Source organism: Hyperolius riggenbachi, chromosome 7, assembly GCF_040937935.1.
Source record: "Hyperolius riggenbachi isolate aHypRig1 chromosome 7, aHypRig1.pri, whole genome shotgun sequence".
NCBI lineage: Eukaryota > Metazoa > Chordata > Amphibia > Anura > Hyperoliidae > Hyperolius > Hyperolius riggenbachi.
The window spans coordinates 228,360,331-228,648,688 of NC_090652.1; the positions used below are offsets into that span (position 1 = coordinate 228,360,331).

The window sequence follows — 288,358 nt, forward strand, 5'->3', positions numbered from 1 at the left end:
TCATACTTCTGGTTCTCTTAAGTGTACCTGGAAAAAAAATTGCCCCTATGTGGTACTAACTTCAGCAGGGGAAGACTCAGGATCCATAAGAGGCTTCCCGGTCGTCCTCCACCTCTCCATTCCAGCGCTAGGACCCCCGAAAAAGAGCTGGTCAAAGCATGTTGGCAGCTTGTGCAGGCGCAATAGCTCTGTACTGCTTGGATTTCTTCGGAAAATGCCATGCTAGATCTGGTCTGTGCCACGGCGCACACGTGAGTCGTCTGTGAAGTAGCTCAGCTATCTCCGTGGAGAGTAACCCCCTGGGGAGATTTTTTGTTTTTACAGGTTAGCTTTAAGAAAAAAATTACACTTATGGTGCACATACATTGCACAATAAAAAATGTTCGCTTTTCCCATTAATTCAACCAAAATGATCAAATTGAAAGAAAGTGGAAAATCTTTTTTTTTCGATCAAGTAAAACGAACGATTATCCCGTTTTCTTGAAAAAAAAGTCTGATCGGACATGTTGGAAAAAAATCTTTATAATCGATCTAACTGAATAATCGATCACAATTATCTAATTGAATAAAAAAAATATAAAAAAATTGTACCATGTATGGGCACCATTAGGAAGATTTGTGAAAAATGCTCACACTTTTCTTTTGCTTAACTAGGGATATAGCACCACCATGTGTTGGCACTGTAAGATTGCAGCTCACACCATTTAAGCCATGTTACTTTGTTTATTGTTTAGTAATACGTCTTCTACTTTCTTGCTCAAAACTCACTGTTAATGCAACATTTAACTTCTCAATAATCTGGTTATGAGAAGCTGTATAGGATTCAGAGGCTGGGATGGCAGGTAGTGAGTCCAATGCGGCTACTGCAGCTGGGAGTAAAAGGACTGAATAGCACTGAGGGAGTTTGACTAGAAGGCATCTTTTTAAACCAGTACTTCCCAACCCTGTCCTCAAAGCTGCATAACTGTTGTACATGTTATGCAGGAAAATGCACATACAGTATTCATGAGTGAGGTAATTAGTGGGCAGTACAGTTAGGTAGTGGGTAGCAATATCTGCAGGGTGGTTCTATGTTCTCCCTGTTCTTCCTGTGTCTGCGCGAGTTTCCTACAGGCACACCCAAAAACATACTTATGACTATAGTAGAGATTTGACTGTGAGCCCCTCTGAGACACAGTGACAAGACTATATCCTCTGTACAGCACAGCAAAAGATGTCAGTGCTATATAAAATAATAATAATAACAATAATAATAATAATCGGGTCTCAGCAGTGCTGATTACCTCTGTGGCTCTCCACAAAACATGCACTTTCTCCATTAGGAGGTGGAGGAGTAGTACCCAGGGTCCTCTGTAATGGACAATTAAAAAAAAAAAAAATCACTAGTCACTTATTAATGCTGAGCAGCCAAAATTGTACCTAGTAAGTGCGCTTACATCCATATGCTGTTAAGTGGAAAAGGATCACTGTTAGAGTAGGTATTAAAAAAAAATATAAAACAGGCACTTATTGGCTCAGGTAACACATACCTCCCAACTTTTTGAGATGAGAAAGAGGGGCACTTAAGCCACACCCCCGCCACACATATCAAAGATTTCATAAGAAAAATATGTTGTTTTATAACTCAAACCACACTTATCCTTTCTATCCTGCTTCATTTTTGGTCATTTTAACATTTTAAAATTAGTAATATATCAATTTAAAGGATGGGAATAAAGTTTAGAGTCACTCAAACACATTTTTAGTATAGAAATACAGTGTTCTCCCCAGAATTTTTTTCCAGCCGGGTGGCATGAAAAAGTAGCCGGGTGGTGAAGAAAGGTCATGCTGGGTGGAAAGGCAGTTTCACATCGAAGCGGCAAATTTACTTTGGGTCCCAACATACGGACGCCGTTTCGAACGGGAACACCGTTCTTTGTCAAGTGAATAGCTATTCACTTGACAAAGAACGGTGTTCCCGTTCGAAACGGCGTCCGTTGTGTGGGCGGACCTGGCTGCAGGGGGGACATCTCCTACTGCCATGTAGGACCCTTTCCCTCTGTATGCATCTAAGAGCTTACTATACTAGAGCTATAATTACATCTTGAATATCACTGGATGTCTGGAGCTATGTTTATTCACGGATGTCTGGAGTGAATAAAATCCTGCTTTCTTAAGAAACAGCTGGTGCTGGTCATCTTTCATTGGATTGCATCAAGTTGGTGTCAGCCGCACCGACTAGACCCTGCACGGCTTACGGGCGGTTTTGGTGTGCTGTCTGAGAAGACTAATATCACCTCTCTATGTTTGATTTCTGGACAGACAGACACGTGGGAAAGACGTTTACAGCGTGAGGGGACAGAGTCCTTCACCCGTTGTCTGTCTAGCATAGCGGCATTCTCCGATGTTTGCTTTGAAAACAAGAGGCCAGCATGTCTGTAGATAATGACAGATAAGATCACTTAGGAGCCCCTCGGGAAAGCATCCTCAATTTCTCCCCTCTGCCACCGCTTTTACAGCCGCCAGGAAAACACACAGACCCAGTGGCTTGGAGCATTGATAGCAGCAGCACATTAGCTGACCCACGCTACAGTGCACGCCCCCCGCTGGTGAAGCTGTAATGTGACTGGCTAACGGGCTAGTGAGAGGCAGAGTCTTCTGAGCTGCATGAAACAACGTCATACAGTACTTCCCCTGTCCCTCCCTCCTTACCACTGACAGACAGGAATTGAGGAGGAGAGCTGGTATAGCGTCCTTGAGCAACAGCGGGCTGCCTGCAGAAGCAGTTCTGCTGCGGATGCCAGCTGATTGGCAGCCGGGCAGTGAGGAATTTCTGGTGGGCGGAGCGCCCAGCTAATAGGCTCTAGGGAGAACACTGGAAATATAATATAATATATATATACATATATATATATACATATATATATATATACATACATACATATATATATATACATATATATATATATACATATATATATATATACATATATATATACATATATATATATATATATATATACATATATATACATATACATATATATACATATACATATATATACATATACATATATATACATATATATATATATACACATATATACATATATATATATATACACATATATATATATATATATATATATATATATATATATATATATATATATATATATATATATATATATATATATATATATATATATATATATATATATATATATATATATATATATATATATATATATATATATATATATATATATATATATATATATATATATATATATATATATATATATACATATACATATATATATATATATATATATATATATATATATATATATATATATATATATATATATATATATATACATATATATATATATATATATATATATATATATATATATATATATATATATATATATATATATATATATATATATATATATATATATATATATATATATATATATATATATACATACATACATAGAAAGAGGGACAAAGTCCTGAAAGAGAGACAAATGAGAAGGAAAGAGGGACAGGGCTCCAAAAGAGGGACAGTTGGGAGCTATGCATGTTCCTTGCACCAATCAGTACCTCTGAGATGCTGGGTGCAGGTGCAGGAGCACAGTCATTCACAGCAGGCAAGAGATGTGAAGGTGGGAAAAATAGGACAAGAGTGGTTGATATATTCTTTCTGACTAGATTTGACATTTGAAGGACAACTGAGGAGTGAGAGGAATATGGAGGCTGCCATATTCATTTCCTTTTAAAGGACAACTGAAGTGAGAGGGATATGCAGGTTGCTATATGTATTTCCTTTTGAAGGACACCTGAAGTGAGAAGTATATGGAGGCTGCCATATTTATTTCCTTTTAAACAAAACTAGTTTCCTGGCAGTCCTGCTGGTCTATTTATCTGCAGTAGTGTCTGAATCACACCAGAAACAAGCAGATAATCTTGCCAGATCTGGCAATAATGTGTGAAACACCTGATTTGTTGCATGCTTGTTCAGGGTCTATGGCAGACTTCATATACATCTCAATTTGGTTGTCCTTAAAGCAATACTAGTTTCCTGGCTATCCTACGAATTCGCTACCTCTAATACTTTTAGCCATAGACCCTAAACAAACATGCAGCTGATCAGATGTTTCTAATTTTTTTTGTCGGATCAGGGTGCGTGGCTTGGGCTATGCATGCACAGAAGTCTGCGACTGGCCTGCTTTGAGGGGTCACTGTTGCTGGTTGGAGGGTCTCAGGAACAGGATGATTGCAGGGGAATGAATGAAGCACTAGGCAAGTTAAACTTTTTTTTTTTTTTTACTTAACACTTTAAGTGTAATTGAACATTACGAATTACTTACCTGGGGCCTCTTCCAGCCCCCTGAAGTACTCCTGATCCCCCTCTGTCATTCCGCTCTGCTCTGTTCCTCCCCCTCGAAATGCTGCATGCACAGCCCCATGCCACGCTCCTCCTCTATCAAGCTCCCGTGCCTGTGAGCATTCTACGCTTGTGCAGTAAGTAACAATTGCTTCTGCCCATCCGCATAACACTTCCACTGAGGTGCGTGGCCAGTCATGCGCATTGGCCACCGCCTAGCCAAGTCGTCCAACTTATGGAGGGGACAACAGGGGAATGGAGCAGAGTGGAATAACAACGAGGGACCAGGAGGACTCCAGGGGGCTGGAAGAAGCCCCAGGTAAGTAACTGGCTAATTTCAATTTTAGTATTACCTTTAAACCAAGTTACTTGCATTCCAAGGTTTTACTGTACATGTCACAGCCAGAATCTTATGGACTTCAAATACACTTGAAATTAATGGTAAACAGATATAATTTTGTAACAGAAAACATCAGCTTTGTACATATAAAAAAGGCAATTGCTACCTTTCACAAGTAATCTATCGCGGACGGATATTCTACGAGTGGATTCAGAAGATGCGCTGGAGGCTCGATTTCCTTTCACCCCATCGTCCCGCTTCAGCTTGCTTGCCAGTGTCAACATCCCGCTTTCTTGTTACCTGTAAAGCAATCATAGGGTCAGAAAAGGAGAAAATTTACACCCATCTAGACCCCTCGAACAACGTATAAAACAGAGCTGTCCAGATGACGGTCCATCAAATCTGGACATGTAAAGGTTTGTTTTGCTGGTCTCAGGGCGGTGGACCTGCTACATAAGACTTGTGTATCTTACACCTCAGTTTATGGTATCACCAACTCTGACTCCTGTATTCTTAAATTTTATCGCTATATGGAGTTGATGTCTGCTGTTGGGAACCAACAAAAACAATACTGGTTAGGAAGCTGACTCATTACTCTACTGTCCATTCAATCCTGTCACTTCCCACATGAAGGAGGATACTAGTAAAGTTTGGGCCTAAAATAAGGCAGCTAAGTCATTATGGAGAAAATGGAGGTAAAAGGAAAGCACTAGGGGGACTGCTCATCTGAATGCCTAACAGAGGTTCCCAACCTGTGTGCCGCCGCTCTCTCCTCCCCCGCTTGTCTCCCCGGCAGATCGCCTCCTTCCTACTCGTCAAATTCTGCAGGGCTACAAGAAAATGGCTGCCGCCATCCGCATTTGCGGACATCGGCGGCCATTTTGTTGTAGCCTTATAGTACGAGCAGAGGGCGGAGGCAGAGCAATTAGACGGAGCCACAGAGGGGAACATTCAGGAGGAGGAGGCGGAGGATAAGGGGCGGAGAGGAGCGGAGACACATACACAAGGGGCGGAGAGGAGGGGAGACACATAAGGGTGTGACGTCTTACTGTGGCTGGTGTTGTGTCAGATATTGCAGCCCGGAAGCAGCCTTCCTCACTGTGTATCGCGCATGCTCAGTGGGAAGTTAGACATTATTTAGCTGAAATATCTCCGCTTCCGCACCACGTATACTCCCGAAATTTTCAGGGGAGGGAGGGGACCCCCAGATCCAGCTCTGTGTCGAATTGCAGCCCCCTAGCCCCGCTAGTTCCCGAGATAGGTTTGCTGCAATCAGTCTCGGGAACCAGCGGGGCTCGGGGGCTGCAATTCGCGATAGAGCTAGATCTGGGGGTCCCCTCCCTCCCCTGAAAATTTTGGGGGTAAGTGGTGCGGAAGCGGAGATATTTAGGACGTTTCACACGTGGCTGCACAATGTAATGGAGCGCAGGCTCCTACTGCGCGTGTGGGGCTGCAATATCTGACATTACACCGGGTGTAATGTCAGAAATTGCAGCCCGAATGCAGCCCTGCACGCTGAAGGGGAAACGTCATCGCGTAGTAGAGCATCGGGCTACACGTCTTCAGTACGCGACAATTAAAAGCGCATGCCAGTTTTCATGCAGCTGAATTGTGTATAAACATTGCGGCCGCCTCCGCCCACCACCGCTGTCATTAGCATACTAACCTCCTACAGCCATCCCTGATATCCTCCGTATCATCCTATAGAAGGTAGATATAAAAAGCAGTTTGCTCCTCCTGTCCCAGGAGGAGAAAAAAATACAGAAGGGGCGGTGAGCAAGGGGCGGAGTATGTGGCGACCAAGGGGTGGAGTATAATGAGATAATCAGAGTAGCATAAACATATACAGATTCTTCACACTACCCTGTAAGAAAATTGAACTGCGCTGCAAACTCTGACACTAGTGTCAGAGTTTGCAGCCTCACAGATTTTGCAGCTCTGTTGGTTCTGCGCATGCGGCTGTGGGACGTGCGTGCTACGTCATCCTCCAACGCTGCAGTTCAATTTTCTTACAGGGTAGTGTGAAGAATCTGTATATGTTTATGCTACTCTGATTATCTCATTATACTCCACCCCTTGGTCGCCACATACTCCACCCCTTGCTCACCGCCCCTTCTGCATTTTTTTCTCCTCCTGGGACAGGAGGAGCAAACCGCTTTTTATATATCTACCTTCTATAGGATGATACGGAGGATATCAGGGAGGGTTGTAGGAGGTTAGTATGCTAATGACAGCGGTGGTGGGCGGAGGCGGCCGCAACGTTTATACACAATTCAGCTGCATGAAAACTGGCATGCGCTTTAAATTGTCGCGTACTGAAGACGTGTAGCCCGATGCTCTACTACGCGATGACGTTTCCCCTTCAGGGTGCAGGGCTGCATTCGGGCTGCAATTTCTGACATTACACCGGTGTAGTGTCAACGTTTGCAGCCCCACAGATTTTGCAGCTCTGTGGGTTCTGCGCATGCGGCTGTGGGACGTGCGTGCTACGTCATCCTCCAACGCTGCAGTTCAATTCACTTACGGTGTAGTGTGAAGAATCTGTGTATTTTAATATTGTTCTGTTTTTCTCATTATACTCCACCCCTTCGCCGCATAGTCCACCCCTTGCTCGCCACTGCCTCTCTAATTCAATGCCAATTAATTATCAAAAGTCTTTGAAACACTTTTTATGTATAGGATGATACGGAGGATATCAGGGAGGGCTGTAGGAGGTTAGTATGCTAATGACAGCGGTGGTGGGCGGAACGTTTATACACAATTCAGCTGCATAGAAACGGGCTCGCGCTTTTAAATGTCGCGTACTGAAGACGTGTAGCCCGATGCTCTAGTACGCGATGACGTTTCCCATTCTGCGTGCAGGGCTGAATTCGGGCTGCAATTTCTGACATTACACCACCATTTTGTTTTAGAAATGCGAAGTTCGGATCTTTTCAATGATCCGGATGATTCGAATCGGATCATTGAAAAGATCCGGATCTTTGATCCGAATCTCGGATCATTTTACAAGGGAAGCATTCTGGGGTGAAATGACTAGCAGGACAGGAGAAGGGGAGGGGGGTGGACACACAGAGAGAAGGGGAGAAGATGGACAGAGGGCAGGGAGTGGACAGAGAAGGGAGGAGGGACGAGCAGAGAGCAGAAATGTTTGTTTGCACATAATACCCACATGCTGCAATCATATGCTTTACATACATTTCACCTATATGTTCATCTGTATACTTTGAATGCAAACCTCGCACAGTGAAAGAAAGCATTCCCAAAAGCATTCCCAGAAGTGAAGTGCAGCTGTTTAGAGCAGTGCAGGAGGATCATATTGCACAGCAATCACAGTGCCTGCAAAGTTACTGAGCTGTGCCAAAAGTTTCCCATTTGTTCACTATGCATAACTACGGAACAGACAGCCTATAATCAGCAGCACATTACAGCCAGTATGTGTGCTCTACACATATCTGGCAGTGGCACCCATGTCCCCTCTCTCTCATCTACCTGTCCCTGCAAGCCTGGCTCTCCTCCAACAAAGCGATCCATCTCTGCTCTGCTTCCAGGACCCCGCTGCCCGCTGAGAGGGGGCGTGTCACTCCTGGCCCGCCCCTTTTGAGATCCGAATCACTCATTTTGATGATTTAGATGATTCGACTCACAAAAGAGATTTGGATCAAAGATCCGAATCGTTCATGATCCGGACAACACTAACATGCTGCAATCATAAAGCTTTACATATATTTCACCTATACGCTCAACTGTATACTCCCAACTCTCATTCCCTAAAGCATTCCCAGAAGTGAAATGCAGCTGTTTAGAGCACTATACACTAAAGGGGGATCTGCCTTCATATACAAGACTAGTAGCCTAAACAAACAAACACAGAACATTTATATCGCGCTTTTCTCCTGGCGGACTCAAAGCGCCAGAGCTGCAGCCACTAAGACGCGCTCTATAGGCGGTTGTAGTGTTAAGGAGACTTGCCTAAGGTCTCCTACTGAATAGGTACTGGCTTACTGAATAGGCAGAGCGGAGATTCGAACCCAGGTCGCCTGTATCAGAGGCAGAGCCCTTAACCATTACACTATCCAGCCACCAGATCCCCCCCTTTAGTGTATATAGGCTTTGGCTACTAGTCTTGCAGTCGCAGATCCCCTTTTAGTGTATTTAGGCAGCAGATCCCCCCCATTAGTGTATCTAGCAGCATATTCCCCCTTTAGCGTAGGGAGGTTGGGGAGCCTTACTTTTTGCTGGTCGTCTTCTCTTCTTACTGTCTGCAGAGCAGTCTGCAGACTCAGTGCCAGTGTAGGTGCCAGGATTCTGGGAGCAGGAGAGTAGAAGGACTCGTCGTCACTCAGGACATTGTCACAGGGCTGAGTGACACACGTGCTGCGCGCTTCTCTGCAGCAGCCTGTGGCTCAGCGTGCCTCCGTCCATCCTGATTCCTGACATATAGCTATAAGTCCCCCCCAGTATAGGTAGCCAGGCATAGGTGACCCAGTAAAGGTAGCCAGCTATAGATCCCCCCAGTATAGGTTAGCCATGTAGGTGCCCCCAGTATAGGTAGCCAGTATACTTGCCCCAGTATAGGTTAGATAGGCATTTGTCCCAGCTATAGATTAGATAGGTAGCTGCCCCCAGTGTATAGGTTAGATAGGTAGGTACCTGCAATATAGGTTAGATAGGTAGCTGCCCCAGTATAGATTAGATAGGTAACTGCCCCCAGTATAGATTACATAAGCAGCTGCCCCCAGTATAGATTAGATAGGTAGCTGCCCCCAGTATAGATTAGATAGGTAACTGCCCCCAGTATAGGTTAGATAGGTAGGTACCCCCAGTATAGGTTAGATAGGTAGCTGCCCCCAGTATAGATTAGATAGGTAGCTGCCCCCAGTATTGGTTAGATAGGTAGGTGCCCCCAGTATAGGTTAGATAGGTAGCTGCCCCCAGTATAGATTAGATAGGTAGCTGCCCCCAGTATAGATTAGATAGGTAGCTGCCCCCAGTATAGATTAGATAGGTAGGTCCCCCCAGTATAGGTTAGATAGGTAGCTGCCCCCAGTATAGATTAGATAGGTAGCTGCCCCCAGTATTGGTTAGATAGGTAGGTGCCCCCAGTATAGGTTAGATAGGTAGCTGCCCCCAATACAGGTTAGATAGGTAGCTGCCCCCAGTATAGGTTAGATAGGTAGCTGCCCCCAGTATAGGTTAGATAGGTAGCTGCTCCTAGTATAGGTTAGATAGGTAGCTTCTCCCAGCGTAGGTTAGATAGGTAGGTGCCCCCAGTATAGATTATATAGGTAGCTGCCCCCCAGTATAGGTTAGATAGGTAGGTGCTCCCAGTATTGGCTAGATGGGTAGCTGCCCCCAGTATAGATTAGATAGGTAGGTGCCCCCCAGTATAGGTTAGCTAGGTAGGTGCCCCCAGTATAGATTAGATAGGTAGCTGCCCCCCAGTATCGGTTAGATAGGTAGGTGCACCCAGTATTGGCTAGATAGGTAGCTGCCCCCAGTATAGATTAGATAGGTAGCTGCCCCCCAGTATAGGTTAGATAGGTAGGTGCCCCCAGTATTGGCTAGATAGGTAGCTGCCCCCAGTATAGATTAGATAGATAGGTGCCCCCCAGGATAGGTTAGATAGGTAGGTGCCCCCCAGGATAGGTTAGATAGGTAGCTGCCCCAGTATAGGTTAGGTAGGCATTTGTCCCAGCTATAGATTAGATAGGTAGCTGCCCCCAGTGTATAGGTTAGATAGGTAGGTACCTGCAATACAGGTTAGATAGGTAGCTGCCCCAGTATAGATTAGATAGGTAACTGCCCCCAGTATAGATTAGATAAGTAGATGCCCCCAGTATAGATTAGATAGGTAGCTGCCCCCAGTATAGATTAGATAGGTAGCTGCCCCCAGTATAGATTAGATAGGTAGGTCCCCCCAGTGTAGGTTAGATAGGTAGCTCCCCCAGTATAGGTTAGATAGGTAGGTGCCCCCAGTATTGGCTAGATAGGTAGGTGCCCCCAGTATAGATTAGATAGGTAACTGCCCCCCAGTATAGGTTAGATAGGTAGGTGCCCCCAGTATTGGCTAGATAGGTAGCTGCACCCAGTATTGGCTAGATAGGTAGCTGCCCCCAGTATAGATTAGATAGGTAGGTGCCCCCCAGTATAGGTTAGATAGGTAGGTGCCCCCAGTATAGATTAGATAGGTAGCTGCCCCCCAGTATAGGTTAGATAGGTAGGTGCCCCCAGTATTGGCTAGATAGGTAGCTGCACCCAGTATAGGCTAGATAGGTAGCTTCCCCCAGCGTAGGTTAGATAGGTAGGTGCCCCAGTATAGATTAGATAGGTAGCTGCCCCCCAGTATAGGTTAGATAGGTAGGTGCCCCCAGTATTGGCTAGATAGGTAGCTGCCCCCAGTATAGATTAGATAGATAGGTGCCCCCCAGGATAGGTTAGATAGGTAGGTGCCCCCCAGGATAGGTTAGATAGGTAGCTGCCCCAGTATAGGTTAGCATCAACAAAGAAGGAGGAAAGCGCCGGCACTGCTGTCATTCACAATTTATTAGTTCCAAGCAAGGCAACATGTAAACACGTACATGCATTAAAACGACATGGTGAGGTCACATACCCGGTGGTGGATCGTTGTGGCGTGATGGTGGGTGCAGAGGGGAGGAAAGCCTGACGGCCGTTTCGCGCTATGCGCTTCTACGGAGGCTGCCCCAGTATAGGTTAGGTAGGTGCCCCCCATGATGGAGTGGGGAGCCGCAGCCGCGGGGAGGGCAGCCCGACCTCTCCCTCCCTTCCTCTCCGGGCCACCCTCCGTGCTCCCCCTCCGATGCAGACTGCAGCAGAGAGAAAAACTCACCTCCCTGGTTCCGATCACCGGCGCCTCTCACCTGCCGCTGGTCTCCTCTTCTACTGTACATAGTTACTGATACACACTAAACTTCCTGTTAAGCAGGAAGTTTAGTGTTAATCAGTGACTATGTATAAGAGGAGACCAGCGGCAACTGCAAGCGAGAGGCGCCGGCGACCGGAACCAGGGAGGTGGGTTGTTCTCTCTGCTGCAGTCTGAGGGGGGAGCACGGAGGGTGGCCCGGAGAGGAAGGGAGGGAGAGGTCGGGCTGCCCTCCCCTGGCTGCAGCTCCCCCCTCCATCACGGTGGCCGCACGGGCATGTTTGCACCCCATGCCCCATCACCCCCAGCAGCGTCACTAGGGAGCAGAGCGTCCATATTAAAAACACAGGCGGCAGGAGCGCCCCCTGGAAGCCGGCGCCCTGAGCGGTCGCTCAGGTCAAAGGCCGGCCCTGCACAGCAATCACAGTGCCTGCCCTGTCCTAGCCCAGCATGCTGTCTGTAACGTTACTGAGCTGTGCCAAAAGTTTCCAATGTGTTCACTGTGCACAACTACAGAACAGACAGCCTATAATGAGCAGCACATTTCAGCCAGTATGTGTGCTCTACACATATCTGGCAGTGGCACCGATGTCCCCTCTCTCTCATCTACCTGTGGCTGTGCAAGGCTGCCTCCCCTTCAACAGAGAGATCCATCTCTGCTCTGCTTCTAGGACCCCGCTGCCCACTGAGAGGGGGCGTGTCGCTCCTGGCCCCGCCCCCTTTGCGATCCGAATCACTCATTTTGATGATTCGGATGATTCGACTCACAAAATCAATTCGGATCAAAGATCCGAATCGTTCATGATCCGGACAACACTATTTTGTTTGTGAATGAGGAGACAGTGGCAGCAGCATATTGGACCTGTGTTGCACCAGCATACTGTCCCTCCTAGCTCATAGAGATGCGAAGTTCGGATCTTTTCAATGATTTGGATGATTCGAATCGGATCATTGAAAAGATCCGGATCTTTCTCAGATCATTTTACAAGGGAAGCATTCGGGGGTAGAAAAGGAGTGCGGAGTCGGCACTGCTGCAACACGTGTTTAATTCCACAAGTGGTGATACAATATGTAGCATAAAACAGAACAAGTTATGGACATACCATGGTGGAGGCTGTCATGGGTGGGCTGGTTAGCAAAATAGTGGGTGCTAGGGTAGCGGAAACCACCTTGGAGAGGCTGAGTGACAAGGAAATAAAGTTGTTTTGGACATTGACAACCTTGCAACAGTATAAAGACGATAATATCACAGCAAGGGGCTTTAGAAGGTATGTAGAGCCGTCAGAATACCAAGACGATGAGGAGTTCGTTACTAAGCATATCTTGAATTAGCAGTAAAGCTGCAAGACATCGTCCTGGAACGCACTATAAAGGAGCACACAAAAACACTCAAGGAGATTGAAAATACCAAACTTCGATATCAAGATTTGGTTGAACGTGCACGATACTCGAAAACATTGAAAAGGATTGACCGCAAACTGACCGTGGTGCAAGATACTATTAAGGAACGCAAACTGCGTAAATTCCAGAGGGATAAAGACGACTATCGACAGAAAAAATACTTCTCCTGGCAAAGAGCCGGAAAACCGAGAACCCCAAGAAAGGGGAAAGGACACTGGACAACTGACACAGATTCCAGTGAGGAGGAGAAGAAAAACGAAAATATCCCCTCTGACAACCCTTCTGGGAGACCAGGCCCCGACCAACGACAGCGCCCTTTAGGCGGAGCACAAGGAGGGGGAGAGGGAAATCCAAGGCAAAAAAGGAAGGGACGACACTTGCAGTGGGAGGACAAGAAGTACCCCAAGAATCCGAAACGGAGAAGGAACTAGATCTCTCCACAACAATCGAGTGTGAACCCCTGAAGGTCCTCAATTTGTCAAATACATCTCTTCCTGATGGGGTGGTAGACCTCCTACAAAAAGGCCTTAATTACAGTCTCGCCACAGACTTCGACTTTGCAAAATTCAGAGTTGATTTATACAAAAATATCAGACGCCTCAATATAAAATTACACTTCTTGAAAAATGAATTCCCGGCTAATCAATCAAGAACTATGTGCTGGGGAAATGCCAAAGTCAGCCCTTTGGGCTTCAGTCCCGGAATTGAATGGACTATCCAGGACCAACAAAACCTTGACATTCTGAAGGAATTGGAACTGCAGGCTAATGAAGAGGAACAGCAACAACAAATAACAGGAGCAAACTTCAAACCCTGTAAATCGACAGCCCCCTTCCATGTCCAGCCAGGTTCCAGTTTAGACATATTTCAAAAGGTAGTAGAGAGGGATCTTAAGGCGCAGATATATCCCAAGGCAAATAGCAACCTTTCTGCAAAAGAATCACGAGCCCTCAAATGGTTACAAAATCGTACAGACAAGGGAGGGGCGATAGTGATACTATCAGCAATTCAATATCGGAACGAAGCTCTAAGACAACTACAAGATACCACAATATATCAACGCCTCCCTGGAGATCCCACAATTCGTTATCAGAACCTACTGAGATCTTTATTGCGCAGAGGAACCGAACAGGGTATAATCACATCTAAATTGGCCAATGACCTGCTACCGAGTTACCCTATCAAACTCATTTGGTATCATATACCTAAGGTGCACAAGTCCCAGACCAACCCTCCGGGTCGCCCCTTCGTATCTGGGATGGGGTCGATTACGGAAAGGTTGTCCAGATACCTGGACCACGTCCTAAGGCCATTACTTTGCCATGTCCCCTCCCACCTAGTAGACACCGCAGATGTCCTTAGGGGAGTTGAGGAATATCCATGGTGCAAAGGTGACCTTTTAGCAACAATAGACGTGGAAAGTCTGTATAGCAGAATTCCACACAATTTGGGCGTTGTAGCTATCAGGAGGTTTTTGGATCGTACCGACAAAAATGACAATTTCAAGGACTTCATTTGTGAATGCCTGGAATTTGTGTTGACGCACAACTCATTTACCTTTGACGGGCAGTGGTATTGGCAAATTTCAGGAACTGCTATGGGGACAGCTGTCTCATGTACTTACGCTAACTTATTTCTCGCCTGGTGGGAGGAGGAGTATATACATTCCCCCCGTAACCCCTTCAGAGGTCAACTTGGGGCGTGGTCCAGGTATGTGGATGACGTGCTCGTGTTTTGGTCTGGGACTTGTGCCACCTTTGATAAATTTATGCATTATATTAATGCAAATGAGGCAAATATGGCATTTACAGCCAGTATAGCGCAAGATAAGGTGGCCTTCCTAGATCTAGAGTTAATTATAAGAGAGGGGAAGCTGACACCAATGGGTTTCCGTAAAGCTACTGCTTCCAATGCCCTCCTTCACAAAACAAGCTTTCACCCAGAGCACGTGACCCGCACACTTCCATACGCCCAATTCCTCCGATTACGCCGTAACAACGCGCTCGACGATGATTTTCGTCGGCAGTCGGAGGACTTGGGCAAAAGACTTATGGCAAGAGGCTATAAGGTTGAGCTAATTTAGCAGGCCTTCAATAAAGCAAACCTACAGGAAAGGAAATCTTCATTGGAAAATACAAAGAGAAAAACCTCTGGAGTATCAAAAAGAGTACCAATGACTTTCGATTTCATAGCCATGACAGATCAGATCAAGATGACCATGACAAAAAATTGGGATATCCTTTTAAGGGATCCTATCCTAAAGCCTTTGGTAACGGAGGGACCCCTTTTCTCCTTCAGGAGAGCCCCCACAATAGGATCAATGATCAGTAAAAGCGAATTCAGAACCCCACATAGAAGCAACTGGCTAGAACAACTTAAGCCTCATGGGAACCACAAATGCGGCCATTGCGTTTCGTGTACCCAAATGAGCACTGGAAATAGTTTTCAGTTAGGGTCGCTACGACGCAAAGTCAATACGTTCATTACTTGTCAGACGAAATACGTCGTATACGCTTTGTGGTGTCCCTGAGGTCGCTTCTATGTAGGGGAGACTACGAGAACAATGACTAAACGATTTAGAGAACATTTTAATTCAATTAAATCGGGCCACGGTTCACCAAGGCTAATAGAGCACGTAAGAGAAGCACACAGTGGAAATCCTTCTGTCTTAACATTTGCAGGTATCATCCATGTTCCTCCATTAAGAAGAGGAGGTGATCGAGAGAATAAACTCAAAAGAGAAGAAATCCTGCTTATTATAAGAACTGATGCTATGGGCCCATTAGGCCTAAATGATCATGTTGATTTTGCGTGCTTCCTAGATTCATAGAATGGCAACTCTCATTGTGTGTTTTTTGTGTCTTTTAACACGAAGCTAGCAGCTGTTCAAGTTCCTCCCCCTCTACATTCATAATAATTTTTCCCCTTAGCTATAGTATTTATCATATCCTAATAGGAATTTATTTTAAATGACCTTATAAAATGAATAATTTATTCTAAATAGTGTACCGACAACTTCCCCTTGTCATTTCTCCCTCTCCATCCAATAACTCATTAAATGAGTTTTTTTTAAATAAAACTACATGGTAATAGCACTTTTAGCCACGCTGTTAAACTTATGTCACTTTTAGTGGCACTTAATCAATAAATGATATGCCCGCACTAATACAATATAATTAACAGGCAATGTGCCAGTTCCACCCCTTTATATATATACAATTTTAATAACTACACCTAGAATAACACTAGCACTGTGTATTTACACTTCGTTTAGCAGCAGTATAGCCTGTAGCCACTAGATGGCGCCAAATCCTAAATAAGTGCCTCTCTGAACAATGGTTTCAATGACCATCTAATACAGTATGGTCCGTTTAGGCACCAGTAGTTTTTCTCTTCCTCCCCTTTCCAGGCCGAGAATGAAGCGCAAATGTGCTCCACTGCATCGTTGGCCTGCTGGGAGGATTAGGGGCGGCCCCAGGAAGCGGAAATCCGCTGAACGCCGTAGTAGAAAGTATTTCTACCCGGCCAGCCAGCCCCCAGCATACAGCCTCCGTAGAAGCGCCCAGATAGCGCGAAACGGCCGTCAGGCTTCATCCGCACCCAGCACCCACCACCAGCCCACCCATGACAGCCTCCACCATGGTATGTCCATAACTTGTTCTGTTTTATGCTACATATTGTATCACCACTTGTGGAATTAAACACGTGTTGCAGCAGTGCCGACTCCGCACTCCTTTTCTACCTATTGACCTCTGTCATATTCAAGCCAGAGCACGCTGCAAGTGCCCCACAAGAGATTGCTGCAACTCCGCTGATCCTCCGCATTGATCCCGTGGATCCCGCTGTAGTGCCGACCTACCTGCATTTCTTCCCCTTCCCTCTACCAGTGTTTCCCAAGCATTCGGGGGTGAAATGACTAGCAGGACAGGAGAAAGGGAGGGGGGTGGACACACAGAGAAGGGGAGAAGATGGACAGAGGGCAGGGAGTGGACAGAGAAGGGAGGAGGGACAAGCAGAGCGTATAAGTAAATAATGGCGCACAGTGCCTATGCATACAAATGGCGCCGCATTAAAAAGATACGCTTCTCGCTATTTATCGTTAGTACTGCATAATAATGGCGCACAGGGAAAAAAGAAGAAAAACGGCACACACTAACGTTATTTATCAATAGTGCCGTTTATTTGCCAAACAGCAGACGTTATTGCCCACAGTAACGTTATTTATCAATAGCGCCCTACATAAGCCAAACTGCAGAAGTTATTTAACTGCTAAACGGTGAATGGATTTAATGTAACACTGTCAAGGTTAGGGTTAGGCACCACTGGGGGGGAGTCTTAGGGTTAGGCACCACCAGGGGGGTGGTTAGGGTTAGGCACCACCAGGGGGGTGGTTAGGGTTAGGCACCACTGGGGGGGGGGGGGGAGTCTTAGGGTTAGGCACCACCAGGGGGGTGGTTAGGGTTAGGCACCACCAGGGGGGTGGTTAGGGTTAGGCACCAACCGGGGGGGTGGTTAGGGTTAGGCACCACCAGGGGGGTGGTTAGGGTTAGGCACCACCAGGGTTCTTAGGGTTAGGTACTACCAGGGGGGTCTTAGGGTTAGGCACCACCAGGGGGGTCTTAAGGTTAGGCACCACCAGGGGGGTCTTAGGGTTAGGCACCACCAGGGGGGTCTTAGGGTTAGGCATAGCTGGCCTTTGATATGAGCGACCGGAGCGGTCGCTCAGGGCGCCAGCTTCCAAGGGGGCGCCTATAGCTGGTTGCCTATACTGAGGGCACCTACACCTGATTTCCTATACTGAGGGTACCTATAGCTGGCTACCTTTACTGAGGGCTCCAACACCTAGCTACCTATACTGGAGGCACCTACGCCTGGCTACCTATGGGGGGATGGAGACCTTCACCTGACTTCCTATACTAGGGGCACCTATGCTTGGCAACCTATATTGAGGGCACCTACACATGAGATCCTATACAGGGGGCACCTATACCTGGCTACCTACCTATACTGAGTCTGAGGGCGTTTTGGGGGGGGCGCACTGCGGTTATAACGTGTGGTGCAAATTGTCAGTGTTGTGCTATCATTCTAAATGGAGGGGAGGCGGCTAACTGTCCCACTGACTGTTTTTATTAATATTCCTGAAAGGTTCTAGCCTTCATTTTTAAGTATATTCAGGATAATGCATCCATTCGTGGTTATTAATAGTATTTTTTCTATTATACATACGTGACGTGTCGCAGAGATCTGAGCATTTGGCATGATGTGTCACAACGTCAAAAAGATTGGGAAGCGCTATCTCAGGAGAAATGAGGAATTGCATATGGGCCTGTGTGTGTGTGTGTGTGTTTGTGTATGCACGTGTGAAGAGGATAAGGGGGGGGGCACAAAAATCAGGTTTCGCTCAGGGCGCTGTGAAACCTAAGGCTGGCCCTGGGCACCACCAGGGGGAGGGTTAGGGATAGGTACAGAGAGGGTTCTGTGTGTTAACGCTAAATAACAATAAGGCTTTAACGTTAAATAGCGATAAGCGGCAAACGGATTAGCGGCAACACTGTGCGCCACTATTCGCAGGCGCCATTTTCAGATGGATCCCGAGCAGAGAGCAGAAATGTTTGTTTGCACGCAATACCCACATGCTGCAATCATATGCTTTACATATATTTCACCTATATGTTCATCTGTATACTTTGAATGCAAACATCGCACAGTGAAAGAAAGCATTCCCAAAGTGAAGTGCAGCTGTTTAGCGCAGTGCAGGAGGATCATATTGCACAGCAATTACAGTGCCTGCCCTGTCCTAGCCCAACACGCTGGCTGCAAAGTTACTGAGCCAAAAGTTTCCAATTTGTTCACTGCACAACTACAGAACAGACAGCCTATAATGAGCAGCACTTTGCAGCCAGTATGTGTGCTCTACACATATCTGGCAGTGGCACTGATGTCCCCTCTCTCTCATCTACCTGTCCCTGCAAGGCTGGCTGGCTCCCCTCCAACTGAGCGATCCATCCCTGCTCTGCTCCAGGACCCCGCTGCCCGCTGAGAGGGGGCGTGCCGCTTCTGGCCCCGCCCCCTTTGCGATCCGAATCACTCATTTTGATGATTCGACTCACAAAATAGATTCGGATCAAAGATCCGAATCGTTCATGATCCGGACAACACTACTAGCTACTGTGCCAGCAGCAGCAGTGTACATTGCAGCAGCACAGCATATTAGTGCAAGGCCTTCACACATTGCAGCAGCATATTAGTGCTGCCCTTCACACATTGCAACTGCAGGATTTTGTACCTCTAACACCCTCTCCCTTCATTGTGTTAGCTACAGAAGTATATTGTTTCTGAGCCCCTCTATTGTTCCAGCAGCATAAGAAGTTTGTCACTGCAGCCGCCATTGTGCGTTCAGCATTATATTGCTTCTGAGCCCCTCTAGTGTTCCAGCAGCATAAGAAGTTTGTTGCTGCAGCCGCCATTGTGCGTTCTGCATTATATTGTTTCTGAGCCCCTCTATTGTTCCAGCAGCATAAGAAGTTTGTCACTGCAGCCGCCATTGTGCGTTCAGCATTATATTGCTTCTGAGCCCCTCTAGTGTTCCAGCAGCATAAGAAGTTTGTCACTGCAGCCGCCATTGTGCGTTCAGCATTATATTGCTTCTGAGCCCCCCCCCCCCCCCCCCCCCCCATTGTTCCAGCAGCATAAAAAGTTTGTCGCTGCAGCCGCCATTGTGCGTTCAGCGTTATATTGCTTCTGAGCCCCTCTATTGTTCCAGCAGCATAAGAAGTTTGTCACTGCAGCCGCCATTGTGCGTTCAGCATTATATTGTTTTTGAGCCCCTCTATTGTTCCAGCAGCATAAGAAGTAAGAAGTTTGTCACTGCAGCCGCCATTGTGCGTTCAGCATTATATTGCTTCTGAGCCCCTCTAGTGTTCCAGCAGCATAAGAAGTTTGTCACTGCAGCCGCCATTGTGCGTTCAGCATTATATTGCTTCTGAGCCCCCCCATTGTTCCAGCAGCATAAAAAGTTTGTCGCTGCAGCCGCCATTGTGCGTTCAGCATTATATTGCTTCTGATCCCCTCTATTGTTCCAGCAGCGTAAGAAGTTTGTCGCTGCAGCCGCCATTGTGCGTTCAGCATTATATTGCTTCTGATCCCCTCTATTGTTCCAGCAGCGTAAGAAGTTTGTCACTGCAGCCGCCATTGTGCGTTCAGCATTATATTGCTTCTGATCCCCTCTATTGTTCCAGCAGCATAAGAAGTTTGTCGCTGCAGCCGCCATTGTGCGTTCAGCATTATATTGTTTCTGAGCCCCTCTATTGTTCCAGCAGCATAAGAAGTTTGTCGCTGCAGCCGCCATTGTGCGTTCAGCATTATATTGTTTCTGAGCCCCTCTATTGTTCCAGCAGCATAAGAAGTTTGTCACTGCAGCCGCCATTGTGCGTTCAGCATTATATTGTTTCTGAGCCCCTCTATTGTTCCAGCAGCATAAGAAGTTTGTCACTGCAGTCCTCTCTATTGTGCCAGTAGCAGGCGTTTTTTTTTTTTTTTTTCACCCTTGTCGCACACACGCAGGGTCTGTTCACATTTTAGGGGGGAAAAGTGGTGTTCTCTTTAATCCAGGCCCACGGCATTGTAAGATTTATCTTTTCCTGATCAGTTTGTAGTTTGGCCTGCTTGGATTGTTATACCCCTGCCTGCACGTACACAGGGTCTGTCCACAATAAAAAAAAAAAAGTGAGCTTGTTTGAATAATTGCAGTGTTTTTCCTGAATTTTAGGCCAACATCTTTGTCAGATTTTTTTTCTGCAATACTGCAATACAATACAATTTATTTTATTGCATGTCATATCACTAATTTGGGATTTATTACTGCCTGAACTACAGCGATCCAGTTGGCTTTAGTGACTGTGTGTAGTTTATGTGTTCAGAACTGTGAAGGAGCGCATACACCTCTTTTTCATATTAGATTTTTTTTTCTGGCCAAATTTGCTAACATTCTATTTCAAATGGCTAAATTTTTAATTCAGAAACGAAAGCGGTCTGAGGATGAGCCCAGTACAAGCTCAAATACCAGTGCTGGTGTCACCAGGAAATACAAAGACAGCTTTTTAGCATTGGATTTACTTGGACAGGAGATGAAAGTCTACAGATTCCAATCTGCCTTGTTTTGGTGAAAAATTAAGTAACGAATCACGTGTACCAAACAAGCTAAAAAGGCACTTAAAGACAAAACATGCTTATGCATATGAAAAACCACTACAATATTTTCAGCGTCTTCTTGCACAACAAAATAAATCTGCACAGAAAATGGTGAACCAAATGACCGTATCTGACAGAGCACTGGAAGCATCATACTTAGTTGCTGAACTTGTTGCAAAAAAAATGAAACCGCATACAATTGCTGAAGAATTAATTTTACCAGCTTGTGAAACCATTGTAGAGACCATGTTGGGCAAAGATGCAGCTGCTGAAATTCGCAAGGTGCCATTATCAAACAATACTATTCACAGGCGAATTGGTGACATGTCTGGAGATATTGAAGATAATGTGAAAAATAAATTGCTGGTTGCTAAGAAATTTGCTCTTCAGATTGACGAAAGCACTGATGTGACATCCAATGCCAATTTACTTGGCTTTGGCAGATTTGTGGACGGTACAGAGATCATTGAGCAGTTCTTATTTTGTAGGAAGCTGGCTGAAAAAAACACTGGAAATGATATTTTTACATCCGTAAATTCCTTTTTAGAGGAAACTGGTCTAAAGTGGACTAACTGTTGGCGGGCTGCACTGACGGTGCTCTGGCAATGACTGGGCGCTTTAAAGGTTTTGTGGCCCTTGTAAAGAGGGAAAACCTAAATGTTATTACTACTCATTGCTTTCTGCACCGTGAGGCTCTTGTGTCCAAAACTGTTGGCCCAGAGTTAAAAACGGTCAACTATATTAAAGCTAACCCATTAAAAACTAGGATTTTTGAAAGGCTCTGTGAAGCAAAAGACTCTCCCCATAGGACTGTTTTATTGCACAATGATGTAAGATGGCTTTCACGTGGACGAATTTTAAATCGTTTTTTTGGAACTCAAGCATGAACTACTGGAGTTCTTTTCTACTGAGAAACCAGCCTTTCAGGAAAAGATCAATGACAAGAACTGGTGCTTGAAATTAGCATACCTGTCTGATATATTTTTAAAATGCAACAATTTAAACGCTAGTATGCAAGATCTAAAAGAAAATTTAATAACATCTGCAGATAAGATTAAAGCTTTCTCTCGGAAACTACAGTCCTGGAAACAATCAGTGGGAAAGGGGGATCTCTGCAATTTTCCTTCAGTTGTTCAAATGGCTGCAGACACTTCTGACCACTCAGTTTTGGTTGACATTATTATGAACCATTTGTCATCTTTGGAAGCAGCAGTTCAGCATTATTTTCCTTCTTTATCTACTGAAGGTATTGAGTGTGTGATTGCTCCTTTTTCCAGCAGTTCTGTTGATAATGCACAAGAACTTACTCCTCAACAAAAGGATGAGCTTCTGGACTTGTCTTCAGACACCACTCTAAAGAAAAAGATGGAAGAATGCACCCTAACTCAATTCTGGCTTACTGTTTAAGATGAGTATCCCTCAATTTCTGACAAAGCCATTGATTTATTATTGCCATTTTCCACTTCATATTTGTGTGAGCAGGCATTTTCAGCTCTGAACACCATCAAGTCCAAAACTAGATCACGGCTCATTGATGTAGAAATGGAGTTACGGGTGTGTCTGTCAAAAATTAGGCCACGGTTACAAAAATTGTGTTCTTCCCATCAGGCCCAGCTTTCCCACTGATTGTTTAATCATATTTATGAAAAGCTCTAGCCCTCATTTTAAAGTGTAGTCTAAAAGATGCACTCTATTGATTTTCTGTTTATTGACCTTATTATTCTATCAATATGTAACGTGTCACGTATATCTGAATATTTGGCGTGATGTGACGTGTCACGGAAATCTGAATGTTTGCCAAGATGTGTCACGACCTGGAAAAGGTTGGGAACCACTGGCCTAGTACTTAGGTAGCATGCAAATCATTCTGCCCGGAGTAGGAGTATTTGTGGAGCGCACAGACAAGTCCCCTGAGCTAGCAGGTGCCTAAGTCTTCATGTGCAATCAAACTCTGGATACATCTGAGTGCAATTAAAATCAATCTTCAGAGGAATAGGATGGACATTTTCCTCCACAACACATTCCCCACACACATCGAAACCAGGTTTTTTATTCCTTTCAGCCAACCTTAAAATGAACCAGAGGTGAGAGTGATATGGAGGCTGCCATATTTGTTTACTTTTAAACAATACCAGTTGCTTGGCAGCCCTGCTAATCTATTTGGCTGCATTGGTGTCTGAATAAACACCAGAAACAATCATGCAGCTAACCCTCTGACAATATTATCATAAACACCTGATCTGCATATGCTGCTTCAGGGTCTAGGACTAAAGGTATTAGGGGCAGAGGATTAATAGGATAGTCAGGCAACCAGTATTGGTTAAAAGGAAATATGGCAGCCTCCATATCACTCTCACTTCGGGTTTACTTTAAGGGCCAGAGCCTTTTTTGAAAACATTCCCTGTGTGATTGGTTCACAGTGATGACTGTTGCACAATGCTCAGCTGTCATCGGACACCTGAGTGTAAGGGCGGCAAAAGCGGGATCGAAGCAGGAACTCAAGGAGCTGGGCTATTGAAACCAAAATAAAATGAATAGACTTTGTATAGTTTTAAAATCCACATTAAAATGATGTATGAATGTTAGGTTGTATAATAGCTCAGTGGGACGTCATACTAGTGAAACCACTACACACTGGCTGTATTCTTACAGCAGAGAAGTACTTCATTATGACTATTATATGTGAAATGAGAAAACACATTCTCTGCTCTCTGTTTCATCCTTCACTGCTCAGCCTGCTTGTTATCATCCCTGATAAAATCCCCCACTGAGCATTCAGTCTGGCTTTGCTCAGGAACCAATATATAGCTGAGTCTGTCTTCTCTGACGTCTTTTCAAGCCCAAGCCTTCCCCCTTCTGGCTCTGTTATAATGACTCAGCTATAATGAGCAAAGCCAGACAATGCTCAGTTGGGGATTTTATCAGGGCTGATAACAGGCAGGCTGAGCAGTGAAGGATAAAACTGAGAGCAGGGTAGGTGTTTTCTCTAATGTTCCCACTGATATACAGTATATGGTAAAATAAATAAGGGGGCTTTGTCTCTGGTTCACTTTAACATACTGTATTTACTATAATTTAAATGTAATAGGAGCCAGTATATTTTTTCCCAATACCCAATAATTGCTTCTGTCTGACTCCATAGCCCTGGTTGCTCTATTTTTATATACCGTTATTCATAGGTCGCAATGGATACAGATATCCAGTGAACAGCTAATTCCACCAAGTTGAGGAAAACCTTAGTTGCAATTTGCATGCGATTTGAAGATGGACCACTCCTGCAGCAAATGCTTTTGATTGGTCCCATTTAAGTCTGTGCACAAATTGTAAAAACCTTCATGTATCATCTCTAGTGATAATCCAGCTCAACCCTTTTATAGATATCACTTTATTGGTCAAAGTGCAAAAGACGTACAAAAATCACATTAAAATGCTGCAATGTGGCTACAGCCCAGTGTTTCAAACCTCCTGGCTCTTGTTCACGCCACGCAGCACAATTAACCACTTAAGGACCGCCCCCAGCCGACATCAGCGGTGTCTGTGCGGCGATCGCGTCATCAATGACGCGATCGCCGCCGGCAATAGGCTACGCCCACCCTGCTTGGAAACCCGCCGGCCAATTAGCAGCACCGGCGGGTTTCAAATGCGGCAATCGGGCCAATCAGAGGAGTATAATACACTTTGTTATTGTAACAAAGTGTATTATACTGGCTGCCTCCTCCGCTGCTGGTCACTCGTCGTGGGACCATCAGAGAGGACAGGCAGCCTACCGATAAGTAGAAAAGCACACACTTTGCCCCACACAGACTACCCGATCGCCCACCCCAGCCCTCAGAACCCCCCCTGACCACCACAGCACACCAGTATCTGCACCCCACCACCCACCTAAAAACCCATCAATCACTCCCTGTCACTATCTAGGGACGCTATCCCCTAGGTTAGGTCCCTAACTGCCCCCTAGGGTCCCCTGATCACCCCCCCTACCCTCAGATCCCCCCAGACCCCGCCCCCCCCCCCCAGACCACCACCCTGTATACTGTATACATTTGTATACAGCTGCCTTACCCACTGATCACCTGTCTATCACCTGCCTATCACCTGCCTATTACCTCTTGTCACCACCACCCATCAGAGCAGACCCTAAACTGTCACTTGGGGGTACCTGATCACCCACCCAGACCCTCAGATTGCCCTCAGACCCCCCTCCTGATAACCTCCCCAGTGCATTGTTTACATCTATTCTCCCCTGTAATCCCTCACTGATCTCCTATCGTCACCCCCTGTGTCTGCCACCTACCAGATCAGGACCCAGTCTGCCCCGTGCGGGCACCTAGTCAACCCCCCACACCCTCAGATCACACTAGGACCCCCCCCCCCCCCCCAATCACCTTCCCAGTGCATTGTATTTAGCTGTGCTGTAATTGTATTTGATTGTGCTTACATTCAATTTCATTGTACTGACATTCAATTTGATTGTGCTGTAATTGTATTTGATTGTCCCGTGATTGGCTTTGATTGTCCCGTGATTGCCCTGTGATTGGCCTGTGATTGGCTTTGATTGGCCTGTGATTGGCTTTGATTGTCCCGTGATCGGCTTTGATTGTCCCGTGATCGGCTTTGATTGTGCCGTGATTGGTTTGATTGCCCTGTGATTGCCCTGTGATTGGCCTGTGATTAACTTTGATTGGCCTGTAATTGGCTTTAATTGTCCCGTGATTGGCTTTGATTGTGCCGTGATTGGTTTGATCGCCCTGTGATTGGCTTTGATTGTCCCGTGATTGGCTTTGATTGTCCCGTAAATTGAGTGCCCTGTGATTGGCCTGCGATTGCCCTGTGATTGCCTTTGATTGTCCTGTGATTGTTTCTGATTGCCTCTGATTCCCCACTCGCCACAACCCCCCTGTCACTATCCTAGTGATCTAAAAACAGTGATCAGTGAAAACTGTCACTTTTTTAGTATCACTAGTGTTAGCAGTTAGGCCAGTTAACTAGGCCCCTTTGTAAGTGTCAGTTAGTGCTCAGCCCACTGCACCACAGTCACTAATTAGCGTCATCACTGTCGCTAATAAACATTGGTACTATATAGTATCTGTAAGTGATCATTACTGATCGCAGTCAGATCTATTAGGGTCACTAGGATCCACACAAAAAAACGCAGTGTTTGCCCAATCAGGCCTGATCGTTCGCCTGCACTTGCGTTCAGCCCGCCCCACCGCAGTGACAGAATTTTTTTTCTGATCACTGCAAAAAACACTGTACAATAGCTGTGGCACTGTAAACCTCAGTTTTGATTTATTTTTTTTATCAAAACTCAGTGACCACAGCTTTCTACCTCTCAAATACTCCCTTTTGCTAGGTAGGTGCTCTTTTTTTCTGGGTAGTCTCAGAGGAATACCCCCTAAATTTAGCAGCCCACCATGGCAAGAAAGGGGTATTCCGATGATGAGGTTCTCAGGTACATGGCCCAGTCGGATGAGGACGATTGGGACGCCTCATTCAACGAATCTTTCGGGTCAGAGTTTGAACCTGAATTGAGCAGTGTCTCACTGACCGATAGTGATGACGAGGTTGAGGTCCCGGCTAAAGCCAGGTGTACCACACCCCATGTTGTTGGACCGCAGGTGGCGCAGGATCGGCCTCAAGGGCAGCAGAGTGGTGTTCGTGCTGGTCTGAGATTTCATGGTGGGGCAGGCACCAGCAGCACAACATCTTCTGGACCTAGCACCAGTACTTCCGTAGACCCTGGTGAAGTGGCGAGCACCAGCATGGAAGTTGAAACTGGTTCGGTGGCACGTGCAGTAAGATCCCAGTCGCAGCCACCAAGAAGACGGGCCCGTACTACCCTTAGTTTACCAGAGGTGCTGGCAAACCCAAATATGCAATCCCCTGATTCCGCCGCACCCGTACTTCCCCCTTTCACCGCCCAGTCTGGAGTCCAGGTGGAGACAGATAATCTAGGATCGGCCCTAGACTTTTTCTATCTGTTCTTCACCCAGGATCTCTTAGACTTAATTGTGGCAGAGACCAACCGTAAGGCCACACAATATATAACCGCCAATCCGGAAAAGTTCCTTGCCCAGCCTTTTCGGTGGAAACCAGTCCAAGTTTCCGAAATTAAACTTTTTTGGGGGCCTTCTCCTTCACACGGGACTAGTAAAGCAGAATGTGTTGCGGTCTTATTGGTCTACGGACCCAGCATATCATGTTCCCCTGTACTCTGCTGCCATGTCCAGGACACGATTTGAGAACATCCTGCGCTTCCTGCACTTCAATAACAATGAAACCTGTCATCGAAGTGACCACCCTGCTTTTGACCAGTTCCACAAAATTCGACCCCTTATAGACCACCTGTCATCCATATTTGCAGATGCTTATACCCCTGACCAGGACATCTGCGTAGACGAGTCCCTCATACGTTTTACCGGGCGTCTTCGCATCAAACAGTACATCCCAAGCAAGCGCGCCCGGTATGGGGTGAAACTGTATAAGCTCTGTGAAAGGGCCACAGGCAATACATCTTATTTTAGGGCCTATGAGGGAAAAGACTTAAAATTGGAGCCGGTCGGATGCCCTGACTACCTGGGGAGCAGTGGAAAGGTTGTGTGGGACTTGGTGTCACCCTTGTTCCAGAAGGGGTACCATCTTTTTGTGGACAATTATTACACAAGTGTGGCCCTCTTTCAGCACTTAAAAATAGAAAAAATCCGATGCTGTGGCACCGTGCGGCCTAGTCGCCGGGGCTTCCCTCAACGGCTCATTACCACCAGACTTGAACGGGGGCAGAGGGACGCCTTGTGTGCTGACGACCTGCTCGCGGTGAAATGGAAGGACAAGAGGGAGGTTTACTTCCTGTCCACCATTCACGCAGACACGACAGTTGAAATTCAACGGCGAACTGAGGTAATTGAAAAACCCCTTGTCGTCCACGAGTATAATACTAACATGGGAGGGGTGGACTTCAATGACCAAAGGTTAGCGCCCTATTTAGTTGCCCGAAAAACAAGACGCTGGTATAAAAAAGTGTCTTTTTACCTCATTCAATTGGCAATTTACAACAGCTTTGTTCTCTACAGTAAGGCTGGGAGAACTGGATCGTTTATTCAATTTAATAAACAAATTATGATGGAACTCCTATATCCAGGAGGTGCCGTGGCCCAACCCCAAGATGCAACTAGCCGGCTGCATGGAAGGCATTACGCCTATCCAATTCCGAGTACCCCAGGTCACCGAATCCGAAGAAAACTTTGTCGTGTCTGCAGCAGGGCTGGAATAATGCGTGACACCACTGTTTATTGTCCCACCTGTACTGACCAGCCTGGCCTATGCCTAGGGGAGTGTTTTGAGAGGTACCACGAGCAGGTACACTATTAGAGAGTAGGGAACTCCAAACACAGCGGTAGGCACACAAGGGTCTCTCAGTGCTATTTCACACTGCTGCGATGCCTTAGGGCAAAATGCCTAGCGAAAGTCACACTTTGCGGTCCCCCCCCCTACGCCGGAAGTGCTTGACTTAACGCTAGTGCATGCCTACGTTACTGCGTGGCTTCTGTGGCAATATCGATCGGCCCGGAAGTCATGTTAGTCTATGGCGACGCAGTTCATTACTAGGCCGAATGCTACTCTTGTGGTATTCCCTGGAGGTCTGTTTTGGACGATACGGTGCGGCGGGCTCGACCCACCGGATTTGCCAATATGCAGTGTGAAACCAAACATCTGGTTTCGAGAGATCGTAATACACAGGGCTGCCAGAAACCTCTCCTTTCACTTGGGACAAAATGCGTAATGTACTTCGCCACAACTCTGTGCGATTTGCACGTCGCACATTGTCCCATGGGGAGGAGAGGTTTGTCCTCGGGAGGTACGTTAAAAAAAAAAAAAAAAACAGGTAAGCAAAGAAGTTAATGTTTGGTTTGCAATGTTAAGGTTTTTATTAAAAAAGTTCAAAGTTTATTAATGTTAATGAAGTAATTGCTTTGCTGCTTGCTTGTTTTTTGGGGTTTTTTTGCATCTTTTTTCTCTTTTTCCATCCAATAACCTTCCAGGTGGACCGAGCGAACGACTAACCAGCTGCAGCACTGATGGTGCATCCTGACAGAACATTACGTGTCTGTCAGCTTACACACAAGTCGGTGCATGCAGCGCTGCAGGACGAGATTTCTCCTCCACTGTCAAAAAGATACGTTTGCCGAGGCATATGGGCTGAGGAGTGGTGTTGGGGTTTCATATGCTTTGGCAAGCACTTTGTATCAGAAAAGAACTCTGGCAATGATTTGTTCATCCACATCGATCGGTGTGAATGGATAAATCAGGTTTGCCAGGGCATACGAGCTGGTGGGTTTGGATTTTTGGGGCGGCAGCTCCTATGTCCTGGCAGACGCCTTCCCCTCTTTTTTTTTTTTTCAAATTTTTTTGGCAGATATTTTTTCATCCACATTGATTGATTGATTGTTTGATGTTCATTTTTCCTTTCAGCCCAGAGTACATTACCCTTATGCCAAATATAAAGAGTATAGCAGAAACTCCTAATACTGGCCATACATGTAATGATTGCAAAGAACCCTAAAATGCCAGGACAGACCCCACAAATGATGCCATTTTGGAAAGAGGACACCCCAAAGTATTTGGTTAGGTGCATGGTGAGTTCATAGAATATTTTATTTTTTGTCACAAGTTAGCAGAAATTGTGGTTTTGGTTTTTTTTTCACAAAATGTCATTTTCCGCTAACTTGTGACAAAAACTAAAATTTTCTATGAACTCACCATGGCCCTCATGGAATACCTTAGCGTGTATTCTTTCCAAAATGGGGTCATTTGTGGGGATTGTTAACTGTCCTGGCAAGTGTGTAGGGGGGGGGGGTGCTAAATTGTAAGCACCCCTGTAAATCCTGAAGGTGCTCATTGGACTTTGGGCCCCTTAGCACAGTTAGGGTGCAAAAAAGTGCCACACATGTGGTATTGCCATACTCAGTAGAAGTAGTATAATGTGTTTTGTGGTGTATTTTTACATATACCCTTGCTGGGTGGGAGAAATATCTCTGTAAATGACAATTTTTTTATTTTTTTACACACAATTGTCCATTTACAGAGATATTTCTCCCACCCAGCATGGGTATGTGTAAAAATACACCCCAAAACACATTAAACTACTTCTCCCGAGTGCGGCAATACCACATGTGTGGCACTTTTTTGCACCCTAACTGCGCTAAGGGGCCCAAAGTCCAATGAGTACCTTTAGGATTTCACAGGTCATTTTGAGAAATTTCGTTTCAAGACTACTCCTCACGGTTTAGGGCCCCTAAAATGCCAGGACAGTATAGGAACCCCACAAATGACCCCATTTTAGAAAGAAGACACCCCAAGGTATTCCGTTAGTAGTACGGTGAGTTCGTAGAAGATTCTATTTTTTGTCACAAGTTAGCGGAAAATTACACTTTGTGAAAAAAACCAATCAAAATCAATTTCCGCTAACTTGTGACAAAAATAAAATCTTCTATGAACTCACCGTACTACTAACGGAATACCTTGGGGTGTCTTCTTTCTAAAACGGGGTCATTTGTGGGGTTCCTATACTGTCCTGGCATTTTAGGGGCCCTAAACCGTGAGGAGTAGTCTTGAAACGAAATTTCTCAAAATGACCTGTGAAATCCTAAAGGTACTCATTGGACTTTGGGTCCCTTAGCGCAGTTAGGGTGCAAAAAAGTGCCACACATGTGGTATTGCCGCACTCGGGAGAAGTAGTTTAATGTGTTTTGGGGTGTATTTTTACACATACCCATGCTGGGTGGGAGAAATATCTCTGTAAATGGACAATTGTGTGTAAAAAAAAAAAAAATTGTCATTTGCAGAGAGATTTCTCCCACCCAGCATGGGTATGTGTAAAAATACACCCCAAAACACATTAAATTACTTCTCCCGAGTGCGGCGAGACCACATGTGTGGCACTTTTTTGCACCCTAACTGCGCTAAGGGACCCAAAGTCCAATGAGTACCTTTAGGATTTCACAGGTCATTTTGAGAAATTTCGTTTCAAGACTACTCCTCACGGTTTAGGGCCCCTAAAATGCCAGGACAGTATAGGAACCCCACAAATGACCCCATTTTAGAAAGAAGACACCCCAAGGTATTCCGTTAGTAGTACGGTGAGTTCATAGAAGATTTTATTTTTGTCACAAGTTAGCGAAAATTGATTTTTATTGTTTTTTTTCACAAAGTGTAATTTTCCGCTAACTTGTGACAAAAAATAGAATCTTCTACGAACTCACCGTACTACTAACGGAATACCTTGGGGTGTCTTCTTTCTAAAATGGGGTCATTTGTGGGGTTCCTATACTGTCCTGGCATTTTAGGGGTCCTAAACAGTGAGGAGTAGTCTTGAAACGAAATGTCTCAAAATGACCCTTGAAATCCTAAAGGTACTCATTGGACTTTGGGCCCCTTAGCGCAGTTAGGGTGCAAAAAAGTGCCACACATGTGGTATCGCCGTACTCAGGAGAAGCAGTATAATGTGTTTTGGGGTGTATTTTTACACATACCCATGATGGGTGGGAGAAATATCTCTGTAAATGGACAATTGTGTGTAAAAAAAAAAAAAAAAAATTGTCATTTGCAGAGAGATTTCTCCCACCCAGCATGGGTATGTGTAAAAATACACCCCAAAACACATTAAATTACTTCTCCCGAGTGCGGCGAGACCACATGTGTGGCACTTTTTTGCACCCTAACTGCGCTAAGGGACCCAAAGTCCAATGAGTACCTTTAGGATTTCACAGGTCATTTTGAGAAATTTCGTTTCAAGACTACTCCTCACGGTTTAGGGCCCCTAAAATGCCAGGACAGTATAGGAACCCCACAAATGACCCCATTTTAGAAAGAAGACACCCCAAGGTATTCCGTTAGTAGTACGGTGAGTTCATAGAAGATTTTATTTTTGTCACAAGTTAGCGGAAATTGATTTTTATTGTTTTTTTTCACAAAGTGTAATTTTCCGCTAACTTGTGACAAAAAAATAGAATCTTCTACGAACTCACCGTACTACTAACGGAATACCTTGGGGTGTCTTCTTTCTAAAATGGGGTCATTTGTGGGGTTCCTATACTGTCCTGGCATTTTAGGGGTCCTAAACAGTGAGGAGTAGTCTTGAAACGAAATGTCTCAAAATGACCCTTGAAATCCTAAAGGTACTCATTGGACTTTGGGCCCCTTAGCGCAGTTAGGGTGCAAAAAAGTGCCACACATGTGGTATCGCCGTACTCAGGAGAAGCAGTATAATGTGTTTTGGGGTGTATTTTTACACATACCCATGATGGGTGGGAGAAATATCTCTGTAAATGGACAATTGTGTGTAAAAAAAAAAAAAAAAATTGTCATTTGCAGAGAGATTTCTCCCACCCAGCATGGGTATGTGTAAAAATACACCCCAAAACACATTAAATTACTTCTCCCGAGTGCGGCGAGACCACATGTGTGGCACTTTTTTGCACCCTAACTGCGCTAAGGGACCCAAAGTCCAATGAGTACCTTTAGGATTTCACAGGTCATTTTGAGAAATTTCGTTTCAAGACTACTCCTCACGGTTTAGGGCCCCTAAAATGCCAGGACAGTATAGGAACCCCACAAATGACCCCATTTTAGAAAGAAGACACCCCAAGGTATTCCGTTAGTAGTACGGTGAGTTCATAGAAGATTTTATTTTTGTCACAAGTTAGCGGAAATTGATTTTTATTGTTTTTTTTCACAAAGTGTAATTTTCCGCTAACTTGTGACAAAAAATAGAATCTTCTACGAACTCACCGTACTACTAACGGAATACCTTGGAGTGTCTTCTTTCTAAAATGGGGTCATTTGTGGGGTTCCTATACTGTCCTGGCATTTTAGGGGTCCTAAACAGTGAGGAGTAGTCTTGAAACGAAATTTCTCAAAATGACCTGTGAAATCCTAAAGGTACTCATTGGACTTTGGGCCCCTTAGCGCAGTTAGAGTGCAAAAAAGTGCCACACGAGGTATCGCCGAACTCAGGAGAAGTAGTATAATGTGTTTTGGGGTGTATTTTTACACATACCCATGCTGGGTGGGAGAAATATCTCTGTAAATGGACAATTGTGTGTAAAAAAAACAAAAAATTGTCATTTGCAGAGAGATTTCTCCCACCCAGCATGGGTATGTGTAAAAATACACCCCAAAACACATTATACTATTTCTCCTGAGTACGGCGATACCCCATGTGTGGCACTGTTTTGCACCCTAACTGCGCTAAGGGGCCCAAAGTCCAATGAGTACCTTTAGAATTTCAAGGGTCATTTTGAGACATTTGTTTTCAAGACTACTCCTCACGGTTTAGGGCCCCTAAAATGCCAGGGCAGTATAGGAACCCCACAAATGACCCCATTTTAGAAAGAAGACACCCAAAGGTATTCCGTTAGGAGTATGGTGAGTTCATAGAAGATTTTATTTTTTGTCACAAGTTAGCGGAAAATGACACTTTGTGAAAAAAAACAATAAAAATCAATTTTCGCTAACTTGTGACAAAAAATAAAATCTTCTATGAACTCACCGTACTCCTAACGGAATACCTTGGGGTGTCTTCTTTCTAAAATGGGGTCATTTTGGGGGTTCCTATACTGTCCTGGCATTTTAGGGGCCCTAAACCATGAGGAGTAGTCTTGAAAACAAATGTCTCAAAATGACCCTTGAAATCCTAAAGGTACTCATTGGACTTAATATTGGATTCATTGGTAAAAATACACCCCAAAACACATTATACTACTTCTCCTGAGTACGGCAATACCACATGTGTGACCCCTTTTTGCAGCCTAGGTGCGCTAAGGGGCCCAACGTCCAATGAGCACCTTTAGGCTTTACAGGGGTGCTTACAATTTAGCACCCCCCAAAATGCCAGGACAGTAAATACACCCCACAAATGACTCCATTTTGGAAAGTAGACACTTCAAGGTATTCAGAGAGGGCTATGGTGAGTCCGTGGCAGATTTCATTTTTTTTTGTCCCAAGTTAGCAGAAACGGAAATTTTTTTTATTATTTTTTTTTTTGTCACAAAGTGTCATTTTCCGCTAACTTGTGACAAAAAATAAAATCTTCTATGAACTTACCATGCCTCTTTGTGAATACTTTGGGATGTCTTCTTTCCAAAATGGGGTCATTTGGGGGGTATGTATACTATCCTGGAATTTTAGCACCTCATGTAAACATGACAGGTGCTCAGAAAAGTCAGAGATGAAAATGGGAAAATTCACTTTTGGCACCATAGTTTGTAAACGCTATAACTTTTACCCAATCCAATAAATATACACTGAATGTTTTTTTTTTTATCAAAGACATGTAGCAGAATAACTTTCGCGCTCAAATGTATAGGAAATTTTACTTAATTTGAAAAATGTCAGCACAGAAAGTTAAAAAAGTCATTTTTTTGACAAAATTCATGTCTTTTTTAATGAATATAATAAAAAGTAAAACTCGCAGCAGCAATCAAATAGCACCAAAAGAAAGCTGTATTAGTGACAAGAAAAGGAGGTAAAATTCATTTAGGTGGTAGGTTGTATGAGCGAGCAATAAACCGTGAAAACTGCAGTGGTCTAAATGGAGAAAAAGGCTCTGGTCCTTAAGGGGTGAAAAGACTGTGGTCCTCAAGTGGTTAAATATGTCCATGAGCATGCTTATACAGTGTACAAGGATTCTATCTGGCCAATCACTGCCAGGTATGCAAATAGGCAGACTTTGTCGGGAACTATGCTACAGAACCGTTAAGGCCATTCCTCTGAAATCACGTCACCCTGATGCAAAGTACCACCCATCAAGAATAAACCGCTAATACAAAATAGGCACTTACTTTAACAATACATCCAGACCCCTCAAAGTATGTAGTGGTGGCAGCACTAGGTGGTACACTATATTCCATCACAGACCCGCATTGACACGACCTTAATGGCGCATAAACCATGGAAAATAAGAACTTAACAACTGCCACATGGACATTTAAGCATAAAGACCACAAAGAGAGAATCATAAGAAAATCTACCTCTAAAAGAGTATTTCTTATTAGAAGATCTGTGAGAAAATTGTTCCCCCTTAATAATGCTATGACGCATGGGGCAGCTTAAAGTAAAGCAGAGATGAGATGTTAGTAAGATTTGATACTTACCAGATGCTTCCTCCCACCCCATAAACACGTGTAAAATTGAATCTCACTCCGCTCTCCTGCGGTCTGCCGTTCAGTGGCAATCAGCCCTGGTAAATTGCTCAGTCGCGTCCAGTCTGGGTCTTCTGCACATGCACAGAAGACCGGGACTGATATCACTGAGCAGGTTCCTGGGACTTATCCAGTCTGAACAGCAGACCACGGCAGGACGGCGTGGCACTCACATGTGTTTAGAGGGCTGGGGGAAGCCCCGGGTAAGTATCAAATCTTACTAACGCTTCATCTCTGGTACATTTTAAGGTGACACCCTTATGATATAATGAATTGTATGTGTAGTATTGATAATTAATAGAACATTAGTACAAAAGGAAAGAGTCTCATTTTTATTTTCCATTAAATAGCTTTTTTAATAACACTGCATCATTCTCTAATATTTGCAGTTTACAAACTACACTGTATTTTAAACTATGAAACAGAGCAGAGCTAATGACCATTTAAACTTCCCTGCAGTAAAACCTTAACTGAAGCTGTCACTGTTTCTTTGATGTACAAGTCTTTCAGTGGCGTAGCTAAGGAGCTCGGGGCCCCAGTACGAGTTTGACATTGCCCCTCTCCCCCCAAAAAAATGCCTTGATAGCATAGGGGATAGCGGGTATACCTATTAGAGACACCGGCACTCTATCCCCTATGCTATCAAGGCATTTTGTATTGACCAGAGCAAGCGGGCCAAAAACTTTTTTTCCAGTTGAACTGGTGTCTATATCTTCTAAAGAAGTAAGCAATTTCCTATCTTTTTATTATATAATTTTTTATTTATATTTAAAAATACTAAAACAGAACACACATTGGGTGCCTCCATCCTACCCATTACCAGCTTCCAAATGCAGGCTGCTCCCGAATTGACCAGCTGCATAGATGTGCAGAGCCCACACATGGGCACATTATACAACAACAGATGAAACAGAAGGAGGACGTTAGGTTCCAATGAACAGTTTGCGCACAGATTGTTCAGTACTAGGACTCTTCTACTACGTTGAGGTGTCCAGAAGAGACCTAACCTCTAACAATTAAACATAGTGTAAACCTGGTGCAGCTAGAAAAATGTAAGTCTGCTGATGGCTAGCTGCATCCACGTGTATCCGTTTGCATTCAATTTTATCTAGTTTTAGAGTTTAGTGCATAGTTTGCATCTGTTTTGAATTCAAGGTGTGTATTTAAGTCTCTGGGGGGCGTTGCACATCTCTCTCTCTCTCTCTCTCTCTCTCTCATTTTATTTTAAAACTATAATGGCCGAAAACTGAGAAATAATTATTTTTTCCTTTTTTTTCTTTTTATTCCTGTTAAAATGCATTTAGAATACAATAATTCTTAGCAAAATGTACCACCCAAAGAAAGCCTAATTGGTGGCAAAAAAACCAAGATATAGATCATATAGGTGTGATAAGTAGTGATAAAATGATTGGCGAATGAATGGAAAGAGCGCTGAGGGGGGAAAATTTCCTTCGTCCTGAAGGTGAAAACACCTGCAGGCTGAAGTGGTTAACTACTTAAGGACCAGGGGTGTTTCATCAGATCTGTGCTGCGTGGGCTATTCAGCCCACAGCACAGATCGTGTGGCAGCCAGGGCGACCAGACTTCCCCCCCTTTTTTCCCCACTAGGGGGATGTCCTGCTGGGGGGTCTGATCGCCGCCGGCTATATTTGTGTTGCGGGGGAGGGGGGGGGGCTCCTCAAAGCCCCCCTCCGAAGCGTTTTCCGCCCTCCTCTGCTTTCCCTCCCTCCCCTCCTCCACCTGAGGAGGGCTTCTGCCTATCAGAGGCCAGGGATCGCCGATCTGCCTTACGGCGCTGCTGCGCAGCAGCGCCGTATGATTTCTTCCCCGCGTGTTTACATTACGTGTGCGAGCCGCGATCGGCGGCTCGCACGCTGTTCACGGAGACACCCTCCGTGAACTGACATGAAAAGTTTCCATGTAATACCACTAACGACCCGCCGACGCCTATCAGGGTTAGGCGGTCGTTAAGTGCTTAACCTCCCTGGCGGTAAGCCCGAGCTGAGCTCGGGCTATGCCGCGCAGGGGGAGATCTCAGCCCCCGGTGGGGCGATTTTCGTTCTGTAAATTGCTGTGCGCGCAGCCAGCACTTTGCTAGCCGCGCGCATAGCTTGATCGCCGCCGCTCTGCGGCGATCGGCCGCACGCAGCGGCTGAAGAGGGCCCCCCCCCGCCAGAGCCCTGCGCTGCCCGGATCAATGAGTTCCGGGCAGCGCTATGGGCTGGATCGGGTGTGCCTGACGTCAGGACGTCGGCTGACGTCCATGACGTCATCCCGATCGTCGCCATGGCGACAGGAGAAGCCAAACAGGGGAACGCGTTATATACGCGTTCCCCTGTTTGCTATAGATGCCGGCGACGATCTGACTAGAGGGCCACATGCGCCCTCTAGTGGTGTTTCATGTAGCTACCACTCTGGTAGCTTTACATGAAACATTAAAAAAAAAATAAAAAAAATTTGGAATTCTGCACTTTTTGCAGAAAAAATTAACCGCCAAGGAGGTTAAACAAGGAAAAGTCTCACACATACGTGGAAAGGAAAGATAATCAATTTGGTTGACATTAGAATGAACAAACGTATTCCTAAGAAAGGGAGGCATTTTATATGCAAACCGAGGGTGGGGGTATGACTCCCAAATTCAAGCACATGTGGAAGAGAATCTCTCCATCTGTGCCAATATTTGTTAATGATCTGTTATATTTCACTACTAATAAGTGTCAAAAAGTGGACACAAAAGACGTGTGTCCCTTATTGCCCTGTTTGCATTGATGCTGATGATGAAATTGCAAATGCAGCCAACAGACCTGCCCAACTCTTCCGCACGGTTGACAGTCTCTGCAATCCATCTTGCAGGAAATCCAGCATCAGACCTTCACAGGAACTGTGCGAGAAATTTGCCCACTTCTTCTCAGACAAAGTCTCCTCCATACGATCTGCCATTCAATTCACAGCCCCAGAAACCCATGCAGAGCCATATAACAGGTGCAAAAATAGCCTACCACCATGGTCTGATTTTAAGGTAATCACTGAAAAAGACATCTTGGATATCCTCTCAAACCTTCGCCAGACTACCTGCGATCTGAACCCTGGTCCCACTAAGTTCATGTTGAAATGCCCTGAACTATTTACATCGGCATTCCACAAAATAGTCAACGGCTCCTTACAAGAAGGGTGGTTTCCCTCTACTCTGAAAGAAGCAATCGTCAGGCCACTACTCAAGAAACCATCCTTAGACCCAGATGCTCTAAACAGCTACAGACCTGTCTCAAACCTCCCCTTTCTGGGAAAAGTTATTGAAAAGGCTGTCTACCTCCAACTTGAAGCCAGGCTCTCCAGAAACAACATCCTTGACCCTCTTTAATCTGGCTTCAGGAAATATCACAGCTGTGAAACAGCCCTCACCCAGATTTGCAATGATCTGCTCATTGCAAGAGACAAGGGTCAATGTTCCATCCTGATTTTGCTCGACCTCTAGGCGGCTTTTGACACAGTCGATCATGAAATCTTGCTCAACAGGCTACAAGAGTACTGTGGCATAGATGGCATTGTTCTCCGGTGGTTCAACTCCTTCCTGGCTGGCAGAACACAAAGGGTAGCCTTAGGGCCCTTCCTCTCCAACCCTGTACCACTAAAATACGGTGTACCTCAGGGCGCAATATTATCCCCTTTACTTTTCACCATATACATGCTGCCACTTGGAGAAATCATACAAAAACATGGCTTGACATATCATTGCTATGCTGATGACACCCAGCTATAGTTGTCATTCAAACCTGACGTCACAGACCCTACTCCACAAATAAACGCATGCTTAGCTGAGCTTCAGGAGTGGATGAATAATAATTGGCTAAAACTTAATGCTGACAAAACTGAGGTTCTTGTTATCGAGGGCCAGGGCTCAACAGCAAAGCAGCCCCAGTCTCAACCAACACCGCTAAGGATAGGGAGCTCAGACCTGAACAACTCAGACTGTGTGCGCAGCCTGGGAGTACTGATTGATGGGAAATTAAGCTTCAGGAATCAAATCTCAGCTGTTGTGAAACATTCCTTCTTTCACCTAAGGAATATTGCAAGGATTAAACACCTAATTCCTTCAGAGGATCTTCCAACCCTAGTTCATGCCTTCGTCACATCAAGGTTAGACTACTGCAACGTCCTCTACACAGGCCTGCATAAGAAAGACTTACGCCGCCTGCAATTAGTACAGAATGCCGCCGCAAGGCTGTTAACGAGCCAACCCCGCCATTGCCACATAACACCAACCCTGTGCTCACTCCACTGGCTACCGATAAAATGGAGAATTCTGTTTAAGATTGGCTTACTGACATTCAAATCCTTGCACAATCTGGGCCCTGGATACCTGAAGGACTTGTTGCAACTGCATCACACCCCCCACAATCTTAGATCAAAAGGACGTAACACCTTGGTCACCCCCAGAGTCCACCTCAAAACCTTTAGAGACAGAGCCTTTTGTCATGCTGCCCCTACACTTTGGAACTCCCTGCCACACCCAATCAGGACAGCTCCATCCCTGGAAGCATTTAAGTCTAAACTAAACTAGGTTGGGATGCTCACTGATACTCATTGCATAACAACCCACGCTGTGGGAGTGTTTTTTTCACCATAAGTTCGTGGTGAGAAGTTTTTTTTTTCTGAAGGAGCTGCGACCATCTACTGAAAAGACCGAGTGGGGACGGGCTTTCCCCACAAGCCTGCTTGAGTGGTTGCCTCGGTAGCAACCCATAGTTGTGAGTATTATTACTCTTATATATAGACCATTTTATTAAGATAATACACCATAGGGGCTCCCGGTGTCTCTGTGGTTTTTTCGTTTTTCGTACCTACCACAGCCCCAGATTTATCAGCCGTTGCCTGTCACCGCCCGCTGCTGCCCTCCGCTGCCCGAACACTCGTTAAGCTGGAGGGGAGCGCAGAGGGGAGAGCCCCGAGGTGAGGGGGGGGGACTGTCCCAGGGAGGGGGGAGGGACCGTCCACCCTTCCCGCCGACTGTGGGCATGGCTTTCTTCTAATGCTGCGACCCCTCCAGCCCCCCAAAACAGCCAGAGCTGGCCCCGTGAGTATATGAAACAAGTGGGATACCTTGTGGTGCGGTGGGTGCCGGGTAGTTTAAGCCTGACAGCCGTTTCGCGCACGTCTGCGCATCTACGGAGGTAGAGGCGCAGACGTGCATCTACCTCCTTTGGGTTAGAGCACACGGATATGTCGACCACGTCTGGTCCTAACTATGATGTACATACCGGGTCAGACGACGATAACACATCTAGTGAAGATGAGCGAGAGGGATTAGCGGTGGCCAGTGGAAGATGCGATGTTACGAGTTTTTTTAAAAACATAGCGACATCTACGGAATAAAAAAAAAGGGTGGGTGCACGGGTTGCGGAAATCAACTTGAAAAGGTTGAGCGAAAAGGAGGTGAGGCAGCCTCCGTAGATGCGCAGACATGCGCGAAACGGCCGTCAGGCTTAAACCACCCGGCACCCACCGCACCACAAGGTATCCCACTTGTTTCATATACTCCTCTTTTTCACCTGCAGTGCAAGTTGCCTGTTTTATTGCATGGTTTTGTATGCACTACAATCAACAATTTGTATTAAATACAGCTTTCAGCAGTGCCGGTTTTCTTCTGTTTTCTGCCTCCTCTGCCACTTTGCATATATCTGTACACCAGAGCATGCTTGGCTGGAAGTGGGACATCTGACGGACCGCCGCAAGACGCCCGCTCCTATAGTAGTGCCAACCCGCTTTTTTTCTAACACTGTTGACAAAATAGTGTGCAAGTGAAGTGAGTATGAAGCTGGCTGGTATCTTACTATTTTGGCAGGTAGACTTTGCAACTGCTATTTTTTGCGATAATGGTCCTTTAACTGTGCCAAGTTCATATAGGTGCTTACCCACTCTGGCTGTTGCAATCACTTCTTCCCCATGGACAGGTTTTGCAGTTTTCATACCGGCGACTGATCAAACATATCATTTCCAGCTCCCACCAGGGCTGCTGTCAGAAATTTTTGGACCCCATACTGGGCAAACCTACTGAGCCGCATTCAGTCCCCTCTGCCCCACATTGCAAATCACAATTTATGAAGGCATTGTCAGGAACCGGCCCGCGACACGCCTGCGTATACGGTTCCTGACTGCGGGTTTGACCAGATCGAGAGGGGAAGCAGCCTTAGTCAAGCTAAAACAAGGCTGTGACCCCTCAGAACACTTCTCACTGCCACCACTAGCTGTTGCTAGACAGTTCCACTTCGCTGTCGAGTTCTCAGCGCGCAATCCACGTTTTCGTATTCGGGTCAGCTTTGCGCTTTAGGCCGAATACGGGAACGCCACGCACCCACAAACACAGTACAGTTGTACAGTAACACGGCACAAGCAGGCACTGACTTGTAATGCAAGTTACACTGTAGTGCAGCAAAACCACTAACAGTCGTTCCGAACGATACTGTTAGCCACTCTGCTGTCGAGCGCAACAGTGCCCACACACACAATGCAATTACAATCTCATACGGTAGGGTTGCCCAAACGTACAATCAGGCATGGACTTATACACAGTTACACTTCAGTATCTTCTAGGCTATGAGTGTTAGTTTAGTACAGCAGAAGTCAAACTTATTAAATAACAATTTAATATTCCAGGAAAAAAATGGAACAATGCAGAAAATAATATATACAAAAGATTTACAAAAATAGTAAAAGTTACAAAATAAAAGTTACAACGATACACACAAGACAAGTTGCAAAAAAGGGTAAAAAACGTTACCAGCATATCGATCTGGGCGTTGGTTTTGGAGTACGCACTTTCTGGTCAGGAACCAGGTTAATCCTAGCTATGTGCTATCTCCAAGAACTACGAGTTGTGACTATCCTAGCTGCTGTTTTATAGCCCGATTTGGGGCCTCGGGCAATGGATGTTTCATCCCCCAAGCTCATGCAATTTCCCGTTTGTGACATCACGGTCTGCCGAGCCACTTGTCACATCTGGGCTAGCTGTGACGTGAATTTCAAGGCTTTTCCTGTCACACCTTGCAGACTCCAAAGCAATTCAGACCACAGGTAAAATTGTATCAAAAGAACTTCAAACCACTTCCAGGTAGGCTGTCATCTGAAAACTTCAAACATTCCTGTGTTAGCTTCCACTGTCCAGTCTGCATTGTATTTTGGCTTGTTGACATATACACAAAGTTCAAAGCACAGCAACAAAAGACAAGAGGGGCTTGTTATCTAATTACCTCTTTCCCAATTAGGAGCAGACAATGGCTTCCCCTGCTGGCCATTGAATGCAGAGTTACTTTACATTATATAAGGAACTCCAGGAAGCCAGCTGCCAGCCTTCAAAGCCAGACTGGCTAACAGACAATCCCATATGATACAGTCAGAAAAATGAAAGAAATATGTTTCTGTATTATCCTTAACATTATCAGCATCATAACTAGCTGCTATATTCCTGACAGGCATGAACACACTAACATCCATGTGTCCACTTTTCATGTGCTCCCAGGAGTGTTCTGCATATGCTCAGTTAGTTAAGACTGTAACTGCTTTTGCACAGAATGCTCCCAGCTATAGGAGCACAATGGCAAAAGCATGCTGCCCAGAACAGTGCATGTGCAGTGCCCCACAACACAGCTGGTTTGTGGGGGACTTCACAGGCGCACAACGGATTGGACCAAAGGGTATTAACCACCCTGGCGTTCTATTTATTGCGCCAGGGTGGCAGCGCAGCAGTTTTTTTAAAACATTTTTTAAAATCATGTAGCTAGCCTAGCGCTAGCTACATGATGCCCCTCCCTGCGACGTCCTCCCGTACCGCCCGATCGCCACCGGCGCGTACCCACGTAAGGAAATCCCGTTCTGAATGGGATTTCCTTTAAGAGCTTCCCCCGTCGCCATGACGGCAATCCCAATCCACCCCTCAGCGCTGCCTGGCACTGATTGGCCAGGCTGCCCAGGGGTCTCGGGGGTGGGGGGGGGCGGCGGTTACACGGTGGGCAGCTGTGCATCGGAGGCGAGCGGCGGCGATCATCCACAACACGCAGCAAGCAAAGTGCTTGCTGTGTGTTTTTAAAAACAATTATGAAAATCGGCCCAGCGGGGCCTGAGCGGCGCCCTCTGGCGGTTATGAACGCGTCCATACCGCTAAGGAGGTTAAGGGAGGTGATTGACTACAGGGCACTGGAAGGAGCATCAGGTAAGTAAAAATTGTTCTCTCCCATAGTTACATAGTTTACTATAATCACTAACTGACTAAGGTAACTTGGATGAGCCTCCTGGCACCTCACATTAATGGGCAGTCCATGTGGGCAGTCCATATGTGGCACTGTTCTCCGGGCCCCAGATTCACTCAGGCCCCATAAAGCAACCCCTCTTGTGTTGCCCTGGCTCCCACCAAGTTTTTCTGCACAGAGAGCAGAGTTGGAAGCAGTCCAATGGTAATTCAAAATACAGATGAGAAAATTACTATTTACAGTGACAGTGCTTATGTGGTATGTTCACTATGTGACTACCCTCCCATTGGTCAAAGAGAGGAACGGTGGAAGCTGTAGGAAGAAAAAAATCAGCATTTAGGGATCCTCATGCAGTTGTACCAAGCTGTCATGCAGAGCCCTAAATGGGTATCTTTAAAGAGTAACTGTCAGGCTGCAGAAGCTAATTTAAACCTCTATTCTCCTGTGTTAAACAGTTTAGAAGGAAGCCCAAAAGCAATTAGTGAAGATAAAAATCTCAGTTACCTTTGATGTGTGCTTATCAGCAAGTCTGTTATTCTTAAGAAGACGCAAGCCGCATATTACTGCAAAGCATTCTGGGGCTCTCCCCTCGGCTGCTAATGAGACCTTACAGCAGCTTGTAATCGCGTAGCACTGATAAATCTCGGGCAGACTACACTGCAGGAGTCAGCTATTGTTCCTAGCCACATGGCTCATTAATATTCACTGCACACTGTGTTATTTAGTACAAGCTTATCTGTGATCAGGAAGCAGGCAGGACATGACGACACATTTGACAGAAAAACATGGAGCCTGCCATGAGCTGTCAGGAGCATCTATCTCTGCATATACTATATACAAATTCTGTGAAATCCAAACGTGGACAGTGAAATGCATATGTAATGTAAGTACAGCCAATCTTTAGCTACTGATATATGTGTTTATTTTCTCTGAGACCTTATACCTAACAGCTCCTCTTTAATGAAACTGAAAACACACCTTCATCCAGGAATAATCTCTGCAAAAGTGGGGCTCCCAGAAACACACAAATCAGGTCAGCTACAAGACCTTTGTGAGTCAACTATCCCTTAATTGTTGGGGCTGGATGGAATGTGCAGATTGGGGAGGGTGCACACACAGAACCAATTCCCATTAAGAAGCATCCAACGCCCCCGTGGATACACCCGGGGTTTCCAGTGGTTTGGGCGATCAAGGATGGAGCTACAACTTGGTCAACTATCTTACTACAGACGGGGGTAGAAACAGAGACAGAAGAGTCCCAGATTCCCATATCTTCAGGGAGAGAGAGGTGGTATAAGAGAATAAGACAAGCAGGGGTTAAACATTACAAGTCCAGAATGAATAATTCTGGACAGGAGAATGTAAGAACAGTAGTGAATCTGTCCAGTTTTGAGCTGGCGCCAAAAGAGCTTAAGTTGCTCTCCGTGGTCTTAGCTAAGTCCCCACTTGCTATTTTGATGTCTTTCAGACATTACTTGACATTAATACGTTTTTGAGGAATATTCTTTTGAAGAAGCATTTTGTGTTGGGTGTAAACATGTCTGGACCCCGGGATGTTTCTGGTCTCGGTTTGACACTGGACATTGCCAACATCCCTTCTTTTCAGGCTTAACTAGTGGCCACCCTCCAGCAGTTGTTTTCTGAATCTGTGGGAGAGGTGGGGGTTGAAGAAGTCTCACCTTTTAGAATCATGAATCCGGACTACTGCCCAGTACACTCCAGGTCCACACCCATTGACATGTTTCAAGATATTGTAGAACATGACCTCATTAGATTGCAGGACAGGCAGAGCTCTGTTTTCAGCCTGTCATGGGGTGAGAAACAGGATATATGCTCTTTAAAAGATTTTTAAAAAATTTGGCAAACGTAATGTGGACAGAGGTGGAGCGGTAGGAGTCCTTGATTCGTGTTACTATAAGGTCTCTACTTATGAGAAGTTGAGATCGAATCTAACTACAGATTTCCAATTGGAGTTTCATGGTCTTCTGACGGAGGGAGCATCCATGGGAGTCTTATCTTCCAATCCTCCAATTGTGGAGGGTATTGGATCTTTGGGGAAGAGATTGGTTTACCAGATGCACAGGGAGAGAAGTCGCACACCACTGGTGAGGTGCTGGACCCGTGTTTGTAATGCACAAAAAATTCCAGAAGGTCCGCACACTCTAACGTACCATGTCCTGTTTATTCAAAACACGTGACAAACCATTCCACAACTAACGAATTGTTTCGGGGCCCCGTGGGGTCCCCTTTGTCAAGGCTACTTGACAAAGGGGACCCCACGGGGCCCCGAAACGATTCGTTGGTTGTGGAATGGTTTGTCACGTGTTTTGAATAAACAGGACATGGTACTTTAGAGTGTGCGGACCTTCTGGAATTTTTTGTGGTTTACCAGATGGACTCACACATCCAACCTTTAGTTCGCAGACTTCCCAGTTTCATATGAGATACCAAGCACACATTAACGAGCTTGGATGGTTTTCCATGGTCACACGGTCTCATGTGGGTCACATTTGACGTTAAAGCTTTATTTACATAAATACCACTTGCACTTGCCCTGGCTGTTTTAGAGTACCATTTTGTACCATCGATTTTCTCCTGCAAACCGTACCTTTATTGGGATGTGTGTGGAGTTCCTGCTTACACATAACTATTTCTTACTTGATGTGGGTTTCTATCTCCAGAGGTATGAAGCTTTGATGGGTGTGAAATTTTCTCCCTCACTCATCAACCTCTACATGGGTTAATGAGAGGAGCTACACATCTTTGGAGATGGGAGCACCTTTTCCAGGTATCTGGCCTGGTATGGCAGGTAATGTACATCGATGACTTGCTTGTAATCTGGTCTGGACCACCTGATGTGTTGCAGGATTTACTCGCATACCTTAATGAGAATAATTTGAATCTATCTTTCACTATGTTGTGTGACTCCATAGAGTTCAACTATCTGGATCTTACCCTAACAGGGGATGCAGAGAGTTTGAGGGTCTTGTCAAAAACCATTCTGAAGCCATGCTCTAGCAATGTGGTTTTGAGGCCAGCAGTTGTCATCTAAGGCATACCGCAAGGGCAGTTCCGGTGGGTGAATTTGTTTGTGCCTGGAGAAATTGCGGCCCTGCAGCGAGGCCTTAAAGCTGCAGTGGCCCATTTTGTAAAAAATTGTCTGGTCTTTAGGGGGGTTTAAGCCCATGGTCCTCAAGTGGTTAAACGGAATATGTCAATCCTGTGCATGGATGACAAGATTCGTTGGGTTTTGAAAGATACAGATTTGCATTTAGGAGGGCTCCCTTCTTTTTGGCTCTATTCTTTCCCCTAGTCTTTTCCATTGGCCTTTATTGGTTAATTGGTTATCCACAACAAGATCCTTTCTCTGCGTTACCCCAACATGTAGATACTGTCATGTACACGAGAAAGGTAGACAGGTGTTTTCTTTCTCTAATAACCACATTTTTCCTATTCGACAGCTTATCAACTGTAATAGTATGTTTTCTATGTGGTCTCGTGTACATCCTGCCGTGTTCAATATGTAGGCTGCACTACGAGGCCACTTCGCCACTGTATCTCCATACACTATTGCTTGGCTTCATGGACCACAAACAATGTGTCCAATGTGGCCGAGCACTTTGCACAATGCATGATAATGACAACATCTTTTTCCTTCAGGGGTGGTTGAGGAAGTAGTAGTTTCAGTGAATTATAAATAAAGATAATAGCTGCGCTTCTGTTTGTGCTTGTGTTTCTTCCAGTATAAAACAATCAGCAGGTTAAACTACACCCCCCCCCCCCATCAGGTGGGGACTCACCGGATGGTGCGGCCTACAGGGCCTGATATCGCATTTGGGGTATTGGCCACCCCACAGCCTCTCTGGCACCTCCCGTCCGGTCCTTCAGGGACACAAGTTCATCACCAGCTGTTTATAATAAAAATGGAGATTCCTCATCACGTAAAAGTCTACTGCTGGCTTTGTTTTAAAATATGCATATATATGCAAAAATGATCAGCAAAAACGTAAAAAGGTTCCAGTAATAAGTGTTCCCAATCCCAACATGGGATAGTAACAACTTAATATGAGCAATTAGGGATCACTTAAAGCAAAGTAATGCACTTAGCTAGGGTGGATAGAGCACCCAAGGATCACCTGACAGCCTGCCCGGTGTCCACGGTTGTCACTTCCGCTATCGGTGCTATTACTGCTCACTGGGAAAGATAAAACAACTCCTGCCCAAATCAAACCGGTCGCATCCGACCGGACCTTCGCGCTGACGTCACGACGCAACTCCGCCCAACGTTCTGTTGCTATGGCAGCTCCTCAGGGGCTACGGAGCCGCAGCGCGTGACGCCTTAAATAGAAAAGCAGCCTCTGCGACTGCGCCCAGTTTGTAAGCCCCATCATAAGTGGGATGGGATCCATTACTCACCGGTTGGAAGAAGACCTAGATGATATGCTGCAGGTAGCAGTCAAACTCATACCATGCTTGCTGCGAGATACCAAACATGCGCTTCGGATCCTTGCGGATGTAAGGGTGATGGAGACTATGCTGTTGGGAACAGCGGACATCTCGTCGCTTTACACCTGCATTCCGCATGGGAGCAGGCTGTGGGCGGTCAAGCAGTACCTCATGAAAACGGAGATGAAATTGGAGCAATGCGAGTTCATCTTACACCTCTTGGAATATGCCTTAAGCCATGATTATTTTTGGCATGAGGTCGAATACTATGTACAAATCCGGGGATGTGCTATGGGGGTGGTGTTTGCCCCCAGCTTCGCCAGCATATTTATGGCGGTGTGGGAGGAAGCCATGTTGATGGGGCCTGAATCCTCAAAGGTAGTTAAGTGGTCTAGGTATATAGACGACTTGTTGATCCCGTGGGAGGGGACAGAAACTGAATTTGGGGAATATGTCAAATATCTGAATGTTCATGACCTCAATATAGAACTCAGTGCAGTATGTAGCCATGAGTCAGTGGTGTTCCTTGATCTGGAGATCTATAAAATGGGAGATGAGCTCTGGACTTGGACACACTTTAAGGCGACTGACAGGAATGGCTACATACCTGTAGGGAGTTGCCATCACCCCTAATGGATAAGAGCCATACGTAAGGGACAGTTTCTCCGTCTCAGGAGAAACTGTTCCACGTCTGATGATTATCACAGGCAATCCATGATGTTGGCTGATAGGTTCCACGCCAAGGGATATTCAGCCACAGATGTTGAGAGAACTAGACAATAGATCGCCAGCTTGGAGAGATCAGGCACCTTTACAACCAAGGTGAAAAATAGTGAAGAGTAGACCTTGACTTCGGCTTTCTGACTTCAATCGCCAACACAAGCAGCTAGAAGCTTTATTCAGAAAGCATTGGGGGGTACTAAAGTTAGACCCCACTTTAAAACAAGCCATACCTGATCACCCTAAATTCCTATATAGAAGGGCTACTAATTTGAAAAATCATCTGGCCCCTAGCTGTGTTCTTCCCCCTAGGAGAATAAATAACCCCTGGCAAGAGGAGGGTTTCTATCCCTGCAGGAAGTGTTGAGCCTGTGAAGAGGCCTCTTACTGTTAGAACCAAATATGTGCAATCTCTTTCTAACAGTGAGAGGTTTAAAATTAGGGTGTTCATCACCTGCCGCACAATGTTTGTGGCGTATATGATCTGGTGTGTGTGCGGACTGCGGTATGTGGGCCGCACCACCAGAGCATTATACAAAAGGTGAAGTGAACACATTTATACAGTGGCATAGCAATAGGGGGTGCAGAGGTAGCGACCGCATCGGGGCCCTTGGGCTAGAGGGGCCCTGAAGGGCTCACCCCTCAAACACAGTATTAGCTATTAGATATTAGATATTGGTCCTGTGCTGATAATATTTACTTCTATAGTTGATTTGAATAGTAGTAATTATTAACACACAGTGTACCATCCCCTTCTTGCACCTGACACTGTGGTTGTTCTTGATTGTTTTTGGTGTGTTGTATCAATGGTTATCTATAGCTTGCTTAGGGGTGCCCAATGCTAAACTTGCACTGGGGCCCGCGGCTTCTTAGCTACGCCACTGCATCTATAATGCTGGTAAAGGGTTTAAATCACACAATTTATCCAAACATGTTGGTGAACAACAGAATTGCTCCATTTCGTCTTTGAATATTTGTGGGTTGTAAAAATTATCACTGCACTGGAGAGGTTGTAATAAAGAGAGGGCTATATCACAGAACGGATCAGTGAATAATGGCGCACAGCGCCTATGCATAAAAATGGTGCCGCATTAAAAAGATACGCTTATAGCTATTTATCGTTAGTACTGCATTATAATGGTGCTCAGGAAAAAAAGAAGAAAAACGGCACACAGTAACATTATTTATCAATAGCGCCGTTCATATGCCAAACAGCAGACGATATTGCACACAGTGACGTTATTTATCAATAGCTAACCTACATAAGCCAAACTGCAGAAGTTATTTGACTGCAAAATGGTGAATGGATTTAATGTAACACTGTCAAGGTTAGGGTTAGGCACCACCAGGGGAGGTTTAGGGTTAGGCACCCCCAGGGGGGTGGTTAGGGTTAGGCACCACCAGGGGGGTGGTTAGGGTTAGGCACCACCAGCGGGGTGGTTAGGGTTAGGCACCTCCAGGGGGGTGGTTAGGGTTAGGCACCACCAGGGGGGTGGTTAGGGTTAGGCACCACCAGGGGGGTGGTTAGGCACCACCAGGGGGGTGGTTAGGGTTAGGCACCTCCAGGGGGGTGGTTAGGGTTAGGCACCACCAGGGCGATGGTTAGGGTTAGGCACCACCAGGGCGGTGGTTAGGGTTAGGCACCACCAGGGGGTGGTTAGGGTTAGGCACCACCAGGGGGGTGGTTAGGGTTAGGCACCACCAGGGGGGGGGGGTCTAGGGGTTAGGGATAGGTACAGAGAGGGTTCTATGTGTTGATGCTAAATAACGATAAGGCTTTAACGTAAGCGACAAACGGATTAGCGGCAACACCGTGCGGCATTCTTCGCAGGCGCCATTTTCAGATGGATCCATCACAGAAAGAAACACAATGGATCTTTAAATTTCAGACGTTGGTGCCGGCCGGGCACATAGTTGACATCATCCTGAATGGTTTTATTAATAATACTTAGATCACATAACAATAGTTTAGGGTGGAAGGAGTTGGGCCCACCCATCTGAGATCTCCCATTGTGTGGTTCTTCCGGGTGGGGGGGGGGGTACGCATCTGTGCCTATACATGTTCACATACTACGGTTATGTTGCCCTGCAAATTTCTACTGCCTTTCAATGCGCTGTGGCTGGGGATGCTTTAGAGGGGTTTGTGAATGAGACATGTCAGAGTATTGAACATCATGACTCTTAGTACAAGTCAACTGTTTTTGGATTGTGTAATATGCATAATCTTGAATGCTATCATTTGTTATATGGGATGTTATGCCTGTAAAGGGAAAACTTTAGGCATTATGCATGAGGCTGTATTATTCATTCTTAGCCCCACGGTGGCAGCATAGTTCCTTTTCGCCTCACAATTGAGCTTAAGGAACTTAGCAGCCTTTGCATCTTGCAGAGGTCCTGTAGCCTGGGCTTACAAGCTGGGTGCAGTCGCTGCTTCTCTATTTAAGGTGTCACTTCAGCGCAAAGGTCCGGTCGGACGTGACCGGCGGGATGCACGCAGGATTTGTTTTATCTTTTCCAGTGAGCAGTAATAGCACCGATAGCGGAAATGACAACCGTGGACACCGGGCAGGCTGTCAGGTGATCCTTGGGTGCTCTATCCACCCTAGCTAAGTGCATTACTTTGCTTTAAGTGATCCCTAATTGCTCATATTGAGTTGTTACTATCCCATGTTGGGAACTTATTACTGGAACTTTAGGTTTTTGCTAATCATTCTTGCATATATATGCATATTTTAAAACGAATAAAGCCATAAGTAAACTTTTATGCGATGAAGAGTCTCAATTTTTATTGTAAACAGCTGGTGATGAACTTGAGTCCCTGAAGGACCGGACGGGAGGTGCCAGAGAGGCTGTGGGATGGCCAATACCCCAAACACGATATCGGGCCCTGAAGGCCACACCATCCGGTGAGTCCCCACCTGACGGGGGGTGTTTTACCTGCTGATTGTTTTATATTGGAATAAACACAAGCACAAACAGAAGTGCAGCTATTCTCTTTATTTATAATGAAGAGTGGTACACACACTAAATAGCAGTGCTCCACATATGTTACATGATCTGGGACTTTGTAGTGTGTATGTGGTGCTTGCACATGGACTTTTGCACAAAATTGTAACTGACTCACAGTATAATTTCGCTGAGGCTTGAGGAGTCCCCTATATGAGTGCAGTGTTCCAAGTGTGATTTGATTCTATATTTTGTATATTGAATACAGCAGCATACCATCCATGGGCGTCCACACATACGGCAAAACCAGGCATCTGCCCGAGCCTGGCCGCCCGCTGCCCCCCCCCCCCCCCTGGCCGCGTGCCCGTGCAGCCAGAAGGAGAGGAGCAGCGCAGAGAAGAGAGAGAGCTATGGGCACAGTGGGGAAGGGCGGACGTCTCCCCCCCCCTTCCCTCACCTTAGGGGGCTCTCTCTCCCTCGCTGTCCCCTCCAGAATGAAGTGTGCAGCGGCTGGGCAGCGGGCGGAACTTACCTCGTCTCGCTCCTGCGCCGGAAGTTCTGGTGCCGCACTCTGGTCTGGATCAGACAAGAGTAGCGGGTAATCCATCCGGCGCGTGCGACGAGAGGAGGTAAGTTCCGCCCGCTGCCCAGCCGCTGCACACTTCATTCCGGACTCCGGAGGGGAGAGCGAGAGAGGGAGGGAGAGCCCCCTAAGGTGAGTGCCCATAGCTCTCTCTTTTCTCTGCGCTGCTCCCCTCCTGCTGGGGCACACATGGCCACTTTTTCTGGGGACATATCCCCCTGCCTACATATACTGGGACATATCCCCCCTGCCTACATATACTGGGGACATATCCCCCCTGCCTACATATACTGGGGACATATACCCCCTGCCTACATATACTGGGGACATATACCCCCTGCCTACATATACTGGGACATATCCCCCCTGCCTACATATACTGGGGACATATCCCCCCTGCCTACATATACTGGGGACATATACCCCCTGCCTACATATACTGGGGACATATACCCCCTGCCTACATATACTGGGGACATATACCCCCTGCCTACATATACTGGGGACATATACCCCCTGCCTACATATACTGGGGACATATACCCCCTGCCTACATATACTGGGGACATATACCCCCTGCCTACATATACTGGGACATATACCCCCTGCCTACATATACTGGGACATATACCCCCTGCCTACATATACTGGGACATATACCCCCTGCCTACATATACTGGGACATATACCCCTGCCTACATATACTGGGACATATACCCCCTGCCTACATATACTGGGACATATACCCCCTGCCTACATATACTGGGACATATACCCCCTGCCTACATATACTGGGACATATACCCCTGCCTACATATACTGGGACATATACCCCTGCCTACATATACTGGGCACATATACCCCTGGCTACCTGTTCTGGGGACATCTCTACCCCTGGCTACCAGTTCTGGGGACATCTATACCGCTGGCCACCTATTCTGGGGACACCTATAGACCTGGGGCTACCTATTTTTGGGGAACCACTGCTGTCAGATTGAGTGTATTTTGGGGAACTGCTGCCAGGTGAGAGGTGTCTACATATTAAGGGGGCATTCTGCCTATTTATGTGAAAAGCTGTCTATTTATGTGCCTCATGACTGCTGAATTTGTCTTGTTGCGGGCCTCATGGTTACTGACTTAGTCTTGTTGGGGGCCTCATGATTTGTTGGGGGCCTCAAGATTGCTGAATTTGTCTTGTTGGGGGCCTCATGATTGCTGAATTTGTCTTGCTGGGGGCCTCATGATTGCTGAATTTGTCTTGATGAGGGGGGCCTCATGATTGCTGATTTTGTCTTGTTGGGGGTCACATGATTGCTAACTGCGAGACTATGGAAAAAGCTGAATCATCATCATATGAGACAATAGCATTAAACCTACTTTTTACGCTTTTTAAAACAGAAAATGAAACTGGGAGGTTCTAAAAAAAATGAATATTTTTTTCAGGAGTACAATGGATGAAATGGTTTATCTTCACAGTTTATTTTCAACTTAATTTTCCATAATGTTCATGTATGAGTTAAAACGTTTGTATTTAGTTTAAAATGCTGTTGGCACTTTGTGATAGTAAAGTGACTTTGCAGTTTGGACACTCGACCTCCAAAAGGTTCGCCACCACTGTCCTAATCTAATGTCCCACCATTGCTTAGTTCATGTAAACTTGTCTCCACCCACGACCACACCCACATTCTGGTTCATGACCACTCCCATTTTGCGGCGCGGCGCGCTATGCATGCAGCATGACGTAGCTCCATTTTTTAACACCAACCCAGATTTGCGGCGCCCGCCCCGCTTTTTGCTCCCCACTTTTTGCCCCCCTGGAAAATTTTCTGCGGACGCCCATGATACCATCGGTTATGTGGTGCTTGTACATGGACTTTTGCACGAAACTATAATTGACTTAAAGTATAATTTTCCTAAGGATTGAGGAGTACCCTATATGAGCGCAGTGTTCCAAGTGTGATTTCATTCTATAGCTTCAGTTAATTGTTGCAATAAATACAATGGATTTTTAATCTGGGTAAAATATTTCCTGACTGTTTGAATACACGGTGGTATCTTGACTTTTAATACTGCATAACTGTTTAAAATGTTTGCATATGACTCCACTCAGTTTTGCATGATTTCTTGGGTTTCGGCCAAATTGGCTACCTTTCAGGTGCCACTGCCTCGTCCATCCCCCAAGGGTGGAGTATTTTTTTGTATATTTCCCATTGAGTTTGGAAAGCTATGACTAAGGACCTGCATGTCAGAAACGCATCAACTGCCTTTCTTGTCTTCGTGGTGCTATAAATAAATGTTGTGGATTTTACCGCAATATGGTGGCAATATGGCTCTTTTTGCCAAATATGTGACAGGTACTCTCTGGAGGGATTGTCAGGCACCACCAGCAGGTAAGAAGGTTGAAGCTACTTTTAGAATATTCTCATACACATTTATGGGACCAATGATACAAACATTTTTCATGTTAAATTTTACATCGTCCCCTAAGAAAACTGGAAGGCAGAAACATACGGTATTATCAAAAAAAAATTGAACTTCTTGATGCCTCATTTATGATGCATCAAATTGTAATGATCCGCTCAGCTGTCTGCTGGAAAAGAGACCTGTCTTCACTTTGTAAGTTTCAGAGTTACTCTGCTGGTGAGGAATTTGCATACATTTGTCATGCAAATGGCTTAGCTGCTTCCTTTGATGGCTTTCAGTATAAATACTTTTTGCTCCCAGAATTCTCTGCTGGTCATAGAGGTTTGTTCCTGCTAAACTCACCTGGAGTGTCAGCCATTGCTATCTTAGTGTAGTTAATCCTTGGGGAGTGCTCCTTGCATTCCTATTTAGTGCAGTCAGCTAGTGTATATTTCTACTGCCTATTCTGTCTAGTCAGTCTTTTGGAGTATAGCCTCGGCTGCGGTTGCTGCTGGTTGCTCCTTCTGTCTGTCTTGTTGTGTGGATCACACTCGCTCTTGCGGAAGAGCAGTGGATCCTTTTCAGTCCTGTTCCTGTGTGCGGATCGCACTCGCTCTTGCGGAGTGCAGTGAATCCTTTTCAGTCCTGTTCCTGTGTGCGGATCGCATTTGCTCTTGCGGAAGAGCAGTGGATCCTCGCTGTCTTGTTTCTGTTGTCCGTTTGTCCAGAGTAAATGCTTGCTGTTGCCTGAGGTAAGGCAACCGATTAGCAAGCGTTTCTGTTATTTGTTTGTTTGTCTTTCTGAGTTCATTTGTTAGTTAGGGTGGCACGCTTATCAATGGGCACCTAACGCGCGGTGATCGTGTCTTAAACGCGTTCGCTGTTGCGAATGAGTGCGGTATTCGCGTTTAGCTAGCGTTTGTTATTTTCCTTGATGTTCTGATCATTGTTATTTGATATGTCTTTCTTGCTACACTTGTGCTCTGTCTAATTCGGTCTTGTGTCACTATTTGGCAATCGCCGCTCTTGCGATTGCATTCCCACTTTGTTTCCGCTGTTGTGTGTTTACCGTCGCTGGGTGAGGACTAGATTGGTGGACACACATACATTCCGTCTCTGTGCTCTCTCTCTTTAAGGGCTAACTTGCCCTGCATTGCTTCAACTCGTACAATTCCCACCTGGCATCTGTGGCAGTGCAGAGACTGTGTACGTCTGCACTCCACAGCTCCATCTGCCGGTGGGAATTTCCCTCTACAGGTGCATAGCACCATAGCTGGGTTCTGTCAAAATATACGCTTGTGGAGGATTTCCGCAGTGTCAGCGCGCATCCTGTGCGCTGACCACGGAGAAAATTCCCCAATCGTTACACAAATATTATGGCACCCAACTAGACTCTTGTTAGAACACCAGTAATTAATGATCCTTATCTAGACTTCCTGAAAAATTATTTATTTAGTCACTTTGAAAAACTTAATATGAGCCATCAGCAATTAGTCTTCAGAAGACATCCATTTTAACTCTTGCAAGCGAGAACACAATGGTGTTTAAAGTAGACATTGAACACAGCAGACTCTGCATCTTCCCCCAGCAGGTCGTGAAGCCTGAAAGAAACACATATACTTAAATGATGTTCTGCAATGTGCTTTGTACACTTAAAAAAAATGCATGTTGTGGTTCAAGCTAAGCTCGTGTCAAGCAGCAGTTGGGATTTTGCATTTTTTTGCTGCCATTAGGGTTAATGAGACTTTATGCAGCTACATTCTGGATGAGCAGAGGCATCTAGTAGATTCTTCCAGCTTACATACAAGTATATGTACAGTTTTCCAACTCACCTTTGAGAGTTATGGAATTTAAAAGGGGCACTATTGTGCAATGGTATGCTCAGAGATTATGTGAGTAATGAACTAACTCACATTAGTGCCCCTTTAATTAGCATCACTACTCACTCCCTCTATGGCTATTAAAGTACCCCTGAACTGGATATTTTTCAACCTACTTTTAATCCTGATTTATGTGTGGTGCTGTGACACATGTCACAGCACCATCTGCACCCTCCAGAGCCCCCTGTAGCCCCAGCTCTGCTCAGCCATAATCTCCAACTGAGCAGAATGTTGAATATGGGTGGGGAGTAACTTGCAGTTCCCCTCCCCTAGCTCTTCTCCCTGCACAAACCGTATATCACTGTGTGTAACAGCACACAGCAGGAGAGCTGCGACTTGTGTGGGTTTAGGGAGATTGACCTCGGAACAATAGTGCACTATGGGCTGGGGAGAGGAATTGCCACTTCCTCCCCACCCATACTCAACTATTTTGCCACTGGGTTGTAGCTGAACCTCTAGTAGCTGCACCACCGACTCTAAACCACCACAACATGGCTGCTGCCTGTAAACTACACAAAGATGCAGTCCAAAGAAACAGAAGATGATGGGCATCTACTGCATAAAAACCCTTTATTGTGGTGGGTAGACACAGTGGTTACAGCAGTGGGGGGAAGAACAAGATGTCTGACAGCTGTTTCGCAGAGATAGACCCTGCTTCTTCAGAGACAAACAAATACAATGACATACAATCTTTTAAATGTTGGCCATCTCACTCACCTCCGCCCAGTAGCCGGCTTGGAACGCACGCCACGCTGATCTTTGGCAACGCCCCTTCTCTACCCACAACGTCACATCCGGTGATTACCTCTAGCCTATTGGCGAGCCGCGAGTCTCCCCGCCTATCGAAACACTCTTGTGTGCCGTGTGACAGGGGGAGCGGCCGTTCAGCGGGCGTACGTGTATCTGGTAGCTATAGCGACCCTTCCTGCCGCTACAGAACGCTGCCAATTCAATTTGCATACGCAGAGCCACCCTCTTCTCATACGGGTCAGCATTGCAGGTCTCCCTGCCTACGTGACCTTATTGAGACGTTTTCATTGGGCAGCATAGCATACACTGGGATAGGCAGTATACGTTGTCATGGTGATCATCTGGCCTTTCTTATGCATACCTACAATACAAAAAGTATGAGTGGTATACCAACTTATAACACTTCATAAATTCATGATCTATACTTTAAGTGTAAGCAACAAATTAAAAGAACACGAAGGAATAAAAAGTAGGTTTAAAACTGAATGGACGTATAATACAGCATCTTAAAGGGAAGATCTAACTCTCAATTGTATTTACTAAGAAAACAGTGTAGCTCATTCCTATCGTTTAATCCTAGTGGGCCACATGCATTTGTAATCGAGATAATTTTAGCCTCCTGCTGTAATAGCAATTGTTCTCGGTTACCGCCCCTATGGGGAATCCTTACAGTTAGGATACCTGCGAATTTTAAACAACCAGTATTGCCATTATGACATTCCCTCAAGTGTCTTATCAATCTGCCGGCTCCTACTCCTGTTTTTACCGAGTTGCAATGCTCCTGGAAGCGGGTGCATATCATACGGGTTGTTTGGCCTATATAAAAGCTGCCACATATGCAAACTACACAATATACTGCAAAACTGCTCCGACAGTGTATAAATTCCTTAATTTTTAGCAGTTGGCCTCCCAGTTGAATACTACACCCTGCTTTGTACTCATTGCAGTGATTGCAGTTGCCACATTTAAAGCCTCCTATAGGAATACATTTCAGTAGCCAATTGGATTCTGTTTTCATCCTGAATTCACTACCAGTTATGGCATCCCCTATGGTCCGTGCCTGAACGAGCTGAGCGGCCAGTTGGCCGCCACCCAGGCCAGGTTGGGATCGTCCCGCAGGACATGCCAATGTCTGTAGATTGCCTTAATGCGTTCTGCCATTGGTGAAAAATCGAAAACACATGTAAATCTCCGTTTAGATTTCGATTGGGATTCCAAAGTGTGTTCCCCTCTGGATCGTTTCTCATTTCTGTTCCTGATTAACATTTTTCTTTCCAGAGCATCCGCTCTTCGAAAAGCTGCATTTATGTTTTGGAAGTCATGACCCCTACTGGCCAGTCTGGCCGCCAAGTCCTGACTTTGTTTCAGGAAGTCGCATCGTTTAGAATTATTTCGCTTCAGGCGGAAGCAATTTGACTGTATGTGGAGCACACTGCAGGTAAGACCACTTGTGGTTTAAATCCTCCCTGCTGCATTTTTGGTGCCAGTGCTTTTTTCTTCATTTTGTGCGAATTAGACTGTCTAAATACTGAGCACAAATGCAACAAGCGGAAACAGAGGCCCCGGTGGTAACGGGTGCACAGGAAGCAACAGCCAGCTCTTGTAATACTCGCTTGTTAGCAGGTAGATCGGATTGGGTTACATTTTTCACTGACACAGCAAGTGGTTCAGTTGCAAGTAAAGCAGTGGGGGTGAAGATTTTGGAACAAGACATCAATCGGTTGTCTGAAAAAGAGGTTAAACTGTTCTGGACGGTCACCTCTCTTAAGAGGTATGACGACAAGAAGATAGCATCAAGGGGTTTTAGGAAATACAGTGAAGTAAGCGAATACAAAAACGACACAACTTTTGTCCAAGATTGGGACCAGGAACATCTGGACCACTCCTTAAAGAGACACTGAAGCGAAAAAAAAAAATGATATAGTGAATTGGTTGTGTACTATGAATAATTACTAGAAGATTAGCAGCAAAGAAAATATTCTCATACTTTTATTTTCAGGTATATAGTGTTTTTTCTAACATTGCATTATTCTATAATATGTGCAGATTACACAACACTCAGCATTCAAAATGAGTCTTTCAGAGCAGTCTGTGAAGTAATTACCTCTCCTCTAGCAGAGGAAAAGTAAACAGTTCAATTACAGTTGAGATAATAAAAGTCAGATAACAGCCCTCTCCACGACTAACTTGGTCGGAGAGCTTAATGGCTTGTTTGCATAGAGATAACAACTGGAGTTTCTCAACTCTTCCTGTACTGGAAACAATTACACTGATGTATCTGATCTTAATGTTTTATTTCTTAGCTGTGCTACACATACAAATCATAATATCATTTTTTTTTCGCTTCAGGTGTCTCTTTAAGGTTGCAAGCAATTGTACTTAAACGGACAGAGCTTGAATATCATAATACAGTTGCAGAGATAGCAAATAAAAAGGAAGAGCTCCTGAAATTGTCTAATACTGAACAACTGCAGAAATTGGAAACAAAAATTGAGAATCGTCTAGTGTCCATACAGGACGATATTAAGGAAAGAAAACTGAGAAAATTCAAAAGAGATCAGCAAGATTTCAAGGGAAAGGTGTTTGATTGGGGTCAACCAGCCAGAAGACATAGAAATAGAAGGAGAAAATCCAACAAAGACCCTAAAGGCTATTGGACAACAGATTCTGGTTCTAACTCCAGTCAGGAAGAGGAAGCAGAAGGCTCTAAGCGTAAAGTTGGTCCTCCACCTAAACCCATAATTAAAAGCCCAAGATGTGTCGAGACCCCTTTAGGCGAAGAATCAGAAGGGGACGAGGCGGAAGAGCCTGCCCGCAAGAAACCTTACTTGAGAAAAGTCACCTGGGGCAGGGGGACATATGGGAGGGTTTATCAAAGGAGGAAGTAGATCAACTTCTATCTGCTAATGAGGCTGATGAATTACAGATAATTAATATCTCTGGAATTCCTTTACCGGATGGATGTTTCTCTGTATTGAAGAAAGGTTTAAACTTTTCTCTGACTGCAACTTTTGATCATTTCAAGTTTGAAGTGGACTGGTACAGGAGTATACGGAAATTGAATATACTGGTGTGGCAGAATAAGAAAGAGGGAGAAGAACCCATGGAGATGAGACTTAATAGTCATACCACCATTAGTAACCTGGGGTATATGGCACCTAAATTGGATAGTGCAAGGGACTTGGAAGCACTACAGAATTTACAAGAATTGTTGGCAGAAAGCCATATTGTAGAGCAGGAAATCCCAGAAATTCCAACTAGAGAGGTGTTCAGGCCTTGCAGGTCCGTTAGGGACTTCTCCACAACACCAGGATCGGCAGTAGATATTTTTAACAAACGAGTACTGGCAGACATGCAGGCTTTAGTGTTTCCCAAGGATCCACCTAACATCACCCCCGTAGAAAAGGAGAGCCTTGATTGGTTGAAGGAAAACAAAAAGATCGTCTTGAAAAAGGCGGATAAGGGCGGGAATGTAGTAGTTATGTCAACTGATTACTATATTAAGGAAGCCCTTAGGCAGCTGGAGGGTTCAGATGGTTTTTACACCAAACTAACCAGTGACCCCACTAGTCATTACAAGGCGGCCCTACAGACCTTACTCAGACAAGGGGTGGAAACAGGTTTCATCTCCAAACAGTTGGGGGAGGGACTCCTACCAGAGTTCCCAATCAAACCGGTTTGGTACTTCCTCCCCAAGGTTCACAAGGACCCCGTCTGCCCCCCGGGGCGCCCGATTGTGTCAGCCAGGGGTTCTTTGACAGAACCTCTGTCGAGGTATCTGGATTACATCCTTAAGCCCTTTTTGAAAGTGGTTTCCACACACCTGGCTGACACCTTGGACGTCCTGGGTAAACTGGAGGGGGTGCACCTTGGGGAGGAAGTAAAATTGGCATCAATTGATGTTGTCAATTTGTATACACGCATCCCACAAAAACTGGGTGTCCAGGTTGTAGGAGGAATACTTGAAAATCAGGGAAAAGATGAGAAATGGGTGCAGTACATCTGTGAGTGCCTGCATTTTGTCATCTCACATAATGCATTCCTGTTCAACAACCGGTGGTACTCTCAGTGCTCTGGTGTTGTCATGGGAACACCGGTGTTTCCAACTCTCTCAAACCTATTTTTATGGGGATGGGAGAGTAAAGTGATCCTCAATGGTGAGAACCCATTCAGAGCACTGATAGGCCACTGGTATAGGTATGTGGATGACATATTTCTTACATGGAAGGGAACTGATTTGCAGTTTGCCGAATTCTTGACATTCTTGAACTCCAACGATTTTAACATGCAATTTACTGGCGTGTTGGGTGGTGATCGTTTGGAGTTTTTGGATCTTGAGATATTCATCGAGGGAGGCTGTCTCCTCACTAAAGGGCATAAAAATCTACTGCCACAAATTCAATGCTTTTGAGTGCCAGTTATCACCCAACGCACACTATCAAGTCTATCCCATACGGCCAGTTTGTCCGCCTGAAGCGAAATAATTCTAAACGATGCGACTTCCTGAAACAAAGTCAGGACTTGGCGGCCAGACTGGCCAGTAGGGGTCATGACTTCCAAAACATAAATGCAGCTTTTCGAAGAGCGGATGCTCTGGAAAGAAAAATGTTAATCAGGAACAGAAATGAGAAACGATCCAGAGGGGAACACACTTTGGAATCCCAATCGAAATCTAAACGGAGATTTACATGTGTTTTCGATTTTTCACCAATGGCAGAACGCATTAAGGCAATAATCTACAGACATTGGCATGTCCTGCGGGACGATCCCAACCTGGCCGGGGTGGCGGCCAACCGGCCGCTCATCTCGTTCAGGAGGGCACGGACCATAGGGGATGCCATAACTGGTAGTGAATTCAGGATGAAAACAGAATCCAATTGGCTACAGAAATGTATTCCTATAGGAGGCTTTAAATGTGGCAACTGCAATCACTGCAATGAGTACAAAGCAGGGTGTAGTATTCAACTGGGAGGCCAACTGCTAAAAATTAGGGAATTTATACACTGTCGGAGCAGTTTTGCAGTATATTGTGAAGTTTGCATATGTGGCAGCTTTTATATAGGCCAAACAACCCGTATGATATGCACCCGCTTCCAGGAGCATTGCAACTCGGTAAAAACAGGAGTAGGAGCCGGCAGATTGATAAGACACGTGAGGGAATGTCATAATGGCAATACTGGTTGTTTAAAATTCGCAGGTATCCTAACTGTAAGGATTCCCCATAGGGGCGGTAACCGAGAACAATTGCTATTACAGCAGGAGGCTAAAATTATCTCGATTACAAATGCATGTGGCCCACTAGGATTAAACGATAGGAATTAGCTACACTGTTTTCTTAGTAAATACAATTGAGAGTTAGATCTCCCCTTTAAGATGCTGTATTATACGTCCATTCAGTTTTAAACCTACTTTTTATTCCTTCGTGTTCTTTTAATTTGTTGCTTACACTTAAAGTATAGATCATGAATTTATGAAGTGTTATAAGTTGGTATACCACTCATACTTTTTGTATTGTAGGTATGCATAAGAAAGGCCAGATGATCACCATGACAACGTATACTGCCTATCCCAGTGTATACTATGCTGCCCAATGAAAACGTCTCAATAAGGTCACGTAGGCGGGGAGACCTGCAATGCTGACCCGTATGAGAAGAGGGTGGCTCTGCGTATGCAAATGGAATTGGCAGCGTTCTGTAGTGACAGGAAGGGTCGCTATGGCTACCAGATACACGTACGCCCGCTGAACGGCCGCTCCCCCTGTCACACGGCACGCAAGAGTGTTTCGATAGGCGGGGAGACTCGTGGCTCGCCAATAGGCTGGAGGTAATCACTGGATGTGACGTTGTGGGTAGGGAAGGGGCGTTGCCAAAGATCAGCGTGGTGTGCGTTCCAAGCCAGCTACTGGGCGGAGGTGAGTGAGATGGCCAACATTTAAAAGATTGTATGTCATTGTATTTGTTTGTCTCTGAAGAAGCAGGGTCTATCTCTGCGAAACAGCTGTCAGACATCTTGTTCTTCCCCCCACTGCTGTAACCACTGTGTCTACCCACCACAATAAAGGGTTTTTATGCAGTAGATGCCCATCATCTTCTGTTTCTTTGGACTGCAATTTGACTGTATGTGGAGCACACTGCAGGTAAGACCACTTGTGGTTTAAATCCTCCCTGCTGCATTTTTGGTGCCAGTGCTTTTTTCTTCATTTTGTGCAAACTACATAAAGGTGGTTTTAACCTCCTCTTGGCCCCATGAATGGGCTGCAATTACGTCACCAGAACACCGCCAGGCACAGGGATGCAACATCTGGTCCCAAGCATGGCAAAGAAAGACAGGATATTTATTGAAAACAGCCAGGACTAGCGACCGGAGACCAGGTGCTCAGGGCTGATGCTGTAAGAACTACTAATGGTAAGGAGCTTTCATCCTCTGTTCATAATGTTTTTAACCTCCTTGGTGGTTATCCTGAGTCAGGCTTAGGGTGGACAAAAAAAGCCAGGAGCGGTAACCCCGAGTGTGACTAGTGGTAGCCACTAGCAGGACTGTGCAGAGCATAGTGCGTAGTGGGCGTTTTCACTTACCTCCCCAGGGATCCAGATGCTGTCAGCAGATCTCTGCATCCCTTGGGTGAGATCGCGTTTGTCGCCATGACGGCAGACAGTGATCTCACTACAGGGTTACAGTGCTACCCGGAGGAAAGAGGGAGAACTGCAGCGCTGGATCTCAGCGAGGTGAGTAAGTGCTGGGGCTGCTGCATATCGCTCTGGAATGTGATTTTTGTCACGGTTTTAAGGTCTAAAAGCCTGCAAAAAATTTGCACCGCTTTTAGATCCTAAAATCCAGAAAGAATTAGACTGCCAGGAGGGTGGGGGGGGGGGGGGGGGGGGTAATAAAACAACTAACCTATATTTCTTCCTGGATCACCACTAAGCCCCACTCCACCTACTTTTTACCTCCTAGTCTACTCCTATACCCATGTCCCAGCCTATTACACTTATGCCCTGGCAATATAATAACTTGGCCTTACTACACCACTTTACCTTCCCATGTAGATATCTGCTACAACTAGGGTTTTGCCACTACATATTTGTATCCTCCTTTCCCTATAACATGCTGCTGCCTACCACTATTGAGTTATGTTACCACAGAACCCACTAGACTTAACAATACCCTGACATTGCACATACACAACCATATTATGCTTACTTATTATATCTTGCTGTTACAGTGTGTGTGCGTGTATATACATGTTGTTGTAGTGATTTTAAACATAAAAACAGATACTAACCTAAGAAGAGGGAAGACTCTGGTTCCTATAAAGCTTTCCTGTTCTCACGCCAGTCTGCATGTTCCCCCACAGGCTCCCCCATTAGCAGTCCAGTCTCTTCCACGTTGGGTGGGCCTCAGCAGTCTTAGGCTCAACACACACCATGCAATCTTGGTTCAATCTTACCACTTTCATGTAGTATAAGAGCTTATCCAATCAATCATTAAAAGGTATTTTCAATCTAATGGACCTTATACTACATAGATTTGGTAAATCTGTACAACCAAGATTGTATGGTGTGTGTTGATCTTTTAGAAGCACTCCGGCTTCTAAAGATGAGGCGCTCTGTACTGTACCCTCTCTCATGCACTCACGCGTGTGCAGTACTGAGCTGCCCATCTTTGGAAGCCTGAGTGCTTCCAAAGACTGCCGAAGTCTCCCACAGCAGGAGATTTAAACGGAGGAGCCTGTGGGGGAAGAAGGACACTGGAAGGAGAAGGGGAAGTCTCTATAGGACCCAGAGCCTTCCCCTTAGGTGAGTATCAGTTTTTTATTTTTATTTAGGCTTCAGACTTGCTTTAATACATACCCCCACATATCTTTATACCCCTGCTACCATATTTTATGCTTGTAGCGGTGCCACAACCTGTGTTTATTATTGATTAAGTAGCATTAATTGCATAATAATAAGCTAGATACCAACCTGAGTTGGTGCTTCTTATGTTTATGGTAACCCACCCTAATAGTCTTTTATCTTATCTTCTCCCGTTTGTTTTTATCTACTAATTGTTTTTATAAATTATTTGTTCTTTTTATATCATTTGTCCTGAGCATTGCTGTTTGATTCTTTTAGGGCACTTTTACTTGACCTGATGTCGTGTTGTTGGCTGTGAAACGCGTTGACCTATGTGCATGAAACCCTCCATCGACCCCCCGCTACCCTCCAACTACTGCCCGATCTCCCTCCTCCCCTTCGCCTCACAACTCCTTGAGCGTCTGGTTCACAAACGCCTGACCCAGTACCTCAATGCCAACTCACTAGTAGACCCACTGCAATCTGGATTTCGGCCTGCCCACTCAACCGAAACGGCTCTCAAAGTGGTCAATGACCTTGCCTTAGCTAAAGCTGAAGGTAAATACTCCATTCTCCTCCTCCTTGACCTTTCAGCAGCTTTTGATACAGTAGATCATCCCCTACTCCTCCAGTCCCTCCAATCCATGGGCATTCACGATCTCGTCCTGACCTGGCTTTCATCCTACCTCTCCAACCGCTCCTTCACGACTACCTTCAATGAGTCCTCGTCCACCCCCAACCACCTCTCAGTGGGAGTCCCCCAAGGCTCGGTCCTTGGCCCACTACTGTTCTCCCTTTACACATCCTCCATTGGCAAGGTTATCTCCTCCATGGGTTTTAACTAACATCTGTATACAGATGACACCCAAATCTACCTCCACACCCCTGACATATCCACCACTACCATGGACAAGGTCTCCTCCTGCCTATCTGCCATCTCCTCCTGGATGTCCGCTAGGTTCCTGAAACTAAATCTAGACAAAATGGAAATTATGATCTACCCACCCTGGTCATCCCTGGACCTCCCAGATGTGCAGGTCACTGTTAACCACACTACCAATCGCCCTACCTCTCAAGCCCGCTGTCTGGGTGTCACCCTGGACTCCGCACTCTCCTTCACTCCCCACATCCCAAACCTCACAAAGTCCTGCAACTTCCACCTTCGTAACATCTGTAAGATTCGCCCTTTCCTGACCTCTGCCACCACCAAACTCCTCATCCATGCCCTCATAATTTCCCGCCTCGACTACTGCAATGCCCTTCTGTCGGGTCTCCCTATGATCCGAATAGCCCCACTGCAGTCCATCATGAATGCGGCAGCCAGAATTATCCACTCCTCCGATCGCTCCACCATGGCGGCTCCCCTCCATGAATCCCTCCACTGGCTTCCTATCCAGTCCAGAATCAGATTCAAGATATTGTGTCTGACCTACAAATCCGTCCACAAAACCTGTCCAACCTACATTTCTGATCTTACTCAGAGATACACACCAAGCCACTCACTCTGCTCCTCCAATGAACTTCACCTGACCGTCCCCCGCATCACCCAGTCCCATGCACGCCTCCAGGACTTCTCAAGAGCCGCTCCAACACTATGGAGCTCCCTACCTCCACCCATTAGGGCAGCCCCCTCCTTCAACACCTTCAAAAAGGCCCTCAAAACTCACCTTTTCACTCTGGCCTACCATCCCTCACAATTGCTCTAAACCCACAGCTGAACTCTGGTCCCCTACCTCTCGTGTCCCTACCTCTCCCTCTAGATTGTAAGCCTTTGGGCAGGGTCCTCCTTTTGTGTCCTACCTGATCATGCACCTCCATTACTGTGCACCCATGCTATGCATTTGAGTGAACCTAACTTGCCTAATCTCCATGCTCCCCTCCAGTGACTGACTAAGCATTACCTTGTACTCATACTGTGCTGTGTGATCTGGTTTTCTTGTATTCCTGTATTGTCATATTGCTGTATGTCACCCCTAAATATTGTCTGTAACCTAAATTAATGTTCAGCGCTGCGTAATATGTTGGCGCTTTATAAATACAATAATAATAATAATAATAATAATAATAATAATAATAACAACAACAACAATACATTTTTTTCGAACATCGTATTCTTGAGATGTAGTTCTTGAAGGTAAGACCCATTTACCATCATTTTTTTATAATTTTTTTCTTTACACGATATACAGTATACAGCCTCTTTACCCTTGGGCGCCTCCTTCCACCCTTCAGTATTGACCAGTGACCCTCACCCAAGGGTCACACTTTACGATCTTACCTAGAGTGAGACCCGCCCTATTTAGAGCAGTGACCACTGGATTTCATTCACAAGGCTGAGATGGGACGGTACTTCCCCACATGCTCTTTTCCAAGTGGTTGCATCTCTAGGAACCCAGCTTTGTGAGTATAACTTTCTACTGTTAATACCTATATCCTCAGTACCTTACTTTATTACATGCGATTGGACTTTCCGTGGTCCCTGTGTGTTTTTCTTTCCTCTACAAGTCTGAATACAATCTGATGTCTGGACCTACCAGTCCTGGCTACAAACATGATCCATACATAAAGAAATACTAAATGGTCAACACCTTTAACACCTAGTGTCAGCATTTTCTAAATGCAAAATAATATTTCATTACCTCTGCTCTGTATTTTTTAGTAGTTCATTTGCTCCATTTGGATCTTTATCCTTAAAAATCTGGAAACAGCAAATTGCCTGTAGTAATCCTATAAGGCCTGCCGTTGACATTGATACCTTTTCTGTTATGTCAGTGATCCTAAACATTAAAAAAAAAAATAATAATTTTAAATTTAATTTAATGTGAAATGAATTGCTTGTGTTGAATACATCATTTATATAAAATACACAATGTTTGACCCATTACTTAAAAACAGACAGTAAAGAATCTTACAAAGGGAAAATGTCATATTGGACAGAAGAGAAATGGGATTTTTAGGAGACAATGCAAATACTAATTGAACAATAAAAAAATTGGGAATAAGAACAATAAGTCTTAACTTAATGGAAGGTGACAAACAAGCCTGACACGCGTTTCACAGTTCCACAAACCACTTTACCTGAAGCAAAAATACATTGGTAAACATCTTACCATGATTACCGGTAATTAAAACATTTCAGTATAGCTAGTAAACAAAATAAAGTCGTACAGGTAGTCTATGGTTAATGGACTAGATAGGAACTGTGGGTTCATTCGTAACCTGAATCCATTGTTAAGTCGGAATGCTGTTACACCTTTGTCCCCTGTGCCTCATCTGTGCCTCTTTCTGCCTTTAGTGTTTCCCCCCGTGCCTCCTCTGTGCCCTCCTTTGCCTCCAGTGTCCCCCTCTTTGCCTCCTCTGCCCCCCTGTGCCTCCACTCTGTCCCTCTATTTGCCTTCTTAGTGCTGCCTTGTATTTCCCTTTGTGCTCCCTTGCCCCCCCCCCCCCCCCGTTCCTTATTGTGTTCCCCTTTGGTGTCCCATGTGCCTTATAGTGTCCCCTAGGGAGCCTCATTCTTGTCCCCCCTGGTGTTGCCACCATGATCCCTGCCTCCTACTTCACCTGTCCTCAAGCCCAGAGTTTTGTGCGGCTATAAGCTACTCACCTCCTAGCTGGAGTCCATCGCCATGTAACATTCCTCTCTGCTTATTGATATACTGTATTCTAGGCTCCCTGGACTGCCAGAAGCCAATACTTACATTCAGGATTCAGGTCGAGCAGGTACCACCAGTGTAATTATAGCTTCTTTATTGATCACATAATTATCGCTGCGTTTAACCTTATGTGATCAATAAAGAAGCTATAATTACACTGGTGGTGCCTGCTTGACCTGAATCCTGAACGTGACAGCTCCAGTGGTGTGGAATGCTGTTAGCTTGGGCATGCCTTCTGTTCATGGGTGCTGTCCCACCCTCCTCTAAGGCCCGTTCACACTTAGAACCGCAGAACGCTGACGATTACCGCCGGCGTTTTGCGGGAGTGATTTTCCCGCAATTAGCGCGGAAAAATCACTGGACACTGCGGCGGTTTTGGAGCGATCGCGATTAATCACGATCGCAAATTGCGGAACGCTAGTCGCCGGCAAACCGCTGCATGCGGCGCGGTTGCGGTTATCGCTAACCGCAACCGCGGCAGTGAGAACACTGCCACTCGCTACATTGTGTAGCGGTTCTTGCAGAACCGCTAGCGGTTTGCCGTGAGCGGGAATCGTGCGATTCCCGCTCAGGTGTGAACGGGCCCTTACAGTTTTCTGCAGTCAATACTTACAGAAATAAGGTCAGAGAGTTTCCTAGAAGGATTGATACTGCTATTAAAACTCAAATACTATGATCACATATTGAGAAGACCGGAATCCCTGGAGAAATTATTGAAGTTTGGAAAAATTGAGGGGAAAAAAAGAAGAGGAAGACAGATGCTAATATGGATAGGCAGCATTTGGGAAGCTATGAACATGCCTATGCAACAGCTGAAAGAAGGAAAGACCGGACACAGCTAGTGTGCAAAAATATATACTATATGATCACAAAGAGTCAGAATCATTAAAGAAATGAGGAGAATTCTGGATAAACTACTTAGATGATACACGGCTCTTCTCCAGCTCTTTATAAATACATTTGACCTGTATAAATTAAGGGCTGCAGAAACGAAGTACACATGGCCTCTACTTCAAACTGAAAAACTGTGAATTCAAGAGGCGTAGTATCCAATATCTTAGTTAAATGATCTAACCAGATAGGATAACAATTGAGCTCTGTATAGACAGGGACGGGATGGGGAAAAGACTGAAAGGGAAAGAGCGCACTCAATTTCAATAAAACAATAGCAAAAGACCTCTCCGTGGAGTATTCTCACCTCTAAGAGTTGCTGACTTGCCCGTAGGGTTTATCAGTATTAACGCTTTCTTCCCTCTATCAGCCGGGAACGCTGGCTGCAAAGGTTAGCTCCCTCCGTGTAGGGTCTCCTTTAATCCACAGGATACTCTGCACTAGTCCTCCTGGACAGGATAACCGGACTGGCTTATACCTAAATTTTAGTCCTCCCAAAGTGGGGGTAGGTTGTTATGGGGTGTGCAGAGTGGTACAGTGGGGAGAGATGGAGGAGAGAGATTGCAGTAAAGCATAGCGGACTAAGCACCCAGTGTCTCTGGCAATCAGTCATATGCGCCGCCTCACCTAGGTTATAGCGAGATCGGCATTCTGGCTGACGGGGAGTACTTGTGCGGCATCACTGTCCCTGGAAACTGTGTGAGAGAGGGAGAGAGGCTACCCAGGGAGAGGTGATATAGGAGGCAAGAGGCTGGCGCTTGCGGAGATAACACTCAGCGCTGTGGCGGCTGATGGAAATAACAACCCCGCAGGTGAGTACTCTGCATTGGCGTTCCAGCGGAGAGTTGGTTAGATTGAAACGGACACTTGCGAGAGGATTTTACACAGTGCGGCCGAGATATAAAAAGTGAGTGATGAGCTGGCTTGCGTGTAGTAAGCAGACACACTGCGTGTCTAAATGAATATAAAAAAAGGTTTATTAAGGCGACGCGTTTCAGGAGACCTTTCTCCCTTTTTCAAGCTGGCAAACAAGCTAGAGGTGAGAATTCTACACGGAGAGGCATTTTGCTATTGTTTTATTAAAATTGAGTGCGCTCTTTCCCTTTTCCCCATCCCGTCCCTCTCCGTACAGATGCTTTACAACCACAGTGAGTGGTTAATACAGAGCAGCACCACTTATCCATCCTTGAATTCCTTTTCACCAGCCTTACATCACCTATCTAGATCGCTCTTCCTGTGCATATAGGAGTAAATATATACCATCTAGTATAGGATCATTCTCTCTAAATAACAATTGAGCTCTGTCATTCTGAAATGGCCCCCTTACAATGACTGTAAAAGACATCCAACCTTTCACTGGCTTTTCCAACTTCTGTTGTAAAAGCAGATAGAAATTTTCTGGTATCATTGCTCCACTGTTAACGTTTACTCCTATACTAAAGTTTCTGGCCAAGCTCAGCCTTTTGTCTTTAGCTAAATACATACATCCAATAATTGTCAACCATCAAGGATCGGGAAACTGTCCCTCAGGAGACAATTTGGGGAAAGATGCTGTACAGAGACATCGCTAGCCTAGACTCTGGCGATGTGTTGTGTTTTTATACAGGTGGATGGAGGGAGGACAATTGGCGAACAATGGAACAGCTGGAGTTTGGTCAGCAATTGGTAGCATTGTAATTGGTCATGCTGTGGCATCAGGGGTCGTTAATAATTCGACAGGATCCTTAACAATGCCTGATGCCCAAGCAAGACTTATCGGCTACCAAGGTTCACACACAGTGATCGTCAGCTGAAACATCATCAGCGGATGGCTATCGCATGTGTTTATGTAACTTTAGAAGTGGATGTCTTGTAGAGCGTCATCTTAGGCTGGTTTTATACATTATTTTGTGGTGAGATGCTCCTGCTGCATCCCACTGCAAAGCAAAAAACTACAATCATATGACCCTGTGGGGGAGTGCACTGACAGGGTCATATGCCCCCATTCAGTGACGCACTCCCTACTGGGCAGGAATTGAGTCACTCGGATTCCTGTCGGTCCACGCATGCATGTCGCAATGCACTGTGTTCCTCTGTATACACTACGTGCATCGCCTATAGACTTCTATTGCTCCAAGCACCGTGCATTAAGCGCGGTGCTTGAGGTAACAGGCTGCCCTTGCATTGGCACGGATACTTCCAGCGCACCACGATAAGTGTGAAATTCTCCATAGACTTATTGCTTTTGCAGCCCCTTGTGGTAATATAAAATAACACAACGTACCAATTACTTGCAAGTGTAAAAGGGCCCTCAATGTTTTCGGTTGGGACCTAAAACATTATTGTACCAGGTCGCCTTGTTCTCAGGAAGACTGTCCTCTGCTCAAAGGTATTATGATATTTGTCATTGGGAACTTCTAACTGATCAGTGAGAAATTCAGTCTGTCAACATTCTGGCACAATTTCTCAGTGAATTTTTTCCAGTAGATGGACTGTTTCTCATAACCAGACCTTTGTACCCCAAGAGGCCAGAACACTGCTGCTGCCATACTGCCATAATCAACCTGCAATGGGCTATTTTGTATTTCAAAATACTGGATCTTTTACAAAAAATTCTTGGTGGACTAAAAATGCCAAATCAGCTATATGCCTGTAAAAAATAATACAGGTGTAAAGCCTGGGGTTTGCTCAACCTCCTTTCCCATGACTTTTTGACTTTAGCATTATTAGAACAACCTCAGTTTAGAGTTACCAGTCATGAAGATTTCATTTCTGCAATGGCCAACTGAACACCAAAATGAGCTGGAGCCATTTCCTGCCCATGAAAGGCACACTTACAGCCCTAACCACTGTTAAAACTTTTACTTGTTGACACTATATAAGAGCAAAGGATTCAATCCACATTCTGGTTATGAAAAGAACTTGTCTTTAAAGATGTATATTCATCCATTTTCTTTGGTTATCAATAACAAAACAGAAAGAACCAATGAGACCACAACAATACTTCGATGTTTTACCTCAGCCACCGTGTGATGGTCCTTGCCACTAGGCTAAATCGCAGGCGGCATGCTCGCAAGATTTTCATTAAAATTCCCAAGGCTTTCCAGCTGCTTCATGAAATGTTGTTAAATTAGTTATGGTAGTGAAACGGTCATTAAAATGACTCAAATGTATTAGTGTTGCTTCAGTAGTGTCAGCACAGTTTGCTGTGTGTACAGTATCCTTATGCCCATTATTATGTATTACTATTTTTTTTGGGGGGGGGGGGGGGGGGGGGTGAAGGAAGGGACAATTAACTTAACTGTTGTAAGACTGGGAGGAACATACAACTGCAGTATAGTAGTGTCCATGAAGTGAAACTATCTTTTTTCATACTTCACAAACAATTGTTGCATTATAAACTTATGCATGTGATCACTGCCTTTTCTGGCATTTTTGTCAACCCAGGCAAGAAAACCCACCCCCATACAAATATACATGCACACTAAATGCTACAATATTTATCTGGAGAAGTGGTGTCCTCTTTGTTCTACATCAGTGGAACCCAGCAGTGTGCAGTGTCCGTTGGATTGTCTGCCTTGAGACATTGCCACCAGCAGAGCCAAAATTCACCAGGATTGGATTATTACCTCTCCCACTATCCTCCGGGCCAGCACAGGTGTCACTTTTGGCTTCCGACCACGTCATCTGAGATTTTCCACAGTGCAGAACATCTTGTATTTTTAAATAATACTTTACACTGTAGCCACTGGAACTTGAAAACATTTAGATATGGCCTTGTAGCCCTTTCCTGACTTGTGAGCAGCCACAATGTGCAGCCGCATGTTCTCACTGAGCTCCTTTGCCTTAGCCATGACTGTCCACAAACCACCTGCAGAGAGCTGCTGTTTTTCTGTTGAGTTGCTTAAAACAGCTGTTCCCAATTAATCAGGGTAATTAGGATGCTTTAGAACAGCTTGGACTATTTGGAATGGTATAGAACTTTGGATTTTCTCACAGACTGACAGTTTGTGAAGAGTATGAATAATTTTGGACTGGACACTTTTTGCTCAAATTGAAATAAAAACTGAGAAATGTTTATTTTTTCCACAACAATGCCTTTTGTACATCGTCGTATTATCTTTTTGGAGACACCTATGCCATTTCCCATCAAAAAATGACTTGCTGGTTGAATAAAAGTAACTTTAAGTCAAAATTTTCCAGGGGTATGAATAATTATGGGCAGCACTGTACATGCTGCTAACAACAGATAGCACGCCCACCTCATGTTCAGATATCATGTTCTCACACATAAAAATGTCAGGTATCATGTCCCTCATAGGTCAAATACAGATAACATGTCTTGCACAGACCAAATGCACATTACATGTCCTCCACAGATCAAATGCACAGGACATGTCCCCCACACACCAAATGCAAATGACATGTCCCCCACAGATCAAATGCACATGACATGTCCCCCACACACCAAATGCACATTACATGTCCCCCACAGGTCAAATGCACGTGACATGTCCCTCACAGACCCAACTCATATTACATGCTCCCCAAAGACTAAATGCAGAGGACGTGTCCCCCCAGATCAAATGTACCTGACAAGTCCCTCACAGATCAAATGCACATGACATGTTCCCCACAGATCAAATGCACCATAACATGTTCCCCACAGATTGAATGCAGATAACAGGTCCCCCGCAGACCTAATCCATGTGACTTGTCCCTCACAGATCAAATGCACATGACATGTCCCCCACAGATCAAATGCACATTACACGTCCCCCACAGATCAAATGCACATGACAGGCCCCCACAGACTAAACTAGCAGCAGTAAGAGCATTTCTAAAGCCTGCTATGCACCTTCAATTTTGATTGGCCAATTTAACCACTTCCATGCAGTATTGGACGATTTTACCTGCACAATCAGCTCATGGTATTCCAAATCTGTTGGCCCTCATACCACATGGAGGTAAAGTTTCTAAGTGATTGGCCAATTAGAAATGGGAAGTGTGTACCAGGCTTTAGAGCAGGGTGGAGTGAATGCTCAGGCATGCTGAAACTCACTTCTGCTCTCGCTGTCTATACCTCAATGTCTGCCTTGTGCTTTTAACGTTTGTCTAAATTAAAAATTAAAACTTCTTTGAACCTATGTGCCCAGCTTACTCCCTGGCACAGGTAGTGTGGTTTAGGCTTTTTGTGCACCCTGCATCTAGTGCCAGGAATACACCAACACATACAGTAACGGCTTACAATCTAGTCCCCAGTGTGGCAGCTTTGTCCGCATTTGAGAAGTGGTATCAACCATTTCTTATTTGTAATAGAGGTTTGCACTGGTTTCGCACTCTTTTACCAGTATGCCATTTTGCAAAATACACACAAAACTAGTGCAGAGTCTTCTTATTTTGTAAATTTTGAATTTACGCTCAGCACACATGCACATGCACTACTTTCTTCTATTTGTGATTAGATAGGTAGGAAATAGGTAGAAAAAGCACCCATAATTGCTTTCATAAATCTACCCCAATGCTATTCAGGTTTTTAAAATATGGCAGACATGGGCTCAGGTGGATTCAAGTTTAGTTCAAAGTTAATAAAAAATTCATAAGACAAACATTGACTTTATACGGTTGATTAGAAATTGGCAACTACTCACCATTTCTTGTCTTTTAAAGGGACAGCCTCATATATGCTCTGGTACTGAGAACTCAAATGTTCAAAACTGTTGCAATCAAACTTTGATATATTTGCCATAGCCTAAAAACAATATAGATATAGATATAAACAGTCATACGTAATCTGTATAACATGGAACTTTTATTTTGTTTCTCTTATTCATTCAGTTACAAAAAAGAAAAATCTGGACCTCTGCATGGCTTTTTTAAAGTGGACCTGAACTCTTGCATAGTCAGAAGGAAAACAGAGAAATACACCATGTATGTATTTAGAGAGCTTAGCCTGTCTGATAACCCCTTACCTGTGACTAATCACAAGTTGTAATTTGATCCTAAAGCTGTGTCAGATGACTGCCATGGCAGAGAAGCTAATTTGAAAATACAGGATATTAACTATATGTCTGCTTCTATGAAAGCAGGAAGTAGACACACTGCAGATCTATTGTAGGATTTGTATCAGCTGTAACAAAGAAATGTTTTTTTCTTTAAAATGTTATTATGCTGTTGTGTATCTTTTAGAGCAGAGAAGACGTTCTGAGTTCAGGTTCGCTTTAAGATAGATTTTTGGGTACATGTCTATTATTGGCTTGTGCTAAAAAGGTGACTGAATATGGCCAGCCCTACCCTCCTTTCATTGTCCACTACTGCCTACCTTCTCTTTCGCTTCCCAATACTGAGTTGACAGCCTCCATACCACGATTGGTATGGAGGTATGGAGGTATGGAGCTTCCCGTTAAAACACACCAAAAGTGAAAGGAATTTGGAGACTGACATATTTACTTTTTTTTTTACATATTTACTTTCTAATCCTCTGCCCTTACTTTAAACAGACTCGGATCAAGCATGCAGATCAGGTCTGAACCTCAATTAGCCTGGCCTAACCTCAATAAGCTGGCCATACACTAGGCCGATTACCCGCCGATCGACAGACTCGATCACTGGGATCGAATCTGCTGTCACGTCGTTCACCCTAAACGCTAAATTTCAATGTATTTCGTCCCGAAATAGATCGGTCCCGTTGATCGCTCTGAAATTACCGTCGATCGCCCGCAGGTAGGGAGCGCATCGCTAGCGGCGTACGATCGACGCAGGTATACATTACCTGAAGCTGGCTCCCGGCATCTTCTCCGCATCACCTCCCGGCTGGCATCTTCTTCGCATCACCTTCCGCATCACGGCATCCGATCCGTGTATAACTTCCTGTGTCACTGCAGTGACAGCGGAAGTACAAATAGAGGGCGCTCTATTTGAACACTGGAGAGACAAAGTTATGCGCGGATGCCGTGATGCGGAGAAGATGCCCGGGACCAGGCTTCAGGTAATGTATGCGATAAACAAAAGTAGTGCAAGAGCTCAGGGGATACCAAATATACAAAAACCTTTATTTAATATCATACAAAGTGACATGCAGCATAAGCTTGCACAAACAACAACTTCACCTAAAATCACTCAAAAACAACTGCCGAAAGATCCTCACACACACCCTGACACACACCATACTGCTGCACACACGCTGGTACCGGTACCTGTACCCCTACTGTTCAGATATCTTCAGAGTGAGGAGACAAATGGTGCCAGAGTATGCAGAAAACACAGCTTCAATCGGCCATAAAAAAACCACTGCTGATACTTTTACAGAACCAATCCCTTATCAAGGTTAATCTATTCCTATGCTTCTATCATAAATGTATTTATTCAAACTGTATACAAGATTGACTTTTAAATATATACTTGTGTAGTTTGCAAGAGGAGATTCAAATGGTTCTCAACACCAAAATGGATCCCCGTATAAATACAGGGCTAACCTGAATCCCTTAATGCAGGTATGTCAAACTGGTCAAGATCCTCACACATTTTTGATACAGCTAAAATCAATTGATGGGTCTGAATAAGGAAAGGTGTGGTTAGTCAGGTAGAACACATTCCTCTCTTTCTCAGTCCATCCTAAATACTGGCATGGATCTGGCCCTCCAGGCCTGGAGTTCGACACATGTGCCTTAATGTAATTGACTTTGATACCCCTGGTCTAGCTGCACTACACAGAGCAGTGATGTGAGGACAATTCACACCGCAACCAACCATATTTTATACTCCACTGATCCATCCTGAATAACGTGAAATCTGATTTTAGCTACAGGTGTTCATTGAAAGGTATACTGCCCAACTTGAATTTTTTTTAATATTTCATGTATGGAAAATTAAAGTACATTTTGCCACAAAAGCACCTGTCTTTTCTTTTGGCTTTCCCAATGTACTTTTTATTGGTATTTTGAAAGAAATAGCAATACATGCATTCTATTCAAAACTGAACATTTGTACAATGTACTAACATGGTCAACATTTGTAGAAGATACAATTACAAGTATTAACTCCTACACACCTGCCGCATCGTGTATGTATGCCCCTATACACAATGCTTCACAACCAGGGGCGTAAATACACGTACCCGCGTTGTTTACCTCGCCGCTCACAATCTCCACCATTCATTTCCACCGCAGTTCTGCCGATAAGGTGATCAGTGACTGGGAACAGCTTGTTCCCATCCCGCATTCCCATTCCCACATACACTTTATATATAGTTATACATACCGTATTTGGCGCCGTATAAGACGCACTTTTTCTCCCCAAAAAGTGGAGAGAAAAAGTCCCTGTGTCTTATACGGCAAAGGCAGGGAATCCCCGACTTACGAACGCCCGCCGATACGAACCGCCGACATCGGGGATTCCCTGCCTTTGTTCCCACTGTGCCTGGCTTCCCCCCTGCTTGTGTCTCCTCCCTCCCCCTTGTGTCTCTGTGGCCCCCCGTGCGAGCAGTGGCAACAGCTTACCTCCATCTTGCCCGCGGCGATTGAAGACATCCGGCTTCTCCGTACGGCTTCCTCTAGTGCCGGCTTGTAATGACGCGTCATCAATGACGCGTCATTAGAAGCCCGAAACTAGAGGAAGCCGCATGGAGAAGCCGGATGTCTTCAATCGCCGCGGGCAAGATGGAGGAGGTAAGCTGTTGCCACTGCTCGCACGCGGTCCACAGAGACACAAGGGGGAGGGAGGAGACGCAGGCAGGGACACGAGCCAGGCACATCGGGGACACGGGGGCTGACAGGAGGACAGGGGGCTTACAGGACACAGGGGGCTAACAGGAGAACACAGGGCAGACAAGAAGATACAGGGGGTTAACAGGAGGACACGGGGCTAACAGGAGGACACAGGGGGCAGACAAGAAGACACAGGGGGCCGACAGGAGGACACAGGGGGCCGACAGGAGGACACAGGGGGCCGACAGGAGGACACAGGGGGCCGACAGGAGGACACAGGGGGCCGACAGGAGGACACAGGGGGCCGACAGGAGGACACAGGGGGCCGACAGGAGGACACAGGGGGCCGACAGGAGGACACAGGGGGCCGACAGGAGGACACAGGGGGCCGACAGGAGGACACAGGGGGCCGACAGGAGGACACAGGGGGCCGACAGGAGGACACAGGGGGCCGACAGGAGGACACAGGGGGCCGACAGGAGGACACAGGGGGCCAACAGGAGGACACAGGGGGCTAACAGGAGGACACAGGGGGCTGACAGGAGGACACAGGGGGCTGACAGGAGGACACAGGGGGCTGACAGGAGGACACAGGAGGTAGTCCAGGACATGGAAGGACAAGGGGGTTACACCAGAGAACACAGGGGGAGACATGGGGCATACAGGAGGACACATGGGGGACACATGAGGAACATAGGAGGACACCATTTGGGGAGGACATGTACAAGATGCTCCTGATATATAGACGCTCCAGACCAGGTTTCGATTATTTTTTTCCCCGATTTTTGTCCTCTAAACCTGGGTGCGTCTTATATGCCGGAGTGTCTTACGGCACGAAATACGGTACTTTTTTATTACATTTTAACCCATTACACTCCTCTCCTATAGTTACCCAAATAAAACACTTAAAAAAAAAAAACACCATTTAAAAATATAAAAAAACAAATAGTTAACTTATAGACTTTTTAATATGTACATCAGGAAGGAATATTACTGTTAATTTTGCTAATAAGAGATTTTAATTAGATATATGGAATTAAAAATCACTAAACTGAAAAAATGCACCTTTGTTTCCAGATAAAATATTGGCGCCATACATTGTACTAGGGAAATATTTTATACATTGCAATAACCAAAACAAATGGGCAAATAAAGTGTGGATTTTAATCACGGCAGCGTGTTTTATTTTAAAACTATAATGGCCGAAAACTGAGAAAATGATTTTTTTTCATTTTTTTTTCTTATTCCCTTTAAAATGTATGTAAAATAAAATTCTTAGCAAAAAGTACCACCCAAAGAAAGCCTTATCGGTGGTGAAAAAAACAATATATAAATCATTTCTGTGTGATGAACAACAATAACGTTATTGGCAAATTAATGAAAGAAGCGGGATATGAAAATTGCTCTGGTTTTTAAGGGGAAAAACCTGTGGTTGGGAAGTGGTTAATGATGAACTGTGTCTCATCTTAGGAAAAAAGTTAACTGAAAATAATGTTAGCCAGCATGTAACATATAGCTAGCATAACAAACGTAATAAACATAATGACAACGCATCATAGTTTAGCATTAATGTGTCAAGAGCAGGGCCGAGCCTGGGCGGGTGCTGCGGGTGCAAGGCACCCAGGCGCCTGCCTCTGAGAGGCGCCGCCCGGCCGTCGCTCTCCCCCTGTGGCCGAAGCTCCCTCCTCCTAGCCGGCCGCCGGCGCCGCGTCAGACCTCGATCAGGCGGGCGGGCGCTAAGACCTAGCACGCCGCACTGATATGCGGAAGTGACATCACTTAGGGCGGGTGCGTCCGGCGCCCTCTTACTGGTCGGGTCGCCCGCTGATTGAGGTCTGAAGCTAATGAAAGCTGAGGGGGGAGCGGCAGCGGCTAGAGGAGAGGAGAGGAGAGGAGGGGAGGGGGGGGCGCTCCTATCACTCACTACCTAAACGGGGACCCTATACCCCCTGGCTACATATAGTGAGCACATATACCCCCTGGCTACATATAGTGGGCACATATACCCCCTGGCTACATATAGTGGGCACATATACCCCCTGGCTACATATAGTGGGCACATATACCCCCTGGCTACATATACCGGGCACATATACCCCCTGGCTACATATACCGGGCACATATACCCCCTGGCTACATATAGTGGGCACATATACCCCCTGACTACATATAGTGGGCACATATACCCCCTGGCTACATATAGTGGGCACATATACCCCCTGGCTACATATAGTGGGCACATATACCCCCTGGCTACATATAGTGGGCACATATACCCCCTGGCTACATATAGTGGGCACATATACCCCCTGGCTACATATAGTGGGCACATATACCCCCTGGCTACATATAGTGGGCACATATACCCCCTGCTACATATAGTGGGCACATATACCCCCTGACTACATATACTGGGGACTTATAACCCTGCCTGCATATACTGGGCACATATACTCCCTGGCTACATATACTGGGGACATATACCCCCTGGCTACATATACTGGGCAGTGGGCACATATATACCTGACTACATATACTGGGACATATACCCCCTGGCCACATATACTGGGCACATATACCCCTTGGCTACATATACTGGGCACATATACCCCCTGGCTACATATACTGGGCACATATACCCCCTGCCTACATATACTGAGCACATATATCCCTGGCTATATATTCTGGGGACACTGGCGGTTTGTCATTATGTGCATTTGCTGGTGAAAAGCTGCCTCTTATGTGCATTTGCTGGTGAAAAGCTGCCTCTTATTATGTGCATTTGCTGGTGAAAAGCTGCCTCTTATTATGTGCATTTGCTGGTGAAAAGCTGTCTCTTATGTGCATTTACTGGTGAAAAGTGGTCTCTTGTTATGTGCATTTACTGGTGAAACGCAGTCTCGTTATGTGCATTTACTAGTGAAACGCAGTCTCTTGTTATGTGCATTTACATGGGGAAAAGCTGTCTCTTGTTATGTGTATTTACATGGGGAAAAGCTGTCTCTTGTTATGTGTATTTACAAGGGGAAAAGCTGTCTCTTATGTGCATTTAGTGGGGAAATTTTGTCAGTAAAAGATCTTTTGTCAGTAAATTTGTAGGTATTTGTCAGTAAAAAAATAACGTGAAAGGTTGGCAACACTGGCAGGCTGCGCGGCGCAACGGGAAAGATACAGGCAGCCCACCTTGGGCTTGGCAGGGGGGAGGAGCTGACGTCAGCGAGCGAGAGTAGGGTGGCCGCAGGCAGCCATAAATATGCAGTGTGTGACTGCGTCGCACTCGCAGAGCCTCTCAGCCTGAGTCAGTCCAGAGACTAGCAGACTCGCAGGCAGCCAAAGCCAGCCAGGAGCAAGCCCATGGTAGAGGGGTAGGAATGGGGTATCACATGCATGCGTAAAGAGGTGGAAGGTGTGGGTGTAGTTATGTGGTTGGGCGCGGTTAATTTAACCACGCCCATAGGCGCCACAGAAAATCACCCCTGGTCAAGATATCAAAGAATCAGAGCATCAAAGCCTTCAAGACATATCATATGGTTATACACTTTTATTTTTATAGTCAGAGTTTCTACTTTTCTTACATTTCCGAAGGGGGAGGCGGGAAATTAGGAAGGATTTGCTATATGAATGCCTAGCTGTATTAGGGAGATTTCTTTGGGTGTATTTAAATACTTTACCCTATTTCTTGCATACCATTCCAGTGTTAGTGTGTGATTACAAATTGGTAGTAATTGATGTAGTGAATATGGCTCTGGTTTCCCCCAATCTGCCAAGATTAAGTGTCTTGCGGTACATAGCAGATGTATCACTTTGGTTCTTTCTTCTCTCAGGATAAAGTTAGCGTCTAATAGAAATATGGCCAAAGCTGGGTTTTAAAGTATATGATAGCCTACAATCAAGGCCTGCGCTACCATTCTGGCAGGCTAGGCATTTGACTTAGGGCCCCCACCACTTCAAAGGCCCCCTGCTGATAGAGTGGTTTTCCCCACTGCTGTTTATTTGTTCTTACTAAAGAGGCTTGAAAGTTCAAGCCCAGTGTATGCAGGCTGCCCCGCCTACCAGCACACTTCAGGAAGTTCCGCTGCCCACCCTCAGGCATTCAGCGGCTGCAGATCTGTGAGGTATAGTGATAGAGTCTGTGTGTACAAGCAGGGGGGCAGACTGTGAAGCAGAAGCAGCCCAGAGCATAGACACATCTCAGTGAGTCTGTGTTACTCACTGCACTGGGAGAGGGGGGTTGAGGGAAGGGGCCATGCTGTGTCTGTGTGTTCTGCTGACAAGACTGGAAGCAGCCAGTACCATGGACACATCTGGGTGAGTCTAAAGCAGCCCATACACTCAGCCGATTTTCTGGCCGACCGATCGATCCCGATCGATCGATCGATCAATCGATTGCAAATCGGTTGGCCAATCGACCGATCGACGGCCGATTTCGATCGATTTCGATGGATTTCCATCGAACTTGCAGGGTGGAAAATCTAGGTCGATCTGATGAGATTGCTTATCAGTTTGCATTGGCCTTAATGGAAATCTGATGGCAAAAAAATGCCATCAGATCGAATTTCAATAGATTTCAAACTGAAATCTATTGGAATTCTATCCTGGTAAAAAATGTTCTAAAAACGCATCAGATAGATCATCAGATGCATTTCTTATCTATCTGCTGCCAATCTGACGAGTGTATGGGCACCTTAACTCACTGTGCATTGCATCTTATCTTTCAGCCTGCAGATGTCCCCTGATCTCCTGGGAGAGGGGGCTGAGGGATAGAGACATGCTGTGACTGTGTGCAAGAAAAGGTGAATGGCTAGCTGGATGTCTGGAATACCTCCTGTACCTTTTAAAACAATTCCCTGAAATCGCTGAAGCAGCTGGCAAGCTGGTAACTGTACAGAGGCTTGCTTTCTGCAGGGTCTGTGGGAAAAACTCAGCTCTCTCACTATTGTAAAGACTGATGTGGACAGCTACATAAGGTATTTCACAGATAGTTTTTGACAGTCCATAGACTCCAGGAGGGCTGCTTTCTGACTTGAGTGAGAGACTGGCAGGGACAGGAAACACATTACAGGCAACTAGCCTCTGTGTGATGTGGGATTGCAATACAGATATGCTCTCTGCTCTATGGCCCAGACAGTGCACACCAAAAACCTGTAGCAGATCTGCAAAATGCTAGAGGTTTTTGAAGCAGATTTCAGAGCGATTCTAGGCATGTTTAGAGAGGTTTTCTAAACATGCCTAGCATTTTTTGGAGCGTTTTTGTGTAGCAGATTTCATATATTGTTCCAGTAAAGCTGTTACTGAACAGCTTCTGTAACAAAAACGCCTGGAAAACCGCTCTGATCTAGCTTTTTCCAGAGCGGTGTTCCACTTTCCTATACTTTATATTGAGGCAGAAATGCCTCAGAAATCTCAAAAATGCTGCAGCCCCCGAGTTTGCATTTGTGGAAAAAACGAGCCGCTCTGGTGTGCACCATCCCATTCACTTTCATTAGCCAAGCGGTTTCCCCCCTGCAAACGTTTTAAAAAACGCTCCAGAACCGCTCTGGTGTGCACCAGCCCTATCTCAAGCTCTCCACTCCTCATCTCTCCCTCATTCACCCTTGTTTTGCCCCTTTCTCTAGTGCTGGGGGAAGGGGGGCAATCTCCCCCCAGGCCGCCTTTTATTCAGTGATTTAGGGCCGGTCCAGTGCCTGGTGTATTTAGGTTTGTTGTTGTAAGGCAATGTGAAACACTAGGCTAGCAGATAAAAGTGCAATTCCAGGGCAGGCAAGCTGGTAAATATACACAGCATGATGCAGAGCTTGCCTGGAGGGTCTGTGGGAAAATATCTGTCTGGTCTCTCCCCATTGTTATAAATGACTGCATTTGTGGATAAGGTGTTAAACAAGTTGAAAAGTTTTTGACAGTCCCTAGACTCCAGGAGGGCTGCTTTCTGACTTGTGTGAGAGACTGGACAGGAGTCATATTACAGGCAAATAGCCTCTGTGTGATGTGGGACTGCAATACAGATACGCTCTCTGCTCCATCTCAGGCTATTCTCAATTTCTCTCCACTCCTCTCTCTGGGCTAGTGCATGCCAAAATCACAATAGCAATCGCTAGCAATTTGTGAGTGCGATTTTGTGAAGTGATTTTTTTTTTTTACAGAGAGATTTTCGAATGAATCGCTCAAAAACATACTACATGCTGTGCGTTTGTAATTTTAAAAAAAATCACAATGCTGCTGCCTGCTGTGAGAACACAGTCATAGGGTAACATTAGCCAAGCGCTTTTCAAATCACTGTCCATTTGAAAAATGCTCAGAAGCCCTCTTGGTGTGCACCAGCCCTCCCTCATTCACCCTTGTTTCCCTCTTCCCCTAGTGTTGGGTGTCTTCTTGTCATACAGGAAAGTTAAATAAAAGTGCAATCCTGGTGAGGCAAATTATTATTATTAGTGGTCAGGAGGAAACTGTGTGTGTGTGTGTGTGTGGGGGGGGGGGGGGGGGGGAGAGGAGGGCCCCACAGATTAAGTTTGCCCTGGCGCCCCAGGGCCCCTTAAACCAGCCCTGCCTACAATGTTCAAAATAATAATTTGCATACAGTTCCAAAAGGATTTTAGTTGTGAACAGTTCCATAAGATATGTATTAAGTCACCTTTTTATGGTTACACCTCCAGCATTTAGGGTCATTCTGAGGAGAACATTTTGCTATTGTAAATAAATAAAATTTGTAAAAGCGTGTAGTACCAGTTTAGAAAAAAAAATTATGTGTTTCCTAATGAAGAACCCATGTCTATTGTTTTGTTAGTAATTGGAACGCTCTCTTTGGGAACTGGATATTCTTTTGGCTTTTTTTTAATTCAGTAACTGGTTTTTAACTTACCTCATGCATGACTTGTGTCAGGTCTTGTGACAAATTCTTATATTCAACCTGCATAGATGGATGGCAGGCATGAAGCGCCAGGCAGCCATTCTTGTTCATTACTCGTACTGCTTCACTTAAAAACTTATCTTGATCAAAAAAGTGAACAGCAAAGCCGGCATTCACCAAGTCCACCGATTCATCTTCCAGTGGCATCTGCTCAGCTGAGGCAACCCTACAGAAAAAAATAAAAAAAACTTTTAATGTTCTTGGTGTAAAATATGCTGGGTCATCTACCACTAAGGCACTTGGGCCGATGAATGTTATGGTTCTGTATCTGGACAGAATGTCTTTTTCTCCTAATAACTGATGAAAAAAAAAATCTGCTTTGAGGAAAGCTGAACTTAAATAGATAAAACCAAACCAAAGAAAAAGGTTGATACCTAGGCAGTGTTACTTTCATAATGCTTGGACACTTTAATATAAAGAACTCTACTCAAGCTCTGGCAACTCTTGGGAACTGCTTAGTCATCCACATACTTACTGCTGGCATTACACCTCAAAATAGAATGCAATAATATGGGGCATTAGACTCTATACTTCTGCATAAGTACCATATTTTTTGGACCATAAGACACTTTTTTCCCCCTGAAAGTGGGAGAAAAAAAGTTAGTGCGTCTTATAGTCCGAATAATACAATGCAGTGCAGTGATTGGCCCCAGTGACGGAGCCTCGGCCCTGCCCATGAGTCCATTGGCTCCATTGAACAAATGCTGGTGGCAACTTTGATCTCTTCTTAAGGAATCCTCTCCTCCCCCCCCCACCCCCCCCCCTCCCTGTTGGCACTGTCCTGCTACTGAAATACATATTACCTGTAATACACAAGTAACGCTGTACTACAGAAGGCCGGGGAGAGGGAGACATGCCTTAATCCTCCACTTGAAGAACTACCAAAAGGTAATCACGGAAAAAAAATCATCCTTTCTATCACAAGAGATTGCAAATGCAGTTAACAAACTAGCCCAACTGTTCCGCACAGTGGAAAAACTCTGCAACCCGGCATGTCAAAAACTTAATATCGAGTCTTCAAAGGACCTCTGTGACCACTTCTTCACAGACAAAGTCTCCGCTATAAGGTCCGCCATACAACTTACAGCATCTGAGCCTAATATAGTGCCGAAGACCATTAGCAGGGACAACGCAACACCTTGGTCAAACTTCAAAGAAATTTATGAAGAAGTCACATCAAGCATCCTCCTTCACCTCCGCCTAACTACCTGTGACCTGGATCCTGGCCCAACACAGTTCATGTTGAACTGCCCCGACCTGTTCGTACTGGTATTCCTCAAAATTGTTAACTGCTCCTTACAATCAGGGACATTTCCTGCTTTACTGAAGGAAGCAATAATCAGGCCTCTCCTCAAAAAACCCTCCCTGGACCCAGATGAAATTACCAGCTACAGACCTGTCTCTAACCTTCCCTTTCTGGGCAAGCTAATTGAAAAAGCCGTTTACCTCCAGCTAGAAGCCAAAATCCTACAAAACAACAGTTATGACCCATTCCAGTCTGGCTTCAGGAAACACCACAGCACTGAAACTGCCCTCATCCAAATACCAAATATGCAACCACCTGCTCATGGCAAGAGACAGAGGAGAGTGCTCGATCCTCATACTGCTAGACCTTTCTGCAGCCTTTGATACAGCTGACCATGACATCTTGATAAACAGGCTACACGAATACTGCGCCATTGATGGCATAGTTCTTAAGTGGTTTCAATCCTTTTTGAGTGGCAGAACCCACAAAGTGTCTATGGGGCACTTCCTGTCCACCCCTGTATCACTTAAGTATGGGGTGCCCCAGGGCTCAATCCTCTCTCCCCTGCTTTTCACGATTTACATGTTACCGCTTGGAAAACTAATCCAAAAACATGGCCTGACATACCACTGCTATGCAGACGACACCCAACTATATCTTTCCTTCAAGCCTGGTGTGACAGACCCAACTCTAACTATAAACACCTGCTTACGTGAACTACAGCAATGGATGAATGACAACTGGCTGAAACTAAATGCAGACAAAACTGAAGTCCTTTTGATTGGAGGACAGAGCATGATAACAAAACAACTTAACTTGCAGTCTTCACCACTGGGAATAGAAGGCACGGATCTTTGCAGCTCTGACCATGTGCGTAGCCTGGGAGTTCTAATTGATGGGGATTTAAACTTCAGAACTTAAATCTCTGCTGTGGTGAAATCATCCTATTTTCACCTGAAGAACATTGCAAAAATCAAGCACCTCATCCCCCCAGAAGATCTGCCAACCTTAGTCCATGCCTTCATCACATCCCGACTGGACTACTGTAATGCTCTCTACACTGACCTTCCAAAAAAGGTCTTGTACCGCCTACAGCTGATACAGAATACTGCTGCCAGACTGCTAACCAACCAACCCCGTCACTGCCACATAATGCCAGTCCTGCACTCCCTTCACTGGCTACCTATAGAATGGAGGGTCCTATTCAAGATCGGCATACTGACATTTAAATCCTTGAATAATCTAGGCCCTGGATATATGAAAGATATGTTGCAGCTACGTAGCAATCCCCGCATTCTCAGATCCACAGGTTCTAATCTAGTCATACCCAGAGTCCACTTGGAAACTTTTGGTCCTAGAGCCTTCTGTCATGCTGCCCCTATGTTTTGGAAGTCCTTACCTCAACAGATCAGGACAGCTCCATCCCTGGACGTGCTTAAATCCAGACTGAAACCCCACCTGTTCAGTTTGGCATTTGCAGAAATATAACTTTTGTTGTGTGAATAGTTCCTCCTACTACCAATTACCGAATCTGAGAGAGCCTAAGCGCTTTGAGTCCTATGGGAGAAAAGCGCTATAGAAATGTTATTATATTGTATTGGAAGTACACATGAGACAAAGGAGGACACGGAAGACTGATAAGGACATGGGGGCAGGGGATGACATGGGGACAGAGGATGACACATAGGATGACACGGTGGACAGAGAATGACATGAGGGAAAGAGGAGGACACAGAGGGACATAGGAGCAAACAAAGTGACACAGGTGGGACAGAGGGAAAAAAGGGAGGTATAAGGAAGGCACAAGGGGACACAAGAGGTAATAGGGGGACATAATTTGGGAGAAAATCCACAAGACACCCCTGAACCGCAGACGCACCAGTCCTTTAAACCTAGGTTTTAGTCCTTTAAACCTAGGTGCGTCTTATTTGAAAAACACAAAGCGAGACCGAGAGCCCAATATAGTGTAGTACCTTAGTAGCAGATAAAGTGTGTAATCGAGCAATGGCTATACTCACCATAGGTTATAATACCTAGTATAGGTTGCCACAAAAAGCAACCACTGGATAGAAAGGTGGGGAGAATTATAACCTGACCCCACTCAGGTATAAGAAGTCGCTCTCTGCAGATAGGAAAAAGGGGATACACCCCTTCACCAGAGGTGGACTAGTTAATTTGTAAAACAGTATAACAGAGGCGCCAACAAGAGTAAAAGCGATTAAAAACAGTTTAAAGAGAACCAGAGATGATTAAAAAAAAAAAAAAAAAAAAAAAGTTTATACATACCTGGGGCTTCCTCCAGCCCCATACGCACGGATCGCTCCCACGCCGCCGTCCTCCGCTGCCTGGATCCGCCGGTACCGGGTCCCGTCATTACCGCCAGTCGGCTGGCAGACGCGGCCAATTTTCCGCATCACAGCGGCTCCCTCCATACCCTTACGTTTGCTGCTGCCTACTGCGCAGCCGCATGCGTAAGGGTATGGAGGGAGCCCCTGTGATGCGGACAATTGGCCGCGTCTGCCGGAAGTGACGGGACCCGGTAGCGGCGATAGAGGAAGCTGAGGATGGCGGCGTGGGAGCGATCCAGGCTTATGGGGCTGGAAGAAGCCCCAGGTATGTATAAAAGCCTTTTTCTATTTTTAATAAGCATTCCTCTCTGGTTCCCTTTAAAGGGGGAAGTTGGTGGACTCACCTCCCTCATAGAAAAAAAAAACGGACAATGGGACGTTACTCACATACAAAGTAACTTATTAAAAGCTCCAAGATTTGCAACGCATTTCACAGGTCACTATCCCGCTTCATCAGGCAATAGTTTGGAGGGTACACAGTCGGGTCAATATCCTGGCTAAGTGCCTCTGTCAGGTGCGTCTTATGGTCTGAAAAATACGGTACTTCACTAATTCAAATCAAAAAAGCAACTCAAGGTTCTCACAAAATAGGGTTTTTTTTTCCATGTGGGCATTACTTATTTGAAACACTTGAATTTGTTTTCACTCAGGTTATACTATTACTAGCTTATAGCTCCTATAATAGCTGTAATTACATTTAGTTGGAAAATGAAAAAAGTGCAATGCACAAAATGATGTGCAGCCATTGCTAATGAACACAAATGCCTTCTTTAAAAAAAAGGAAAAAAAAAAACAGAACTAAACCTTTGAAGCAAACCTGAAGCAGAAAAAAAAGTATGATATAATGACTAAAGTCGCGAACATAGAATTTTCTGTTTGCGAACGGTGAAACCTGACCTTCCGAACAAGGTTTGCGAACAGATGAATCTGGTGATCTGCCATAGAATTCAATGGGCAGGTGTATTTTAAAATCTACAAAGACTGTTTCTGTCCACAAAAGTGATGGAGGGGGATCCATGCCAAAAATTCCACCAAAAATTACGGAGTTGACACAGAGTCAAGTTTTAATCCCTACAGGGCAGAAATCACATTATGCACAGCTCTGGGTGTCAGTGGGCTGTGGAGTTATAAACATGAGAAAAAAGTACCCTCATGGAGCGACAATTATGGAAAACACCATAAAAGTTGCAAAAAAAAAAATGTACATTTTATTCAAAGAACAAAAACACGAACATGCTTAAAAACAACAAGTTAAAAAGTTCCCCAGTTGCTGATTATAATCAGACATCCTGGAAGATTACCCAAAGTTTATATGAGCTGGTCAATGATAATATACGTATGCATTTGTAGTATATAATTACACTCAATGGTTAGCCAAGGACTGTGCAAAAAGCTATATAAACACGTATGAGGTGTGTATAGACACACCATGAATCAATGTATTATATAGGAGATAACAGAGGCGCCAAAAGGATAAAAGGGGTTTTAAAGGAGCTTAAAAGCCAGGCGTTAAAAGAGGTGCCGAGTGTTTGTTTTGCTAGATGCTGTAACTCCTTTTTCTATTGCCTGAGGAAGCGGGCACTGACCTGTGAAACGCGCTGCTTTGTTTTATCTGGAGTTCGTTAATAAATAGACTGAATGTACAGTCGTGTTGTGTCTGCTTGGAGGAGGCAAGTCCACCACTGCCTCCTCTAATTACCAAATTTTTGGATTTTAAGCTCCTTTAAAACCCCTTTTATCCTTTTGGCGCCTCTGTTCTCTCCTATATAATATTGTATCCACCCTGGGTGGAGGGTTGCGACCCTTTTCTACTATCTACAGAGAGCGACTTCTTATTCCTGAGTGGGGTCAGGATAATCTCCCCACCTGCCTTTACAGTGGTTGCCTATTGGTGACCCATGCTTGTGAGTATAACAACTATTACTCTTTGTCATTATCCCCTTTGTCAATACATACTACACTATTGGGGCTCTTGGTGTTCCTCTGTTTATCTCGTTTGCATGTATGTTGTATATACACCACACCTGGAGTAGCAGTGAACAAGCAGTGCCCTTAGTGACTTGGTGAAAAAGGACCAAGGTTTGTGAAAAAAATAATAGAGATAGATATAGATATAGATAGATATCTGTATATATTCAAAAACTGAAATTTCATCAGCAGTGCAAAAATATATGCATTCAGGCATGGAGCATATAAAGTGATACAGTACAACCATCTGCACTATGATATTACACTACAAAAAGTGCTGTGAATAAACCTGTGAAAGGAAATTGTGCAAAAAAGCAATGGCTTACCAGTGAGATGAGGGTAACCAGGAGCAGGGAGCTGTGCCCTACGCGCTCGCAGATGGCTTCTGCTTCAATGGAGGCTGCTGAAGCTAAAACTGCGCGTGCTTATGAGGAGGATAAGAGGGGTGGAGACCGCTGCGCAATAGAGTGTGGCCACACATCTAGTTCCAGTCCAAGGAGCGCTGACGTCAGCGCTCCAAAGAGGAACCATGTGACTTCCGAGTATGCTACCAAAAGGTGGGCTGTGGAGTGTCATACATAGAGAAATGTAATAGTACTATCAGAATACATTGAAATAATAATGCAGTGGAGTGGTTCTGTGCCTGCAACTTAATGAGACAAAAGCAGTAGTGTGAACACAGCTCTGGGTGTCAGTGGGCTGTGGAGTGTCACACACACAAAAAAACAAAAACAAACAAACAAACAAAAAACACTGCAGACCGATGTGCTAGCCCTCAAAAGGGCTATTTGCTTTCACAGCTAATGTGGAACAAGGACACAGGCCTAGCTAATGCTTTTCCTACCCATCTGCAGCAAGTCTGACCCTGCTCTTCTTACCAGTCAGCACAGCAGCCAGCAGTGAAATAATCCAATATGGCCACCGCAACTGCTTTTTGATAAGGGGGTGGTGGGGGTCCAGGAAGGGCTGCTAGCTGATTGCCTGCCATATGTCTGCTGACTGTGAGGTAAGGGGTCAAAGTTTAGCTCAATGATGATGTATAGGGGGCAAATTGAACACGCCAAATGTTCTGTTTGCCGTGAATGTGAATAGCCGATGTTCGCAGAATACTGCTCACCGGCGAACTGTTTGTGCCATCTCTAATAGTGACTTGTATGTGTAGTACAGATAATAAATAGGATGTTTGTAGCAAAGAAAAGAAAATATTTTTATATAGCTTTTTTTTATTACATTGCATCATTCTGTCACATTTACAGTTTTCAAACCACACTCTATAAATGTCTATAAAGTTATAAAGTTACAAAGCAGAAATAAAGACCTTTTGAACTTTCCTGCATTAAAACCTTAACTCAGGCTGTCTCTCACTTTTTAAGTGCTTCAGAAAATAGGACTGTATTCAACCCAAATTAGGTTGACAGTGGCGTCCCTACCATTGGGCGCAGGGGGGCGTGGCGCCCCGGGTGACTGACAGTCAGGGGGGTGTCGCCACAACCCCCCATGGAAGGGGAAAAGCAGCGCTAGAAGGAGGGGTGGGGACAGCGGCGGGGAGGGGGAACAGATCCCCCCCCTCCCTCCCTCACCTGGGTCCCCTCCTGCTTCTCTTCCCCACCGCTGCCCGCCCACGCCCGGTTCATCTCCCCGCAGCCCACTGCGGGGACTGCCTTCCGGAGGCAGAGCAGGGCTACGGCAAGATGGCTGCCGAAGCCCTGCACTGGAAACTATTTGTGTCTCCAGTACAGGGCTTCGGGCGCCATCTTCCCGTAGCCCTGCCTGACTGTCAGCGCAGGAAATTTGGGTGCAGGAGCCAGGAGGCCGACCAGGTGAGTGAATTTTTTTTTTTTACAGGATTATTTTCTGGTGACTGTTGCCCACATAATGATTATTTTCTGGTGAATGCTGCGCACATAGCGATTATTTTCTGGTGAATGCTTACCACATAGCGATTTGCTGGTGAAATGCTGCCCACTTTACGATTTCTGGTGAAATGCTGCTCTCTTTACGATTATTTTCTGGTGAAATGCTGAACACTTTATGATTATTTATTTATTTATTTGTTGTATTTATAAAGCGCCAACATATTACGCAGCGCTGATTATATTATGGTGAAATGCTGCTCTCTCTTTACGATTATTTTATGGTGAAATGCTGCCTACTTTACGATTTCTGGTGAAATGCTACTCTCTTTACGATTATTTTATGGTGAAATGCTACTCTCTTTACGATTATTTTATGGTAAAATGCTTCTCTCTTTACGATTATTTTCTGGTGAAATGCTGCTCTCTTTACGATTAATTTCTGGTGAAATGCTGCCCACTTTACGATTTCTGGTGAAATGCTGCCCACTTTACTATACAGGGAGCACCTATACCCACCGTGGCGCGCTTAGTATGCCACACTCGCTCCTTTTTTTTTTGGGAGGGGGTGTCTTATAATAACCAGCACCGGGTGTCAAACGCCCTAGGTACGCCACTGTAGGTTGAATAAGAGAAACTTTTGCATAGATGACAACTGAAGTTTTTTAACCCTGTACTGGAAAACAATATGAGACTCTGTATGTCTTAGCTGTACTACACATACAATTCACTATCTTTTAAGTTTATTTTCGCTTTAGGTTTGCTTTAAGGAGGCAATTAAACACTTTAAATATTTCCATTGTTATTTTCAGAAACATCTTAGATTTATTTTACTTTTTGAAAAAAACTACTACTCACGTGTATGAGACATTTTCTGCAGCATTGCACTGTCGAGCCATATTTATTTGAGAGTCACTGAAATCAATTCCCAGCACACTTTTAAAATGAGGTGCCAGTGGCAATGTGGATTTCCCAGTCCCACATCCAACATCCACTGCCAGGGAAAGAGGAAGGGGAAGTCCTTTCTACAGAGAAAAATATAATTAGGGTATTAGTCACAGCTTGCAATGTGTAGGGAGATTACCACATACTGTATGTACGTTTTGCTTAAAGTGAACCCGGGGAGTAAATAAACAATTATATTTATCCTCCTACTCCTAAACATGACTTTTTTAAGTATCCCAGGGTTTTCTTTTATATTTAAACAGTTACAAAGAAGGTTGAATGTTTTTCTGTCTCTAATCAGAAACAGCATATTAAGGGCTTGATTCACAAAAGGGTGGTAAGTATTAGCACACCTGTGAAAAGCCCCTTAGCACGCCTAAAAGAAACATATCGCGCGCAAACTTTACGAGCGTAAACCTTTACATGCACAAATTTTCATGGTGCAGCGTTTGCGCGCTAAACACGCATATTAAGCGTGTTCGTTCAGCGTGCACCGTGAAGCTTTACGCGCATAAAGTCTCGCGATTTCTTGAAGCTTTGTGCGTGCTACTACTACTTAGCACCCTAGTTAGCAAGCCCAAAGCCTTTAGGCGTGCTAACTAGGTTAGCACCGCTTTGTGAATCGAGCCCTAAGTGTCCCAGACATAAAATACTTGTTGACCTTTTTATCTCTCTCCCTTGAGCTCAGAAGTGGTATTCTGCCAGAAAAACTTTTATGACTTATTTGCTTATCAGTAATGCTTTCTCTATTGCTGACAAGGTACCGACAAGACGCTGTCACTTCTATGCTTAGAAATTCACTCTAAGTAAAACAGCCTGTTTATTAATATATTTTGTACTGTTCATTAGAGATGGCTCGAACCTCCGATTTTCGGTTTGCAAACCTCGAACGCGAACTTCCGCAAAAAGTTCGGTTCGCGCAAACTTTTCGAACCGCAATAGACTTCAATGGGGAGGCGAACTTTAAAAACTACAAACATTTATGCTGGCCACAAAAGTGTTAGAAAAGATGTTTCAAGGGTTCTAACACCTGAGTTTTTGCATGGCAGAGTGGGATACACACCAAAAGTCCCTGGGAAAAATCTGGATTTGACGCACAGCAGCGTTTTAAGGGCAGAAATCACATTGCATGCTAAATTGGAGGCCTAAAGTGCTTTAAAACATCTTGCATGTGTACACATCAATCAGGTAGTGCAATTAGTGTACTGCTTCACACTGACAGACCAAACTCACTGTGTAACGTACCGCAAACAGCTGTTTGTGTAGTGACGGCCGTGCTGGACTGGTGCGCACCATGGCCAGAGTGCAGGCGATAGCGGTTTTCAAGCCTATATAGTCGCCGGGCTGAGGTAGCTCAATGACCGAACAGTGACTGTCCAGCTGATCGAATTTGGTCTGTTCACAATGAAGCAATGACCTTTTTATCTTGGGTGTGGTGTGCCCCCCCCCCCCAGACACTCATATAGCCGGCGGTCATTGCTTCATTGCGATACGCAAGCCCCTTCACCGCAGCAAGGTAACGATCACGAATGGGAATTGACACATGTACATGCCTTTTTTTTTGTTGTGGCAGCTGCAGTGCAGCCAGAAAAATTAGGCAGGCATGTACACGCACCAGAAAATTATAGCAGCCGCTGCTAGCAGCGGCCTTAAAAATTCAGGAATCTGCCTGGAGTCCTGGACTCTGTCGGTGGTAGTGGAGAAGGCAGTCAAGTGGCCTGCAGGCAGAGATGCTGTGTGGGGAGCGACTTAGTCTTAGGGCGGGCAGTCACACGGTGTGCAGGCAGAGATGTTGTGTGTGAGGATTGACTTAGTCTTCGGGCGGGCACTGCCGGGCAGTAGCCCTCCGGGATCCATGCCTCATTCATTTTGGTAAAGGTGAGGTACTGAACACTTTTGTGACCTAGGCGACTTCTCTTCTCAGTGACAATGCCTTCAGCTGTGCTGAAGGTCCTTTCTGACAGGACGCTTGAGGTAGGGCAAGACAGAAGATGGATGGCAAATTCTGACAGCTCTGGCCACAGGTCAAGCCTGCGCACCCAGTAGTCCAGGGGTTCATCGCTGCTCACAGTGTCTACATCCACACTTAAGGCCAGGTATTCGGCTACCTGCCAGTCGAGGCGTTGGTGGAGGGTGGATCTGGAAGGGCTAAGGCGAGGCGTTGGACTAAAGAATGTCCGCATGTCCGACATCACCATGAGATCGCTAGAGCTTCCTGACCTTGTCTGCGTGGACAAGGGAGAAGGATTACTGGCAGTGGTACATTTATTCCGTTGTGCTGTGACACCCTTAAACGCACTGTAAAGCATAGTTGCCAGCTTGTTCTGCAAGCACTGCATCCTTTCTGCCTTCTGGTGATTTGGAAACAGCTCTGCCACTTTGTGCCTATACCGAGGGTCTTGTAGCGTGGCCACCCAGTACAGCTCATTCCCCTTGAGTTTTTTTCTACGGGGGTCCCTCAACAGGCTACACAGCATGAAAGCCGCCATTTGCACAAATTTGGATGCATACATACTATCCATCTCCTCTTGCTCTTCCTTAGTGATGTCAGGTAAGTTCTCCTCCTCCCCTCAGCCACGAACAATACCATGGGAACGTTGAGCATCACAAACCCCCTGCGACGCCTGCTGCGGTTGTTCTTCCGCCACCTCCTCCAAAAAAACAAAACAAAACAAAAAAAAAATCCTCTCTCATCATCTGACTCCTCTTCCCCACACGACTCGTCCTCCTCCTCCTCCCCCTCCTCTGTGCTGCTGCAGGTGTTGAGGAAACATCTGGTTCTGAGAATTGATCCCACAACTCTTCCTCCTGTTCCTGTAACTGTTCTTGTTCACGCTCCTCCACAGCTTGATCCACCACTCTATCTACGCACGGCACGCTCCAGGAAGAAAGCATATGGGATCAAGTCGCTGATGTCACCTTCACTGCGACTCAACAGGTTTGTCACCTGCTCAAAAAGCCGCATGAGCCTGCAGGCATTTTGCATGAGTGTCCAGTACTTCGGCCAGAACATCCCCATCTCCCCCGAGTGTGTCCTCCTACTGTAGTTGTAGAGATACTGGTTGACGGCTTTCTCCTTTTGTAGCAGGCGGTTAAACATATGGAGGGTTGAATACCAGCAAGTCGGGCTATCACAAATCAAGCGTCTCACTGGCAAGTTCTTTCTCCGCTGAATATTAGCCAAGCGTGCCATGGCCGTGGAAGACCGCCTGAAATGCCCACACAGCTTCCTGGACTGCTTCAGGACGTCCTGTAAGCTTGGGTACTTACACACAAATCTCTGAATTATTAGATTCAGCACATGTGCCATACAGGGTACATGTGTCATCTTTCCCAAATTCAAAGCTGAAATGAGATTGCTGCCGTTGTCACACACCACGTTGCCAATCTCCAGTTGGTGCTAGGTCAGCCACTGATCCACTTGTTTGTTAAGAGCAGCCAGGAGAGCTGCTCCAGTGTGACTCTCCGCTTTGAGGCAAGACATGTCTAACATGGCGTGACACAATCGTACCTGGCATGCAGCATAGGCCCTGGGGAGCTGGGGCTGTGTAACTGGAGAGGAGATCGCAGCACCAGTAGAGTTGAACTGCCACTCAGCCAAGGAGGAGGAGGACAAAAGCGAAGAGGATGGAGTAGGAGGAGAAGGCGAGGAGGTGGCAGCAGGCCTGCCTGCAAGCCGTGGAGGTGTCACAACTAGGTCCGCTGCACAGCCATGTACTCCCTGCTTGCCAGCGGTCACCAGGTTGACCCAATGGGCTGTGTAAGTAATGTACCTGCACTGACCGTGCTTGGTAGACCAGGCATCCGTGGTCAGATGGACCCTTGACCCAACGCTGTGTGCCAGAGAGGATACCACTTGCCTTTCAACTTCACAGTACAGTTTGGGTATCACCTTTTTTGAGAAATAATTGCGGCCTGGTATATTCCACTGCGGTGTCCCAATGGCCACTAATTTTCTGAAGGCCTCAGGATCCACCAGCTGATATGGTAACAGCTGGGGAGCTAACAGTTCCGCCAAGCCAGCTGTCAGACGCTGGGCAAGGCGGTGACTGGCAGACATTGGCTTCTTCCGCTCAAAGATTTCCCTCACAGACACCTGGCTGCTGCTGTGGGCAGAGGAGCAGGAACCGCTCAAGGTGAGAGGCGGAGTGGAGGAGGGTGGCTGTGATTGTGAAGGTGCAAGGGAGAAAGCGGCTGAAGATGATGCACCTGAAGGAGGAAGAGGAGAAGGAGGGTGGCTTTGCTTTTGTGTGCTGCTTTTCCTCAGGTGGTCTTGCCATTGCAGTTTGTGCCTTTTCTCCATGTGCCTTCGTAAGGCAGTTGTCCCTTTGGTCATCATGTCTATTAGGATCCCACGTGGCATCCATGGCAGTATCATCATCATCATCATCATCATCATCATCATAATTATCCTCCCTAGCTTCGCTTGCATCAGACACCTCCAAAACTACACCAACAGCAGGTACTTCATCATCCTCCTCCTCACACGTTACAGCCATAGTGTCGCCTAACTCAGACATATGAGGTGGTGTAACTTGCTTAGCGCCTTCCTCTTGTTGTAACAATAATGGCTGTGAATCAGTGAATTCCCCACCAAATAACTCCTGCGAAGTGTCAAATGCAGAGGATGTGGTGCTTGTAGTAGCGCTGGTGGCTGCGGAAGATGAGGTGTTCTGTGTTAAACAATCAACCATGTCCTGACAATCTTGGGAGTTGATGGGATGTGTCTTCTTCTGAGCACTATACTTTGGACCAGGCAGGGCCACACGAAATCACGTCAGCACGACCTCGAACAGACCTGCTGAGTGGCCTGCTTCTTGGTCTGCCTTTGCATCTGCCTGTTTTGTCCATATCGGCGGGATGAAGTGAAAGGTTTGCACTGACCTGACTAATACAATGTGCAGTCACGCAGGTGCAGTGAAAGGTATGCAGTGACTGGTATTACAATACAATGTGCAGCTGTCACACAGGTGCAGTTAACAGGTATGCACGGACTGGTATATTAAATAGCGTGTGGTCACACAGGTACTGTGAACAATTATGCAATGACTAGAATTACAGATGTGCAGCTGTCACACACACAGGTACCGTGAACAGGTGCAGTGACTGGTGGTATATAACACTGCGTGCGCTCATGTAGGTAGGTGCACTGAACAGGTAGGTATGCAGTGATTGGTATTACAAATGTGCAGCTGTCACACAAACAGGTAGTCACTGAATATGCTGGGCCTGGCAGTGGCACAGTATGAATTACCAAGGGGCCAAGGACCAGCTGCAACTGGCTGACAGGGCTGTATATGCAACACAAGTGTCTGTGGGACACACACACACACACACACAAAAAAAAGATCACAAGAAGAACATTAGCTCTCAAAAGAGCTGTTGAGGGGTGCTTTTTAGCAATAAGTATCAGCAAGGAGCAAGCTAACAAGCCTAATACAAGAGCCTAACTAAGCTTTCCCTATGTCTACAGCAGGTTCTCTCCCTTCTCTAATTACTGCAGCCACACGAGTGAGTGAAAAGGCTGACGCTGCCTGCCTTTTATAAGGGGGGGAAGCTCTAAGATGGAGTGTAGCCTGATTGGCTACCCTGTGTCTACTGACTGTGATGTAGAGTGTCAAAGTTGACCCTAATGATGTAGTACAGGGGGCTTTTAGTGAGCTAGGGGAGGAGGGGAACAATGCACTATCATGAGACGATCTGTTTCTCTGGTTTATTCAATGAAAAATAGGGGCAGCTGTACATATACTACATTCTCATCCCACAGGGCTCCGAATGACTGCTCTAGTCTGACGGGCATACAAGGTTTTGTGGGGGCTAGATTGTTCTTGAGAGTTCTCAGGTGCAAATGTTTGGCAAATAAAGGTAGCCATAAATCTAGCGATTCTGATTCCATTGACAAGGGGTTCTACTTTATTACGGAATTGACTTCAGTATGGTTGATCGAAAGTCGATCAACCAGTAACCCTTACACTACAAATTATTTCCTATGCGATTAGCCTTCACATTCGATCTGACTGATGTTGTGTCTCCATGCTCTGTCATGCTCGATCGAATGACATGTGAACAGCAGCTGATTCCTGTGCGATCGACCGATATCTTGCATCATGCTCAATCGACTAAACTGGTAGATTTGACATGAAATCAGCCACTTATCATATGGGAATTCTGGAACACGCAATGCTCTCTTGATTCTATAAAATGATTGAATCGAATGGTCGATCGTACAGCCAAATCGCTGGATGTATGGCTACCTTTAAGGCCCATACACACGTCGGATTTTTCCGGACGGGTCGTTTAAACGTCCCATCGTTCAGTCGTCCGCACGCCAAATCGGGCGTGTGTACAGTCCATCGTTCGGGTGATAAGACTGGTCAAAATCAGTCTTATCACCCGAACGACGGACTGTACACATGCCCAATTTGGCGTGCGGACGACTGAACGACGGGACGTTCAAACTTTCCCCCTTTTAGGCGGATTTTAATTATTTTATCCTTGTTGGCGCCTCTGTTATACCTGTTTTACCATAGATCTAGTCCACCCATGGTGGAGGTGTGTATCCCAGTTTTCTTCTTTCTACAGAGAGCGACTTTTTACTACCTGAGTGGGGTCAGGTCATAATTCACCCCACCTGCCTTTTCAGTGGTTGCCTTAGTGGCGACCCATTTTTGTGAGTAGAACACCTTATGTTTGTATACTAAACCTCCTCCTTTATTTGACATACTACACCATATTGGGCTCTCGGTCTCATTTTTGTCTTTTCAAGCCCACAGCGTAGGCTTACCAGATCAGCGAAAGACCCAAATTATTGGGTCTGAGTGTGATTGTAGTTCCCACAGCACATGCGGTAGAGTATCACTCCTACATCACTTCCTCCAAAAATGCATCAGCTCAGGCTCCCAAGTTTGTATATCTCACTAAATATTATAAATCCGAAAGTTTGGATGTTTGTTAGTCGATCACGCAAAAATGGCTGAATGGATTTGAATGAAATTTGGCACACACATAGGCTATCATTCATAAAGCATTTCCGCATGCGGAAATGCATAAAACAGCTGACTTTACCGAACAGTCGGCAAAGTCAGCATTCATAAAGGCTCTTTCCGCATGAAAAAATGACATACCGAGAAGAGCGGTACATTTCCGCCTTGTGCGGAGTTTTTCTAGATTAATCTAGAAAAAGTAACAAACACATCCATTCATAAAGATTAGAGCAAGCGGTATGCGGAAGGAAAATACCGCTTGCTCGACAGTAGCGATAGGCGGGCGGATTACATGTAAATGAATGGGACGGACCTCCCAAGCAGCATCAGACAGAGAAGCGCACGGAGGGAATCGGGCAGCTTTTATGTTTCCGCATGTCTTCCGCCACGCTACCGCCAGCTTCCTCCAGAAAACCTCCGCACTTGTATCGCAACAGGCAACTTCTTTATGAATGACCACCCAGAAGTCTTAAGTACCGGTTGCGGAGAAGAACGGTGTTTTCCCGCACTACCGACTGGTCCTTTATGAATGATAGCCTTAGTACATTACCTGGAATTACATATAGGATACTTTTTATCCACATAACCAAATAGCGGGCGGAGACAAATACAAATTTCACTGGGAAAATGTAAACTGCAGCGATTCTTACACTGTTTATGGTAGGGTTCTCAAACTTTGCACAGTTGGTCACGGGGTGACTGTAATTAATATTCAGAAAAGTGGGTGGAGCCACTATTGATTTGCACTGTTAATGGCACAAGCCTTAAACCTGGTACATTTGGTCATTGGGTGACTGGAGTCCAAATTCAGAAAAGGGGGTGGAGTCACAAACAGCCAATCAGATTTGTTTCATTTCAATGCGAATTATTGATGCCAAAGACTGCAAAGCTCACAAACTTGGTCATTGAGTAATTGTGTGTTAGGGTTAGAAAAAGTGGGCGGAGCCACCACCAGCCAAATACATACCCTGGTAATGCCGGGCCATCAGCTAGTGTGAAGGTAAAAATAAAGCCTCTAAGTGCACATGCACATCATAAGAGGGTACACTTAATGTTTTAATTGCCCCTTAAGAGCATCAATCAGTAGGATACAGTACAGATAAAACTTAAGTATTCACCTACTTACAGGCCCTTATTACAAGGACCCAGTAAAGTTACAGTTCAGTTAAAGTAGGCAGGCACAGTCACCATGTCCTCTATCCACTCCGCCTGACCGGTTTCGCAAAGGCATCATCAGGGGCTTGTGGATGCATGGTGCGGCTATATAATAACAGCTGATGTGGCATATTTATACATAGTAATATAACATGAAGCAGGACTATCAGCAAATGAGCACTTTATGAAAAGAACTGTAAAATACAGTCAACAAACAGATTCTTTTAGATTATACAAAATACTTTTGGTGCAATGGAAAGTATTACTCATAACAGTGATCACTGCATGGAACCTATTGGGTTCAGTGACCACATGGTCCCTTGGCACGCACCTGATCACCCATAGGATTTACGTACATTCTGCAGAAGTGGTTAAATGGCTGATTATAGGATTGAATACATGGATTTTGAAATTCAAAATTCACAGGATTCTGACATCTAGACAGGCCCACCAAAAGTGCATGTTTTGTAGGAGACCACAAGCATTCACAGGTGAGGTAATTAGTATCTCAGAAATGCTCATTAACTACCTACCTGGATATCTTTGCAGTAAGGTTCATTTTTTAAATACATAATGGAATAAGGTGTAAACAGGAACTGCAGTGAAAATAGGATAAGGAATAAAATTCATTATTTATTAAAATATTAATTTATATATTACTTAGTGTTTGCCCATTGTAAAATCTTTCCTCTCCCTGATTTATTATGGATTTATATAGCGCCAGTATCTTCCACGGCGCTGTACAAAAGCATACAGGGTATAACAATACAAAATAGACAATACACTAGTTAATACAAGACAAGGGTGGAAAAACAGCTGATGCAGTAAACAAATCAACTACATTTACATTTTGAGATTTATTACTGGTGGTAACATCGTTCGTTTTGCCATGTGATCTGCACAGAATGTTCGTTTACTGAGAGTTCTATGCACAGAGAGAGATATTGCTTGCTTGGCAGTTGGAAAAAGCTGTTACTTCCCACAATGCAATGAGGTTCACAGACAGCAATCTGTCAGGACCTTGGCCATGACATCACACTGTAGGAGGGGTTTCACCACAATATCAACCACACAGACCTCCCAGCTAATCTATTTGAGAAAAGTTAGATTTCTCATGGGAAAGAGGGTATTGACTACTGATTGGAAGCCTTAACAATTTACAGACTATGGGCCATATTCTATTGCTGAACTCGCCAGCGCTAAGCACTGGCGAGTTCTTAACTTAGGCGATGGGGGCATCGCCTAATCTAATAAAACTTTAGACCCCCCCCAGGCGGAAAAGAACTCGCTTGGGCGATATAATCGCCCAGCGAGTTCTTAACACCGAATCCAATTACCCTTATCATGTCTCCGGGAAGCGATGCTTCCCGGCAGACATGAGCGTTAGCTTAGACCTGCAAAAAGCAGGTCTAAACTAGCTAACGCACGTCGTCGCCGCTGCATCTGGGGGTCTCCTTTAATAAGGAGACCCCCAGAGCTCCCCGTCGGGTCGCCGCACAGTTTAGAATCCCCTGCGCAGCTCTGCACCGGCACCCCTGCATACATACCGCCGCAGATCACCCGCCGCCTCTCGCCGCAAAATCCGTCGCGTAATTACAGTGTATCTAACACTGTAATTACTGTCGGCATAGAAGGAGCCCGGGCAAAGCATCTTTGAATCTGCAGCCTGAGCTCCCCATTGGTCCGCTGTCTAAACCAATAAAATGGCTCAGACAGCGGACCAATGGGGAGCCCAGGCTGCAGATTCAAAGATGCTTTGCCCGGGCTCCTTCTATGCCGACAGTAATTACAGTGTTAGATACACTGTAATTACGCGACGGATTTTGCGGCGAGAGGCGGCGGGTGATCTGCGGCGGTATGTATGCAGGGGTGCCGGTGCAGAGCTGCGCGGGGGATTCTAAACTGTGCGGCGACCCGACGGGGAGCTCTGGGGGTCTCCTTATTAAAGGAGACCCCCAGATGCAGGGGCGGAAGATGGCGGCGGGCGAGTGCGCATGTGTGGGGAGTGAGGCCGTGGTGCTGATGGACAGCACCACAGCGTAAACCTCACTCCCCATCGCTCGGTAAAAGGGAGCATCGCTCAGGCTTTCGCCTGAGTAATGCTCCCTAACGATAGGCCATCGCGCGAAGGATATGGGCAATAGGATTTGCCGGTAATCCTCGCGCGATGGCAAGGTGATAAGTAGCCCGCATCTGCAAGCTACTTATCACCTTGAATAGGATATGGCCCCATATGTCATAAGACGGCGGCCTGACCGCATTCAGCAAGCGGAACGCGGAGGTTTGTCCGCATCCGCATCAGCGGCACCATCCACCACATGGTCGCATGCGGAACGCGGAGAAACGTCCGCAACGGCGGTGCGATCCACCGTTCGGTCACAGGCCTCTCGGCGTACTTTACGTCGAGGCTGTGGTCCGGTTCTTCCCTCACAGGCCTCAGGGCCTGTCCCACACCAACGCTATCCTCAATCCAGTCTGGACCCCGTAGGGGCTGTGCGCGTGTGCAATAAAGCCTTTTATACTCTTAGAAGGAGAGTCAGCTGACCAGCTGGTCAGCTGACCTCAGTAAGGTCCTTGAGCTGTGCTGCAAGGTCCTTGAGCTGTGTTGTGATTGGCTGATTGGCTGGGCGAGCTGTTTGAGCCCAGCACAGTATAAAAGCAGGCATTCTGTCAGTTGCAAGTTGTCTGCAGTAAGCGTTACTTTGTGATAGCCCTCAGACCTTAGCTAGATCCGAGAGACAGTCCTAGCTGGAGCAAGGCTCCTGTCTCTCATCAGTCAGTCTTTGTTGTTTTCCTGATTATTGTATATTTGTATGTAACCTGATCTCTGTTATAGTCAGCCAGTCAGTTGATCTAATAGTCAGCCAGATAGTGATCTGACAGTCAGTTCCATCGCGGGCCAAGTGCGGCTTGCCGTAACTAGCCCACGACAGTCAGATTTGTTATTTTCCTGATCTGCGACATATATTGGTTTTGCCAATATATTCGCAAGCACTATTGTTATCTGTGCCATTTTCTGATCTCCCGTTGCCGAACCTCTGCTTGTCTATTTCACTACGAGTTCGGCTTTCTGACTTTGTACCTCCGCCTATCTGATTTCCGTTACTGACCTTGGCTAGATTTCTGACTCTTCTCTCTGTTTCACGATTCGGTACCTCGCAGCCAGTTTGTTACCGAACCGTTTCCGTCTGACTTTGCCCCCTTTAGTGGTTCTTCCACTAAAGGGTTTATTCTGCTGAATCCCTCCTTGCGGAGGTCTCAGTGGTTCCCCAGTATATCATTGCTGCTGGGGAACGCGATTCTAGCGTTACGTCATCTAGTCGCAGAATCGCACACACTGCGTTTCTCTTTTAGAGGTAGCCAGTCCTCTTAAAGATATCAGTGTGGTGGGTTTTCCACTGTCGTTATACCCGGTATCCAGAGTTACAAATAAATATCCGCATTATTGATGATTCCGCAGATCACCACATAATCGGATATATCAGCATTATTGGTGATACTGCGGATCACCAACAATCTGAATACTCTGAGTGTACACCAAACACCACACATTGTTACACTATAGTTTTTTGATACTTACTTTTTCAGCCACATAAGATAAAATCATAGCCATTATTTCACTCGATCCTGAGATAATATATTTATGATACAAAGAGGAAAATTGCTTTTCTTTAAAAACGTAAGTTGACATTTTGCCTGAAGTTTGTTACAAGGTCTTCTTGGTCAGTATCTGTGAAACAGAAAAGAAGCAAACATCAAATGCATAAACATAATGCGAGACAGGTGATCCTCGACACCGGGTTTGAGCCACGTAGCGCCTGCTTTGGGTGCGGTCATAGAGACTGTAATGTTACTATGGTTATAGCAGCGCAGTGGGGAATCACTGTTATTTAGGGTGCAGGCAATAGCTGGCAGTACTACTGAGCAGGCACGAATCTCTCCCAGCCAAGGAAGCACGACAAGGGAGTACATGCGGGTGCGCGGGTGGACTGCGCCTGTGCCAACTGGCCTCAACTGGCTGAAGATAACGGAGTTTCTACTAGAGGCTCCAGGAGGCTTTGGACGGCTGCGAGGGAGCGATCTGTGTGAAAGGGGCTGGAGGAAGCCCCAGGTATGTATAAAACTGTTATGTCCTGTCATCTCGGGTACACTTAGCTGAACTAACCATTTTGTCCACGGTTGATGACACTCGGTGTGGTGTCAGAAAAGCCTGTTCCTTCACCATAGTTGGAGAAAAGGAAATAATTGTAGCCCCACAGCCAAAAGGAGACAATATTATATACAAGGGTGAAACTACAAATTATAGTCACCTTAGGCAATGATTTCATGGGGCTTCTCCCTCCCTAAGTTTTCCTCTACCTTCATCTTGTAAGTGTGGCTAACAAGTCGCCATTCCCCTTCCCATTAGCGATTGCTGCCACAATTTAACATAGCAGGTGAAGCTTCATAACTCCTTTCCTCTGGACAGTATAACTACCCATCTCCACCCTCTACTAAAAACAAGTGTTGGCCAAAATAGCCCACCGTGCCTATAACATATGTGAATAGTATGACATCCATTTCCCATCCATAGCAAGTGTGGCCAGTCCAACACACCCCATTTATCCAATAGCAAGTGTGACCAATGTAGCAGTACCACTGCTCCACTATATATGTTCATGGCCACATAATTCCCCTACCCATAGCATAGTCCCCAACCGTCCCGTTTTCGTCGGGATTCTCCCGATTTTGGGGGGCTCTCCCGCTATCCCGGTAAGAGCCCCCCAAGTCCCGGGCGGCTGTCAGTATTGACAGTCGCCTGTAGCAGGAGGAGAGCAGCGCAGTGGAGGGAAAGCGGTGGGCAGCGGCGGAGAAGGGGGCCATCTCCCCCCCTTCTCTCACCTTAGGTGCTTTCCGTCCCTTGCTCTCTCCTCCGATGTGTGTGTGGCTGACTGGCGGTGGCGCTTAGCAGCGGGCGGGACTTACCTTCCGTGTCGCTCCAAGCGCCGGCCAGAAGTTCTGGTGCCGCAGCCGCTGCTCTGGTCTGGATCAGGTCAGAGTAGTGGCAAATCATCCCGCGCCGGCGACGAGACCAGACGGAGGACACGGAAGGTAAGTTCCGCCCCTCTGCCAGCCACCGCACTTCATTCCGGAGGGGACAGCGAGGGAGGGAGAGCACCTTAAGGTGAGAGAAGGGGGAAGATGGCCCCCCTTCTCCACCGCTGCCCACCGCTCTCCCTCTTCTCTGCTCCCCTCCTGGGGGGGGGGGGGGGGGGGGGACACCTGGCTCACTATTCTGGGGACATATACACCCTGGCTACATATACTGGGGACATATACACCCTGGCTACATATATTGGGCACATATACCCCCTGGCTACATATACTGGGACATAAACACCCTGGCTACATATACTGGGCAAATATACACCCTGGCTACATATACTGGGCAAATATACACCCTGGCTACATATACTGGGGACATATACACCCTGGCTACATATACTGGGCAAATATACACCCTGGCTACATATACTGGGCAAATATACACCCTGGCTACATATACTGGGCAAATATACACCCTGGCTACATATACTGGGCAAATATACACCCTGGCTACATATACTGGGGACATATACACCCTGGCTACATATACTGGGCAAATATACACCCTGGCTACATATACTGGGCAAATATACACCCTGGCTACATATACTGGGCAAATATACACCCTGGCTACATATACTGGGGACATATACACCCTGGCTACATATACTGGGGACATATACACCCTGGCTACATATACTGGGGACATATACACCCTGGCTACATATAATGGGCAAATATACACCCTGGCTACATATAATGGGCAAATATACACCCTGGCTACATATACTGGGCAAATATACACCCTGGCTACATATACTGGGCAAATATACACCCTGGCTACATATACTGGGGACATATACACCCTGGCTACATATACTGGGGACATATACACCCTGGCTACATATACTGGGGACATATACACCCTGGCTACATATAATGGGCAAATATACACCCTGGCTACATATAATGGGCAAATATACACCCTGGCTACATATAATGGGCAAATATACACCCTGGCTACATATACTGGGCAAATATACACCCTGGCTACATATACTGGGGACATATACACCATGGCTACATATACTGGGGACATATACCCCTGGCTACATATACTGGGGACATATACCCCTGGCTACATATACTGGGCACATATATCCCTGGCTACATATACTGGAGACAACTGGCTGTCATTATGTGCATTTAGTGGTGAAAAGCTGTCTCTTATTATGTGCAATTAGTGGTGAAAAGATGTCTCTTATGTGCATTTAGTGGTGAAAAGCTGTATTTTATTATATGCATTTAGTGGTGAAAAGCTGTCTCTTATGTGCATTTAGTGGTGAAAAGCTGTATTTTATTATATGCATTTAGTGGTGAAAAGCTGTCTCTTATGTGCATTTAGTGGTGAAAAGCTGTCTTATTATGTGCATTTAGTGGTAAAAAGCTGTCTCTTATGTGCATTTAGTGGTGAAAAGCTGTCTCTTATGTGCATTTACTGGCGAAAAGCTGTCTCTCATGTGCATTTACTGGGGAAACACTGTCTCTCATTATGTGCATTTACTTCATATTTTTTTTATGTAACTACATTAGCTGGTACTACATTACAGTTAGCCCCACCCACGGGCAGGGTATATGAGGGATATATTTATTAAAAAAATATAAGGGCATCAATATTAAAAAAAAAAAAAAAAAATCTTCAAAAAACTTTATAGTAGGCGTGACTTGGGGGTGTGGTTAGGGGGTGTGTTGGGGGTTTGGTTAGGGGTGTGGCCTGTGTCCCGATTTCTAATTTTAAAATGCTGGGAGGTATGCCATAGTGAAGTGTGGTCAGTATCCCCATTGCAGGTATGTGCAGTGCAGCATCTCTTTCCACCTCCATGGCAAGTGTGCCAGTATATCACTTCCCACTCCCATTCTAAACAAGTGTCACCTCCCCACCAAACACTATGCACACATCAATTTTACCCTTGTTACATCACATGAATCAGGGCCATTGTCTTTAGATCACCAAAATGTCTGCCTGTACTTTTCACTGAGTACAATGGTATTAGATTCAGAATAGTCAAAGCTGGTCCAGAAAGGGTCTGATTTTTCAAGCTAAGGAATTTCAAATTTTGATCACTTTGCTTGCTGCACCTGCAGTTACTATAATGCAACTGTGCTTCCCACCTTTCCTTCCTGCCCCTTTTAGGGTCTCCTTCCATGCTCCCCCAGGATCAGCAGAGTAAGCAAAGCAGTGATGCGTGAGGTTATGTCTTACGTCCCCCAGCACTTTGTCCCCTGTCTGTCTTCCACAGCAGCCCCTGCTTTCTGCTTCCTGGTTCTCCTGTATGTCACATGATTACACAGAGACAAAGATTGAACAGGTTCTGCAGAGATGGGGTGGAAGACAAAAAGCTAAAAGAGGTGAGATGTTCTGCAGGCTACCTCTGGCTACCGAATAATGGGGGCTACCACAGGCTACCTAGTACTGGGTAGTCAAAACCTTTCCCCTCCATTTTGCTGATAAACTAGAGTGCAGAGGAGGACAAATACAATGCTGCTGATTTGGATGCTGCCCGCTTATCATAGTAATATGAGGCACTTGTTACTTCAAGTGGGATTAAACTTTTTAAACTAAAATTTAAGTACTTGCTTTTATGTACATACAAGAACATTTGAAAGCATTACCTGTGTGTAAAAATGTTTACTATTAATGCAGAGACCAGTAAAAGTTTCTAGTCTCCTAACCTGCTAAATCTGCAAATATCATAATTGTCGGCTTAAAGCTCTCTGCCTGGTCTCTTCACTCTTCTCTTCCTCCCTCCTCCCTCCTCCCCTCGGATTGCCATGGTTACAAATCTATTCAGCAGAAGGAGGAGGCGATGCAGAGTGAAGAGACTTATCCTGGCCAACATTTGCTGATTAGCAGAGCAGTACAATCATTTACTGCTATCAGCATTGAAAGTTAATGTTTTTACACACAGAATGCTTTCAAATGTTTTTTGTGTACTTAAAGTGAACCAGAGACGAAGCACCCTCATGTATTTTTACCATATATATTAGTGGGAACATTAGCGAAAACACCTACCCTGCTCTCTGTTTCATTCTTCACTGCTCAGCCTGCTTGTTATCAGCCCTGATAAAATCCCCAACTGAGCATTCAGTCTGGCTTTGTTCAGGAATCATTATAGCTATAGGTTTGCACAGGCGCAATGCCCAATCAAGCAAAGCACTGCTTCAGCTACATGACTTATATCTACATCCTTGTGGCTCAGATGAAGTCACAGAGGACATAGATATACTGCAGTAGTGGATAAAGTGGTTAACAACAACAGTGTTAAAGGGGCACTATGGCAAAAATTGTAAAATGTACAATATGTGCAAACATATACAAATAAGTATGTTTTTTCCAAAGTAAAATGAGCCATAAATTACTTTTCTCCTATGTTGCTGTCACTTACAGTAGGTAGTAGAAACCTACAGAAGCGACAGGTTTTGGACTAGTCCATCTCTTCATGGGGGGATACTCAAAGATTTATTTATTTTCAAAAGCACTTCGTGAATGGCAGTTGCTCTGTCCAACTGCCAAAAAACTGTAGCAAGCAGGGAAGCTGGCCTGCATCATTGTTTAAATCCTTTTTAGGGAATATCTTTATAAAGAATAAAAGCTTTGCTGAGAATCCCCTATGAAGAAATGGACTAGTCCAAAACCTGTCGCTTCTGTCAGATTTCTACTACCAACTGTAAGTGACAGAAACATAGGAGAAAAGTAATTTATAGCTCATTTTACTCTGGAAAAAACATACTTCTAATTTTACAATTTTTCGCCATAGTGCCCCTTTAAAAAAAATAATAAAAATTAATGGTTAAAAAAATCCTTATAATGACTAAGTGATGACTGAAGTAATGCCATATTGCATGGTCACTACTGAAATCACTGTATTATCCCAGTAGGTTAGGGAAAGGGAGGATTGGGTCTTCTATGTGTGACAGCCTGCACCTTTTGGATTGCCATATAGAGGCATCAGTGAACTATGAAGATTTCATTTTCTCATGTATATAGTTGCAGATCATTATGGAAACAGAAGAAAAGGCTAAGGTGTATTTGAGTAATTTGTCCTGCATGCTTAAAGAAACACTTAAGTCAAATAAAAAAATCTCTGCAAACGTACATAATGGCAGATTACTGTCATAAGACACTTACTGCAGTGTCTTTTATCTCCTGCAGCCTTCCATTGCCTGGCAATCCTCCCCGTCAGTCTCCCCTGTCGGCGCCTGTCGCCGAATGACCCAGGATCATAAACATTAGGAGGCTCCCTCCTGCACTGGGTCCTAATACCGCCAGCCGCGCTCCAAGTTCCTGATCTGCGCGAGCAGTAGCATCTCGGCTACGTGCGCGCTCGTGCACGCAGGGAGCGCGCGTGCACGCAGTGCGCGCGAAACACAGCTGGCCACGCATTCAATTAACTGCGCATGTTCCAAGGGACTCAGGACTCCCCTCCTCGGGAACTGCGCTTTGGGAACTTTCGGCTCGTGCACTCGCAGCTTTGGACGTGCACGAGCCAGCAGTGAAACTACCGCGCGAGTACACAGCGCGAGTAGTGACATAAGCAGGCAAGGAGCGCTGGCTGACCTGGAAGTAGTTCCGGACAGCAGCGCCATTTTGAATAAATTAAAAATGATCACGGAGAGGATAACAGCCGTTCTGAGGCTGGGACAGCGGCGGTTTTAATGGCATAAGGAAGCGCTCTTACACTGCTGCACGGTAATCATTTTATAATGAAATATACTCAGACTTAAGATTTCCTTTAAGCATAAGAGTACTGCAAGTGACTCAAGTGATAATTTGCCGTAATACTAACGTTTGCTCTGAGTCTAACATTTACAATTTTTCTCTGTAGCCCCAAACTCACATTAGCTGTACTACTTAATTGTGCCAATAGTACTTGCTTTGCCTCACGGGAAGGGTTTTTAAACCCTCTAACTTCGCTCACCACCGTAGTGGGTAAAATGAATTGCAGAAAAACATTAGGAAAAATTCAATAATATTTATTGAGCTACAATCCAGTTATAATTATTATCTAGGCTTGCAGAATTATAGTTACATTGTATTTGAGTTTAGTGAGCATCAATATTATTTCTTACGGAGTATTGAAGCATCACCCAGAGAAGATCGGGGGACCTCAGCGACCTCGGAGGGGAAATACTTGGCTCCACCAACAGACAGCATGTCGGCTTGTCCTTCGAAAGCCCCCCCAACTCGAAAGCATTTTCCCTCCTTTATATAGACAGAATACAATGTCTGCGCAGGCGCAGAACATGTTTCATCCATGCACTTGTGCAGATAAGGGTGCGTGATCACCATGTGCTTGTATCATTGAGCCTGTGCAGACAAGGCACATGACTGTGATCACAATGTGCTTTAGAAACTTCATAGAACACGTCTGACTCTTGTTGCTTATGTGAGAACTTGCGCACAACATCTCATATTTTGACTAGTGTTGGAGGTAGCAACATTCTCGTGGTCAGGTGCCCATGAGAATTAAAAAACAGGTTTACTAAAATAACCATTATGTTGTGACTAGCAGCATTTCATGGTCAGTTTTCGATGGGAATGAACAAATGTGTTATTTTAAATTGTAACGGCCAGTGTTGTAATGAACTATCATAGAACATCCAGTACTAAAAGAAGCTAACATATATACCGTGAACAGTAATCTCTTATCAGACATTCATGTCACTTTTGTATCTCAGTAGTACTTTACATCCAAATGTTATATATAGATTATGCTGTCCACAAACACTACTATTACAGCAAATGACTTCCTTGACCAGGGGTGAGCCTGGGGTGCCTGGCACCTGGGTGCAAGATTGCGTTGCGCTGCTCAGCCTGCCAGTGTTGCCAACCTTTCATGTTATTTTTTACTGACAAATACCTAAAAATTTACCGACAAAGAATATTTTTACTGAAAATTTCCCCACTAAATGCACATAAGAGACACCGTTTCACCAGTAAATGCACGTAATGACAGACAGCTTTTCACCAGTAAATGCACATAATAAGCCCTTTAGGCAGTGAGTGACAGGGAGCCCCTTTAGCTACTGAGTGATGGGGAGCCCCTTTAGCTACTGAGTGACGGGGAGCCCCTTTAGCTACTGAGTGACGGGGAGCCCCTTTAGCTACTGAGTGACCGGGAGCCCCTTTAGGCACTGAGTGACAGGGAGCCCCTTTAGGCACTGAGTGACAGGGAGCCCCTTTAGGCACTGAGTGACAGGGAGCCCCTTTAGGCACTGAGTGACAGGGAGCCCCTTTAGGCACTGAGTGACAGGGAACCCCTTTAGGCACTGAGTGACAGGGAGCCCCTTTAGGCAGTGAGTGACAGGGAGCCCCTTTAGGCAGTGATTGACAGGGAGCCCCTTTAGGCAGTGATTGACAGGGAGCCCCTTTAGGCAGTGATTGACAGGGAGCCCCTTTAGGCAGTGATTGACAGGGAGCCCCTTTAGGCAGTGATTGACAGGGAGCCCCTTTAGGCAGTGAGTGACAGGGAGCCCCTTTAGGCAGTGAGTGACAGGGACCCCCATTAGGCAGTGAGTGACAGGGACCCCCATTAGGCAGTGACCGGGAGCCCCTTTAGCTGGTGAGTGACAGGGAGCCCCTTTAGCTGGTGAGTGACAGGGAGCCCCTTTAGCCAGTGAGTGACAGGGAGCCCCGTTTAGCCAGTGAGTGACAGGGAGCCCCGTTTAGCCAGTGAGTGACAGGGAGCCCCGTTTAGCCAGTGAGTGACAGGGAGCCCCGTTTAGCCAGTGAGTGACAGGGAGCCCCGTTTAGCCAGTGAGTGACAGGGAGCCCCGTTTAGCCAGTGAGTGACAGGGAGCCCCGTTTAGCCAGTGAGTGACAGGGAGCCCCGTTTAGCCAGTGAGTGACAGGGAGCCCCGTTTAGCCAGTGAGTGACAGGGAGCCCCGTTTAGCCAGTGAGTGACAGGGAGCCCCGTTTAGCCAGTGAGTGACAGGGAGCCCCGTTTAGCCAGTGAGTGACAGGGAGCCCCGTTTAGCCAGTGAGTGACAGGGAGCCCCGTTTAGCCAGTGAGTGACAGGGAGCCCCGTTTAGCCAGTGAGTGACAGGGAGCCCCGTTTAGCCAGTGAGTGACAGGGAGCCCCGTTTAGCCAGTGAGTGACAGGGAGCCCCGTTTAGCCAGTGAGTGACAGGGAGCCCCGTTTAGCCAGTGAGTGACAGGGAGCCCCGTTTAGCCAGTGAGTGACAGGGAGCCCCGTTTAGCCAGTGAGTGACAGGGAGCCCCGTTTAGCCAGTGAGTGACAGGGAGCCCCGTTTAGCCAGTGAGTGACAGGGAGCCCCGTTTAGCCAGTGAGTGACAGGGAGCCCCGTTTAGCCAGTGAGTGACAGGGAGCCCCGTTTAGCCAGTGAGTGACAGGGAGCCCCGTTTAGCCAGTGAGTGACAGGGAGCCCCGTTTAGCCAGTGAGTGACAGGGAGCCTCTTTAGCTAGTGAGTGACAGGGAGCCCCTTTAGCTAGTGAGTGACAGGGAGCCCCTTTAGGCAGTGACAGGGAGCCCCTTTAGGCAGTGACAGGGAGCCCCTTTAGGCAGTGACAGGGAGCCCCTTCAGGCAGTGACAGGGAGCCCCTTCAGGCAGTGACAGGGAGCCCCTTTAGGCAGTGAGTGACAGGGAGCCCCTTTAGCTAGTGAGTGACAGGGAGCCCCTTTAGCTAGTGAGTGACAGGGACCCCCCCCAGCCGCCGCACCGCCGCTTCCCCCTTACCTTGCAGCGTGTCAGACCTCGATCAGCGGGCGACCCGACCAGTAAGAGCGGGCGCCGGACACACCCGCTCTATATGTGGAAGTGATGTCACTTCCGCATATCAGTGCGGGCGCTGGGTCCTAGCGCCCGCACTATTGGTCGCCGCGGTGCGACCTGATCGAGGTCTGACGGCTAGAGGGAGGGAGCGGCGACTAGAGTGGGGGAGCGGCAGCCGAGCGGCGCCTGTCAGAGACAGGCGCCTGGGTGCAATGCACCCGCCCAGGCGCGGCCCTGTCCTTGACACAGTGTTCACTACAATCTATCATATATACAGTATTGTAGTTCTTAAAGGACAGCTAAAGTGAGAGGGATATGAAGGCTTACATATTTATTTCCATTTAAACAATACCAGTTGTCTGGCATCCTGTTGATTTTTCTGTCACTGGTAGTTTCTAAATCACCCACCTGAAACAAGCATGTGACTTATCCAGTCAAACATCAGTCAGAAACATCTGATTTGCATACTTGCCCAGGGTCTATGGCTAAAAGTATTAGAGGCAGAGGGTCAGCAGGACAGCAAGGCAATTTGCATGTTTATAAGGAAATAAATATGTCGGCCTCCAAATCACTCTCACTTCATGTGCCCATCAGAAATGCACAAAGCTTCTATCTTGCCGGAGCAAAAGGTAATGAGGGATTTGGTTAGCCAAAGCTAGAGGCCAATACAAGCCAATTAAATCACTTTCTGTTCTTTTAAAACTTAGGTTTCCATCAGTGTAAATATGCATGTCATTTGAATCCCAAATTCCCTTCCCTCTACTTACTTCAGTATATTTCAGTGCGGGCTGCGTAGTTTTGCTCCTCTTCAGTTTAAAAAGGTGAAAGGATGAATGCTTTTTCTTAGCAGTAGCTTAAAAGAGTAGGATACAGAAAGTAATTTATGCTAAAAAATGTACCAAGTAAGATCAAATTAAGACAAATGAAGATCTGCTTTAAATGCCCAGCACAGAGTTGTATAGGTTTAAGATAACACCTTTACTGTATGCGAGTATAGTGTGGTATGTGTTTTTCACAATCAATCACCTTGTACCTCATGCTCCCATGGCATGTGCATTGCAATGCTAAATGTTTTTATGCTTCAGGCAAATGGTGGTGGTGGTTAGGCTAGTCTAGTGACTAAAGAGATGTGACACTGGTCATATGGTGTCAAATAGCAAAGGTGACCTCTTTAGCATAACATATCATGTGCACAGGATGTTAATTTCTATGTAGGCAGTAATTTATGGGAGTTTATATATAGTGTAAGCTTGAAAGGGCAGGGATCTCCTAGTGTTTCTGATTCTGATGTAACTTATTGTATGAACATGCACCAGTAATGGTGATGTCTCAAACCACACATCAACAATCTATGTATTTGTATTGCTGGAGGTCTTAATTGTATATTTATACATGTTCTCCACTATTTTTTTTTTTTTGTACTATGTACAGCACTATGGAAGATGTTGGCGCTAGATAAATAAAAAAATAAATACAAATATTAAACAACAATAATACACACACATGTAGACAAATTTGTTGATACAAAAATAAGCAAGCCAGAGTTCTCTCTGAAGCAAGTTGAAGAAATCCTGTAACGAAAAAACCTCCCTGGGGGGTACGAAGCCTCCGGATCCTATTGAGGCTTCCCTCCATCCTCCTCGGTCCCACGGCGGCGGCGATAAAGCTCCCTGAACAGCGGGGATGTAAAAAATTACCTTCTCAGGTCCAGCACAGGCGCAGTATCGGCTCTCCACCTCGGAGATAGGCGGAAATAGTCGATCGCTGTCGGCCCGCTCTACTGCGCAGGCGCAAGTCTCCTGACCCGTCGGAGATCGGCTATTTTTGACTATCTCCGCGTGGAGAGCCGCAACAGCGCCCCCACTGGAGCCAGGAAAGGTAAATAAATCAGTGCTTGTCAGGCTTGTCGAGGGAGGATTGCCGGCACTTCGGGGGAGCCAGCGCTGGATTGCCTGCAGCAACAGGGGTGGGGGAAGCCTCATTGAGATCCTGAGGCTTCCCCCTCCCAAGGCGAGTACCCCCCAGGGGAACTTTTTTTTTGTTACAGGTTCTCTTTAAAAGTGACAAAAATGATTGACACTCATCATTGCGCTTGTTCTGTATTAAACAAAAATCAATTAAGCTTTAAAGGTTCAGTAATCAAACATTTATGAACCATGATCTCTGAGTCATGGTCATTACCTAGCGTCGGTAGTGATTACGCTTCCTTTCTGCATGCTAGAACTGTGAAGGTGAGATTGTTCTTCCACCACCTCTGCTGCCATAACTCTCTAAGGCTTGCTGGTAGTTTAAAAGGCATTTTATTTACAAGGTGTGAAAATGTCACCTGGGAGAAATGTAGAAGAAAGGGTTAATTGCATATGGTGCCAGGTACATTGTATGGGGAGGAAGGGGCAGGACCACTAGACATCAGGTACGCTGTCTGGGGGAGGGGGGACCAGACACCAAGTATGCTGTAGAGCAGGGATGGGCAGACTCGGCCCTCCAGCTGTTACGGAACTACAAGTCCCACAATGCATTGGACTTTATGAGTGGCTGTCAGACCACAATGCATTGTGGTTCCTTAACAGCTGGAGGGCCAAGATTGCCCATGCCTGCTGTAGAGGGAGGGAGGGAAGAAGGGAAGACCAGTAATTACCAGGATCCATATGCAATTAAATGTTTTTTCTCCTGAGTTTTCTCCTTGGTGATAATTTCATAATGTGTCAAAGTACCTTTTAACCCACCAACAAGCAAGAAAATACTCAAAAAAAAAGTTGATATTACTTTTTCACCTACTTTTTATATTTTTTTTCCATTGCAGTGTGCTGAAAAGTTATTTTAAAAAGAAGATGAAAATGTATATCCTAGGAGAAAACTCAGGAGAAAAGGTTACTTGCATATGGGCCCAGGTATGCTATATTTGGGAGGGAGAGGGGGACCACTAAACATCATATTACTCTGTATGAGGGAGGGAAGAGCTGGACTAGGGGTTTATAAACGGCACACGGCTGTCAGCTGTCAGCCACAGCACCGCTTATATTCCATGTCTGCTTGTCTTCCCTGTAGTGTAGTATAGTGTAATTTAGTATAGTGTATTACAGTATAGTATAGTGTAATTAGTATATTGTGAAGGTCCGTAGCCAAGATGCGATTTTTACAGCGACTTTTTTTCTCGCAACAGGCGACATTTTTCACGACTAATGACCACTTCCTCAATTTTGTAATTATGGGTACATTCTCATGATTACATGATCGATTTTTTGTGACATGCAGCGTGCGCGACCATCATGACGGGTCTCATCACGGACAATCGCACAGATCCCTGTAGACACCTGCACAAAGTGCCGCGATCACCTGTCGTGTGCCATCGTGTGTACCTGTGGTAGACGATGGATTGGGGAATGATTGCTCGTCGGGTCTTAGTCACCATAGGTTCCCTGATCCATCTTCTGTTTGGTCTTGTGGGTACATACCTTAATCTTTTGTGTCTATAGGTGTAGCGTTATTATATAGTATATAGATATATGGTTTGTAAATAATGCGGTGATGTGCCCTGAAAGACCCATTCCACAATACTGTCAAGTGTCAAGAAATTACATGGCTATACAGCATATGTCAAATACGCCAAATGCATGCTGTAAGGTGCTGCTGCCTTCAACTTGTTGCTACTGGCTTACATTGGTGGACTCTGTAGGGCCATAGGGCTACAACCAGGGGCGTAGCAATAGAGGGTGCAGAGGTAGCGACCGCATCGGGGCCCTTGGGCCAGAGGGGCCCTCCCTCAACTTCAGTATTAGCTCTCTATTGGTCCTGTGCTCATAATAATCACTTCTATAGATACTTTGAATAGTGGTAATCATTACAAAAGTGCTCCCCATCCCCTTCTTGCACCTCTGAAACTGTAGTTGCCTTTGGCAGGTTTTGGTGCGCCGTATCAAAGGTTATGTATATAGTGCATGGGGGGCCCCATTGTAACACTTGCATCGGGGCCCACAGCTCCTTAGCTACGCCACTGGCTACAACCCATCATGTGGCTGGATAGTGTATTGGTTAAGGGCTCTGCAAATAAGGCAGCAGGTTATTATACATTATGACAGGGGCGTATCTGGGTAATATAGAGCCTATGGCAAACACTGAAATTGCGCCACTTCCCCCCCCCCCCCCCCCCCCCATCAGAGCACCCTTTCCCTCTAAAAACAGCATCCTTTCACTTAAGTTAAGTAGCCATGTTCCCCAGATAACAGAATTAATCTGATATGAGGTCTGAGTGATGGGGAGGCATGGGGCAGGCATGGCGGTGCAGCACAGAGGCAGGCATGGCGCCCTTGGTGCTGTGGCACCCAAGGCATGAACCATGCCTGTACCCCTCTAGATACGCCTCTGCATTATGTACATATACAGTGTGATGCAAAAGATTGGGCAACCTTGTTAATCATCATGATTTTCCCATATAAATCGTTAGTTGTTACGATAAAAAAAAATGTCAGTTAAATATATCATGAAGGAGACACACAGTGATATTTCAAAAGTGAAATGAAGTTATTTGGATTTACAGAAAGTGTGCAATAATTGTTTAAATACAATTGGGCAGGTGCATACATTTGGGCACCACAAAAAAAATGAAATCAATATTTAGTATATCCTCCTTTTGCAGAAATTACAGCCTGTAGGTTCTAATGAGAGTATGGATTCTGGTTGAAGGTATTTTTGACCATTCCTCTTTACAAAAGATCTCTAGTTCATTCAGGTTTAATGGCTTCCGAGCATGGACAGCTCTCTTTAACTCACACCACAGATTTTCAATTATATTCAGGTCTGGGGACAATGAATGTCTATGAGAAGGTTCATATCAGCGCGGGTTGTGTGCTGTCTGTTCAGTAAAGCGCCGTGTGTACCATTTTTTAGGTGATTCCGCCCCAATGAAAAGTATAGGAGAAACGCAAAAGCTCACAAAATCGCTTTGTGCAGCAATTGCGTTCAAGTTTTTAAGAATAAATACCAGGTCAAAGAGTTCACTTCCTGACTTGCGTAAGGGAGAGAATTACTAAACCGCTCGGAAAAACGCTTAGAAAACCGCTAAGCACAAAAACAAATCGCCCACCCAAGCAACAGGAATCTGAAAAAAGAAAAAAAAAAGAAAAAAAAGATGCCTCAAAAACAGCCCAACGCGGACAGATACGTGAGCCGAACGCAATGTGAACAAGGCCTTATAAAGGCTTGTGGTGTCATATATAGATATTGGTTGCTGGAGCTGGGTATGCCTTCTGAGAAAAAGTTATTGGATGAGCAGAAATCGTTTACCACGTTCCCCCCCCCTCATCTTTTTCTTTTCCTGCCAGACCACCCCCTAGCCTAGGCTGTACTAACATACTTCTAATAAGATGCCAGTGAAAACTGTCCACATATCGAATTTGAAGGCATTAGCCCTGTGTGCTTCCTCTGGTGGAAATCAAGCAGTCTGCTTCAGCTTAAAGCGGACCTGAACTCAGAACTTCCTCTCTGCTCTAAAAGTTAACAGCTTAACCACTTGAGGACCATAGTGATTAACCCCCCTAAAGACCAGGCCTTTTATAATGAAAATGTCCACTGCAGCTTTAAGGCCAAGCTGCAGGGCCGCACAACACAGCACACAAGTGATTCACCCCCCCCCCCCCCCCAAACAGAGCTCTCTGTTGGTGGGGTCTGATCACCCCTCCCTCCCCCCCGTCTGCCTATCACAGCGATCGGCTGTCCCCAGTGCAGCGCTGCTGCTGATCGCAGCGCTGCACTATGTAAATAGACGGCGATTTCGCCGTCTAACAGTCTCCCAAGCACTGAAGTCGGGGTGGAGTTCCGCCCCTCAAGCAGGAGATGCGTGCGCACCCTGCGCGCGATCTCCTGCAAATCCCAGCCCCAGGACTTTACGCCAATCGGCGTTAGGCGGTCCTGGGGCTGCCGCCGCGGCCACGCCCATTGGCGTGACGCAGTCAGGAGATGGTTAAAGGACATCACAAGCAAAAATAAACTAATGAAATAAACAATTGTATTTTGCAAGGGAACACAGAATAGAGACACCGAGAGCCCAATGTAGTGTAGTATGTACTGGTATGTGGATATGATAGGCATCTATTTATACTCACAAACAGTGGTGCTCAGCAGAGCTCGAATATTCGAGTAGCTCGAATATTCGAGCTCTTTTTCAGCTATTCGAGCTCGGTATTCGAGCTCCGAATAGCTGGAGCTATTCGAATGGGCTATCCGAGTACACTCGAATAGCCCATTCACTATTCGAGCTATTCGAGCAACCCGGCGCTATTCGAGCTCGGTACCGAGCTCGAATAGCGTCATAGCCCAGATTGATGTCCTTAGAGCCAATCAGAGGGCTCCCAGGCCCTCTGACGGCAGCCAATCACAGAGGGGGACCCTGGCCAGCCCCTACCCTATAAATAGCGGCCGCCATGTTCCGTTTCTCCATGCTTGCCTGAGACTTGTACAGAGAGAGAGTTGCTCCTTTGTGCTTTGGCTTAGCAAGTGCTCTATTGTGATCATTTACCTAGCGTTTTTGCTCACCTACACCTGCCATATACACCTATATTGTTGTTAGTTAGATAGACATTGTATTTTAGTTAGTAGCTTGTGTGTTACATTAGAGACAGGCAGCTGCTGCAAGCTTACAGGTTTAGGCCTCAGGGGGGCCTTGCCTCTGTGGGCAGCTGTCCTCTGTTTATTTCTCTCATCTATACCAGTATTTCTGCTGTCCTTTACTAATAGTATTGTAGTTATACTGTACTAGGAGTAGGACACTCACTGACTGTCACTGTTTATAGGCTACTAGCTAGCTCCTGCGTGTGTGCACTCACTCACTGTCTGTGTGTACACACACTCTATTTCCTTCTGATTACTGATAGATTATTGTTAGTTAGTTGTACTTACTTACTACTTACTCTTACTGTACCCGTAGGGACACTCACTGTCACTGTTCATATAGGCTACTAGCTCCTGCGTGTGCGCACTGCACTCACTGTCTGAGTGTACACACACAACACACACTCTATTTCCTTCTGATCGCTGATTGATTATCGTAATTAGTTAGTTGTACTTACTGTTACTACTTACTCTTACTGTACTAGGAGTCTAGGACACTCAGTCACTGTCCATAGGCTACTAGCTCCTGCGTGCGGTCACTCACTGTCTGAGTGTACACACACCACCCACACTCTATTTCCTTCTGATCGCTGATTGATTATTGTAATTAGTTAGTTCTACTTACTGTTACTACTTACTCTTACTGTACTAGGAGTCTAGGACACTCAGTCACTGTGTTCATAGGCTTCTAGCTCCTGCGTGCGTGCACTCACTGTCTGAGTGTACACACACCACCCACACTCTATTTCCTTCTGATCGCTGATTGATTATTGTAATTAGTTAGTTCTACTTACTGTTACTACTTACTCTTACTGTACTAGGAGTCTAGGACACTCAGTCACTGTGTTCATAGGCTTCTAGCTCCTGCGTGCGTGCACTCACTGTCTGAGTGTACACACACCACCCACACTCTATTTCCTTCTGATCGCTGATTGATTATTGTAATTAGTTAGTTCTACTTACTGTTACTACTTACTCTTACTGTACTAGGAGTCTAGGACACTCAGTCACTGTGTTCATAGGCTACTAGCTCCTGCGTGCGTGCACTCACTGTCTGAGTGTACACACACTAAATTTACTTGTGATTACTACTGATTATTGTAACTGCTAGTTGTACTTCCTGACTGTTACTACTTACTTACTGTACTAGGGGACACTCACTCAGTCACCTCACCAACCAACCCACTCCATTAAAGTACCCCACTTTTCACCCGCCCTTTTAAAAAACTTTTGTCTATACGCCCAAAACATTGAAGATGTCTGGAAGTGGCAGCCAGCGCGGTTTGGGCAAGGGGAAGGGCAGCAAGGGAATCAGGAGGAGAGGGAGCAGCATTGTGGCAAGCCGCGGCCGCGGGCGCGCCACCATGCACAGTTCCGCAGCAGCAGCAGCAGCGTCAGTGGCTAACATTCCTCCCATAGCCACTGGCCGTGGACGCCTTGGGCGCCGCCCAGCAGGAGCATCTGCAACTCACGCTGCAGAGACACAGCAGCAGCAGCGTGTAGCACCTGCTCCCATTTTCCTCCAGCCGGGTCGGAAACGTCCCATTGAGGAAAAGCATGCAGACACTGTGGTGCAACTCATGACGGAGGATGAGCAGCCCGCCATCAGCTCTGCATCTGAGGCCTCCACCCTCACCACCACCACCACCACCACCCCTGTTCGCAGCAGCCGCCCAGCAGGGTCTGGGGAGGAGGCCAGTTCACCGTCACTCGCCGACCTGTCATTCAGCAGTCTTTTGACCCCAGGCATCATGAGTAAATTGTCTGCTGTTGTTGGCGATCTTGAGGAGGAGATGCTGATGGGCACTTTGGGGGATGAGGGATTGGACAGCAAGACTGTGGCGACAGTCAAGCCTCCTTGGGTCCTCATCCCAGCAGGACATGTTTCAGGAGGGGGAGGATGTTGATGACCCGGTGACAGACAGAGACTGGGTGCCACCACCTCCAGGGGATGTCGTCCTCAGCAGCTCTGAGGAGGAGGAGGAGGATGCTCTTGTGGGCCTTGCAAGGAGGCGCATCATTGCAAGCATTGGCAGCAGCAGTAGGCAGGTCCCACAGCCTGCTGGTGTCTCAGGCTCAGCAGCAGCAGCAGCAGCATCTGCCAGTACCACCACCAGCCGCACCCAAGCCCCCCAAGCCCCACCCCCAACCACCACAGGGAGACAGGCAGCAGCGCTTCCATGCCGTAGGGGGATGTTTCTGTCTCCAATCTGGCGCTTTTTCACCATGCCCACAGTGTACAGCAAGTACGCCACTTGCAACCACTGTCAGCGGAAGTTGAGCAGAGGTGCAGACCCCTTAAAGTTCTGCACCAGCTCGCTCATCAACCACCTTGCTGCGAAACATTTCCACCAGCATCAGGAGTTCCAGAGGCTGAAGGCATCTGGTGCTGGCAGTGGCACCACACCCATCACTGCACAGCCTTCAGCAGCAGCAGCAACAGCAGCCACCCGCCCTCCTGCTCCTCCAGCAGCACCAGCAGGAGTGCGGAAACGCACTGCTCCTCCCCCCTCTGCAACTCCTGCCGCCGACACTGAGGCCTGTTCTGGCAGCCAGTCCTCAGTGGCCTCCTCCGCTGTGTCTGCTGATTCCCGTGCCAGCAAAAGGCCACGCCAGAGCCTTTTGAGCGAGTCCTTCCAGGGGGTGGTTAGGGCTCTGCCTCCCAGCAGCCGTCGCGTGCGGCAGCTGAACGGCTTGCTGGCACGGGCCATGTGCTCCCAACTCCTGCCGTACACGCTCGTGCAGGAGGGGAGCGACATTCGTGCGCTGCTTGCTTGCGCAGCCCCAGACTGGCAGCTCCCCAGCAGACACTTTTTCTCCCGCAAGGCCATTCCTGCACTGCACCGCTTTGTGATGGCCAATGTGGAGCGAGGGCTGGAGCACGCGGTTGGTGAAAGGGTCCACGTCACCATGGACTCCTGGAGCAGCCGCTTCGGGACAGGCCGCTACCTGTCCTTCACTGTCCACTGGGTCAGCTTGGTGGAAGGGGGTGAGGATGGGAGAGCAGCAGCGGGCACAGCAGCAGCAGCAACACAGTGGGTGGTGCCACCCCGCAGGGTCAGGGGAACTGCAGCAGGTTCCTCCGATCCTCTGCCATCCTCCGGCACACCTGGCCAAACCCCCCGCCTCAGCAGCAGCGTGAAGGCCCGCCACTGCCAAGCGCTGCTGCACTTGGTCAGCCTTGGGAAGACCAAGCTGACGGCAACCCATGTGTTGGCCAAACTCCAGGAGCAGGAGAGGATTTGGCTGACCCCCAGAGGCCTCAGAGTCGGAGAGGTGGTGGCCGACAATGGGGCCAATCTGGTTGCCGCAATAGACAGGGGAAACCTGACCCACATCCCCTGTCTTGCCCACGTGCTGAACCTGGTGGTGCAGAAGTTCCTGCGCACCTACCAGGGGATGGGCGAACTGCTGGAAACGGCAAGGAATGTTGTGCGTCACTTCCGGCGCTCGGCTGCAGCCTGTGCGAGCCTGGAAGACGTGCAAAAGGAGCTGGATCTGCCACGCCATCGGCTGATCCTTGACGTTCCGACTCGCTGGAACTCCACCCTGGCGATGTTGGAGCGTCTGGTTGAACAGAGGCACGCTGTCAAACAGTACCTTGCCCTGGCCACTGTTTCCGCAGCTCAGAGAAGGGACAAGACCAGCAACATCCCGTCCATCGTCCCCGATGATGACTGGAGGCACATGCAGCAGGTGTGCTTTGTGCTGGCTCCCTTCCTGCAGGCCACAAACATGGTGAGCAGGGACCATGCTATGGTCTGCGAGTGGGTGCCCCTGGTTTCTCTGCTGAACAGGGCCCTCGATGCTTTGCTGGAACAGGGAGCGGCAGCCTTGGACCAGCAGGAGAGGCAACCAGCTGCGCAGTCCACCTCTGAGGGGGAGGAGGAGGAGGACTTGGTGGAGGTCCCTGACCTGGCTGCTGATGAGGGGGATCAGCACAGCGCAGCTGAGTTGGTGCGGGGGTGGAGAGAGGATGAGGCGGCAGAGGAGGAGGATGAGGACAGCACTGACGTCGATGTGCCAGCAGACGTGGCCCGCCTCTTCCCAATGGCAGCGCACATGCTGACGTGCCTGCGCAGGGACCCCAGGGTGATCCAGATGAAGCAGAGGGAGGACATCTGGATCAGCATGATGTTGGACCCACGCCTCAAGGGGAAGTTGAGCCAGTTCCTGCCGCCTGCAGGAGGAGACCCAGCGCAACAAATAAGGAGCTTGCAGCAGGCCCTTGTTGAGCGCTTGGAGGAAGCCTTCCCCCAGCCTTCCACCCCCACTGTCCAGCAGCCAGCACAGAGGCAGCAGCAGGTGCCTGCATCCAGCAGCAGCAAGCGCCCCACAGACCTGCTGTCTCTCAGCCACGAGCTCTACAGGACTGTAGAGGCTCCGGCAGCAGTGACTAGAGAGGAGATGCATGCAGCAGCATCCTCCTCCGGTCACAGCCAGCGCCTGACCCGCATGGTGGCTGACTACATGGGGTCGTACAGCGGGCTTGACAGCGATGCCCCTGTTGATCCCATGGAGTATTGGGTCAAGCGCATGGAGATCTGGAGCGAGCTGGCGCAGTACGCCCTGGAAGTGCTGTCCTGCCCCCCTTCCAGCGTGCTGTCCGAGCGCTGCTTCAGTGCAGCTGGTGGCGTGGTCACCGAGAAACGCTCACGTCTGTCTCACAAGTCTGTGGACAGACTGACGTTTCTCAAGATGAACCAGGCGTGGGTGGAAGGCGAGTTCCTGGCCCCTGTTGTCGGCGAGAGGGGGACATGAACTGGCTGCCGGAACCATCGTTAATGTGCCTTACCACCCTTTACCACCTCCTGGCTCCTGCTCACTAAGCCAGCCTGGTTCACTTTGACTATTACGTCGCCTGCAGCCACACATTTTACACCTACAGTGGGCTGCTGTGTACTGCCCTTCTGCTGTCTGTCTGTGTTTCCCACTGCCAGGGTACACAGAATTACCTTCTGCTGCCACTCTGCCACCAGCTATTACGTCAAACAATAGCTATATTGGTTGCAAAACCAAAACCAAACAAACCATTAAAAAAAAAAAAAAAAGGTTTAATTTTTCTGAGGTGCCCGGGTTGAAAACTGTTGTCCCAGTTGTGTATTGGACACAATGTGGGCTGCACGACCGCTGTCTGGGACCTCCTGTTGTGTTTATTTACAGCCCTGGTATCACCGCTAGGTACCAGGGCTATTATGTCACGGCGAGCTGCCTGCCTCATTGACTGCCTGCTGCCACACACTCATCCTCCTCCTCCTGCTGCTGAATTTACCTCCTGCTGTCTTTGTGTTTCCACTGCCAGGGAGCACATACAATGGCGCTTCCAACATGCGTGCGCCCACCAGCTATTTGTTACGCTCAAAAATAGCTGCATTTCTGTAAAAAAAAAATTGAAAAGAGAAATACGTGAAGAAGAAGAAGACGATATTGAAAAAGAAGGAGAAGATGAAGATGAAGATGAAGATGAAGATGAAGATGAAGATGAAGATGAAGATGAAGATGAAGATGAAGATGAAGATGAAGATGAAGATGAAGATGAAGATGAAGATGAAGATGAAGATGAAGATGAAGATGAAGATGAAGATGAAGATGAAGATGAAGATGAAGATGAAGATGAAGATGAAGATGAAGATGAAGATGAAGATGAAGATGAAGATGAAGATGAAGATGAAGATGAAGATGAAGATGAAGATGAAGATGAAGAAGAAGATGATGAAGATGATGAAGAAGAAGAAGAAGAAGAAGAAGAAGAAGAAGAAGAAGAAGAAGAAGAAGAAGAAGAAGAAGAAGAAGAAGATGAAGAAGAAGATAAAGATGAAGAAGAAGATGAAGATGAAGAAGAAGATGAAGAAGAAGAAGACAATATAGAAGAAGAAGAAGAAGAAGAAGAAGAAGATATAGAAGAAGAAGATCTAGAAGAAGAAGAAGAAAGATAAAGAAGAAGAAGAACAAGTATATACAGTAACACTACTGAACAAAATTAAGGACACAACTTCTCTTTCCACATTTTTTTTTAAAGGAACATCCCCACCAGTGGCGGCGCCACGCTGGGGCTTACCCAGGCTTAAGCCCCAGCTGGCAACTCATTAGCCCCCCTCAAAGCCCCCCCCGCCGCAAGTGTCCGCTCCGACCCGACCTCGGCTCGTCTGCAATGCAGTGCAGTGGAGCCGCCGAGCCTGGCTGCCTGGGTGGGAGGACTGGAGGGCAGGGGCTTGGGCTGTGTGGCACCACCCACCCCAGCGAATCATCAGTCCGGGCACTAGTCCCACCACACGGACTCCCACCCACCTACCCTGCTCAGCCTCAGGCCCGCCCCAGGGGGAGGTACACCACGTACGGTGGTGGTGACTCTAGCGGCGTTATAAAATGTGACGCGTCCGGCGTCACGTGACATTTGCCGCCGACTCCAACAGAGAGAGTGTCTGCGCCAGCCAGTGAGCCAGGCCAGTCACGCAGTCAGCCAGTGTGACACACACACCCCCACCCAGGCCAGGCCAGGCACCGACCCACATGGACGGTCGGACGGACAGTGTGTCAGACAGCGCTGCGCACGGCACGGCCCGGGAGTGGACTGGAGGCTCAGGCTGGACTCTGAAGGAGGCTGGAGCTGACAGGACAGCAGCAGGACTTGGAAGTCGCCGTCGGAACTCCGACAAGGTGGGTGCGGTGGGCAGACGGTGGCTGTCCTCTCCAGCCAGCCAATCGTCAACTCACTGCCAATTCCAAATTGTTTTTCTGCCCCAGCTGCCCTGGGGTCCCCCCATCCCACCACCACCAGCCAGGCCTGAGGCCTTCCCCACCAGGCCTGATCTGCCCTCCCTGGGCTGGGGCCCCCCATCCCACCACCACCAGCCAGGCCTGAGGTGCCCTGGGCCCCCCATCCCACCACCACCAGCCAGGCCTGAGGCCTTCCCACCAGGCCTGAGCTGCCCTCCCTGGGGCCCCCCCATCCCACCACCAGCCAGGCCTGAGGTGCCCTAGGCCCCCCATCCCACCACCACCAGCCAGGCCTGAGGCCTTCCCACCAGGCCTGAGCTGCCCTCCCTGGGGCCCCCCATCCCACCACCACCAGCCAGGCCTGAGGTGCCCTGGGCCCCCATCCCACCAGCCAGGCCTGAGGCCTTCCCACCAGGCCTGAGCTGCCCTCCCTGGGGCCCCCCATCCCACCACCAGCCAGGCCTGAGGTGCCCTAGGCCCCCCCATCCCACCACCACCAGCCAGGCCTGAGGCCTTCCCACCAGGCCTGAGATGCCCTCCCTGGGGCCCCCCATCCCACCACCACCAGCCAGGCCTGAGGTGCCCTAGGCCCCCCATCCCACCACCACCAGCCAGGCCTGAGGTGCCCTGGGCCCACCACCACCAGCCAGGCCTGAGGCCTTCCCACCAGGCCTGAGCTGCCCTGGGCCCCCCATCCCACCACCACCAGCCAGGCCTGAGGTGCCCTGGGCCCACCACCACCAGCCAGGCCTGAGGCCTTCCCACCAGGCCTGAGCTGCCCTGGGCCCCCCATCCCACCACCACCAGCCAGGCCTGAGGTGCCCTGGGGCCCCCAGCCCACCATCACTAGCCTGACTACATATACTGGGGACAGCTATACGCCTGGCTACATATACTGGGGACACTGGCTGTCTGTCATTATGTGCATTAACTGGTGAAACGCTGTCTCTCATTACATGCATTTACTGCAGAAACGCTGTCTGTCATTACGTGCATTTACTGGTGAAAAGCTGTCTCTTATGTGCATTTAATGGGGAAACGCTGTCTGTTATTACATGCATTTACTGGTGAAAAGCTGTCTGTCATTACGTGCATTTACTGGTGAAAAGCTGTCTCTTATGTGCATTTACTGGTGAAAGGCTGTCTGTCATTACGTGCGTTAGCTGGTGAAAAGCTGTCTCTTATGTGCATTTACTGGGGAAATGCTGTCTGTCATTATGTGCATGAACTGGTTAAAAGTTGTCCCTTATGTGCATTTACTGCGGAAACGCAGTCTGTCATTATGTGCATTAACTGGTGAAAAGCTGTCCCTTCTGTGCATTTACTGCGGAAACGCAGTCTATCATTATGTGAATTAACTGGTGAAAAGCTGTCTATGTGCATTTAATGGGGAAACTGTCTGTCATTACATGCATTAACTGGTGAAAAGCAGGCTCTTATGTGCATTTACTGCAGAAACGCAGTCTGTCATTATGTGCATTAACTGGTGAAAAGCTGTCTCTTATGTGCATTTAATGGGGAAACGCTGTCTGTCATTACGTGCATTAACTGCTGAAAAGCTGATTCTTATGTGCATTTACTGGTGAAAGGCTACCTGTCATTATGTGCGTTTACTTCATTTTTTTTTCCATGTAACTACGTTAGCTTGTACAACTACATTACAGTTAGCCCCGCCCACATGACATCATGACCACGCCCAATTATTCGCCGCGGCGCGCTTTGCGCGCCGCAAATTCCCCCCCCCCCCCCCCAAGCCCGGCCTGCCAGCCCTCGTGCCCCCTTTGAGCCCCCCCAAAAATCTGAAGCTGGAGCCGCCACTGATCCCCACATAATCACTTGCTGTTGTTACTTGGAAAAAAAGATGTTTCTTGCATCATTCACCCTCAAAACAAGTGTTGGAAGCTATTTAAGGCCAATTCGAATAGTCAGCTCGAATAGTGAGCTCGAATACCGACTCGAATAGTGAGCTCGAAGTCCGAGGGCGAATCGAATAGTAAAAATTATTCGACTCGAATATTCGACTGACCTCGAATAATTTACTATTCGAATTCGACCAAACTCGAATTTTAAAAAGGGGTATTTGAGCATCACTACTCACAAACATGGGTTACCATCCAGGTAACCACTACATCAGCAGGTGAGGATATTAGACCTGTCCCCACTCAGGATTAAGAAGTTGCTCTCTGTAGATAGGAAATAAGGGCAACACCCCTTCACCAAGGGTGGACTCAGGAACTGAATAAGCAGACAGAGGCGCCAAAAGGATAAAATATTCTAATTGTATCTATCTACCTTCTCCTAAAAATGACTTAAGATATTCCACAGTTTTATGTTAAAACCGTTAAAACTTAAAAAGTAGATTTAATTTTTTTTGCTTAATGACACATTCATTGAAGTATGCCAGAGCTAAAATCTATGAACAATTGACCCTGTTTATCTCTTTCCTGCCCTCAGAAGCCATTTTCTGCTAGGAAAGTATTTTATAGTTGGAATTTCTTATCAGTCAGGGTCACACTGTAGTCATGTAATGGATAGCGGAGATACCGCCGCAACAGCAAGCGGCATGGCGGCTATCTCCGCGTGACAGCCGGCGGTTTCCGCTGCACAGTTTCATGCTGGTGCTTTGCCTGGTCCTTCTATCGCTCATAGACTAAGGGCTACGCGCGCGCCGAGCGAAAGGACCTTTATGCATCTAGAAGGGGAGTCAGCTGATCATTCGGTCAGCTGACTCCAGCTATGCTGTGGATTGGCTGAGTGACTGGGGCGGCGCTATAGAGCGCGTTTAGTATATATAGGACCTGACTGTCACTTGTTCCACGTCTGCTGTTGCATATGCTACGTGTTAGCACTCAGACCTAGTCAGATCCTAAAGTGTGCTAGAACCAGCTGGACCAGATTCTGTTGATAGCTTAAAGTACTAATTGAATTGTATTTGTTATGACCTTCTGCTAGTTTGACTATTCTTCTGCTCTCTGATTCGGTACCTTTGCCTATCTGATATAAGTTGCCGACTCTGCCTGAACTACTACTCTGATTTAGCTTCCTGTCTCTGTACCGTATCTGCCAGTGTGTTGTCAAACCTGCTTGTCTGACTCTTCTGCCCTCACCAGAGAGCTTAGTCCTGGTGAGGGACTCTCAGTTTAGTTATCACCTGCTCCTCCTCAGGTAGATAGCTGCAGTACAGTCTGAATCACATGCTCCTCAGATAGATAGCTGCAGTATTGTCTGAATCATCTGCTCCTCAGGTTGATAGCTGCAGTACAGTCTTAATCACCTGCTCCTCAGGTGACTAGCTAATACAGCACTGTCAGGATTCCCTGCCCCTCATGGAATCACCTGCTGCAGTACAGTCTGAATCACTCGCTCCTCGAGTGATCACTCTACATTGTCTCACTGTGCATCACCCGCTCCTCGGGTGAGACTGTCACTGTTGCTCTGTGTCTCCAGTCTGCTGGGGTACTGATTACTGTGTTCCTTAGACATACCCCCTTCTACCAGCCCCTCTGGGATAGTGGGTATCTCTATTAAAAGTTACTGTTGCACCAAAACACTATCCTACTCCTGTGTGTCCTGAGTCTTGCTATACTTGTATTATTGGTGATTCTGCAGATCACCACATAATCAGGTGTACAGAAGTATAGAGGGCAGCATTGCAGGTAGTGACGTGGCGAGTGAAAGAAGGTAAGCTCCCCGCTCGCCGCATACATACATGTTAATTACTTTTGCGCATGTAGCTGGAGGGGTAGTGGGGGACGGGGGACTCAGGTGAGGGAAGGGGGCCTCCCCTCCGACCAATGTCACCCTCATCCTGGCTGCTTCACCCTCCAGTTCGGCGCCCTCTGGGCATACGTTTCCACGGACTGGAAACGTATGCTCCAAACATATTGAAAAACAAAAACGGAGGGGGAAAAAATTCAAACTAGATCCTCTTTCAAATGGATCGCTCTGTCATGGACCTAGTGTGGACCAAGTCTCAGCTCAATGATTCAAAGGAACTGCAATGAGCGAGAGAAGGAACTCTCCCCAGCTCACTGGGCTCTATTCATTAAATATTTGCGGTAAAAAAAATCTTGGAGGGAAAACACAGCATCGATATTTAAGACTTTTGTGTGCCAATTCCTAAAAATGTTTACACTTGCGATAATAGGTTGGGGAATTCTGGCACTAAACTGGCGGTGCTGCTGAGTTGATCCATTTTCTCCTGCAGAGACAGCATTAGTATAAAGGAGGCAGCCCCAGCATCCCTTTACATGTGCATTTTCTGCCTCTCCTTCTAAATCTGCGCTGAATCTGTTTATTAAGGTGGCCATACACTGGCCCGATTCGCGGCCGTTTCGACAGCAGATTCAATCCTGGGATCGAATCTGCTGCCAATCGTTCGCGGTAAACGCACCCGCCGATCCGATTTCCTCCCGAAATAGGATCGGTCCGTCGATCGTGCCGTGCAGGAAATTACCCTCGATAGCCCGCGGGTAGGGAGCGCGTCGCTAGCGGCGGCCGATCCGGTATACATTACCTGACGCTGGCTCCCGGGCATCTTCTCCGCGCTGCACGGCTCTGTTCCGGCTCCATCCCGGCGCTTCCTGTGTCACTGCAGTGACCAGGAAGTTCAAATAGAGAGCGCTCTATTTGAACGTCCTGGTCACGGAGTGACACAGGAAGCGCCGGGATGGAGCCGGAACAGAGCCGTGCAGCGCGGAGAAGATGCCCGGGAGCCAGCATCAGGTAATGTATACAGGGGGGGGGGGGGGGGGGGGAATGACAGGCGGCAGGAGTAGCTCAGCAGATTGTGATCGGTTTCAGGCTGAAATCGATTCACAATCTGTTTGCAGTAAAGGCAGCCATATGATCCCTCTCTGATCAGATTCGATCAGATAAGGATCTGTCAGCTGGTTGATCTAATGGCAAATCGACCAGTGTATGGCTGCCTTTAGTCTTCCTAAACAATCTATTTAATTGCTGCAGCTTAGAAGAAGTTCTAGAAATGTTACACATGCAGGCTTTCGAATGTGAAATTTATCTGAAAACAGGTACCCAAGGGGTTAAAAAAAACCCACAACCTTGGTATTCCGGAATGCCTTGTCTGCTCTCCTCTCACTGCAGCTGCCTGGGAGGTCTTTCTTATTCACTTGCTGTTAGCTTGACTGTTACCCCTGGCTTATCGCCTTATCTAAACAGCCGGTTTCTCCGCACACATTCCGCCTGCTCTAATCTTTATGACTTAACCTTAGTGACATGTGTTGTGATAATCTCCGCACAAGGCAGTAATTTCCCGCACTGCACAGGAATGTCATATTTTCATGCAGAAACAGCCTTTATGAATGCACACTTTGCTAAATGGTCGGGAAAGTCAGCTGTTTTGAGCGGAAAACTTGCGGTAAAGTTTTATGAATAGAGCCCACTAGGGCCTCGATTCATAAACAGCAGTGCGATAACAAAAATCTTGTCGGGAAAATACCGCACTCGGTATTTTCCCGGTCTGTGTGCCAATTAATAAAGATTTCCCCAGCTGCCCTTGGAGGTCGGTAAATTACCGCAGCCCATTGAGCGGTAGAGTAGAGCAGTGTCCCGATTCCCTCTTTGCCCTGCAGAAATGAATCACACAGACGGCTCTCTCTGGCTCTCCCACTGATGACTCAGACAGATGAGTCACACAGTCTTTCCCTGCCTGCAGAAATGACTCACACAGCCGGCTCTTTCCACTGATGACTCAGACAGATGAGTCACACAGTCTTTCCCTGCCTGCTGAAATGATTCACACAGACGGCTCACTGGCTCTCTCCACAGATGAATCAAACAGACTTTCGGATCTCTGCACTTTGCATTAATCAGAGCTGTCAGAGCTGTCGGTAACTTGTTAAGACCTCACCAGAGGTGTCGGTAACTACCGCCAGGCTTACCGCATGTTGAAGGCTTTATGAATTGACATTTGCTGACAATTTACTGACATGTGTTGTCGGTAACTGCAGCCAAGTCGGTAATTTATCTCCCTGGTCGGTAATGTCAGCTTTTCATGCGGTAACAGCCTTTATGAATTGACATTTTGCTAAGTGGTCGGTAAAGTCTGCTGTTTTCAGCATTACCGCATGAGGTAATGCTTTATGAATCGAGGCCTAGGGATCAAATTTCACAGCCTCAGATCCTGATTAAGTACAGAACAGAACAGCAGCTGCTCCTGAGTCCTGACTCTTGACTCATAACTGATTAATTATGAACAGTTCCTTGGCTCAATGATTCAAAGGAACTGTTTGAACAGATCTTCAGTACAAGTAGTGACAATGCAGTTCAGAGAACAGGCTGAGGTGCATATTAGAAAGTGAACACAACACAGTCATCCACTTAGGCTTCATACACACTTGAGATAAAAGTCTTTGGAAAAGGCAAGATCACAGACCAATTTTACCTCCTTCCATGTAGTATGAGAGCCATACTCTGCAGGATGCTGCACACAAAGATGCCCGTACACACTCAAAAGATCATTATCTGCAAACGATCTGTTCCTGCAAAAGATCCATTCCTGCAAAATGCATTCATAGTCTGATATCTGCAGATCCTCATACACACCTTGTTTAACCTCCTTAGCGTTCTGGACGAGCTCAGCTCGTCCAGAGACGCCGGAGGGTGGTGCTCAGGCCCTGCTGGGCCGATTTTCATGAAATAAAAAGGAGCACACGCAGCCGGCACTTTGCCAGCCGCGTGTGCTACCTGATCGCCGCCGCAGCGCGGCGATGCGCCGCGTGCATCGGCGAAAGAGGGTCCCCCCAGCCGCCCGAGCCCAGCGCAGCCGGACCAAACAGTTCTGGCCAGCGCTAAGGGCTGGATCGGAGGCGACTGACGTCAGGACGTCGGCTGACGTCCATGACGTCACTCCGCTCGTCGCCATGACGACAAGGAAAGCAAAACAAGAAGGGCCGCTCATCGCGGCCCTTCTTGTTACTTTTGATCGCCGGAGGCGATCAGAAGTACGGATAAGGAGCGCCCACTAGTGGGCTTTCATGCAGCCAACTTTTAGTTGGCTGCATGAAATAGTTTTTTTTTATAAAAAAAAAAAAACACCATCCGGTCACCAGCCTGGCGATCTTAACCCTCCTGGCGGTTTGCTAAAAAAAAAAAATCGCCAGGGGGCAGCAAATCTTTTTTTAAAATTTTTTTTTTTTTTTCATGTAGCGAGACAAAGTCTCGCTACATGATAGCCGCTGCTCAGCGGCATCCCCCCAGCCCCTCCGATCGCCGCCGGCGATCGGCGATCAGGAGATCCCGTTCAAAGAACGGGATCTCCTGGAGGGCTTCCCCCGTCGCCATGGCGACGGGGCGGGATGACGTCGCTGACGTCAACGACGTCGTGACGTCATAGGGGATTCCGATCCACCCCATAGAGCTGCCTGGCACTGATTGGCGAGGCAGCGCACGGGGTCTGGGGGGGGGGGGGGGGCGGCTGCGGCGCGACGGATAGCGGCGGATCGGCGGGTAGCGGCGGCGATCGGGCACTGCATGCAGCTAGCAAAGTGCTAGCTGCATGCAGCAAAAAAAAAAAAATTATGCAAATCGGCCCAGCGGGGCCTGAGCGGTGCCTTCCGGCGGCATAGCCCAAGCTCAGGCAGGTTAACAGACAATCATCTGCAGATCAGATATACCAGGATGGATTTTCAGATCTGCAGATGATTGCCAGATATGCAGATGAAGTCTGTTAAACAATGTGTGTATGATGATCTGCAGATCTCATAGACTATGAATGCATTTTGCAGGAATGGATCTTTTGCAGGAACAGATCTTTTGCAGATAATGATCTTTTGTGTGTGTACGGGCATCTTTGCGTGCAGAATCTTGCAAAGATTTTATCTGATGGGGAGTGCAGCTCCATAGAATAGACTGTGTAGGTATGGCTCTCATACTACATGGAAGGTGGTAAAATAGGTCTGTGATCTTGCCTTTTCCAAAGACTTTTATCTCAAGTGTGTATGAAGCATTAGCATCCACTATATTATACACTTTGCAATCTTTTACACAAAACCATGAATTATGAACTAACACGGCACTACTGTACTGATCTGTCAGAAAGAATAAATAAATACCAAGGGATGAGCAGCACAAACCAAATTTTATGCAATTCTATGCAAAGCATGCAAAGTCCCCAAACTCCATAAGAAATATTGGTATTTATTTATTCAGAAAGAATAAATAAATACCAAGGGATGAGCAGCACAAACCAAATTTTATGCAATTCTATGCAAAGCATGCACGCAGCACTGGAGGTCCCCAGACTCCATAGGAAATATACAAATACAGAGGGGCTGCAGCACACAACAGGAAAACAGTGACAGGGGCTCTTGGTTACGCTTTAAACGCGCTTAAGCTCACCAACTGTGCCAAAGGGCTCTATTCACTAAGAGGCAAAAACACCGCAAAATGTTACCGCTATATTTCCGCCAGCGGTAAACTCCGCATTTTTTCCACATTCACTAATATTTTCCGCATGTTTTCCGCATGCGGGAAAACAGATGCGGAAACAGGCATTATTCATGCGGGAATCATGCGGTAAAAAGGTCGCATGAAAAAGTGTTTAAAGAGAACCCGAGGTGGGTTTGAAGAATATTATCTGCATACAGAGGCTGGATCTGCCTATACAGCCCAGCCTCTGTTGCTATCCCAAACCCCCCTAAGGTCCCCCTGCAGTCTGCAATACCTCCATAAATCACAGCCACGCTGCTGACAAACAGCTTGTCAGAGCTGGCTGTGTTTATCTCTATAGTGTCAGTCTGCTGCTCTCCCCGCCTCCTGCAGAACTCCAGTCCCCGCCTGCATCCCTTCCCTCCCTGCTGATTGGAGGGAAGGGACGGGGGCAGGGACCAGAGCTATGCAGGAGGCGAGGAGCAGCTGAGACTGACACTACAGATGTAAACACAGCCTCACAGCACGGCTGTGATTTATGAGGGATTGCAGAGTGCAGGGGGACCTTAGTGGGGTTTGGGATAGCAACAGAGGCTGGGCTGTATAGGCAGATCCAGCCTCTGTATGCAGACAACATTCTTTAAACTCACCTCAGGTTCTCTTTAAAAAAAAAAATAAATTATTAAAGTCCACCAAGCACAGCCCTTAACCACTTGACGACCAGTGGATTTTCGTATGATCTGTGCTGCGTGGGCTCTCCAGCCCGCAGCACAGATCAGGATAGAGCCAGGGCGATCAGACTTAACCCCTTTTTTCCCCACTAGGGGGATGTCCTCCTGGGGGGGGGGGGGGGTCTGATCGCCGCCGGCTTGCTGCGCTTTGCGGGGGGGGGGGGGCTCTTCAAAGTCCCCCTCCGCAGCCTTCTCGGCGCTTCGTCCCTCTCCCTTCCCCTCTGAGCTGCGCAGGACGGATATCCGTCCTGCGCATTGAAGGATAGGCTTCAGCCTATCATATGCCGGCGATCCCCGGCCAATCAGAGGCCAGGGATCGCCGATCTGCCTTACGGCGCTGCTGCGCAGCAGCGCCGTATGATGTAAACAGCGGGGATTTCTTCCCCGCGTGTTTATATTTTGCCGGCGAGCCGCGATCGGCGGCTCTCCGGCTGTTCACGGAGACACCCTCCGTGAACTGACATGGAAAAGTTTCCATGGTAACACGCAGACGACCAGTTTACGCCAATCGGCGTTAGCTGGTCGTCAAGAGGTTAAGCCTCCACACTTCATTAAAGTCAATGGGGTGCGGAATATATCACCTACTATTTGTAGGTGATAAGAAAAAAAAAAAAAAAACGGTAAATAACGACGAAATGATGTGCCTGAACATTTTTGAGAATTGATTTTTTATTGCGGAAAATACCGACTTTTACGGAAATTTTTCCGCATGAATCCCGCACTTTTTCCGCATGCGGAAAAAACATGCGGAACATTTTGAGAATGTCAACTTGACGGTATTTTTGGTGGCAAACTTCCCGCATGTACTTTACCGCATGCGGGAAATCTTTGAGAATAGAGCCCAAAGGGCTCTATTCATAAACTGTTACCGCAAGTTTTCCGCTCAAAACAGCGGACTTTCCCGACCATTTAGCAAAGTGGGCATTCATAAAAGCTGTTCCCGCATGAAAATCTACAATCCCCCAGCAGAGCGAGAAATTTCCGCCTTCTCCAGTGTTTTTCTAGATTTATCTAGAAAAAAGTAACAAAATGGCCATTCATAAAGTTTAGAGGAAGCGGTATGTGGACGGGAAATACCGCTTCCTCTGATTTTGCAGATTACATACAAGTGAATGGGACAGACCTCCCAGAGAGAGCAGTGCACGGAGGGACTCTGCCAGCTGAAGTGTTTCCGCATGCCTTCCGACAGCTTACCGCCAGCTTTCAGCAGGAGATCACCGCACCTGCATCGCAGCTGGCAAGATTTTTTTGAATGACCACCCAGAAGGGTAAAATACCGCTGCGGTATTTTACCTCTACGAGTATTTACGCCACAAGTTTTTTTATGAATAGAGCCCAAAGTGTTCCCAATCTGGTGAGTCCTACTCTACCATGCAAAATGCCAGTTTTTATAAGCAGTCTAGTGGGAACTAATCCAAAAACTCAAGAGCCAACTAAATGGGAGAAAAGGAAATTAAAACCACCTCACCTTTCACTAGCTACCAAATGAACTCTCTGAGCATGTGCAATCCACTCATTTATATGCTCTAGAGGTGGGCGTGGTTATGCAGGCTCACAGGGGAAAATTATAAATAAAGTGGAGTCTGAGGACCTCTAGTGCTGCATGCATGCTTTGCATAGAATTGCATAAAATTTGTTTTGTGCTGCTCATCATCCGTTGGTATTTATTTATAATTGTCCCCTGTGAGCGTGCATAACCACGCCCATCTCTAGCACAATTAAGCATATAAATGAGTGGATTGCACATGTTCAGAGAGTTCATTTGGTAGCTAGTAAAAGGTGAGGTGGTTTTAATTTCCTTTTCTCCCATTTAGTTGACTCTTGGGTTTTTGGATTAGTTCCCACTAGACTGCTCATAAAAACTGGCATTTTGCATGGTAGACTAGGACTCACCAGATTGGGGACACTTTGCCGCAGTTGGTGAGCTTAAGCGCGTAACCAAGTGCCCCTGTCACTGGTTTCCTGTTGTGTGCTGCAGCCCCTCTATTTGTAATTGATCTGTCAGAAAGAGTGACCTGACTAAAGGTGGCCATACATTGGCCCGATTCGCCGCCGTTTCGACAACAGATTCGATCACTTGGATCGAATCTGCTGCCAATCGTTCGCGCTACACGCCGAATTTCGATCCTTTTCGTCCGATTGCTCCGTGCGGAAAATTAGCGTCGATTGCCCGCGGGTAGGGAGCGCGTCGCTAGCGGCGTTCGAGTACCCGACGACCGACGCAATAGAGCTGCATACATTACCTGCTCCGCCGGCACGTCTACGCCCGGTCACCGCTGCTCCGTGTCCGCGCTGGTCTCCGGCATGCTTCAGTTCCTCCTGCCCGGCAGGAAGTTTAAACAGTAGAGGGCGCTCTACCGTTTAAACTTCCTGCCAGGCAGGAAGAAGTAAAGCATGCCGGGGCCGGAGACCAGAGCGGAGACGGAGCAGCGGTGACCTGGGGACTGGAGTCGCGCCGGCGGCGCAGGTAATGTGTGCGGGCATGCGGGCGGGGGGAGCGGCTGCAGCACCACCACCACCACAACAGATTGTGAACGGTTTCAGGCTGAAATCGGTTCACAATCTGTTTGCAGTAAAGGTAGCCATACGATCCCTCTCTGATCAGATTCGATCAGATAAGGATCTGTCAGTTGGTCGAATCTGATGGCAAATCGACCAGTGTATGGCTACCTTAACTGCTCCCCTTTCATTGGGTATCATTCATAAACAGGCTGTCGGTAGTGCGGGAAAACACCGTTCTTCTCCGCAACCGGTAATTAAGACTTCTGGGTGGCCATTCATAAAGAAGTCTGCCTGTTGCGGAAGAAGTGCGGAGGTTTTCTGGAGGAAGCTGGCGGCAGCGTGGCGGAAGACATGCGGAAACTTAAAAGCTGCCCGATTCCCTCCCTGCGCTGCTCTGTCTGATGCTGCTTGGGAGGTCCCTCCCATTCATTTATATGTATGCCGCCCGCCTATCGCTACTGTCGAGCAAGCGGTATTTTCCTTCCGGATACCGCTTGCTCTAATCTTTATGAATGGATGTGTTTGTTACTTTTTCTAGATTAATCTAGAAAAACTCCGCACAAGGCGGAAATGTATCGCTCTGTCACCTTTTCATGCGGAAAGAGCCTTTATGAATGGGGCTTATGCTGAGTGGTCGGGAAAGTCACCGGTGTTAAGCATTTCCGCATGCGGAAATGCTTTATGAATGATACCCATTATCTTACAGCAGCAATGCTATTACATTGAAAAAAAGATCCAAATCATGCCATGAACAATTCTTTTGATAACTACTCACTGGTGACTGAGCGAGTGAGTCACTAGCAAAATACAAAGTAGTGATGGGTAGTTCGCGAACGACAAGAGCCGGCTCTCAGTTTTGAAAGAGCCGATGCCTCAGCCGCCCCAGACAGCTCTGATTTTCTATGTAATAAAGGGCGCTGAGGCATGCTGGGAGATGTAGTCCTCCTCTTGCAGCTTGTAGGAGTGTATGGGGTGGGGCAGAGCAGTAGCACTAGGGATTGCCACAGCCAGAGAAGCAGTCTGGAGTTGTCATGGAGACGGGGGCGGGGCTTTTACTCCGATTCTGAGTGGTGTCTAGTGTCTGAATCGGCTCCCATTAAAGAGCCGATTGAGAGCCGTAAGAGCCGGCTCTTTAATGGGAGCCGATTCAGAAGAGCCGATTCTCCAAGAAGAGCCGGAATTCCCATCACTACTACAAAGCAACTAATTCCTAGTATTTTACAGCCTCCAGTATGCAGTCCCCCCTAGATGGCGCTGCATGGCCTGTGAAGAAGTGTCGGAAGTGACGTGGTGTGAGGACTTCCCGGCGCTCAGCTGGTCGGTCTCGCATTTCCCCGATAAAATCTGGTTTGAATTGGAAGTCGTGGAGTGAGTTGGGCTCCTGGGAGTAATGGCCGCCTTCTCGCTGGACCCTCTGGGTAAGTTGTGCGGGCGGTAGCTGTAGGGAGAGAGGCAGCGTGGCTGCTGCTGGGAGAGCTGGCTGTCACCTCCCCCTGTGCTGCACACGTGCAGAGCTGCAATAATGGAGACTCATCAGCCTCTCTGTACGGAGAGATTAGGCCACAGCTGTATAGGCGGGGATCTATACTGCATAATCATAGAACATTCTGTGCAGCACGCTAGCTTCCTTTCCAGTAGCATTGCTGGGAAATCAGTGCACTGGTGATGGGAATGCTGTGACTCATGTGAAAGTCCTGTGCAAGTTCTAGCAAGACTGACAGGTCATTTGTTCTTCAGGGAGGAGAGCTACAGAATCATTCATATTCACTGCTATGGGCTGAGAGATGGTGGGGGCCCAGTATTTCTAAATCCAAATCTATTAAATGCTTTTCATGTTTATGCACCTTGCCACTCCTGAAGTGAGAATGGATAATGGAGGGTTACAGTATTACATCTAAAACAATGCAAGTTGCTTGACTGTCTTGCTGATCCTCTGCCTCTAATGCTTAGTACACACCATGCAATTTGCTGTTGGATCGATAGGATGAATCAATTTCCAAGTGGGCCGATCAGGCTGGATTGGAAAATTGAACAGACCTGTCAGACATTATCCATTTGACCAGTCATTTTGACAGGAAATTGCATGGTGTGTAACAGGCATAATAGTTATAGCCATAGATCCTGAACAAGCTTGCAGATAAGGCATTCTGACCAAAGTTGGGCCAGATTAGCTGTGTGCTTGTTTCAGGTGTGTGACACTACTACAGCCAAAGAGATCAGCAGGACTATCAGGCAACTGGAATTGTTGAAAGACAACCTGTAACAAAAAAAAGTTCCCCTGGGCGGTACTCACCCATGTGCGGGAAGCCTCAGGGTCCCCATGAGGCTTCCCCCTCCGCTGTAGCTGCAGGCTTGACAAGTAGTGTTGTCCAGATCATGAACGATTCGGATCTTTGATCCAAATCTATTTTGTGAGTTGAATCATCCGAATCCTCAAAATTAGTAATTTGGATCGCAAAGGGGGTGGGGCCAGGAGCGACACGCCCCCTCTCAGCGGGGTCCTGGAAGCAGAGCAGAGATGGATCGCTCTGTTGAAGGGGAGGCAGCCTTGCACAGCCACAGGTAGATGAGAGAGAGGGGACATGGGTGCCACTGCCAGATATGTGTAGAGCACACATACTGGCTATAACGTGCTGCTCTTTGTAGGCTGTTCCGTAGTTGTGCACAGTGAACACATTGGAAACTTTTGGCACAGCTCAGTAACGTTACAGGCAGCGTGCTGGGCTAGGACAGGGCAGGCACTGTGATTGATGGGCAAAATGACCCTTCTGCACTGCTCTAAACAGCTGCACTTTACTTCTGGGAATGCTTTAGGGAATGGGAGTTGGGAGTATACAGATGAACATGTAGGTGAAATATATGTAAAGCATATGATTGCAGCATGTGGGTATTGCGTGCAAACAAACATTTATGCTCTCTGCTTGTCCCTCCTCCCTTCTCTGTCCACTCCCTGCCCTCTGTCCATCTTCTCCCCTTCTCTGTGTCCACCCCCCTCCCCTTCTGTCCTGCTAGTCATTTCACCCCCGAATGCTTCCCTTGTAAAATGATCCGAGATTCAGATCAAAGATCCGGATCTTTTCAATGATTCAAATCATCCGGATCATTGAAAAGATCCGAACTTTGCATCTCTATTGACAAGCTAAATTTACCATCCCTGGCTCCAGCGGGTGGTGCTGTTGAGGCTCTCAGCACGGAGATAGGTGGAAATAGCGGGTCTGCTCTACTTTGCAGGCGCAGGAGACTTGCGCCTGCGCAGTAGAGAGGTCCAACAGCGATCGGCTGTTTCCGCCTATCTCTGAGCGGAGAGCCGATACTGCACTGGAGCTGGGAAGGTAAATTATTTACATCCCTGCTGTTTGGAGGGCCAGAGCGAGACCGCTGTGGGACACAGGAGGGCGGGGGGAAGCCTCAATAGGATCTGGAGGCTTCCCCTACCGAGATGAGTACTCCCCAAGGGAACTTTTTGTCGTTCCAGGTTTTCTTTAAAAGGAAATAAATGCTAGCTCTATATGCATCTCACTTCAGGTTCACTTTAAGGCCCCGTACACACATGGAACTGCAAATCGTAATTGCGTAGCGATAGCAATTTTGCGTTGCTATTTTCCATTTTTTGTTTTTGGGCGGTACGATTGTCTAGTGATTTTCATTCTATTGAGAATCATGACGGAATCGCTGGGAGAATGCTGCATGCAGCACATTTGCAAAATCTGCAGAATTTGCAAATGTGCTGTAATCGCTGCAGTGTGAGTAATCCTATAGAATTACTTGTGCAGCAGTGCTTTAATGATCGAATCATGGGCTGAAAGAGCCTGAGTGTGAATAAGGCCTAAGCACCAGGTACCCACTGAATGAAATGGGTTAGGCTTATGATTGGGGGTCAGAGATATATACCTTGTGCTGAGGTCTCATTCACACTTGGGCTTTTTCAGCCTATGATTCGATCATCAAAGCACTGCTGCACAAGTAATTCTATGGGAGCACACGCACGCTCACACACTATTTTAGTGGAACATTGATCTAATATTGCATTATGTTCATGGTTCGATACCAAAGTGATTTTGTTCAGAACGCCGCAATGTTTTGTTGTCCATTGCACTGCTGATCTCATTCAATACAGTGAATGTGTCAGTGCTGTTTTTGTAAACCTTGCATGCTGCATGCGATATCGCAGTGCAATAACGTCACAGTGCTGTCTATAAATTTGCTGATGTTCTCTCGTATTGAATACTAATCAGCATGGCAACACGTATATTATGAATGAGGTGTTATCATTAAAACTGGTCTCTCTAATGCAAATTCTATGTTACTTGAAATTGAACCATTGAAAACAGCCTGCCGAATTTGGCCAAATTCCAGACTAAATGTAAATAAAATGTTCATGCAAGCTGGAATTATTAGCATATATTTTATCATCTCTAGTGCTGTCTTGTAGTGTTTTTTGCAAGTTTGTTTAATTTTTTGTTTGTTTTGCAGGTGAACCAATGGCGCTCGGATCGCCAACCTCTCCAAAGCCAGGTGTCGGTGCCCAGTTTTTGCCCGGCTTCCTAATGGGTGACATACCAATACCAGCAACGCCACAACCTCGCCTTTCAATGGGAGTTATGGAGCTGCGTTCACCTATGATTGGTGGTAATGTAACACTTTATTGACTGGAGTTAAAGCGGAACTGAAGAATGAAACAAGTGTTTCACTTACCTGGGTCTTCTGCCAGCCCCTTGCAGCCTTCCTGTCCCGCGCCAGTCCTCCACTATCCTCCGCTCTCCCGCCACCCGCTAGTTTCGTTACTGCTGACTTGTAAGTCGACAGCAACTGCGCAGCCCTGGCCACGTGTAGCTTTCTTCGTGTTCCCGTCCGCAATAGCGTCCAGTGCTAATAGCAGGATGCTATTGCGGATGGGAACTACGCAAGAAACTTTTGTGGTTTGACTTTGCAAGAGACTTTACTCTTGTAACAAAGATACAGGCTATTACGGTAACTTAGTTATAGGGATAACATTGGTTCCTGCATGATTTGGATGCAAGTGTGTGGAGGGTTAGTTTACTTTGCTGTACTAAAGCACAGGTCAGAGTAAACTATGTTTACTGAAAGAACGGAAAGCTGTACCCCATGATCTAATGTGAAAATGTAGCAACACTGCATAGCTGACTGACATTGGATGTGCTAGAGCTGTGTTACATTCAGGGCTGAGGAGTTGGAGCAATTTCGGGTACCTAGAGTCGGTGGTTTCATAAATGGAAGAGTCGACGTCGGATGATTTTTGTACCGACTCCACAGCCCTGGTCACATTATAAAAGGAGACCTTTAAATGCATGATTTGAGTTGAAATGGGAAATGCTGAACTGTGGAATAGTCTTGAATACTAGCTATCTAAAATGGCTAGCATGCCCTGTAACTGCTCCCAAAACATCCAACTTGCGCTGTCATTTCTCCAAAAATCTCAGACTCCCCCCCCCCCCCCCCCCCCCCCCAAAAGTCCAACTTGCTGTGTGAATTATTAGCTGAATGATACAGGAGTCATTGTTCCTTTTCTATGCCTGCCCTCCCCAACTGGTGGTAAACTCCTTCTAATCACACTGTAGAATAGCAGTAGTGATTTGCATATACAAAGTAACGAGCTGAAATAAGGTGTGTAATCCAGCATTGCCATTTGTAACGCCACCGACTGGATTGCATTTTTATCTACATAAAGTATTTTCTGTAAGCTGTGGAGGCAGAATAGGGGGTAAAATGCAGTTTCTAGTAATGTGCACATGGTGGTTTGTGTGAATACTATCCATCTTGTAAATATTTGGTATACACAGGGCAGGACAGATGGGCTTGGCAGCATTGTAAATCCTGGTAAGTCACTGAGGTTAGGTTCTAATTGATGTGCATCTAAAGAACTGCACAAGAAGTCTTGTGAAGGGTGCCCATACTTCACTTTGTTTGACAGTCGGCCTTTCCATCTGATTGTATTGGATCGGAACCGCAACATGGCCACCTGATCAATGTTTTCATTCATTTCCGGTTTTAAAGGAGCAACAGCATTCAAATATCCCGGTAACGGCATTCAATATCAGTGTTCTCCCCAGAATTTTTTTCCAGCTGGGTGGCATGAAAAAGTACCTGGGTGGCATGAAAATGTAGCCGGGTGGGGCGAGATGAAAGAATGCAGGGCCAGTGCTTCTCTGCACATTTCTGCTTACAGCAGAGGTGGAGTTGAGCCGATGACAGCCGGGTGCTCACCAAAACTAGCCGGGTGGAGCACCCGGCTAAAAGAGCCTGGGGAGAACACTGAATATCCCAACTGACCTTTTTGGCTGGTGTCCCCACAAGTGTGTGTGTGTGTGTGTGTGTGTATATGTCTCTCTTCTCTACCCCCCACCCCCTCCGGTGTCTGGCATCACTGCGAGCACCTGTACAACATGATACTGGCGGATGTAGTAATAGCATGTGACAGGTCAGCCTTCAACACTGCACTTGAGGAGAAACACTTGTTCTCTCTCCCCCCCCCCCCCTTGCAAAACAGAGGGACAAAAATGTGGGCAGGGCTGTGGTGTCGGTACAAAAATCTTCTGACTTGAACTCCGACTCCTCAGTTTATGAAACCACTGGCTCCAACTCCGGGTACCCAAAATGGCTCTGACTCTTTAGTCTAATACTTACCAGGGCTGTGGATTTTGTACAAAATCATCCGACTCCTTAGTTTATGAAATCGCCGACTACGGGGACCCAAAATTACTCAGACTCTGACTCCACAGCACTGTTGGTGGGAACGGGTGCAGTGTTCTCCCCAGAAATATTTTCCAGCCGGGTGGCATGAAAAAGTAGCCGGGTGGGGAAGTAAGGTTACGCAGGGTGCTGCTGGGTCAGAAAGTAAGGAAACGCTGAAAGGAGAGTGAGGGTCATACTGGCTGGGAATCGCACTGGCTGGGGAGAGGTCAGCATCACACTGAGTGCTACTGGGTGGGACGATAACTTGTTCAAGAAACAAAAATCGCATTGCGAATACTCACAAAATGCTGTATGCAGTGCATTTCTGATTTTCATACAAATCGCAACTGCAGTGTGAATGCCACCATAGGGCAGCTTTGTCATAGCGATTCTCTGTTCGCTGGCGTTCAGCAAAGCTCTAAGGATTCCCTGAAAAGCACCTGTGTGAATGGGGCCTTAGTGCCATAGCCCCATCATCACATATATGACCTGACACCATTCACCATCCTGCATGCAATGTATGTTACTCCTGCTGCTGCACACACTAGTTGCAGAGGAGTGCTGACTTAAAGCTGATCACACGGGCAGGCGACATGAGTGGTGAGAACTCCAGCGAAGACTTTGCAAAAGCCATGCTAGTTTAAAGGGGAACTGAAGTGAGAAGAATATGGAGGCTGCTATATTTATTTCCTTTTAAACAATACACATTGCATGGCAGCCCTGCTGATCTACTTGGCTGCAGTAGTGTCTCAATCAGACAAGAAACAGGCATGCAGCTAATCTTGTCAGATCTGACAACAATGTCAGAAACACCTGATCTGCTGCATGCTTGTTCAGGGGCTATGGCTAAAAGTATTATAGGCAAAGGCTCAGCGAGGCTGTCGGGTAAATAAAGATGGCAGCCTCCTTATACCTCTCACTACAGTTGTTCTGTACAGCACAGTAATTTGTGAACATACAAGTAGTCTGTCTGAACTCAATGGATGTATGTCTTTCTCAACCTAAATAAACTAAACTGCTGAGACAAAAAAAAAGGCTAAACTTGATGTAAAATGCTGAACTAAACTTTTTGCCATTGCCCATACTGAAAGCTAGATAATACAGCGATGGAACTGAACTGAACAATTTGGGGTTAATAGCTAGCAAACCAAGTGTCAGCTTGTGATAAAGTGCAGAGACACAGGAGGCAGAATGAAAGCTGCCTTTTACAGCCTCTGTAAACCACTTATCTCTCTCACTGAATGCTCCAGAATAAAGAAACATGTTGATATGTTAATGTGCCACACTTCTTTGAGGTCTCTGACATTCTTGTGACCTGAAGGACCTGGGGAAGGGGGCATTGTACATGCTGCTCTGACTGAGAGGAAGAGAAGAGCGTCTGTCCACTGTAGTAGCCAGCGGGAGTGACTCACCAAAAGATAACAAATCAAACCGCACATTCTTTTCAGTGCGGACTCCAGCTGAAAGTTCCCTCGGTCTGCCTGTTCCTCTCTCTGCTATGAGATTTCCCCGCCCTTCCACGCTGCTGATAGGAAGGAAGGAGCTGAGGAGGAGGGTGGAGATGGTGTCTCTGCTTGCGTTCCAAGCTGTCATGTCTATCGTGCGGAGGAGAGAATTAATGATGCAGAAAGCGGCCAATCACAGCAGCCGGGCGGGGACAGAGATCTGGTGGGCGCTCCGCCCGGGTAATAGGCTCTGGGGAGAACACTGGGGTGTTGTTGTGGTCCAGGGGTTAATTTAGGGCTGTAACTAGCTTCTAAAGGGTAAAAAGTGTGTAATAAATAGGGATGATTGTAATTTATTTATTTTTTTTCTTTGAAGGTGGCTCCCCTCAGCCTGTGGTACCTTCTCATAAAGATAAGAGTGGTGCTCCACCAGTAAGAAGCCTTTATGAGGACCTTGCAAATCCAGGTCTGGGGTCTACACCACTTGGTGCCAGGAAACTGGTAAGCATATACAGTTCCTGAATCTGGTCAATACTTGTAACTATGTTATTTCTGAAAAGTTATGATCAACACCCTTTTAGTTCCTTTAAAGGGATACTGTAGGGGGGTCGGGGGCAAATGAGCTGAACTTACCCGGGGCTTCTAATGGTCCCCCGCAGACATCCTGTGTTGGCGCAGCCACTCACCGATGCTCCGGCCCCGCCTCCAGTTCACTTCTGGAATTTCTGACTTTAAAGTCTGAAAACCACTGCGCCTGCACGCCCGTGTCCTCGCTCCCGCTGATGTCACCAGGAGTGTACTGCGCAGACACAGACCATACTGGGCCTGCGCTGTGCGCTCTTGATGACATCAGCGGGATCGAGGACACTGCAACGCAGGCGCAGTGGTTTTCAGACTTTAAAGTCAGAAATTCCAGAAGTGAACCGGAGGCGGGGTCGGAGCATCGGTGAGTGGCTGCGCCAACACAGGATGTCTGCGGGGGACCGTTAGAAGCCCCGGGTAACTTCAACTCATTTTCCCCTGACCCCCCCCCCCCTACAGTGTCCTTGCACACTGCCAATCCAATTTGCGATTCCTATTTTCCCTGGATGCTATCAAAACAAGAAGAAAAAAAAACTCTGTATGCAGTGTTAATTAAAAATTGGAATCTCATGTAAAATCATGTCAATCAGAATCGCATGTAGTAGTGTGCAAGAGGCCAGAGTCTTGCTCCATAAAATGACTGGTATAATTACCATTATTACTGTTGTATTCATTTAGGCTGCATTTCCACTTGTGTGGTTTGAATCGCCGCGGTAAAAATTCGCATGCGGATGCGAATTTTGCATGCGGGTCTATACGAATTTTCATGCGAATTCGCATGGATGACGATGTATGCGAATTTAACCATGGCAGTGCTGGTGTGCTTTTCCATTGTTTCTATGCGAATTCGCATGCCCAAACCTCATGCGAATTTCCTATTAAATACATTGTATGCGATTCGCATAGCGGTATACGAATTGTGATGGCTCTGCCATGCGATTTTTTTTTTTTTTTTTTTTTTTTTTTTTTTTTTTTTTTTTTTTTTTTTTTTTTTTTTTTTTTCCCTGCACAGAAAAACGCAAAGGAATCCTGACAAGTGGAAACAGTCCCATTCACTTGTATTGCTATGCGAATTTTCATGCGAAAAACGCATGCGAATTCGCTATAGTGGAAATGAGCCCTTACAAGATGCTTTTGATATAAAAGTAACCTGATATAGGGGCTGCCGTATTCTTCCACAATACCAGTTGCTTGGCAGCCCGGCTGATGTATTTGGCTGCAGTAGTGTCTGAATCACACCAGAAACAAGCATCTAGCTAATCAAGCATGCAGCTAATCTTGTCAAATTACACAATGTCAGAAATGCTTGATCTGCTGCATGCTTATTCAGGGTCTGTGACTAAAAGTATTAGAGCAGGGGATCAGCAGGACAGCCAGGCAACTAGTATTGCTTAAAAGTTAATAACTATGGCAGCCTCCATATTCCTCTCACTTCAGGTGTCCCTAAAAGTAAATAAAGCTCAGGTATAATACACTTTTTTTTTTTTTTTTTTTTTTTTTATTTGCAATTTTGATCACAGTGTTTGTAAATTTTACTATGTTCCACTTTAGTTTTGCAAGGCACTTTGTACCAAGTGTAGTTGAGCCACCCTGGTCAGAATTTGGCAAATATAACCAGGCAGAAGCTGAGTGGTGTTTCCCTGCAATGCCAAGGATGCTGCAGGGTAATTCAGTGGCTAAACAAACAGCGTAAATATGGTGTACTGCCTAGGAAAGTTATTTGTTGTAAATAATGGGATAACTAGGAACATTGAATCCTCCACCAAACATTAACATCTGGCTTTATCTCCAAGTTCTCATGGAGTTTTGAAAATAATGCATCATCACTGTGCGCTAGTCTCCAGCACTGACATGCCTGATAGTCTGTCTACTGAATTGATGCTGGATTATGCACCCCTTTTTTTTTTTTTTTTTTTTTTTTTTTTTTTTTTTTTGGTCAGTGTAGTTTGGAGGGAACTGGTGCAGTTTGGGAATGGTGTAGATTTTGACAAGCTCTGGCAATAGCCGTAGGTTTAATGTTTGCATAGAATTCTCGGGTAATATTGAATGGCACTAGACACAGAGCAGTCATAGCTTAGCTAATTGTCTACGCAGATCATTTATATCTAAACTAACAGTAATAATGGAAAATGTGATTGTGTATTGCTAGTTCTAGTACTTAATTATTTCCTGTTTTTCCTTGCCCAATACCAGCAGCCAAGCTTCTCTGCTATACAGTCTCCTCTTGCCGGTGTGATGCCATCCTCTCCGTATGCATGTAAGTACATATTGTAGTAATACTGTCATTGTCTCGTCAGTTCAGGTCATATTTGCGGTGGACTTATTTTTGCTGTATCTCCATACTGCTATACGTGCCATACTTGCACACAAGTCAGCCATTCAGGAATTGAAAGAAGCTTCATGTTGTAATAGAGGTAATGGTTTGCAATTGGCATTAGGAAGCTGCTTTCTGATATTCAAGGGAACCTGAAGTGAGTGATATGGAGGCTGCCATATTTATTTCCTTTGAAACCATACCAGTTGCCTGGCATCTTGCTGATCTTTTTGGCTGCAGTAATATCTGAATCACACACCTGAAACCTGCAGTTAATCTTGTCAAACTTCAGTCAGAGCACCTGATCTGCATGCTTATTCAGGGCCTAGGGCTAAAGGTATAAGAGGCAGAGGATCATTAGGACTGCCAGGCAGTGTGCATTGTTTAAAAGCAAATAGGTTAGGCTTCACATCCCTTTCACTTCAGTTGTGTTATAATAAAAAGGTAAGCTGTCCATGTAGCTGAAAACATGCTTTTATGGAAAAGCAATTGCTGGACCTGTTGGGGGAATGTTTGAAAATAGAATGCAAAAACTGATATAACTTGGGATACTTAAAGGGGCACTTAAGTCAAACAAAAAAGTTTTACTCACCTAGGGCTTCCAATAGCCCCCTGCAGCTGTCCGGTGCCCTCGCCGTCTCCCTCCGATCCTCCTGGCCCCGCCGGCAGCCACTTCCTGTTTCGGTGACAGGAGCTGACAGGCTGGGGTCGCGAGTGATTCTTCGCGTTCCCAGACACATTAGCACCCTCTATGCTGCTATATGGTATATGATATATGCTATAGCAGCATAGATGGCGCTATTGTGGCCAGGCGTCCCCAGCCTGTCAGCTCCTGTCACTGAAACGGGAAGTGGCTGCCGGCAAGGCCAGGAGGATCGGAGGGAGACGGCGAGTGCACCGGACAGCTGCAGGGGGCTATTGGAAGCCCCAGGTGAGTAAAACTCATTTTTTTTTTTTGTTTGACTTAAGTGTCCCTTTAAGTGGCTTTATGGAATTGTTCTGTAACACACTGCCAAAAAAATTGCATATGCTGAGACCTTGCAATAGAAGAAAATATCCAAACTTGCTTCATGGAAACCTCCATTGTGACCATCAATAAGGGCCCTTTCAGTTACTGCAGTCTGTCGCGCCACACAAATAATGCCCTGTTGCTGAAGTAGTGATAAGGCTATCATCACATTGATCTCGGAAGGAGTATCTATGCATCTGTGTTTCACCCAAAAGTGAGGCCTACCTTAATTGAAAAGTATGCCTCACTGTATAATAGAAAGGGGTGCCCAGGAGTATATCAAACTAAGGTAAAACGCTAAAATCGAAAAAAGAGGAGGTGGTAACAACGGTCACACATCAATAAAATGTATTAGCATGGGCAACAAGTTTCATGGGTTTAAGCCCACTTCCTCAGGCCAAAGGAGTTAATGGTCAGAGTTCTGAGCGCCTCTGGGTGCCCCACGGGGCTAGCACTGTGGAGGCGAGAGTGTCTTTTCCTGGAGCGTCCAGTTCAGTGGAGACAAGAGAGCATCTCTACCTGCTGTAAGTGGTTGGTTGCCCCTCATGCAACCCACCTTTTGTGAGTAGTCCTGTATAAAACTTATTTATCTGTTACATATGGTGCTATTTTGGTGTGTGTGTGGTTTATTTATTTTTTTTATTCTTTCTTATTATCAGCTTCGAGTGTCTTCAGCCCAGCAGCCATCAGCCAGAGCAGAAAAGCTACGCTTTCTCCGGCTCAGATTGATCCATTTTATACACAAGGGGACGCTTTGACATCTGAAGACCAGCTTGATGATACCTGGGTGACTGTTTATGGGTAAGCAGTCTCCATACTTTTAAAGCTTGGTTTCCTGAGTATGTGATCAGTCTGTACTTTTGCTAGCCTACTGTCCCAGAAAGATACACACACACACACACACACACACACACACACACACACACACACACACACACACACACACACACACACACACACACACACACACACACACACACACACACACACACACACACACACACACACACACACACACACACACACACACACACACACACACACACACACACACACACCTTTTGTGGACCAACACAGTTGAAATCTACGTCCTGCATTGACAGTGTGGATCTGACAGGACGTAGACTTCCACTCTGTTCCCGATGCATGTCACTTACCCTGCCGTTTATATGACGGCAGAGCTGTGGGGGGGGGGGGGGGGGAGAAGAAGCAGAAGGAAAAAAAAAATCCATATAAAATGTAGATTTCTCCCAGAGCAAAATGCACTATACATTTTCTTTCCCTATGCTGGAACTGAGTTTCATTAGGCACATTTTTAACCTCCTTGAGGGTCTGATTTCTTTCCTGATTTTTGGTCTTGTCCAATTAGCTTTTAGACCCTAAAAGCAAGAAAAAATAAATTATACCCCCAGAGAGCCTGCAGCAGCCCCTGCACGAACTTACCTCCTTGGGATCCAGCGCTGCAATTCTCCTTTCATCCTCCGCATGGCTGTGTAACCCTATAGTGAGATCACCGGCTGTCGTCATAACAATCTCACCAGAGGGATCCAGAGCCTCTGAGAACCGGAAGGAGAATGGCTGCTGGTGTCTGGATCCTGAAGGAGGTGAGTTACATAGCCTGCTGCGCACTATGCTCCAGGCGGTTATGAGTCAGGCTCGGGGTTACTACTCTGAGCTGCGTTTTTTTCTACCCCAAGACTGACTTGGGGTTACTGCTAAGGAGGTTAACCACTTGCCGACCGCCTACTTCATATTGGCGGCGGCAAAGTGGCAGCCCCAGGACCACGTAACGCAGATTGGCGTCAGGTCCTGGGGCACTCTCTGGCCGGGGATCGCGCGCTGGGATGCGCGCGCATCCGCCGGCAATAGGCTCCGCCCACCCGCGACATCAACCCGCCGGCCAATCGGAAGCGCCGGCGGGTCGTTAACCCGACGATCGCCGGATAGGAAGCGTATAATACGCTTTGTAATGTTTACAAAGTGTATTATACAGGCTGCCTCCTGCCCTGGTGGTCCCAGTGTCCGAGGGACCACCAGGGCAGGCTGCAGCCACTCTAGTCTGCACCCAAACACACTGATCTGCCCCCTGATCGCCCACAGTACCCCTCAGACCCCCCCCCCCCCCCCCCCCCTGCCCACCCCCCAGACCACCGTTTGCACACAATCACCCCCCTAATCACCCATCAATCACTCCCTGTCACTATCTGTCAACGCTATTTTTTTTTTTTTAGTCCCTAAACTGCCCCCTGCTCCCTCCTCATCACCCCCCCACCCCTCAGATTCTCCCCAGACCCTCCCCCCCCTGTGTACTGTATGCATCTATCCCCCCTGATCACCTGTCAATCACCCCCTGTCACTGCCACCCATCAATCAGCCCCTAACCTGCCCCTTGCGGGCAATCTGATCACCCACCCACACCAATAGATCGCCCGCAGATCCGACATCAGATCACCTCCCAAATCCATTGTTTACATCTCTTCTCTCCTCTAAACACCCACTAATTACCCATCAATCACCCCCTATCACCACCTGTCACTGTTACCCATCAGATTAGACCCTAATCTGCCCCTTGCGGGCACCCAATCACCCGCCCACACCTCAGAACGCCCTCAGACCCCAGCCCTGATCACCTCGCTAGTGCATTGCTTGCATCTATTTCCCCACTCTAATCACACCTTGAGACACCCATAAATCACCTCCTGTCACCCCCTAGCACACCTACCCATCAGATCAGGCCCTAATTTGCCCCGTGTGGGCTCCTGATCACTCGGCCAAACCCTCAGATCCCCCTCAGACCCCCTTCCGATCACCTCCCCAGTGCATTGATTGCATCTATTTTCCCCTCTAACCGCCCCCTGAGACACCCATCAATCACCTCCTGTCACCCCCCTAGCACTCCTATCCATCAGATCAGGCCCAATACATCCTGTCATCTAAGAGGCCACCCTGCTTATGACCGTTTCCACAAAATTTGCCCCCTCATAGACCACCTGTCATCAAAATTTGCAGATGCTTATACCCCTGAACAGTCATTTTGAGAAATTTGGTTTCCAGACTACTCACAGTTTTGGGCCCGTAAAATGCCAGGGCAGTATAGGAACCCCACAAGTGACCCCATTTTAGAAAGAAGACACCCCAAGGTATTCTGTTAGGTGTATGATGAGTTCATAGAAGATTTTTTTTTGTCAAAAGTTAGCGGAAATTGGATTTTTATTATTTTTTTCACAAAGTGTCATTTTTCACTAACTTGTGACAAAAAATAAAATCTTCTATGAACTCACCATACCCCTAACGGAATACCTTGGGGTGTCTTCTTTCTAAAATGGGGTCACTTGTGGGGTTCCTATACTGCCCTGGCATTTTAGGGGACCTAAACCGTGGGGAGTAGTCTAGAAAACAAATGCCTCAAAATGACCTGTGAATAGGACGTTGGGCCCCTTAGCGCACCTAGGCTGCAAAAAAGTGTCACACATGTAGTATCGCCATACTCAGGAGAAGTAGTATAATGTGTTTTGTGGTGTATTTTTACACATACCCATGCTGGGTGGGAGAAATCTCTCTGTAAATGGACAATTGTGTGTAAAACCAAATAATTGTCATTTACAGAGATATTTCTCCCACCTAGCATCTGTATGTGTAAAAATACACCCCAAAACACATTATACTACTTCTCCTGAGTACGGCGGTACCACATGTGTGGCACTTTTTTGCACCCTAAGTGCGCTAAGGGGCCCAAAGTCCAATGAGTACCTTTAGGATGTTACAGGTCATTTTGCGACATTTGGTTTCAAGACTACTCCTCACGGTTTAGGGCCCCTAAAATGCCAGGGCAGTATAGGAACCCCACAAATGACCCCATTTTAGAAAGAAGACACCCCAAGGTATTCCGTTAGGAGTATGGTGAGTTCATAGAAGATTTTATTTTTGTCACAAGTTAGCGGAAAATGACACTTTGTGAAAAAAAACAATTAAAATCAATTTCCGCTAACTTGTGACAAAAAAAAAAAATCTTCTATGAACTCACCATACTCCTAATGGAATACCTTGGGGTGTCTTCTTTCTAAAATGGGGTAATTTGTGGGATTCCTATACTGTCCTGGCATTTTAGGGGCCCTAAACCGTGAGGAGCAGTCTTGAAACGAAATTTCTCAAAATGACCTGTGAAATCCTAAAGGTACTCATTGGACTTTGGGCCCCTTAGCGCAGTTAGGGTGCAAAAAAGTGCCACACATGTGGTATCGCCGTACTCAGGAGAAGTAGTATAATGTGTTTTGGGGTGTATTTTTCCACATACCCATGCTGAGTGGGAGAAATATCTCTATAAATTGACAATTGTGTGTAAAAAAATAAAATAAAAAAATTGTCATTTACGGAGATATTTCTCCCACCCAGCATGGGTATGTGTAAAAATACACCCCAAAACACATTATACTACTTCTCCTGAGTACGGCAATACCACATGTGTGGCACTTTTTTGCAGCCTAACTGCGCTAAGGGGCCCAAAGTCCAATGAGCATCTTTAGGCTTTACAGGGGTGCTTACAATTAGGCACCCCCCAAAATGCCAGGACAGTGAACACACCCCACAAATGACCCCATTTTGGAAAGTAGACACTTCAAGGTATTCAGAGAGGAGCATAGCGAGTCCGTGGCAGATTTCATTTTTTTTTTGTCGCAAGTTAGAAGAAATGGAAACTTTTTTTTTTTTTTTTTTTTTTTTTTTTCTGTCACAAAGTGTCATTTTCCGCTAACTTGTGACAAAAAATAAAATCTTCAATGAACTCACCATGCCTCTCACTGAATACTTTGGGATGTCTTCTTTCCAAAATGGGGTCATTTGGGCGGTATTTGTACTATCCTGGAATTTTAGCCCCTCATGAAACCTGACAGGTGCGCAGAAAAGTCAGAGATGCTTGAAAATGGGAAAATTCACTTTTTGCACCATAGTTTGTAAACGCTATAACTTTTACCCAATCCAATAAATATACAATGAATGTTTTTTTTTTTTTATCAAAGACATGTAGCAGAATAACTTTCGCGCTCAAATGTATAGGAAATTTTACTTTATTTGAAAAATGTCAGCACAGAAAGTTGTCATTTTTTTGACAAAATTCATGTCTTTTTTGATGAATATAATAAAAAGTAAAACTCGCAGCAGCAATCAAATAGCACCAAAAGAAAGCTGTATTAGTGACAAGAAAAGGAGGTAAAATTCATTTAGGTGGTAGGTTGTATGACTGAGCAATAAACCGTGAAAGCTGCAGTGGTCCGAATGGAAAAAAAGGCTCTGGTCCTTAAGGGGTTTTATGACTGCAGTCCTTAAGTGGTTAAAGTAGCGTAGCGTTGAAGCCTAAGTATGTGGTTGTGGTCTCCCAAAATGCATCACTATTGAATATGCAAATACTCTATATGCCCCTGAAGCCAGCTGTTCATCCAGAACTGGTGGTGTATAGCAAATCTATACTTAGTGGTTATGGGTCATCCCAAGCTACTTGGGTATTTTGGTGTTTGTCCAAGACCCTATCCCATAGAGGTATATCAATCCTTGCCATGCACAGAAGAGGACCAACAGTCTGAAACAGGCTGGCTGCATGTGGTGTGCTTGGTGTGGCTCTGTAAATTTTAAAAGCTATAGGCTTGCTTTACACCAGCTGTTCTGGATCTAAGCCTGGCTCCAGGGGCAAGAAGTCACGCTACACTGACCTGAGTATTTGCAAGAGGTGAAAGTGGGATTCTTTTTCCTGGTCTGTATTAAATACCTTTTTCTTTTTCATTTCTAGGTTTCCCCAGGCCTCCGCTTCTTATATTCTGCTGCAGTTTGCCCAATATGGGAACATAATTAAACATGTGGTAAGAACATTTATCTGATGACTTTACTTTCTACTTGAAAGGAGTCTTGTGCATAGGCTCAACTTTTACCCCTTACTGTATCTGTTTTCTTGTTACTGAAAACTTGAATCCTCCATGTTCTTGAGGACATTCACGTTGGTTTATGTATGCTGATGATGAATATTTATTCTGCAGATGTCCAATACTGGCAACTGGATGCATGTGCAATATCAGTCCAAACTACAAGCAAGAAAGGCTTTAAGTAAAGACGGCAAAATATTTGGTGACTGTATCATGATTGGGGTGAAGCCTTGCATAGATAAGGTAGGATTGGCTTGTACAATGGTACCTGAAGTGATGAGAAATCATTATATAAAAACTGATGCACATGCATAATCTTGCACGGTTAGTAGAGGTATGCTCCTGTTTTGTCATGTAGTCCACCTTCTGTGCCACGTTTTCAAAAAGGTTTGTAGTACTTTAACTGTTTTTGCTGGAGGCTTTTGTCTTACTTTATTAGTTGCCCATTAACCACTTGAGGACCGTGGGCTTTACCCCCCCCCCCCCCCCCCCCCCTTAAGGACCAGGCACTTTTTTTCCATTCAGACCACTGCAGCTTTCACGGTTTATTGCTCGCCCATACAACCTACCACCTAAATGAATTTTGGCTCCTTTTCTTGTCACTAATAAAGCTTTCTTTTGGTGCTATTTGATTGCTGCTGCGATTTTTACTTTTTTATTATATTCATCAAAGCCGACATGAATTTTGTCAAAAAATGATTTTTTTTTTTTAACTTTCTGTGCTGACATTTTTCAAATAAAGTAAAATTTCTGTATACATGCAGCACGAAAAATGTGGACAAACATGTTTTTGATAAAGAAAAAAAAAAACAAAACAACCCATTCAGCCTATATTTATTGGTTTGGGTAAAAGTTATAGCGTTTACAAACCATGGTGCAAAAAGTACATTTTCCCATCTTCCAGCATCTCTGACTTTTCTGACCAGCTGACATGTTTCACGAGGGGCTAAAATTCCAGGATAGTATAAATACCCCCCAAATGACCCCATTTTGGAAAGAAGACATCCCAAAGTATTCACTGAGAGGCATAGTGAGTTCATAGAAATTATTTTTTTTGTCACAAGTAAGCGGAAAATGACACTTTGTGACAAAAAAAAAAGTTTCCATTTCTTCTAACTTGCGACAAAAAAAAATGAAATCTGCCGCGGACTTACCATGCCCCTCTCTGAATACCTTGAAGTGTCTACTTTCCAAAATGGGGTCATTTGTGCAGGGCTGTGGAGTCGGAGTCGTGGAGTCGGGCAATTTTGGGTGCCTGGAGTCGGGAAAAAATGCACCGACTCCGACTCCGACTCCTAATGAATTTGTAACTGTAATTAAAATAGAAAATATGATAAAATGTTCTATTTCTCAGATAATAGTCATTAAAAATAATGTATATATACAGTAATAGCTGTGCTTAGTCCACAAAAATGAAATAAACCAATCAAAATTAGTTACTTGTGCTGCTTCAATAAAGCAGTCCCCGTATTTTTAAGGTCAGATATACATCTCTGATTGTGACTGTATATATAATGTGTACACAGGAATGAGATATATATCTCTATATCTCTATATCTCTATATCTCTATATCTCTATGCTGGAAGAATAAAGCCTGATGTGTAGCTGTGTCACTAATAGAGATGGTCAACGAGATGGAAATAATTCTGCATTGATGCAGATTTATGCAAATGTATGCACTCCCTTTGCTGATGAAATCAAATAATTTGATATGTTATTAAAATTTGGTTTGGTGACTACAAATTAAAGGGTAACTGAGACGGATGAAAAGTAAAAAAATTTTTTTTTATACATTCCTGGGGCTTCCTCCAGCCCCCTTCAGGCTAATCAGTCCCTCGCTGTCCTCCACCACCCGGATCTTCTGCTATGAGTCCTGGTAATTCAGCCATTCAGCGCTGTCCGGCCGCATGCCGCTCCCACAGCCAGGAACATTCTGCACCTGCGCAATAGTGCTGCACAGGTGTAGTATGCTCCTGGCGGCGGAGTGTGTGCATGCGCACTACGCCTGACTGGCTCAAGTACCTGGACTCATAGCAGAAGATCCAGGTGGTGGAGGAGGACAACGAGGGACTGATTATCCTGAAGGCGGCTGGAGGAAGCCCCAGGTATGTATAAAACTTTAATTTCATCTGTCTCAGGTTTACTTTGTTACACAGTAGTACTATACTCTGCATATGCACTCCCCACAGAGCTGCAGGGAATCCACTGAGAATGCTGTGCACATTGAACACAGAGGTGTTGTCTGTTTACAATCTCCTCATTCCCCTGCAGAGTACCTGCACATCATTCTTACATGTACCCACACTTACATTGCCTAGGGCCTGAAAGATGTTCTTTGTTCCGGTTTGTACCTTTTACAAGTACTCTTACCAAGGACTAGTTTTAGTCTAAAGGGAATAAATATAGTAGTCTACATATCCTTCTCACTTCAGTTGTCTTGTAAAATTCCTAAGCGTTGGCAGTTAAGAGACGAATTTCATGTTACATACTTTTAATCAACAAAATTGTAATATGCAAATTAGAGGAGTCGTGGAGTCGGTGGAATCCTAAACTGAGGAGTCGGAGTCGGTGGATTTTTGGACCGACTCCACAGCCCTGCATTTGTGGGGTGTGTTTACTGTCCTGACATTTTGGGGGGGGGGGGCTAAATTGTAAGCACCCCTGTAAAGCCTAAAGGTGCTCATTGGGCTTTGGGCCCCTTAGCGCAGTTAGGCTGCAAAAAAGTGCCACACGTGGTATTGCCGTACTCAGGAGAAGTAGTATAATGTGTTTTGGGGTGTATTTTTACACATACCCATGCTGGGTGGGAGAAATATCTCTATAAATGACAATTGTGTGTTTGTTTGTTTTTTGTTTGTTTGTTTTTAACACACAATTGTCCATTTACAGAGATTTCTCCCACCCAGCATGGGTATGTGTAAAAATACACCCCAAAACACATTATACTACTGAGTACGGCGGTACCACATGTGACACTTTTTTTTTGCAGCCTAGGTGCGCTAAGGGGCCCAACGTCCTATTCACAGGTCATTTTGAGGCACTTGTTGTTTAGACTACTTACGGTTTAGGGCCCCTAAAATGCCAGGGCGGTAAAGGAACCCCACAAGTGACTCCATTTTAGAAAGACACCCCAAGGTATTCCGTTAGGTGTATGGCGAGTTCATAGAATTTTTTTGTCACAAGTTACGGTAGTGAAAAATGACACTTTGTGAAAAAAAAAAAAAATCAATTTCTGCTAAATTTTGACAAAAAATAAAATCTTCTATGAACTTGTCATACACCTAACAGAATACCTTGGGGTGTCTTTTTTTCTAAAATGGGGTCACTTGTGGGGTTCCTTTACCGCCCTGGCATTTTACGGGCCCAATACCGTGAGTAGTCTGGAAACCAAATGTCTCAAAATTACTGTTCAGGGGTATAAGCATCTGCAAATTTTGATGACAGGTGGTCTATGAAGGGGCGAATTTTGTGGAACCGGTCATAAGCAGGGTGGCCTTTTAGATGACAGGTTGTATTGGGCCTGATCTGATGGATAGGCATGCTAGGGGGGTGACAGGAGGTGATTGATGGGTGTCTCGGGGGTGGTTAGAGGGGAAAATGGATGCAATCAATGCACTGGGGAGGTGATCGGAAGGGGATCTGAGGGTTTGGCCGAGTGATCAGAAGCCCACACGGGGCAAATTAGGACCTGATCTGATGGGTAGGTGTGCTAGGGGGTGACAGGAGGTGATTGATGGGTGTCTCAAGGTGTGATTAGAGGGGGGAATAGATGCAAGCAATGCACTGGTGAGGTGATCAGGGCTGGGGTCTGAGGGCGTTCTGAGGGTGTGGGCGGGTGATTGGGTGCCCTAGGGGCAGATAGGGGTCTAATCTGATAGGTAGCAGTGACAGGGGGTGATTGATAGGTAAGTAGTGGGTGTTTAGGGTAGAGAACAGATGTAAACGCTGCACTTGGGAGGTGATCTGACGTCGGATCTGCGGGCGATCTATTGGTGTGGGTGGGTGATCAGATTGCCCGCAAGGGGCAGGTTAGGGGCTGATTGATGGGTGGCAGTGACGGGGTGATTGACAGGTGATCAGGGGGGTAGATGCATACAGTACACGGGGGGGGGGGGGGATCTGGGGAGAATCTGAGGGGTGGGGGTGGTGATCAGAAGGGAGCAGGGGGCAGTTTAGGGAAGAAGAAAAAAAAAATTGCGTTGACAGGGAGTGATTAGGGGGGTGATTGGGTGCAAACAGGGGTCTGGGGGGTGGGCAGGGGGGGGGGGGTCTGAGGGGTGCTGGGGGGGAAATCAGTGTGCTTGGGTGCAGACTAGGGTGGCTGCAGCCTGCCCTGGTGGTCCCTCGGACACTGGCACCACCAGGGCAGGAGGCAGCCTGTATAATACACTTTGTATACATTACAAAGTGTATTATACACTTTGTATGCGGCGATCCGGGTGCTAGTAACCTGCCGGCGCTTCCGAACGGCCAGCGGGTTACAGCGTGAGGGGGCGGAGCCAGTCCCCGGCGGAGGATCGCGTCATGAATGACGCGATCACTCCGCCCATGCCCCTACAAGGACCGCCGCCTCTGGGCGTGAGCTGGTCCTTGCGGGATCCACTTTCCGGCCGCCCTTGTGCAGTGGGTGGTCGGTAAGTGGTTAAATTTTTTTTTTTATTTTTTTATTTTTTTTCTTCTTCTTCCCTCTTTGATCTTGAGCTAATTTTAGAAATGTTCATTTTCAGAGTATAATGGAAAGCTGTGAAAAAACATCAGTGACCTCAATAAACTCTGTCTTTACACCACCAATAAAGAATGTAGGCACCCCCACTCAGCCACAATCTACTCCAAGATCAACCATGAGACCCCTTGCTGCAGCCTACAAAGCCTCCACTAGTGACTACCAGGTATGTAGTTTAACCACTTGCTGTGCCTATAACGTGAATATAAGTCTCTGCACTCTCCTCCATACCAAATGTTATATAACACTGTTTCTCTCCGACCTGATAACATCACTACAGAGTTGTAAAGTAATGGCATCAAACCCTTTATCCTCCTCCCATGGAATTCACTAGCAGAGTTAATTAGTAAACAAGTGTAGCATACACATTCCAGGAGCAGACAGTAGCAGATTGTATACATTACTAAATTATTACATCTAAAGCCCAATCTACATGATACGATTCCTTGTGCGATTCGATTACGATTCTATTTACCATCTGATTAAATCCGACATGTCCGATTGGGATTCAATTCGATTTGCCATTGCAAAACAATGGCAAATCGAATTGAATCGAATCCCGATCGGACATGTTGGATTTAATCGGATCGTAAATAGAATCGTAATCGAATCGCACAAAGAATCGTATCGTGTAGATTGGGCTTTATACTTTATCAAAACAAGTGAACTGTTTAAACAGGGAGGGATAGACAAAATGTGAGTTTAATGTACAATAGAACTGTATACATTAAAGCTACAATGTATGCAAGTGGATAAAGTGTGTATTTTTTTCACTTTTTCCTTATTTTCCTTTTAAAAATGCATAGAAAATAAGGCAATTACTAAAAACAAATAACAGCCCCAAAAAGCCTAATTTGTCCAAAAAATACACAGATCACTTAGTTGTGATAATTATTGCTAAAGTTAATGCCAAAGTAATCAGAGCTGAACTGTGAAAATGACCAGGGTAGAAAACTCGTTAAAAGGCCTTTTTGTTAAGTGGGCTTAAAATAATAAAGGTTTGGAGCACTTTCCTTTGAACCCAAGTAATACTTAGGGCTTTAGTTTAATTTTTAGAAGTTGATACCTTTTCTAATGTCAGAAGTCCTGTTGAAGGCATAGTTGTGTTGTGCTTGGAAACTGGCCCATACATGACGTATGCAGCCAGGAATTCAGGCAGTAATCTGGTTCCGTGTGTGAGTCCATGACTTATGGAAGATAATACAAAGTGCCACTGACAAGTCGTGATTTCAGAGTTAGGACCCCCTGCTTTGTGCTCCCTCTGCTGTGTTCTTTTAGCAAGCAGAGTATTTCCCACAGCAGCAGTCCTCACCTGTTCCTGGCTTGGGTGCCTCCATGAGCCTCACTGCTTCCCCTAGTGCCAGCTTTTACGGACTCATTACGCAAACGCAGCACTGGGAGGAAGTAGCAAGGGAGAGATATTGCTCATTACAGAGGTGCCTGTGCCAGGAGCAGGTGAGATAATGGGGCTCCGGGAGCACCAAGGGGACAAAAGTTGGGGCCAGAGGTGGCGAGATGTGACCTGTAGGTTTGTTCTTAACCAGAATCTCCTGTCACCTCTGTTCTCCCGTGATCCCTTTGTCCAAATGTCTTCTCACCTCTGTTCCCCCTGAACTTGGAACTAAAGAGGCACAGTTTGACAACAGGTGTCACACAAGGACATTTGGGAAGGGGGGCAAAAGAGACCCGGGTAGAAAAGAGGCACAGGGGGAACAGAGGTGATAGTGTTCCGACTTAAAGGAAACCTGTAATGCAGGAAAGAAAAAACTAAACTTCCTGGGGCTTCTACCAGCCCCCTGCAGACGTCCAGCGCCCACTCCATGACAAAACAATCCTCCCGTCCCCCGCCACTGCTCGGTTTCACCACTTGCAAGTCGATGGCCATTGTATGTAGGCAGGTTTGAAAGGCTGATCTTTCTAAAAGCTGCTGTACACATGCAAAAGATAATTTGCTGCAAAAGGCCCAAAATGCTTTTATAGTTTATTTCCTCTTCATGCATGTGCACACAAGTTAACCTTTTGAGGACCACCAGCTTATTTAGAGCTTATTCGCTGCAGTGCCATACAACTTAAACACCAATGAATTTTGCCTCCTTTTGTTTCCACCAATAGAGCTTTCTGTTGGCGGCATCTGATTGCTGCTGCGTTTTTGTTTTTTGATTGTTTTTGCCCCCCCTTAATTTATTCCTCCTCCCCTCGACAGCCAGTCGCAGCGATTTGCCTCTCATAGGCATCAGCCTACGAGAGCGATCACTTTTTGTGAGTCTCTAGGTGACAGGGCTGTCCCCAGTACAGCACTGCAGTAGATCGCAGCGCTGTACCAAGTAAATCACCGCTTATCACCTAATAACCTGGCGGCAACGATCACCAGTGGCAGGTTGTTCATGGCGCTGAGCTCCGTCGCTCAAGCGGGCATGTGCGATTTCCCCCGCTAATCTGCAGCTACAGGGCTAGATGCCAATCGGCGATAGGCGGTCCTGTAGCTGCCAACCTTCCGCCGCCAATCTGTGTTAGGCAGTCAGGTGGGGGTAAGAACTATCTGGAGATCTCATACATACTTCAAGGAAATATGAGGCAAAATACTAAAAAAAAAAAAAATTACCTGGAGCTTCCTCCAGCCCCTGGAAGGTTATGTGTCTCTCGCCACAGCTCTGCTCTCAGCGGGTCGACCGGGATCCCCTCTGTAGCAGCTGCCGACCAAGTGAGGTCTGTGGCTACTGCGTGCGGCCACGCTGCTTGCAGTCATACTACTGTCGACGGCAGCATTCTGCACAGGCATATAAGTACTGCTCCTGCACAGAACACTCCTGATGATATGAGCCGTGCAGTGGCCACTGACTTTGCCGCGTCAGCAGCTGCTATTTAAAGGACCTGCAGGGAGCGGAGTTGTGGCGACGGACACATAAGCTTCCAGGGGCTGGAGGAAGCTCCAGGTAAGTAAACGGACAGTCATCTGCAGATTGGATCCATCGGGATGAATCTGAAAGATTGAGAGATCTTCTGTCTGTTTCTTTCCAGGTGTTTTGTGAACGTTTTTACAGAAATTTGTCTTTGATCTTCCATTTGTCAAATACTATTCTCATGTACCCAAATTTACTATTCAAAATCTGTTAGCCCTCACATTACATGGTAGTGGTAAAATTGGCCAGACATCTGGTAATTAAAACTCCATATGGGTGTATGGAGCCCAATTTCATACTCGTCACTGGACTGTCTGCAGGACTGGGGCTCTGTATACCTGTGACAGCTGTGTGCCTACCTCTGTCTTCAGCTTGCCTACCAATACCACTGAGTGTTTAGAAATGAGCCTGGGGTCGTAGGATAGATTGGTAGGCACACAGTTTGGGAGGAAGAGGTAAACAGAATGGTAGGCACACAGCTGGGATGGTAGAAGAGGTGAACACACAAGGAGAGCACTCACACAGTGGGTGGTAAGACTTAAAGTGAACCAGAGATGGAAGCACCCTTATGTATTTTACCATATACAGTGGAGGAAATAATTATTTGACCCCTCACTGATTTTGTAAGTTTGTCCAATGACAAAGAAATGAAAAGTCTCAGAACAGTATCATTTCAATGGTTGGTTTATTTTAACAGTGGCAGATAGCACATCAAAAGGAAAATCTAAAAAATAACCTTAAATAAAAGATAGCAACTGATTTGCATTTCATTGAGTGAAATAAGTTTTTGAACCCTCTAACAATAAAAGACTTAATACTTAGTGGAAAAACCCTTGTTTGCAAGCACAGAGGTCAAACGTTTCTTGTAATTGATGACCAAGTTTGCACACATTTTAGGAGGAATGTTGGTCCACTCCTCTTTGCAGATCATCTCTAAATCCCTAAGGTTTCGAGGCTGTCTCTGTGCAACTCTGAGCTTGAGCTCCCTCCATAGGTTTTCTATTGTATTAAGGTCCGGAGACTGACTAGGCCACTCCATGACCTTAATGTGCTTCTTCTTGAGCCACTCCTTTGTTGCCTTTGCTGTAAGTTTTGGGTCATTGTCGTGCTGGAACACCCATCCACGACCCATTTTCAGTTTCCTGGCAGAGGGAAGGAGGTTGTCGTTCATGATTTCACGATACATGGCTCCGTCCATTTTCCCGTTAATGCGATTAAGTTGTCCTTTGCCCTTAGCAGAAAAACGCCCCCAAAGCAAAATGTTTCCACCCCCATGCTTGACGGTGGGGATGGTGTTTTGGGGGTCATAGGCAGCATTTTTCTTCCTCCAAAACACAGCGAGTTGAGCTAATGCCAAAGAGCTCTATTTTGGTCTCATCAGACCACAGCACCTTCTCCCAGTCACTCACAGAATCATTCAGGTGTTCATTGGCAAACTTCAGACGGGCCTGCACATGTGCCTTCTTGAGCAGGGGGGCCTTGCGAGCCCTGCAGGATTTTAATCCATTGCGGTGTAATGTGTTTCCAATGGTTTTCTTGGTGACTGTGGTCCCTGCTAATTTGAGGTCATTCACTAACTCCTCCCGTGTAGTTCTAGGATGCTTTTTCACCTTTCTCAGAACCATTGACACCCCACGAGGTGAGATCTTGCGTGGAGCCCCAGAGCGAGATTGATGGTCATTTTGTGCTCCTTCCATTTTCGAACAATCGCACCAACAGTTGTCACCTTCTCTCCCAGCTTCTTGCTAATGGTTTTGTAGCCCATTCCAGCCTTGTGCAGGTCTACAATTTTTGTCTCTGACATCCTTGGACAGCTCTTTGGTCTTTCCCATGTTGGAGAGTTTGGAGTCTGCTTGATTGATTTATTCTGTGGACAGGTGTCTTTTATACAGGTGACTAGTTAAGACAGGTGTCCTTAATGAGGGTGACTAATTGAGTAGAAGTGTCTAACCACTCTGTGGGAGCCAGAACTCTTAATGGTTGGTAGGGGTTCAAAAACTTATTTCACTCAATGAGATGCAAATCAGTTGCTATCTTTTTTTATTGAAGGTTATTTTTTCGATTTTCCTTTTGATGTGCTATCTGCAACTGTTAAAATAAACCAACCATTGAAATGATACTGTTCTGAGACTTTTTTCATTTCTTTGTCATTGGACAAACTTACAAAATCAGTGAGGGGTCAAATAATTATTTCCTCCACTGTATATCAGTGGGAACTTTAGAGAAAACACCTACCCTGCTCTGTTTCATTCTTCACTGCTCAGCCTGCTTCTAATCAGCCCTGATAAAATCCCTAACTAAGCATTCAGTCTGGCTTTGCTCAAGAATCATTATAGCTGAGTCATTTATAGCAAAGCCAGAAGGGGGGCCAGGCTTGGGCTTAAGAAGACAGACTCGGCTATAATGATTCCTGAGCAAAGCCAGACTGAATGCTCAGTTGGGGATTTTATCAGGGCTGATTAGAAGGAAGCTGTGCAGTGAAGAATGAAACAGAGCAGGGTAGGTGTTTTCTCTAATGTTGCCACTGATCTATATGGTAAAATACATGAGGGTGCTTTGTCCTTGGTTTACTTTAAGCAGTACATGTGGTCAGCCAGTGAAGTTAGTCATTCATTGAGCGTATAATAGTTTTGGCTTGCATACAAATTTAATACAAATTAAATTACTTGAAATTGGGACGTTCCAAATCTTCAGCAACTGCATTTGATTATCCCAGTTCCATGCTGCATACAAATTGCATGAAAGAATGTTTGGGTGTGTACATATTAGTACACCGCCGGTGAGCTGAGTGCAGGGTCAGCCGATTGACACCTCCCTGCTGCCGCCACTCAAATTCCTGGCGGCGTTATACTATTCCCACTCTGTCGTAGCAACCCGGAGGGAGATGTATTTTGGTGTCCAGTGATTGTCAGAAACCTTGAAATAGCCTTTACTGCCATAGCAGCGCCTCGTTTCAGTGCTAAATGCCATCTGCTGAAATTACCCGCATCAGTTCACCTCTGTTTCTATCTACTGCCTTGTACCTGCCTCATCCATGTTTATCCAGATCTTCTTTATAATTCTATATTTATAATTGTTTGTTCCTGGCACAGCTGAAGTACTTTTCATCTCTTGCAGGTGGTATCTGACAAGCAGACGCCAAGGAAGGATGAAGGTCTTGTATCTAAAGCCATGGAGTACGTCTTTGGCTGGTAGCTGCGTGTCGAGCAATAAATATAGAAGAACTCTCTGCCGTGTTTCTTGGTTAGTTCTATAACCATACTGGGCAAACCCCAAATTGCACCAAACTGGCCTTTTACATAGTGTACAGATGGGACTCTGCATTAAGATGTCAGCACTTGCCATCTGAATGATTGTAATTCACAGAACATATGGACTGCAGGGGTACAAGGATCCTCGCTTCTGCTGAAAAATGACATTTAACCTCTTAATTTTACCTTCTTATAAATGACTGAGAAATAATGGACTGTTTGACAAAGCAAACGCACTACTGAAGCAAACGCGTGCAATAGAAAAGGAGCACTTGATGGAAAAGAATTACAGCAATGGAGGTCACTTTCAGTGAAAACTGCCTGTTAAAATGAGCAGATATTTAAGGGCTATAGACTGATGAAGTAATGTGCAAATGTTCATGCTTCTGTAAAGATTTCACATGTCCCCACCCTCTGACCTTTCAAGCTTTTCTGTTGGTCTTGTAGTGTTATGGACTTCTCCAATGACCAATAGGATAGCTCAACTCACCTTGTTTACTCTTTAATTTGCATATGATTTCAGCAGTCTGAATCTCTAATCATTTTTTGTTTTTGCTTTTTTTTTTTTTCACTGGTAATGGGAGTGCTTGTGGCTTCCCACCCCCTTCCATCATTGCTCAGCTTGTACTGCCCAGGATGGTGACAGATTTGCTTAAAGTGCATCTGAACTTGTATTTTTATATTGTAAATTGTTTTAAAAATGCATATATCCTCGCCCTACCATGATTTCAAATGTCTCTTGCTTTGAGATGTGTACCCGTTTTTATTATTTTCTAATAAATCCTGTATAATATGTCACTTAATATTTTGTTTTAATTCGGTGACAAAAATGGATGATGAAAATGATCTAGCTGAACGGAGTTTGTCTTAATGTAAACACACTTTTATTATTACCCCAGGGGAGAGTGAAATGGTGGCTGTCATATTTCCTTTTTTAAGTAATACTAGTTGCCTGGCTATCCTGCTGATCCTCTGCTTTTAGTACTTTCAACCATAGACCCTGAGCAAGCATGCAGCAGATCTGGGGTTTCTGACAATATTGTCAGAACTGACTGGAGTAGCTGCATGCTTGTTTCAAGTGTGTAATACAGACACCACTGCAGCCCTAGTGAACAGCAGCACTGCTAGGCAACTGGTATTGTTTTTACATTTGGCAGACTCCCATATCTCTGACCTCAGGTTCACTTTAAGCTGGCCATACACTCATGCCCTTTTACTTGGGGCAGGTTATTGTCTGGGGCACTGCGGCAGAGGAGGTCACAGTGGTGGGGTGTGCATGCAGAGTATGCAGTGGGATTGGTTACGTTAATGCTCCTTGCCAAGATCCACACCCCGCATGTCCTTCCGGGTCCCTGGCATCTCATGTTATCACAGCCAGTGGATGCTGTTATGAGACAGACGCCAGGGACCACTAAGAGTACATGCATTGCACCGATCCTGGTGAGTTAACTGCAAGGCTCTGCATGCACTGGGAGATTGGGCTTTCTGGATATTTTTTAGATTTCTGAGGCGTTTCTGCCTCAATGTTAAAGTATAGGAAAGTGGAAAACCGCTCAAACGCTAGATCAGAGCGGGTTTCCAGGCGTTTTTGTTACAGAAGCTGTTCAGTATCAGCTTTACAGTTAGGCATGTTTAGAAAACGTCTCTAAACATGCCCAGAATCGCTCTGAAATGTGCTTTGAAAACCTCTAGCGTTTTGCAGATCTGCCCCCCCCCCCCCCCCCCCCCCCTCCCGAGAGTGCAGACATTGCTTCTGTCAGCACCCGCTCTGCAAGAACGAACGGCAATTAACTACTCTGGTGGGACGTGCATTTCCCCCGGCTGGCAGTATTGTATAGGAGAGAGGCGGGGGAAGGAGAGAGCTGAAGCCGGCGGCTTCATCTGTTACATTGCCGCTGGCACAATTTAATTAAATTAACTCCCTTTTATACATTTTGGCTGCAGCGAGACGACCAGAAAATACATGAATGTTACAGGAATCCTTTCATTTTTAACATTGGCTGCGGGGACACGGCCACATCCCGTTTTGGCCGGCCAGATCCCGAAGTGGCCAACTTCGGGTTCTGGCCGTAACATATACATCAAATATATACGGTAGTCACAATCATATGGGTACTATATATTCCTGCGTATAAGACTACTTTTTTAACCCTTGAAAAATCTTCTGAAAAGTTGGGGGTCGTCTTATACGACGGGTGTCATTGATGCCGGGTGATACGCCCTATCATGTTACCGCCTCTCAGATCTTGCTGCTAAGGGAGCGCAATCTATTTTTCCATACCGCTCTGATAAACAGGTAGACAAGGAGAGCTGACCAATGCAACAAGTCAATTGACTATATACTATACTATATACTGAGTAACACATACAGTACAGCACCAGTATCTGTTTATACATACCACCAGTATATGTTTTTTATTTTAATTTGGTGTGTGTTGTAAGAGGGGTAGTCTTATACGGTGAGTATATCCCAAACCCTATATTTTAACTGGAAAAGTTGGGGGGTCGTCTTATACGCCGGAATATACGGTATATCTGATTTGAGAATATGGTGACTGCTTTATTGCAGCAGCACAAATAGCTTTTTTTTTTTTTTTATATTTCACTTTTGTGGACTTAGCCACCCATCTGAAGTACGGGGCGACTGAAAACTTTACTGGGTTGGAAAGTGTAGTATTCATGGCAGCCCGGGAGGGTGGCAAGGGAGCAATCGGCCTGAAGGAAGCCCCAGGTATGTAAAAATTATTTTGTTTCAGGTTTCTTTTAAAGTCCATGCTGAATACAAGAATGCACTCAGACCAGGTATTACCTGACTTGCAATCCAGCCGCCAGTTGTCTATTGACTGATCACAATGGCACAACAAATGCATATTGCATAAACTTGCCAGAATGTGCAGGGTCTAGACTAACTCACTGCAAGGCCCACACCAACTCCACCATCTCAACTGGGGCACTGTGTGTAGGCCTCCTATGCCCCCAACAGATGGGCAGCACTGACAGCACCCCAAGCACTGCTACCACCCAGGAGCGCAGTGACTGCACCCTGCATTGGCATGCTGAGCTTTTGGTCAACGCATGGGATCTGCATGCTCATTCTGGGCCAGCGACTTATAGAATTAGACAGAGCATCAACAGAGAAATCAGGCAACTGATATTAGAGAATGAAGATGGCAGCCTCCATATTTCTCTCTTCAGTATACAGTAGCACTGTTAAAAGGAACTTGAAGTAACAGATAAGGTTACCATAGTATGTATCAACTATTACAACTTTTCTATTGGTATATTGTTAGAAACACACCATCCCCTTCAAGTCTAGTTACAGGGCCTGATTTACCATAAGGCACTTTAGGCACGTGCCTACAGGCGCCTGATGATAGAAAGGTGACTCACTCTCCTCCCCAAGTGCCTCCCTCCTTCCCTATGTAGGGTCCTGATGAGAGTGTAAATGAGGTTACTCACCCTGATCACGGCTTTCCACTGATGACATCTCCCTTCAGTCAGGGGCATCTCTAGCTGTTTAATAATACTAAGGTTCCTCTAGCTACTTTGTATTAGCTAGCCAGAAGTACCCTTGATATTAAGGGGCACCTGTAGCTACCCACATCAGGCAGGGGAAGTAGGGGTGAAGTGACAGCTGGAACAGCCTGCACACTTGCCTTGCAGTTTGATGGGGTTTGTAGATTCATGGATGGTGAAGTCTAGGGTGCCAGGATATCTGTGCCTATAGGCTCCTGTGAGGTAAATCCGGGCCTGCGTCTAGACTCTCTTCTGTCTGTATGCAGTGCTTATCATCTTTGTGCAGCTCTTATCAGCACTTCAGCAATGAATATGGAGACTTAATGGTTTGGTTTTTAATCTGACTAGAGTAAGTCGAGACAGTATTTAAAACGAGAACAAAAATCACTACTGCAAATGTACCGTATTAAACTGCATGTTTGATCAGACACTCAATTTGAAACCTTGTAACCCATCCAAACTATCAGTATACTAACACGTAATGTTTTTAACATCCATGACTGGTTGATGCAGTGTTTGCTGCAAGATGTTTATTCTCATCACAGATGCCAAGAAAGCCTTTGATGGACTTGGCACGGTTAACTTGAATTAACAGACCTTCAGTAACAAATGTTGCCATGGATCTATATCCTTTATTCATACTCCAGAACCATGATCAAGGTAAATTGAACTCCTCTAAGAGGCATTCTGCTTGAGCTGATGGCTAAGTACTGTTTATATAGACAACAATATACCTTTCAATCCAACTATACAAATCTTTCTTTATCCCTGCAGTAAGGGAGCCTGTCTACATCATCTATTCAAATTACATTAAATGTGATTCCCATATTACTGACTTGTTGATAAAGTCCTGTGCATATGGGCAGCATGGTGGTATAATGGATGGCACTCTCACCCAGGTTGGAATCCCAGCCAGGGCACAGTTTCACAGTTTGTATCTTCTCCCCATGTATGCGTGGGTTCAGTTTCTTCACACATCCCTTAAAGGGACTCCGAGCACCTCTCATGGGTATGCCTTTAAGCCAGACGACTTCCAACAAAGTCGTTCTATGACCCCTGTGGAGGAGCCTCTTGCAATGGCCATGCGTGTCACTTCCTCTTCCTGCTTCATTCAGTGATGCAATTCTCTAACAGAGAAGACAGCGATGACCCGGAAGTTATACCATAGCCAAGATGACAGCCTCGGTTTTTAAATTAAAATCGAATGAAAATTATTTGTTGTGGAACGGCGATTCAGGCATCAAATGAAATAGGAGAGAGAGCACAAGCTACAGAAAGGTATGCATCTTTAAGTCCTTTGCAGTACTGGTCAGAAGCTCTCTTTAAAGGACCCATGAGACGTGCTTAGAGTCCCTTTAAAGTGAACCTCCAGACTAAAAATTGACTTAGCAGCACTGAAAAGGCCTGGTGTTTAACTGTTTCACAGCATCAGAACTTTTTTTTCTATTAAACAAGCCTCATTTTTAGCTCCACAGTAAAAAACTGCCCGGGCATTTTTCCCCTAATGCTGTGCAAAGCATGATGGGATTTCTGATGTTGTTGCTCTCATTCTGCTGTTTTGGTGCAAATTTTTTTTTTTTTTACATTTTGAATTTGACATTTGAAGCCCAGCACGTGCAGCTGGGAGGGGTGATCAGGACACAGGACAGTTGGAACTGTGTCTCCAGCTCCCTGTTACCTCCTTTCAACCAAAAAGATGGCTGCCCCCATGAATCACAAACATTTGCCTGTTCTTTTAAAACAGGGTGGGTAAGAGATTATATTACCTATCTATTCTAATTAACATAACTAATGTAACTTAATGACAGTATGTTTGTTTAGGCTGAAGTTCCCCTTTAAACATACAGGTAAGTTCATTGACTTCCTCCTAAATTGGCCCTAGACTACAATTAACATGATTCTGGTAGGGATTAGCTTGTGAGCTCCATTGTGGGGCAGTTAGTGACAAGACTATACAATATGTATACTCTGTGCTGTGTAAGATTTGGGTGTTCAATAAGCACTAAATAATAATATGTTAGATGATCTTTGACTGAGGCCAGACAAATGAAGGTGAACTCTAGGCAAGGTAGGCTTCCATCTGCATTTCTTGAAAAGATGTGATAGGGACAGGGACTTATGCCGGGAATACACGGGTCGATCCGGCGGCCGATTAGCCGCCGGATCGACTCCAGCCGCATCCCCGCTTGTCTGCGCGGGTCGATTGCCACTCGTCCCCACCGGCGCTTCCTTATCAGCGCTCGATTCCCTGCCATTGTCCGCAGGCGGGGATCGAGCGGGTGGGGGTCGAGCGGCTTGATCGGACTAGCTGAATATTATCAGCTGGTCGATACACGGTACAGAAACGTACCGTGTATCCCCAGCATTCAAAGGAATGACAACCAGGCTCCTAAACACCCACCACACCCAAGGTACTTGCCTTGGTTGCCTTGTGCGTGATCCGACTCTGTCTGAGTCAATCATTCAGTGCTGACCTGGACATGATTGTAGTGTGTGTATACAGCTACTCACGTCATTAGAGCAAAACCCGAGGAGGCTGCCATATTTATTTCTTTGTTAACAATGCCAGTTGCCTGGCAGCCTTGTTGATCTTCTGCCATAAAATGAGTCTTGAGTCAAAAACCCTGGAACAAACAGCATTAAACAATCATTGGTTGACTGATTTATATTTACATGTGGATTGAAAATACAGATATTGATTTGATGTGCCTATTCTTTACCACTTTTTTTTTTTTTTTTGATGATCAGGATGGGAGTGCTGGGGGAAGTGGGGAGGGGGGGGGGGGCACAGGAAGTGGTGGTACAAGAGCCAGGCTCCATAGCTTTGTACTACAGCGAGTTGCATATACTGTACCTTATGGCTACGTCAGAAGTGCAATATTGGTATCGATCTCTGCTGAGATCTAATATCTGATGTGGCAAAGTAGTGCAGTAGATAGCAGTCTTGTCTTGCAGCACTGGGTCCCTGGTCCAAATCCCGGCCAGGGCACTATATGCATGGAGTTTGTGTGTTCACCCTGTGTCTGGGTTAGTTTCCCCCTAGGCCACAAAAACATACAGATAAGTTAATTGGCTTCCCCTAAATCGGCCATAGACTATAATGGACATAGGGATTACATTTTGAGTCCCTCTGACTGACAGTTAATTGACATGACTACAGTGGGTTGCAAAAGTATTTGGCCCCCTTGAAGTTTTCCACATTTTGTCATATTACTGCCACAAACATGAATCAATTTTATTGGAATTCCACATGAAAGACCAACACAAAGTGGTGTACATGTGAGAAGTGGAACGAAAATCAGACATGATTCCAAACATTTTTTTTACAAATAAAGAACTGCAAAGTGGTGTGTGCATAATTATTCGGCTCCCTTTGATCTGAGTGCAGTCAGTTGCCTATAGACATTGCCTGATGAGTGCTAATGACTAAATAGAGTGCACCTGTGTGTAATCTGTCAGTACAAATACAGCTGCTCTGTGAGGGCCTCAGAGGTTGTCTAAGAGAATATTGGGAGCAACAACACCGTGAAGTCCAAAGAATACACAAGACAGGTCAGGAATCAAGTTATTGAGAAATTTAAAGCAGGCTTAGCCTACAAAAAGATTTCAAAAGCCTTGAACATCCCATGGAGCACTGTTCAAGCAATCATTCAGAAGTGGAAGGAGTATGGTACAACTGTAAACCTACCAAGACAAGGCCATCCACCTAAACTCGCAGGCCTAACAAGGAGAGCGCTGATCAGAAATGCAGTCAAGAGGCCCATGGTGACTCTGGACGAGCTGCAGAGATCTACTGCTCAGGTGGGAGACTCTGTCCATAGGACAACTATTAGTCATGCACTGTACAAAGTTGGACTTTATGGAAGAGTGGCAAGAAGAAAGGCATTGTTAACAGAAAGCATAAGAAGTCCCATTTGCAGTTTGCCACAAGCCATGTGGGGGACAGAGCAACCATGTGGAAGAAGGTGCTCTGGTCAGATGAGACCAAAATGGAACTTTTTGGCCAAAATGCAAAACGCTATGTGTGGCGGAAAACTAACACTGCACATCACTCTGAACACACCATCCCCACTGTCAAATATAGTGGTGGCAGCATCATGCTCGGGGGGTGCATCTCTTCAGCAGGGACAGGGAAGCTGGTCAGAGTTGATGGGAAGATGGATGGAGCCAAATACAGGGCAAACTTGGAAGAAAACCTCTTGGAGACTGCAAAAGACTTGAGACTGGGGCGGAGGTTCACCTTCCAGCAGGACAATGACCCTAAACATAAAGCCAGGGCAACAATGGAATGGTTTAAAAGAAAACATATCCATGTGTTAGAATGGCCCAGTCAAAGTCCAGATCTAAATCCAATCGAGAATCTGTGGCAAGATCTGAAAACTGCTGTTCACAAACGCTGTCCATCTAATCTGACTGAGCTGGAGCTGTTTTGCAAAGAAGAATGGGCAAGGATTTCAGTCCCTAGATGTGCAAAGCTGGTAGAGACATACCCTAAAAGACTGGCAGCTGTAATTGCAGCAAAAGGTGGTTCTACAAAGTATTGACTCAGGGGGCCGAATAATTACACACACCCCACTTTGCAGTTATTGATTTGTAAAAAATGTTTGGAATCATGTACGGTTTTCGTTCCACTTCTCCTGTGTACACAACTTTGTATTGGTCTTTCACGTGGAATTCCAATAAAATTGATGCATGTTTGTGGCAGTAATGTGACAAAATGTGGAAAACTTCAAGGGGGCCGAATACTTTTGCAACCCACCGTATATACTCTGCACAGTGCTACGGAAGATGTCTGCGCTATAAATACTAAATACAGTAATACTTATAAAAAATGATCAATCTGGGGTTAGGCTAATTTCACACCAGGACGTTGCGTTAGAGGGGGCGTTAAGGTCGCATAACGTCCCCCTAACGGAACGCCTGGTGGTGCTGGATCTGGACGTCAGAGTGAGCCGCGTTGTGCAGCTCACTCTGGCGTCAGTGATGCCGTGATGCGCACTCTTGTGCGCATGCGGCATCACGTGGTCCCGCCGGCCAATCGCCGCACAGAGCGGCTGCTCCAGGAAGTAAACACTGCACAATAATTAGCCATGTGCCTGGCCGCTCTCCGCTCCTCCCCCACATTACTGAGCATGTGCAAGCAGTCTAACGCGGCTCAGCCGCGTCCAAAGTACTGCATGCAGTACGTTGTCTTGTGACGCAGCGTTTGAATGTAACGCAACGTCCGCACTGTGAACAGCCCCATTGATTTTTCATTACTGTGCGGTGGGCTGCGTTACAGGCTGCTCTAACGTGCGCCTGTAACGTCCCACTGTGAAACCAGCCTTAATAGTAATCATTTACCACATCCAACAAGCATTAAGCAGCATTCAGGCATTATATTGTATTATACTGAATGTGTACACTGTCCTTTTTACATTTTATTCTATATTTAAACTATTGCCACACTCTGTTTTTACTGCCCATGTTTCAGTACTTGCCCTGAGTGCTACAGTCTCTAGATATCACACTGGGAGTAGCAAGAACATTTTTAAACAGTTTGATGTCTTCCTAGGCAGAGCGGAAGCAGCAAATTTTGGCACCCGCTATATGTAGCTGTATTTTGCATTGCGGGCAGCACCGGTGCCCAAATGTCTGCCCATTGCTGATACTTCTATGGGCGTTCGCTGATTGGCAGCGGGGCTGGTTAAGGCTAGCTGGGGGGGTTGGTAGTTGGTGTTTAAAATTGGCCATGGGGGTTGGATAAAGTTAGCCGTGGGGGGTGGTTAAGGTTAGGCATCAGTAGTGGGAGGGTTCAGTGTGAGAATAGGGTTATGTTTATCTGTAGTCCCCACAGGGATTGTACAGCAGGAGAAATTGGCAGCACTTTCAGACAGAGGCTGTACCAGAATTAGCTATTTGCAAAGATGTGCAGAGCTCCAAAATATGGACAAAATTACCCAACATGCATTTAAAACAGGTACGGCAAAGGAGGGCGTTGCCAATTTCTCCTACAAAATTAAGGTAAGTATACTTTTTGGCTAGCTGCATTCATGTGCTTCAATCTGCTTTCAAATTTTTAGATTAGGAATTGGTACATAATTTGCAACTGATTTGCATTCAAGGCATGTATTTAGCCCCAGTGGGGCTCTGCATGCCTCTGTTGGCTTTCGTTTCAGTTGCAGCCTGGAGCACTGTCACTTGTTTGATAACCCACAGGGATTGGCTGATGCCGGATAAGTGTGCTTTCTGGTTGAGACTGAATATTAAAAATAGGCCTAGTTAATACAGTACAATCCCCAACTTTGTATACATACCATGAACCCTGTATTAAATATTAAAATACAGTAATTGAAAGTATAATAACCTTGTCAGGGCCATGGAATGCATTCTTTAAGCACAGCAGAGCCTACAAAAAGCCTAAGCAGTTGGCCTTCACCACTATGATTACTCCCATTGTTCTGGTTGGTTGAGACTTCCGATTAGTTGAGTTCTGGATAACTGGGACTCCGCTGTATTGTCATTTGCACTGTAACAGTGGAATATTGGTGAATTTGCTAATATTCTATTATTGGCTTTTATAGGCGCCCAAATATATATAGCACCAACATATTATGCAGCGCTGTACAGCTTATATTGTCTTGTCACTAACTGTCCTTTAGAGGGGCTCACAATCTAGTCCCTACCATAGTTATATGTCTATGTGTGTATCGTGTAGTGCATGTATCATAGTCTAGGGCCAATTGTTAGGGGGAAGCCAATTAACTTATCTGTATGTTTTTGGGATGTGGGAGGAAACCAGAGTGCCTGGAGGAAACCCATGCAGACATGGGGAGAGCGTACAAACTCCTTGCAGATGTTGACCTGACTGGGATTCGAACCAGGGACCCAGCGCTGCAAGGCGAGTGCTCTAACCACTACGCCACTGTGCTACTAAATAAAAACTTTGATATTTATTTTTACTTTCTCTTTTTTTCCACTTCTTCTTTCAGACTTTGCTCCTGGCCCTTATGCTTTTTTGTAGTAAACAAAAAGCAGTATAGGAAGTCTGCAAACAGCCAAGGATCGATGCAAGGCTAAAATATAATCTTTATTTCAAGCATCAAACCGGTAAAGGCTCACACCTATCGAGCCAGTTCTCTGCCCTTAGGTAAAACAAAGACAAACTATCTGCCAGGTACAGTTGCATCCTTTTGTTTTATAACAAATGCTTGGCAACAGTTATTGCTAAATAATCAAAGTGATCATAACGAATGGGGAAATCCTTAAGTGGCATTCCGTAAAGGTAGCTGTCACTATGAAACACACAATACACAGATTACAGTGAATGTAAGAATACCAGGCGTGGCGGGGGAAGGTCAAGACCAGTCATGTGCCTGGAGACTACACTGTTTACAGGTAGCAGCTGCTGACAACCAATCCTGAAATCACTGCAACTCGGAATAAAACAGAAACTCTACAGAACTTCTCTCAACTGCCAGGGGAATCTGCTCAGGTATTTATCTTTCTACAGAGTAGGATGGGAATGGATGACTTGTATTTATATATAATTTAAAAAAAATGTAAAAAGCATGTATTTGAAAAAATTGAACTATACTTTAATGCAATGTCTTCTGTTACAGTAGAAAGAGAAGCATAAAATAGCAATAGACAATTTAAAAGAAACACACACACTTTTTCTTGCAGAGGAAGTAGGAATTTACCTTGTTTTTATGAACAATTTTTCAGTTTATTATACTTAGTACAATCATGTTGTGTGCTGTACAAAGTGGCGTAACTAAGGAGCTGTGGGCCCCAGTGCGAGTTTTACATTGCCCCTCCCCCCCAGCAATCTATAGATAACATTTGATACGGCATACCAAAACCTGCCAAGGGCAATCAGGGGTGTTAGAAGGGGATGGTGAACAGTTTGTTAATGATTAATAATATTCAAAACATCTACAGTGGGATGCGAAGGTTTGGGCAACCTTGTTAATCGTCATGTATAAATCGTTGGTTGTTACGATAAAAAATGTCAGTTAAGTATATCATATAGGAGACACACACAGTGGTATTTGAGAAGTGAAATGAAGTTTATTGGATTTACAGAAAGTGTGCAATAATTAAATTAGGCAGGTGCATAAATTTGGGCACCACAGAAAAATAAATGAAATCAATTTTTAGTAGATCCTCCTTTTGTAGAAATTACAGCCTCTAAACACTTCCTGTAGGTTCCAATGAGAGTCTGGATTCTGGTTGAAGGTATTTTGGACCATTCCTCTTTACAAAACATCTCTAGTTCATTCAGGTTTGATGGTTTCTGAGCATGGACAGCTCTCTTTAACTCACACCACAGATTTTCCATTATATTCAGGTCTGGGGACTGAGATGGCCATTCCAGAACGTTGTACTTGTTCCTCTGCATGAATGCCTTAGTGGATTTTGAGCAGTGTTTAGGGTCGTTGTCTTGTTGAAAGATCCAGCCCCGGCGCAGCTTCAGCTTTGTCACTGATTCTGGTTAAGGGTTCTGCCTCTGACACAGGAGACCTGGGTTCGAATCTCGGCTCTGCCTGTTTAGTAAGCCAGCACTAATTCAGTAGGAGACCTTTGGCAAGTCTCCCTTACACTGCTACTGCCAATAGAGCGCGCCCTAGTGGCTGCAGCTCTGGCGCTTTGAGTCCGCAAGGAGAAAAGCGCAATATAAATGTTATTTGTCTTGTCTTTGTCTTGATTCCTGGACATTGGTCTCCAGAATCTGCTGATACTGAGTGGAATCCATGCATCCCTTGAAGAAACTCCGACCAAGAATTAAACTTTATCCCAATCAGTAGCTGATACCCCCTTTTACATGAGAAATCTATTCCTTTTCACAAACAGACCATCAGGGGGCGGTGTATGGCTGATATTGTGGTGAAACCCCTCCCACAAAGAAATTCTGAGTACGTATTCTTGTCTGTGAACCCTGTTGCATTGTGGGAAATAGTGTTTACAGCTGTTTCCAACTGTCAAAACAGCAAGCAGCAGCTACATCACTTGCAGCAGTAAAAATGTCACCATGTGATAAATGTCAGAATATAAATCAGGGATTTAAAATATTTTACAATGGGCAAACAGTGACTAAATCATTTATACATAATTATTGTAAAAATGAAGCACTTTTTTTATTACATTATTTTCACTGGAGTTCCTCTTTAACCTTGACAAGATTCCCAGTCCCTGCACTGACCACACAGCCCCACAGCATGATGAAACCACCACCATATTTTACTGTAGGTAGCAGGTTTATTTCTTGGAATGTTGTGTTCTTTTTCCTCCATGCATAACGCCCCTTGTTATGCCCAAATAACTCAATTTTAGTTTCATCAGTCCACAGCACCTTATTCCAAAATGAAGCTGGCTTGTCCAAATGTGCTTTAGCATACCTCAACCGGCTCTGTTTGTGCTGTGGGCGGAGAAAAGGTATCCTCTGCATCACTCTTGCATACAGCATCTCCTTGTGTAAAGTGCGTTGAATAGTTGAACGATGCACAGTGACTCCATCTGCAGCAAGATGATGTTGTAGGTGTTTGGTGCTGGTCTGTGGGTTGACTCTGACTTTTCTCACCATTTGTTGCTTCTCTCTAGCCGATATTTTTCTTTGTCTGCCACTTTGAGCCTTAACTTGAACTGAGCATGTGGTCTTCCAATTCTTCAATATGTTTCTAACTGTGGAAACAGACAGCTGAAGTCTCTGAGACAGCTTTCTGTATCCTTCCCCTAAACCATGATGGTGAACAATCTTTGTCTTCAGGTCATTTGAGAGTTGTTTTGAGACCCCTATGTTGCTACTTTTCTGAGAAAATTAAAAGCAGAGGGAAACTTATAACTGACCCCCTTAAATAATCTTTCTCATAATTGGATTCACCTGTGTATGTAGGTCAGGGGTTACTGAGCTTAAAATCACAAACACTGGTCCGCACGACAGCCGGGGGCCCCAGGTCTCTCTCACTGGCTGGGGTCCCCAAACCACCATGCGATACCTAGAGGAAAGTGTGGGCAAGCCCTGGACCTCTCACCTCCAGGGAACTCACCCCCACCGCCTCTAAACTGAATGCTAACTGCAGTTGATGTCCCTGTAAAATGATGCAATCTATGATTGCATCCAACGGAAGCCTCCCACCTGAATGCTAATTTATGCAATTCCTGCTAGATTTGGTACAGCATGCAAAGGGTGTATAACAGTACACCTGATTGGCTGACTGGCATGTTGACCAGATAAAGGCCAGGAGATTGCTTTAGCTGGGAGTTAGCAATTGTGTTTGTTGCAATCACTGAGCTTACCAAGCCAATTTGAGTTCCATTAATTAGTTCTACAGGTTTGGGAATCAATAAAATGACAACAGTGCCCAAATTTATGCTCCTGCCTAACTTTATTTAAACAATTATTGTGCACTTTCTGTAACTCCAATAAACTTCATTTCACTTCTCAAATATCACTGTGGGTGTCTCCTATATCAGTGTTTCTCAACATTTTATTGGTATGTACCCCTTTTAACCTTCCCAGCGTTCAATTTCCCCAGGATTTCTGTGCAAACAGTGATAAAATTTATTTTTAAAACTTTTTTTTCCCTGTAACTTGCCAAAATGTGTCAAGCAAGGGTCTAGTATACAGTGCAGGAGAGTATTGATGTGTATGCATGTTTATACTGTTCACAGCATGTTTTTTTGAACGGACATTTCTGTCCATACCGCTAGGGAGGTTAAAACCCTGTACTCACCAAGTACCCCCTAGCATAGTAAACATTATCACAAGTACCCCTTGACAAATATATATTTAATCGTAGTACATGATAATTGGTTCTAAACAATTTCCAAGCATTTACTATTGCTTTTAATTAGCTAAAATACTACTTTGGTGTTGTCTAAATAGGATTTATTACTTTCTAAAACTCTACATTAATTATTCTTGGTTAAGTATAATTAATAATCATTAAAAATAATGTGTATATATACAGTAATAGCTGTGCTCAGTCCACAAAAATGAAATAAACCAATCAAAATGAGTTACTTGTGCTGCTTCAATAAAGCAGTCCCGTATTTTTAAAGTCAGATATACATATCTGATTGTGACTGTACAGTATATATATGATGTGTACACAGGAATCTCTTATATATGCTAAATAACCTCTATGCTGTAAGAATAAAGCCTGATGTGTAGCCGTGTCACTAATAGAGATGGTCAATGAGATGGAAATAATTCTGCATTGATGCTGATTTATGCAAATGTATGCACTCCCTTTGCTGATGAAATCAAATAATTTGATATGTTGTTAACATTTGGTTTGGGGACTACAAATTAAAGGGTACCTGAGACGGATGAAAAGAAGAGTGTTATACATACCTGGGGCTTCTTCCAACCCCCTTCAGGCTAATCAGTCCCTCGCCGTCCTCTTTCACCACCTGGAACTTCTGCTATGAGTCCCGGTAATTCAGCCAGTCAGAGCAGTCTGGCTACGTGCCGCTTCCACAGCCAGGAGCATTCTGCACCTGCGCAATAGTGCTGCGCAGGTGTAGTACGCCCCCGGCGGCGGAGTGTGTGCATGCGCACTACACCAGACTGGCTCAAGTACCTGGACTCATAGCAGAAGATCCAGGTGGCGAAGGAGGACAGCGAGGGACTGATTAGCCTGAAGGGGGCTGGAGGAAGCCCCAGGTATGTATAAAACTTTAATTTCATCTGTCTCAGGTTTACTTTGGTACACAGTAGTACTATACTCTACATATGCACTCCCCACAGAGCTGCAGGGAATCCACTGAGAATGCTGTGCACATTGAACAGAGAGGTGTTGTCTGTCACCCATAAACCTGGTTCAGATTGTACATGAAGAATGTGTAATAGAGGAAGAATCTCCTCATTCCCCTGCAGAATACCTGCACATCACTCTTACATGTACCCACAGTTACATTGCCTAGGGCCTGATAGATGTTCTTGGTTCCGGTCTGTACCTTTTACAAGTACTCTTACCAAGGACTAGTTTTAGTCTAAAGGGAATAAATATAGTAGTCTACATATCCTTCTGACTTCAGTTGTCTTGTAAAATTCCTAAGCGTTGGCAGTTAAGAGACGAATTTCACGTTACATACTGTTAATCAACAAAATTGTAATATGCAAATTAGAGGAGTCGGAGTCGAGGAGTCGGTGGAATCCTAAACTGAGGAGTCGGAATCGGAGTCGGTGGATTTTTGGACCGACTCCACAGCCCTGTTTTTAAACGTAACAACCAACGATTTATACAGGAAAATAATGGCTATTAACCACTTGAGGACCGGGGCTGGTTTCTCTGATCTGTGCTGCGTGGGCTCTGCAGCCCCCAGCACAGATCGTGTGGCAGGCAGCGCAATCAGATTTCCCCCTTTTTTCCCCACTAGGGGGATGTCCTGCTGGGGGGGGTCTGATCGCCACCGCTCTGTGTGGCCGAGCGGGGGGGGGGGGCTCCTCAAAGCCCCCCTCCGCAGCGATTCCCAGCCTCCCTCTCCTTCCCTCCCTCCCCTCCTTCCTATGGGCGACACAGGACAGCGATCCGTCCTGCGCCGCCTCTGATAGGCTTCAGCCAATCAGAGACCGGGGATCGCCGATCTCCTTTACGGCGCTGCTGCGCAGTAGCGCACTATGATGTAAACACAGGGGATTTCTTCCCCGCGTGTTTACATTTAGCCTGCGAGCCGCGATCGGAGGCTCGCAGGCTGTTCGTGGAGACACCCTGTGTGAACTGACATGGAATGGCGGCTTGAACGGTCTAGCGGCCGTTTCCATGGAAACCCACAAACGACCAGCCGCCGCCTATCGGCGTTAGCTGGTCGTTATGTGGTTACCAAGGTTGCCTAAACTTTCGCATCCCACTGTATATAAGTGATTATAACCAGCACAGGACCAATAAAGAGCTAATACTGAGATTGAGGGTGGGCCTCTCTGGCCCAAGGGCCCCGATGCAGTCGCAACCTATATACGGTACCCCCTATTGCTGCCCACTGGTTGTATAATTATATTTTTCTCAATGATTATTATTGTCTTATAGTGTGTACTCTGTAACATATTGCACTTCATTGATATGAAGTGGTTTGAAGTTGCCCAATAATGGTGCGTTTTTTAGCGAATCATTATATTTTCGATAAGATCGTCCAGACTGAAAATCGACCCATGGCATTAAAGGACAACTGAAGTGAGATACAGAGGCTGCCATATTTATACCAGTTGCCTGGCCATACTGCTGATCCTCTGCCTATAAGACATATAGACCCTGAACAAGCATGCAACAGATCAGGTGTTTCTGACATTATTGTCAGATCTGACAAGATTAGCTGCATGCTTGTTTCTGGTGTTATTCAGACACTACTGCGCTATGTGTATGACCCTTCAGGTTCACTTTAAATTGGACCTGAACTCTTGCACAGGACAGAAGGAAATCCATGAGAAATGCACCCTGTATTTATTTAGAGAGTTTTGCCTGTCTAATCTATGTGACTAATCACCACTGTAATTTGATCTCTCAGCTGTGTCAGCTCAGGAATCTCCTCTGCCATGGAGGAGCTGCTAATTTGCAAACACAGGATGTTAATCCTATGCCTGCTTCCATGAAAGTAAAAAGTAGTCACACTGCATATTTACTGCAGGATTTATCAGCAAAGTTTTTTTTTTACTTTAAAGGTTATTATGCAATTGCTTAACTTTTAGAAAGCAGAGAGGAAGTTCTGAGTTCTGGTCCGCTTTAACCATTTCGGGACCGGCCGCCTAACCCACCTTAAGGACCAGCCATTTTGCGGTGGTCAGGGTGCGCGCATTTGGGGGGGTCAAGCGGATGGATCCCCCCTGTGGCTGGCTGGACAGTGTCCCCCCATGGTGGCAGGTGTCCCCCCTTTCGGCAGCAGCCATCACTCACCTTCCAGGCTCCAGCGATGAGCCGCAGTAGCCCCCTCTTCTCCGGCCGGCATCTCTGCTCCTAATGCCGCTCAGTTCCGGGTCGCAGCTTGATGACGACATCAAACCTGGAACCCGGAACTGAGCAGCATTAGTAGCGGAGATGCCGGCCAGAGCAGAGGGGGACGCCGATCGTCGCTGGAACGGCAGGGAGGTGAGTGGATACACTTCTTTCCCCTCTTTCCCCTCTTTGCCGCTACTTTCAAAGTGATCACTACGATCCGCCGGCGATCGTAGTGATCATGTGATCAGCAGCCATATGCGATGGCTGCTGATCACTGAGGGGAGATGTCAGCTGTCATATGACAGCTTAATCTCCCCCTCCGGGTGCGCACGATCGCGTCGGGAGCAGAAACGGCGGGCCGACGTAGATTCTACGCCGCATCAGGCTAGAACAGCAAGTGCGGCATAGAATCTAATGCAGGCGGTCCGGGAAAAGGTTAAACAATGTAACAATCACATTTCTATAGCGCTTTTCTCCCATAGGGCTCAAAGTGCTTAGGCTCTCTAAGAATCAGAAATTGGTAGTAGGATGAAGTATTAACACAACAAAAATTATACTTCTGCAATTGCCAAACTGAGCAGGTGGGTTTTCAGCCTGGATTTAAACAGGTCCAGAGATGAAGCTGTCCTGATCTGCTTAGGTAAGGAGTTCCATAATGTAGGAGCGGCATGACAGAAGGCTCTGAGACTAAAAGTTTCCAGGCGGACTCTGGGTATACCTAGTAAATTGCCTAGATGTCCTGCTGATCCTCTGCCTAAATACATTTAACCATAAACCCTGATTAAGAATGCAGATCAGGGTTTACTGACTGAAGTCTGACTGGATTAGTCATATGCTTGTTTCAGGCAACATTTGCTTAGACATAGGTGTAAGGTCTGAGTAGGATTTTTAAAATCTTAACAAAAAAATAATAAAAATCCTCCCAGGTCTATTTAGCAGCATGGTGGGAAGCAAGTGTGGATGTGTGTAACATACGTACCTGACTGGTGTCAAAGCTATTTGCAAAATTGTGATGCTGTGTGAAAATAAATAAATAAATAAACTTTCAATATATTAAAATAAATAAATAAATAAAAACAAAGACAATGCAGGAAGTGTATAAAATGATAAATATTACTGTTAACTGAAAAAATACAAGCTTATTTCAAATTGGATGCCAGCAACATATTTCAAAGAATGTGGGGCAATGGCATGTTCACCACTGTGAACTTTTCTACTAGTGATACTCAGTAGAGTAGGCCATTGGGTACCGAGAAGATCAATTGCTGTCATTTTGCCCGAAAAAGGGCTTCAGTTGCTTAATATTTTGGTTATCTTAATAATTTGGTTTTTTTTTTGGTCATATTTTTATTTTATTTATTGTATTTATAAAGCGCCAACATATTACGCAGAGATTTGGACTGCAGACTAGCCATTTATTTAGGAAAGGGTTCTTTACAGTAAGAGTGATTAAGATGTGGAATGCATTGCCACAGGAAGTAGTTATGGCAAATTCTATATCTGCATTTAAAGGGGGCTTAGATGCTTTCCTTGCGATGAAAGACATCCATGGCTATAATTACTAGGTAATGCCCAGTGTTGTTGATCCAGGGATTTTATCTGATTGCCATCTGGAGTCAGGAAGGAATTTTTTCCCTTTTGGGGCTAATTGGACCATGCCTTGTAAGGCGTACAAGAGGAATCGCCGCCGAGAGGCTTGGGCGCAGGATACAGCCGGTATAGCTTATCCTGCTCCTACACAAGTTCCCGGCGACGTTAAATAATATTCCCCCTCCAGGCCGCCATGGATAGTGAGGGAATGAAATAATTTGGCTTCCAGCAATTGCTGGCGGCCGAATTATAGTGTTTTATAAATAACTTTAGCGCCATCTTCTGACGGCGCCGAAGTTACTCACTGTGCGTCGCTATAGCCGTAATTCCTATTACGGTCTATGGTGGCACCGGCTGTGCCCAAATCTCCTGCCCTGGAATGAAAGTGTTCACTTGTAAGGGTTTTTTGCCTTCCTCTGGATCAACAGGAATATGTGAGGGAGCAGGCTGGTGTTTTCTATACTTTGTTTTTTGTAATTATGATCGTATTCAAGATGGCGCCTGAGTAGGATGCCTCGGCACACAGGGCTCCGGCTCTGCTAGTTTCCCCCCCCCCCCTTCCCTTTGTGTCTCACCTGCGCAGGGAGGTCAGAGGAGTTACTCCTGCTCTCCTCATCATGGGGAGCCTGGGCGCGCTGTGCTTCGGATCCTGCATCACCCGGATCGCCGCCATCACACCGCCGCAGCCATCCACGTGGATCACACACAGAGCCGCTCCACCGCCGCAGAAGGTTGGATGCCGATGCGGCCGCTCTGGGGAGGTCAGGCCGCTCCACCGCTGCTCTCCTCATCAAGGGGAGCCTGGGCGCACTGTGCTCCGGATCCTGGAACACCCGGATTGCCGCCATCACACCGTCGCTGCCATCCACATCCACCACGTGGGCCACACATGGAGCCGCTCCACCGCCGGAGGAGGTCAGATTCTGATGCGGCTGCTCTGGGGAGGTCAGGCCACTCCACCGCTGCTCTCCTCATCATGGGGAGCCTGGGCGCACTGTGCTCTGGATCTCGGATCGCCGCCATCACATAGCCGCAGCCGGTCCACCACGTGGACCACACACAGAGCCTCCACTGCACAATCACTGCCCTCCGTGGCTCTCTGCCGCTGCCTCTCCACCGTGACTGTCCAGGGTCTCCTCGCTGCTGCTGACTGCCGCTAAAGGCATGCAGGCCCTCCACAGAGGAACTTTGCTGGGGCCATCCTGGTCCACCGGCTGCCGGGCCCTGCTCCAATGGCATTGGAGCTGCCACCTTCCACCTGGTCTCCACGGGGTCTGCCAGGCTTAAGTTGTCCAGCATCTGGCTGGGGCCCACCGAACTGGCACCCACTAGCACCTTACCACATAGTGCCAGAGCAGCAGCTGCAGATCCGTCACAGCCTGCCAAGTGAGACATTTAAATGGACTGGGATGCGCTGCAATCTTAGGGGGTCTTACCTTCCACTGCTTTCTTTCTCACTGTCTCCTATCGCTCCTTCTTTTTCTCCTTCTCTCTCTCACCACCTGCATTTTTCCAAGACATGCAGTGGGGTGTCTGTTACTGCTGCAGAGCAGTGAGCGCTGCACAGAGTGTCGCAGGCAGCTCCGCTCGACATAGCACTCAGACGGACCCACCTAGCTTAAGTTTTGTGTAATGTGCAACGTGTGAATTTTATAATTGATGACTGCTATACATCTCTGAAACTACCTTGTTGTATTTCTATGATTCTGCTTTTACCGTACCATCACCGACCCTGTATGTGCCAAAAATAATTCCGGGTACAACCCCCGTTGTACTTGGCGAAATAAATGGTTCTGATTCTGATTCATGATTACATTTTCGTAATTACTAAAATTTTCTTAGTTATAAGTATTTTTCAGGATAAATTTTCAGGTTGAACACAAGATTATTATTTCTTGTGGCCCATTATTTAGTTTTCACTGTCACAAGCACAATAAGTACTACATTGCATAAGTCAACTATTAAGCACTGCTCTTTTCACTACAGTCGTCTTGACTATGCATCACACCTGCTATTGAGCAATAAACCTTCGCCGGACAGTTTCTTGCTTTTTGTTTTGCTGTTTATACTGGAGTGTGGCTTGACCATGTTGATTGTGTGGGGTAAGCTGCCCACCAACACTACTTATTATTATACAGGGTGGGCCATATATATGGATACACCTTAATAAAATGGGAATGGTTGGTGATATTAACTTCCTGTTTGTGGCACATTAGTATATGTGAGGGGGAAACTTTTCTTTCACTAAGGTTTTATTGCAAGAAAAGCAAAAATAGTACAAACAGTATTTGCATAAGAAAATAGCAAATGGTATTAATATAAAGATATACCATAATCTCTTGCATACAGTGACAAGTAAGGAAAAACCCAATGGGAACTACAGAAATATACAACAGTTTTTAACAAGGATATTAAGAACTTCCGGAATTAGAACATACTGAGAAGACGAACCAAACGCTCTAGAAAACCTAAAGAGAGTATACGAGAGTATCCACCCCTCCATGCTCAGGGACCATTAAAAGGTGTAGAGAAGATAGTAGATAGAGACCATTTTTGCCAAGCCAGCATGTATTTAGGGATAGAGTCTTGAGATAAATGGAAAATAGAGTCCATGGTGCGTATAGTTTCCACCCTTTGTAAAATTTGATCGATTGGTATTCCTGGTTGTTTCCAGTTTCTAGCTATAGCCCATAGAATAGAGCATACAACAGTATAATAGATTTGTTTCCAGGCTTTTGGGACACTCTAGTTAGGAGCTAATAACAATACATGTTGGGGCTCTAGCAATATAGAAACGGATGACAAGTTGCTAAGATCCCTCACAAACCAATCCCAAATATGTTTAACAACCGAGCAAGACCAAAATGTGTGCACATAAGAGCCTTCATCTTGACAACCTCGGAAACAAAGAGATGAAGCAGAGGGGAACATTTTGTGAATTTTAGTTGGAGTCCTATACCAACGTGTGATTAGTTTTAGGACAGTGTCCCTAATCATAGGGGTCTTGGTAGCGTTAGACATATTAAGGCCTATTCTAAGCCAATCACCTATGTCTAGTGTGATTTGCAATTCTTCTTCCCAATCCATCATAAATTTAGTTTTCTGATCATATGACAGTCCCAACATATGGGAGTAAATTTGAGAAATATATCCACTGCCCACAGTACAGGATAAATAAAAGTTTTCGTAAAATGTACAATTAAGTCTACCGAAAGGGCCCGTGTGCTTTTGAAAAAAGCTCTTAATCTGGATATATCTAAAATATTCCTCATTGGGGATATTTTTATTAAACTTAATTAACGAAAAGGGTATGGATTTATCAGCAATCTAAAAATTATTAGACATGGTTAGTGAATTAGAAATCCACCAGTGAAAGGGGGAATGGTCTATTAAGGCAGGAGGAAAATCAGGATGGCCTATGAAGGATAATCTGGGAGGTTTTTCTGAGCAAAGCTTCATCTTAAATCTGTGTATATACCAGAGCGAGATATTGTCCCAAACAATTAGGTTAAGAGGTTTCAGGAATTTTGGAGAACGTCCAACCAGTGAAGGGATTGAGGTGAAATTATAAGGGAGAACCGAATCTCTTTCAAATTGAGAGGGGGAAAACTTTTCAAGATGGGTGGTGACCATGGCTGCCATTTTGAAGTCGGCCATTTTGAATCCAGCTTTTGTTTTTTCAATAGGAAAAGGGTCTTGTGACACATCAAACTTATTGGGAATTTCACAAGAAAAACAATGGTGTGCTTGGTTTTAACATAATTTTATTCTTTCATGAGTTATTTACAAGTTTCTGACCACTTATAAAATGTGTTCAATGTGCTGCCCATTGTGTTGGATTGTCAATGCAACCCTCTTCTCCCACTCTTCACACACTGATAGCAACACTGCAGGAGAAACGCTAGCACAGGCTTCCAGTATGCGTAGTTTCAGGTGCTACACAACTCGTATCTTCACAGCATAGACAATTGCCTTCAGATGACCCCAAAGATAAAAGTCTAAGGGGGTCAGATCGGGAGACCATGGGGGCAATTCAAATTGGAACTCCTTCAAGACTGTTGGAAGACCATTTCAGGTAACTACCTCTTGAAGCTCATCAAGAGAATGCCAAGAGTGTGCAAAGCAGTAATCTAAGCAAAAGGTGGCTACTTTGGAGAACCTAGAATATGACATATTTTCAGTTCTTTCACACTTTTTGGTTATGTACTATACTTCCACATGTGTTAATTCATAGTTTGGATGCATCTAGATTCATTTCATGTGAATCTACAATGTTCATAGTCATGAAAATAAAGAAAACTCTTTGAATGAGGAAGTGTGTTCAAATTTTTGGTCTGTACTGTATATATATATATATATATATATATATATATATATATATATATATATATATATATATATATATATACAGTGGGTTGCAAAAGTATTCGCCCCCTTGAAGTTTTCCACATTTTGTCATATTACTGCCACAAACATGCATCAATTTTATTGGAATTCCACGTGAAAGACCAATACAAAGTGGTGTACATGTGAGAAGTGGAACAAAAATCATACATGATTCCAAACATTTGTAAAAAATTAATAACTGCGACGTAGTGTGTGCATAATTATTCGGCCCCCTTTGATCTGAGTGCAGTCAGTTGCCTATAGACATTTCCTGATTAGAGCTAATGACTAAATAGAGTGCACCTGTGTGTAATCTAATGTCAGTGCAAATACAGCTGCTCTGTGAGGGCCTCAGAGGTTGTCTAAGAGGATATTGGGAGCAACAACACCGTGAAGTCCAAAGAACACACAAGACAGGTCAGGGATCAAGTTATTGAGAAATTTAAAGCAGGCTTAGGCTACAAAAAGATTTCCAAAGCCTTGAACATCCCACAGAGCACTGTTCAAGCGATCATTCAGAAATGGAAGGAGTATGGCACAACTGTAAACCTACCAAGACAAGGCCATCCACCTAAACTAACAGGCCGAACAAGGAGAGCACTGATCAGAAATGCAGTCAAGAGGCTCATAGTGACTCTGGACGAGCTGCAGAGATCTACAGCTAAGGTGGGAGACTTTGTCCATAGGACAACTATTAGTCATGCACTGTACAAAGTTGGCCTTTATGGAAGAGTGGCAAGAAGAAAGGCATTGTTAACAGAAAGCATAAGAAGTCCCGTTTGCAGTTTGCCACAAGCCATGTGGGGGACACAGCAACCATGTGGAAGAAGGTGCTCTGGTCAGATGAGACCAAAATGGAACTTTTTGGCCAAAATGCAAAACGCTGTGTGTGGCAGAAAACTAACACTGCACATCACTCTGAACACACCATCCCCACTGTCAAATATGGTGGTGGCAGCATCATGCTCGGGGGGGGGGGGGGGGGGGGCGCATCTCTTCAGCAGGGACAGGGAAGCTGGTCAGAGTTGATGGAAAGATGGATGGAGCCAAATACAGGGCAAACTTGGAAGAAAACCTCTTGGAGACTGCAAAAGACTTGAGACTGGGGCGGAGGTTCACCTTCCAGCAGGACAATGACCCTAAACATAAAGCCAGGGCAACAATGGAATGGTTTACAACAAAACATATCCATGTGTTAGAATGGCCCAGTCAAAGTCTAGATCTAAATCCAATCGAGAATCTGTGGCACGATCTGAAAACTGCTGTTCACAAACGCTGTCCATCTAATCTGACTGAGCTAGAGCTGTTTTGCAAAGAAGTATGGGCAAGGATTTCAGTCTCTAGATGTGCAAAGCTGGTAGAGACATACCCTAAAAGACTGGCAGCTGTAATTGCAGCAAAAGGTGGTTCTACAAAGTATTGACTCAGAGGCTGAATAATTACGCACACCCCACTTTGCAGTTATTGATTTGTAATAAATGTTTGAAATCATGTATGATTTTCGATCCACTTCTCACATGTACACCACTTTGTATTGGTCTTTCACATGGAATTCCAATAAAATTGATGCATGTTTGTGGCAGTAATGTGACAAAATGTGGAAAACTTCAAGGGGGCCGAATACTTTTGCAACCCACTGTATATATAGTGTCATGAAAAAGTCCTTTAAAACGGAAAGGCAAAGAACCAAAGGTGTAGCTATGGGGGTGTTCAGCGCCCGGGGACAAAAACAATTTTTGCACCCCTCCGGACAAAATGTGCATGGACACGCATCAGAATGTGGGCATGGTCATGAGTGGAGACAGATGGACAAATGCTGTATAGAGTATAGATAGCCACATGTGCCCCTTCCCCCATAGGTAGACAGATGTTCCCCCTTCCGTCATTTAGATAGCCAGATGTGCCCCCCTTTAGATACAATCGCAATCTGTACTGTTTCCGCCCGCCTCTGGGATCAATCTGGTGTATATATTGGGGAGTCCTATCCGGGTTAGAGGTCCATCACTCCTCAATCCACAATCATCCAGGTAAAGAAATCAATCCCGGCAGAACTCGACCCTTTAAAGTGCATGTAAGTGCTTTTATTGCATCTTAATGGCAGCTGTACATCAGCATCACAACAGCATGACGTTTCGGGCAAAGGCCCTTTATCAAATGCTGAAGTTCACAAACTATTGCAAGACATATATAGGATTTCAAAAAAACACACGCCCTCTTAGGGGGTGGGCACTATCCTTAAAGTTACATGATCTCTTACTAGGGGAAAGACAGCAATAGACTATTAGAACGGGTTATAAAAAGCATCTCAGACTGAAGTCCTCATTTAACCCTCCTGGTGACTGGGTCCCCAGCCTGTCCATCCAGTAGGCCTCCCTCCTTAAAAGGGCATTCCTTTGATCTATCCCTTCTCGACTCTGTATCACCTCCAAAATCTGCCATCTTATCTGCGTTACTCCATGGTGTAGCTCAACAAAGTGGCGCGCCAGCGGTGAATCTTTTTTCTTTTGTACATCTCCTTCTCTCGCTCTAGGGGGATTCTGTATGGTACTTTTATGCTCATTGAGCCTAGTTTTTATGTCTCGTGTGGTCTGGCCCACATAGGCCAGACCACATGGGCATTTAATGAGATATACTACCCCCTTGGTGTCACAGGTGGCATAATGTTTAAGTGGGATAGAAACCCCTGAACTTTGGTGGCGTACTTCAGAGCCTTTAATAATGCTATTACAATGCTGGCAACTGAGACAAGGAAATGTCCCTATTTTTACTGGACCCAAGAACCTCTGTGTTTTAATCCCTGTGCGGCCTATATCTGCCCGTACTAGGTGATCTTTCAGTGACTTGCCGCGTCTGTACACAAATCTCGGTGGATTCTTACATATATGGACAAGCTGGGGATCACTCTCTATGACCGGCCAAAACTTATATACGGCATCACGTAGGAGTTTAGATTCTCTACAATAAGTAGTGATAAAATTTACTTCCTTGGACTCCGTGTCTGTTTCTACTTTATACTCCCTTAATGACTTTCTGTCCAATCTCAATACCTCTGCTGTGATTTCATCACATCTTTTCTCACTGTAGCCACGCCTGAAAAAATCTTGAGTGAGGAGCCGTGCCTGCTCAAGGTATAAATCATCAGTGGAGGTGATCCTCCTAGCTCTGATAAATTGACTTTTGGGGAGACCCCGAACGAGGCAACTATCTGCCGACAGAAAAGAGTTCTTGTCGGTCTTTTTCCTATATAGGTTAGTTACCACTCCATCCCCCTCCCTCATGATCTCCACATCCAAAAAATGCATCTTATGCACATCATATTCCATCTTAAATTTCAACGTTGAGTGCCTCTGGTTAAGGTCATCATAGAACCGGCATAGCTCCTCCTCACTCCCACTCCAACAAAAGAATAAATCATCTATAAATCTACAGTACCCATGGATGTATCCCGGGGCTTCCCCACCTAAAAAGTGGATATTCTCAAAGTCAGACATAACAATATTTGCCACCGACGGGGCATACGGCGCCCCCATGGGTACCCCCTGGGTCTGCAGATAGTATGAATCACCAAATCTAAAGTACGAGTGAGAAAGACAAAATTCTAATGTGGACATAATAAAAACAAGTATCTCATTCTTTACTCTCTCATCTTCTCTTAACCTTTCTTGAACTGACTGTAAAGCTTCTACATGTACTATATTGTTATACAAATTGACCACGTCCATAGTAATGAGGAATTTCACCCCGTTCATATTAATGCCTTCCAATGTATTCAAAAAGTGAGTCGTGTCTTTTAGACATATAACATTATCTCTGACAATGGGCTGTAACCACGAATCAATGTATATCCCCAGAGGCTCCGCCAGGGAGTCCACTGCTGACACAATGGGTCTCCCTGGCGGGTGCCTCAGGTCTTTATGAATCTTCGGTAGTGTGTAAAACACTGGTACCCTCGGTTTATCTTTCTTCAGAACTGTTAATAATTCTTTACTTATGATTCCAGTGCTTGCTGCGTCATCCAATAAAACATCAAGTTCTCTTTTAAACATGTAGGTTGGGTCACTAGGTAACTGTCTATACATATGTTCATTTTCTAATTGATGTTTGATCTCTAATTCGTAATCTTTACGATCTTGTATCACCGTGCCCCCCCCCCCTTGTCTGCTCTTTTAATTATTATGGATGTGTCCCCTTTAAGTGCCATCAGCGCACTATATTCCTCTTTGGTTAAATTATATTGCCTCCTTTTACTTTTCTCCACATGATGTTTGGTTTCTTTTAGCACAAGATTTTCAAATAGTTCCAGTGCATTGCTGGTGAACGGGGGATCAAGTTTACTTTTAGGTTTTAATTTCTTAGGAATCTCGACCTCATCTCTCTGTCTATCTATTATTTCTCTCTCCCTCCTTGGTCTGTTAAGGCTAAACCAGGTTTTCCATCTGATGTTCCGTGTATATTTGTATAAATCCACTTTGATGTTGAACATGTTAATCCCTGAGGTTGGTACAAAACCTAGTCCCTTATTCAGAACATTCACCTCCATTTGCGTCATTTTTCTACTCGATATGTTATAAACTGTACAGTTTCTGTCCCATATATACATTGATTCGTGGTTACAGCCCATTGTCAGAGATAATGTTATATGTCTAAAAGACACGACTCACTTTTTGAATACATTGGAAGGCATTAATATGAACGGGGTGAAATTCCTCGTTACTATGGACGTGGTCAATTTGTATAACAATATAGTACATGTAGAAGCTTTACAGTCAGTTCAAGAAAGGTTAAGAGAAGATGAGAGAGTAAAGAATGAGATACTTGTTTTTATTATGTCCACATTAGAATTTTGTCTTTCTCACTCGTACTTTAGATTTGGTGATTCATACTATCTGCAGACCCAGGGGGTACCCATGGGGGCGCCGTATGCCCCGTCGGTGGCAAATATTGTTATGTCTGACTTTGAGAATATCCACTTTTTAGGTGGGGAAGCCCCGGGATACATCCATGGGTACTGTAGATTTATAGATGATTTATTCTTTTGTTGGAGTGGGAGTGAGGAGGAGCTATGCCGGTTCTATGATGACCTTAACCAGAGGCACTCAACGTTGAAATTTAAGATGGAATATGATGTGCATAAGATGCATTTTTTGGATGTGGAGATCATGAGGGAGGGGGATGGAGTGGTAACTAACCTATATAGGAAAAAGACCGACAAGAACTCTTTTCTGTCGGCAGATAGTTGCCACCCACGCCCCCTCGTTCGGGGTCTCCCCAAAAGTCAATTTATCAGAGCTAGGAGGATCACCTCCACTGATGATTTATACCTTGAGCAGGCACGGCTCCTCACTCAAGATTTTGTCAGGCGTGGCTACAGTGAGAAAAGATGTGATGAAATCACAGCAGAGGTATTGAGATTGGACAGAAAGTCATTAAGGGAGTATAAAGTAGAAACAGACACGGAGTCCAAGGAAGTAAATTTTATCACTACTTATTGTAGAGAATCTAAACTCCTACGTGATGCCGTATATAAGTTTTGGCCGGTCATAGAGAGTGATCCCCAGCTTGTCCATATATGTAAGAATCCACCGAGATTTGTGTACAGACGCGGCAAGTCACTGAAAGATCACCTAGTACGGGCAGATATAGGCCGCACAGGGATTAAAACACAGAGGTTCTTGGGTCCAGTAAAAATAGGGACATTTCCTTGTCTCAGTTGCCAGCATTGTAATAGCATTATTAAAGGCTCTGAAGTACGCCACCCAAGTTCAGGGGTTTCTATCCCACTTAAACATTATGCCACCTGTGACACCAAGGGGGTAGTATATCTCATTAAATGCCCATGTGGTCTGGCCTATGTGGGCCAGACCACACGAGACATAAAAACTAGGCTCAATGAGCATAAAAGTACCATACAGAATCCCCCTAGAGCGAGAGAAGGAGATGTACAAAAGAAAAAAGATCCACCGCTGGCGCGCCACTTTGTTGAGCTACGCCATGGAGTAACGCAGATAAGATGGCAGATTTTGGAGGTGATACAGAGTCGAGAAGGGATAGATCAAAGGAATGCCCTTTTAAGGAGGGAGGCCTACTGGATGGACAGGCTGGGGACCCAGTCACCAGGAGGGTTAAATGAGGACTTCAGTCTGAGATGCTTTTTATAACCCGTTCTAATAGTCTATTGCTGTCTTTCCCCTAGTAAGAAATCATGTAACTTTAAGGATAGTGCCCACCCCCTAAGAGGGCGTGTGTTTTTTTGAAATCCTATATATGTCTTGCAATAGTTTGTGAACTTCAGCATTTGATAAAGGGCCTTTGCCCGAAACGTCATGCTGTTGTGATGCTGATGTACAGCTGCCATTAAGATGCAATAAAAGCACTTACATGCACTTTAAAGGGTCGAGTTCTGCCGGGATTGATTTCTTTACCTGGATGATTGTGGATTGAGGAGTGATGGACCTCTAACCCGGATAGGACTCCCCAATATATACACCAGATTGATCCCAGAGGCGGGCGGAAACAGTACAGATTGCGATTGGATCTACCATCTATTCTGCAGCAGCCACGGGAATACGAATATGTCGTTTGCGGAGATCGCTAGCATAAGCGAGAATAAAGCAGAGTACTACAGCATTTCTTCAGAGGAAAGAGCAGCAATTTTGGAGCTGGGGGATTCTTTCAAATATACCTTTACAGGTACGCAAGTGGATCCAGTGGAACAGATCAAAATACAATTAGAAGCAGCAATAAGGAAAGAAGTAACACTATCCCTGCATGCATCCACATTAACGGAATATATAAAAGTGGACAGAATCCCTAGAGGTCTAAGAATTGTCCTATCGCCACTGCTGTGTAAGGACAATCCAGAATTTGTAGCCAAGTGGCATGGCATTCTAAATAAGTGTTCTCAAGACTTGATGCTTCTCACAGTACAGTATTTGCATCCTCAAATTACGGAAATCAGGAGTGAAGTGGAAAGATTGACAAGTGATTTGTTAAGCAAAGAGACACTGGAAGCGTATAATACTTTTAAATTACAACTAGATACTACAATTAAAGAACTGAAAGAAAGTATTTTGAAAGTTAAAGTTGATAAATTCAAAAGAGATACTAAAGACTACGAAAAGAATCAGGTATATACCTGGAGGCTAGCACGGATAATAGTGCGACAGTACAACAGAAATCCTCCTCCCCCAGCTGGCGGGGCGTCAGATCCTGAATTGTCGGGTAGTGAGCAAGAGTACGCTGTTCCTTTTTCCCATACGCAGCCCTCAGAGCCCAGAGGCGGAAACAGGCACCCGCCGAGAGGAAGAGGCGGAGCCGGAGGCGAAAGAGGCAGGGGTCGCGGCAGAGGCGGCAGAGGAAGTCCGCAGGGTTACCCACATCAACCAGTGAGGCGCCCGGTCACCCGGAGTCAGCCTCAATAACTATGTGCCGACAACCAGACATCTCCGCGATCAGCACAGATCCCCCTGCGCTCAGCACGGACACTCAGCAGGGAAATGTGAGTAATGTTGATACAAATGGGATCACGCTGTTTAGAGACAAACGCATGGGGATTAATGGTGAACAAGATATACAACAAGAGAATAGTGTATGGGACAGAAACTGTACAGTTTATAACATATCGAGTAGAAAAATGACGCAAATGGAGGTGAATGTTCTGAATAAGGGACTAGGTTTTGTACCAACCTCAGGGATTAACATGTTCAACATCAAAGTGGATTTATACAAATATACACGGAACATCAGATGGAAAACCTGGTTTAGCCTTAACAGACCAAGGAGGGAGAGAGAAATAATAGATAGACAGAGAGATGAGGTCGAGATTCCTAAGAAATTAAAACCTAAAAGTAAACTTGATCCCCCGTTCACCAGCAATGCACTGGAACTATTTGAAAATCTTGTGCTAAAAGAAACCAAACATCATGTGGAGAAAAGTAAAAGGAGGCAATATAATTTAACCAAAGAGGAATATAGTGCGCTGATGGCACTTAAAGGGGACACATCCATAATAATTAAAAGAGCAGACAAGGGGGGGGCCACGGTGATACAAGATCGTAAAGATTACGAATTAGAGATCAAACATCAATTAGAAAATGAACATATGTATAAACAGTTACCTAGTGACCCAACCTACATGTTTAAAAGAGAACTTGATGTTTTATTGGATGACGCAGCAAGCACTGGAATCATAAGTAAAGAATTATTAACAGTTCTGAAGAAAGATAAACCGAGGGTACCAGTGTTTTACACACTACCGAAGATTCATAAAGACCTGAGGCACCCGCCAGGGAGACCCATTGTGTCAGCAGTGGACTCCCTGGCGGAGCCTCTGGGGATATACATTGATTCGTGGTTACAGCCCATTGTCAGAGATAATGTTATATGTCTAAAAGACACGACTCACTTTTTGAAAACATTGGAAGGCATTAATATGAACGGGGTGAAATTCCTCGTTACTATGGACGTGGTCAATTTGTATAACAATATAGTACATGTAGAAGCTTTACAGTCAGTTCAAGAAAGGTTAAGAGAAGATGAGAGAGTAAAGAATGAGATACTTGTTTTTATTATGTCCACATTAGAATTTTGTCTTTCTCACTCGTACTTTAGATTTGGTGATTCATACTATCTGCAGACCCAGGGGGTACCCATGGGGGCGCCGTATGCCCCGTCGGTGGCAAATATTGTTATGTCTGACTTTGAGAATATCCACTTTTTAGGTGGGGAAGCCCCGGGATACATCCATGGGTACTGTAGATTTATAGATGATTTATTCTTTTGTTGGAGTGGGAGTGAGGAGGAGCTATGCCGGTTCTATGATGACCTTAACCAGAGGCACTCAACGTTGAAATTTAAGATGGAATATGATGTGCATAAGATGCATTTTTTGGATGTGGAGATCATGAGGGAGGGGGATGGAGTGGTAACTAACCTATATAGGAAAAAGACCGACAAGAACTCTTTTCTGTCGGCAGATAGTTGCCACCCACGCCCCCTCGTTCGGGGTCTCCCCAAAAGTCAATTTATCAGAGCTAGGAGGATCACCTCCACTGATGATTTATACCTTGAGCAGGCACGGCTCCTCACTCAAGATTTTGTCAGGCGTGGCTACAGTGAGAAAAGATGTGATGAAATCACAGCAGAGGTATTGAGATTGGACAGAAAGTCATTAAGGGAGTATAAAGTAGAAACAGACACGGAGTCCAAGGAAGTAAATTTTATCACTACTTATTGTAGAGAATCTAAACTCCTACGTGATGCCGTATATAAGTTTTGGCCGGTCATAGAGAGTGATCCCCAGCTTGTCCATATATGCAAGAATCCACCGAGATTTGTGTACAGACGCGGCAAGTCACTGAAAGATCACCTAGTACGGGCAGATATAGGCCGCACAGGGATTAAAACACAGAGGTTCTTGGGTCCAGTAAAAATAGGGACATTTCCTTGTCTCAGTTTCCAGCATTGTAATAGCATTATTAAAGGCTCTGAAGTACGCCACCCAAGTTCAGGGGTTTCTATCCCACTTAAACATTATGCCACCTGTGACACCAAGGGGGTAGTATATCTCATTAAATGCCCATGTGGTCTGGCCTATGTGGGCCAGACCACACGAGACATAAAAACTAGGCTCAATGAGCATAAAAGTACCATACAGAATCCCCCTAGAGCGAGAGAAGGAGATGTACAAAAGAAAAAAGATTCACCGCTGGCGCGCCACTTTGTTGAGCTACGCCATGGAGTAACGCAGATAAGATGGCAGATTTTGGAGGTGATACAGAGTCGAGAAGGGATAGATCAAAGGAATGCCCTTTTAAGGAGGGAGGCCTACTGGATGGACAGGCTGGGGACCCAGTCACCAGGAGGGTTAAATGAGGACTTCAGTCTGAGATGCTTTTTATAACCCGTTCTAATAGTCTATTGCTGTCTTTCCCCTAGTAAGAGATCATGTAACTTTAAGGATAGTGCCCACCCCCTAAGAGGGCGTGTGTTTTTTTGAAATCCTATATATGTCTTGCAATAGTTTGTGAACTTCAGCATTTGATAAAGGGCCTTTGCCCGAAACGTCATGCTGTTGTGATGCTGATGTACAGCTGCCATTAAGATGCAATAAAAGCACTTACATGCACTTTAAAGGGTCGAGTTCTGCCGGGATTGATTTCTTTACCTGGATGATTGTGGATTGAGGAGTGATGGACCTCTAACCCGGATAGGACTCCCCAATATATACACCAGATTGATCCCAGAGGCGGGCGGAAACAGTACAGATTGCGATTGGATCTACCATCTATTCTGCAGCAGCCACGGGAATACGAATATGTCGTTTGCGGAGATCGCTAGCATAAGCGAGAATAAAGCAGAGTACTACAGCATTTCTTCAGAGGAAAGAGCAGCAATTTTGGAGCTGGGGGATTCTTTCAAATATACCTTTACAGGTACGCAAGTGGATCCAGTGGAACAGATCAAAATACAATTAGAAGCAGCAATAAGGAAAGAAGTAACACTATCCCTGCATGCATCCACATTAACGGAATATATAAAAGTGGACAGAATCCCTAGAGGTCTAAGAATTGTCCTATCGCCACTGCTGTGTAAGGACAATCCAGAATTTGTAGCCAAGTGGCATGGCATTCTAAATAAGTGTTCTCAACACTTGATGCTTCTCACAGTACAGTATTTGCATCCTCAAATTACGGAAATCAGGAGTGAAGTGGAAAGATTGACAAGTGATTTGTTAAGCAAAGAGACACTGGAAGCGTATAATACTTTTAAATTACAACTAGATACTACAATTAAAGAACTGAAAGAAAGTATTTTGAAAGTTAAAGTTGATAAATTCAAAAGAGATACTAAAGACTACGAAAAGAATCAGGTATATACCTGGAGGCTAGCACGGATAATAGTGCGACAGTACAACAGAAATCCTCCTCCCCCAGCTGGCGGGGCGTCAGATCCTGAATTGTCGGGTAGTGAGCAAGAGTACGCTGTTCCTTTTTCCCATACGCAGCCCTCAGAGCCCAGAGGCGGAAACAGGCACCCGCCGAGAGGAAGAGGCGGAGCCGGAGGCGAAAGAGGCAGGGGTCGCGGCAGAGGCGGCAGAGGAAGTCCGCAGGGTTACCCACATCAACCAGTGAGGCGCCCGGTCACCCGGAGTCAGCCTCAATAACTATGTGCCGACAACCAGACATCTCCGCGATCAGCACAGATCCCCCTGCGCTCAGCACGGACACTCAGCAGGGAAATGTGAGTAATGTTGATACAAATGGGATCACGCTGTTTAGAGACAAACGCATGGGGATTAATGGTGAACAAGATATACAACAAGAGAATAGTGTATGGGACAGAAACTGTACAGTTTATAACATATCGAGTAGAAAAATGACGCAAATGGAGGTGAATGTTCTGAATAAGGGACTAGGTTTTGTACCAACCTCAGGGATTAACATGTTCAACATCAAAGTGGATTTATACAAATATACACGGAACATCAGATGGAAAACCTGGTTTAGCCTTAACAGACCAAGGAGGGAGAGAGAAATAATAGATAGACAGAGAGATGAGGTCGAGATTCCTAAGAAATTAAAACCTAAAAGTAAACTTGATCCCCCGTTCACCAGCAATGCACTGGAACTATTTGAAAATCTTGTGCTAAAAGAAACCAAACATCATGTGGAGAAAAGTAAAAGGAGGCAATATAATTTAACCAAAGAGGAATATAGTGCGCTGATGGCACTTAAAGGGGACACATCCATAATAATTAAAAGAGCAGACAAGGGGGGGGCCACGGTGATACAAGATCGTAAAGATTACGAATTAGAGATCAAACATCAATTAGAAAATGAACATATGTATAGACAGTTACCTAGTGACCCAACCTACATGTTTAAAAGAGAACTTGATGTTTTATTGGATGACGCAGCAAGCACTGGAATCATAAGTAAAGAATTATTAACAGTTCTGAAGAAAGATAAACCGAGGGTACCAGTGTTTTACACACTACCGAAGATTCATAAAGACCTGAGGCACCCGCCAGGGAGACCCATTGTGTCAGCAGTGGACTCCCTGGCGGAGCCTCTGGGGATATACATTGATTCGTGGTTACAGCCCATTGTCAGAGATAATGTTATATGTCTAAAAGACACGACTCACTTTTTGAATACATTGGAAGGCATTAATATGAACGGGGTGAAATTCCTCGTTACTATGGACGTGGTCAATTTGTATAACAATATAGTACATGTAGAAGCTTTACAGTCAGTTCAAGAAAGGTTAAGAGAAGATGAGAGAGTAAAGAATGAGATACTTGTTTTTATTATGTCCACATTAGAATTTTGTCTTTCTCACTCGTACTTTAGATTTGGTGATTCATACTATCTGCAGACCCAGGGGGTACCCATGGGGGCGCCGTATGCCCCGTCGGTGGCAAATATTGTTATGTCTGACTTTGAGAATATCCACTTTTTAGGTGGGGAAGCCCCGGGATACATCCATGGGTACTGTAGATTTATAGATGATTTATTCTTTTGTTGGAGTGGGAGTGAGGAGGAGCTATGCCGGTTCTATGATGACCTTAACCAGAGGCACTCAACGTTGAAATTTAAGATGGAATATGATGTGCATAAGATGCATTTTTTGGATGTGGAGATCATGAGGGAGGGGGATGGAGTGGTAACTAACCTATATAGGAAAAAGACCGACAAGAACTCTTTTCTGTCGGCAGATAGTTGCCACCCACGCCCCCTCGTTCGGGGTCTCCCCAAAAGTCAATTTATCAGAGCTAGGAGGATCACCTCCACTGATGATTTATACCTTGAGCAGGCACGGCTCCTCACTCAAGATTTTGTCAGGCGTGGCTACAGTGAGAAAAGATGTGATGAAATCACAGCAGAGGTATTGAGATTGGACAGAAAGTCATTAAGGGAGTATAAAGTAGAAACAGACACGGAGTCCAAGGAAGTAAATTTTATCACTACTTATTGTAGAGAATCTAAACTCCTACGTGATGCCGTATATAAGTTTTGGCCGGTCATAGAGAGTGATCCCCAGCTTGTCCATATATGTAAGAATCCACCGAGATTTGTGTACAGACGCGGCAAGTCACTGAAAGATCACCTAGTACGGGCAGATATAGGCCGCACAGGGATTAAAACACAGAGGTTCTTGGGTCCAGTAAAAATAGGGACATTTCCTTGTCTCAGTTGCCAGCATTGTAATAGCATTATTAAAGGCTCTGAAGTACGCCACCCAAGTTCAGGGGTTTCTATCCCACTTAAACATTATGCCACCTGTGACACCAAGGGGGTAGTATATCTCATTAAATGCCCATGTGGTCTGGCCTATGTGGGCCAGACCACACGAGACATAAAAACTAGGCTCAATGAGCATAAAAGTACCATACAGAATCCCCCTAGAGCGAGAGAAGGAGATGTACAAAAGAAAAAAGATTCACCGCTGGCGCGCCACTTTGTTGAGCTACGCCATGGAGTAACGCAGATAAGATGGCAGATTTTGGAGGTGATACAGAGTCGAGAAGGGATAGATCAAAGGAATGCCCTTTTAAGGAGGGAGGCCTACTGGATGGACAGGCTGGGGACCCAGTCACCAGGAGGGTTAAATGAGGACTTCAGTCTGAGATGCTTTTTATAACCCGTTCTAATAGTATATTGCTGTCTTTCCCCTAGTAAGAGATCATGTAACTTTAAGGATAGTGCCCACCCCCTAAGAGGGCGTGTGTTTTTTTGAAATCCTATATATGTCTTGCAATAGTTTGTGAACTTCAGCATTTGATAAAGGGCCTTTGCCCGAAACGTCATGCTGTTGTGATGCTGATGTACAGCTGCCATTAAGATGCAATAAAAGCACTTACATGCACTTTAAAGGGTCGAGTTCTGCCGGGATTGATTTCTTTACCTGGATGATTGTGGATTGAGGAGTGATGGACCTCTAACCCGGATAGGACTCCCCAATATATACACCAGATTGATCCTAGAGGCGGGCGGAAACAGTACAGATTGCGATTGGATCTACCATCTATTCTGCAGCAGCCACGGGAATACGAATATGTCGTTTGCGGAGATCGCTAGCATAAGCGAGAATAAAGCAGAGTACTACAGCATTTCTTCAGAGGAAAGAGCAGCAATTTTGGAGCTGGGGGATTCTTTCAAATATACCTTTACAGGTACGCAAGTGGATCCAGTGGAACAGATCAAAATACAATTAGAAGCAGCAATAAGGAAAGAAGTAACACTATCCCTGCATGCATCCACATTAACGGAATATATAAAAGTGGACAGAATCCCTAGAGGTCTAAGAATTGTCCTATCGCCACTGCTGTGTAAGGACAATCCAGAATTTGTAGCCAAGTGGCATGGCATTCTAAATAAGTGTTCTCAACACTTGATGCTTCTCACAGTACAGTATTTGCATCCTCAAATTACGGAAATCAGGAGTGAAGTGGAAAGATTGACAAGTGATTTGTTAAGCAAAGAGACACTGGAAGCGTATAATACTTTTAAATTACAACTAGATACTACAATTAAAGAACTGAAAGAAAGTATTTTGAAAGTTAAAGTTGATAAATTCAAAAGAGATACTAAAGACTACGAAAAGAATCAGGTATATACCTGGAGGCTAGCACGGAGAATAGTGCGACAGTACAACAGAAATCCTCCTCCCCCAGCTGGCGGGGCGTCAGATCCTGAATTGTCGGGTAGTGAGCAAGAGTACGCTGTTCCTTTTTCCCATACGCAGCCCTCAGAGCCCAGAGGCGGAAACAGGCACCCGCCGAGAGGAAGAGGCGGAGCCGGAGGCGAAAGAGGCAGGGGTCGCGGCAGAGGCGGCAGAGGAAGTCCGCAGGGTTACCCACATCAACCAGTGAGGCGCCCGGTCACCCGGAGTCAGCCTCAATAACTATGTGCCGACAACCAGACATCTCCGCGATCAGCACAGATCCCCCTGCGCTCAGCACGGACACTCAGCAGGGAAATGTGAGTAATGTTGATACAAATGGGATCACGCTGTTTAGAGACAAACGCATGGGGATTAATGGTGAACAAGATATACAACAAGAGAATAGTGTATGGGACAGAAACTGTACAGTTTATAACATATCGAGTAGAAAAATGACGCAAATGGAGGTGAATGTTCTGAATAAGGGACTAGGTTTTGTACCAACCTCAGGGATTAACATGTTCAACATCAAAGTGGATTTATACAAATATACACGGAACATCAGATGGAAAACCTGGTTTAGCCTTAACAGACCAAGGAGGGAGAGAGAAATAATAGATAGACAGAGAGATGAGGTCGAGATTCCTAAGAAATTAAAACCTAAAAGTAAACTTGATCCCCCGTTCACCAGCAATGCACTGGAACTATTTGAAAATCTTGTGCTAAAAGAAACCAAACATCATGTGGAGAAAAGTAAAAGGAGGCAATATAATTTAACCAAAGAGGAATATAGTGCGCTGATGGCACTTAAAGGGGACACATCCATAATAATTAAAAGAGCAGACAAGGGGGGGGCCACGGTGATACAAGATCGTAAAGATTACGAATTAGAGATCAAACATCAATTAGAAAATGAACATATGTATAGACAGTGAAGAGGAGCTATGCCGGTTCTATGATGACCTTAACCAGAGGCACTCAACGTTGAAATTTAAGATGGAATATGATGTGCATAAGATGCATTTTTTGGATGTGGAGATCATGAGGGAGGGGGATGGAGTGGTAACTAACCTATATAGGAAAAAGACCGACAAGAACTCTTTTCTGTCGGCAGATAGTTGCCACCCACGCCCCCTCGTTCGGGGTCTCCCCAAAAGTCAATTTATCAGAGCTAGGAGGATCACCTCCACTGATGATTTATACCTTGAGCAGGCACGGCTCCTCACTCAAGATTTTGTCAGGCGTGGCTACAGTGAGAAAAGATGTGATGAAATCACAGCAGAGGTATTGAGATTGGACAGAAAGTCATTAAGGGAGTATAAAGTAGAAACAGACACGGAGTCCAAGGAAGTAAATTTTATCACTACTTATTGTAGAGAATCTAAACTCCTACGTGATGCCGTATATAAGTTTTGGCCGGTCATAGAGAGTGATCCCCAGCTTGTCCATATATGTAAGAATCCACCGAGATTTGTGTACAGACGCGGCAAGTCACTGAAAGATCACCTAGTACGGGCAGATATAGGCCGCACAGGGATTAAAACACAGAGGTTCTTGGGTCCAGTAAAAATAGGGACATTTCCTTGTCTCAGTTGCCAGCATTGTAATAGCATTATTAAAGGCTCTGAAGTACGCCACCCAAGTTCAGGGGTTTCTATCCCACTTAAACATTATGCCACCTGTGACACCAAGGGGGTAGTATATCTCATTAAATGCCCATGTGGTCTGGCCTATGTGGGCCAGACCACACGAGACATAAAAACTAGGCTCAATGAGCATAAAAGTACCATACAGAATCCCCCTAGAGCGAGAGAAGGAGATGTACAAAAGAAAAAAGATTCACCGCTGGCGCGCCACTTTGTTGAGCTACGCCATGGAGTAACGCAGATAAGATGGCAGATTTTGGAGGTGATACAGAGTCGAGAAGGGATAGATCAAAGGAATGCCCTTTTAAGGAGGGAGGCCTACTGGATGGACAGGCTGGGGACCCAGTCACCAGGAGGGTTAAATGAGGACTTCAGTCTGAGATGCTTTTTATAACCCGTTCTAATAGTCTATTGCTGTCTTTCCCCTAGTAAGAGATCATGTAACTTTAAGGATAGTGCCCACCCCCTAAGAGGGCGTGTGTTTTTTTGAAATCCTATATATGTCTTGCAATAGTTTGTGAACTTCAGCATTTGATAAAGGGCCTTTGCCCGAAACGTCATGCTGTTGTGATGCTGATGTACAGCTGCCATTAAGATGCAATAAAAGCACTTACATGCACTTTAAAGGGTCGAGTTCTGCCGGGATTGATTTCTTTACCTGGATGATTGTGGATTGAGGAGTGATGGACCTCTAACCCGGATAGGACTCCCCAATATATACACCAGATTGATCCTAGAGGCGGGCGGAAACAGTACAGATTGCGATTGGATCTACCATCTATTCTGCAGCAGCCACGGGAATACGAATATGTCGTTTGCGGAGATCGCTAGCATAAGCGAGAATAAAGCAGAGTACTACAGCATTTCTTCAGAGGAAAGAGCAGCAATTTTGGAGCTGGGGGATTCTTTCAAATATACCTTTACAGGTACGCAAGTGGATCCAGTGGAACAGATCAAAATACAATTAGAAGCAGCAATAAGGAAAGAAGTAACACTATCCCTGCATGCATCCACATTAACGGAATATATAAAAGTGGACAGAATCCCTAGAGGTCTAAGAATTGTCCTATCGCCACTGCTGTGTAAGGACAATCCAGAATTTGTAGCCAAGTGGCATGGCATTCTAAATAAGTGTTCTCAACACTTGATGCTTCTCACAGTACAGTATTTGCATCCTCAAATTACGGAAATCAGGAGTGAAGTGGAAAGATTGACAAGTGATTTGTTAAGCAAAGAGACACTGGAAGCGTATAATACTTTTAAATTACAACTAGATACTACAATTAAAGAACTGAAAGAAAGTATTTTGAAAGTTAAAGTTGATAAATTCAAAAGAGATACTAAAGACTACGAAAAGAATCAGGTATATACCTGGAGGCTAGCACGGAGAATAGTGCGACAGTACAACAGAAATCCTCCTCCCCCAGCTGGCGGGGCGTCAGATCCTGAATTGTCGGGTAGTGAGCAAGAGTACGCTGTTCCTTTTTCCCATACGCAGCCCTCAGAGCCCAGAGGCGGAAACAGGCACCCGCCGAGAGGAAGAGGCGGAGCCGGAGGCGAAAGAGGCAGGGGTCGCGGCAGAGGCGGCAGAGGAAGTCCGCAGGGTTACCCACATCAACCAGTGAGGCGCCCGGTCACCCGGAGTCAGCCTCAATAACTATGTGCCGACAACCAGACATCTCCGCGATCAGCACAGATCCCCCTGCGCTCAGCACGGACACTCAGCAGGGAAATGTGAGTAATGTTGATACAAATGGGATCACGCTGTTTAGAGACAAACGCATGGGGATTAATGGTGAACAAGATATACAACAAGAGAATAGTGTATGGGACAGAAACTGTACAGTTTATAACATATCGAGTAGAAAAATGACGCAAATGGAGGTGAATGTTCTGAATAAGGGACTAGGTTTTGTACCAACCTCAGGGATTAACATGTTCAACATCAAAGTGGATTTATACAAATATACACGGAACATCAGATGGAAAACCTGGTTTAGCCTTAACAGACCAAGGAGGGAGAGAGAAATAATAGATAGACAGAGAGATGAGGTCGAGATTCCTAAGAAATTAAAACCTAAAAGTAAACTTGATCCCCCGTTCACCAGCAATGCACTGGAACTATTTGAAAATCTTGTGCTAAAAGAAACCAAACATCATGTGGAGAAAAGTAAAAGGAGGCAATATAATTTAACCAAAGAGGAATATAGTGCGCTGATGGCACTTAAAGGGGACACATCCATAATAATTAAAAGAGCAGACAAGGGGGGGGCCACGGTGATACAAGATCGTAAAGATTACGAATTAGAGATCAAACATCAATTAGAAAATGAACATATGTATAGACAGTGAAGAGGAGCTATGCCGGTTCTATGATGACCTTAACCAGAGGCACTCAACGTTGAAATTTAAGATGGAATATGATGTGCATAAGATGCATTTTTTGGATGTGGAGATCATGAGGGAGGGGGATGGAGTGGTAACTAACCTATATAGGAAAAAGACCGACAAGAACTCTTTTCTGTCGGCAGATAGTTGCCACCCACGCCCCCTCGTTCGGGGTCTCCCCAAAAGTCAATTTATCAGAGCTAGGAGGATCACCTCCACTGATGATTTATACCTTGAGCAGGCACGGCTCCTCACTCAAGATTTTGTCAGGCGTGGCTACAGTGAGAAAAGATGTGATGAAATCACAGCAGAGGTATTGAGATTGGACAGAAAGTCATTAAGGGAGTATAAAGTAGAAACAGACACGGAGTCCAAGGAAGTAAATTTTATCACTACTTATTGTAGAGAATCTAAACTCCTACGTGATGCCGTATATAAGTTTTGGCCGGTCATAGAGAGTGATCCCCAGCTTGTCCATATATGTAAGAATCCACCGAGATTTGTGTACAGACGCGGCAAGTCACTGAAAGATCACCTAGTACGGGCAGATATAGGCCGCACAGGGATTAAAACACAGAGGTTCTTGGGTCCAGTAAAAATAGGGACATTTCCTTGTCTCAGTTTCCAGCATTGTAATAGCATTATTAAAGGCTCTGAAGTACGCCACCCAAGTTCAGGGGTTTCTATCCCACTTAAACATTATGCCACCTGTGACACCAAGGGGGTAGTATATCTCATTAAATGCCCATGTGGTCTGGCCTATGTGGGCCAGACCACACGAGACATAAAAACTAGGCTCAATGAGCATAAAAGTACCATACAGAATCCCCCTAGAGCGAGAGAAGGAGATGTACAAAAGAAAAAAGATTCACCGCTGGCGCGCCACTTTGTTGAGCTACGCCATGGAGTAACGCAGATAAGATGGCAGATTTTGGAGGTGATACAGAGTCGAGAAGGGATAGATCAAAGGAATGCCCTTTTAAGGAGGGAGGCCTACTGGATGGACAGGCTGGGGACCCAGTCACCAGGAGGGTTAAATGAGGACTTCAGTCTGAGATGCTTTTTATAACCCGTTCTAATAGTCTATTGCTGTCTTTCCCCTAGTAAGAGATCATGTAACTTTAAGGATAGTGCCCACCCCCTAAGAGGGCGTGTGTTTTTTTGAAATCCTATATATGTCTTGCAATAGTTTGTGAACTTCAGCATTTGATAAAGGGCCTTTGCCCGAAACGTCATGCTGTTGTGATGCTGATGTACAGCTGCCATTAAGATGCAATAAAAGCACTTACATGCACTTTAAAGGGTCGAGTTCTGCCGGGATTGATTTCTTTCCCCCCTTTAGATAGCCAAATGTGCCCCCCTTCCTTCTGTTTATAAAGCCAGATTTGCTCCCCTTCCTCCTTTTTATATAGACAGATGTGCCCAATTTTCCAGCTGCTGTAACGTTTCTGCACTCCTCTGCAGAGGGAGGGAGAGAAGCAGGGGCACTTCGGGTAGCCAGCAAGCTGCCTCTAACATGCGTGGGGGTGCAGCAGCTGCGCCCTTGCCCACCCATAGCTACGCCTCTGCAAAGAATGTTTAGTCCTTCAAAGGGAAGTCCACTATACCCAATCTTGACACTCAATGTATTTTATGAGGGCTTTGGGTTCTTCAAGACACCACAATAGGGTATTGCAGCCGCAAATACTTAATTTACTTTTATTGATACTAAAATACAAAAAATGCTCCCTTGCAATAATCCAAAAAAATCAATCTTCATAAATATCACAACAAAGCATCAGAGGCTATATTCAGGATTATGAAATCCTTCATGAGACTGACAAAGCTCATGATCTGGCTTGATGTAATGAGCATATATTGTTTCAGCAATGACACAAGTTTGTTTCCGACAAGATGTGCCCTTCATCAGGCCTTTGTATAAAAGATTCTCATAAGCTCAATCAAAAGCAAAACCAGAGACATTGGCCTCAATTCATTAAGCTTTATCAAACACTTTATCAACCGTTTGATAATTTACCTCATGGGTAAAATCTAATTTTGAATTCACTTAGGTGTTACATATTTGTCAAATGTTTTATCAATAAAACATTCAATAAATCTATAACACCTTAGTGAATTCAAAATTAGATTTTACCCATGAGGTAAATTATCAAACGTTTGATAAAATGTTTGATAAAGCTTAGTGAATTGAGGCCATTGTATAGAATGTTTTGAAAAGAGGAGGCAGCATCTGAACCAACCAGATGCATTCACACCATCTCAAGGCAGGTATCCCCTAAGCAGCTAGGTAGGGAGTGAGTTTTGGGAATACTACTCCAAGGGCCTTCTTCTGACAATAGGTATGTTGATGCACAATAACAATTGTACAATAGGAATGGATTGCATAAAGTCTCACATTCTCAACATATTTATTTATTGCCACACAAAGAATGACGGACCCGTCGCTGATAGATCATATGACCCGGCTGAAGCTGAAACTGCTGGAGAAGGTGAGGATGGTGTTTTTTCTTTATTTTCTGTAATTGAAGTGTTTCAGTTTTCGAATCCATTCATAATTCTTTTTTCTTGCATTACTATATTCATGCAAATGGCATCTTAACTTTCCAAATGCGTGATTAAAATCCATCTAAACCAGGGTTGCCAACCTATTTTCTAATTTTTGACGGACAAAAGGCCCCAAAAAGCAGGACACTCAAAATTTTGGACGGACAGGGGGTGGAGTTGGGGGTGGAGTTAAAAGCGCACTTTTAAGTAGAGTTGTGGGTGGCTCTAAGCTCTGGCCATTATTATTATTTTAAATATTTATATAGCCAGGGCTGTGGAGTCGGAGTCGAGGAGTCAGAGCAATATTTGGGTACCTGGAGTCAATGGTTTCATAAAAGGCATCGGAGTTGGATGACTTTTGTACCAACTCCACAGCCCTGTATAAAGCAATGACATCTTCTGCAGCACTTTACAGGGTACATAGTCATGTCACTCAATCCTCAGAGGAGCTCACAATTTAATCCGGTCATAGTCTAATGTCCTACCATATTATTAGGTATTTAAATAGCACTTAAATCTGCGGCAGCAATTCACAGAGTAAATTATCATGCCACTGAATGTCCTCAGAGGAGCCCACAGTCTACTCTAATCCAGGGGTGGGCCAACTTTTGACTCAAGGGCCACATTGGGTTTTTCACGTTTGACTGGGGGGTTGGACCAGAATAGGAGTGCGGCGCGCATAGCGCGCCGTGGCAAAAAATTGGTGTGGCCATGACAGGATGTGGGCTGAGCTAACTGTTATGTAACAGAGTAACACAAATACAGTGGACGCAAGTTCTCTCCTAAAACACAGGTAAAGTGACCCTAAAAGAAATTAGACAATGTTCCACCACCCACAAATAACAACCTAGGACAGCGAAGCACGTACGCCAAGCGCATGCGCATAGGATAGCTGTCTGAAAGTGCATGGGACAGCAGGAGCACACAATACAGGTATGAACAGACAAGTGATTTTGGGGAGCATTTGGATAGACAGTCCATCTAAATATGGATGCTTGGCAACCCTGGTCAGCCATCTACCTCAGAGGGGTAGATTATTATGGCATTTTTCATATGTCCAAATCTTGCCTTGGTGGTGCAGTGAGGTTTTATTGTAAGGTGCATTTATTTCCTATTATATAATTCACTGAGAAATGGCTGATATAATTTATGGATCTCCTTTATGTAACTATAATAGAAAATGCATGCACCTCACAATAAAACAAAAGTTTTGTATGCAATACTAGACAGCAATAGTACACTAAGTTGCACAGCATTACTTTAGGGCAGCTTTTCATCCATTATTAGCATTGTGTGAGACATGCAGCCCTGTCTTGCTTGTCAGGGCTCTGCATCGTGTCACACACACCATAAGCAGAGGAATTCTGTGTCATCCGCTCCTGGCTGCAGAGGTCATATACCCCAGGAGCAGACGACACAGTCTCACAGGAATTACACTAATTTATACCTGGTTGGCTGAGATCTAAAGAACACGGCTGTGAATGGTAAACAGTTCTTTCTCCTGACCTGTTGTGCTACTGTCTGCTACAGTAGACGGAGTTTGTGGAGGGCGAGCTCTGTCGGCTGGCTGCCTCTCTCATTGGCTGGAAGAAGGCACCAGCATAAAAAAAGAAGGCTCCTGATTGGTGGGCGGGAGGTAAGGGAAAAATAGAAGCTCCTGATTGGTGGGCGGGAGGGAAGGGGAAAATAGAAGCTCCTGATTGGTGGGCGGGAGGGAAGGGGAAAATAGAAGCTCCTGATTGGTGGGCGGGAGGGAAGGGGAAAATAGAAGCTTCTGATTGGAGGGCGGGAGGGAAAGGGAAAAAGTTTTTATCAGGGCAGCCGCAGGGGACCAGGCTGCCTATAGTAGCAGTGTCAGAGAGTTATTTTAACGGACGCCTGTCCCAAAAGGACGGGCAGTACGGACAGGGGAAATTTCATGTCTTAATTACGGACTGCCCGTCCTTAGACGGACGGTTGGCAACCCTGATCTAAACCCAAATTTAAAAAACACACAGCTAGACTAGTGGTGACTAGTTCTGTACTGCTATTTTTTTTTATTTTTCCTTACCACTATTTTCCATAGGTATTGGGCTGTGAGGCTGCTAACACTGAGTTTCCACTACCTAGTTCTGGCAGTCTTTATGCATATACCATGCTTTATGCACATACTTTACTCTGTGGGAGCAAGGACCACCAGAACTTTAACCACTTAAGCCCTCGGTCGTTTTCACTTTATGCATCCAAGCAATGTTCACCTCCCAATTATTAGCCTATAACTTTATCACTACTTATCACAATGAACTGATCTATATTTAGTTTTTTCCGCCACCAATTAGGCTTTCTTTGGGTGGTACATTTTGCTAAGAGCTACCTTACTGTAAATGCATTTTAACAGTAAGAATAAGAAAAAAACTGAAAAAATTCATTATTTCTCAGTTTACGGCCATTATAGATTTAAAATAATACATGCCTCCATAATGAAAACCCACATATTGTATTTGCCCATTTGTCCCGGTTATTTCACCATTTAAATTATGTCCCTATTATTATTATTATTATTATTTAGTATTTATATAGCGCCGACATATTACGCAGCGCTGTACAGTGTATATATATATCTTGTCACTAACTGTCCCTCAAAGGAGCTCGCAATCTAATCCCTACCATTGCCATATGTCTATATTATGTAGTGTAAGTACTGTAGTCTAGGGCCAATTTTAGGGGGAGCCAATTAACTTATCCGTATGTTTTTGGAATGTGGGAGGAAACCGGAGTGCCCGGAGGAAACCCATGCAGTGTATTGCGACAATATTTTATTTGGAAATAAAAGAGCATTTTTTCCGTTTTGCATCCATCACTATTTACAAGCTTATAAAAAAAAGAAAGAAAAAAATATTTCATCTTTACATAGATATTTAAAAAGTTTAGACCCTTAGGTAAATATTTGTTTTTTTTTATTGTAATGTTTTTTTGTTTTTTTATTAAACATTTTATGTGGGTATTTTTGGGAGGGTGGGATGTAAATAGTGTTTGATTTGGGGAAATAAATGTGTATTTAAATTTTTTTTTACTTTTAGATGTAATTTTACTTTTTGGCCACAAGATGGCAGTTTTTTTTTACATTACGTCACTCTAAGCGTACAATGTACGCTTAGAGGGACATAGGAGTCAGAAAAAGCGAAGCTTCCGAGAGAAGCTGGTGCTTTTTCTGCGGGGGAGAGGAATCAGTGATCGGGCACCATGGCCCGATTCATTGATTCCTGGGCTAACAAATCCGCTGCCGGGAGCGCGCGGGTGTGCACATGTCCTCCTTGACGTAGAACAAAGTGGTTAAAGTAGTTAGTTACCCTATAACAGCAGTGAGAAGGGATTTTGGCAGCTCTCTCCCCAGCATGCAATGGGCCGGGTACACTAGGCCATTACCTGGTTTGCATGGTCCAGTAAATGGCCATGTGCATTATTACAAAACTGGGGAAGGAGAATACCTTAGTGTGTTCACCATCAGATAAGCTAGAACGTTTTGAAATAGGATTTATACTGTTCATTGCCAAAGAAAAAGCTTTTAGCAAGACCAGCTTCATCACTGCTTATCTACATTTTAGGGCTTGTAAATGTATATGATTGTTTTTTCATTATTATTTAATAGTCATAATATTATTTTAAATAAGAAAACATTTTCCTTTAACAGAATTGCATTTTTCTTGTTTGATTGCAGAGGCTAGAAAATGAGCGTGATCTTGATGAAGATGATGATGTAGAAGTCACAACAGCAAGTAAGAGCAATCAATGCTCATTTGCAGCACTATGATTAATCAGTGTAAAAAAACATACATTATGACACACTGGTCCTTACTTTCGTTATGAGTTACATCTACTCTTTCCCTAGAATTCTAGCTTGAAAGGGAATAATTAATTTCCTTTTAAACAATACCAGTTGCCTGGCTGCTGATCTGCTGCCTCCAATACTTGTAGCCACAGACCCTAAACAAGCGTGAAGATCAGGTGTTTGTGACAAAAATCTGACTGGATTAGCGTGCATGCTTGTTTCAGGTGTGTGATTCAGACACTACTGCAGCCAAAGAGATCAGCAGGACTGTCAGGCAACAGGTATTATTTAAAAGGAAATAAATATGGCAGCCCCCATGTACCTCTTGCTTTAGGTTCACTTTAACAACCCTAACCTGCAGAATGTGAGCTGGCAAGCACCTACGTTTTACTACAGGCACTTTTCAGAGCAAGATCTGCTGAAACAGTGTAAAGTCTATTGAAACAGTAGCTACTGGTCTTTTTTAGTCAGCAGACATCACAAAGTTGTGCTGGTGCAAAAGTGAAGGGAATGTCTCCAAAACAGTTGGCATTACCCAGAGCATGAGGACCCCAGAGGTCTTTTTTATTTTATTTTACTAAGTCAGGTTAAAAGTTAAAGTTACTGTAGAATAAAACTGGATGCTATGTATTCAGGGTGCAACAGCCTTAATACAAGTAATCATAAGGCTGATTCATAAAAGTATGATAATGCAAGGATACAGGTTTATCGTTGCATTTTTATGTTACTGCTTTTTAGAAAATAGTGGTAAGGCATCTGCGGCAAGTTGTACCTTTTCCTGTTGTCGTATCACTGCTCTTTTCAGACACAGACAGGAATAAGTTAATACTGGCTAAGATGTCCTGCATAAGTATTGCCATCTTAAAAATAACGATACCAGTGAAAGTCAGTCAGTCAGGGGGTGGACGTATTATCCGGTGCTACCTCCTGACAATTACCATAATTACTATCATGTCATCTCTGCCTAACCACTGACGTATCACCACAGGATGCAATAATGAAATGTAATTACTTTCTTTTACTGCAGTTTTCTGCAGCACATTTATTTTGTGTGTAATCAGTTAATTTGGGCGCGGGATGAAGCTGATTGTAACATTATCGATCCTCTACTACCCCTTCTCTTAACTATACTTTGACTTTACATACCTAGGCCTAATACTAACCCTTACTTCCACCTAACCCCCTACCCATGATTAACATTATCTACCCACCTATGCCTGACACTCACTGCCCACCACCCAGCTATGTCTATCACTAGCCTCCCCATACCTACCTCTGCTATGCAGACTCATCGCCAGCCACTCCCCAGAATCTGGCAGCATAATAGCCAAACTCCTCCACCGCTAACTAAGGACCTCTATTCACAACCGCTAATAGGCCACTGCTAACAGTGTCAGATTGCCAACCGCTACCTCGTATCTGCTGCTACCTTCACCGCTTTAACCATTAGCTGGAATTTGGCTATAAAACTTCAGCCCCCGGCACCCAAATGACCCTGTTGGTGCCGCCATAGCCGCCCAATTCTACTGTTTTCATCACAGATAGTTACAATGGTAATCACTGCTATAATTCTCATGCTACTGTAAATCAGCCCCTAAGTATACAACATTTTAATTTTAGAAAACAATAAATCATATAAACAAAAAAGGGGCAATTAACAAAATAATGTAAAGCAATAATGCTTTCCTGAGTTTAACATTTGATACACTCTCTGTTGTCGCCAGGGAGTTACGATGGACAGGATGAAGCTCTGCAGTCTGCATTACGTAGGAGGAAGGATCTGCTGCACAAACTGAGAGTGAGTACAATAAGACACAACACAGTGTTATCAGTGGATGTGAACGTGTTACAGAATTGTGTCGTTTTAGAAGAAATGCGCACATTGGCAGATAAAGTTGTATCTTTATTTTTGTGGGTTCATTTCCAGGAGCAACACCTTCTGGAAGAGATCGCTCGACCCCATACTTGGGAAGGAACACGAAGGAAAAGAATCAGTATAGAACCCATAGCAGCCCCAATGCCTATTTATCACACAGGACCGCCAGCAGAACCACCAGTGCGCTTTTATCCACCTCCTCCTGCTCCAGAACCACCCAGAATTATTCAGCAGCAGGTCTGTGCATCCTCTGTGGCAGGCAGCCAAGAAAGTGTATGGCATTACTACTCAATATAGAGATACACAATTAATCTTAATTCCCTTTTATCTTTTTTTTTTTAATCTATACTTTTCTATTTCCATCTTTATCCCTTTTCCTATTTGTGTATGCTTTCTTTTTCTCTTGTATACCATTTTCTTCTTCCAGCATTTTCATCTTTAAACTTCAGTTTTCTTTTGTAATTTTCACCTGTAAACTTCAATCTACTCAGTCATTCTATTTCATTCTTCTTCTGTTATTTTCGACTGTAAACTTCATTCTACTTCTGTCGCTTTCACCTGTAAACTTCATTCTTCTGCTTTCATTTTCATCTGTAAACTTATTTCTTACTTCTGTCATTTTCACCTGTAAACTTCATTCTTCTTCTGTCATTTTCATCTATTAACTTAATTCTTCTTCTGTCATTTTCATCTGTAAACTCATTACTTACTTCTGTCATTTTCATCTGTAAACTTCATTCTTTTTCTGTCATTTTCATCTGTAAATGTCATTCTACTTCTGTCATTTTCATCTATTAACTTAATTCTTCTTCTGTCATTTTCATCTGTAAACGTCATTTTATGTCTTTCATTTTCATCTGTAAACTTAATTTTACTCCTGTCATTTTAATCTGTAAACTTCATTCTACTTCTGTCTTTTTCATCTGTAATCTTCCTTCTTCTTCTTCTACCAATTTTATCTGTAAACTTCACTCTGCTTTTTTGGTCTTTATTTTCTTTTATCATTCTGCCTTCTGTTCTTTGTTTGTTCTATCATTTTGCTAGGAGATCACCATCTGTTGCCCCTCCCTGTCGTAATACTGATCTGAAGCCATGTCAGCGTTTATTTGAATTTTCCCCTGAAGCATCCTATTGTTTTTTCATGTTGGCCAATAGTCAATTCAGTAAGAAATAAGCCCCCTTCTGGCTGGAAATTCAATATCTCAATTTGCCTCTGAGTATACCTATTGATCTATTTATATTCCAGCTCATGGTTTCCACACCTTTACCCTGACCAGCTCTTGGTGTTTACACCTTTACCCTGACTTAGTGAATCACCCTCCTCATGACACATGAGGCCTGAGGCACAAACAATGGTAATATTGCTGATACTAACGCCAGCAGAATATCCCTTGTTGTGTAATTAGCCTGACCTGTAGTACAAGAGTGCTATTGCCAGCGGTTCGTGCCAGAGATTTGCGCATGGTTCCACTTTTCTGACCAGCCAGCAGCTGAACCCTTAGGGCTCATTCACACTGGGGTGCTTTTCATGAGCGTTTCAGAGCTTTGCTAATCGCGGATGATCAGCGAAGCGCTGTAACAATGTATCCCCATTGGACCAGTGCAGCATTTGCAATTTGTATAAATCACACATGCGCTGCATGGAGCATTTCATCCATGATGGAGATGCAATTTTCCTTCCCCCAAATGAGAATCACGAAATTGAATTGCCTAATAAATGCCACAAATTTGCTCATCAAAATCGCTCAGCGATTGTGAATGTGTTTTGCTATCAGAGTGTGAACCAGCCCTTGGAGAGATGTTGAACTCAAGGGTCGAGAACCTCACACATTTTTGGCACAGCTCAAATTAATTAAATCGGGCTGAATCAGGAAAGGTGTCGTTCACTAACACATTGCCCCTTTTCTCAGTTCATCCTAAACACTGGCATGAATATGGCCCTTGATGACTGGAGTTTGACATCCTTGCCTTAGAGGAAAGCAAGTTGTACTGCAGTTCCAAAACATATGGCCATGAAGGAGGTCTCCTGTCCAGCATTTAGCACCTATACGCTGTTTATATTCACTTACCACCCTGATTGCTATTAGAGTTTACCTTAAACATTTTTGGATATAATTGTGCTTAATGTATGACTAAAACCTTACTATTTTCTTTGAACAACTGCTCTATTTTGGCTGCAGATACCTGTGTTGATTAATCATATTCTCTACCTGTATCTATTTACAGCTACCCCAGCAACCAGCCACAATTATTCAGCAGCTACCTGCTCAGCAGCCACTAATCACTCAGATTCCTCCTCCACAAGCCTATCAGCCACCAAGATCAGGCAGCATTAAAGAAGGTAAGACAACATAACAATGTTTACTATATAGACTTTACTCAAAAACAGCAGCCACCCAAAAGTGCAAAATGACTATTTTTTTTTACCAAGACAATCAATATCATGTTATCATAGTTTGCTACTAAAATATTTTTTTTCCTTTATAAATTCAGTATACTGATTAAACAGTAGCCACCCCACGGGAGTACTCTTCCCATCCCAGGGGCGTAGATATTCGTCTATGGCTTCTGATGTGCGGCGCATGCGAACCTGCATTCGCCCCATGACCGACAGTTACAGGATAGATTGGTGAATGGGAACATATTACCATTCACTAATCTAAGTGCCGGATTTATGAAAAATCCCTGCTGCAACAAACATCAGAGATTATTCATTGAAAAACTGTAAGGCTAAGTTCACAGCAGGACATTGTAAAGTTGCAACCCAACATTACAATGCAACGCAAGCTGTGATTCATCTTTCTATACTTGATGGTGCCATCTAGTGGACAAAATTAATAATGTACTTGACTATTATTTTCATCTACAAAAAAATCCCCAAAAAAACATATAAATAAAACCCCGATTAACCCCTCACTGTCCGCACAGTTACTATAATAAAAAATAAATAAAACAAAAACAACACGACAGAATTTAAAAGTGAATACATTAAATTGTTATGTTAGTGACCTAATTTTTTTAAATATGGATGTCATAAGGGTATATTATTGTTATTTGTTGTTTTTTTTTACAAATAAGGGATTGCAATAATAAAAAAAAAAATGGAAAAAATACACCTTTACTTCCATATAAAATATTTTCACCATACATTGTACTATGGAAATAATTGAAATGTTGTAATAATTGGGCAAATAAGATGTGTGTTTTAATTACAGTAGCTCTTATTATTTTAAAACTAGGTAGAAACAAAGAAGAGAAGTCGGCACTTGCTGTAGCTTTTCATTTAATCCAAAGGTGGTGACACATCATACATAGCAGTGTATCAAAAAATAGACATACCATATGAAGAGGCCGTGCGGAGGTGGTGGGTGCTGGGCCAGGGAAGCCTTACGGCCGTTTCGCGCAGATTACGCGCTTCTACGGAGCCTCTGTAGAAGCGCGTAATCTGCGCGAAACGGCCGTAAGGCTTCCCTGGGCCAGCACCCACCACCTCCGCACGGCCTCTTCATATGGTATGTCTATTTTTTGATACACTGCTATGTATGATGTGTCACCACCTTTGGATTAAATGAAAAGCTACAGCAAGTGCCGACTTCTCTTCTTTGTTTCCACCATGCCATTTCTATATACATTCAAGCCAGAGCACGCTGTTTGAAAACCAAAGGGTAAGAAGGCTGTGCTTCCTGCCACCTCCCTCCTGCATGCAGAGAGAGTTGTAGTGCCGACTCTTTTCCTACATCCTTGCCTTTATGTACCTTATTTTAAAACTATATTGGCTGAAAACTGAGAAATATTGATTTTTTTTTAAATTCCCTTTAAAATCCATCCTATGCAATAAAATGCAAGTGTCCCTGCATCATCAACTGAATGGTTGTGTGTCCCTGGCTTTTTTGTACTGAGCATGTGCGCAGCCAGGGCAGTTAGGACACAGGGCCGGATCTGACAATTTGCTGTGTGTGGTTCACAGAGGTTCTCATTGCATTGTGGGAAATAAGAGCTTTTTCCAACTGCCAAGCAAGCAGCTCCCTGTGTGCATATACTTCAGACAGTGTTGGGGAACGAGCAAGTGGGACGCGTATGTGCGCGCATTGCGGGGGGTAGCAGCTGTGACCTAGTGCCCATTTTTTAACTGGCGGGCCTTTTTACTAGTATAAAATAAAAATACTCTTAGCAAAATGTACCACCCAAAGAAAGCCTAATTGGTGGTGAAAAACAACATATAGATCATTTTGGTGTGATGAGTAGTGATAAAGTTATTGGGGAATAAGAAGGAAGAATGCTGAAATGTGAAAATTGCTCTTGTCCATAAGGGGAAAAAAACCCCTAGTGGTGAAGTGGTTACCAATATACAAAAAAAAAAAAAAAAAGCGCCATGTTATCACTTGTTGCATCCAAATCACATTTTTGCTTTTGGATACCTTGTTTTGTGCTTTGAGGAAACCAGCTGCTAATACATTTTTAAAGGACAACTGACCCAAATGGCATATGTAGGCTGCCATATTTATTTCCTTTTGAATAATACCAGTTGCCTGGCATCCTGCTGAACATTCATGCATCAGCAGTGCCTGAATCACACACCTGAAACAAGCATGCAGTAAATGCAGTCAAACTTACCTACAACTGTATTGAGAAGTATATGGAGGCTGCCATATTTATTTCCTTTTAAACAATACTAGTTGCCTGGCAGCCCTGCTGATCTATTTGGCTGCAGTAGTGTCTGAATAACACCAGAAACAAGCATGAAGCTAATCTTGTCAGATCTGATAATAATGTCAGAAACATCTGATCTGCATGCTTGTTCACTGTCTATGACTAAAAGTATTAGAGGCAGAGGATCAAAAGGACAGCCAGGTAGGGTGCATTGTTTAAAAGGAGACAAATATGTCAGCCTCCATATCCCTTTTAGGTTAGTTGTCCTTTAAACATGCCTGAACTGTACACCAAATTGTACAAAATGAAATATATATCCTGGATCCGTCCGTATCTGGTTACAGATATCTTTCCCCAAGCAGAGGCATAACAACAAAGTATGGGTCTCCACAGCAAAGTTGTGATGGGACTTCCATTACTAGGTACACTTTTACATAGTGTTATGCAAAGAAGTGGAAACAGCAAAGTATAGTCTCACACATATAGTGTATAGCATGTGATCACAGAAATGTTTACCCTTTCTCCAGTACCCTGCACAGAGCCTACAGGAAAACTCTGCTGGACACTGCTTGTCCCCCAAATATAATGTTAAAAATACCTGTGGCTCTCCTGCGTTGTCTTTGATGTCACTTCCTGCAGAAAAGGTGCTGGGCCTGAAAGGCACTTCCTCTCTGTGCATCCATTGGTTCCTCCAGTCTACACACTGCAATCATCTCACATTTCTCCCCTTTTCCTCAAGTGTCTGTCATTGCAGAAATGCCTCCAAAAGGCCCAGCTGAGCCCCACTTTCAACTGCCAAATATTGGTGATACGGTATAGTGTTAATTATTTCTACTATGTGTCCTAACATAGTCGTAATCATTAACAAACGCCCCACCTGCTGCCCTGCTCAGATCTCCTGTGGGATCTGGGGTAGAACTCTGCCTCAGATGATTACAGTATGTAAAGAGTCATATACTCTTGAGCATATGGGAGGAGACATGTTCCAATCCAAGTCTGAGGAGAGCAGCAGGCCACATTAATTACCAGTATGTCACAGGGACGGATCAGGGGGGGGGGGGGGGGGGCAGGCGGGTCTCTTGCCCCAGACGCAGTTTGTTAAATTCTTAAAAAGGTGGCAAAATTTGGATGGGGAAATAAACACTTGGCAGTTGGCAGAATTGATAGGTGGACGCGGGAGCGTGACGCGACGGCTTATGTGTCGCTGTTAATGACGAGTGAGACTCGTCATTACCAGCAGGGAGATCTCTAGCTCCTCTGCGGCATTCCCCCTGTTCTATTCCCCCCCCACCCCCCCCCGTGTAAAGCAATCCCCCCCTTCTTCCTCTCCAAGGGTGGTGATTTACTGACACCCTCTTTGTTGCAATCCCCCCCTTCGTCCCCTCCAAGGGTGGCAATTTACTGACTCCCCGTTTGTTGCAATCCTCTCTTTCATCCACCTCCGAGGGTGGCAATTTACTAAACCTCCCCGTGTGTCGCCACCCCCCCCCCCCCCCCCGCAGCCATCCCCTGTTCGTTGTGATATTACATACCTAGCCTTCGATCCTGCGGATGGATGTCACACAAGCGCTGCAGCTCCGTCTTCCCTGCTTGGTGATGTCACTAAGCCACGTGTCTGTGTCTCGACAGAGAAGAAGGAGCTGCAGAGCTTGTGTGACATCCACAGGATCGAAGGCTCATTATGTATAGTTACACCGGGCAGGGGATGGCTGCGGGGGGGGGGGGGGGGGGGGGAGGGGGGGGTCGTCACATGGGGGAGTTCAGTAAATCACCACCCTCGAACAGTAGGGATCAGAGCATAGGCGCCAAAACCTGACCTTGCCCCAGGCGCAACTTGGTCTAGATCCGTCCCTGGTATGTCAACAAAGTGATGTATAATAGTTTAGTGGGCATTGTATAATTGGGGTCATCAAAAATAGCAAGGAGCAGAACTTGTATGGGAATTGCACTGTTTGAATTGATGCCCATGGTCATCTCGGTTATCCAGCTAGGCCTCTGTATTACAGGTTTTTTTTCAGAGGAGGCAGAAAAAAGCCCAGTGAATAGAGTCAACAGGAAGAAGTTGAGCTTCTTTTCTTGGTTCCTCGGCCTGACTCTCCTTTACTATGAAGTATTCTGTTTTTAATTATATATTTTATTGGAACCACTTTTCTGTCTGTCAGAACTGAGTGCTGAGGATTACTTTGTGTACAATACAGCAACTCTTGTAACAACATGCCCTCAGCAAGTACATCCACTGTACCTGTACTAAGCGCTGGTGGAATGTCAACTTATCTGCTGTGTGGTAACATGCGTGCTGAAGTGCATTGTGCACCACAATGCTGTACATGAGAACTGCACATTCAAACGATAGCTCTGTGTGGGTCTGTTCTTTTATGTTAGGTTAAAACACAATGCACAGCACTGCAAGAACCATAGTATAAATCATTCTTAAGAGAACATGGAAAATTTGTCACAGTCAAAATAAAGGTATTAGAAATTCTTGAGGTGACAGGCTTGTGGAAGGATTTCCAAGGGCTCCATCAAATGATTGGCAAAGTATGTTGCTGAGGAAGAAGTTTAACCTGACCAAACAGAGCACTTGGCTTTATATGCACTGACCACCATACACCCAGAATACTGATTGACTTGTTCTTTATAAAGCCAAGTTGAATGTTATGGCCAATGTAATGGTCACTGCAAGATCTAAGGAAACTATTGACTTTGATAACCCACAAGAAAACTATACTGATTTCATGGATTTTAGGTGGCACAATCTGGCCCTTTGTAGAGTGCTGAAACTAATGCTAGACAAGCACAAAATTGAGGACATTCCTTACAAATAGGTAATATCTGATCTATCTCATTGTGAACAAAGAACAGTAGAATAGTTATAATTGTGCACCCTTAGAGACCAATCATGTTCCCTCATGCTAAGTTACCCAACATATTGTTAACAAATAAGATACAATAAAATTAGTATGTATCACGGTGATGCCAAGTTGAGCGCCGCGTGGTGCCACCAGCTACAAAATATTAGTTTTGTTTACATTTATTTTCCTATGCACTACCTGGCACCCTTTCTCACTTGACCGCTCCCCTGTAAGTGCCTAAAAAGACCCCCCCACCTAATGCCTAATCCTCTAAGTGCCTAAAACTAACCTCCTAACATCAAACAACCACTAGTTGTATCCAATTATATCCAATCAGCTACAACCATTGATTCCTAAGTAGTGGCCGATTGGCTAATACCCGCATTGGGTGCTCAACTCACCACTTGGGCATCTATCAGACGACTGCTGATCCCAGCACCCAAATTACCTGATCCGCAAATCCTCTTATAGTAAACTTCAAGAGACCTGGCCAAGTAGTTTACTATATCTGATGTTTACTATATCAGGATTGATTACACTTTGTGTATTCATACAGGGATTTTTCAGACCTGGGGACTGAGTTTACTTTAGCCAGAAGTTTACTAAATCAGCATTTACTGTGACGAGATTCTACTGTATTCATACATGCACTAGATCAGGCCAGCTGAATGTACTGTACAGGAGATAGAAAATGAGTGGTACTGGAAATGTGCCAAGTACATGATGTGCCCTCCCCCCCCCCTCCAAGAAAAGGTTATTCTGCTGGCCACTTTGCACTTATATGGGGCTTGATTCACTAACCAGTGCTAACTTAGTTAGCACATGTTAAGGCTTTGCACATGCAAACTAGGGTGACTTTGTGTGCTAAGTCTCCTTAGTACGTGAAGGCATTGCTTAACACGCTAGTTTGCACGCGAAGCGTAAACTCTTATGCACATATTGGCGCGTGAAGAGGCAGTCTGCACGTGCTAAGGGGCTTTTCACTGGCGTGCTAGCACTTAGCACGCTTTGGTGAATCAAGCCCATAGTCTTTACTATTCAATTCTATTTTAATTATAGAGCCATATCAGTTATAGATTACCAGGACAAACTCTATGCAGGATTTCTCACACTGAATAATTTTGCACATTAAAACATTGACAATAAAAAAATATTCAGCTTGTCTTTGGAGCAGTTGCTAGTTTTTACCTGTTGGGTTTTTTTGTAGACATGGTTGAGATGATGCTTATGCAGAATGCCCAGATGCACCAGATCATTATGCAGAACATGATGCTGAAAGCACTGCCCCCTATGGCATTGTCACCGACTACTGGGAATGCACCCCCCGCTCAACCTCAGTCCCAACAGGTAAGCTTCTGGCTGGCTTAACAGTCTGATTACATACATTGATACTTTTTAATACTTTAGTTAACTGCTATCTTTTGTGTAGAATTAGGCAGAGCTTGACAAAGCCTATTTAGCTCTGTTGGGTACAGGGACACAGAGGTGCCAAAATAGGATAAAACACACTAAAAAAAAGTTTAAAAAGAGAGGTAGTGGTAGACTTAACTTCCCAAAGATGACTCAATTTTGTTAGATAAAAAGAGCTTTACTATGTACTTCTACTCCACTGAATTATATAATAAAGTTATTTTTATGTGACAAAATCGAGTCATCTATAGGGAGGTAAGTCCACCATAACTTCCCTTTTTAAAATGTTTTTAGTGTATTTTACGCTATTTTGGTGGAGAGTAACTTTTTACCTGATTGGGGTCAGGTTCAAATTCCCCACCTGCCTGAACAGTGGTTGCCTTGGCGGTAACCTTTCTTTGTGAGTATTATGTCACTTCTTTAACATTATCGGAACATACTACACTATTGCGAGCTCTCGATTTTCCCTTTTGTCTTCCCACAAGGGTTTGGTGGGTGTATAGGGGTCCTACCTGAAATCTTCTGTATACTCCTGTTTTAATCTCCTCTCTTTTCTAAGGGATCCCAGTACAAGCAGGGGGAAACTAAAGCAGCAGCCTCGCCTAGGGTCTCATTTCTTGTTAAATCTATTTTTATTGAAATTTTTGTCAGGCAGATAATACAAGTATTCTTTTCACTTATACAGACACTTCAGAACAAATTATATAACAGGTTTGCATATGTATGGTATATCTTGCAAGTATCATTTAAGGGTCTTCGAAGAAGATGATAGTATACTCCTTATGCAATAGAACATACCCATGCTGTATAATTATAAGAAATGGGAATTGCATACTAAGGAGTAATGTATCTTAAGTATTTTCTACTTGCAGGTAGGAAAGACCTGTATTCTGCTGAGGAGGGGGGGGGAGGGAGTGGGGGATGGGGAGGGGAAAGAGGGAGGGGTGGTGGTGAGGGAAAGGAGTGGTGCATTTGGAAAGGGGAGGGGGGGGGATAGGGCTGCATTCAGGGGGGGAGGAGAGGGATTGAGGGTAGAGGTTCTAACCCCTTTTCTGTTGCTGAGGAAAAAGACATATATATAGTAATTGCATTGGAATTAGTCTGATACCAATACCCTAATACAGATTCTCAACATATTATATGAACATTTATAAGCTACTGGTGTTTACGGACTTGATTGGACAAATGATCAATGGAAGAGTTTTCCCTTAATTATTATATCATGTCTAGGTAGGACTGGGACACCCTATAGTCTGTCCAGACAGACCAAGTTGAGGTGAAGGAGCTCGGTCTTTCTGGATTTGGTTCAGTTAACTCATCCATCCTCATTAATTCATTCATAGCTTCATGCCAGTTTTGTATGGGGGGTGAGGTAGGAGTTTTCCAGGCCCTGGCAATGGCTGTCCTTGCGACTGTCAGACAATGTTTGAGTATACCTTTTTTAATTTTGGGGATAGAGCCTGGGAGAAGAGAGAAGATGGCTATTTCAGGGACACAATCAATCTCAGTCAGCATCATAGCTTTGTATATGTTGAATATTTTCTCCCAAAAAGAATGTATTAAGGGGCATTCCCACCAGATATGAAATGGGGAACCAGTTTCTTTGCCACATCTCCAGCAAAGGTCTGAGGTTTCAGGAAACATTTGTTTTAATCTTGTAGGACATCTATACCATAGTGCTATAATTTTATAGTTCCGTTCTTGTAAAACATTGCATATCGAGAGGGAGTGTGTGAGTGAGAAGATTTTTTGCCATTTTTCTGGGGAGAAATGTTTACCTATGCCTGTTTCCCATAATTTGTATTTTATGCGGGGTCTACCTGGAGACCAAATAAATTTAGTTACCAGTGATTTTAGAGATTTAAAGAAGTCAATTGGGAGAGTAATTGGGATTGTTTGAAATTTATATAATAGCTTAGGGAGCGTGTCCATCTTAATGACATTGATTTTGCTTGTGAGCGAGAGGGGTAGGCCAGACCAGGATTTAAGCTGAGTTTGGATATCCTTAAGTAATGGAACAAAGTTGAGAAGGTAGAGTTTATTTAAGTCTTTCGGAACCCGAACTCCTAAGTATTGTATGGCCAAGTCTTGCCATCTAAATTGGAAGGAGGAACCTAGTACCTCTTTAGTATGTGGATGAAGAGAGATGTCTAGGGCTTCAGTTTTTGAAAGGTTTACTTTGAAGTTACTGAGTACCCCAAACTCCTGAAATTCTTTTAGGACAAGTGGGAAGGATATAGTTGGTTAAGTTATATATATTAATAAATCATCAGCGTATAGTGCTATTTTGTGGGTATCCTTTCCAATTGTTACTCCATGAATTCCAGTGTTCAGTCTTAGGGCGTTGGCCAGATGTTCCATTACTAACACATAAAGTAGAGGGGAGAGGGGGCAGCCCTGGCGGGTGCCGTTGCGTATCTGGAAAGGTTCGGATAATGTGTGATTTATTCTTATTTGGGCGGAGGGGTTCGTATAGAGGGCCATGATTTTATCAATGAAGGATGTACCCAGTCCTATTTGTGACAGGGTGGCCTGGAGGAACCTCCAGTCCACCCTGTCAAAAGCTTTCTCAGCGTCAACACTCAGTAGGCATGTAGGGATGGAATGAGATTGTACATATGAAATTAAGTTCAGTGTTTTAGTAGTGTTCATTCTGGATTCCCTTTTAGGAACAAATCCCACTTGATCCCCAGAAATTAACTTGGGAAGAAATTGTTGGAGGCGATTAGCTATCATTTTTGAATATAATTTCACGTCCACGTTGATGAGAGAAATTGGGCGGTAATTACCACATGAGGAGGGGTCTTTGCCCTGTTTGTGTATTACTGATATATGGGCTTCCAGTGCTTGTCTAGGGAATGGAGAAGATGGAGATATGTTATTACAGGATTCTAAGAATGGGGATGAGATATAGCGTTTGAATTGTTTATAAAATCTAGCCGTGAATCCATCTGGGCCTGGACATTTGCCTGTAGTGGTGTGTTTTAGGGCATGTGAGAATTCCTCTTCAGAAAATTTTTTCTCAAGTTCTAATTTCTCTGTTTCAGAGATAGTTGGTAGGGCTGTTTTCTTAATATAGGTGTGTAGTTTCTCAGAGACTTGTTACGGAGTAAGGCCTTTCAAATTATCAGGAATATTATATAAAGTATGGTAGAAGTCTCGGAAAGCTGCAGATATTAATTTGGGACTATGTGTAAAGGAGCCTTGTTTGGTGTGTATTGATCGAACATGGGTGTTGTTAGATCTAGGGTGTAGTTGAGATGCTAAAAGTTTACCGCATTTACCTCCGTGCTCAAAATATAGTCTTTTGGTCTTATCCCTTGCAATGAGAAATCGTTTGTCTATCAATAGCTTTAGTTGAGTTCTGCAGTTCGATAAAGAAACTGCAGTTTGTTCTGAGAGGTTTCGTTTATGGATAAGTTCCAGGTGTTTTATCTGAGTAAGGAGGTTTGCTATTAATGATTTATCCTCTTTTTTGATTCTGGACCCATGTTTAATGAATACACCCCTCAAGGTACATTTAAGGGCTTCCCATTTAATTGGGGCGGATGTGGTATCTCCTGAGTGGTCTTGTGTGAAATGGCCTATAGTAGACTGAATTTCATCAGCACATTGTGGATCTTTTAGTAGGCTTTCATTTAGTCTCCAAGACCATTGAGGGGCGATGGTATTGGGTAGCTGAAAGGACAAGAAGATGGGGGAATGGTCGGATAAAACTATAGAACCTATATCTACTGCTGGAAAAAGGTCTAGTATGGAAGCAGGAGCAAGGAGATAGTCCAGCCTTGAGTATGATTTGTTAGGATTGGAATAGTAGGTGTAATCTCTTGTGAGTGGATTTAGGATTCTCCATATGTCCAGGAGGCCTAGTTGGGCAATTTTCTTTTTGAAACAGTGCAAGGCCTTTATTGGAAGGGAGTGTCTTCCAGAGGATGTGTCTACCTTAGGGTCTAGTGAAAAATTTAAATCTCCTCCGAGTATAGTAGTTCCAGAAGCAAAGGATGTCACTCGGTTTATGAGATTAATAGCAAATGAGATCTGATTAGTATTTGGGAGTTATGTGTTTACCAAAGTATATATGTTTCCATGGAGAGATACTTTGGCCAAGACATATCTGCCGTTAGGGTCTACTTGGTGTTCTAAGATGGTAACTGGGAGTGATTTATGGAATGCTATGGAGACTCCTTTAGTTTTGGAGACTGGGTTAGTACTATGTATCCATAGGGGATAGTTCCCTCTGTCCATGACCGGGGTCTGCATGGATTTAAAGTGTGTCTCCTGTAGGAATAAGATCTGGGAATGGGATTTGTGCAGAAAATTCAGTATATTTGAACGTTTACTAGGTGAATTGAAGCCCTGAACAATATAGGAGCAAATTTTAATTCTAATGGGTGTGGCCATTGTGCCTGTTGAAGGGTGTATGGTATGATCTGGTAGTGGGGTTTCGACCTCTAGAACTGGGAATGGGGGGAGGGAAGGGGTAACAGGATAACCTGCATGCCTGGATAAGATTTCCCCAGGCTTGTGGGTAAATGTGGATAACCGTGGTGCGCCCAGATAGGATCATGAGCAAGCATTAACCTCTAGCGCAGTGGTTTAGTATATAAAGATATAATTTTGCTTGTGAACGAACAGCAATTAGGAACTGATATTTGAAACGATATCACATCATAACATTGAACTAACCCTATTCAAGCTTGTAACAGCAGAGAAAACATCAATTATGCTTAATAGGAATCTTAATGAGTTAGCCTGTATCTGACCTTTAGTATATTGAAAATGCATTGAGTAAGCTATAACAGTATGATATTAATGAAGCAAAGGGTTAGATGCAGCTATCATGCACAACAGATTTTAAGGATATAAGGTCAAGTAGGCTAAGTTAAACCAATAAGGGAGAAAATGTAGTGAGTCCATGAGTATGAACCAGAGCAAAAGGTTTTATGGACCCGTAGTAATGTTACGGTTTTTCTGTCTCCTTTGTCTTCGAGATTGAGTAGCTTGCCACTTCTCTTTACGAGGAGGGGGACTCAGCGGATTGGTAGAAAAGGGCCAGTCTGGGAGAGAGATTTTTGGAAGCTCTGTCAAGTCCAGGAAGTTAGGCAAGTCACCGACATTTTTGAAAATCGCTGTTTTGCCATTATGGGTCACAATGAGCTGGAAGGGGTATCCCCATTTGTATTTTATGTCTCGTTCTTTGAGGGCCTCGAGAAGTGGTTTTAGAGCCCGTCGCAAAATAAGGGTCTGCCTGGAGAGGTCTGGAAGTAGTTGGATGGTGTCTTCATTGAACAGAATGGAATCTTGTGTTCGGGCCGCATTCATGATGTCATCTTTTACTTTAAAAAAGTGGACTCGTACGATGATATCTCGTGGTCTGGTTAGATCAGTGCTTTTGGGACCTAAAGCTCTGTGGGCTCTGTCAATTTCTATCGGGTCAGATTTCTGCAGAAGCTGCTGGAAGATTTTCTGCGCTGCCTTTTCCACATCCTTAGACTCCACTGTCTCAGGGACACCTCTAATTCTTATATTATTTCGCCTGTTGCGATTCTACATGTCGTCCATGTGGTATATGAAATTTTGCTGTTGATCGGCTTGAGCTACAATAGCTTTTTGGTGAGTGTCCAGTCTGGCATTTATTTTATCAATAGACGTTTCAATTTCCTCAACTCTATGTCCAATATGCGATATTTCTGATTTGAGGGACTGTGTTTCTTTTTTGTAGGTGCTTTCTAGTCTAGAAGTAAAGCGATTAAAGTCCTTAATGGTGGGGAGTGATCGGATATATTCCTTTAAGTCTGCCATATCGGATCGTCCTGAGCCTCTTGATGTTCTTGAGAAGTGATCTGAGCCGCTTTGAGAGCTGTCTGAGCGTCTGCTCCGAGATCCCCAGCTGTCATGTCTGCTGTGTTTGTATGCCCTCTTGCTGGCTGGTAGCGGGGCTTCTTCCTCTGAGAGAGATAGGCCGGGTGAAAGGGTGCCTCGTGATCTTGTCTGCTCATTATGTATTAAGTGAGGTGATGAGGGGCCTTGGTTACTGTTTTCAGCGTCTGTGTGGTCGTTTAGTATCGGGGGTGGGGTGCTGTTATCTCCCGTATTGGAGTGTGGCGATGGCGGTTGAGTGGAGCCGGGAGGGTCTGGTTTGTGGCCTACCTTATGAAGTAGCTTCTGGGAGCGGTGCTCCGGGTCCGATATCGGGGAGCCGGGGTTCCGGTGAGACCTCTCCCTCCCCTCCGGTAGACTGACTGTGCCTGGCGAGCGGCTTCTGTGGTCGTTTTCAGCAAAAGACTGTTGTGAGGCTGAGGGATGGGCGCCATGCTGCGACTCTTTCTGAGGATTGGGCGCTATCTTAGGGGCCTTGGATTTCCCGGTGCCAGGTTTTTGTTTGAATAACTCCGGGATTGTGCCTGCTTCAGCCGTCCGGAGGTCCTTGGCAGATGCATTCTGCTTTCACCTAGACATTCTGGTGATTTAAAAGGTTAGTTCGCTGTCCGTTCTGTCTTGTAGCACTGCGTAAAGCAGGAGCTCTCTAGGTTTAGCTGCTCATAGCTCCGTGGCTAACCACGCCCAAGGCCTCATTTCACCTTCATTCATCTGCCATTAGTTCTCGCTACTCTAGCCATGACAGATCACAAGGGTTTAGCAATAGCCATAGCAGCTGCTATCTGGCCCTGGAGAAGAGGGCCCAGTGTGTTCCTCCAACCTATGATTATGTCAAGTGACCATGGACCATGTGCAGTGTAGATTGCATGAGAATTTAAACTGCCTAGTTAGCTCATATCCATAGGGTAGGCTGTCATAGGCTGAAGCTTATGACAGCCAATCACACTGATTGGCTGGCGGGGGGAGGGAGGGTTTGAAAAAATAATAAAAAATAGGGAAATTTATTGATAAATAAAATAAATATTTGTAAAACAAATAAATAAACATTGGGGGAGCAATCACAGCCCACCAACAGAAATCTCAGTTGGTGGGCAGAAAAGGAGGGGGGGGGACACCACTTGTGTGCTGAGTTGTACAGCCCTGCAGCGAGGCCTTAAAGCTGCAGTGGCCTATTTTGTAAAAAATGGCCTGGTCACTAGGGGGGTTTAAACCCCGGGTCCACAAGTGGTTAAAGAAAATCTGTAATGAAAAAAAACCCCTCTCGGGGATACTTACCTTTGGGAGGGGGAAGCCTCTGGATCTTAACTAGGCTCCCCCCACCGTCCGGTGTCCAAGCAATCCAGTGCTGCAGCCCCCTGAACAACGATACTTATATACCGCGATCCTGCACAGGCGCACTAGCGGCTCTCCGTTTGGGTTAAGACTAAAAATAGCCGAACCCGATCGTATCCGCCTTACTGAGCAGGTGCGAGTCCTTTGCGCCCGCGCAGGATCACCACAAGCTGCAGAGGATGGGGAAGCCTCACTGGAACCCTAAAGCTTCCCCGTCCCGAGGTAAGTATCCCCCAGAGGGTTTTATTGTTACAGGGTCTCTTTAAAAACCAACAGTTGTGTGATACAAAATGGCTTTACCCTCTCACTAACAATGAACTACGAATGAAAGAGAACATTTTGGACATGGTCAATCATGTTTTGCAAAAAAAAATTCACACATCCTCTCAGGGCATGTAAACCTATAAGCACAACTGTAATGAGACTTTTTTCATTACACCTTTATCAAGACAGCCATACTTTTCCAAAAATTAGATTATGAATGCCCATTCTGTTTTTTATTCTAGGATTTTAACTATTCCAACCCTGTGGTACTTAAAGCAGAGAAGATGCGACCGGGCTCAGTGCACCACCATCACCACTACTCGCCTCCTGGGCTGCCTGCTGCTCCACCCACACTTCAGCCCACACTTGGCTACCCAATGTGGCCTCAGTTAATGCCTTCAAACACAATGGGACAAATGGGTGGAGGTCCTCATGCAGTGCATCACGTGACTGGCCCAACCTCAATGTTACCTGCAATGCATACGTAAGTCATCTAGATTATAAAGGACAATATATAGTGCCCCGAGTTATATCGCCAGTATAACATGATACATATCTAATCCTTCACATTATTAACATTTACTATCCTCATTTGGCATTTCCCTTACCTCTCTTCTCATAACATTTCCTTTTTCAAGTGTAGTAACGGATGGAATCTCCCCCAGAGTGCCGAGCGGTCTATGAGACCATGAAGTTGATATGGTAAGTGAAAAAATGAATGTAAAATCTCTTTAGCTTTAATAAAAAGAACCTATAGTTGGATAAATGTGGAGGGCACCATCATTTTTTTTTTATAAAATGTATTGAAAAGATTTGCATATATTGTTACAGCATAGAAAGAGGAAATTATACGTAAAAACTATGACAAAGTTCCCATGTTGAAGCAAGAGACCAATTGTTCATAAGTACATCATGACTAAATTAAGAATACACATATTAGGTACAGTAAACAATTATGGCGCAGATACCATGAATGAAGGTTTGATGGCCAGCATTCCAACACATTTAAAGGATACATAAGCCAAAAATAATAAATGCTGATCTACTTACATGGGACTTCCTCCAATCCCTTGAAGTCTCTGTGTCCCTCACCACAACTCCGCTGGAAGCCACTCTTCTGGGGTCCTCTCCGTAGTGGCTGACGACCCTGCGACACAGAGACTTCAGGGGGCTGGAGGAGGCCCCAGGTAAGTAGATCAGCATTTATTATAATTTAGCTTATACATACATTAAGTACGTATTGGGTTAATTCTTATGTTGGTATTCTAATTTTTTATAGGGAAGGGAGCAGTTGACTTTATTCTTCCAGTTGTCCAAGGTAGGGCAGATTTGTGACATCAACCTGAATGCAACACACTGTTTGGCCGTGAACAGAGTGTTAAAGGACGAAAAGCGCAATTTTAAATACACATAAAAACATACAAATAAGAAGTATGTTTCTACCAGAGTAAAATAAGCCATAAATTACTTTTCTCCTATGTTGCTGTCACTTGCAGTAGGTAATAAAAGTCTGAAGTTCTGTATTTAGACCAGTTTGGGACTAGCCCATCTCCTCATTGATGATTCTCAGGGTTTTATTTATTTTCAAAAGCACTTAGGCTCCCTGCACACTGCAAATCTGTTTTCCGATTCTGATTCCGATTCCGTTTCCGATTTTCAATTCTGATTTTCTTTGAATAAATTCAACAGAAAAACGGATCAGAAAACGCAGCATGCAGTAAAGATTAAAAATCTGAATCGGAATCGGATGTAAAAACCGATTAAAAAGCGGAATCTGAATCGGAAATGAATGCAGTGTGCAAGAGGCCTTCGTGAAAGAAAGTTGCACTATCCAACTGCCAAAAAAGTGTGTAGAGGGCAGGGAGGCTGGCCAGCATCTTTGTATAAATGCTTTTATAGGGAATGTCTTTATAAAGGCTGTGCTGAGAATTCCTCATGAAGAGATGGACTTGTCAAAACCTGTCAGTTCTGTCAGATTTCTACTACCTACTGTAAGCAAAGGGAACATAGGAGAAAAGTAATTTGTGCAACAGAAACCCATTTATTTGTATGTGTTTACATGTATTTTCCATTTTACAATTGTTCGTGATAGTGGTCCTTTAACAAAAAAAAAACTGTCAAATTTAAGAGTGCCCTCCTCTGTTATATTCAAGATGCAGGTTTTTATGTCCTGAGAGACAGGGGACCACATGACATTGTGCAGAATAGGCTACAACCTGTCTCCAGAAATCTGCAAGTGGGGAACTGAGGGCACCATCTTTACACGCTTTTTAAACTCCATTTGCACTTTTTTTATTAAAGGGACCATGAGCAGTGATTAAAAAATAAAATTGGGCCTCCTCCAGCTCCCCGTAGCCCGCAAGGTCCCTCGGTGTCCTCTGGGTCCCTACCGAAACTGCCAGCAGGACCACGGAGGGGACCCAGAGGACACAGAGGGACCTTGTGTGCTATGGTGGGCTGGAGGAAGCCCCAGGTAAGTCCCAATTTCATTTTTAATCACTGCTCAGGATCCCTTTAACCTCTACCTACATCCAACTAACCTCTGTAAATCCCATTTTCTAACTACCCCTCCCCCCATACTTACTTCTAACAACTTTGCGGTCATGTGACCCCACCTTCTGACAGAGGTCTACAATCCTCAGCACTCATAACCACTTAAGCTCCAGTCAGCTCTATCATCAATACTGCCCCTCTCACAACTCTCCTAGTAGCATCTCAGAAACTCCTACATTCTTCCCTCATCACCACTCCCCTCTGCCATGTCATTTGCAGAAGCTATGCTCCCCTTTCGGCAGAGGCAAAGAGGATGAGAGAGTGGCATGAGTACCAATCCCTCTCCCAGTAGTATTTGCAGGAGGTCAGTCGGCTTCCTGTGTACAATAATTGACAAATGCCCAGTAGAAGGCAGCTTGACATTATTGCTGGGGCCTTCAGGGAGCCCTTATGAGCATAAGGAGGAGATTTTGGGGGAGGAGCTTTATTTTAAGAATTCTGCAGCATTTTTGGAACACTAAGATCATCTATTTTGTTTGGCAGTTTTTTTTTACTGTGTGCCATGCATTGCTGCAAGTGTCAGCTGTGAGTGAAAGCGTTACTTTTGATTTGCTCTTCTTTATTGTGTCTTGTCCTTTTGTGCTGCTGTGAAGTATCCTGCAAATTTTTACTGTGTCCTCAGGGCAGAGCAGGATCATCCACCAGGCAACCTAGGCAGGTGCTTGGGGCCTAGTGGGTGTCAAGGGGCCCACCTGCCATCTCAGATTACCAAAAGGAGCACAAGGGGGCCCCAAAATCAACTACCTTGCCTAGGGCCCCGTTACATCATAATCCATTTCTGCCTCAGGGCAGGCCTTTTTGCCACTTCCTGTTATTAAAAACTATGGGAAATGGAAGAGACTGGTGAGCCTGTCCATCAAAGCTTCTCCTATAATTTTCTCCTCATAGTGCTGATTGCTTGAAGTGGTGAAATGTGGAAGCCATTTTAAAATATGTGGCTGGAGGATCTTCCATGCTGTCATGGTAGCAGGTGGAGGTTGGGTCACTAACAAAGAACAAAGGAAGAACAGTAGGAGCATCACTGTAGAAGTATTTTCTCCTTATGGGGGATTTCTCTTTACTGTCAATGGGATTTTAAGCTTCATATTAAATAAAGATAAAAGTATAATTCATGTTATTATGTTTTAAAATGTTTATATACCGTCTTGTAAAAACATTATAAGTAAAATGTATTTTTTCTTTCAGATGTGTTCCTGATGTGTCAGTTACCAGTAACTGCTATATACGCCATTCAGAAAAAAAGGCTTAAGTTTCACTTAGAACAACTTGATGTATACAGAAAATGACAGTGAGGCCTTATTCCCACAAAATGATAAGCCAGCTTTTATACTCAGGTGGTTCTGCCGACTACATACGGAAGACAGTGATCTTGTGTAAATTTTAGATAATAATTCTAGAAAATTGATGTACAGTTCAATTCTATGTATTTTATTTGCACTTATTACTACCCTGAAGTCTGGATTATGGACATCTGTAAACATTGTGATTTTACAAAATGTTTTTTAAAAATGAGCAGAGTTGTTGCTTTTTTATTTACTGGGCAGGGCCCCAATCCAAAGTGCAAGTGTGTGTTGGGGGGGGGGGGGGGGGATAGTACATTGGCTAACTGGTGGGGCCAGCTAGGACACATAACTAAGCCTTCACTCTGCTACTACCTCTTCTTCCCCCTCATACCTCTCCTCTCCTCATACCTCTCCTCCACCCACCCCTCACTACCTTCTTTTCCATTACAAAGGACAAACTTGCTCCTAGCAACCTCACCTCCAGCCCCCTAGACCCTGTCCCATCCGAAATCCTCTGTCCACACTTCCCTGCCCTGGCCCCAGTCCTCACCTTTTTGTTTAAGCTCTCCCTCTCCACTGGCACATTCCCCTCTGACTTCAAACAGGCCACTGTAGTTCCCCTGCTAAAAAAAAACCTTACTCGACCCCTCACTCCCATCCAGCTACCACCCTATCTACCTCCTCCCCTTTGCTACAAAACTCCTGGAGCTTCTAGTCCACCATCGCATGACCCATTACCTTGGCTCCAACTCCCTGTTTGACACTCTACAATGAGGATTTCAGCCAGCCCAATCCAACAAGACTGTCCTCACCAAGGTCGTCAACTACCTCACGCTTGCCAAGGCCGAAGGAAACTACTCCATCCACCTCCTCCTTGACATCTCATCTGCATTTGACAAAGTTGATCATCCCCTGCTCCTCTAATCCCTGAAATCTGCTGGTATCCAAGACCTCACACTAGCCTCCTCACACTAGCCTGGTTTAACTCCTACCTCTAAAATTATTCCTTTAAGACCTCCTTCAATGATTCCTTCTCATCCTCTACACCTGTTTCACCTGGCCGCCCCCTTTGCTCTTCCAAAGACCTCCTCCTAACCACCCCATCTCTTCACAAGAGCCACCCCCATCCTGTGAATCCCTCTACCACTGCCCATCAGGCTAGCCCCCTCCTTCAACACCTTGAAACAAACCCTCAATACTCACCTCTTTAAGAAGGCCTACCCCACCACACCGATGCCCTAACTCTCTCTGCCGAGAACCTCTTGATGCAGCCCACTTCCTATTGGGCCACCACCCCCTCTCTTTAGATTGTAAGGCTTTGGCAGGGCCCTGCCTCCTTGTGTATCCTACTTGATCTTGCACTCTGTTCACAGAATAGTGTGAACTTGTATTATTGGGACTACTACTCCAGTGCATGATCTGGCATTGTGTGCCTTACTGCTTAATACCTGTATTGTGTTGTCTATCTAACACTGCATAATATGTTGGTGCTATACACTTTAAATCCTATAAATAATAAGAATAACTAAGTGGGGAGCATGCGCGGCACAACTGCGAGATGATGTAACTTCTTGGAGCTATCTGCTCAGGCCGCAAAGAACCACTAATTTGCCTACTATCTCCCGCACTTTCAGCCCTGTAAACCACCCATTCCTCTTGGGGATATGCCCAAGAGTAGGAAGAAGACAAAAGAAGACGACCAGCAGAACCTACCCCAATTCCTCCACTGACAGGCAGAACTACTGCGCCTGTGCTGAACATTCCAGACAACAGGAGAGTGATTGACAGCGGCGCTCGCACAGGCACAGTAGATGTTGACCTGGTGAGGTTGGCATCTAAACGGAGGGGATTCTGGGACGCCAGAGCTGCGGCGAGGGACAGATAGGCTGCCAAGGGCTGGAGGAAGCCCCTGGTAAGCAGATCTCATTTTTTTTTCTACCTCGGATGCTTTCTTTAACGTGCGGACGTGAGCTTCACGTCCGCAGCAGCAGCTGCTACAGCCGCAGGGATGTGCTAGTCACGTCCCTGCAGTTTGCTGTGCTGTGCGGGCGATCCTGCGGGCAGATGCCCGTGATCGTGCTGTTGCCAGGAGCAGGGGGGATTGGCTGCAGGGGACAAAAGTCCCCTGTGCCAATCCGTACATGTCCGCCAAGAATAAACACTGTTTTTGTTCAAAAACAGTGTTTACTCTTAAATAGAGCCGCAGCGCTATCTCCCGCTGTGATTTCCGCCTACACCTTTAGGGAATAAAAAAAAAATAATAATATCTATGTCAAGATGGCATATTATTATTAAATAATAGGCTAAAAATTTGTGTAGATGTAAAACAGAAAAAATGCACCTTTATTTTAAAATAAAATATTGCCACCATGCATTATACTAGGGAAATACACACACCTAAAGGATTATTAGGAACACCATACTAATACGGTGTTTGACCCCCTTTCACCTTTAGAATTGCCTTAATCGTACGTGACATTGATTCAACAAGGCACTGAAAGCACTCTTTAGAAATGTTGGCCCATACTGATAGGATAGCATCTTGCAGTTGATGGAGATTTGTGGGATGCACATCCGGGGCACAAATCTCCCGTTCCATCACATCCCAAAGATGCTCTATTGGGTTGAGATCTGGTGACTGTAGGGGCCCTTTTAGTACAGTGAACTCATTGTCATGTTCAAGAAAATAATTTGAAATGATTCGAGCTTTGTGACATGGTGCATTATCCTGCTGGAAGTAGCCATCAGAGGATGGGTACATGGTGGTCATGAAGGGATGGACATGATTAGAAACAATGCTCAGGTAGCCCAATGCCCAATTGGCACTAAGGGGCCTAAAATGTGCCAAAAAACATCCCCCACACCATTACACCTCCACCACCAGCCTGCACAGTGGTAACGAGGCATGATGGATCCATGTTCTCATTCTGTTTACACCAAATTCTGACTCTCTCGAGACTCATCAGATCAGGCAACATTTTTCCAGTCTTCAACTGTCCAAATTTGTAAGCTTGTGCAAATTGTAGTCTCTTTTTCCTATTTGTAGTGGAGATGAGTGTTACCCGGTGGGGTCTTCTGCTGTTGTAGCCCATCCGCCTCAAGGTTGTGCGTGTTGTGGCCTCACAAATGCTTTGCTGCATACCTCAGTTGTAACGAGTGGTTATTTCAGTCAACGTTGCTCTTCTATTGGCTTGAATCAATCGGCCCATTCTCCTCTGACCTCTAGCAACAACAAGGCATTTTCGCCCACAGGACTGCTGCATACTGGATGTTTTTCCCTTTTCACACCATTGTTGTGCGTGAAAATCCCAGTAACTGAGCAGATTGTGAAATACTCAGACCGGCCCATCTGGCACCAACAACCATGCCATGCTCAAAATAGCTTAAATCACCTTTCTTTCCCATTCTGACATTCAGTTTGGAGTTCAGGAGATTGTCTTGACCAGGACCACACCCCTAAATGCATTGAAGCAACTGCCATGTGATTGGTTGATTATATAATTGCATTAATGTGTAATTGAACAGGTGTTCCTAATAATACTTTAAGTGAGTGCAATTTTAACGTTGCAATAACCGGGACAAATGGCTAAATAAAATGTGTGGATTTTATTTACGGTAGCATGAATTATTTTAAAACCATAATGGCTGAAAAATGAGAAATAATGATTTTTTTTCAATTTTTTTGTTATTATTCCTCTTATTTAGAATAAAATAATTCTTAGCATAATTTACCACCCAAAGAAAGCCGAATTGGCGGTGGAAAAAACAAGGTATAGATCATTTTGTTGTGATAAGTACTGATAAAGTTATTGGAGAATGAAAGGGAGGAGCGCTGAAATGTGAAAATTCCTCTCGTCCATAAGGTGAAAAATACCAGCGGGCTGAAATGGTCAAGCTATGCTTATCATAGAATGCAAGTGTCATCTTTCTATCTCTTGACACTAGAGGGTGCTGTTTGACAAGTTCTGATATTTTAATGTGCGGTTTTACAGCTTGTTCTTTCTGGCCCGAGGTTCTAAATGTTAACCCACACTAGATGAAACTCATGGCTAGACCTCTATTGTTCCTGGCAGAGAGCTTCATAGCCCTGAGGTATAATATATAATACCTCTGTTGGAGCTATTTTGCTTCTTTTGTCTTCTGTTCTGTTATACTGTTATGTTCTAGGTCACAGGTCTATTTGTCTGTGTACTCAGGAAGCATGGAATACAGGAGACCCATTCTTTTCTATACTATAATTAGCATTTATGCTTTAAAAATTCTCCATAACAGCCCTTAACATCATTTTGCACAATGCCATTGGCCTCAATTCATCTATGAATTGGACTATCAAAAATGGCATCCCAATCTTATGTCGCCAAGAGACAAATTTTATAAAATGCTTAGGTACGTTCATAAGAACTATCAGCAATATTATGCATCCTCAGCAAGTAAGGAACACGGATGTATTAACCTTAATTCCTAATTCACTTCCTTTACAAATTTATAAAAGTGGTGCAGATGATGATAGGAGATCCGTAATTTTATTTGGATCTATACCCCAAATCTCCCTTTGCATACTTAATCTATATGCTCCTCCTGAATCCCCCTGACCTGCGATAAGAGAGGTGTTAAGACATGTTTTTGATGTTGGGCGCGTGGTGCTAATTTTGGCAGGAGATTTTAATATTGCACCTAATCCCTCCCTGAATAGGTCACGTACTACGGCCTTATCTAAACATCTTCAGCAAGTTGAGCTGTTGATGGCGCTTTTGAGTTCTCATGGCTTGGTCGATACTTGGAGGGAATTTAATCCCCAGTTGAGATGTTATACTTATTACTCTCCTGCCCACCATTCTTACTCATGAATCAACGCTATACTATGCTCTGTGACTCTAATCCCCAACTTTTTTCCAGGCACGTGTAGCAGGTAGAAAGAGGGGGATCTATTTATTTTTATTTTTATATTATTACCTGGTCAGCAGCTTTAAATAGAGGCGCTGCTGACACAGGTTTGTTAAGTAAGGGCATTTTTCCCTTAGTTGTAATGTGTAATGTGTGGGTAGGCAGAGCTGATGGCTGAGGGAAGGTTGCTAAGCAACCAGACACACAAGCAGGGGAGCCGTTAGGGAAGATATAACAGCTTTCTGAGGGGTTGAGTTGGCAGTTGGAGCAAACAGGAGAAGGGGAAAGATGCAGCAGGCACAGCTGAGTAGAAGCAGGCCAGACGATGCGATAGCTGACATTTTGGGAGAAAATTACTGAGCCATGATGATTCTTCAATCCTCCATAAGATAAGCCAGCCATCAGTCCTGTAAAGCTGACAAGGAGTGGGAAAGCCAGGAGAGAGTTTTCAGACAGAGGAAAGAGAGCCAGACAGATGATAGCCAGTGATTCTTGACACTGAAGTGCTGGAAAAGAAATCGTTCAAGATGACACGTATGAAATGTGATCAATGTGTTGATAAATCAGCATGCCACAAGAAAGATTTTTAAACATTTTTAATTACAGTAAATTTGGCTCTGGTAATATCCCCTACTTCTGAAGTGTAGTGTTAGGAGGCTGAGAATTCAGAATTATCCTTCCTACTGTGATGAATATAATCTCACTTGTATTTTGTTTTGATTTTTATAAGTGGCCTGAATGGTTGCTGTAATGGGAAAACAGTTGTGTTATGGAAGACAGAAACTGCATATTACCCATATACTAGGCCTGAGACTAAGAGATAGTGAGATTGAGAGGAAAGTGAATCTGCTTAAGGAAATGAGCTACTGTCCTGTCCGCTAGAGGCATATCTTATCCTCTTATAGCTTACTGACTTTACCAAAGTGATAAATGCAAGAAGCCATTTTGTTTTGGTTATTTTATGTGTGGTGCACAAGATAGTGCGAAGTTATATTGGAAGAAATATTTACCTATGGAAAGAGTGGTCCGACTGGATTCCTGTGAAAGAAAGAAGAAATGATTAATATGTCCATTTACCAGTAGTGTTGAAAGATTTAGAAGAAGTACCTGTTAATAGACTGTTTTTCTGGCAATAGACTGGTCCTGCAAAAGAACAGAAGAGATTACATACAGGAGCGGCAGAAGCTGAGATTTATAAAGAAACTGTTGTGTTTTTATTTTATTTTTTTTTGCTGTTTTTTTGGCAAGCATATTGAGTAGTTTTGCTCATAGAAACAAGTGACGGAGTTATTTTCTTCTTCTTTATTTAATTCTAGTAACCTTATTAATTTACTAAGAATTTAGTAATTCACTAACCAATTTTATTTCTTTTATTATTTATTATTAACTTATTAACCAACCAATTTATTAACCTTTAACCATCTAACTTATGCATTTATTATTCTGGCTTTTCCTAAGAAACGGCTGAACTATTGAATAAGAAAAATAGCCAGAATAATTGATCAGACTGAGAACAAAAAAAAACAAGAGTACTCTATTTACTATTGAGTTATGAAAGATTTTGCTGATCAGCAAACTTAGAGGTTGAAGTACTATATAATGGTCTTGTCAGTGAAGCATTAAACTGAAATTACTTTAGTACTCAGGGTTTAGGAAATCCATATAAGGTCCATTTTTCATTAAAGTGGGTGGGAACGCTGAGAAAATACTTACCGGGTGGGAAGGTTATGTGTTATTGTTAACCAGTTGTTTTCCTCCTAGCTTCCGGAAGTGTTCTATAGAAAGAAGACCAGAAGATAATAAGAAGACTGTGATATTAGATTGTGTTGTTGGTAATTCTCATTGGTTACATGGAGTAGAAAGATTTTTTTTATCTTTTATTTTGAATAAAACTTTTGAATTTTACAACCTGCATTGGTGTTTGTGGAGTTCTCCTTCAGTTGGCGGTTTGAAACAGTTTACACACGTCATTAGTTTGTGGTGATACCACAACATTGTGTGGTCGGCGTGAAACTCTCTCAGTGCACCTCTTGCTCGCCCCCCATGGAGGCCAATTGAAAGTCTACTGACAGATAATGTCACTTGCCTAGACATTAAGGAACAACTTCTCAACTACTTTTGTCTTAATGATACCAACAATGTCAAACCAGACATTCTATGGTTGGCACATTAGAGGTCAATTAATCAAAATTGCTTCACAACACAAATGAGCTGAGACGGAGCAGCAGCTTAATCTAGGGGGTGAACTTCTTAGGCTAAAAACAGCTCATGTGGCCAACCCATCCCTTTACCTCTTTAAATTAAAATCAGACGTTTCTACCCAGATTGATGTCCTGCTCTCAGCTAGAAGTGAAAAGGCTATAAAATGGACCAAGTCCAAGATTTATGTACAATACAATAAACCCAACTCCTGGCTTGACAGAAATCTGAGAGCTTCCCACAATTTAAATAAAGTCCTCCAAATAAGAACTAGAGATGGTTGAGTCTTTTTTTTTTTTCATGTCTGTTAAGGCTCGTACACACGCATGACTAAAGTCGGCTGAGGTGGCCGATAACTACCACCCCAGCCGATAGTCAAGCGTGTGTACAGTAGCCCTTGACCTCCACTCCCTAAGCAATCCTTCGACGGATCAACTTTGCAGAGCAACAGCTAACTCCTTTGTGCACGCCGCTTTACCATCTGCTGTGTTGTGTCCCTCCATCCCCCCCAGAGCCGGCCTTTGGGGTTGGCAAGTGGGGCAATCGCCCCAGGCCCCGCACCCTCTGCGGCGGTGGGGAGAGCAGACAGTTTTTAAAACTCACATTTCTTCTGCTGATCATCGCAGCTTCCATCTCCTCCTCTGCCAGCATCTGATGTATTGGTAACAGCGCCCCCTGTGATGACGTGACCGCATGTCAGCACAGGGGGCGCTGTTACCAATACACAGATGCCGGGACAGGAAGGAGATGGAAGCTGCGATGATTGGAGGAAGAAATGTGAGTTTTAACTTCAATGCCCACTCTCCCCACCCCTGCAGCCACCTACCAATCTAACCTGTACTGCAGGGTCGAAAATTGCGCAAAAGGTGGATCAGCGCAACACCAGGCCGCCTCCGAATGGCCTCCAATCAGAGATGCGCTGAGCCCCCCCAGGAACTACAAACGCACCTTGAACCCAAACAGAAGCTTTGCATATACACCAAAAGCATGGCTGTTAAGTGGGAGCAGCTGACCAAAAACGAATTAAATTAGTACATAGCAAGGACATGAGCAGCGCTACTTAAAAACAGACTAGTACCTACCTGCAAAAGAGTGCAAGCCCCACTTGTGGGGTCGAATACACACCGAGCATACACATGACCTGTCTACCACTGGAGGAGGATGTTGGTTTCCTGTAACAGCTTGCATGCAACCTATTAAGTACTCGTCCCTCCCACTGCGAAGAAGTCGATCCTCCATGGGAGGGGCCTAACACTAACTAAATCCTAACCTATGTATATGCATAGCCTGGGTGCGCTACCAAATAAAATTTAAAAATCGAAAATTGCGCAAAAGGTGGATCAGCGCAACACCAGGCCGCCTCCCAATGGCCTCCAATCAGAGATGCGCTGAGCCCCCCCAGGAACTACAAACGCACCTTGAACCCAAACAGAAGCTTTGCATATACACCAAAAGCATGGCTGTTAAGTGGGAGCAGCTGACCAAAAACGAATTAAATTAGTACATAGCAAGGAAATGAGCAGCGCTACTTAAAAACAGACTAGTGCCTACCTGCAAAAGAGTGCAAGCCCCACTTGTGGGGTCGAATACACACCGAGCATACACATGACCTGTCTACCACTGGAGGAGGATGTTGGTTTCCTGTAACAGCTTGCATGCAACCTATTAAGTAGCGGAGAGAGAGCGGGGACTTGCGCTGGCGGAACAGGTAATGTATTACCGCTAGCGTCGGTCGTCGGGCATTCGCATGCCGCTATCGACGCACTCCCGACCCGCCGGCGATCGAGCGAAATCTTCCGCACGGACGGATCGACGGGAACGATCGATTTCGGTCGGAAAACGATCGTTCCCGTCTCCGCGACGATTTCACAGCAGATTCGATCACAGTGATCGAATCTGCTGTATATCGACGGGAAAATCGTCAGGTGTATGGGCACCTTATCTGTGACCATACCAATCTTTTACTGTTGCAAACACAGTTGTCCCAATCCCTGCAGGGGGCAGAAATTGTATGTGTGTATGCACCTAAAGGCTTGAATTCACAGAGAAGTAAGTCAGCACTGAAGGTATTTTGAACAAGTGGTCAGATAAGCTACAGGTTGAGGTCAATGAATACCAACAAAGTGCAAGATCTAAACTGAAGTACATTAATCAGCATTCCCAAAGGCACTTCTATCCCGACTGGTAGGTAACACCTACACATTTATGATGTTTTACTTTGTGTCATGTATGAATATCCAGATAGACAATTATAATAAGAAAGTTTATAGATAATGAAAAAAAAACTTTTGTCTTAAATGTAATAAACATGAAAATTAATACATTAAAAATAATTGTACTTTCACTTAAACTGAAAGCAGGGTCAGATTTATCAACATAAGCGTGGTGCCCTATGTGGGTACAGCCATACCTGCGCATGGAACATGAGCAGCTTCAGCTTAATACGTAGGAGCCAACGTGCTTGTACATGGTAGAGCCACCATGTACATATCCAACAAGCTCTAGTCGGATATTTTCAGAGGGTTCACGTGCGGCAATGGTGAAGTCGAGGGGGATGCGAAAAGCCCCAGGACAATACAGAAGCTTCTCTCTACCTAGGTAAGTACCTAGCTTTGTTTTTTCACCACCTCAGGTTCACTTTAGAGGGACCCTGAACAGTTAATAAAAATGAAATTGGTACTTACCTGGGGCTTCCTTCAGCCCACCGTCCTCCTGGCACCTCTCCCGGTCCCACTGGCATCTCCACTACTGGCTGAAGGTCGGCAGTACTCTTCCTGGAAGGGGACGCGTTGCGTCATCACTTCGGCCACTACGCATCATCACACCGGCTGGCGTGACAGTGCAGCGCATGCGCGGTTCAGAGTTAGAGTTAGTAGATATATTCCACTGACTGTGACTGCACTTTTTTTCTGGGACTCCAAGGGCTGAACTAGAAATCATGCTATTTTGTTATTTTACGGTTGCTGCCTACTCCCAAACTGCCTTTCTGTCTTGCCATGGATATTTTTTTTAATATATATTTGTATCTCCTATTGTGTCAACGTATGAAAGTTATAAAAAGTAATAAAACAAAACAAAAGTTTTTGATCTGCACCAAATTAGATGTGGCTTTAATAAATGCAGATTTTTTTCTAAATGACTACCAGCAAAGTGTTTTTACAAAGTGTTAGGCCCATTTCACACTTGCGTTGACGTGGCAAACGGATCCATGAAAGCGGATCTGATCACCAGTTAATTGGATCCATTTTCACTCCGTTTTTGTTCCGCTGTTTCCATTCCATTTTCCCACATCCCCCCAGAACCCTGGTCCGTTTCTTTACTAGTGTGTTCTGTTCAGCTCATTGTGCGGAACAGATCCGTTTGATGTTAACGGAACCATAGGTTAACATTGGATCCATTTACATCCGTTAGGATCCGTTTCGATCCGCAAACTGAATGTTTTTTAACGCCAGTGTGAACAAGGCCTAAATCATGGTAATGCATAACAATCATACATAGCAATCAATTATGGTTTAATTACCTGCAGCCATATCGGTAAAAACATTTTTTTTTCTTTGCTAAGGCTTGGTGCACTCTTGTATTAATGGTTATCCCCCAAAAAAGGTCCCTGGTCATTTTGAGTACAAAAACACTGCTCAGCACATCGACAGAGAAGTAAGAGAGGAGGAAAACATGGAACGAGCTGCCAGCAACTGCGAATAGAAATAACGGTGGAGGTCGGCCATGGTTGTTAAAGCAAACCTGATCTGAAAATTAAAAGTCAAAATAAACATACACACGTCATAATTACCTCCCAGGTAGTCTACTCATCAATCTCTTTCTCCTCTCCTGCGTCCTGTTTGTCTGCTGTGATCAATGGACGGTTTGAAAATGGCCATTACCGCATAACATCTTTTAGGTCAGCACACTGTTAGGCTACTTGCACACCAAGACGTTGCGTTAGGTGCTACGTTAAGGTCGCATAACGTGCACCTAACGCAAGGCCTGGTGCTCTTCGATTGTGCAGCTCACTCTGGCGTCCGTGATGCATACTCTTGGACGCATGCGGCCTCACGTGGTCCCGCCGGCCAATTGCCGCACAGAGCGGCCGCACCAGGAAGTAAACACTGCACATCACAACGTGCAGTGAATATTATGTGTAGTAATTCCACTGCGCTCTCCTTAATGACCTATAACAGAAAGAACACTCCACATCGCGTAATCCAATTTCTGAATATACAGTCCTTATTACACCCACATGTGTGAACAAAGTGCCAACTTCCATGCACCCTTCACCGACATTAAAGGGGCTCACCAGATTTTGGCCACCTCGCTTTTCAGGTGGGTCTCAAGCTCAGCAATGTGTTTCACCAGGCTCTCAGTGAATCACAACCTCCCGTTCAGTAGAAATGCAATTTATTCTTCATAAAACTTTAAAACACAATAAAAAATTTTCCTCATTGCGCAGTATGTAGGTACATTCAAAGTCCACACCTGCGCTTCTCGCGCCAATAGCCTACTTACAGACTGGAAGAAAGAAGTAAGCTTATCTGGACGGCACTGCTAGTTGTTTGGAGCCCGCATGCGGCTTCCCGGCGGCGTCCCGCTCAGCAGAAGGTCCCCGTCTTTGCCAGGCTTCCCCACGAGCTACTGCAGCGTTCCCGTCGCGGACTTCCGTACGTGATGACGTGACGCGCACTGGCTCCGCCCTAGGCGTTTCGTCCTCAAATCAGACTCATCAGGCCCCTGATGAGTCTGATTGGAGGACGAAACGCCTAGGGCAGAGCCAGTGCGCGTCACGTCATCACGTACGGGAGTCCGCGACGGGAACGCTGCAGTAGCTCGTGGGGAAGCCTGGCAAAGACGGGGACCTTCTGCTGAGCGGGACGCCGCCGGGAAGCCGCATGCGGGCTCCAAACGACTAGCAGTGCCGTCCAGGTAAGCTTACTTCTTTCTTCCAGTCTGTAAGTAGGCTATTGGCGGGGGCGTGGCTAAGATGGCCGACTGAACGGACGCTTCTCACAGAGCTCCGCTGCCCAGCATCTCCCTAGCGGATAATTTACAGGCTCTGGAGCGATTTCCTCCGAACATTACTACTCCTAATACCCCCTGCAGTAACGGAGAACAACCTGGAGCCGTGGCGCGAACTCCCTCAGGAGGAAATCCAGCTAGATAACCTCCCGTCAGTCTCCACGTGGGATTCTTGTGCCGGCCCAGAGAGAACACCCAGAACTCAATACCGGGCTTCTCCATACCCCGAGATGCCGCCTAAAGCAAGCAAGAATAACAAGGAGAGGGAAGACAATGGAGACTCTGCCGACCAACCTCTTTCAACACCCCTCCAACAGAAATCAAATAACCGTGGAAAGCAGCACAAAGATGGAGGCGGCCAAGAGGAAAGTGTGGAGGAGGGAGCGGGTTTACCATCTTCTGCGGAACTCCTGGAAGCAATCCGCACCTGCCAAACTACCTTAACGGTTAAAATTGATCATTTAGACACCAGCCTCAGCCTTTTAAGAGACGACATGGGGAAACTGAGGGGCAGAACCAAGGAGGTGGAACAGCGCACATCAAATCTGGAGGACACTGTACAGTCCCATAGAGTGGCAATCCCCGGCATGCAACTTCGCCTTACCCATCTGGAGGAGAAGTCGGTGGATGCGGAAAACCGCAACCGCCGGAACAACCTCCGCATCATTGGGCTGCCAGAAGGAACTGAGGGAAGCAACACAACTACCTTCATGGAGGATCTTTTCCGGGAGCTGCTTCCAGGGGATACATTTTCCAACCACTTTGTGATAGAACGTGCTCACAGAGTACCAGCACGAAAGGGACCCCCAGGCTCACTTCCCCGTCCCATCATATTGAAGTTGCTCAACTTCCGAGATCGTGATGCCATACTGACAGCTGCAAGGAAGGCAGGAGAGCTCCGCTACAACAACTCCAAGATTATGATTTTTCCGGATTACACTATAGAAACCCAGCGCCAGAGGCAATCCTTCCAAAATGCCAAGAATAAGCTAAAAGAAAAAGGCATTGCTTATTCCATGCAATTCCCTGCTAAGCTCCGGGTGGAAGACGGGGAAACCGTCCAATTTTTCGAAAAACCTGCGGATGTTTTCAAATGGCTGGACACCTTACCGGCCAAATGAGTGAGTACTTTTACTATTGGTTATGAATTTCTCTTGGGACGCTTATGCATATACCTGGGGTTGTGTGTGTTTACAAGATGGGGGGGGGGCAGAGTGGAGGCTGTTGTGGTGCATTAACTGGGACATTTGGTGCATTCCGAATACAAGGTCGCATACCCAACTAAATCTTAAAATGGCGGCGGATCTTTCATGGGCGGAGGGTAACCACGCACCCTGTTGTTTTACTGCCCAGGCTTCCCGCTCTCATATTCCCGCCCTTGGACATGGGCCAACCTTGCAACAATCTAGTTGTTGACAGATGCCGAGGCGCGCCTAGGTCCTGCTGAACTTTCGTTATTGATGACTGTAGAGCTTTGGCTCGGCACCCCTCCAGAACTCTAACTACAGAACTCATGCACTGCAGCCCCAGGCAGGTGCCCGTCTATGGAATATGATCTGAATCAGCAGAAGCTCCAATTCAGATCGGGCCAACTTTATATGCTCTCGTCAAAACTTTTGTTCACAGTTATGTTATTTCATGCTAAAATGTTTAAAGTTATCCTGAATAAGATTGCCCCTATGGTAGAGGACTAGGCATGATCACGAAGCTACCCATTGCCCCAATCTTCACTAAACATGCTGATTACCTAGCTAATAACAAATCCAGGGTCTCGATCAAGGCAGACCTATTACTGTGGAAATGCCTTTCATTACCTTTATAGGGAGGGGAGAAAATCTGGGTAGCTAAGTCATAATTCTGGGTACTACTACTAGCCTCATTCTTAAAATATCGGGGAGGGGCAGGTAAAATATCATATGGCTGAAAATGTTATCCTGTTACGTTAATCTAAACTACTTCTTGCCAGTAGATGGGGCTGTAGGACTGTAAATGGGGGCGCAGCGGTTGAACGGTGATTAATCCCGGCTGACTGCTGGGCCCCATGCAGTCTCTGATCTGTGTCATACTACACTGTTTCATTTCTGTGGGACACCACACGGAATTGCAGGTCAGACAACAACACCCTTCTCTAAAGCTCCAGCAATAATTTTAATTGACAGTAAGGGGTGACAGGAGCGCCTGCAATGATACACATTTTGAAGTCTTGCATCTGAAACTATGCTCTTACTTGGTGCACACTCTCTCCACTTTCCCTTTTCCCCTAATTATACCTCCCTTCTCTTCCTACCGTCTCCCCCTTCACCCTCCCACCCTCTCCATCTTACACCTCTCTCTCTAATGCACAGCTTGGCTGAATACTTGCACAAATACTGAGCAGATATCATATCCTTCTCTAATATACACTCAGCCTCACTAGAAGGGGGTGGGAAACTTTACTACCCACCCATACAGGGGGCTACCCCATATTGATGTCATCTTAAACTAGCACCTATAGGCAATAACATAATGCCACAACCAGTACTATTGCCAACAGTTATTTTAGCAAGACCAAGAGATATCTGACCTGCAACGACTCCTCTCAGATTTGTCATATACGCCAAAGAGGACAATTCCTACAAATTTATAATCAGACATCTATCCAATTACTCTGATCCAATTTATGTCCACTACTACTCTGTTATAATGCAGAGAACATATATGGCAAAGCTGACAACCAAGTTTTTAACCTCCTGACAATGTCGGGAGCCGCTGGGCAGCGGACCCCTGCCCTTGGCCACTACCCACACTAAGACGGGCCTTTAAGTTGCCGGTCTTATTCTGTAAATTCGTCCCTTCACAGGCGGATAGCCTATCAGGGGGACGACTATTGTTCGGGGACTAAGCTACATCAGTTGGGTTAAGTTGTAGCAGGGTGGGTAATGGGTGTTATAAATATGGGGGAACATTACCAAGGTCTCCCCCATTTCTTCTTTTTTGATTTTTCAAATGTTAGAATGTTTAACTTGTTTTTGTTAATACAGTCCAGCCTGCACGGCACATCTGGTTGCAACGGCCCTGGTCGGGCCGCATGCCTGGCGTTTTGCTCTCCAGAAACCATCCTGATACGCGTTTCCATCCTGAGCAAGGTACCACTCACTCTTTGTCATGACTAACATAATATTTTGGAATGTACGAGGGCTAAACTCAAGGGTAAAACGGTCACTAGTATTTAACTACCTAAAACAATATAACCCACAAATTTGCATTTTAACTGAAACACACTTGCAAGGTAGTAGACTATTATCACTCAAAAAACCGTGGGTAGGCCACTATTACAACGCTTCATACTCCACATACTCCAGAGGGGTATCCATTCTGATTCACAAGACACTACCATTTCAAATGCTCAATCTACACCTGGACAGCTTAGGAAGATATGTTATCCTGCATGCTAAAGCACACGAAAAGGAGGTCATTATAGTGGGCCTCTACATCCCTCCCCCTGCGGAAGTTCAAATACTTTCAAACATCATGGAAAAAATAGCAACATTTACTACCGGTAACATACCGACATTTCTCTGTGGAGACTTTAACATGGTGATGTCTCCCTCAACAGGATTCCTTTGGATTATTAGACCTCTGGAAAATTAAAAATCCCACAGAACCAGGCTACACATGCCACTCCTCCTCATACGCCTCTCTATCTAGAATAGACCTAGCACTAGCTAACACTATGGCTGCGACATGGGTAAAATCGGTCGGCTTCTTCCTCGGGGGATCTCCGATCATGCCCCTCTACTAATATCACTAGACCTACCTCATAATAAACCGAGACCCCTATGGAAGTTGTCAGAACGATGGCTTTCACACGATTTCGTGCAAATGAACGTTATAGAACTACTTCAACGTTTCTGGCCAGAAAATGTCAAATCAGCCACACCCCCAGTAGTCTGGGACACCTTTAAGGCCGTGGCAAGAGGTCAATTTATCAGAGCCATCTCGGAAGCCAGAATACAGGATAAGATATATCTAATCAAAGCAGAAGAGGCAGCAGCAGAGGCCGAAAAACAATAAATTACCAATAAATCCAAAGCATCATATGATACCTGGCAAACATCACTAGCACATCTATCAGACAAACAAAAATCCGTCCTATCAAAGGCTGACTTAGCAAAATGCACCCGTATATAAGAGCAGGGAGACAAGACTGGCAAACTGCTAGCATACCTGATAGGGGAAGAGCGACCCAGCTATCATATAGGCTTAATACAAAACCAAGCAGGCGAGACTCTGAGCAATGCCCAAGACATAAATAATGAATTTACAGCCTACTACAAAAAACTCTACTCCTCACCCCAACCCAGCCCACCATCACAAATTATGGCATTTTTAGATACTCTGCACTTCCCAGTGGTGTCTGCTGATGACAGAGTTTTCCTGGAAGCAGACATCACTGAGGAAGAGATTAGAGAAGTTATTAAAGGCCTGCCGGACTCTAAATCTCCTGGCACAGACGGGCTGTCGGCGGCCTTTTATAAACAATACAAAAAAATGCTCACCCCGCGCCTTCTTCGACTATTCAAACACATTCTAGAAACAGGCAACCTTCCCCATTCAATGCAAGAAGCGCTAATTACCGTCCTCCCTAAAAAAGGCAAAGATCTAACACTATGTCAATCATACCGCCCGATTTCCCTACTGAACCAAGATTACAAATTACTAGCTAAAATACTCTCCATTCGATTGAACTCAATTATCACCAAAATAATACACCCGGACCAGTCCGGGTTTATCCCAGGTAAAGGCACCGACATTAACCTGAGGCGGTTAATGACTAACCTCGAAATAACTCATGATCACGTTGGTTCACGCGTGTTAGTTTCCCTTGATGCCGAAAAGGCCTTCGACGTGGTGGATTGGGATTTTCTGTGGGGAACCATGCATAGATTTGGCATTGGTGCTAAGTGTGTGCAATGGATCAGAGTGCTCTACACCACGCCGAGGGCCTTAGTACGTACTGGGCTAAATATCTCTCTCCCTTTTGTGCTTTCGAGGGGAACGAGACAGGGCTGCCCGTTATCGCCAACACTGTTCGCTATTGCAATTGAACCGCTAGCTATTATGATTAGGGCCAACACACAAATTCGGGGGTTACAATATGGGTCTTGCTCAGAAAAAATTTCTCTATACGCAGATGATATACTACTATATTTAACAGACCCCGGCCCCTCTTTAGCAGCCGCACTCTCCTCCATTAAAACATACGGATCCCACTCTGGCTTTAAAGTCAATTGGGACAAATCGGTGATACTGCCACTAGACACACAAGTCATCCCCCCTCTTCCAGTAAACCCTCTCAGATGGGTATCGGAGATTACCTATTTAGGGATCAAAATTACGAGAACCCCACAAGACTACACCTGCTTAAACCTCCACCCTGCGCTGACCAAACTCAAACAGAAATGCCAAGCTTGGAAATCCCTACCCCTAACACTACTAGGACGGGCAAACGCCATCAAAATGAACATGTTACCTAAATTTCTTTACTACTTTAGAAATTGTCCAGTGTTGCTTCCCAAAAAATTCTTCACATAAATAAATAAAAATATCTCCGCCCTACTGTGGTACCCCAAAACCCCCCGTATCGCACTATCAGCTCTGCAGCTCAATCAAACCCAGGGAGGCATTAGCCTTCCTGACTTTGAATACTATTATTGGGCTTCCAGCTTAGTTAGCATACGTTGGTGGTTTGCTCAATCTCCACTAAATCCTGCTACTGTTCTGGAGGCTGAAATCATGGGCTCATTTAACGCCCTTACCAGCCTCCCATTCAGAGGCAGTAAACAGATCCCGCGCGCAACCACAAACATGCTTAATACAGTACGAATATGGGAGAAAATAAATGGTCTCATGTCCCACCCTGGACAAATCTCTCCATTCACCCCACTCTGGGCAAATCATACCCTGCCACACTTCCTAACGGTTCCAGACCCTAAAATCTGGGCAGACCACGGCATTACCAAGTTAGCAGACATTACAGACAATAGCTCCCTCAAATCGTTTACAACACTGAAACGGGAGTTTAGTATACCCCCCTTTATGTACTTCCGATACATACAGCTAAGGCATGCATTTAATGCACAATTTCACCCCACAGACGGCCCTCTACTGATACAGTCACACCCTATTGAGGCAGAAATTATCAAGGAACATCTTGAACATGTCGTATCCACCTTTTACAAATTATTTCCTCCAAGGGGTAGAGGAATCGCTGAGGATCTCCTCAAAAAATGGCAATCTGATATCCCGGACCTCACCACAGAGAGATGGGAGACTATCCTCGGCTATTTCTTTACGACCACTATTGCATCCAGAGACAGGTTAATTGCCCTCAAATTCATCCACAGATGCTATCTATCCCCGGCAAGACTACTTAAAATCTATCCAACTTCAATGGGAGCATGCAATAGGTGCGCGCAAGCCAAAGCAGACTCTTTCCACGTTTTCTGGCAATGCACCCACATAGCACCATATTGGAAACATATCCACGCAGAACTTCAGAGAATATTTAACATCCCTATACCATTTACCCCTGAGGCGTTATTGCTGGGTAATATTGAGGATAGCCTTTTATCCACACACAAGCTGACAGCATTCAGGACACTGGTAGCTTATGCACGAAAGCTGATAGTGTAAAAATGGAACCAAGAAACCCCCCCACGTATGAAACACTGGAAAGCGTATGTCCACAAAGACTTATATATATTAAACGAGTATACACTAAGAGGAAATGTCCTAAGAAATTCGCTAAAACATGGAACAAGTGGCTTTTGTATCACGATTTAGAGTTAATTGATTAATATCTAGCTTACTAACCTAATTGCCGATATTACGGTACTCTGGAGAGGCATGCGACCGGACCAGACCCCCCCCCCCTTCTTCTGGGATTACAGAACACCATCATACCGAGCAACATTCTCCCCCTTTTCCCTCTGGACTGTATTCTACCAATGTTACAATGTTGAATTTGTTATGCTGTAGTGGCGCTGTTGCCACTTAAAACTCAATAAAAATATTCTTTAAAAAAAAAAAAGTAGGCTATTGGCGCGAGAACCGCAGGTGTGGACTTTGAATGTACCTACATACTGCGCAATGAGGAACATTTTTTATTGTGTTTTAAAGTTTTATGAAGAATAAATTGCATTTCTACTGAACGGGAGGTTGTGATTCACTGAGAGCCTGGTGAAACACATTGCTGGGCTTGAGACCCACCTGAAAAGCGAGGTGGCCAAAATCTGGTGAGCCCCTTTAATGTCGGTGGAGGGTGCATGGAAGTTGGCACTTTGTTCACACATGTGGGCGTAAAAAGGACTGTATATTCAGAAATTGGATTACGCGATGTGGAGTGTTCTTTCTGTTATAGGTCATTAAGGAGAGCGCAGTGGAATTACTACACATATTTGCTTCACATTGAGGATACCCCCACAGCGATCCCTGTCAATCTATATTATAAGGACTTTGGTATTTATGGACTTTGTTCACTAGGAGTGGCGCAGCCAGTTGTAATATAAGTGCAGTGAATATTAATTAACCATGTGCCTGGCCGCTCTCCGCTCCTCCTCAACATGACTGAGCATGTGCAAACAGTCTAACGCGGCTTAGCCGCTCTAATGCCGTAGCATGCTGCACTTTCACTACAACGTGCAGCGTTACATGTAACGCAACGTGGGCAGTGTGAACAGCCCACTTGTGTTACATTGCTGTGCGTTGGGGGAGCGTTACAGGCTGGACTAACGTGCGCCTGTAACGTCCCTGTGTGGAAGCAGCCTTAAACTGTAATATCGCCCACGTGAGCATTAGGGAAACATGGACATTACCTTGCACATCAGTTGTCCTTTCAGTTATAACTGACAACAGCTGATATATAACTGACAGAAACTGATATATTTCAGTTCTGACAAGATGTTGTCAGAAATGGAAGGAATCTTTGTAAGCTTCTAAGTGGAACTGATGGCGAGGTAAGTATGTAATATTCATTTGCAGGTTCAACATGTAACATAATTATACTCGGTTCAGGTTTACTTTAAGAATGACTCCTATAGACAAAGGCAAAGGCAACAAAAACAAACAATTGTTCTGGAAATCAGAATTTTGACACATCTCCACTTCATCACAGGCTTGCTTTCCACAAGTTTTTTTTTTTCTTTTTTTTTTTTTTTTGCACACTGAGTAGCTCGATGGATCCATCTGAAAATGGCACCTGCGAATAATGGCGCACGGTGTTGCCACTAATCCGTTTGTCGCTTAGCGCTATTTAACGTTAAAGCCTTATTGTTATTTAACGTTAAAGTCTTATTGTTATTTAGCGTTAAAGCCTTATCGTTATTTAGCGTTAACACACAGAACCCTCTCTGTACCTATCCCTAACCCCTGAACCCCCCCTGGTGGTGCCTAACCCTAAGACCCCCCCGGTTGGTGCCTAACCCTAACCACCCCCTGGTGGTGCCTAACCCTAAGACCCCCCTGGTGGTGCCTAATCCTAACCACCCCCCTGGTGGTGCCTAACCCTAACCACCCCCTGGTGGTGCCTAACCCTAAGACCCCCCTGGTGGTGCCTAATCCTAAGACCCCCCTGGTTGGTGCCTAACCCTAAGACCCCCCTGGTGGTGCCTAACCCTAACCTTGACAGTGTTACATTAAATCCATTCACCGATTTGTAGTTAAATAACGTCTGCAGTTTGGCTTATGCAGGGCGCTATTGATAAATAACTTTACGGTGGGCAATAATGTCTGCTTTTTGGCAAATTAACGGCACTATTGATAAATAACGTTAGTGTGTGCCACTATTGATAAATAACGCTAGTGTGTGCCGTTTTTCTTCTTTTTTCCCTGTGCGCCATTATTATGCAGTACTAACGATAAATAGCGATAAGCATATCTTTTTAATGCGGCGCCATTTTTATGCATAGGCGCTGTGCGCCATTATTCACTGATCCGAGCACGATAGCCCACTAGTTAAGGCTGTTGCCTGTGATGTAGGGTTTGAATCCTGGCTCAAGCCAGTATGTAAAACAGTAAGGAGTCTTTTAGCTAACAACTTAAAGTGGTCTGAAAGTCAGCATTTCTACTTTGCTCTAAAAGATTCCTTACAGCTTTAAAGCTACTATCCCAGAAAAAAAGTGTAGCAGAACATAATTGAAACAGTTAAAGAGCACATTGTTCTGCCGTGGAAAGCTGAAATCCACATCCAGACTGGAGATAACAGTATCTTTGTTTACATTCCAATGTCGTGACATTTGTGTGTAAACAACTGAAAACACTCTGGGAAGCTCTCTGTGCTTCAAGCATACACACATTACAGAACAGCTCACTACAAGATTTAAATATATAATAAAAAGCAGCTAGAATAAAATGCAATGGTAGCTTTCAGGGCAAGATAAACTACACTTTGGAACTTGCAATTTGTAGACAGACAATATTACTTGTGTACAAAAGCAAATATTATACCTGTATGAGTAATAAAAAGTAGGAAAACACATTTTTATTACATGTTATGTCAGAGTTTCAGCCCACTTTAATGATCCCAGTTGTCCGAGGAGCGTACCCTACGTGGCTACAGCTCTGAAGTGTTTGAGTCTGCAAGGAGAAAAGCACAATATACATTTTCTTGTCCTATTTTAAGGAGTGTCCTGTCTTGTCACTAAAACAGAGCATAGTTGCAAAGATCCTTCCAAATTCCAGGGGGGTTATTGGAGAACTAAATAATTAATCAGGGATATACCAAAGACACGGAAGATCAAAAATTAAAAAATTACTTTTTCTTTTTTATTTGCAAAAAGGTGCAGAAATATGTACACAAAATCTTTAATCACGTAAAAAAGTGCATATAATTGATTGAAAAAAAAGGCAACAACATCGATTTGTTTCGGGTTAGTAACCCTTCTTCAGGCCTTTAAATATATAGTGAACATCTACAAAATATAAAAACAACACAATTAAAAACTGTAATACAATCAAAAGAACTGTAGTACAATCTAAAAGGATAATTCCCCTTAAGGGTAAGAAAAGGGACACTTCCCCTTTAAGAACAAGTGTGAAAAATAGAGTAACTTATAGTAGCATACAGTGGACAGAAAAACACCAATTGACACGAAAAAGTGAGGGAGTGAAACATCATGAAGATGAAAGTGCACTTCAAGAAAATTTTTTTTAAGAAGATGAAGTAAAGAACAATACAATATTACACGAAATAACCTATACCTGCAAAGTTGGAATACAAGGTAGAAACTCATCTGGTCAAATATAAAGCCAGGGCAGACCACCTATAGATCAATGCAGGATCCAAATAAGCAAAAATAAATCCATTAACAACAAAAAAACTAACTAAATAACCTAAGCAGTCAGTCAATTTATCTCCTTAAAAGACACCAGTAAATAGATATTTGATAATTACCACAAGATCAAACAAAGAGCCGCAGTGAGACCGGACATCCAAACAGGGTGGTGACTATTCAACAAATGAATGGGGTTTAAATACCTGCAAAGCTGGAACTGGGCATGCTCCATTGAGAACACACCTGAACTTAATCTGAACTAATGCAGAGAAGGGGACATGATGTAGCTATCACACCACCCAATGACCATGTATTATAGTAACAGGTCAATGCTGAAATGCATGCATCATTTCCTCCGCATCACACGCGGAGGGAAAGCCGCAGTTGATGCCCCAACCCTAATGTCTAGCCAATCAAAAAAAAGACAACAATTGCGTCACATAATCCGCATCATATGCGGAAAATTGATCGCAACAAGTGATACATCCGCAACCACTATACCAAATACGGAAGGCTACATAGGGATACTAAAAGGACATGCGTAAACTCCGCAACGGCGCGGAGTTTACGCATGTCCTTTTAGTATCCCTATGTAGCCTTCCGTATTTGGTATAGTGGTTGCGGATGTGTCACTTGTTGCGATCAATTTTCCGCATATGATGCGAATTATGTGACGCAATTGTTGTCTTTTTTTTGATTGGCTAGACATTAGGGTTGGGGCATCAACTGCGGCTTTCCCTCCGCGTGTGATGCGGAGGAAATGATGCATGCATTTCAGCATTGACCTGTTACTATAATACATGGTCATTGGGTGGTGTGATAGCTACATCATGTCCCCTTCTCTGCATTAGTTCAGATTAAGTTCAGGTGTGTTCTCAATGGAGCATGCCCAGTTCCAGCTTTGCAGGTATTTAAACCTCATTCATTTGTTGAATAGTCACCACCCTGTTTGGATGTCCGGTCTCCATGCGGCTCTTTGTTTGATCTTGTGGTAATTATCAAATATCTATTTACTGGTGTCTTTTAAGGAGATAAATTGACTTTGACTGCTTAGGTTATTTAGTTAGTTTTTTGTTGTTAATGGATTTATTTTTGCTTATTTGGATCCTGCATTGATCTATAGGTAGTCTGCCCTGGCTTTATATTTGACCAGATGAGTTTCTACCTTGTATTCCAACTGTGCAGGTATAGGTTATTTCGTGTAATATTGTATTGTTCTTTACTTCATCTTCTTAAAAATTTTTTTCTTGAAGTGCACTTTCATCTTCATGATGTTTCACTCCCTCACTTTTTCACGTCAATTGGTGTTTTTCTGTCCACTGTATGCTACTATGAGTTACTCTATTTTTCACACTTGTTCTTAAAGGGGAAGTGTCCCTTTTCTTACTCTTAAGGGGAATTATCCTTTTAGATTGTACTACAGTTCTTTTGATTGTATTACAGTTTTTAATTGTGTTGTTTTTATATTTTGTAGATGTTCACTATATATTTAAAGGCCTGAAGAAGGGTTACTAACCCGAAACAAATCGATGTTGTTGCCTTTTTTTTTTCAATCAATTATATGCACTTTTTTACGTGATTAAAGATTTTGTGTACATATTTCTGCACCTTTTTGCAAATGAAAAAGAAAAAGTAATTTTTCAATTTTTGATCTTCCGTGTCTTTGGTATATCCCTGATTAATTATTTAGACTTTGAGCTTGGTGTTTGTGGTGCACCTGCAGGGATTTTTTGTATGTTTTGCTTCTCCCAAATACACTAACTACCGGATTATTGGAGAAAACCTAAACCATAAACTGTGAATATTAGAAGGAACAAAGGAGTCTTTCAAAGTGCGACGTTAAAGTCGCACGTTAGAAAATGTTCCAACTCAGACTAACGCACAGAAATACAAAGTCTGTGCGACATTCACAGTGCACACGTTGCGTTGTGTGTAACGTGAAGCAATATTTAGAAAGTGCTGCATGCTGTGCGTTTAGCAGTACATTTGCTGCGTTATGTGTGTTGCACATGCTCAGTAATGTTTTTTTTTTAATGTAACGCATGTGCCGTTTGTTCCATCACTGTGCGACGAAAACGGCGCACCAAACACCGTTATAGTTATAGTCTTTCAATGCGTTGCATTAGAGGCACGTTATGCGACCTTAACATTGCATCAAATGCAACGTCCCACTATGAAAGAGGCCTAAAAGTACATAACAAATAATGACAGATTTAATAGATGCAAACACAACGTAGGCTACGATCACAGTGACACATTGCCGGACAATATAATAACTATGGCTATGAGTAGGCTATGAGTAAGGACGCCTTGATCCAAAACATGTCAGCCATTTTTATGTTGTACCTGTGATCTGCCAATAAAGTTTTCTCGGACTTTAAAACCCTGGAGAGTGTGAACCTTATCTACACTACGGGACAATATAATAACACATCTAACACGACACAATTACATTGTAATAGTATGTTCTCATCAGCATCTGAGTTCCTCTCATGCGACGTGTGGAAGACTAAGAGGAAAGCAGAGACCAGAGGACACCCAGTGGCTGCAGCCGGAGCACCAGAGAGACACTATGGTGGAAGAGCTAAGTCTCACCCATCACTGCAGCCACGTTGATCTGTGGGTCTGGATGAATGGATCACAGGAGGGGGCCTGGTGGAGAAGGCGGAAGGAAGAAGTCTGGGCCCCTTCTCCTTGCCGGGTTCCCCCACAATTGCAGGGGCTGCTACCCTATAATTACAGTACTGCTACATACTACCCTTATTTTTTGACTAATCTTTAGAGGCTCAGACAGCCCAGCCAACATAATCTGCTTTATGTCTTCTCTAACTCTAACCCCGCCTTCACCAAGATTCTCTGATGGAGTTTTAGACATGTAGATTCCACTTGAGATAGCCTCTGATTATATAGTCTACAAGTCATGCACCAACCCTTTCTCTGCTAGGAAGCCGATATCAAGATGAAAACAGGCACTTGCACTAGCTTTATTTACCAAACACACCATTCAAATGAATTTAGATATTTTCTATTTGCCCCACAGAAGAACAACAGTTAGTAATTCATATTTCATCTCTATCATTTATCATTCGACTCCAGCATGACCGTATACTCAGGGCTGGTTCTCTCATGAAGCAAGGTGAAATGTCATCATTGGGGAAAAGCAGCTTGTTGTACTGTGTGAGGAGTCTGACAGTGAGTGAGGAGGGGGGGGGGGGGGGGAGCAGGAAAGCAGCAGTGTCTCATTTGACTTGCACAGCAGAAGGAAGGAGGTGGCACTGCTGTCCTGACTGAGGAGGAATTAAGTGTCTGAGGGTGAGCAGTTTGTGTAACGTACAGTGCATGCAGATTTGCACTGAATGCAGAATGTCACTGTTGTGGAAATACTGAACACCAAACCATGGGATAAAGGTGAAATAAAGTAAAGGTTTATTTACAAAGTGCAGGATATATACAGGTGAAAATGCAGTTGGTACATGAACATAAATACAAGCGTATGCAAGTGATCTGTACAAGTAGCAATATGATTGCAAATAACTGGTAATACAATAGCAGGCAAATGTCTTATGATCAGACATACAACCAGGGGTGTAGCAATAGGGGGTGCAGAGGTAGCGACCGCATCGGGGCCCTTGGGCCAGAGGGGCCCCGAAGGGCTCTCCCTCATCTACATTATTACCTCTCTATTGGTCCTGTGCTCATAATAATCATTTCTATAGATGCTGTGAATAGTAGTAATCACTAACAAACTGTTCCCCATCCCCTTCCTGCACCTCTGACACTGTAGTTGCCATTGGCAGGTTTTGGCATGCCGTATCAATTGTTATGTATAGAGTGCTTGGGGGGCCCCATGTAAAACTTGCATCGGGGCCCACAGCTCCTTAGCTACGCCACTGCATACAACAACCCAATGAATATAAATATACAGTGTACACACAGTGAACCCCGGACCCTGACTAACTAAGCTAACTAACTAAGATATATACACAAGATAATATACATTCAAGCGCAGGACAAATGCAGCAGGCAATAGGTTAGTCAACAAGCCGAGATCAGATACCGGGATGTCAAGCAATACAATCAGTAAGCAGAATAGTCAGACAAAGCCAATTATCAGGAAAACATACAAACAGGTACAGGTAACAGGAATCGAGAATCAAATAACACAAATCAAGGACCAAGTAACAAAGTAGTGACCAGAACACAGGCTCTAGGGCTATCCACATCAATGAAGTAGCAAAGGTGTTGGAGCTGGACTTATATACTCTGCAGGATGGTCATGTGACATCTTCAAATGCTGCAGATCCACAGTTCTTGAGTACAGAGACCTCTGCTTGTGGGCAGAGGGAACTTCAGGAGGATTGCAAAAATGTTCTTGCTGAAAGAGGGGACATCTGCTGGTGAACAGAGGAAGTCCATGCGAAAGTTCACAAATGTCATCAGCAGGAACAGATCGTGACAGTTTGTTTGTCACAGACTCACAGCCAGCCAGTGTGCTATTGTGTTGAGTTCAGGGCCGGCCGGCTCTTGAGGGGGGGTGAAATTTTTGCCTCAGGCGGCACACTTCTAGGGGCGGCACCCGCCCGTCCGTGGGTGCGGGGGGGCCAGCCGGCGAGCTGGAGGGGTAGCGGGCAGGACGGGGGTATTGGGCTCCCCCGATCTGCGCTCCCCTCCAGCTTTAAATAGTTAGAAAGCAGGCGATAGTAAGAGGCACGGGCGGGGAGGACTCACCTCTTCCACGTTCCAGTGTGCGCTCCACTGACGTCACTTCCTGCAACGCCGTCCACTTACAATACAGTGGGCGGTGTTGCAGGAAGTGACGTCATTGGAGCGCATGCTGGAATGCAGAAGAGGTAAGTGATTCCCGCCCGTGCCTCTTACTATCGGCTGCTTCTTAACTATATAAAGCTGGAGGGGAGCGCAGATCGGGGGACTCAGGCGAGGGAGGGGGGGGTCCAACCCCCCCTCCCGCCGTTAGGCCCAATACCCCTGTCCTGCCTGCTACCCCTCCACCTGGGGAGGGGGGCGGCAATTTTTCCTAAATTTGCCTCAGGCGGCAAAAAGTCTAGGGCCGGCCCTGGTTGAGTTGCAGCATGTCATGTGAGAACATGAAACAGAGTAAATTGTCGGGTGCTGTCGGGGAGGGGCGCATCCTTACAAGTTTGCCTCAGGCAGCAAAAAGTCTAGAACCGACCCTGCTTGCACTGACTACCACTGATTACGACCGTTGTGACTTATGAGAGCTAACTTGGAATTTTTGTTTGCCTTTGAAACCCCTCCTCCCTTCCCACCTTGCAGAGTGCAGCAGAGTTGTGTAAATGATGTAAATAATGCATTTACCTGCTCTGATCCTCATTGCATCAGGTCTTCTCTTTCTCGCTCTTGGCAGTAACTCACTCTATGGTGCCCCCCTCTGGCTTATGACACATGTCATGCGTTGTGAGCTAAGCATGCTGGAGAGGGAGTGGCGCCAGGAGGAAGAGGTGACCGGATGCTAATAGAGCAGGTAAAGGTGCCACCGGGCAGCACGGTCACGTAGTGGTTAGCGCTCTTGCCTTGCAGCGCTGGGTCCCCGGTTTGAATCCCAGCCAGGGGACTATCTGCAAGGAGTTTGTCTGTTCTCCCTGTGTCTGTGTGGGTTTCCTCTGGGCACTCCGATTTCCTCCAACATCCTAAAACATACAGATAAATGAATTGCCTTCCCCCTAAATTGGCCCTAGACTACAATACATACACTACATAATACATAGATACACATATGACAATGGTAGGGATTAGATTGTGAGCTCCTTTGAGGGACAGTTATTATTATTATTATTATTTAGTATTTATATAGCACCGACATATTACGCAGCGCTGTACAGTGTATATATATCTTGTCACTATCTGTCCCTCAAAGGAGCTCACAATCTAATCCCTACCATTGCCATATGTCTATATTATGTAGTGTAAGTACTGTAGTCTAGGGCCAATTTTAGGGGGAGCCAATTAACTTATCCGTATGTTTTTAGAATGTGGGAGAAAACCGGAGTGCCCGGAGGAAACCCACACAGACACGGAGAGAACATACAAACTCTTTGCAGATAGTGCCCTGGCTGGGATTCGAACCAGGGACCCAGCGCTGCAAGGCGAGAGAGCTAACCACTACGCCACCGTGCTGCCCACAGTTGGTGACAAGACATTGTGTATACTGTACAGCACTGCGTAAGATGTCGGTGCTATATAAATACTGAATAATAATAAAATATGCATGCATACAGCCATGTCTGAGTTTCTACTCTTCAAGTTAAGTCGCCTTTACTGGATTTGAATTGGGCATGTAGGGCAGGTGAGTCCCTCAAGCTAGTGAAGTCCTGGATATAAATGTGATAATTAGTGTCCCATACTCCACAGCACTCCTTTCCATTACCAGCTTACACTTCCCTGGCAGTATCATATATTGCATTATTAGTGTTGCTATTTGTATGTTTTTTAACCTATCACATGTTCCTGTGTAACTGAAAGGAAATCCCAAAGTCAGCAATCCTGAATTTCTGCATCCCTCTAATCATTAACTAATTAATCATTAACTAATTAACTAAAATAACTAGAACTAATCATTTTTCCACCGTCTCTATCCACTACACTGCCTGAAATAATAATAAATGTTAAAGAGACTCCGTAACAAAAATTGCATCCTGTTTTTTATCATCCTACAAGTTCCAAAAGCTATTCTAATGTGTTCTGGCTAACTGCAGCACTTTCTACTAACACAGTCTCTGTAATAAATCAATGTATCTTTCCCCTGTCAGACTTGTCGGCCTGTGTCTGGAAGGCTGCCAAGTTCTTCAGTGTTGTGGTTCTGCTATGAACTCCCCTTTATGCACACTGCCTGTGTGTTATTTAGGATTAGAGCAGCTTCTCTCTTCTCTCTCTTATCTTTTGCAAGCTGGATAAATCGTCCTCTGAGCTGGCTGGGCTTTCACATACTGAGGAATTACAAACAAGGGCAAAGCTGTTTGCAGGAAGAAAAGAGCAGCCTGAAACTTCAGTGCATGGGGGAAAGAAACACACAAATGATCTCTTGTGATTGAAAAGGAATGCTGTATACAGCCTGCTTGTGTATGGATGTATTTTCTATGTGTGGACATACTGTACATCAACCTACTTCCTGTTTTGGTGGCCATTTTGTTTGTTTACAAACAAACTTTTAAAAACTGTTTTTAACCACTTTTAATGCGTCGAGGAGCGGCGAAATTGTGACAGAGGGTAATAGGAGATGTCCCCTAACGCACTGGTATGTTTACTTTTGAGCGATTTTAACAATACAGATTCTCTTTAACCAGTTCACCCCCAAGGGTTTTTATCCTAACGGACCAGAGCAATTTTCAGTTGTCAGCGCTCCTCCCTTTTATTCCCTAATAACTTTATTACTACTTATCACAAGAAAATGATCTATACCTCGTTTTTTTCGCCACCAATTAGGCTTTCTGTGGATAGTACATTTTGCTAAGAATTTTTTTATTCTAAATGCATTTTAATAAGAAAAACAGAAAAAAAAAGAAAAAAAATCATTATTTCTCAGTGTTCAGCCTTTATAGTTTTAAAATTAAACATTCTCCTGTGGATAAAACAAACACGTTTTATTTGCCCAGTGGTCCCGATAATTAAACCGTTTAGATTATGTCCCTACCACAATGTATGGCGACAGTATATTATTTTGAAATATAAGTGGTTATTTTTCTGTTTGTTCTGGCCATAATTACAAGCCCCTATGTAATAAATTAAAATTAATTTTCCCCCATAAAATATAGAATAAAAAAAGCTGAGTCCCTAAGGCAACTATTTTTTTTTTTTTTTTAAGCTGATTTTTTTTTTTTTACAAGTGTTTTTTTTGGGGGGGAGGGTTGGAAGTGTAATTTTATTAATGATGTGTATATACTTGAAAATGTATGTATTTTGTAAGTGTAATATACTTTTTGGCCACAAGATGGCGCTGGTGAACACTCATAGGACGTGTTCACTTTTTTTTTTTTTTTTTTTTTTTTTTTTACACACTTTATTAAACTGTTACATTTCCTGTTTATGTGAATGGACGTAGCCGCTGTTCGCGGTCACGTCCATTCACTCCAGGCACTGCGATTGGGTAGAGGACTGTTCAGTCCTCTTCCCCAATCGCCCAGCACGGGATCCCGACGGTAATGGCGGCGGTAGCGGCGGACACACGGCGGTAGCAGCGGCGGGAATGCGCGACGTATTAAAACGTCATGTTGCTGTTAATAGCGGTAAGCATGACGTTTTAATACGTTAGGATGGCGGTAAATGGTTAATAACACTCCCATAACTTCAGTTCCCAAAGCATGGTGCTTAGGGGTAATATTTGACTCTTCTCTGTTATTCCTCACATTCACTCCCTAACCAGTTCCTGTCATCTCCAACTCAAAAACATATCTCACATCTTTCCTCACTCAAGACACAAATAAAATGTTAATACATGCTCTTAAAATATCTTGTCTGAACTATTGTAACATACTACATTGTGGACTACTAACAAACAGACTACAACAGATACAAAAAAACTATTGTAATGGTAAAAACTAGACAATGAGCAAAAGAATACAGGATGTAAGGAAAATACAAAAAAATCTTTATTTACTAAACCAACCTACTAACAAACAGACTGGTACCACTCCAATCTGTACTGAGCTCAGCTGTTCGTCTTTCTTCTCGTTCTTCCTCTGCTGACCCTCTCTCTCTTCATTGGCAACCAATTAACCAGTGGATCCAGTTTAAACTCCTAAAAGGAAGGTCCAGGGTAAAAAATAACCAAAAAACAACTTACATCGAGCTTCCTCCAGCCCCTGGTAGCCGTCCTGTACCCTCGCCGCAGCTCTGGTGGCTCCCGGTCTCCTCCGATGCAGATGCCCACCTCGCCAGGTCGGCATCTACTTGCACTCCAGCGTGCGGCCCATGCAGTCGCACTGACGTCATCCGGATTGTACTGCACAGGCGCAGAACTGCTGCGCCTGCTCAGTACAATCCGGATGACATCAGCGCGACTACGTGAGATGCACGGTGGAGCGCAACTAGGCCTCTGATACCAGCGGGAGCCCGGGCCACCGGCGAGGGCACAGTACGACTGCCAGGGGCTGGAGGAAGCCGGAGGTAAGTTGATTTTTGTTTATTTTTTACCCTGGATGTGTCCTTTAACTCTAACCTACAAAGTTCTCCACAATCTCTCTCCCCTGTACATCTCCTCGCTAGTTTTCAGATACCCACCCAATCGTATTCTCAGATCTGCAAATGACCTGCTGTTTTCCTCCTCTAGAATTACCTCTTTGCATTCACATATACAGGATTTTGCACGTGCTTCACCCCTCCTCTGGAATCCCTCCCACAACACGTCCGTCATACTCAGACCTTTGTTACCTTTAAACGCTCTCTCAAAACTCACTTGTACCGACAAGCATATGCTCTACCTTAGGTCACTTCCCCTTTGTTCTAAAGCCAAGTTGCACTCCTACTAGATATCCTAAAACACACTGCTTCTAGGTATGTTTATTGTATACTATCCCAACTTTTGTTCCCCCTTTATTCCTTTGTAAGCTCACAAGGGTAGGACTCTCTCCCCCTTTTGTGTCTTGGAATTCATTATACATTTTATTCATCATGTTACGATTGTCACTGTCATTCCCAATTCTGTATTTTGTATCGATTCTGTATTTTGTCACCAATTCTGTGTTTTGTACATTGGTGTATCCCAATTGTCTGTATTTTTATGTACCCCATATTAGTTTCTTACTTTGTACAGTGCCATGGAATATGTTGGTGCTTTATAAATCAATAATAATCCGTCTATGGAGAAATTCAACCACACTGACTTTGGAATTTCAGAATCAGAATCAGAATCATTTTATTTCGCCAAGTACAACGGGGGTTGTACCCGGAATTATTTTTGGCTCATACAGGGTCGGAGATGGTACAAACACATGCATGCAATCCAACACATACAATCAGGTATAGTATGGAACAAGTAAGCATATACCTATATATACATACAGCACATAACTGTAGTGAGGGACGCGTGGGGGAGTCTGGAGTGCTGTGTGAGGGGAGCAGCCTGCCAACTATCGACGGCGCTCGCTCAGCGACTCCGTAGCAGTACCAGCTGCCCCGCAGTGTGTCCTGGAAAAGAGTGGATAGAGAAAGAAAGAGAGATAGAGAGAAGGGATAGCTAAAGAGAGACTGAGGAAGAAAGAGAAAGAACCAAGGCAAGAGGAGAGATACAAAGGCAGAGTCCTAGGGCTGCAGATTTAATAACATTACACAATTTGCTTTAATCTCTGCAGGAACGTGCAGAATTTTAGACTACTGCACCCCTATTCCTCATCTTTGGCTCAGGGTCATCTTTGATAAAGAGTGTAAACCACCTACATTACTATTATGTATTTAAAAATCATATTCCGCAGTGCTTTACTGTACATAGTCATGTCACTAATTGCTGGTGGGAGGAGGCGTTCAGGAATATAAAATGTGGCGGGTGACTTCAGTGGATAAAACATGAGGCGCTCGTATTTTATTCACTGAAGCTATCCAGCACATTTTTTTACTTGACCTGAGGAAGCAGGACTAATCTGTGAAATGCACAGGGATTACTGTGTGTAATAAAGATCCTTTTCATTTAGTTGATCTATGACTGGCTCATTCTTCAGGAGAGGTAGTTTACTTTTACTAATTTTTTTTAAAGTGTTTTATATTCCTGGGCACGTCCTACCACCAGTTATTATCCATTAAAGTGTACCAGAGCTCAAGAAATAAGAATTGATTCTTACCCACTGCTTCCTCCTGCGCATGCACAGAAGACCCAGACTGGACGCGACTGAGCCAGTTACTGGGGCTGATGGTGGCTGAATAGCAGACCTCAGGAGGACGGCGAGGGACTCACACGTGTTTATGCTGCTGGAGGAAGCCCCGGGTAAGTATCGATTTTTCTTATTTCTTAAGCTCTAGTTTAGTTTAAACCTTAGGTTGAAGGTTGTAATTTTAGTTTTCCCTCTGCCTGTCTGAAAGTTTGTTTGTATACCCCCTTCAAGCATCGAGGAGCTGAAATTCCTGGAGAGCAAACATTATGGGTGGATACCCCAACCTGAGTGATTGTTTTTTCTATAAACTAAAAAAAACGTGAATATAACACCTAACACTCATTCACCTACAAAGGTGTTTTTCGTAGTTTGATCTATTGGCTCCTGGTCTCTTTGTTCCCTTTTGTCTTTTTTTGGTCTCCTGGGAGTTCTGGGATAACCCACCAAACCATGGGGTTGATTCACTAAACCGTGCTAACTCATAGCACGGCCGCGCTAGCGTTTTGCGTGCAATATAATGCGTCTAACGGTTTTTGCACGCAAACGCGGCATAACACGTGAAAATTCACGTTTGCACGTGAAAACCATTACGCGCATTATACTGCACGCAAAACGCTAGCACGGCCGTGCTATGAGGTAGCACGGTTTCGTGAATCAACCACCATGTCACTAACTCACCCTTAGAGGAGCTCACAATCTAATCCCTGCCATAGTTAAAGTCTAATTTCCCAACCACAGTCTAAGGCCAGGTTTGTTTGTTTTTTGTTTTGTTTTTGTTTATTTTTTTGTTTATTTTTTTTTGGGGGGGGGGGGAGGGTTGGAAGAATTAACTTATCTTTATGTTTATATTATGTGTGAGTAAACCGGCTGGAAGAATCACTCCAATGCAAACAAGCAGATGCCTTTCTTCCCTTTTGACTCTTACTAATCTCCTGGGAACTCTGGGATAACCCACCAAACCATGTCACTAATGCTGGGAATACACGGTTCGTTTCTGCCGCTCAATTCTGCCCTCGCTCGTTTTTGCCGCTCAATTCTGCAGTCGATTCTCTTATCTTCCGCTTGTTTTTTTCACCTCTATGAGAAGTCGAGCTGTGAAACGATAGAACGCGAAATTGGACGTGTCGGAAATTATCTATTGAGCCATCTAATTTGCTCAAAAACTAACCATGTATTCCCAGTATAACTCACCCTCAGAGGAGCTCACAATCTAATCCCTGCCATAGTTAAAGGGGTTCTGTAGAGCTTGTTAAAAAGACAAAATCTGACACATATCTGGGGCTTCTATCGACCCCTGCAGCTGTCATGTCCCGCACCATCCTCCTCCGATCCTCCGTTCTTCGCCGCCTGCGCAGTAAGCTCCTGATGACGCGCGCGGGAGTGAGCACTATTCGTCTATTTAGACGAATATTAGACCGGGACCGGCAGCAGGTAAGGGAGGATCGTAGGAGGACAGCGTGGGACATTACAGCTGCAGGAGGCCTATAGAAGCCCCAGGTAAGGTCGGGTTTTGTCTTTTGAGCCTCTCACAGAACCCCTCTAATTTATCTGTATGTGTATGGTATGTGGAAGAGAACTGTAGTGCCTGCAAGAATCAGTCCAATTCAAACAAGCAGGTAGTGTCTTAGCAGTGTGACTGAAGCAGTGGTGATGCTCAGCCTCATCAAAGGGCACCTCTTCCACAAAAGAGTTGTATCTTTTAACTATATAAGACTGTTGCCCACTTTGATAATTAGGAATAGACTGCACACCACAACAATTTGCTTTAACAATCAAACAGAATCAATCAGAGTGAAAATGTTACCATATGTTCTGCAGTCACCTGTAACTAAACTCTGCCATCTTGTGTTTCGTTTTGAGAACTGCAAATGAAAATCATGGTTGTTCAGTAAAGGATTAAAGGGGAACTTCAGCCTAAACAAACATAATGTCATTAAGTTACATTAATTATGTTAATTAAAATAGATGGGTAATATAATCTCTTACCCACCCCATTTTAAAAGAACAGGCATATGTTTGATTTCATGGGGCAGTGTGAGAGAACGCGGAAAAGCCGTAGCGTGTACTGACAGCAAGGTGGCTGATTCCGCGTCCAACACGGCGGTCTGCACGCGGAAGCGTGCGTCTGATAACTTGGCAGAACGCGGAAAAGCCGCCGCATGTACTGACAGCAAGGCGGCTGGTTCCACGTCCAGCGCGGCGGTTTGCACGCGGCAGCGTGCATCTGGTCTGGCTGAGTCTGTTAGTTCACACAGGCTTAGGAATACGCGCGCTGATAGGCAGAACTTTTATGATGGCCAAGGGAAGGTCAGCTGACCAGGCTGATCAGCTGACCTCAGAGCTGGTAACCATTGGTTGATCACTTCAGGGTGGTGCCAAAGAGCGCTGCTCTATATACGGTTACTGCTGGCCACTCTCAAACTGTCTGCCGTTGCAAACACTACGTGGAAGCACTCAGACCTTAGTCAGATCCTACAGTGTGTTTGAACAAGGAGGACCTGGGAATTCACACTGAGCCAGATTACTTGTGTTATCATTCTGTTATACTTCAGACTAGTTCCAGGGTGTAGAGACCACGGACCTCACACCCAAGACTAGGGAACTTGTGTTATCATTTTATTATACTTCAGACTAGTTCCAGGGTGTAGAGACTACGGACCTCACACACAAGACTAGGCATTGTTTGATATTTGTTATGACCTGTTGCTTTCCTGACTATCCCTCTGCTCTCTGATTCGGTACCACGCATATCTGATATTCTGTTGCCAAACCCTGCCTGCCTTGGATACCGAATCAGCCTTCTGTCTTTGTACTTTGTCTGTCCGTGTGTTTCCGACCTGGCTTGCCCGACCTCGAGAGCTATCTCTCTCCACAAAAGAGATAGTCTCCAGATCAGTCAGTGACATCCACCTTCAGGTGTCACTCACTCTCTGGCCCTTCCTACCTTCAGCCTGACTCCACCCTTTGGGGAGTCTCAGGCTGTTGGAGGGTTTCTGTACTCTCTGTATAGCAGTACCTCCTGTACTGCCAAACGCCACCTGCTCATCAGGTGGATTACTCAAAGTCATACTGTTACACCAAACACTCAATATATATCCAGAGGTGTCCAGAGGTTAGTACTATATCTATATTATTGGTGATTCTGCAGATCATCCATAATCAGGTATAGATCTGTATTCTTGGTGATATTGCAGATCACCAATAATCAGATTCTCTGACACCGATCGTTACAGAACGGCAGACCAAACCCAAATGGACGCACTCAACAGTCGTCTGAATGCACTCACCACCTCGGTGGAAAATTTCATCCAAGTGCTGGACAATCATCAGACTCAGATCAATGCCTTGTCTGGGTCTGTACAAACCTTACAGACGGCTGTGGATGCAGTGCGATCTCCTCCTAGCACAGACATACGCATGTCTGTACCTGAAAGGTTTTCTGGCCATAGATCTGACTTTCAGAACTTCAGAAATCGAGTGTTATCGTACTTTGAGTTGAGACCTAATTCTTCAGGAACCGTAGCACAAAGAATTACATTTATTAAGACCCTATTTTCAGAGAATTCCCAGACCTGGGCATATAATCTCCAGCCAGGGAATGAGGCTCTAGCCTCAGTTGAGGCATTTTTTAAAGCCATGGCTATAATTTATGATGATCCGGACATTGCCTCTACCACGGAGCGGAAGCTCAAGACTTTGCGGCAGGGCAGGGATCCGGTAGAAGTTTACGCAGCTGAGTTCAGAAAATGGGCAGTTTCAGCCACATGGGGCTCATTTGCCTTCTAGACTGTTTTTTGTCAGGGCTGTCAGACGCGGTCTCAGAGCTAATGTTGGGTCATCCTGAGCCAAAGTCTATCGATGAGGCCATTTCATTGGCCATCAGGGTTGACCGTCACTTACGTTACCAAAGACAGACCCGGGGTAGGAACAATGTGAGATATGTGTCCTACCCGCGCCGCCATCTGAGTCATCTCCACCCGCTTCGCCTCCACCAGAACCAATGCAGATTGGTCGGTCGAGATTGTCCCGGGTGGAACGGAGGCGCAGAGAAACAGAGCAGCTCTGTCTGTACTGTGCAGAGGGGGGTCATAGAGTGCAAAATTGTCCCAAAAAGTCGGGAAACGCTGCCGCCTAGGTGTAGACGGAGGTAATACCCTAGGCGCGCAGTCGTTACCTCTAGATGATAAACGTATGCTCCTCCCATGTACCATATCTTGGAAGGATAAGACAGAGACCACTGAAGCCTTCATTGACTCTGGCTCAGCAGCCAACTTTATGGATTATGAATTTGCTAAAAAATTGGGGATTCCAATTTCCCCGTTGAAGCAACAGATTCTGGTCAGTGCAGTGGATGACTCCCCCCTGCAGAGTAACCACCCTCTGTCTCAGACCCCAGAGTTAAGGGTTACGGTAGGGGTGTTACATAAAGAGAATTTACAGTTTCTGGTGTTGCGAATGACAACCTCCATGATCATTCTTGGTATGCCATGGTTACAACTTCACTCGCCTCAGATCGATTGGGCTACAGGTCAGCTAACGAGCTGGTCTACCCATTGTTATCATCATTGTCTAGCGAAGGTAACCTTGGGTAAAACCAAGATTCACATGGAGGGATTGCCAGATCAGTATTCAGGATTTGCGGACGTGTTTTGTCCTAAGTCAGCTGATAAACTTCCTCCACACCGCCCTTTTGATTGCTCCATTCATCTCAGGTCTGGTTGTATGCCCCCAAGAGGTCATCTCTATAATTTATCTGGGCCAGAGAAATTGGCCATGCAGGAATACATCCGAGAAAATTTGGCTAAGGGTTTTATTCGTCCTTCTCGGTCCCCAGCATGGGCCGGGTTCTTTTTTGTGAAAAAGAAGGATGGAGGCCTCCGTCCATGCATTGATTATCGGGGCTTAAATAAAATCACAGTAAAAAATCGTTACCCTCTGCCCTTGTTAGACGATTTGTTTACCCAGGTCACCAATGCTAAAATTTTCTCTAAGCTGGATTTAAGGGGTGCGTACAACCTTGTGCGTATCAGGGACGGTGATGAATGGAAGACGGCCTTTAACATGCCCGATGGGCATTACGAGTACCTAGTGATGCCCTTCGGGTTGTGTAACGCTCCGGCCGTCTTCCAAGAGCTGATCAATGAGGTTTTCAGAGAGGTATTGGGCAAATTCGTCTTGGTGTATTTAGACGACATACTCATTTTTTCGTCCAACCTCTCAGAACACAGGAAACATGTTAAGTTTGTGTTACGTAAGTTAAGACAAAATATGCTGTACACTAAATTGGAGAAGTGCATTTTCGAAGTGACCTCTGTCGCCTTTCTGGGGTACATAATTTCGACCTTCTGGCCTCTCTATGGACCCTGGAAAAGTTTCAGCTGTCTTGGAGTGGCCCCAACCTGTAGGACTGAAAGCTCTCCAGAGATTCCTGGGGTTCGCCAACTACTATAGGAGGTTCATAAAGGGGTACTCTACGGTGATTTCACCTCTCACCAGTCTCACCAAGAAAGGGGCAGATACTCATCACTGGTCCCCTGAGGCCCATGCTGCTTTCTCCACCCTGAAGAAACTGTTCTGTTCTGCTCCCATACTGAGACATGTTGACATTTCCTTTCCCTTTATCGTGGAGGTAGATGCCTCAGAGGTAGGGGTAGGGGCTGTGCTGTCTTTCAGGTGGTGACGGGAAGGTTACCTAAGTTCACCCCATTGCCAGTGCCTTCCACTCCATATCCAGCCCTGGAGAGTTGGCAGAGGTCTCTGAAACAGATTTGGGGAATGGTTAAAAGAAATCTGGGGAGGGCCTTTCCGAACCAGAAGAAACAGGCTGATAAGAAACGTTCCATGGAATAGGGGTTTCTTCCAGGAGACTTGGTCTGGGTGTCCACACGACATTTGGCTCTAAAGCAACTGTCTCCCAAGTTAGGTCCCAGATTTGTGGGTCCTTTTCCAGTGACCAGGAAAATCAATAATGTCACTTATGCCATTGATCTCCCTACCAGCATGCGTGGTGTGAGATCATTTCATGTGTCCTTGCTCAAGCCGGCAGTACACGTGGATTCCGCTCCCCCCCCCCCCGTGTTGATTGATGACCAACCTGAGTATGAAATTGAGAAGATTCTGGACTCATGGCTTGTGCAGAACTCCGTGCAGTATTTGGTTCACTGGAAGGGATATGGCATAGAGGAGAGAACTTGGGTGCCAGACTGTCGTATGCACGCAGAGGAGTTAAAAGAGGAGTTTCATAACTTACATCCTGAGAAGCCGGGTAGGAGATGTCCAGAGTTCACTCCTCGGAGGGGTGGGGGTACTGTGAGAGAACGCGGAAAAGCCGCCGCGTGTACTGACAGCAGGGCGGCTGATTCCGCGTCCAACACGGCGGTCTGCACGCGGAAGCGTGCGTCTGGTAACTTGGCAGAACGCGGAAAAGCCGCCGCATGTACTGACAGCAAGGCGGCTGGTTCCGCGTCCAGCGCGGCGGTTTGCACGCGGCAGCGTGCATCTGGTCTGGCTGAGTCTGTTAGTTCACACAGGCTTAGGAATACGCGCGCGCACGCGCTGATAGGCAGAACTTTTATGATGGCCAAGGGAAGGTCAGCTGACCAGCTGATCAGCTGACCTCAGAGCTGGTAACCATTGGTTGATCACTTCAGGGTGGCGCCAGAGAGCGCTGCTCTATATATGGTTACTGCTGGCCACTCTCAAACTGTCTGCCGTTGCGAACACTATGTGGAAGCACTCAGACCTTAGTCAGATCCTACAGTGTGTTTGAACCAGAAGGACCTGGGAATTCACACTGAGTCAGATTACTTGTGTTATCATTCTGTTATACTTCAGACTAGTTCCAGGGTGTAGAGACCACGGACCTCACACCCAAGACCAGGGAACTTGTGTTATCATTCTATTATACTTCAGACAAGATCCAGGGTGTAGAGACCACGGACCTCACACCCAAGACTAGGGAACTTGTGTTATCATTCTGTTATACTTCAGACTAGTTCCAGGGTGTAGAGACCTCGGACCTCACACCTAAGACTAGGGAACGTGTGTTATCATTCTGTTATACGTCAGACTAGTTCCAGGGTGTAGAGACCACGGACCTCACACCCAAGACTAGGCATGGTTTGATATTTGTTATGACCTGTTGCTTTCCTGACTATCCCTCTGCTCTCTGATTCGGTACCACGCATATCTGATATTCTGTTGCCAAACCCTGCCTGCCTTGGATACCAAATCAGCCTTCTGTCTTTGTACTTTGTGTGTCCGTGTGTTGCTGACCTGGCTTGCCCGACGTCGAGAGCTATCTCTCTCCACAAAAGAGATAGTCTCCAGATCAGTCAGTGACATCCACCTTCAGGTGTCACTCACTCTCTGGCCCTTCCTACCTTCAGCCTGACTCCACCCTTTGGGGAGTCTCAGGCTGCTGGAGGGTTTCTGTACTCTCTCTATAGCAGTACCTCCTGTACTGCCAAAAGCCACCTGCTCATCAGATGGATTACTCAAAAACATACTGTTACACCAAACACTCAATATATATCCAGAGGTGTCCAGAGGTTAGTGTTATATCTGTATTATTGGTGATTCTGCAGATCATCCATAATCAGGTATAGATCTGTATTCTTGGTGATACTGCAGATCACCAATAATCAGATTATCTCTGTGTGCTGACACCGATCGTTACAGGCAGCCATCTTTTTGGTTGAAAGGAGGTGAAAGGGAGCACAGGGCCGGTTCAAGTAACAATGGGGCCCTAGGGCAAGATTAGCCTGGGGGCCCCCCAACAGACACCACCATGATCAAAAAGCGTCATCAGAGGCCCTTTGTTGTAGCCAAATTTCCCTCCTGGGCCCCTGAGCTGGTTGCTGACCCTCCCCCAATCATCCCCCAAATTAACAGACTCTGCAGTGTCCCTGGGGAGCAACAGTTCAGATGGGGAGGGACAACTTGGGGGCCCCTACAGGCTCTGGGGCCCTGGGGCAACTGCCTATTTTTTCCTATGGTAGCTCCGGCCCTGAGGGAGCATGAGGCACAGTTCCAACTGTCCTGTGTCCTGATCACCCTTCCCAGTTGCTAGGCAATGAGAGCAACAACATAGGAAATCCCATCATGCTTTGCACAGCATCAGGGGAAAAATGCCCGGACAGTTTACTTTGATGGGGCGGAGCTTAGCTTCTGTATAGCTAATAATTTGGCTTAGGTAATTAAAACAAAGTTTTGATGCTGTGAAACTGTTAAAGAAACACTGAGCCTTTTCAATGCTGCTGAGTAGATTTTTAGTCTGGAGGTTCACTTTAATAAAGAAAGAAATACTGTACATTTATAATGTTATACTTTCCTGCAATTCTAAATTATTTTGAGAGATCAGCTATTCTATTATACCAGCCAGATTTTAGGCAAAATTAATAAGGCAAATAAATATAACACAAAACCAGGGGGCGTAACTAAAAATCACTGGGCCCCCCTGCAAAACTTTGAATGCACCCCCCCCCCCCCCTGCTTTCTGCACAGGTAAATTGAGAACCAATGCTATTCTGAATTGGCTAGTGCACACTTGAATATGTTTTCCCCTTGCAGGTAAAGACAGACAGCAGTGAAGCACTGCAGGAATTTTCTCTATCAGTTACATTAGCTTCTGTGATAAACGTGCATGTTTCACTCATACAGACCCACATGGTGTGCAGAAAAACACATACAGAAAACCAACAGACATGTGGGTTCCCAGCCTCAGATTATTACACTCACTCTGTCCACCTCTGATGGAGCAGAACTGGCTCTGCAGACTTCTCCAGCATCGCTACAGTGCAGAGCACTTGGGGAGGCGTAGAGAGGTTGGGGGCAGGAGTACAGCAGAGCTGTACACAAGACCCTGCTGAACACTCAATAGGGACTGCAAAACTTTATATGATTCCTTATCAGTGGCTGAGCAGATGCAGTTATTAGAACAATTGAGCAGAAGGCAGAAGGTTTTTTCTCTCCATGCTCTTAGTTGTCAGTCTCTCAGGACAGGGAAAAGAAGCTTCTCCCCCCGTGGGGCCTCCTGATGCTTCTGGGCCCCCCTGCAGATGCATCCCTTGCAGGGTCTATTGCTACGCCCCTGCACAAAACCCTTCAGCTCAAAGTGTGAAACTAAAATAACAGGCGATAAAGGGAACCCGAGGCAAACCTTACCAAAGAAGAGTGAAACCTTTGGATGCTGTAGAGGATTCCTCGCCACTGCTTGCCAGGACAATTATCAGTACCTCCCCAGGGAAGGCTTAACCTGTACTGTAAACGAGCATGAGTGCCTTAGTTGAACTCACGCTCATTTACACTACATGTTAAGGCATTATATTGACCTGAGGAAGCAGGCCAGCAACCGTGAAATGTGTTGTTTATATGTGCTTGATTCAAAAATGATTTTTTTCCTATAATATTGGTCGTCCTTCTGAAGAGGTAAGACATGTCACCTCTTACCTATTATTACGTTTAATTAGACCATACATGTCAAACTCCGGCCCATGGGCTAAATCTGGCCCTCAGAGCCATTAAATTTGGCCCTCGAGTAGTTCCCCCACTGTGCATTATGTTCGCCCACTCTAGACCATCAGGGAAGCTATACTGGAGGTGAAGCCCTCGAATACTAAGTAAGCCATATGGGGGAGGTAGAAGGAAAGCACTAAACACCAGGGAACTGTATAAGAGAGGGAGAGGCCTCTATACACCAGGGAACTGTATAGGGGAGGGTGGGGGCACTAGATACCAGGGAACTGTATAGGAGAGGGTGGGGGCACTAGACACTAGGAAACTGTATAGGGGTTAGAGTGGAGCCATTAAACATATGGGAACTTTATAAGGGAGGAAGGTGGCCACAACAAGACAGTGAGGATAGCCCGCGAACAGTGTACAATTTCGGCCCACTTTGTATTTGAGTTTGACACCCCTGAATAAGACAGTAATATCAGTGTATACCTAGAGCACCTCTATCAGTGTGTACTTATATAGACCCACACATCCACCTAGAGGTGTTAGTTTCTCTGAGACTAAGTTGGTTTTAAGAAAATTTCAAGGAGTGTGACCTACCAGGACCTGCATGGCTGTCCTGGAATACAGAGCGTGGACAATTATCTCCCGCAGGCTCTGCTGGTAGTTGCAGTATTACAACCCACCTTTGTGAGTATATTTGTTCTCTAATTCTATTTCCAACCTAATAGCGATATCGCACCATTGGGCTTCTGGTCTCTATCATCGTACAGATTCTTGGAGGTATCCATAACTACCAAGAGTCAACACCTTACTACAATGGCAGATAAATACTGAGTGCAGAGAACAGATAAAAATCATTCAAAGTGGAAGCTGTAAAACATTAAAAAAAACTGTCATCAATCACCTGAAACAATAAAACTTTAAACTTATGTTTTTAGTTTTTAATAAGACTTAAAGCGGTATCGTCACCATAAAAATCAAATTTCAACAGCAACTGGTCTGAGTGTATTAAATGATAAAGATGCTAATCCTGCATTTAAAACTTTCAAAACTTTTTCTGCTGTTATGATTTGGAGTTATCACATACTTAAGGAGCACTGGCCCTTTAGTAGTCGGTGCCAAAGAATTGCATGCTGGGGGTTCTTTTTATCTGTAATGTATTCCTCCTCTTTCCTTTATTTCCCTGCCAGCTGCTTATCTGAAACCTAATCCCCTACTCACTTGTGTTTACAAGCAAGGCTGAGGTGACTCAGCGATTGGAGGAGACAAGAAAAAAAGTAAAGGGCAGAAATGACATCACAAGTTAGCCTTAACTGTGGGCAAAAGACATGGCCCCCACCAGGAACAGAATTCTCGTCATTTACTATATAACATTCACTGAAATCAAAACGTGGACAGTATAATACATGAGTTATGTAAGTAGATCAAGTATTTATCTACTTATATATGTGTTTTTTTCCCTGGCATAGTATGGCTGATCCTACTGCTTTAAGATTCAGGGAAAGTCCTATTCAGAAGTAAGATTAATATAGATTCAAATTTTTATCTAATCAGTTTATTAGCTCATATTTGCTGTAGTGGATCTGAGTAGCTTTGGGCTTCATGGCTCTCCAGCCAGATCATGAGTTTGTGTAAATCAACACTCTATATTATGCCATTGTTTTTGCAAACAGCTACTACTGCATAAAAAGAATGACTTTCATATATTTCCTGTTAAAGAACAAATATTCTACATTTCATATAATTCTGCTGTAATACTGATTCAACTAAAACTGTCACTGCACAAAACTCAGTTTTATCTAAACACTTATGTTCAAAAACAGGGATATTTAGAACTATAGCCTAGCATAACATAAAATAGTTCCCTATCCCCCTCCTCTTCCTCTTCTACTTGCTTTTGTTCCAAAGTAATGTCACCCTCCTGCCCCCACTGCCCTCCTCTCAGAGTACAGCAGTGGTAGGAGCTGTCATTGTGTGGATATGTTTATGTAATCAAGTTAATTAAAATAGCTGTTTAAAAATGAAAATTCTTCCTCCCCTAATTGAATTTACCTAATCCTACAGAAAAGCTCCCTGCTGTGTTAGTGCAAATTTATCTACTGCAATTAGTGTTCAAAGTATGATCTGGGAAGTTGCTGGGGCAGTGGGGCAATGTAACATAATTGTCGGCCCGAGAAGTTCTTATGGTGTGGCTAATCTGTTAAAGGGACCCAAGCACCTACTTATCTATGGGGGACTATTCCTCTGCCCACCTCCCACCCCCTTTTGTTCCTGCGAGATTGGACATCTTCCCCAGGGAGAGACCACAGCTGCAGCATTTTGAAAATCCCAGTGGGGAGATGTACTCACATAGATGGACTACACCTCCCAGCATGCAATGCGGTGGTTGAAGGCATGCAAAACTACTGGGAGCGTGAATCGACAGTGCCCTGTAGTCTCTCCCTGGGGAAGATGATAAGGCCAATATGGACGGGGGAGGGGAAGGGGAAGAGGATCGCTCCCTATGGGGCTTAATCCTGATTCGCTGCTTAGGGCAGCTGCTTAGCTTGTGCTCTGTTTTTCTTTCTGCACCTGTTTCGATAAGTCTGCCACTATCAGTCATGAGGATTCTTTGTGTGTTCATGTCACCAGCACAGCTTAGCTTCATATTTGTTATACTTATGAAGGTTCCTAAGTAACCACACTACAATACAATTGATACTGTGCTGTTTTTTTCATAACTTAGATCAAACTGTAGTTCCAGAACTCGTGACTGTAAAACCATAATGTCAGGTGACTGTCATGCCATAAGTCACAATTTAGAATTTTTTTTTTTAATCTTTAACTGCAGCATATCTCTCAGTGTAATGTACAATAGAATCCCTTTCACATGACACATGACGACATCAAGTTGAGTCACATGCAGGCTGATTGGTGATCTGTCAAGACAAGGAAAAGAAATGGGGGAAATCTTGGTTTGCTTAAGTTAACAGAAAAAGAGAGTGTCCTAAATGTGTGTGTGTGACTCCCACACCTTGCCTGTTTTCTATTGTTATGTATAAAGGTAGCTTGTCTTCTCTGGACTGAGCCAACAAAGACTCCCACTCCCCAGCTAACAGGACATACCAACCATCAGCACCTGAGTACTGAATGCTCAGTCATCAGGTGTGGCCTTTGCATGACAAGACCTGCTGTTCCACCTGCATCACAGCAAAGGCTTGCTTATGTTCTGCTACAAATAAGAAATTCCTGTAACAGGAGTTATGGTTAATCTCACAGTGAAATCAGAGCGGTAACAGTGGACCCCAACATTGTGACTGCTTAGTGATTTTTAGATAAATGGCAAACCTCAGGCCCGTGGCCCACAGGAGCTGTTTCAGCTACGCTTTGGAATCGATTCCAAAAGCACTAGGCTAATTAAAGTTAATGGAGGACAACTCACAGGAATGATCGTGATTTCCACAAACCGCAATCGCGGGTCCTGCAGCATTTGTGGAGCATTGGTGCTCCAATGCAAAGTGTAGGATTGTTGCAAAATTGCTTTGCAATCGCTGTACAAAAGCAATTTTGCAGTGATTTTACTATCCACCAGGGAAGGGGTGGGGACACTCGAAGCAGGTGGTATCGGCGCACAATGCTAAGCGCTGAGCGCCAAAACTAGGTGCCGCTATGGCAGTAATGCTAAAGTGCACAAATGTGTAAGGGTTCTGTCAATCACTGGACCCCAAATTACTTCTCCCACCGCGTTGCTTATACTCGGAGGGGGAATATTTAATACCACAGGGGAGCTGACCCGAAGCAGGGAGAGCTGTCATTCGGGTCACCCTGCACCCAGCTCACTGGTGGCATACTAATATGTACGCAGGGGCACTAATCACAAGTGCCATACAAAGTGTTGTTAATTATATTCACAATAAAAGATAAGGAGCGCTTAGCGATTTAGTAATAGTTTTACCCAAATGCATGGGGAGCTGTATTGCGACAATACAACAATAATTTGAAAATATGGGGATCGCAGACTTCTACATACAACAATAATCACCTTATTGACACAATCGATCAAAAACTCCTGTCACCTGGTGCATCACTGACTACTTACTGTTTATACCCCTGTTTATTACCTAAACCAAAAACATCGCATCAATCATTATTATTTAGTGATCTGATGACTATAACCTTGGCAGAGGGAATGTGTTTAAAGATGGGATATTTCAATCTTGTTCCTGTAATAATAGCCAGTGGAAACTGGTATGTCGATACGTCCCTCGCTTTGTTAATATTTGAACGGAGGGACGTCTAAACAAGTTGTCATGGTAGCGCTGATGCAGGCGCACCAGAGACACACCCCCTTTGTTCTACGTGCCTCTACGGAGATACGTGAGGAAGAGTTGCCATGGCAACTCTCCTCACAACGTTGCATCGGATAATAGGTGGAGGCGGCAGCGTGACGTCAGGTCATGTGCCGCTAGCCCACCAATCAGAGGTACATAATGTTTTCCTAGGGGAAAAGAATGAGTAAGACAGCATTTTACGATTTACAAAGCGGAGAGAGTAATGATTTTAGGAAGGATGGATCCTAGAGATATGTAATCCCTGACAGAGTGTTTTGAAGGGGAAAATATACATGGAAAAGGTATGTTTGAATCATAATGGAGCGAGATATATAGCCAATAGACGAGCAATGTGAGAGATTGACAGGGGGCTTGAACCAATGGGATTTAAAATAAATGGGGAGGTGACAGGAAATAAGACACTCCCAATCTCAAGAGTATTTAAGGCTGTGCTTGACTCAACCCCAGTTCATTGCTGACCTTGATAGAGAGCACATCTCTCCAGTTTATTATTTTCCTTACGATGTTACATAGTTACATAGTTATTTTGGTTGAAAAAAGACATACGTCCATCGAGTTCAACCGGTATAAAGTACTTGTATTTGTAATGCTCCTTGTTTTGGAGCTGAAACATGTCGGTTTTTGGTGGAGGGTTTTAATTATTAATGTTAGAAAGTAATTCAGCAAAACTATCCATGGTGCAGGGTTGAATCCACAAAAGTCTAGATCTTTAAGACAAAGTAGATCTACTGTGGAAAAACAATTGAGTAACCCAACCATGTTATTGTATAAAAGTACTATTTGAAATTATTTTTAGGGAAATGGAATAAAAGTTATATTTTAGAAGCTACTGATAGGATTCTAATTGTGTTTATATTACCTAATGAAGCGGGTTATACCTGTGAGACGCATTGCAGCACTTTTTAGGGGTATACAAAAAATTATATCTTTTTGAAATTGATGGTTATTGTGTCTGCTTCTAGGAGGTAAGTCCACAACTGCCTCCCAAGCATTTTTTAAACATTTTAGTTTATTTTATCCTGTTGGCGCCTCTCAGGGGCGTAGGAATAGGCCCTGCAGCCCCTGCGCCCGCGGGGGGGCCCGGCCCCCCCCCTGGGGCCCGCTCGGGGCCGTTTTGTGGGTGCTGGAGGGGTGGCAGCATGAGGGGAAAGCCTTGCCCACAGTCGGCGGGGAGAGGGGTAGTTCCCCCCTCTCCCTCACCTCGGGGCTCTCCCCTCTGCGCTCCCCTCCAGCTCGTAAGTGTCTGTGGGGCTGTGGTGGGCAGCGAGCGGCGGGCAGATACATACCTGCTTCCGTGCGTTCCATCGGAGACTTCTCCCTCTAGCGGCTGACGTCACTTCCGGAAGTGACGTCAGCCGCTAGAGGGAGAAGTCTCCGATGGAACGCACGGAAGCAGGTATGTATCTGCCCGCCGCTCGCTGCCCACCACAGCCCCACAGACACTTACGAGCTGGAGGGGAGCGCAGAGGGGAGAGCCCCGAGGTGAGGGAGAGGGGGGAACTACCCCTCTCCCCGCCGACTGTGGGCAAGGCTTTCCCCTCATGCTGCCACCCCTCCAGCACCCACAAAACGGCCGCGAGCGGGCCCCGGGGGGGGGGGGGGGGGGGGTGGGTGTCCCGCTCAGAAAATCTGCAGGGGGGCCCGGTGGGGCCTAGTTACGCCCCTGGCGCCTCTGTTCTCTTTCTATAAATTGTTCACATGTAGTGTGTTTTGATGTACACGCGTTAAGAAATCTGACATGATGCCTTTTTTTGCAATTTGTAATTTATTACAGATTTTAATTATATTTGTAGCTCATTACAAACAACTAACAGGCATATTTAGGGTTTGTGCCATTCATGGCACCTTTGAATGCGTTGGTTGATGCCACTTTCTCCCCCTGTACATAGTATAAGGACAAGGAGCAATGTTGGCATCCCAGAAGACCCCAGTACACCTTTAGCAATATGATGGAGGATCAAGTACATACTGTACGGCAGCACAAAGAGGGTGTAGTCACAACAGAGTTTGGGTAGCACAAAATAACAGCTATAATTTAACCACTTCACCTCTAAGGGTTTTTCCCCTTAAACACCAGAGCAATTTTCACCTTTCAGCACTCCTCCCTTTCTTTCGCCAATAACTTAAACACTGTTAATCACAACGAAATGATCTATATCTTTTTTTTTTTTTGCCACCAAAAGGCTTTCTTTGGGTGGTACATTATGCTGGGAATTATTTTACTCTAACTGCATTTTAACAGGAAAAAGAAGAAAAAAATGAAAAAAATCATTATTTCTTAGTTTTTGGT

At 45.1% G+C, this 288,358-nt stretch overlaps 4 protein-coding genes across 8 annotated transcripts in view; 2 read left to right on the forward strand and 2 right to left on the reverse strand.

Annotated features, from left to right (window-relative positions):
• The window catches only part of UBE2F (ubiquitin conjugating enzyme E2 F (putative)), a 335,459-nt gene extending 329,831 nt beyond the window's left edge, over positions 1–5,628 (reverse strand). Inside the window, exons 1-2 of the mRNA XM_068245372.1 lie at positions 5,468–5,628; positions 4,882–5,015 (exon numbers count right to left, since the gene is read on the reverse strand). Of these exons, the coding sequence (XP_068101473.1) occupies positions 4,882–4,999 (118 nt within the window). The 5' untranslated portion in view covers positions 5,000–5,015; positions 5,468–5,628. The remainder of the gene's footprint in view (positions 1–4,881; positions 5,016–5,467) is intronic.
• A 50,520-nt stretch (positions 5,629–56,148) lies between these two features.
• LOC137524891 (putative methyltransferase DDB_G0268948) lies at positions 56,149–174,906 on the reverse strand. 4 transcript variants are annotated; one of them, XM_068245377.1, is made up of 10 exons: positions 140,422–140,645; positions 116,884–117,028; positions 115,470–115,555; positions 105,401–105,550; positions 102,354–102,416; positions 93,596–93,762; positions 85,275–85,488; positions 75,365–75,465; positions 67,830–67,967; positions 56,149–56,326 (listed from the first exon to the last, which is right to left on the reverse strand). In XM_068245377.1, exons 4-10 carry the CDS (start codon positions 105,509–105,511, stop codon positions 56,239–56,241), a joined length of 882 nt encoding a protein of 293 aa, XP_068101478.1. In that variant the 5' UTR covers positions 105,512–105,550; positions 115,470–115,555; positions 116,884–117,028; positions 140,422–140,645; the 3' UTR covers positions 56,149–56,238. The 4 variants fall into 4 exon arrangements, with proteins under 4 accessions (XP_068101478.1, XP_068101480.1, XP_068101479.1 ...); XM_068245379.1 differs by lacking the exons at positions 116,884–117,028; positions 140,422–140,645 and adding an exon at positions 174,844–174,906; XM_068245378.1 differs by lacking the exon at positions 116,884–117,028.
• Positions 140,782–169,276, forward strand: NUP35 (nucleoporin 35). Its single transcript, XM_068245373.1, has 9 exons — positions 140,782–141,064; positions 144,120–144,275; positions 148,161–148,285; positions 150,560–150,623; positions 152,349–152,490; positions 157,469–157,538; positions 157,713–157,841; positions 162,327–162,488; positions 168,340–169,276. The coding sequence occupies exons 1-9, from the start codon at positions 141,037–141,039 to the stop codon at positions 168,415–168,417; spliced, it is 954 nt and encodes a 317-aa protein (XP_068101474.1). The 5' UTR covers positions 140,782–141,036; the 3' UTR covers positions 168,418–169,276.
• A 4,481-nt stretch (positions 174,907–179,387) lies between the features above and the next one.
• Positions 179,388–239,053, forward strand: LOC137524890 (uncharacterized protein C21orf58-like). Of its 2 annotated transcripts, none has more exons than XM_068245376.1 (10): positions 179,388–179,463; positions 213,011–213,071; positions 216,824–216,881; positions 218,659–218,732; positions 218,862–219,047; positions 221,037–221,151; positions 227,520–227,659; positions 235,441–235,682; positions 235,837–235,900; positions 238,937–239,053. In XM_068245376.1, exons 2-9 carry the CDS (start codon positions 213,012–213,014, stop codon positions 235,880–235,882), a joined length of 921 nt encoding a protein of 306 aa, XP_068101477.1. In that variant the 5' UTR covers positions 179,388–179,463; position 213,011; the 3' UTR covers positions 235,883–235,900; positions 238,937–239,053. The 2 variants fall into 2 exon arrangements, with proteins under 2 accessions (XP_068101477.1, XP_068101476.1); XM_068245375.1 differs by having other exon boundaries at positions 235,842–235,900.
• The last annotated feature ends 49,305 nt before the right edge of the window (positions 239,054–288,358 follow it).

What these genes read in the sequence shown, in the direction of transcription:
- NUP35 (XM_068245373.1), top strand. Translation starts at nt 141,037, where the DNA reads ATGGCCGCCTTCTCGCTGGACCCTCTGG. An exon ending in GCGTTCACCTATGATTGGTG is followed by an intron (nt 144,276 to 148,160) that starts GTAATGTAACAC and finishes TTTTCTTTGAAG; the next exon opens with GTGGCTCCCCTCAGCCTGTG. An exon ending in ACCTGGGTGACTGTTTATGG is followed by an intron (nt 152,491 to 157,468) that starts GTAAGCAGTCTC and finishes TTTCATTTCTAG; the next exon opens with GTTTCCCCAGGCCTCCGCTT.
- LOC137524891 (XM_068245379.1), bottom strand. Translation starts at nt 105,511, where the DNA reads ATGTCAACTTACGTTTTTAAAGAAAAGCAATTTTCCTCTTTGTATCAT. An exon ending in CTTACTGCAAAGATATCCAG is followed by an intron (nt 93,763 to 102,353) that starts GTAGGTAGTTAA and finishes TTTTCTCTGTAG; the next exon opens with AAAGGACTTCCCCTTCCTCT. An exon ending in TGACACAAGTCATGCATGAG is followed by an intron (nt 75,466 to 85,274) that starts GTAAGTTAAAAA and finishes TATTGTTTTTAG; the next exon opens with GCTATGGCAAATATATCAAA.
- LOC137524890 (XM_068245375.1), top strand. Translation starts at nt 213,012, where the DNA reads ATGACGGACCCGTCGCTGATAGATCATATGACCCGGCTGAAGCTGAAA. An exon ending in ATCTGCTGCACAAACTGAGA is followed by an intron (nt 218,733 to 218,861) that starts GTGAGTACAATA and finishes GTTCATTTCCAG; the next exon opens with GAGCAACACCTTCTGGAAGA. An exon ending in CCAGAATTATTCAGCAGCAG is followed by an intron (nt 219,048 to 221,036) that starts GTCTGTGCATCC and finishes ATCTATTTACAG; the next exon opens with CTACCCCAGCAACCAGCCAC.